At 36.8% G+C, this 288,358-nt stretch overlaps 14 protein-coding genes, 3 long non-coding RNA genes and 1 other non-coding gene across 51 annotated transcripts; 6 read left to right on the forward strand and 12 right to left on the reverse strand.

Moving 5' to 3' along the window:
* Nucleotides 1–19,448: 19,448 nt before the first annotated feature.
* LOC110792635 (protein FAR1-RELATED SEQUENCE 5-like) lies at nt 19,449–21,562 on the reverse strand. Its single transcript, XM_021997453.2, has 4 exons — nt 21,444–21,562; nt 20,671–21,155; nt 19,720–20,576; nt 19,449–19,637 (listed from the first exon to the last, which is right to left on the reverse strand). Exons 1-4 carry the CDS (start codon nt 21,560–21,562, stop codon nt 19,449–19,451), a joined length of 1,650 nt encoding a protein of 549 aa, XP_021853145.2.
* A 66-nt stretch (nt 21,563–21,628) lies between these two features.
* LOC130471329 (uncharacterized) lies at nt 21,629–22,156 on the reverse strand. The gene has a single exon (XM_056841386.1). The coding sequence runs from the start codon at nt 22,154–22,156 to the stop codon at nt 21,629–21,631; it is 528 nt and encodes a 175-aa protein (XP_056697364.1).
* Nucleotides 22,157–50,267: 28,111 nt separating this feature from the next.
* On the reverse strand, nt 50,268–56,760 carry LOC130459867 (protein MAINTENANCE OF MERISTEMS-like). Its single transcript, XM_056827485.1, has 7 exons — nt 56,694–56,760; nt 51,826–52,666; nt 51,581–51,739; nt 51,182–51,499; nt 50,959–51,099; nt 50,779–50,886; nt 50,268–50,692 (listed from the first exon to the last, which is right to left on the reverse strand). The coding sequence occupies exons 2-7, from the start codon at nt 52,663–52,665 to the stop codon at nt 50,570–50,572; spliced, it is 1,689 nt and encodes a 562-aa protein (XP_056683463.1). The 5' UTR covers nt 52,666; nt 56,694–56,760; the 3' UTR covers nt 50,268–50,569.
* A 4,274-nt stretch (nt 56,761–61,034) lies between these two features.
* Nucleotides 61,035–65,243, reverse strand: LOC110792629 (plasmodesmata-located protein 3-like). Its single transcript, XM_056826364.1, has 4 exons — nt 64,861–65,243; nt 63,593–64,024; nt 62,780–62,890; nt 61,035–62,473 (listed from the first exon to the last, which is right to left on the reverse strand). Exons 1-4 carry the CDS (start codon nt 65,207–65,209, stop codon nt 62,466–62,468), a joined length of 900 nt encoding a protein of 299 aa, XP_056682342.1. The 5' UTR covers nt 65,210–65,243; the 3' UTR covers nt 61,035–62,465.
* Nucleotides 65,244–66,221: 978 nt separating this feature from the next.
* LOC110792643 (uncharacterized) lies at nt 66,222–68,969 on the forward strand. Of its 3 annotated transcripts, none has more exons than XR_008932126.1 (3): nt 66,222–67,609; nt 68,397–68,497; nt 68,581–68,969. XR_008932126.1 is itself a non-coding variant. In XM_021997460.2 (2 exons), the coding sequence occupies exon 1, from the start codon at nt 66,451–66,453 to the stop codon at nt 67,564–67,566; it is 1,116 nt and encodes a 371-aa protein (XP_021853152.1). In that variant the 5' UTR covers nt 66,222–66,450; the 3' UTR covers nt 67,567–67,609; nt 68,397–68,969. The 3 variants fall into 3 exon arrangements, 1 of the variants encoding a protein (XP_021853152.1); XR_008932125.1 differs by having other exon boundaries at nt 68,586–68,969; XM_021997460.2 differs by having other exon boundaries at nt 68,397–68,969.
* A 1,334-nt stretch (nt 68,970–70,303) lies between these two features.
* On the forward strand, nt 70,304–70,375 carry TRNAE-UUC (transfer RNA glutamic acid (anticodon UUC)). The gene has a single exon. It is a non-coding gene; the product is annotated as a tRNA-Glu (tRNA).
* A 4,403-nt stretch (nt 70,376–74,778) lies between these two features.
* On the forward strand, nt 74,779–78,262 carry LOC110792642 (hypothetical protein At1g04090). Its single transcript, XM_021997459.2, has 2 exons — nt 74,779–75,237; nt 76,474–78,262. Exons 1-2 carry the CDS (start codon nt 75,129–75,131, stop codon nt 78,012–78,014), a joined length of 1,650 nt encoding a protein of 549 aa, XP_021853151.2. The 5' UTR covers nt 74,779–75,128; the 3' UTR covers nt 78,015–78,262.
* A 2,152-nt stretch (nt 78,263–80,414) lies between these two features.
* Nucleotides 80,415–85,534, forward strand: LOC110792641 (uncharacterized). Of its 12 annotated transcripts, XM_056843745.1 has the most exons (6): nt 80,419–81,551; nt 82,171–82,281; nt 82,382–82,524; nt 83,775–83,848; nt 84,468–84,578; nt 84,679–85,534. In XM_056843745.1, the coding sequence occupies exons 3-6, from the start codon at nt 82,479–82,481 to the stop codon at nt 84,862–84,864; spliced, it is 417 nt and encodes a 138-aa protein (XP_056699723.1). In that variant the 5' UTR covers nt 80,419–81,551; nt 82,171–82,281; nt 82,382–82,478; the 3' UTR covers nt 84,865–85,534. The 12 variants fall into 12 exon arrangements, 9 of the variants coding, with proteins under 9 accessions (XP_056699717.1, XP_056699723.1, XP_056699724.1 ...); XM_056843739.1 differs by lacking the exons at nt 82,382–82,524; nt 83,775–83,848 and having other exon boundaries at nt 80,415–81,322; nt 81,478–81,551; XR_008932997.1 differs by lacking the exon at nt 83,775–83,848 and having other exon boundaries at nt 80,421–81,551.
* Nucleotides 85,535–86,440: 906 nt separating this feature from the next.
* LOC130472519 (uncharacterized) lies at nt 86,441–89,077 on the reverse strand. Its single transcript, XR_008932999.1, has 2 exons — nt 87,469–89,077; nt 86,441–87,085 (listed from the first exon to the last, which is right to left on the reverse strand). It is a non-coding gene; the product is annotated as an uncharacterized lncRNA (long non-coding RNA).
* Nucleotides 89,078–90,116: 1,039 nt separating this feature from the next.
* LOC110792640 (protein CHROMATIN REMODELING 20) lies at nt 90,117–110,349 on the reverse strand. 3 transcript variants are annotated; one of them, XM_021997456.2, is made up of 28 exons: nt 110,171–110,349; nt 108,944–109,234; nt 108,738–108,791; nt 107,801–107,996; nt 107,638–107,700; nt 107,290–107,385; nt 107,111–107,203; nt 106,457–106,647; nt 106,123–106,369; nt 104,671–104,781; nt 104,363–104,446; nt 102,193–102,573; nt 101,176–101,456; nt 99,975–100,065; nt 99,643–99,858; nt 97,825–97,944; nt 97,509–97,675; nt 95,694–95,838; nt 95,270–95,419; nt 95,136–95,191; nt 94,753–95,053; nt 94,171–94,288; nt 93,906–93,946; nt 92,871–93,094; nt 92,198–92,401; nt 92,032–92,110; nt 91,684–91,949; nt 90,117–90,829 (listed from the first exon to the last, which is right to left on the reverse strand). In XM_021997456.2, exons 4-28 carry the CDS (start codon nt 107,963–107,965, stop codon nt 90,406–90,408), a joined length of 4,314 nt encoding a protein of 1,437 aa, XP_021853148.2. In that variant the 5' UTR covers nt 107,966–107,996; nt 108,738–108,791; nt 108,944–109,234; nt 110,171–110,349; the 3' UTR covers nt 90,117–90,405. The 3 variants fall into 3 exon arrangements, with proteins under 3 accessions (XP_021853148.2, XP_021853149.2, XP_021853150.2); XM_021997457.2 differs by lacking the exon at nt 108,738–108,791; XM_021997458.2 differs by lacking the exons at nt 108,738–108,791; nt 108,944–109,234.
* Nucleotides 110,350–114,769: 4,420 nt separating this feature from the next.
* On the reverse strand, nt 114,770–116,966 carry LOC130472402 (uncharacterized). Its single transcript, XR_008932561.1, has 4 exons — nt 116,900–116,966; nt 116,679–116,801; nt 115,957–116,021; nt 114,770–114,994 (listed from the first exon to the last, which is right to left on the reverse strand). It is a non-coding gene; the product is annotated as an uncharacterized lncRNA (long non-coding RNA).
* A 3,100-nt stretch (nt 116,967–120,066) lies between these two features.
* Nucleotides 120,067–122,245, reverse strand: LOC130471507 (uncharacterized). Its single transcript, XR_008932077.1, has 4 exons — nt 122,172–122,245; nt 121,951–122,073; nt 121,230–121,294; nt 120,067–120,267 (listed from the first exon to the last, which is right to left on the reverse strand). It is a non-coding gene; the product is annotated as an uncharacterized lncRNA (long non-coding RNA).
* Nucleotides 122,246–129,492: 7,247 nt separating this feature from the next.
* LOC110792633 (uncharacterized) lies at nt 129,493–150,549 on the reverse strand. 19 transcript variants are annotated; one of them, XM_056843918.1, is made up of 18 exons: nt 150,271–150,541; nt 148,627–149,213; nt 147,757–147,995; nt 145,965–146,048; nt 143,071–143,141; nt 142,893–142,986; nt 137,178–137,257; nt 136,600–136,648; nt 136,250–136,364; nt 135,553–135,701; nt 132,762–133,038; nt 132,575–132,677; nt 132,369–132,496; nt 132,210–132,288; nt 132,018–132,129; nt 131,146–131,321; nt 130,944–131,064; nt 129,493–130,496 (listed from the first exon to the last, which is right to left on the reverse strand). In XM_056843918.1, exons 10-18 carry the CDS (start codon nt 135,697–135,699, stop codon nt 129,870–129,872), a joined length of 1,770 nt encoding a protein of 589 aa, XP_056699896.1. In that variant the 5' UTR covers nt 135,700–135,701; nt 136,250–136,364; nt 136,600–136,648; nt 137,178–137,257; nt 142,893–142,986; nt 143,071–143,141; nt 145,965–146,048; nt 147,757–147,995; nt 148,627–149,213; nt 150,271–150,541; the 3' UTR covers nt 129,493–129,869. The 19 variants fall into 19 exon arrangements, with proteins under 19 accessions (XP_056699896.1, XP_056699894.1, XP_056699887.1 ...); XM_056843916.1 differs by lacking the exon at nt 136,600–136,648 and adding an exon at nt 138,107–138,235; XM_056843909.1 differs by adding an exon at nt 138,107–138,235 and having other exon boundaries at nt 136,600–137,257.
* A 7,496-nt stretch (nt 150,550–158,045) lies between these two features.
* LOC130471330 (glutathione S-transferase T3-like) lies at nt 158,046–159,410 on the reverse strand. The gene has a single exon (XM_056841387.1). It carries the CDS (start codon nt 159,408–159,410, stop codon nt 158,046–158,048), a length of 1,365 nt encoding a protein of 454 aa, XP_056697365.1.
* Nucleotides 159,411–219,239: 59,829 nt separating this feature from the next.
* On the forward strand, nt 219,240–235,268 carry LOC110800673 (probable inactive ATP-dependent zinc metalloprotease FTSHI 5, chloroplastic). The gene is made up of 19 exons (XM_022005981.2): nt 219,240–220,405; nt 221,925–222,399; nt 223,237–223,440; nt 223,519–223,812; nt 223,896–224,165; nt 225,292–225,381; nt 225,453–225,584; nt 227,554–227,727; nt 228,476–228,597; nt 228,701–228,902; nt 229,320–229,448; nt 229,587–229,769; nt 230,000–230,119; nt 231,638–231,823; nt 231,928–232,002; nt 234,034–234,093; nt 234,200–234,307; nt 234,706–234,786; nt 234,877–235,268. Exons 1-19 carry the CDS (start codon nt 219,429–219,431, stop codon nt 234,946–234,948), a joined length of 3,954 nt encoding a protein of 1,317 aa, XP_021861673.2. The 5' UTR covers nt 219,240–219,428; the 3' UTR covers nt 234,949–235,268.
* A 530-nt stretch (nt 235,269–235,798) lies between these two features.
* Nucleotides 235,799–240,052, reverse strand: LOC110800676 (MDIS1-interacting receptor like kinase 1). Its single transcript, XM_022005985.2, has 2 exons — nt 237,104–240,052; nt 235,799–236,462 (listed from the first exon to the last, which is right to left on the reverse strand). Exons 1-2 carry the CDS (start codon nt 239,751–239,753, stop codon nt 236,053–236,055), a joined length of 3,060 nt encoding a protein of 1,019 aa, XP_021861677.2. The 5' UTR covers nt 239,754–240,052; the 3' UTR covers nt 235,799–236,052.
* Nucleotides 240,053–247,346: 7,294 nt separating this feature from the next.
* Nucleotides 247,347–249,223, reverse strand: LOC110800674 (uncharacterized). Its single transcript, XM_056841388.1, has 2 exons — nt 248,080–249,223; nt 247,347–247,768 (listed from the first exon to the last, which is right to left on the reverse strand). The coding sequence occupies exons 1-2, from the start codon at nt 249,221–249,223 to the stop codon at nt 247,734–247,736; spliced, it is 1,179 nt and encodes a 392-aa protein (XP_056697366.1). The 3' UTR covers nt 247,347–247,733.
* An 18,833-nt stretch (nt 249,224–268,056) lies between these two features.
* LOC110800675 (probable serine/threonine-protein kinase WNK11) lies at nt 268,057–269,127 on the forward strand. The gene has a single exon (XM_022005984.1). It carries the CDS (start codon nt 268,057–268,059, stop codon nt 269,125–269,127), a length of 1,071 nt encoding a protein of 356 aa, XP_021861676.1.
* The last annotated feature ends 19,231 nt before the right edge of the window (nt 269,128–288,358 follow it).

Here is a 288,358-nt window from a genome sequence, read left to right on the forward strand (position 1 = left end):
GTTTAGTTTCTAGAACCGGGCCAACTTTTTCAGATATATACAACAACACGACGCGTCACGACGAACCATACGCGAACAAAGTGGGTTAGTGTGAAAGGTCTCAGATACATTAATTATACGGGACAACGCGACACGACATATATAATTAAACGGGCAGGGTTAGTACTGCGATTTTCCAACTCATTTATATTTGACACAAACACGACTTCAGCGTGACACATTTTCCAACTCTAGTTGTTGTTTTGGCTTTAGAGAATAAAATTTCTCTAATACATATACTTCAAAACTTTTGCACATGTTAAGGAACACTTAAGTGAGGATTGGGGTTTAGAAAGATATTTAACCTTTTATGAATCATCACCACGAACACAAAATTGGACTATATTTATGACTTGTATACACTACGAGACACTAATGGATCGAACGAGACATTAGGTTTTCAAGTTTTCTAGACTATTGGTAATGTGTCACAGTTTAGGGTTTCTTTTTGTAGTTTCAAATTTAAATATCGCATTTAGACTTTGTTCACTTCACCTTATTGTTTATTACTTATGTTTCTTGTCATAAGAAAAAACCAGACTAAACCAGGCCAGCATAGGGGAAAAAACAACTTACAAAAAACATACAAACCAGACTACACCAGAAACTAGAAAAATCAAATCAGACCAGGTGAAAAGGATATAGCCTTATTATCTCTCTCCACAATGGTGGAATTGGATTCTGTCTGGCCTAGATTTAAAAGTCATATGAGTTAGCAACGCATATATTAAAACTAGTTTTGGGACCCGGACGATGCCTCGGGTCATTACATGGAAAACAATGGTTACATGTCATTTGCAATAAAGAAAACCATAACCGGATCTGTATTTTCATTAATAATATATGTTCTTCATTTTATTCTCCATTATTGTATTTACTATGTAAAAGATAACATACAATGTGCTATAGCATAGTGGATAAGTAATTAGTGTTCTAGCCGCGATATTATGGGTTCAAATCTTGTATAAACTATATTTCAAAGTTTTAAAATGTACTACATATGTGGATGACATGGAACAACATATATTGAAAAGATTGAGAAGAGCACCACATGGTATGATATACTGTTTTAGGAATGTCTTTGAAATATAATATAGATTTATGATTTCAAGCCACAACCGAGACGTTTAAGACTTGCATACACTACGATACAACAAGGTTTTCAAGTTTTCTAGTAAGAGCATTGTTAATGGTGAAGGAAATAGTGCTCTTGGTCCAAGTCTGAATTTAATGCTAAGTCTAATAAATACTTAACATAAATGCGGTTCAGTATTTATTAATCAGGTTAATTATTCAGTGAGATCAAGTAATATGAATGCCTATCTAGAGGCCGCTTCAGTTCAAGTGAAATTAATATCATTAATGCCACAACTTACTCTTGACTGAACCCGTAGGGTCACACAAATAGTACGTGAACGGATCAAGTATTTAGGTGAATATTATACTAGTTGTTACACTTACCTTTGCACAAAGTTTTAAGTGATAAGTGGTTATTGGTTATCAATTTTTACTTTATTTAAAAAGTAGACGTGATAGGAGTTAGTGGGGTATTTTTTAATTGAATGAGAGAGGGTGTGGGGACAAAAAAATAGTGAGAAGAGAGAGACAATATAATAATTGTGGGGTCATTCATAATTTAGAAGTGTAACAACTAATCTAGGACGGAAGAAAAAGGAAAGTATAACAACTAATCTGGGACGGAGGGAGTATTCAATAAATACTCTAATTATGGATATTCGGAAATGACGGATGTTGGTTTCAGTGGGAGCTAAAAAAAATGTCTAATGTCAAAGAAGGAATATTTGTCAGAAATGAAGATATTACCGGAAACGGAAATATGGTTCATAACGGAAATATAAATATTATCGAAGTCAAAGATATTACCGGAAACAGAAATATGGCTCGTATCGGAAATACTATCGGAAATAGAAATATTGTCGGAATCGGAAATATTGCCGGAAAAGGAAATATTACCGGAATCGGAAATATTGTCTGAATCGGAAATATTATCGGAAACGTAAATATTGTTCGAAAAGGAAATAAATTCTGGATTCTAAAAAACAAATCTGAAGCTCGACGAGCTACATGCCAGCACATGGGCCAACCCATCGCTCGACGAGCCAACCCGCAAGTGCATCGTAGCAAGCTGCACGCCAAGCCGCAAGGCTCAGCGCACAAGGCAACATGCCAGGCCCAGCACGCGCGCGCCATGGAGCATGGCAGCGCTGTTTGGGCCAGCGTACAAAGTAGGCTTCGTGGCCTTGCTTGTGCATCAAGGCTGGTCGGTTTACTTGCCTTGCAAGAAGCCGGCAACCCTAATGCTTTAGGGTTTTTGGGTTTTGGTAAATTCCTAAAACGTTCTAGGGTTTTGGCTCCTAGGATTTTTTCTATTTCCTATAGATACATGGCCTATGGTCAAGAATAAACACATCAATTGAAATACAACTCAATACTCTTTGTCTATCACCTAAAAGTGAGATCCCAAAATCATAAACCTTATATTATATCCTAGTTGCTACGATCTAAGGCGGATCCGAACGTACTGTGGACTATCTACGGAAGGACGACGTTTGGCGTTCTAACTTGTTCTTGTTCGGTTCGGGAGCAGCAAAGGAAGGCACGTATCATAAAGTGTGTTCACTAAATTATGCTAAATGATTATGTGCATTTAATTTGGATTCTGGCATTATGGTTTTTCTGCATGAAATTGGATTGTTCATAACCTAACAAATGGTGTGCAAAATTTTTGCAGTTGGGGAAAAATGAGGGGGAAAAGCCAAATTTAAGGGGTTAATGGTGTGCAAAAATTTTCACTTGAGGAGTGCAAAATAAAAAAACCCCATTGGCAAGGTGAGAATTGAAAACTCACTCACCAAAATCCTCTCTAAATGGGACCCACCAAATCTGAAAAAAGGTGGTGTTAAAAAAAATACTATATGCAGAACAAAACACATAGTTTTGATCAATTAAAGACTAAAACACGTTGTTTTGGTCTGCAAAAAGCAAAAAAAAATTGTTGCCAACTACTCGCCAGGCGCGTCAGCCCGGAAAATGGCTGAGCGACACATGTCCTGGTAGTAGCTTTAACAAATCATAACTTTTTGTTTAAATTGTGTACCGTTAATATTTCAACGGCTATTTTTTGTGTTTTCTGATTAAAATACCATAGGTCATATTCTTTCGAGATCTATAAATTGACATTCATTTTCAATATTTTGAAGAAGAAAAACCCATTTATCTCTCTAATTTCGTAAATGAATTTTTATTATTATTGTCTTTCCATTTCAGTTTTCCATTATTATTATTATTATTATTATTATTATTATTATTATTATTATTATTATCATCATTATTAATATTATTATTATTATTATTATTATTATTATTATTATTATTATTATTATTATTATTATTATTATCATCATTATTAATATTATTATTATTATTATTATTATTATTATTATTATTATTATTATTATTATTATTATTATTATTATTAATTAAAAACATTCAAATTTACTAAAAAAAACACATATATTGAAAAAAGAAGAGCTATTAAGTTTCTGAAATATTTATTGTTATTATCATAATTATTTTTGTTTTCACTATTTTCTTTATTATTGTTATCGTTATTATTTTATTTTTTATTTCGAATATTGAAAAAACTGGATCTTTTTCCTACAAATTTGGATGATTTACCTGATGATTTTGTTAATCATCCAAACTTTTCTGTTTTCATGCAAAGGATGAGTGCGAATTCGAATCATTTTCCACAAACTCCTCCTTCGCAAAAATATTTCACAATAAATGCCACCACCAAATTATTCTTACTCCCCTCAAAATTACAACCAATCTCCACAAGCTTTGTATCAAGGAAGAAATAGTCAGTATGAAGATAACAATCATGAAAATGAAGATGATGTTGATGCTGAAACCGTTTTAGAGACAGAATGGTGCCCATACTAACGCATAACATACGACGCCCAAAAACAGTCAACGTGGACGAGATGATCCATGAACAAACAATTGTTCTACAAGAGAGAATGAAGCTTTGATAAGTAGCTACATGGAGCATTGCACTGACATAGTTGTCAGTACCAACCAAAAAGCAGTTGTAGTTTGGAGGAAGGTTAAACAAAGCTACGACGCGGCCTAAAGATCAAGACCAATGGAACTTCGAATGTTTGGAATGTGAGAATGATCGAGATTCGATGGAGAAGGTTGGGAAGGGATTCCATGGCGCTTGTCGCTCACTACGAGGAAGCAAGGCGAACATACAAGAGTGGTATGCAAGTAGATGATCTTAAACAATTAGCTCACACTCTTTACTATTACAGCAACAAAAGCAATTTCAGGTATGAAATATAATGGAAAATGTTATCGAGTTACAAAAAATGGGAAGAAAGGGTGCAGTGAGGTATGTCCAGAGAAGATTGGATCAGACTTAATCAAATTTCCGAACCAGATAGCCTTGATAGTGGGAAGAGATTTGAGTCGGGGATGAAGATGTAACCGTCGCAGCTAGTGGTTCTTACATGTCTGGAAGAACCCCTCACCCGGACGATGTGAAAAAAACGAAGGCCAACTTATGAAAAGGGAAACAGAAAGCAATGGTCGATGAAGTTGCAATGGTAGTCAGCGAAAGCCTTGTGATCAAATCAAGAGTTCGAGACAACGTTATGGACTACAAAAAAAAATTGGAATTCGATCGGGTTAAGGAAAAATGGAGGGAGAAACAACTGGAGTTGGAGAAAAGGAATTTTGTGCACCAACAAGAAAAACTTCGATTGGAGCTGATGAAGTCCAAATTTGATACGTTGACTGCATTGTAAAATAAGCCAGAGCTAACTCCACATGAAGAGAAAATCAAATAACATATGATGAGGAGTTGTATGGTTCAACTTCTTAATTTAGATTATGTGTTTAAGTTGTATGATTCTAGTGTTTAAGTTTACATTCTATGTGGTTGTATTATTGTATCAGTTGTAGACTTGTAGTACTGGTTAAGTGTTTATTGTTGTAGTAATAGAAAAATATGTGTTATTGTCGTGTTAATCGTGTTTTAATGAATTTTAATTACATCACTTTGTCGTTAGTGTTCTTTTAAATTAATTTGTAAGTTTTTTTTATTGCTATTCAAATATATTACACCTTCTAAAATAATTTCCTTTTTAGTGTACTTTTTATTTTTTCAGACTATATGTAGACATTTATTCCATCAACAATTAATATTTTAGGAAATATTTTAAGATGTCATAGTAAACTTTCATGCCTAAGGAATCTTTATACTTTTTGTGATTGTCAAAATCACATACTATTTGTCAAGACAATCCAAAACACCTTACAATAATGTTTGGCATCCAATGAAAGAAAAATAAATCAATATTGATTCCTCACAATTGCTATATAAAACCCTATGCTTGTTCTTGTATTTCTACCATCAATAACATTTTTTCCTACACCAATTAACTAGATTACAAAAAAAAAACATGTTTCAAAAAAGTTTTAGCTCAAGCTTTTCTTATGACGATAATCAGTATGAAGAAATTGACGAGATGGTTGATAATTTCATCAGTAATCACTTCTAAAACATGTTATTACCCCCACCAACCCGAAGAGGTCCGAGAGTTCATAAAACAAATAACAATGGCAACTTTATCGTCCCGCAAGATCGAGATTGAGAAGAAGGCCATCGCCTCTTGTACAATTATTACTTTGCTCCTAATACAGTGTACAAAGCGGACATGTTTCAATGAAGGTTTTGAATGAGTAGACATCTTTTCTGTCGTATCATGGACACCTTGGTGGAAAATGATGTTTTCTTTCAACAAATGTCGGATGCTATCGGAGGCTCGGTTTACCCGGTTTACAAAAGTGCATAGCGGATATAAGAATGTTAGCATATGTCTTAGCTTCAGATGAAGAATACCTGCGTATAAGTCAATCAACAACAAGATACTCGCTACTACATTTCATTAGTGGGGTAATCAAACACTTTGAAGCTGACTATTTGAGGATTCCAACAGATGAAGACTTACGAATGATCCTTCATCGAAATAAAGAGCATGGATTTCCTGGAATGATTGGTAGTGATGACTGCATGCATCGGGAGTGGAAGAATTGCCCTACGAGTTAGAAAGCTCATATATGCTGGCCATATTGGAACAACTCTCATTTTTGAAGTTGTTGCTGACTAGATCTTTAGATTTGGCATGCTTTTTTTGGTATCCCAGGTTCGTGCAACAGCCTTAATGTTCTATATCGCTCTCCTGTATTTAATGATATTTTACAAGGTATAGCACCCCCTATACGTTTTTACTGTTAATGGGCATCAATACAACATGGCATACTACCTAACAGATGGTATCTATCCGAACTGGGCTACCTTCGTCCAAGTAATTACCCTGCCTCAAACCGATAAGCAAAGAACCTTTTTCGTAAAGGAACCTGCGGTCCGAAAAGATGTTGGGCGTGCTTTGGAGTTTTACAAGCAATATTTGCAATTTTAAGGCAGTCATCCCTTGCATTTGACGAAGATATATTAGGCGACATCATGCATGAAAGCTTGTATATTATGCAAAACATGGTTGTTGAGGATGAACGTCATACTTATATGCGCTACAAATAGTTAAGAAATTATTATGAACAACGACCTCCTCCGCGCGCTAGAGGAGGGGCCAGTTCAAGCGCGACGGTAAATAACGATGAACCTTTTGAGGTTAATTTAGGGAGGTTAGTCAACTTAAACAACTACCTGACTAGAAGAACCGCTATGCGTAACAGAGAAGTGCATGACTCTCTTAAACATGACTTAATGGAACAAATTTGGCAAAAATTTGGGCGCAACAATCAGTTAAGTTATTTACCGAGTTTGATACTTCCAACATCCAGGCTTTAATTTAAAGATTGAATTTAATCCATCAATGTACTAGTTCTTTATGTCTTATTTTATTTTTAATGTTGTATAATTCTTTAATATAATCGTATGTTCAATTAATAAACTTACTCGTTAGTTACTACTCCAAATAATAATCAAACCGGTTTGACCGGCACATAATTTAATGCAATGTAATTGACTTATTATTTAATTAGATGGTAGTTGATAGTGGGTTTTTTTTAAATATAGATAGTGGAAAGTGTGTCAACTTTTAAAAGGGTTAGTGGAAAATGCCTCACTTTTTAATGTTTTTTCATGGAGTAGGGATATAGGTGGGTCCATAGGTAAGTATAATATTGATAAAAGTTTGCCATTTATAGAAACGGTGCGAGTAATCCGGGACTGATTTATAAGGAAAGCAATGCGTGTATTCCGGGACAGAGGGAGTATTAATTAGAAATTTTCTTATTAATTTTTAAAATTTAATTAAAATTTTTAAATAACTAGTTATTATGTATAATAACTATTTAATTAAACATAATTAATTAATACAAACATATTTATTAATAAATGTAATTATATATCCAATATTAATAAGGTAAGCATATAGTTGATGGAGAATGTGGTGGGGTATGATTAAAGAGAGAAGTAGTGGGTAGAGAGAGAGGGTTGGGGAGAATATTTTGCACATGGATAAGAGGGGGGTGGAGGAAAAAATCCAAATATAAAATGATGAGTGAGAAAGTAAGTAGAGAGAAAAGGATGAGGATTTTTTTTACACATGGTTAACAATGGTCTAAGAGTATGGCCAATGGATGACCCAATTTTTTGGGTCATCAAATAATTAATTATTTTTTGCTTTTCCAATTCAACCATGACCAAAGCCTATGACCAAAAAATGCCCAAACATCCGCAAAACCCACAGATAGACTGGGGGTAAAACCAGCCAGGTTACCCCAGGCCTTGGTTGGTTTATTTTATCCTAATCACCGTCTAGTCATCATAATCCTCCCAACTCAGCATTGAAAATTTTCAAACCCCTTAAGCATCAATACTAGGGGTCACTCTTATTTGCCCACTCTTAATATCTCTCTTCATCCACATCATCACTCACTCTTAATAAGAGTTATCTATCAAAAACCTCAAGAAATACACTATCTCTTATTTACTCCCTCTTAAGCACCATTTACATGTTTTTTTTTTTTTTACAAAAATGTCAAAAAAGCAAGCAAAGTATCCCATAATCATCCACATCACCCCCCCCTCTTATTTCTAAGAGCTACCTCTTATTTAGAGGATGTCCCCATCAACCTCTAAATAAGAGATAGCTAAGAGTTACCCTATTTTTTTTAAGAGCTAGCTCTTAGAGATTCTCTCTCCTTAAGAGGGGGCTAAGAGGGAGCTATAATTGATGCTCTTATGAATTTGAATTTCAAAACTGTTTGTTTTTTGTTTACCTTTTTTTTTCTGTTTAATATCGATGTTTCCAAAGTGAATCCCAAAATCCAAGTTTGTAGATTCACATCAAACCATGTCCTCTCCGTTAAATTCATTCTTACACCAAGATTAGTCATAGATTTTCTGCGCTTAGCATCGTGTTGCTTTCATGGTTTATCGGACTTTGCAGGACTATTTTTCAGTGTTCATTGATGGCGATGATAACGAAGTAGGTTTGCAAAGATAGATCGATTTATTTATTTTGAAATTACAAAATTAGATATTTAATAAGTTGGAGTTTTGTGGTGGTACCTAATTTTATAATCCTGGCTTAAAAAAATATATATATAAAAAAAATTAGTATAATTTTGAAATAGGAAATGTAAATTTTTAGTGTTTTAAAAAAATTTATTATTAATGAAAAACGTTTTGGGTAGTATAGGGGATGTTAATAATACGTGTTGAAATATGCTCGTATCCAGTTTCGAACCTGGGGCGCTGCTGTGTAATGTTCAATGCAAGACCAGTGAGACACGAGGCCTAAGCCATTGGTCCTGATGGGTAAGGAATGTATATATCTGTATTGTAAGTGATGTATACCAGAATAATTAATTACAATATCAGTTAAACAGTTAAGCAATATTTAAAAAAACAGCTAAGATATATATATATATATATATATATATATATATATATATATATATATATATATATATATATATATATATATATATTGATTAAAACATACTTTAAACATATGCAATTACAAAAGTCACATTGAAACATTGACTTTCAAAGCTTTCCCTCATGAAATACCACATGTATATCTCCTAGTATTAAATCCACAAAAGCAATGAGGGACATAGCAACTATGCAGCAATGTGAAATTAGGCAGTTAAAACTACCATAACAAGAAGTTAGAAACTGTAAGACATATTGTCTACGTACCAAAAAAACATGTAAAACCTCACTAATGTGTTGGTCACTTACTGTCCTGAATACAGGCAGTATCTCTTCGCCAATATTGCGTAGTTGTCGTGGAATTCTTGTTCCTTGATATCCTCGTCCGCGTCCGTATCCCATTCCTCCTCCAGAAATGGTGCACCGTAATCATCTGCAGTTTGTGGCCCGAATCCACTTTTTTTATAGACCTTGCATAGTACGTAAGAGTCTTGTTGTATATTTTGTTCGGTCAATTTTTCATCTCGTAGCTTGTACTCGTGCATGACCCAATCTCTCCTCTCCAATTTTTGGCCCCTCCCCTTGTAGAAGACCAATGTTGCCACTTTTCCTATGGTAGCTCTATGGGTACTTGTAAATATTTTCCTTTCCGCCCCCGTTTTCTTCCAAGTTCCCCAATTGGTTAAGCGTTTGTCTCTTTTGCTATTCGGTTTCTTTTCGCGTTTAGGGGTGAAAAAGTACCAGATTTGTTTGTTTTATTTTATACCTGCCATGGCAGGCAGGTCCCATGGAGCATGTTGATACACGTCAACAATGGCAACTGCGTTTCCACGAAGATTTTTTCCCTTTATTTTCCTCTTAAGGAAATAGACTACTAATTCCTCGTCTGTTGGAGCGAATCTATACCCCGGTTGGTTTTTTCTTTTGTTCAGAGTAGTTAGCTGAAATAAAAAATATGAAAAATACACTATAAACCCAAATATTGTACATCTCATTATCCTCACTTCCTATAAACAAGTCCTTAACTCATAAATCGGAATTGAATTGACATGTAACACAAAATCATATCCAATGTTTAATCGTGGTCACAGAATACGCACATAGTTTGTCATAGTGTTCTTTGTTTTTTTACACTCAAGTGTTTTCATTAGTTAGGATTTTTTGACAACTAGCTAAATTTTTACACTAAATGTTTCCTTGATTATTTTACTCTTGTTCTACTCTAAGAATTCACAACCAACTTAGTTGAATCACTCAATTGTGTCTCTTCGAAATTTTCTTAACTAAGTTGCTTCATCAATTTAGTCGAACCACTAGCAAGTACCCATCTTTTGCATGCAATTTGGTTCTACACAAATCATATACTAAGTTCATTCTTTGATGACACCACCCACTTAATCTTATTCAAGGTTTCTATTTATTCACCAAAAGTAATCGAATTTAATCACAATTTTATACCATGCATCTCTCATTAAATTAGCATTACTATGATCCACCCAAGTTTATCATCTAAATAATGTCCAATTTTCATTTTTATCAATTAACAAACAATTAATCTCAGTATATTTCTATTAAACTCTATCCAGCATTAATTTAAATTTAGTAAAAGTTGTTAATCCGGTTAATACTTTTGCATCATGATACTTGTTCGATTAAATTTCCAGATCACTTCAAAATATTAGCTACCCAAAATGAAATTATGAAGAAATTGAATGAAAAGTGTTGAGAAATAAGTTAAAAACTAAAAATTTGAGATTAATTATCATACCATTTTCATTTGTAGGGGTTTGGCTCCAAGATCCTTGTTGTTTTTTTGGTTTTCAAGATCCACCATTTTCAGAAATGAGCTAATTGTTGTGGATGAGAAGGGAGAGAAAGAGGATGAGAGAATTGAATTGGAGTGATCCTCAATACACTTTGAATGTGTATTGCGTGTGGGTCTTATTTTTGCATTGGGTATATTTTTGTTTTTCAGAATTTGATAGGGTCTAGGCTAGATAGACTAGGGTACTAGCATGCTTTTTGATGGGATGCAATTGTTGACCTTTTGGCTTCCACTCCCAATTAATAATTATAGTGTTCTTATGTTTACGTAAATTCGTGGTGGTTTATGTTAAATAGTGTGAGATATGTAAATATAAATATCTGGTATGTGAAATTAAATCACGTAATATTCAACTAATCCAATGCTACAAATTTCACACGCCAGTTTGTACGTATTGGTAAACGCAATTGTAGTAATCATTACCTGTAATTTTTTTTTTCCAAATTGCAGCAAGAATCTTTTGTACAATATCCTACACCACCTTATTATAAATATATTGATTAATTAAAAAATAAAGGCCTCATATTTTATAGCTGTAAATCAGTAAATCAAGCTCATCTAAATGTTATAATATTATTGAAAAAAAAGTTACATTAACAAAATGAAGTTGCCACAAACTTCTTTTTTTTCATCCGTATTGAGAAACACCATAACAGAAATATTGAGAAACACTTAAACCGTAACGAGTCTATTAGTCGTCTAAAATCGATAGGATTTCATCCCATCTTAGACCTAGGAACCCTTCATCTTCTACATAACAATTGGTGAGACTAGGCATGGTTGTAGTAGTTGCATTACATGCAATACTAGACGTAATGACCAAATTATTATTATTACCCCAATTAGTAACATTTGAGGTTCCCCCTTCATAATCATTCTCATATGTAATGGCCCCTTTGTTCTTCTTTTTTCTCTTTCCCTCAGCCTTTTTGTGAAAGACCTTGTAAATGTAGTATGCCTCTTGATGTACGTTTTTCCCGGCTAGTGTTTCGTCTGCCAATCTATATTCGTACATTATCCAGTTTGTTCGGAACCCTCTTGGTGCCCTTCCTTCATGAAATACCAAATATTTAACTTTACCTATTACACGGGAAGTAGGTGAATCGTTACTTTTGATAATCCTATCATTTCCCGATGTCTTCCAATAACCATATTGATTTCCCCTGTTCCTTTTGTCCCCTTTTGGGTTGCCTTAGGATCTTTATTAAAATCTCATAATTTGTCCAAGGTGTAATTAAACCGTTTCACTTAATTTTAAATCTACAATTTCATTATTATTTTTATTAAGCGGAACAACAGTAAGAGAAAAATAACTACTATATTAATTAACGAAAAATATTCATTTTTATTTAATTATCGACTAAATTCGATGTACAATATGAAATACGGTGTTATACATTAAGTCTAACTTAGGTACGATTCACAACCTTTATTACCACCATTCATTTAAATTTGCAAGCTAAAACTAACAAAATAAGCAATACGATGAAGAAGAATTTGTAGGCCATCTTCTCGTTAGCTTTAGATTCGTAAAGTTGCTTCATCAATTCCATTTTAACCCCTTCTGCGATTGTCAGTCGTTCCTTCAACATAATGCTTTTCATACTCAAATTGTCTCTCTCGAGCGTCATGCGCATTAGTTGTTCCCTCAAAGAAGAATTTTCTTCTTGAATGTCGGTTAGGACGTTATGCTTGATTTCGTTTTCCCAAATAAAGAATCCGCAGTTATCATCCTGTAATATTTATCGATTTGTTATTTAAAAAATGCAATTCCAATTCAAAAATAAATACACGACATACCTTCCACAAGGGACACGAGTAAAACTTTTCTCCAACATTTTTAGTATGTTTGCAAGTTTGCAGTTTTGCCTTTAAACCATGATAGCATGAGATGTTACATGCACTTGTAATGGATGTATTTCTTGATGTACTCGAATTTGGGCTTCTCCCTTCTAACAACATTGCAATTCAATGACCTTATTGAAAAGCTTAATTATTTAGAGTGAGAAGTGCTTAGGAAGCTGATGGCATGGTTCCCTTTTATAGGAATTTTAAAAAAGGACCGTTGCAATTCAATGGTCTATGCGGTCTGCCATACAGTGCTCCCCTAATTAAATGTTTATTACACACATACACCCAAAAATAATTCCAATACATATTTGTTGGATCGTAATGTAGTGCACACAATGGTTTAAATAATCTTTGATACATGTAAAAAATACACCTTAAGTTATTATAAACTCACAATTAAAATAAGTCTAACCTCGTGGGAAAAAAAAAAGAATTGGGCAGTGCCACTGAAAAAAACACACAGATTGTTTCACACGTAAAATTACAATCAATTACCAGGAGCCAACGTATAGTATTAAAGTTCTCCGTACGTATAATCTTCCACAACATCCCCAAATCCATAATCCCCTTTCGGTCCTTGATCACTCTTCAGTACACGATCAATACTCTCATGGTCCCATACGCGAAGCCGACACGAATTCGGAACAAGGTTCCGGTTTGATGTTGAGGCTGCAAGTCTATCTACGTATATAATCTGCAACAGTTTTGTAATGTCAAGCTCCTGTATGACACTAAACACAATAGTTTTGTAAATTGATGGTACTTACGACTAGCAGTAGAGTGCAACCGCCATAGCCCTCTTTAGATGCTTCGCGTATTTGACAAGCCAGTCCAACATATACCTTGCCCAGTTGTAATCCGTAGCATGATAGGCATGCTCTATGACCGACACATGCAAAGGGCTTATCCAACCACTCTTTTGTGTTGGGCACAATAAGATCCCCAGTGGTTAAAGCAGAAAATGCATTTGGAACTCATACAAGATTGAATCCTCAACCACAATTTTTCTGTAAACCTTAGACTCTTTAATTGCTCCGTATAAGGTATTTTCCTTGTACATCTTCTTCAATTGAAGAGATGTACTCTTTGTTGAGTAGCGTGGGTACTTCAGTGTACTACTTGACCTCAAACCAAGAACCTTACTTACAAGTGCTTCATCTATCTTTACTTTGTAATTGGGCATTATTTGTAATTCTAGAGTGTCAGGGTCCAACTTAGAAGTGATCCAGTAACCAAATTTGGGGTCGATGTTACTTATTCTCATGAACAAGAGCTCCTCTAATCCCATATCAAGCACCCACAGTTTTTGTTTCCCTGTTAAATTTGATACCAGTTTTGCAAAATGACTCAATCCACAACCCATTCCTAGGATCTGAACAGATACAAAAATGTTGGGTCATAAAATATACAAACGACTTTATATTAAAACTGAATGAGATCAAGTAAATATACCTAATGGACAAAGTACTTTATTCATGGCCTAATTCGGTTAATCCTCTGAATCCTTATTCCATTTACCCCTCCCATGCCATCTATCTGTTGTATTTCCCGCAGTAATGAATGACTAATTAATTATATTGGTATGGTAATATATATGTATGCAATTTTCCTATTATAAAGTTATTAAACTAATTGGTAATAAAGTTAAAGTACAGTTACCCTAGGTTTTTTCTGTGTTGGATTCGTCTGCGCCGTCGACTTCCTTTTTGGGATTTCCTTCGGTTCCACCTCTGCGTTTTCATGTTGAACAATTAGATGAATGACTGGATTCGTCATAGTGAGTTTGACTAGATTATAGAAGTCGTCCCGTTCTTTGATGCACTGTCCGTCCTCCTCAAGTCGTTCAATCTCCGCAACAAACCAGATCGTATAATCACCACTGCAACCTAACCTTTTGATGATGTTCTTCAGAGTTGTTAGGTTCAATCGTTTTTGGGGCACTGTGTACATCTCCGATAACCCCTTTTCGTATTCCTTAATTGGGTGAAATACGAATTTTCCGTTGTACCAGAAGTTTATACAAACAATTGGTGATTCACTGCAGATCCTGTTTCAGTACACAGGAGTGAATAACAATCCAATATTGAATATTAATTAAAATGAAATTCGCAATTAAAAACCACATATAGTTACCAACTGAATATATTCTGGAAAAAAATACCTGATTTTCTCCGCCTTTGTTAGTGGCCTTGTGGTCATTTTTCTTATGATGTGCAAAAGACAAAATTTTGTTGAGTGCGATCCTTTTTTTGTGCTAAAGTTGTTGTGAGTTGGTATACAAATGCAAATGTAAAGATAATGGTGACTCGTAAAGCAAAAAATATTAATATTCAATAATGTAGCAACGGGTATCGATTTGATTTAGATTCAAATACCATTTAATTAAAACGTCATACACGTAAATTTTAAAGCAACACGTAGGGATTACAAGGACTAGATAACACCTTCTCTACTCAACAAAGACATTGTGCTAGATATAGTTTTAATCCAAGACATTTCAACACTTCAAACGTCGTCGGTGAGGTCAATGTAGTCAATTTTCTTTTGCTTCCCCGCTTGAATAAAAAAGTCAACCTCCTCAATTGGTTCTCGCTTTAGAAGCCTATCGTCCGCTTTTGCAGTGTGTATAATTCTATCTCCGTTATTATTTGGTTCAATGTTCCTCCAATCAAAGTGCTCTAATAGATAAGAATCCCTTTCCTCCATAAACACCTCACTTACCTTTGGAACGTAGTAAAGGTCGCTGAGAACCTTAGACGTCTCTGAAGGGCCAAGGCGGTCAATCACGGCCCTCATGAACATCCTCCATTCGATCTTGAACCTTTCTTGTTCAATTTCGACAGCCATATATTTGGACCAACGTCTTGTTGCTGGGACGACTACAAAAAGAAAACGTAAATTGTTAGCTAAAATTATAATGAATACAAAAGTGCACAAAATAAGTGAACAAAGTAAGCTCATACCTTTCCCATTCACTATGATTGGTGGCTGTACGACTGCCTTTCCCTTTCCCTTTGGTGTGTTGAACACTTTACGAACACCCTTAGCCATTAAGAACTTGTAGGATAACTGAACTGTCTGTAAATGTGTGTGTTCCCTTTTGTTAATTGATGTTTTGGAATATGATTAGTGTTTTTGAAAGGTGGGCATATAAGTAGGGAAGAAAAATGGGAGATGAAAGACATGCATTATATGTGCAAAAAGGCGGGAAACTTCTTAATGGGTTGTGGGTTTACGTTTAATTGTTTTCGCTGTTGTAAATTAAATTTTGTGTGTAAACTGACAAAATTTGGATAATTCCTAGTTTCTAGTAATTAAATGTCCGTTTTATGGTAGTATTGTATTACCTACTATAATTGGTTATGTTTCCCGCCGAGTCTTCTGTCCACATTACTTCTGGGAGGAGGTAGTTGCACCAATTAATGATAAACAATATAAAAAGTAAACAAAAACTATTTAATTTAACAAGTTACTTGATTACTACAGTATTTAAATTAATTAATCTCTTTAATATTAGATTACTGTTGTATTTAAAAATTATTATGGAATAGATGGTAGACGTTGGTCCAAATACGTTTTCATGTACAAGCCGTAGTTATAAGAAATGATTGTTACTTGGTGAATCCCTGGGGAACACGTATTAAAGAGATTTTGCAAACACTAGAGTCTTTTAACAAGTAGTAGGTAGGTTCTACGAAGTGATCATTACTTGGTTCTTAGAAATGATCATTACATGGTGAATCACCGTGGAACAAGTATAACGTCTATGTTGCAAACACTAGTGTGCTCGAACAAGGAGTAGGTAGGTTCTAAGAAGTGTTCCTTACCTGGTCAACCACCGATGAACACGTAAAACGTCTATGTTGCAAACACTGGTGTGCTTGAACAAGGAGTAGGTAGGTTCTAAGAAGTGTTCCTTACCTGGTCAATCACCATGGAACACGTATAACGTCTATGTTGCAAACACTAGTGTGCTCGAACAAGGAGTAGGTAGGTTCTAATAAGTGTTCCTTACCTGGTCAATCACCGATGAACACGTATAACGTCTATGTTGCAAACACTAGTGTGCTCGAACAAGGAGTAGGTAGGTTCTAAGAAGTGTTCCTTACCTGGTCAACCACCGATGAACACGTATAATGTATTTGTTGCAAACACTAGTGTGCTTGAACAAGGAGTAGGTAGGTTCTAAGAAGTGTTACTTACCTGGTCAACCACCGATGAACACGTATAACGTCTATGTTGCAAACACTAGTGTGCTCGAACAAGGAGTATGTAGGTAGGTTCTAAGAAGTGTTCCTTACCTGTTCAATCACCGTGGAACACGTATAACGTCTATGTTGCAAACACTAGTGTGCTCGAACAAGGAGTAGGTAGGTTCTAAGAAGTGTTCCTTACCTGGTCAATCACCGATGAACACGTAAAACGTCTATGTTGCAAACACTAGTGTGCTTGAACAAGGAGTAGGTAGGTTCTAAGAAGTGTTCCTTACCTGGTCAACCACCGATGAACACGTATAACGTCTATGTTGCAAACACTAGTGTGCTCGAACAAGGAGTAGGTAGGTTCTAAGAAGTGTTCCTTACCTGGTCAATCACCATGGAACACGTATAACGTCTATGTTGCAAACACTAGTGCTCGAACAAGGAGTAGGTAGGTTCTAGGAAGTGTTCCTTACCTGGTCAATCACCGAGGAACAAACGTTAGTGTGCATATGGTCGACTAATTTAATAAATTAACATATTTAATTTTTGGTGGAAATAACTGTGTTACTGATTTTTTAATACCCCAGATTTATTGTAGAGGGCTTAATTGTGTGTTTACCATACCAATAAAAATGTAGGCAAAGGAATATTAATATCAAGGACAAATTTTGCGTCCAACCAAGAGGATTACTCTTCTATTACTTTTCCTAAAGTCACTTTGGGAAGAACAACACTTTTGACCACCAAACCAGTTTTTGGTAAAAATTTTGTACAACTTCACACGATCTCATTTTCCTAATTCTCATTCTCAAAACGATTTAGGATTTTCAACACAATATTGCTTAAAAATTCCGGCTAATTACTTTGGTGTAACCGGCATATTTCAGTAACCACCACCAAGATGTAAGTCTTTAAATTTATATATTATTTTAGTTTTGTGTAATTTACGGTGAATAACCGGTGTTTCATAATCAATTGACAGGGAAGACCAGCCAGATTTAGCCGTCGGAGTGCGTTCTACCGATGTTTTGCTCGGAAAAGTCGCTACGGAAATTGTGGCAGGATTACCAGCACTGCAGCCCGATAAGCGACCCGCTGGCCCGATAATCGATAATTCTGAGGACAAAACCGCTAAAAAGGTGGGACACAACTCCGACGACAAAGCAAATAAAATACCAGGTACGGAGCTAGATAAAGAACCCCAAAACTGCGACCAACCATCAATGAAATTTAATCCGTTGCATTTGAAGAACATGGTGGACAAGGTCATGGTTGACATGGCTTTGGGATTTCATTTAGAAAAGATCAATGAGGTTATAGAAATTACTATTCACTTATCGTGGGCAGAAAATTAGAATGTCAATTAATCTGATTAATTGCCCGCAGCTTTATCTACCCATACACACGGCTGGCCGATGGTACACGGTGAAGGTAAACAAGAAAACCTCACCAGATGCAGACGATGGTCGGATTTGCGTTTATGACACGGGCAAGAAATCACACACATTGTGCAGTGTGTCCGCGACTATAGTACATATTTTGCTGAAATTATTCGCTACCGTGCAAGAACCTTTGGGATTCCACAACAACGAATGGGATATATCGACATATGTTGTAAAATTAGTAAAGAAGCCGGTGGAAAAAACTCCTTTCGACAAGGGGCTACTGTGTATGGTTCGTTTGTTGTCGGTCGTGGAAAGTGTAGCGGATATGATAAAGGTAACAGGTTACACTTCATTTATATTCAAACTTAACTTTAACTTGTACTAATACGAGTGCATTTTTTCACCTGCGCAGCTATACGAAACAAATGCTAAGCAAGTGAAGAACTACATACTCGAGCGTCTTGTGGGGAGTTTCTACAACGAGGTTAACTCCAATCAAGTGTTGGACATATTAACCAACAAGATCGGATAAATGGCATTATGTATTACGAAACTATTTTACGTTGGTGTTTACATTCATTACTCTCTTGTGAGCCTAAACTCAATACAAATTTGTAGACATTAATTTTATTTAACTTTGAAAATTCTATGTGCACCCGGTTGATACATTTAGGCGAATTACTGCAGGTTTCTATTGTTTACGTAAATTATTTTTCCATTTTTTTACTTCTATTAACGAGGAAGTATTTAATTAAACACCATCTTATTAATAGCTGAGTAATTGATTAAATATATTGTGTGTGTAAATAAATGACTAGTGTATGACTAGTGTATGAAATTGTGACCTATATTTTTATTTTGGGGACCATTATACAGTGTGACATAAAAAAATGTGTGTGAATTTTTTTGTTATGACAATTCTTCAACGATAGCGAAAAAGGATACGAGTTCATGAACTCAAATCAGTGAAAAATGGATTAGGATTAACATCACAAAATACACTGCCCAACAAATGGGTTTAATGGAAAAACAAAAACCATTATTTTCCCAGAGGCTACAAAAACTAAACCTTCAAAACATATACGTAACAATCTCAATCAATTACAACATAAGAGCAGCTACAATGTCAGTCGACCTCCAAGTCGTGTACGTCATTCGTATGTATCGTAATCAAAAGTCTGAGATATATCTTCAGATAAATTAATTTGAGAACTTTCGGGAATATCTTCTAGCACAGGTCCATTGTAGTAAGGATGTACACATTCATCGTTGACGTTATTTGCATGTTCTTGCCTAGCCCGGTAGCTAGGAATATGCCCATACATGGACCCGATAAGTTCCTACAATGAGCGTAAACCTGATTAAATTATAGTGGTTCAAATAATAACCTAATAAAGTACTTATTAAACAACATAAAAGTACCTCATTGGCTGCAATCTCAGCGTGCGTACATGCTTGTTTCTTCTTAGATTTGTCGTAAATTGAACAAGGTCCTTTCTTTGGCCTACCAACATGCCTCTTATCAACCGGGGTTTTTATAACATCATCTTGAACCGGTTGAACCGTCCTTTTTAGAGCGCGCTCGTTACACTCTCTTGGCCTTAACCTACGACGATCAAATACATTACGTGCTTCTGGATCCCACCACATAATAGACGTATCACCTTGGTCACCCGTTTTTCGAATACCCACCGCATCCTCCATTTTGAGCCTAACAATATCAGTAGCTTCCGTATACAGCTTGTATGCAACATCATTATGCATGGCCAATTCTTTCAAATAATTGTGCCTTAAAGATAGCTCTTTAGCTTTTGCTAGCCGTCTTGATTCCTCCGGATCATAGTATGAAACCCTCAAGCTCTCATAAGACCTAACTTGCTTCCTCCATCTATCTAGTATATATTTCTCCGGTATAAATTGAAAATCCTCCACATCCATGGCTTTCAGTATATACCTACATAGAATACCTCTAAATTCAAACAACTGACATGAACAACTTAGCTCTCCTTTAACCTTATCTACTCTAACACTGTAGCTTTTGAACCGTTTCCTCCAATGAGGGGAGGTCAGTTTCTCGTCAGCTCTATACAACAAAAGTGATCCTATTGCATCAATTTTGGTAACATTTGTGTGGGTTAAACCTTTACGCTCACACACAATACCAGCAAACATCTCGTTGGTGTACACTTTATGGAAAACGTACTCAGCTAACACACTCTTGCCAACATCAAGTTGTGGAGGCTTATCTATACAATCAAAATTATCCTCCTTTTCTTCCTCTGCCTTTATATTCATACAAAACTCATAGTTTTTAATGAACTGCAATAAAACCACATTCTAGGTCTACTTGAGTTTTGAAGAAACGATTCATACCTTCACTTCGCTGTGTAGATGACATTCCGGCCCAAATTTTGCCTCTATTGTAGGCTGGTGCCCATTGTCGACGGTTTTCGTACGCATCCAACATCCACCCCTTACGTTGATTATATGTGTCCATCACAAGACACCATGCCTCGTCAAACTCCTCGGGATCGAGCATATCATGAACGACCGTTCTAATAAGTGTATCAATGCTTTTCCATTCAGAAAGCTTGCCAAGGTTCCGAGAGGCATTCTGTAGCATGTGCCACAAACAAAGCCGGTGTGGAACACCTGGGAAAACTTTGCTTATTGCCTTACCGATTGCCTTGTCTTGATCGGTTAAAATGCCATTCGGAGGCTTTCCCATGCACTTCAACCATTCCTCAAAAACCCAAACAAAAGTTTCAGTATCTTCATGTGAGATTAAAGCGGCAGCGAATACAATCGACTTCCCATGGTGGTTGACGCCAACAAATGGGGCAAATGGCATGCGATACCTGCTTGATTAAAAAACTTAATTAATGTAATATAATCATCATGAATACACTACCACATAACCAATTATATAAGACATGATAATAAAAATGAACACATATTTAATTAACGTTAGTGATAATCAACATGCAAACAAATATGCATAAATATAAACAAAATAGAAACACACATACTTATATAACCATAATAACAAACAACAACGCAACCAACACACTAACCATTAAGACATCCTAATATATTACAAAAAAATTAGAGTAGACCAAATTAACAAAAACATTATGCTTGCGTACCTATTGCTAGAAAAGGTGGTGTCGAAACTAATCACATCCCCGAAGTATTTGCAAGTTCCTCTGCTACGCGCGTCGGACCAGAATGCGTTCTTTAAAATGCCTTCTTCATCTCGTTGCATAGAGCTATAAAAATCGCTATTCAATTCTCGTTGTGATTTGAAATACTTTTCAAGACTGGCAGCATCTTATTCCTCGAACATTGTTTTACGGCGTTCAACAGCTATGGGGTTCCTAACATCCCTTTTGCTGAATGTAATATTATCAAAACCACCTTTTTCAATAAGCTGAGTACCAAAGTTTCTACTCACGCTCACACCCCCCTTATCATATATCATTATCCTATCAAAGGTAGCTCCATCAATGCTCCTGTAATTAACCATCATTCGACTACATTCGGGGCTAAGAGGGTGATTATGCTGCAAAGAACAATTAACTACTACAAACTCTCCATTTTTAAATGAACCATAAACAAACACTTTGCATCCTGTAACATTAGACCCCTCACTTTTTTTAACAGCTCCCTTCTTGCATTTTAATCTTATTCGTTGCATCATATGCGCCCTAGCCTCAAGATCTCCTATACCTTTTTTACTAATACCCTTATCCTTATACTCTTTCTTTAACTCATCACTACTCACAAACATCTCAAAACCTTCATTATAAGCATAACGGTGACAAAATTCACTAAATTCAAAACCGGAATCAAAACGCATTCCTTCTCTAGGGGGTTGCGACGTAGTAAAATTCACAACAGTACCATCTTCGGCCTCTGGTTCACCATTTAGGTCTAACTAACCATTTCACTGTAAAATACATAATCAATTAATACAATTTCCAGATTATTTAATAATTCATACATATTATATTAAATACTCGGCCATTTTATTTATAAAATACTACTGCAAATATTAATGAGTATTAATACTACATACGCATTAAATAAATTACATTTGTATTACATACACAAATTAATAAATTAATTAATTGCTGCACATATTCAAAAGCCAATTGTTTTCTCCGCCCTTCCAAATTAAACGCATTAAACCAGATTTAGAGGAAATACAGAAAATCTGATAAACTCTAAATACACATATTCGAGAATAGATTATTTGATAAACCATACGAAAAAAAACATATAGACATACCCAAGAATCGAATTGAATGATTCTATTTTAAAGAAATATATCACAGTGATATATGCTTTAGAAATATAAGGGAGTTTCATGAAAATTTACCTATTTTCAGAAATGTCGAGTTGAATTTTTGTTTTTTTTTTTAGGAATAGGTTACAATATTTGGGCGGGATTTTTTTTTTACAGAGATTTGGGCGGTTTTTTTTCGCACTGTGGAGTGCAACAATGGCGGAAAGGGTGAAAATTTCCCCCCTTAAAACAGAACTTTCCCCCCTAAAATGAAATTTTTTAGGCTGACATGTCCTTACCTGATTGCAGGGTAAGTCCAGTCAGGTTACCCCCAGGGTAGCTGTATCATCTCCCCCAAACATCCCCAATGATTGCCTAATTTATTTTGGTCACCATTTTATCTCGCAAAACCCACAGTTAGACCAAGTCTAAGTCCACTCAGCTTACCCTGACATCTTATTGGATATCTTAATCCTAGTCACTGCCTAATCACTCCCTCATGTACAACTCAACTTGAAAATTTTGAAGGCTGGTTTGAAATTTGAAATTCAAAACCTTGTTTCTTTTTTTTCCTTTTTTTTTGTTAATTTTTTTCGATGTTTCCAAAGTACATTTGAAAACTGAATCTGAGTAACTCGATTTTATGGTCGATTGAAATTTCGTAGACTTTCATTTATCAATCTGTTTTAACGGTGAATTAGATTTTCTCCAACGTACTTTACATTTATTAATCAGTTGAAATGGGTTAATCAGATTTGCTGTCGATTGAATCGAAGTTCTTAAGAATCGCTGGCGATGGAACCGAAGTGTGGCCACAACAGGTGGTAAGAAGTTGAAGTTCGATGAATTCGTTGATTACAAGTGAAACCCGTTTTCGATTCACTTATTTTTTCATTGATCTGGAAAATGAATTGTTGATCTGCAAGGAACTTCTGTAAATGTAATTAATAATGAATTAAAAAAAAAATTCTGTAAAAAAAATTAGTAATTTTTAATAAACGAAAAAAAAAGGTTGGGGGTAGCAGAGGAATGTGTGAATGCGCGTTTATTATGCTCAATGCCTGATTCGAACCCATGACCATATTGAAATCAATGCTCTATGCGTATGCTGTAACCAGTGGAACGTGAGGCCTAAGCCAGCGTTAGTTTTGCGCTAAAATTGTATATGAAGGATATGTATTAGTTGTTAGATACAGGGAATATTAATTCAAATATATTATTATGAAATTTATTATAAATAGAACCAAGAGGGTCAATGTAATAATTTCTTCCATTTCTCATAAAAATGTGTTTGATTACATATAAACTTAGGCTATAAGACAAACATTTCATATACAAGATGAAGGTACGAAAGCAAATTACAAAAGAACTAATAGCACATAAGTAGTATATACTTTAATAAAAAACAAAAGGGGATAATATTATACATTAGGCTATAGTAATCTAAACTAGTTTTATTAAGCCTCAAAAGTAGATTACGTTATTATATTAGGCTTGTAAGCCTCAAAAGGTTGGTGACATCCAAATAAAGAACATGTTTTTTGTCATCCAAACCAAAATACGCATCAAGGTAGTATAGTTATACCCTTAACTATTAGTTATATTTGGGAATAAAATGTATATATTTAAAGGATATCATTCCGTTTGAATTAAAGAAATGTCGCCATCTTTATAATCAGATACACACATAATAATATAGTATTTAATATTTAATAAGTACTCGTACAAGTAAGTTACATTGGTACGAACCTTAGAATAGGGAAAATATATTACACTAGGTTTGTCGCATCAAAAGGTGGCCTAAAGCCATATAGTTTTTACCAAAAGTCATATAACATAGAGTACTATCCGTAATCTAGGTACCGTCTATAATACAACAAAAGAACCGAACCACGATGTTAAGCGTGGTAAACCTACAAAATAAATGTAACGTTAATTAGCATTGGTTCGGTTTTAGACAAAAGACACAATTGTTAGATAAGAGGAAATTAGGGGGGTTCCCTAATATTGTGAGAAGCTCCTCAACAACAAATCGAAATGTTCTCCTTCTTCTGTGAAATCGTGTTGAATGTAGTAGTCATCCTCATCTTCTGATATCCACTCTTCCTCCAAGTAGGGTGCCCCGTGGTCATCCCTAACCCTGGGTCCTATCCCACTTTTCATGAATAATTTGTTAATGATGTGAGAGTTCTGAACAACTCCTTTTGCAGCTAGTTTCTCGTCATGAAGCATGTATTCATGCATGACCTAATCTGTCTTTTCTATTCCATGTATCTTAAATACTAAAGTCTTGATAGTCCCTACTATTCGGGAATTATAACTGACCTTCTTATCGTCACTTGAAATCCTCCAACTCCCCAAAGGTGTACTTCTACTTGCTTTGTCCCCCTTTTGGTACTTTCTATTTCATGGGCTAATGAAGTACCACATCCTTTCCCTATTCCTTAAAGCAGACAATTGGGGGAGATCCCATGGTTCATATTTGTAAACGTCCACCTCGGCAATAACAGGATCAGGATCAACCTTACCAGTAACTTTCCTCCTAAGGAAATGCATGAGTAATTCCGTATCAGATGGAGCGAATCGAAAACCCGGTTTGTTATAGAATTTTCGATACTGGAAAACAACAAATGTACATTAGTGTTAGTTAAGATCAAAATGTGTGAGGTATATATATTTGAACACCATATTGCTGTGTATTATTTGTGATCATAGTTATTGATACACACAAAATGTACGTATGGATTTAATTCGATTTTAGTATTTTGTGCCTCTTAAAATTGTGTAAATCGTTGTATAATTTAGTAATTATCTTCTGTTCGAAAATATTTTATTGTAATTTATTGTCCAATTAATATCTAAGCGGAATGAAGGCTTCAAATTGTGTCAAAGTCTTTGCATGAAAACTATTACTTCACATTTACTAGTCCCTTGATCACCTAATCAACTACCAATTACCAATTATATCATCAAACCATGGAACTTTTTCATCGTTAAATTTAATCGCCCACAATCCACAATTAATTACACCCCTAATTCGAATCCCCCACCCCCACCCATACCAAACACACACACGCACCCAAATACTAAACAATCAATTGAAGTGAAGGAATTTTAGGAACATAATTTCGAAACACAAACACACTCGTGATAATTAATCCTGATTTTGAAATCACTTAACCCTAATTAACAAAAAGAGCACAATTATATCATCAAAACACGAATTTGCTAGCATCAAAACACATAGTAGTGCACTATCTATCCCTAATTTCATAATTGAATTTAAATCTAATCACCACACATCACAAATAACCTAAAAAATAGTGAAATTTCATAAGAATAAAAACATAATTGCGGAAATCAGAGAGACTACCTCAATTGTTGCAGATGTTGAGGCCTTCCCTTTTCCTTTCAGCTCGTGTTCCATGATTCCTTGTCGAAAGTTGAAGGGTTGTTTGTGTTTTCAGCTTCTCCTTGAGGTAGTGTGAAAGAGAAGAGAGAAGTGGAGTGGATTTAGGCTTAGGCTAGTGATTTATAGGGGAAGAGTGTGGTCATTTCTTTGTTTCACTACTTCTGAAATGTAGGTTAGGGGAATCTTTCTTGCACACTCTACTTGTAGGGACAAGGCTAGTAGAGTGTGTAAGATAGTGTGATTTCAATTAAATGATGACTTTTGGACTTCCCCTAAAAAAATACATATATAATATGTATTGTATTTAGTTGTGTTCTTAAAATTAAATTGCATTTAATATTTTGTATTCGTTTTCCTTCGCATTAATTTTAGGCAATTAAAATTATATTTGAAAGTAGTTTGGACCCCAAAAGGAAATTTGACAAGATTTTTTGCGTGTTGTCATATGCATTTTTTCGACATTAGCAAAAGCTGATTTGTCATAATGATATTTCAAATGATTATTTTTTGTTGTAAATTTGTGAACTTATGAAATTTGTTTTAAATGTCTTACTTAAATCTTGTAAGATAATTATGTACGCACATGATGTAATTAGAACATACATACGTAGGGATGGAAATATCCGGTGGATGATCCATGAACCCGGTCACCCGCTATAATTAAAGGGTTGAAAACAAACATTTTGCAACCAGTAACATTAGACCGTTCACTTTTTTTAACCCCTCCCTTCTTACATTTAAACCTTAATCTATCCATCATATGCGGCCTAGCCTCAAGTTCTCCAACACCTTTTTTAGAAACACACTTAGCTTTGTACTCCGTTTTTAAAATGTCACTTGCCACAAACATCTCAAAACCTTGCTCAAAAGCATATCGATGACAAAATTCACTAAATTCGTACCCCGAAGGAAAACACATTCCTATTGTAGGGGGGTTTGCCTTAGAAGTATTCAGAATAGTTCCGTCTTCATGCTCTGGTTCACCATTAAGATCGATATCAACCATTGCACTGTGGAATACATATTAAAATTAATCAAAACTTAGAAGTATTAAAGTATAATTAATGATTCATAGGGGTGTAAATGAGCCGAGCCGGTCAATAAACTACTCGGGCTCGGGCTCGTTTAAAACTCGTTCATGTTCGTTCATTTACTAAACGAGCCGAGCTTGAACAACTTTTGAAGCTCGCTTAATAAACGAGCTTCAACATGAACATATGTATGCTCGTTCATTTAAGTTCATGAACAACTTGTTCATTTATGTTCATGAACAACTCGTTCATTTATCACTAGTGGAAAAAGGGTCATTTGCATCGCACTTTTAAGCACATTTGCGTCGCACATCGTGCGTGGCAAAAGCTCTCGACGCAAATGACTAAAAGTCATTTGCGTCGCACATTTGTGCGACGCAAATGAACCTTATTTGCGTCGCACAATTAGCTAATGTGCGACGCAAATAACTTTTCAGGCATGGTGCTGAAAAGTCATTTGCAACGCACATTAGCTAAATGTGCGACGCAAATGACTTTTCAATATGTTAAAAAAAATGTCATTTGCAACGCACATTAGCTAAATGTGCGACGCAAATGACTTTTCAATATGTTAAAAAAATGTCATTTGCAACGCACATTAGCTAAATGTGCGACGCAAATGACTTTTCAATATGTTAAAAAAAATGTCATTTGCGTCGCAGATTAGCTAAAGTGCGACGCAAATGACTTTTGGATATTCTAAAAAAAATGAGCTGCTGATTTTATTTATTCCATAGATTAAATAAAATAAGCAGCTTTCAGTACTAGTATATTCAGAGCATAAAAATAAAAGTAAACTAGGTGAAAATTTTGACAATATTTCCTTTGTAATTTGACCCTCCCCAATACCGGGAATGTTATAATACATTAATATATACCTGTCAAAACAGTTTACAACCCAATAAAAGGCAAATTCACCATAGATCAACCAACATGTTGATAACCTAACTACACTTTAAACATAAAAGTTTAAGTAAATATTACAATAAACTAGCTAAATATCGACATTGCTCATAATGTAATCAGCCCAAAGAAAACAAACAAAAATAGCAGAACAATCACATTCTTAGCAACAAAGGCAATACATATTCACCCTTATTAAGAAAAGAAAAACATTAGAGTTGCATAACCCCAAACCTACTCTCAACAGGAGGTATAATAGTCTGCTAGTCTTGCTACCATTTGCAGTGTTCACCTAAGCAGTGTTTCGAGGCAAACGTATACAACGGAATACATGCCGTTCATTGCTTTCTTCTCAACGGTGTTATCTGGTTGTCCTGATCCAAGGAAACATGCAGAGATGCCATGTTTTGATAGCTTTAAGCACTGGTCATGCATCAAGCTTATCAATGGAGAAATCACGACCACGACCTTCCCTGTCAAAAGCGCAGGTAGCTGAAAGCACAGAGATTTCCCTGTAGAAACATTAAAGCCTCAAAAACATTGACACAGTATATACATTGTACAAAGGATTCAAGAAGAAATGCACAGAAAAGGGAGAATAAGAATCAGAAAATAAATACCAGACCCTGTTGCTGCAAGAACAAGACAGTCTTGCTGAGAAAACCAAGCTAGTTAATCATGGTAGACACTGGTCATGCATCAAGCTTATCGATGTACAAATGTGTGTCTATTAAGTTCTTGCTTCTACTGCAGGGTTGCCTAGCAATCATGGTAGACAAAGAAAAAAATCCAAAGGTAAATCTTACTGAATTTTTTCAACTGGATGGACTATATGTTTCATGATACTGTCTTAGCTAGTTAATGAATCTCTTTTAAGAGTTCGACATAATCAAAATCCTAAAATCAAAATCAAAATCTAGGGTTCAAACAATCAAAATTTAGATTAATCTGAAATCAAAATCCTAAAATTAAAATCAAAATCCTAAACAGATTCGACATAATCAATAACAAACTACAACATCTGAAATCAAAATCCTAAAAAGGTCACATTACATCAAATTCAATTCAACACTTAATTTATCATCAAATTCAAATCAATCACTTAATTTATCATCAAATTCAAAGCGAAACTCATAAAAAATTGAAAAAAAATACTTGAATTCACAAACTAACCAACATAACTAAACCCTAAATTCAAATGAAAAAAACCAGAGAAAATTAATTGAACATGGAAATCAAGATACTCAAATTAACAATCCAAACAATTGGGCAAAAAGATACTCAAATTCACACATTAACCAAAATAATTAAACCCTAGATTCATAAGATTTTTTTTAAAATGTGCAAAACTAATTGAATTTGGAAATCAAGCAATATGACCCAGCGTGTTTCTTACCCTTCAAAAACCAAGCAATATGACCCGTCGGAAAATGCAAACCAATCGTATTGACATTTTCGCGGCGCCGACACCTAGGGTTTGCCTCTTCGCGGTAGTTTAGCATGTTTCTTAGAGGCAGTTCGGCGTATTCGGCGTTTCTTAGCCTTTTTCGCGGCAGTTCGGCATGTTTCTTAGCCTTCTTCGCGGCGCCGACACCTAGGGTTTGCCTCTTCTTGACATCGCAGATCTTGAATTTTCAGAGAAACCCAATTGACTATATTTGTGACAACTTTGGTGAGAGGAGATGTCGAAAAATAAGGTTGATATTGTGTTGTTGGAGGAGAGATGAAGAGGTGTTGGAGTACCAACAATAGAGATTCTAAAAGAATAGATGAGAGAGAAAGATAGAAGAGGCGGAAAGTTTGCGGTGTTGGTGTGGTGTGCTGGGTCAAAGCGAGAAAGTACATTCCTAGGTGGACACGCATTGCATCGCAGATTTACAAATCTGCGTGGCAAATGACTCTAGGATACTCCTAGAGTCATTTGCCACGCAGATTTGTAAATCTGCGATGCACTTGATTGAGTCATTTGCCTCGCAGCTTTGTAAATCTGCGATGCAAATGACTCTGGGGGGCATCCTATAGTCATTTGCCTCGCAGTTTAACAAAGCTGCGACGCAAATGAGTAAATTTTATGCTAAAATTTGTTATTTGCATCACATGTTCAGAATGGCGTGGCAAATGCGTGTTAGGTTATGATACATATGACATTACATAGATCATGCGGAAACAACCATTAACCCAGGACAACATATTATTTACCCATAATCATATAGCATAATTTAGATGCATACTCTTTGTTGCGTGCCCTCCCTAGCTGCGCCCGAACCGAACAAGAACAAGTCTTTAGGACTCCAAGTGTCGTCCCTCCGTAGATAGTCCACAGCACGTCCGGATCCGCCTTAAGATTGACCAACTAGAATCGCCCTTAAGGTACTAGAAAATTTCGGCACTTTTATGAGCAAGATGTGTGTTTTAATTTTCTCTCAAAAAACTCACTTTTGAATACTTTGAAACTTGTTATAAATTGTGAGCCCTAGCCTCATATTTATAGGGGTATGGAAAGGGAATCGAAATCCTATTCAGATACAAATTAATTAAACCTAGAATCCTACAAGAACTCTAATTTAATTAATTTATCAAATAGAATTAGGAATTTAATCATTAACCGAACTCTGCATGTTTTAGGAAACGTGCACAAACACTTGCACACACACGCACGGCAGCCACGATGGGCCCCCATGCGTGCGCGCGAGCAGCAGCCCACGCAGCGCCCGCGCGCGCTGCGCGCTGCGCGTGCTGTGCGCGCTGTGCGCGCTGCGCAGCCTGCTGGGCCTGGTCTTGCGCTGGGCCTGGCGTGGCTGTTTGTGCGGCGCGCTTGGCTTGCTGGGCGATGGCCTGGCTTCGTGCTGGGCCTCGTCCAGCAGGCCTCGTCCGATGCTTATTCGTACGATGCGCTTCCGATTAAATTTTCCGATTCCGGAATTCATTTCTGATACGAACAATATTTAATATTTCCGATTCCGGAATTAATTTCCGTTTCGAACAAATATTTAATATTTCCGTTTCCGGAATTATTTTCCGATTCCGGTAATATTTCCGATTCTGACAATATTTCCGTTTCCGGCAATATTTCCGATTCTGGCAATATTTCCATTTCCGATAATATTTTCCGATACGTACCATGTTTCCGTTTCCGGCAACATCTACGACTTGGATAATATTTATATTTCCGATACGATCCATATTTCCGTTTCCGGCAATATCATCGTTTCCGGAGTATTCATTTCTTGCCTGTGACGATCTTAGCTCCCACTGAAACCAAGATCCGTCGGTTCCGAATATTCATAGATGGAGTATTTAATGCCATTAAATACTTGATCCGTTTACGTACTATTTGTGTGACCCTACGGGTTCAGTCAAGAGTAAGCTGTGGATTAATATCATTAATTCCACTTGAACTGAAGCGGCCTCTAGCTAGGCATTCAGCTCACTTGATCTCACTGAATTATTAACTTGTTAATTAATACTGAACCGCATTTATTAGACTTAACATAGAATGCATACTTGGACCAAGGGAATTATTTCCTTCAGTCTCCCACTTGTCCTTAGGGACAAGTGTGCATTTCCTAATTCCTTTGTCGCTCGATGCTTGCTCTTGAACATAAGGTAAGAGTTGTCATCCTTATTATGTCCAGAGGTGTTCCTCGGTTTCAGAGTTCAACTGATCAAATAAACAGATAATCATAGCCTATGATTCATCCGAGCACGGCCATGCATTTCACAGTTTCTAGCTCTCCGAGTGGCCTTGTACAACTTTTAAGCATCTCATCCCGATTTATGGGAGGACAATCCCAATCTTGCGATCTTGAGATTAGACTTCGTTTGATAGGTGATTACCTGAGCGTTGCCTTTATAGCCTCCTTTTACGGTGCGACGGTTGGTCAACGTCAAAGCAACCAGTTCTCAAACAAGTAATCTCAAATCACTCAGGTATTGAGGATTTAGTGTCTAATAATTTTAATGAAATTTACTTATGACAGATTTTCATCTCTTACAGTAAAGTTTCATAGGTCTTGTCCGATACTAGTCTTCCCAAAGTAAGTATCTATGCAAATGATTATGACATTGCCATGTCCACATAGTTCAAGAAACAGAACTACTAGTCATCTTGCATTCTAGTCGTCTAACGTTTTCTATGCGTCCAATTTTATAGAAAACTCCGACTAGGGACCATTTTCAACTTTTGACATTCAAGTTCACTTGATAGACATTTCTTAGTCACAGGACTGGTCCTGACAGTCTATCTTGAATATATTGTCAAATTGAAGGGACTCATCATTTAATACTAAACCAAGATTAAATGGAATATGAAAACACATTTCATATATGATAAATGTTCAACCCCAATGTTTTACAACCATGGGCCTCTAACCCATCTTTAAAATATTTCATGGAATTCAAAGCTATGTTTGATTTCCAGTGCTACAACGTGAGTGTTGCTTCTCACTTGTTGCATAGGTTTAGTTATCATGCTTTGCCAATCTTAATATCCTTTTCATCGAATGTTCTTCGAGATATGATGATAAGATCTTTTGAGTTTGTTTATTATGTGATCTAGTCTTTCTTACTTCGATAGTGGTTCTACGCATTTTGCAATGAAGAATCATCAAGTTAGCAGACATGTGATCCACCCAAGTTCAATGAAGAACTCATTAATATAAACACCTCTGGTTTATTGCTTCTTAGGCAATAAGTACTTTTACTTCAACTGTTTAGGTTGCTAGTGATGCTTTGTTTGGATTTGCTTATCCAAGCAGTTCACAGATATGTGGAAGACTTTCCAGCTATATCTTAGAACATATTTAATTTCCCACGCAACAACTCATGGTCTTCAATCCATGTTGCCATTTCAAAACACGATGCTCTTTAGCTCGTCCTTGTCAATGGTTAACTCCAAAGGGTCTTGCTTGATCCTTTTCCAGTGTTTATGCGTGTAGCATCAATATTTAGCATATCTTTATTTCCTTGAATCAAGAAGTAATCCTATGTACCTTTTCAGGTACCATAAGTTTTTCTTGATCTCAATCTAATTGGTCTTCATTTAGATCAATAGAGATTGGTATATGTTCGTCATGCCTAAAGTCATACGATACGTTTTTGGCGATCCTCATATTATATCATACATGATAAATTCTTTTGTAGAATAATTCCCAATTGAATTCTATTCATGTAACTTTAGCTCATTCAATTTCAGTAGATACTGAACCCAGCTAAATTCTTTGACATATAATATAGGTGAAGAATCTCATTAGATTCTTTGATGTTAACTTAGTAAATGCTTATACATAGTTCAAACATCCTTTACTTAGATTTATTCACATGGGTCGAATATCTCCAATGGAGACTTTCGTGTTTGATTTAGTAAATGCCATTACTTAATCCAAAATAATATCATAAGATCTTTGTAAATAGATCTTAATACCCAGTATGTACTAAGTTTCGCCATGGTCCATTATTGATGAATAATTTCAAATCTAAGTCATTAGCATTTGAATGTTATTTCACAATAGAGAGATATGTGTGTGATACACATAGGACCAATTAAGTTTTAAGTACTCCCACTAAACTTCTTATATATCTATAAGAATCATGTATATTTTATGAAACTAAAATACTTATTAGTTTCACTAAAATACAGTTCCAATTCCCAATTGCTTGCTTAAATCTGTACTTAGATTTTATAAGCTAGCTTTCCTTTTCAAGCATTTATTTGGATCCACAAACTCTATGACATACCATGTACATATTGTATTCCATCATTTGATTGAGGAATACGTTTTGTCATCCAATTGCCATATGTACCAATATGCAATCATTGCTTGAATTATAGACTTAAGCATTACGATTTTGCATGAGGTTTCAACACAATCCATGCCATGAATTTGCTTGTAACCTTTAGCAACTAATCTAGCTTTGTGTGTGAACACAATTCCATGTTTGATGGTTTTTATCCTTAAAACAAACTTGCAACCAATAGGTGTGAAACTATTCTTGCAAATCAACAAAATTTCAATTTTGTCATCAAAACATTGAGTATGTTTTATGGCCTCTAACCATTTAAAACATTTGAGTCTATATATGGCCTCTAACCATTTTAGGGAATCTGGGTTTCGTCATAGCTTTCTTACAAGTCACAAACTCATTAATCTACATGATAATAGTTTGACTGCAAGTTGTAGGTTTCTTCACTATTTAATAGAAGAATCTCATAGTTTCATTGACCTGATCTCTATGTTTCTTCACTATCTAATAGAAGAATCTCATAGTTTCAGTGACTTGAATTCTATGCCTACTTGGGTATAGAACATCAAACAATAGAATATCAATAGCCACTTGAAAGTCCTTTGAATATTCTGTTCTCCTTGAAGCACTTGTAAAGTCTTCTAAGAGATATCTATTCTTTAAAGCCACTTCTAAAGTCCTTAAAGAATAAGTTCGGATTTTCTGAAGCACTTCGAAAAGCCTCCGGAATGTCCGTTTATGTTTGTTGTTCGCCTCGAAAGTTTTCGAGGTCTATTTTCTCCCACTTGTCATTTTGGAAACGAATCTCCAAAAGGACATTATTTCGAGCAAACAAACATTATGTTCTCAAAAATTCGTGGTAGAAACAATACCCTTGTGTTTCATTTGAATAAATCACAATGAAACATATATCTATACTTGGGCCTTAGTTTGTTGAATAACAAACAGTAAGCTCCCACTGAGTTTAGGAACTCTTTAGATATATTATGAAAAGATATTCTGAAATTACTTTTCAATAGCTTTGACGAATTTGGTTTAGTTTGGTGGTAGTTGAGCATTTTGTTTTAGAAATTATAGGAAAAGTCTTTATGATTCATCATTGATCGAATCAAGTACTAATTGATTTCGATCATTCCAACGTAGATATGCCATATCTTATGGACCTAGATTGTGAAATTATAACACACAATCATTGATGATCATATTTGGTCTCAAGTAATCATCAACATGATCTAACCTAGATCTTTATGATTTCTTGCCAAGTGGATTTTATACTTCTGAATCTTTGAACTAGCCAAACAGATTCAAACTTATATCAAATTGAGTAAATAAACCTATATTCACTCAAATCCATGTGAAATAATAAAGTCATAAAATCTTTCTTTAGCTTTGAACTCTATCGTCTAGGCGTTCTAACAATAGTTCATATCTTTTGTTACTTTCAACAAGTAAGACTAGCTTGTCTTAAGTTGATCTAGAAATCAACCAACTTTCAAAAGTCCATTAAAATAGAGCTTTTGAATGTTAACTTGTTGATATGGTCTAAGCAACAATGCCAAAGATTAGTGGAACTCAAATCAAGGGGTTGATTTGAACCTAGTAAAGTTCTTTAAAGAGTTGTTTGTTTTAATCAAGCATATTGACTCATTCTGTAAATGACCATTTCATTCAAATGAACAAACAATCAAGCATTGTTTTTGTTCTTCTGAATGTGAGTCTTTCTGTGTTTGAAGCAGAAATTTAGGTATGCTGATTATGGAACAAAATAGCCATTAAGTTCCAGCCTTTGAAAGGACTTAAAACAAACTAGATGACCCTACAACTAATGTAGCATTGCCATGCTTCATTTCCCACTTGTAGGTCATTAGTGTATCCTAGCTTCCATTGTTTGAGTTATTATCGAAGTAAGAACCTCAAGCGGTATATGATACCAAGGAAGTTTGATTGCTAGGTTACTTCTCTTTAAACATAAACTTATAGGTAGAAACGGAATCGTAAATTCCTTTCATGTGTTCCTTTGTTTTCCTATTTCTTGTACCCTTTCTTATAGTCTTAAGAATTGAATTCTTTAGTGTTGACTTTTATACTTTGTTAGACATGTCCAATGTCACCAACAAGGTTCTTTACCATTTTAATTTATGTTGAATATTTTGTTTCAACTAGATGATCTTACCAGAAGCTTCTAAAGTTCTCTAAGCATCGATCTATTCGAATGTCTAGGGACTAGACTCATTCGAGAATTAAATGGACAAAGATATTAGGTTGTTAACTATTGGTAAAGCTGAGCGTATTAAACTCAATGCTTTATGATCTCAAAACTACATTGTATTTTGAATTCACAATCACCAATCGGTTTGCCATTCGATTTTGATTCTCGAAAACAACCATAAAAGTCGATATAAGAAACGTACATTTTAAATTGCTCATTTTCTCTCATTTCCGTGAATCGTTCTTGGATTCACTACCAATCGAGGAAATTTACTGTTACCTTTCTAAAAGGATTTATTGCAGTGCAAGATATTTAATTATAAACAATAATTAAAACATACATTGAAGCATGCAAAGTCTAAACATTTATCATGAATAATAACTTGAAATTAAAGCAACCATGCAATTCAAACAAGTTATTAGCATTTTATTCGATTTTATTGTTCCGGCAGGTGTGAATAAAATGATTCCAAGACCCTAAAATCATTGAAGAACTAAGCACAGTTTGTCGACTTAATCCTAAAACATCTTAGGTAAGCAAAAGCCTTTTGCTAATAGTCTAGAAACTACTCTTGGTTGATAGGTACGTCTAAGAACTTGTTAGGTAAACCTATCGATTTTGCCACGACATAAAAGGACTCCTTACTTATATCGTTGAGTTTCACCAAAACTAACATGTACTCACAATTATTTGTGTACCTTGCCCCTTTAGGACCAATAAGTAACACCTCGCTGAGCGAAAACTATTACTAGATTGATGTAAAGGATATCCAAGCAAGTGTATATTTTGGCATGGCACCTTTTAACTCAATTTTTAAGTTTGGAACTTAAAGCTCTTACTATGTTGGTTAGATTTTAAGTGAACTAAAATCCTTAATCATGCAACATAATCAAGCTTTTGATCTCATGCATTTTAAGACATATTTAAAAGCAATAAATAACTTAAAACATGCATAAGATTAATGTGATCTAGTATGGCCCGACTTCATCTTGAAGCTTTGACTTCAAAGTCCGTCTTGAAAATCTCCGTGAGAGGCACCATTTTCTTCAAATAGGATAAGCTATAACTAATTACAACTATTTGATGGTACGCAGACCATATTTGAATTGAAAAATAACTTTGGTACTTTAGACCAATTACATTCAAATTAATGGTACGCATACCATATTTTCTATCCTATTTGGGCCATACTAGTCACTTCATAACCTGCAAAACAGTACATATACAATATATACCATTCACCCATTCATTATCATGAATGGCCCACATAGCTGGTTAGTAAAACACATTATGCATCACGTAAACATTTGCAGCAATTAATCAAGGGCACCAATAATCTACCAATTATTCAGTCCTTATTAATTCTAATCAAGTTGTTTTAACCTTAAGGATTTGTAGACCTAATCAAGAGTTTATGACTAAAAAGCGCTCCCACTTAAACCAATATATTTATATGCTTTACTAATTTTAAACATAAAAATGTATTTCTAGTCTAACCGGAAACATACAAATTTAATTCAAATTTAAAGCTCATACAAATTTATAATTGAATCCAAATTGTTTAATTTAATTTCAGTCGTATTTAAATTAATTCATGATTTTAATTTTAGTAAAATAATTAGAATAAATAACATTTATTATAATTACAATATTAAAAATTAAAATCCAAGAAAATAATTTAAATTATTAATTTTAAAATTAATTAAAATTACGTGAACTGAAATTTTCAAATTAAACATTCAAAACGATCTAATCGTAACGCAAACACCCTACGCATTGCACGCCCATGGGCCGCACGCACACAGCCATCGCTGGCCATGTGCGCGCAGCCCATGCGCTCGTCGCATAGCTGCTGCATCTCCATCGCAAGCCTCCGCACGCACTGGTGCTCGCTGCGCGCGCCAGCGCTCATCGCACGCGAGCTATCGCTCGCAGTGCGCGCGCGACATCGCTCGATGGGCGCGCGACATCGCTCGCTGGGCGCGCGAGCCATCGCTCGCTGGGCGGGCGACATCGCTCGCTGGGCGGGCGACATCGCTCGCTGTGCGCGCGAGCAATGCTGGGCGCAGCGCTCGTGGCACGCGAGCTTGCGCTCGCTGCGCGCGAGGCTGCGCGCTCTTGTGCGAGGCAGCGCGCGTTGTGGCGCAGCTCGCTTGCTGCCCACACGCGACTGCCTTGGCTCGCCCTTCGCCCATGCCCATTCGTCCATTGCTTGTGGCCCACGACACTAGGCAGGGCTGCTGCCTTGTGCTCGTGCACTACGCCCTTGCTCATTGCATTCGTGCCGCACGGGCGACGAGCTCCCTTGCTCGTCGTCGCATGCCCGCATTATACAACACCCCTTAAGGGTAACACGAAGCGTCCATTGCTTCGTGCGTGCAAGTTTTATGAACGAATCGCATAAAAATTTAAAATTTATATTTAAAATTAATGACAAATTAATAAATAATATTAATTTCATAATTTTAGGGCGAAAAAATCGAAAATTTATTATCCAATTGATTTCCGATTGTTATGGATTCAAGTCTAGGTCATAAAAATTTAAAATTTATCATAAATTTACAATTTTTATGGTGGTTTTTAATCATAGGTTTCTAATTAAATTACAATTAATTATGAAAATCAAATTAATTCTAAATTATTCTAATTTTCAACAAATTAATCATAATTACAAATTAGATTGCATAATTAACAAGACTAGGCATTCAAACTTGTTAAACATATGCAGTAGGTCAATCAAAAATTCAAGATTTATCAACAAGAATCGCAAATATTTAATTTAACATCTTAAATTTACGAAATTTTGCATTCGAAAAACTAAAACCTTCGAAAAGTCATAGTTAGGCTTCGAATTTGAGAATTCTGGGTTCGGCAGAAAAATATTATTTTTGTCAAAATTTTAGAATGCCTTTTACATGCGGAATTGACACAAAAATCACTCAATTCGGATGAGTAACGAAGAAACTGCCGAAAAACTGCGTACGTATAATTAAATAAACGCAATTTGCAATTAATTAACAATTACGAAAATTAATCACCCCTTTTAATTCTTGCAAATTTGTAATATTTAACCATGTTCATGCAATTTAGATTATGAAAATAATAAGGGGCTCGTGATACCACTGTTAGGTTATGATACATATGACATTACATACATCATGCGGAAACAACCATTAACCCAGGACAACATATTATTTACACATAATCATATAGCATAATTTAGATGCATACTCTTTGTTGCGTGCCCTCCCTAGCTGCGCCCGAACCGAACAAGAACAAGTCTTTAGGACTCCAAGTGTCGTCCCTCCGTAGATAGTCCACAGCACGTCCGGATCCGCCTTAAGATTGACCAACTAGAATCGCCCTTAACGTACTAGAAAATTTCGGCACTTTTATGAGCAACATGTATGTTTTAATTTTCTCTCAAAAAAGTCACTTTTGAATACTTTGAAACTTGTTATAAATTGTGAGCCCTAGCCTCATATTTATAGGGGTATGGAAAGGGAATCGAAATCCTATTCAGATACAAATTAATTAAACCTAGAATCCTACAAGAACTCTAATTTAATTAATTGATCAAATAGAATTAGGAATTTAATCATTAACCGAACTCTGCATGTTTTAGGAAACGTGCACGAACACAAACACTTGCACACACACGCACGGCAGCCACGATGGGCCCCCATGCGTGCGCGCGAGCAGCAGCCCACGCAGCGCCCGCGCGCGCTGCGCGCTGCGCGTGCTGTGCGCGCTGTGCGCGCTGCGCAGCCTGCTGGGCCTGGCGTGGCTGTTTGTGCGGCGCGCTTGGCTTGCTGGGCGATGGCCTGGCTTCGTGCTGGGCCTCGTCCGGCAGGCCTCGTCCGATGCTTATTCGTACGATGCGCTTCCGATTAAATTTTCCGATTCCGGAATTCATTTCTGATACGAACAATATTTAATATTTCCGATTCCGGAATTAATTTCCGTTTCGAACAAATATTTAATATTTCCGTTTCCGGAATTATTTTCCGATTCCGGTAATATTTCCGATTCTGACAATATTTCCGTTTCCGGCAATATTTCCGATTCTGGCAATATTTCCATTTCCGATAATATTTTCCGATACGTACCATGTTTCCGTTTCCGGCAACATCTACGACTTGGATAATATTTATATTTCCGATACGATCCATATTTCCGTTTCCGGCAATATCATCGTTTCCGGAGTATTCATTTCTTGCCTGTGACGATCTTAGCTCCCACTGAAACCAAGATCCGTCGGTTCCGAATATTCATAGATGGAGTATTTAATGCCATTAAATACTTGATCCGTTTACGTACTATTTGTGTGACCCTACGGGTTCAGTCAAGAGTAAGCTGTGGATTAATATCATTAATTCCACTTGAACTGAAGCGGCCTCTAGCTAGGCATTCAGCTCACTTGATCTCACTGAATTATTAACTTGTTAATTAATACTGAACCGCATTTATTAGACTTAACATAGAATGCATACTTGGACCAAGGGCATTATTTCCTTCAATGCGGGGATGCAAATAAGCCTTTTTCCACTAGTGTATGTTCGTGAACAAGTTCGTCTAGTTATGTTATGTATCATATTTTACCATATATACATTTTTCAAATATAAATAAAAATCATGTTTTTTACTTTTGGAATCTATAATAGAATAAAAATATTTTGAAATAAAATTTTAATTGCTAAATTATTGCTCTTTGACTCTTTCTAAATTATTAGTTTGTTTATCAAATAAAGTAATGTATACTTTAATCTTTATTATTAGATATAATTATAATTTGTTAGATTTTCAAGTGGTTATACTCTAAAGCTCGTTTAAGAAAGCTCGTTTATAAACTCGGCTCGATTAATAAATGAGCCGTTCACGAACAGTTCGCGAACACAAAATATTTTAAACGAACCGAGCTTGAACAAATTTTTGAGCTCGGTTAAAAGCTCGGGCTCGGGCTCGAGCTCGCATAAGTTAAATGAACATGAACATGAACAGGGTAAAGCTCGGCTCGGCTCGGCTCATTTACACCCCTAATGATTCATACATATTCAGTACTAATTAATTATCATTATTACATGTTCGTATTCGATTATATTAATGCTACATACACATTTAATTAAATAATATTGTATACAATACAACATTAATCTACATATTAATTACTACTTTTACAAACATAACATTGTTTTCTTCGTCATTAACAATCAACGTACCGTTTCTTCAGCAAATTAAATTAACTAAAATTTATCAAATGTTGATTAACATTTATAACAGATAAAATCTGATCTATTACATATATCATGAATGTTAATAAATCCAGAAAATATGGTCAACCAAATAAGTTTCATGAAAAATATTAATTACAAGAGGAAACTAAGTTCAGGAACTTCACCTGTAAACGAAGAAGACGAAGGCTGTTACAGAGAAAATTGTTAAAAAGTAGAAATGATTTTTTTTTTAGGGTGAAATTTTGAGCGGGATAATTTGGTGAGGAATGAGGGCGCTTAAAATCCCGCTTAGGAAGACATTCATGGCGGCATTAGTGAAATGTTTTCCCCCCTTAAACTCCCCCTTTCCCCCCTAAACCTAAATTTTAATAGCTGAGTTGTCCTAATTCTATTGGAGTCTAAGTCCACTCATCTTAGACCCAGACTAACTGTATGAACTCCCATTTTATCTCTCTTACTTTTAGTCTACCCCACCACAATTATCTCTTTTCTATTGCATCATTTAACTTAAAATAATAATTAATAAATATATATTTAACCTTATTCTTAATTAAATTATGACTTATAATAAACACTAATCAACATTAGATAAATATTCAATTAAAAGGTAACAAAGAAATTTTTTTTGGTTAAAAGTAACTCAATATTAGTCTCATTTTATAGAGGAACAAAAAGTAAGTCGTTGATATAATTTTTGTAATTTTTTACTTTATAATTTTTGAGATATTGTCGTTTGAAATAGTTGTAATGTTAATAATTTAAATAAATCAAAACCATTGGATTTTCATCCATCTGACCATTGATTTTGGCAAATATTACCTTTGTGTTGCATGCCATCTAAGAAGGAATAAAATGTGTCAGGATTTCATGATTTTTCTCCAAAATATATACACGTGGCTGGCTCATATTCCATGCCAAAAAATATGCTTGGGTCATGAGCACGACCTGGTCATCAACACATCTCTCTTAATTTTATCTCTCTCTTTATTGTTTATAATTTTTTTTGTCCTTCTCTATCCTCATGTTACGCAGTAACCCATTGCTGGGTATACTCTAACATGTTAAGCTCTAGTTTTGGATTTTGGGTTTCAATTTCAAATATCACATTTATTATCATCAACCATAATTAGGAAATTATATACTTCTGGGTCCTAATTTTGAAAGACAACATATGAGTTAGCAACTCATATCGTAGTACTAAATTTTATGATTCCTCACCACTACTACATTGTAGGGTTCTATTAACAATCTTCAATTCATACACAACGAGACATTAAAGAATTGAACCCTGAAATTAGGGTTTTCAAGTAATATTTTAGGTTCTAATGTTAAATTTTGGGGTTTCAAGTTTCAACTACCACATTTGCCATTTCCCAGTGTAACACCCCGACCTCTAAATCACTTATTAAGGAATACTTAGCAGCGGAATTAACCTAATTCGGTCGGGACATTACCTGCCGTAACTCCCTATTGGGAATTACAAAACGGAAAACAAAACGGTGAGCCGAAGACTCAGTAACGAGTTACCCTAGCATCGTAATATCATTTCAATTCATTTTATTTAATAAACAGGGAGAATAGAATATAGTAAAACGTTTAATAAATCATCATTTCAGAAGCATCATTTCGAAAACATCATTTCAGGAATATCATTTCAAGAACATTATTTCAGGAACATCATTTCAGGAACATTATTTCTTTAACCTTTTTCCTTTTAACAGTATTATTCTGGTCGTCATGACTTTACAAGAAAACATGGTAGGACGTCTCCTACGAACAGGGGAAGTGTAGACACCTACTTTTGTCCCCGTTCCCGCAAGGGAAAGGTTCGATGATGAAAGCATAAAAACTCCACTTGACAACGCATCTCCTATAAAATAAACGAATCTCGATTCCCCATTTCATTTCACCCGAAACCTGCTATTTATGGAAACCTGCTAAAAATAGTAACTGCCGTAAAAGGTAGCGTCTAAAAGTGGCAAATCATAAAAGATAGAAACCTGTCAGAATTAGGTGTTGCACTCCAACATAAATCCTAAATGAGATAGAAAACTGCAAGAATCCTATTCCTAATATGATTCAGAAATAAGAGTTACGTATTAATTAAAATCCTAACGAGCCTAGAGTTCGTAACGGGCCCAGACGCATTTCGTCACAAAATTGATACGCGCTAAAAAGACTCGAATTAATCCCAAACTCTACGGATTTTAGGAATCCGAATCTGACTAAACAAAACTGCCCAGACCCTATTTTCAACGCCTGGCTCTGGGCGCCGAAATCTTCGGCGCCCAGGCCTGGGCGCTGAAAATACCTGGGTACGTTTCTTTTCCTAATTCTTTGTGGATTAGAACTCTGCAATTCTATCTTTCCACGAACTCGTCCCTATAAATAGGACCCTAGTTTCGACGTGAAAGAACACACAACAACACATAATATATTCTGAGTATTGACTCTAAACCCCTTAGCCTAAGCCTCTCGCTGCGAAACTGTTCACACGTTCTGTCGTAATCGATCCATAAATCGAACAGAACGTATCCTGTCCCATAATTGAGATTCGTTAAATAAAAAGGAGAAATAGCAAAGTCAAAGTGGTTAGTTTTCTGAGAACCGTGACGCACCTCTCAAGGGTGCGTCGTAATGTGTCCCTTTTCGATGATTTAACTGCTTTCCTCGCCCTTTTTATGAACTGTTGAACTAACCTAATATGATTGTTCTATCACGCCTAACAAATATAATATTTTTGGGAAATCGGATTATCATGCTAGGTCCCTTAATGCTATTTAAATCAGATAATCACGATCGAATTAGTATTATATGTTGCATATTGCTAAAATCAATTCAGATTAGTTTAATAGTTAACGCATGTCCCTTCAATTATTTATGTTGAGCTAGTAAGGATATCCTGCCTCTGGAGTTATCGACGAGCGAATTACTCCTCTCGGTAGTTACAGTCCCCCGAACCCTCAATCTCTACCTTGCGGGTGTATATTGAGAGATCCCCACACCAGGGATCACAAGGGAACCTACGGCCGTCGTGGTCAAACATAATTGCACTCCCTTTATGTCACAATAACCGGGTTTTGTTAGTTTTTCTCATTGTCGTTAAAAACTGAATGGCGACTCCTATATTACTAGTCAATTGGGTGTATACTCACAGGAAATCCAATTACACTTGATTGAATAAAAAGAATCGTCACACCCACGAGGGACAAGGTCACGCATTAGCCTCGTGCTTTTTCGACCCCCTCACAGTGGCGACTCCACTGGGGATAGTGAAGGAAATACTCGTGCTTGTAGGTAATCAAAATAGCCAAAGGTGAAACGATCCTACCCCGCGTTTATTTCCCCATCAAGTTGGGACGACCTGAAAATCAGCATATTAATGTGAACGGGCCGAACATCATAACGAATCTCGGCTCCCTCGGGAGTTGGGACTAAGGATACCTTTTTTTCGCCAATAGGGGGGTGCATACGTCGCGCATGTTTCCCACTCGGTACTTGTGCAGGTAGTACACCTATCCCGAACCCAATCGCTCGCTCATTAGGTCCCTCTCGCCTACCTGCCCCCTTGGCTTGCACTTGCGGGTTGGCCTCTTGAGCGAAATTCGTCTGTTGAAGACACTACCTCGACCGGGGCATGTGTTGGATCTACGATAGAAGCGGTACCAACCCAGGCGCAGATAAAACTACCCATAGAAGCCTATCATAAACTACATGGCATATTTAATTTTCAAATCCATGTTTGTAATGTAGTTATGTGTAGCGAAATATGTGATTGTGTGTGACAAACTATCCTAGAAAACCAACGACCTTAAAAACTGCCCAAACATTCATAGACTAACTTGCCAAAGAGTTATACCGAAACACGTGTTCCGCAAACCCGAATGATCGCCACAAAATAAGCGACGCTCGGGATGGCCTGTAACGAATCCCACAAACGCTGTTACGCGTAAAGGACGTTATTTGGCAAACACGCAAGTCGAAGTCGCATAAACAGAAAACCGAAAACGAGAACCAGCCAGGGACGCATTTTCAACGCCCCTGGCTGGGCGCCAGAATTTCTCACGCCCTCGCTGGGCGCTGAAGTTGCTGCTTGGCCTGCTGGTCAGGCGCAGCAGCCTCGATGCCCGCACGAAAGGATAATACGTAGCAAAAAAAAATGTTCATAAAAGGAATTGCTACGAGGGCGTAAGGAAAGCGCTCCATTTCAAAAGCGACTCACGAAAAATTAATAACTCTTTGCGTCGTTGTTAGGCCTCCTACGACGGCAATGCTCGACACTAAAAGTCGACCATGCAAATAATCATGAATGTCACACAGGCAGAGATTTTCAAAAACATAAAGAGTTCAAAGTGCACACATAACAGTCCAAATATACTAGTCCGACTTAGGGGTAGTCATAGAGTGTCTAAAAAAAATCCGACTCACGAAACAAACTAATGTGTCTCCTACTCCACAACAATAATGCAGGGCCCCTGAGTACTTGCCCGTGATAGCCATCAAGGAACGCGATGGAAGAAGCATATCCTGAACATCTATACCTAGAGGTCGCACAAACCCAAGAGATGCAAGCTCTGGGACACGACCCTTTACGTTGTCAAAGGCCACTCGCCCCAAAGAACCATGGTATGCCAAAAACGCTCCCCAACTCAGACGCTTTCGGGCTATTGTTTGGGTTGGAAAAGAAAAGAGCGAAGAAAGAAACAGAAATTATGGCATTAGCTCTCCAAGATGAAGTGTTCGATCCTACTAAATTGAACGCTCCATCACCCTCGAAAGATGACCAAATCCAACGAGGGTGGCGCAAGACTTTCAAATGGACTAACGCTCGTGGGATGAAGTTCAAGATATCTGCGGGAGAGGGTCCGATGTACGAAGAATTAGAGTCTGAATCCGAGTCTGACTCTGAGTCCGAACCTAGCAAAATTGTAACCCCTCCCAAAAATAGTTTAGACCCGGAAATCTCTACTCCGGGAGATCTTTTTGATGTAATGCTTCATGACTTTAATAAGATAAACGAAACTTTTGAGTATGTGCCGCTTAAAAATCAGAGTAATAATGCAGAATGTCTCGCCACTAATGAGCACGAAAAAGAGCCAGAAGAGGAATATACCGAACTAATAAAACCTGTAAGTGAACAAGAACTCAAAACTCCTATAATTGAGGATACAGAATCGGAAATATTGGAACAGAAGAAAATCCTAAAATTATTAAAATTGGCCTCACCTTAACTCCCACTGAAAAGGCCGATCTAATCTCCACTTTGCGGGAATTCGAGGGTGTCTTTGCTTGGTCCTACAAAGACATGTCAGGAATAGATCGAGAAATCGTTGAGCATAAAATTCCGCTAGATCCCAAAATGACGCCAGTAAAACAAAAGCTACGACGGCTCAAACCAGAGATAGCCTTGAAAATAAAAGAAGAAGTCACTAAACAATTAGACGTCGGCTTTATAAAAGTCTCCAACTACCCAGAATGGGTGGCCAATATTGTCCCCGTAGCTAAGAAAGATGGACGAGTGCGAATGTGCGTAGACTTTCGAGACCTCAACAAAGCCAGTCCTAAAGATGACTTCCCTCTACCTCACATTGACATACTAGTAGACAACACCGCAAAACACGCGCTCCTCTCCTTTATGGACGGGTACGTCGGATATAACCAAATACTCATGGCAGAAGAAGACATGGAAAAAAACAACTTTCATTACCCCTTGGGGAACATATTGTTACACTGTACTGCCCTTTGGTTTGAAAAACGCGGGGGCCACCTATCAAAGAACAGCCACCACGTTACTCCATGACATGATGCATAAAGAAATCGAGGTCTACGTGGACGACATGATCGTCAAATCTAAAGACCGGCGTGGTCACCTCCCGGCACTTAAAAAATTCTTCACCCGAATCTTGAAATATAACATGAGACTAAATCCACAAAAATGTGTGTTCGGGGTAACCTCCGGAAAATTGCTAGGATATGTTGTTAGTACGCGAGGAATCGAGATTGACCCATCTAAGATCAAAGCCATACCGAAATGCCCCCACCAAAAACTGAAAAGCAGATAAGGGGCTTCCTAGGAAAGCTGCAATACATTAGTAGGTTCATTTCCAAGCTTACTATGACTTGTGAGCCAATATTCAAAAAATTAAGAAAAGAAGAAAAGGCCGAATGGGATGAACAATGCCAAACCGCCTTCGATAAAATCAAAGAATACCTAAGAAAGCCACCCGTCCTCTCCCCGCCTTTGCCTGGAATCCTTTTACGCCTATACCTAACCGTCACGGATACTGCAGCAGGAGATATGCTCTCACAGTGTGTACATGGATCCGAGCGAGCCATTTACTACTTGACCAAGAAGTTCATACAGTACGAGACGAGATACACAGAACTAGAGAAAACCTGTCTCGCCCTCGTCTGGGCATCCAAAAAACTCAGACATTACCTATTGGCCCACACTGTTCATATAGTTTCACAACTAGATCCCTTAAAATACATGTTCGAAAAGCCCGCCCTAAGTGGTCGCCTGTCCAGGTGGCTAGTCATGCTCTCAGAATTTGACCTAAAATTCATGCCGGAAAAAACGATCAAAGGAAGAGCGGTAGCCGAATTCCTGGCCGAGCATGCCACGAATGAGGAAACCACGGAAGCTTACCTCCTCCCCGACGAGGAACTTCTGATGATACGAGACGACTATTGGACACTGTACTTCGATAGCGCGTCCAACCAAAAAGGATGCGGCGTCGGAGTTCTCCTAGTCAGTCCCGAAGGAGCCCATGTACCGATTTCCGTCAAACTTGACTTCGAGGCCACAAACAATGCCGCCGAATATGAGGCCTGCATAGTTGGGCTAGAGGCCGCAGTTAGCCTCGGAGTCAAACACCTACAAGTCTTCGGGGATTCTTCCCTAATAATCAACCATATATCCAAAAGATGGAAGGTCCGAAGCACTAGTCTCTCAAATATCAAGCTCACTTGGAACAAATAGTCGAGCAATTTGAAAAAATCGAGTATACGTACTTGCCAAGAGACGACAACCAATTCGCGGATGCACTAGCGAAGCTAGCTTCAATGCTCAACATCCCGAATGAATGGGACGGAATGACCCTTCGGGTCGAGCGAAGGAAAGAGCCGGCTTATTGTTGTGCCATAGACTCCGAACCTGAAAACACCGAGGAAGAACCATGTTACACGGACATCCTTCGTTACAAAACAAGTGGGGAATTCCCCCCAAACACTTCCCCGCGAGCACAAAAGGCCCTACGCCTCCTCGCTTCACAATATAGCATAATTCTGGGAGAACTGTACAAATACACGCCGAATAAAATCAAGTTACTTTGTGTCCATCAAAACCAAGCCCAAAGACTAATGGAAGAATACCATAACGGCGTGTGCGGACCCCATATGAACGGAAAAATGCTATCCCGAAAAATATCCCGCTCAGGGTACTATTGGACCACTATGGAAACCGATTGCCATCACTTTGTAAAAACTTGCCCAAAATGCCAAATCTTCAGTAACCTTAACCATTTACCTCCCTCAGAACTATACACCTTCACTGCTCCATGGCCCTTTTCCACCTGGGGTATAGATATAATCGGCAAGGTAACACCAACAGGCGTAGGGGGACACGAGTACGTTTTAGTTGTAATTGATTACTTCACTAAATGGGTAGAGGCAGTCTCCTATGCAAAGTTAACAGCCAAACATGTCGCCCGATTCCTAGAAAAGAACACATTCTGTCGATACGGGGTTCCACATGAAATCATAAGCGACCAAGGTTCCCACTTCAGGGCCGAAGTCCAAGACCTGCTCAAAAAATATCATGTCAAACACCATAAATCCTCTCCCTACAGGCCGCAAATGAACGGCGCGGTAGAGGCGGCCAATAAAAATATTAAAGTCATAATCGAAAAAATGGCCGAAAATTATAAGGATTGGCCCAATAAATTACACTTCGCACTATGGGGCTATCGAACCTCAATCCGCACCTCCATTGGAGTAACACCCTACTCCTTGGTATACGGAATGGAAGCAGTCCAACCGGCCGAGTTGGAGATTCCCTCCCTCCGGATCGTCCTAGAAAGCAAGCTACCCGAAGCTGATTGGGTTCAAGCTAGGTACGACGAACTCGTCCTTTTAGACGAACGGAGGTTGAGAGCTCTACATCACGTGCAAGTGTATCAAAAGCGCATCGCAAGGCAATTCAACAAAAGAGTCAAACTTCGAAACATCAAAGAAGGCGATTTTGTATTGAAAGAAGTCCGCGCACCTACTACGGACCCTCGAGGGAAATTCCGGCCTAACTGGACAGGACCATATTTTGTAAAGACCATCCTACCTGGCGGAGCAGTCCAACTAGCCGACATAGATGGAGCGGAATTCGCTAACCTCACGAACTTAGACCAATTGAAAAAGTACTATATTTAATGAAATTCAGTCCTGAGTTAAGGCATCTAATAAAACACATTAAGACTCATAAGCATACATTCTGTGCATTACTCTAAGCAAACGGCATAAAACTCGATAAAGTAGAAAAAGCGAAGGACAGAACTTCAACGCCCAGGAATGGGCGCTGTTATTTTTCACGCCCAGGCCTGGGCGCCGATATTTCCTTCGCCCTAGATCGGGCGTCGTTCCCTCTTGCCACCTACCCTCCCGTTTCTGCAAAGTGTTCGTACTCCTTTTTCTAACCCTCAAAAGAACCACGAACACTTGGGGGGGAAGCAGACGTGTAATGAACACCCTTTCAAAATTTTTTTTTTTTCAAAAGGCTAGAACTACGCGCGACCTGATTCTGACAAGATACGTAGGCAATCCTTCTCAAGGATTCGGTCCAATAAAAAATTAAAAAATAATAAAGTCATGCAACGCATCAAGAAGAAAAGATATTGCAAAGGGCACTCTACCCTAACCCATGCACGGGCAAGACCAAATAAAATGAAAAGGCCACAAAAGTTTCCAGGAACAAACCCAACAAAGGAGTATGACACGAGTCGGCAAAAAGAACAAAAAATAGTGAACATGCATATGTAATACCCCAAGTAGTCGGTTAGTCTAAAAATGTGTGTGCACTCTTATATGAACTCATTATCTTTACGGAAGTCTTTTCCTTTTCGAAATTCGTCGTTGGTTTAGAAAGCTAATATTGCTATGATATGTTAAAACAAAGCCCACGGAAGGCTCAAAAGATTCTTGCACCGAAAATCGCAAAAACTATATATATACACGCGGAATACAAGAATGAATATGTACAAAACAGGAGATAAGCCTAAGACTCGTCATCGGCTCCATGTCTCCAAGCCTCGCCGGTCCATCCACTCCACTCCCCGTGGTATGAGGGACCCCAGCCAGAGTCACCCCAAAAATGAGGTTGTGACTGCAACTCGGGGCTAGACTCTCGGGCCACCGACACGGAACGCCGCCTACGCTCCGGCTCGGACCTCTCCCCGGAAGAACTCACCCCCGCGTCAGAACGGCGATGCCGTAGGGGCGAGTGCCGTACTCTCTCTCTCTCTCACGAACACCGTGTCCCCTGCCCGAGGGACCCGCGTCGTCGGCCGCAGCCCGCCCAGCAGCCGTCTGCAAAGAAAAAAGAGACAGAAAGAGAATGAATAACCGAAAGCCAAACAAAGGGGTACAGACCAAAAAAAAAGAGGGCACATTACCCGAGTAGAGTGGGGGCTCCTGCAAGAAAGTGCAGACCGAGCTCGAACCAACGCGGACTTCAACTGGTTGATCACCCCCACCATCGCATTGGCCGTACGGGCCGGAACCTGAAACAAGAATGTCAGTAAAAAAGGAAAGAAAAAAAATATAAAAAGAGTACACAAATGAAAGGTGCATACCGCCTCTACTCCCTCAGGGAGCGGAGCATGGAAAACCCGGTCTTCCGGGAAAGTCTCCACAATCTCGGATCCACTCTCTCCGGTATACGAGATCCGAGCATCGGGAAGCACCCATCCCCCCAACGAAGGGTCATGACCCTCCTGCACAAAACACAGTGGGCATAAACACATGGGCACGAGCATGAAAACACTAAAATCAATACAAAGAGAGGAGGCAACTTACAGCGCCAGGCTCCGGGAGATGAAGAGAATCCTGGATAAACTGGTAATACCTAGCTCCCTCTATCACCAACTCTGTCGCCGGCACACCAGTCCTCGAATGGACCCTCCACGACTCGCCTATCGAGCGAGTAGACAGCATGGTCGCAGGCGGAGGCCTGGGCACCGAAAAAACCCCGACCGTCTGCATACGTACCCGCTCTCCCAGGTACCAGACAGGGTCCCGGCGGTCAACGAACAAGATCCGCATCTGGCTCAGGGCATAACTATCCCTGACTGAAGCATGGGTACCCCTAAAAGAGAGCCATGGGGTCCAAACCACCTGTTTTTGTACAAACGCAGTCAGAACTCGCACATAAAAAATAATATAAAAGAATACGAGATAGAGGATAAGATTTTGTACATGCTCAGGGTTCCCGTCCCGGATAAGATCCCACACGGTATCGGGCGGTGGACGCACTGTCAGCTTCTTCTTCCAACCCCAACGGCGACCGGCAGGGAACTCCAAAGGCCTCTGCCCCTTTCGGGGAGCTAGCCAAGGTAAGTGCTCAAAGGCCCACAGCTGCAAAAAGAAAAGGGCAATAAAACATTTAAAAAAAGAAGAGGCCCGGTATAAGCAAGAAAACAAAAGAAAATCTAGGCACGTACCTCGATCAAGCGCGGCACTCCCGCTAATGTAATCACAAAGTGACGTCTACTCGGGTCCGAGTCGCGCACCGACAAACTCATCTGGCCGACAAGCGTCGCATAGCCCAAATCGCCCCAGCGATAGTCACCAAGTGTAGACACATCCTCCACCATGCCTATCCACCTCGGGTCAAAGGTGTCAGTCGGACCCGATAGAAAAGTGGAAGTAATAAAATGGAGGTAGAACAGCCGAGCCTGTCTCAAAGGCGACTCCTCTACCCCATGCTCCAAAGCCCACATCAGGTCAGCGAAAGGTATCCCACGGGGCTGGTACGAAGGTAATCTACTACCCATCCACGAGCCCAGGAGCCTGGTACCTTCAGCAACAGTCGGCGATGGGCCATCCGACCTCAGACGAACGGGGTTCCCTGTAAAGGTCAAGCCCGTCAAAGCTGTGTAGTCCTCAGGAGTGATCGTCATCTCGCCCCAAGGAAAGTGGAAGGTGTTGGTGGTATCCCACCACCACCTCATGAACGACCGCAGAAAGGACAGGGAGATGTTAAGCCGCAGTATCTCCCAGAAAGTCTCAACCACCGGAAACAGTGAGCTCGCCCTCACCAAGGCCTGGGCGTCCGAGCTCAGATAGCTAAAAACGGCCTCACTCGTCGCAACGCCATAGCCGCGAACCGTAGTCTCTCTCTTCGCGTGAAGGCGGGAAGTCACATGGTGCTCTAGGTCGTAGTGCAGATCACGACCATAGTAAAGCTCAGGGCCCACCCATAAGGGACCCGGGCCAGTCGACTGACGCGTCATGCCACGCACCTCGTGGCCACCATGAGGGGATAACGACTCATCAGACATGCTGATCAACAATACAACAAGGCATTATACCTTTGACAAAATCGGCACTCATACCGATCCCTAAAAAGAGTGCATTTCACTTATGAAATGGAGTCATACAATTTTTATTCCCTAAAAACATGATACTAAGTTCATACTTAGCAAAATTCCCTAAGTAAAATTTAACTCCAGCAAAATCAAAATTCCCCCATGATATGTCACCCATGAATTATGAGGAACGCAAGCAACATACCAAGAATACCTACATTATAAAAAAATACTAGGGTTGTAGGTATACTTGGGGGCTAGCATGAAAATGCCCAAATTCAACAAAAATCAACATACTTGCAAAAATTAACATGCACAAACTAATTAACATGTTATGTGGAGCATTTCCAACTATCCAATTGAAGGAAAGGGGCACAAAATCAAAAACCCCCAAATCAATTTCATGCACAAAAATACTTGACAAAAATACTGAAATTGACAAAAAAGCTCGAAATTATTGAAAATTACTTACATTGAGAAGATTAGGAAGTGATTTGGAGTAGAATTCGAGCAAAAATCAGTAGAGAGAAGTGAAGAAGTTTGAGCGAAAATGGTGGAAATGGGAAAGGAAGGAGACGGTCCGCGAATTTAAAGACCAGCCCCCCCCTTCGCATTTTCAACGCCCAGCTCTAGGCGTTAGAAATTCTCGCGCCCACTGCTGGGCGCTGAAAATGCTTCCTAGACAGCGAATATTCGCTGTCGGGCCCGCGTACTCCCCTATTTTGTGAAAGAAATCCGTTATCTTGATATTTCTATCCCAAAAAAGAAAAAAAAAAAAAAAAAAAAAAAAAAAAAAAAAGAAAAATATATAAACAAAAATATTGTTAAACAAAAATATACACAGTGTGGACCCACTTACAGGACACATGCATCTAATCAGGAAATATTACGACCCACCAACAGGTTGTAATCACCAAAAGCTCTTCTACATAGGCAAAATAAGAAATTCAAAATGGGCTCGCCCACCCTCAGCGGGCGGGGTCTGCGTCACTAGCCGCGCAGGTCCTCAGTTTTCGAAAAATAAAGTCTTCAAATTTAAAATAGGCTCGCCATCTTCAGCCGGCGGGGTCTACGGCGCAAACCACGTAGGTCCTTATTTTCAAAAAAAAACAAAAAAAATTTCAAAACAGATTCGTCCACTTCTATCGGACGGGGCGTCCACCCTCAGCGGACAGGTTCGCCATCTTCAGCCGGCGGGGTCTACGTCACAAACCGCGTAGGTCCTTATTTTCAAAAATATCAAAACAGATTCGTCCACTTCTATCGTACGGGGGGTCCACCCTCAGCGGACAAGCTCGCCCACCTTCAGCGGGCGGGGTCTGCGTCACTAACAGCGCAGGTCCTTAGTCGCTGCAGCGATAACTTTTATCGGTTTTCCCTTTTTCCAAAAATTAAAGGATCGGTTTTCCCTTTTTCCGAAAATTAAAGGATCGGTTTTCCCTTTTTCCGAAAATTAAAGGATTGGTTTTCCCTTTTTCCAAAAATTAAAGGATTGGTTTTTCCTTTTTCCAAAAATTAAAGGATTGGTTTTTCGTTTTTCCAATAAAGAACGATGTGTTGGATTTTCCTTCGTTTTACGTCCTATAAAAACAAGGGGGTTTTCTCGTTTAGCTAACCCTGAAAATGAGAATCTTTAAAAACGTTTTACCTCGTGATTGGGCTTGGCCAGGCCCAATTACACTTTACAGCTTTAATTTCGAAAACGTCTGTAGTTACTCCCAATGACAAAGTGAGGGAGTTTCTACGCACCTTTAGATCCTTCCAATGACAAAGTGAGGAAGTTTCTATACTATCAGTTGACAAATCCCAATGACACGTGAGGGATATGTCGACACTTCAAGTGATGACCCTTAAGTCAAATGTTATCACTTGGGGGCTCGTGAGACCCTCGCAAAACAGGTCACATACACCATGGCTTGTGTGACGCACTTCGTCTAATACTTTGATCATCGTCTTACTCCAAGACTCAGTCAAAGTGGGGGCTAACTGTAGACACCTACTTTTGTCCCCGTTCCCGCAAGGGAAAGGTTCGATGATGAAAGCATAAAAACTCCACTTGACAACGCATCTCCTATAAAATAAACGAATCTCGATTCCCCATTTCATTTCACCCGAAACCTGCTATTTATGGAAACCTGCTAAAAATAGTAACTGCCGTAAAAGGTAGCGTCTAAAAGTGGCAAATAATAAAAGATAGAAACCTGTCATAATTAGGTGTTGCACTCCAACATAAATCCTAAATGAGATAGAAAACTGCAAGAATCCTATTCCTAATATGATTCAGAAATAAGAGTTACGTATTAATTAAAATCCTAACGAGCCTAGAGTTCGTAACAGGCCCAGACGCATTCCGTCACAAAATTGATACGCGCTAAAAAGACTCGAATTAATCTCAAACTCTACGGATTTTAGGAATCCGAATCTGACTAAACAAAACTGCCCATACCCTATTTTCAACGCCTGGCACTGGGCGCCGAAATCTTCGGCGCCCAGGCCTGGGCGCTGAAAATACCTGGGTACGTTTCTTTTCCTAATTCTTTGTGGATTAGAACTCTGCAATTCTATCTTTCCACGAACTCTTCCCTATAAATAGGCCCCTAGTTTCGACGTGAAAGAACACACAACAACACATAATATATTCTGAGTATTGACTCTAAACCCCTTAGCCTAAGCCTCTCGCTGCGAAACTGTTCACGCGTTCTGTCGCAATCGATCCATAAATCGAACAGAACGTATCCTGTCCCATAATTGAGATTCGTTAAATAAAAAGGAGAAATAGCAAAGTCAAAGTGGTTAGTTTTTTGAGAACCGTGACGCACCTCTCAAGGGTGCGTCGTAATGTGTCCCTTTTCGATGATTTAACTGCTTTCCTCGCCCTTTTTATGAACTGTTGAACTAACCTAATATGATTTTTCTATCACGCCTAACAAATATAATATTTTTGGGAAATCGGATTATCATGCTAGGTCCCTTAATGCTATTTAAATCAGATAATCACGATCGAATTAGTATTATATGTTGCATATTGCTAAAATCAATTCAGATTAGTTTAATAGTTAACGCATGTCCCTTCAATTATTTATACTGAGCTAGTAAGGATATCCTGCCTCTGGAGTTATCGACGAGCGAATTACTCCTCTCGGTAGTTACAGTCCCCCGAACCCTCAATCTCTACCTTGCGGGTGTATATTGAGAGATCCCCACACCAGGGATCACAAGGGAACCTACGGCCGTCGTGGTCAAACATAATTGCACTCCCTTTATGTCACGATAACCGGGTTTTGTCAGTTTTTCTCATTGTCGTTAAAAACTGAATGGCGACTCCTATATTACTAGTCAATTGGGTGTATACTCACAGGAAATCCAATTACACTTGATTGAATAAAAAGAATCGTCACACCCACGAGGGACAAGGTCACGCATTAGCCTCGTGCTTTTTCGACCCCCTCACAGGAAGCCAGTGCTTCATAACAGGGGGAGTCAATGCTCCATAACAGGGGAAGCCAGTGCTTCATAACAGGAGGAGTCAGTGCTCCATAACAGGGGAAGCCAGTGCTTCTTATCAGGGGGAACCTTGGTTCCATATCAGGGGAAGCCAGTGCTTCTTATCGGGGGGAACCTTGGTTCCATATCAGGGGAAGCCAATGCTTCTTATCAGGGGGAGCCTGGGCTCCATAACAGGGGAACTTGACCAGTTCTTACACTTTCATTTATCATGTTTACATTTCTTTTAGTTGAACATTAATCAGGAAAATCTCATTCAATCAGGATAGTTCAGGTAAAACCATTAAATTTCGTTATTTCATAAAATTATTTCTTTCAGGAATAATAATTCATTAAATCAATACTTTGCATAAAGCTGCACTATCATCAAAACAATTCAATCAAATCATACTTGTAATCCCGCAAATCATAAAACATCATTATAAAACATCAATCATTCATAACATCATTCATAAATACATTTCGAAGGGATTGCGGGTACTAGCAATAACCGTTACCTCAACCGTAGTTTTTATACTCCCTGTCTGATGGATCGTCCTTCCTGAGCCCCGAGTCTAATTTCTTTCAAAATATCGAATTATTGAATTAGTAACTAAATCGATAAATAATTTAAAACTAATATTTTATAAATAATAAATTTATAGATAGTGAATTTTGAAATGATTAATTTAATAAAAATATAATCTTTGAAAATATAATTAAACGTTATTTCAATCAAAATATATACTTCATAATTTACAATATTTAAATTTCATAAATTAACGAAAATATTATTATTTACATCAAAATTTTAGTCACAATATAAATCTGAAATTATCATTTAATATTCTTATTAAAATAAATAACAATTGATTAACATGAGTGTTTAGAAAGAATGGAGCTTACTTTGGGATATTGGGCAAAAACAAGAGTTGGGCTTAATTTGAGAAATAAAATACCAAAGTTCCAATAACTGGAACTTGTTTCTCCCCCTTTTTTTTTGAAGTTGGGTACGAAGAACAGGAAAGCAGGGGGAGGGAAGAGCCACAGCACGACAGAGGAGAGAGGAAGGGAAGAAGGAAGAAAGGACGGCGGTGGCTGAAGCCTGGGCGGCACAGCGGCGCGAAGGTGCGCCGGTGATGGTGGTTGGCTTTTCGGCGACGAAACCGCAAGAAAAGAGAAAAGGGTGGTCGTGCAATACAGGGGAAAAACAGGGGAGGGGGTGTTTTCCGGGCTGTTCTGGGCGGCGGTAACAGCCGTTCGTCGGGAAATTGGGACGGAGATGAATTTAGAAGGTGGTGTGATGGTCGGTTTTGTTGGCTGCGAGGTTGGGTGGTGCGGCAGAGGGAAAAGATGAGGGAAGCAGGGGAGTTTGAGTGGAAGGGGAAAGCAGGGGAGGTGTGGTGTAATGGTGGCGCGGGGTGGTCGGACGGTGGTAGTGGTTGATCAGGGTGGTTGGGCGGTGTTGAGTGGTAAACGGACGGTGGTTTCAGTGATGGTGGTGGTTGATTGCTTGAATCAGAGAAGAGAGAAAAGGGAAGTGAAATTGGTCTCTTGTGTTGAAATTAAATTCTGAAATTGTTTAATTTGTAAAGGTTGAAGTGGAAGAAACAAACTTGGTTTTTGCTTTGAATGGAGACTGGAATGAGGGAAGAAGGAAGGAAGGAAATTTCCTCCTTACTTTGTACGTGGAGAGCAAGGAAGAGAAGAAAATTGGATAATTGCTCTTTAGGGGTATTCTAGTAATTTCACTTAGTTAGAAAAAATTCTGAAATTTCTTTGCTATATTTAGGAATTGATATAAATGGGAATGTTTAATTAAAATCAGATTTTCAAATAATTTTTATAAAATATCGATAACATAAAATAAATTAAATTTTCGAATAAAATAAGAACGTTCCGAAATTATTAAAAATTCGAAATAAACAAGATTGAAAAAGGTAGTTTAAGCTCGTAAAAATTTAAATTATTAAATCTGAAAAAATAAATAAATCATGTAACGATATTAAAACTTAATCGCAATAAAACTTCGTTAATTAAAATAAAGTTTGAAATTAGGATTTAAAACAGTTTTAAGCTAAAAAAAAATAATTTAGCATAATTAATCAAGCTTTAAAAATTCGGGGTATTACACCCACCAACTGCGAAGTTGGACACCATTGGGCATTAAGTTTGAAAAATATGGATTAGCAACTCTTATAGTAAATTGCACAAGAACCAAGGGTTGCTTTAAGAGAATATAATTTTTCTTTATACTTCACAAAAATTACACAATATCAAGATTGATTTTAATGTATTCGGGGTTTATAAGGAGATCTATCATTTTGTAATGGTTGTTAACCACGATTGTGAAATTGAGCTCTATATATAACCTACATATATCATGAGATGTTAAGGTTTTTTTAAGTAATGTTATACTTCCTCCGTCTTTTAATACTTGCAACGTTTGTTAGTTTCACGCATGCCAATGCACAACTTTGATCATTTATATCTTAAATTCTCTTTATGCAAAAATTATAAAAATTTGATATTTTGAAAATACACATTGAGACGAATCTAACAAGATCCTACATGACTATGTTTTATCTTATATAAAAAACACTACGAATAGTCAAAGTAGATTATATGAATAGTGACAAAAGTCCAAACGTTGCGAGTATTAAAAGACGGAGGAAGTAGGATTTAGAGTTCAATTTTGGGTTTCAAATTTCAACTACCACATTTATTATCTCTAGCCATGGTTGTGATATTGGACAGTTTTGGGCCTTATTTTTAAAAGATATTAGGGTTAGAAACTTATTTTTATTCTTATAAGTCAACTCTTGAGTAGGTTGATATCCAATGAAATTGTATAATTTCCGTTCATCTTTCAATATCTATACTAATATATTAAAAGGCGTTGAGAAAAATGTCTATGTGTCACGTAGTACTCTTCCTTTTACGCCACATCATTCACTCACCAAATGATATGTCATATCATGGACAACCAAAAATCAATACGTACAATGTGGTTCAACTCTAGACCTCAAGTGTGGATGATAAATCTAATTACCGTCTTAACCAACCATTAATTGTGGTTTATCTCTTCACATTAATTTACAAATGAATGTTAACACAAAATCTAAAAAACTAACTTTTTATGTGACTTTTTTTTATAATGACTATTTTGGAAAAAAATAAAGAATCGGGACAACCATGAATAAACATGATGTCATAAGTCTCATAAGCATCAACTACATAAATGTCTTGCATGGCTGCATATATCTAATTTGGTGTTTATTAATTTGAATCGCTTGGTTCCACTAGAAAATATATTATGCAAATTGTAAGTTGGTGTAATTGAAAATATATTTCTCATGATAAACGTCGTAGTGTGTTTGTACATTAGACGAACTTGATGGATGTTTTTCACTATAGTATACATGTATTTTATGAAATATTGAACTCAAGAAAAATCTAAAATTTTAAGTATTCAATGTAGCAATCCAGGTAAAGAAAGTATACATGACATGTGGCGCTCTGCTTATGTGTCGTTCACTCCATGTAATCTTCATATATATAAAAATAATTTCAAATATGGCATGCGTAAGGCTTTAACCCCTGACCTTGAATTTAAAAGATAAAGCTTTTACCATAAGCTATTATACATTTCATATTATCATTGCAAAAAGAAAAAATGAAGGTAAATGTGAATTTTATTAATGTAGTAACGTGGAGCATCGCCCGGGCCCAAAAACTAGTTTAAGTTCTTAAAAGAAGTAAAATAAACAAAAAAGAATTACTTAAATGTTTGGTCAATTATCCTTTAATAACCTTCCTTCATTTAATTAAAATTATATCATACATGTATATCAATAGCTTCCTTTGATAAATAATTATCTTGTGTAAATTATTTACTTCCTTTACATGTATAATTTTAGGTATACTTTGTACTAGTTCAAACACTTTTAATAAATAAATTAAGAATTTAAAAAGTTGTCCATATTTTAGTTTAATAAAAACAAGTTTAATAATTTAATTTTCCTGCAAGTTAGAGATTTACATTGCTTTTCATTATGAGTAAAATTGTGTGAAAATAATTAATCATTGTTGCATATTTGTTAACAAAAAACTTTGATGATCATGAATTTTGTGAGTAGCTATGAAGTCTATATTGATGGCGGGTGTGGTGGATTTAAAAAATATAATTTTCTTTTATATACTTCTTTCATTTATTACATATATCCACCGTAAGACACTAAGGCCCGGGTCGAACGAGATATTAGGGTTTAAGTTTTCAGTATTGTGTTAGGTTCTAAGCTTAAAATTTGGGGTTTTAATTTTTCAACAACCATATTAATTATCAGGTTCTAAGATTAAAGTTTGGGGTTTCAATTTTTCAACAACCATATTAATTATCTCTCATCACAATTACGAAATTGGGTGCTATTGGGGGTTGATTTCAAAAGACATACGTAGTACAAATTAACAACTCATACTTCCATTCCTCAAATATCGCACCATTTGAATTTTAACACTATTCACAAAATGACATTTGTCCATCTTTTGTGATTTATATGTAAGGACAAACTATAGTCATGTGAGATCTTGATAGATTCTTATTATCGACATATATACTTTTTAATTATCTACTTTTCTTAGTTTTTATTTATGCATAATTCAATATATTAAGTGTTGAAGTCATTTATGTGTTGGGGAGCGTGAAAGTCAACATAGTGTAATATTTTGGAGGGAAAAAAGTATATAATAAATTTATTATTCCTCACCACGAGTCGACGGCCGCAATTTTTTGTTTTATTTTATGGCATATATATATATATATATATATATATATAATATTCATTTATTTACTTATTTATACTACGAGACATTAAGGGAATGTTCGGTTCTACAGATACGTTTTGGGATTTCAAATTTCTAGTACCACATTTAATATCTTTCACCACAATTGCGAAATTTGTATATATTGAGACTTGATATTGTAACATATGGGTTAACTACTCAAATACGAAGTAGTACATTTTTATGATTCCTCACCACGACTGTAGTATTGGATATATTTTCACTTTGAGACACTAAGGCCTCGTTCGGTATCACTGTCAGTTTCCAGTTTTTGGTTTTTTGATTTTGTAAGTCATATGATTTATATTGATAATAAACTAAAAAATAATATTACTTATAGTAATGATGTATATTTTGAAAACTGACAACAAAACACTGAAAACTACTTTTGTGGTTTCATATTTTGGTTTTTAGTTTTGTAAAAAAAACAGAAAATTGGAAACAAAAAACAGTACCGAAGAGATTGAAAGATATGTTAGGGTTTTCAAGTTTTCTTGTAATGTGTTAGGCTCTAAAGTTAAGTTTTGAGGTTTCAAATGTTAACTACCACATTTATTATCTATCATGACAATTTTAAAACTGGAATGTGCTAGACCTTGATTTTAAAAGATACTAGTGTGGGGTCGGGCGATGGCCTGGTTGCTACTTTGAATAATTAAAATTCGAAATTCTTTTTTAACTCAATATTTGACAAAAATGCATTTAGTCCATAAAAGTGAAAAGATTTATTAAATTCATCCATTACACATGTACGTTACGTCATTTATCATGCCAAATAATTTTTCATTATCTTCTTACAATTCGTTTAATTTTTTTTTCTAATGGAACTACGTGCTTCAAATTAATAAGATATATGCATGGCATTTCTATAGTTGATTCTTATGAAACTTATGATGTATATCAGTTTAATTTATTATTTTCCTAATATTTTAATTGCTATTTTTTATTCCAAATACATTCCATAAAAAATAAAAGGTAACATAAAGATTTAGTTGTTTTAGACTAGCTTCATGTTAACATGTATTTATAAATTAATGTGCATGGAAAAACAACAATTAATGGTTTGTTAAGATGGTAATGAGAGTTATTCTCCAAACGTAAGGTCTAGTGTTCAAACCTTATTGTATTGATTTTTGGTTGTCAATAACATTACATAACCTCACTGAGTGAATGACATGCGTAAATAGGAGAGTTCTACATGGCACATGAACTTTTTTCGCAACGCCTTTTAATAAATCAGTATAGATATGAATTAGAAACTCATATATAATGAATAAGAGATTAAATCAGAGGTTAGGGTATTCAAATGAGAGGTTAGGCTCCAAGGGTATTCAAATGAGAAGTTATTAAGTGCTTGAATAGTTATTATATTCATCATGAACTATTCAGGCAAAAGAAATTTAGGAACACTAGCATAGCTTATCTTCTTCAAAGAGGTGCTCAATTCTTCAAAAATCTGCATGAAATAATAACACAAGGTAAATTTTTAAATCATATGATCACGTGTTATACATACAGAGGTATTAGTATTGTGATTTCGTCATGAGTATCAATCTTTGTGTATCTACAAACGAGCTGATATAGACAGAACTCCATTATACACAAGACTTTACTAATTAAGTTAGTATACGTCAATAATCAATATTGTACGCATATTTTATACGTATGACAGTTTACTCCATATTATAATTTCTTAATTTTATTTTAATTACTTTGTAATTTCTTGATGGATACGCCATAGTATATATACTTTAATACTTACCATCACCCTTCTTCTTGAAGCATCGAAATAAAATAAGAACAACGAACAAAAGGGCTGCCCCTCCAATTGCGATTGCCGCTATCTTCCTAAAACCAGCCCCATGCCTTTGCTCTGCCAAAAAATCATATGTACTCCGTATGAAATTTATATAATGTACGACAATGGTTAGTTCAAAGAATGAATTAATGATTAAAAAAAAATAAAAAATTAAGTATTATTCTAGCAGTTCGTTCTATAATGTTCTTTTCATTTGAAATCGAAAGTGAATTAAGAATTAAGAATTAAGAATTTCGAATGGAAAAAACAAACGGAAAGAACTTTCAGAAATCAGAGAGCTTTGAAGAAGATTAATGGGAAAAAAAAAAAAAAAAAACAGAATCTTATATTCCCATATGTTAGCAACAAACAATCGAATCATTGGTGTATTTTTTATTTTTTCTACACCAACAAAATTGCTGAAAACTTTTAGTGTTACAATAAAATGATTGGTGTTGTTAATACTTGTTAGTTTCTTATCAGACCGTCTGACACTTATTTAACTGTCATATTTATCAATTGAGTTTCTTATCAGATCGTCTGAAACTTATTTAACTGTCACATCTATCAATTGGGTATGAATGGGTTATGACATATGCTGCGACAAAGTACTAAAAGTCGGACGGTACTTTACAAAAACTTATATTCATTTTTATATTTTAGTGAAATAGTACTAGCTAGATGAAATAAATTAATGTATGGCTTGATATTATTGCAATAATAATAGGAATATTATTGTTTGTAGCAAAATTGAATGAGCTAATTAAGCATATTTACCTCCATGAAAGCCACTACCACCATGGAATTCAAGTGGGTTAAACTCATAGCTCAAGTAACATGATCCCAAATAAACTTGTCCATAAATTGAACTCACACACTCTTTCTCAACAACCTCAACAGCTTCAACAACACACTTTGCACAATCACATTCATCCATTCCAACCTCACATTGAGCCATAGCATGGAATCCTTCATGGTTATTTATGGAGTAAAACCCGTTATTACCCTCGCCTCCGGCCGCCTCGCTTTCCAACGCCTCGAATGCTTGGCTCCTTATTTGCTCATAGTACTCGTTTGATACCACATCTTGGGGTTCACCACACTTTTTGTGGTGCAATTCTTCGTCAAGGCTAAAAATGCCATTATACGTGTCTGCCTCGTATTGTACATGGCACCCTGAGAGTTGGATTCTAGCCGCCATGGAACTACCTTAAGATCAAAATTCCATGGTTATGATGTTAATTATGATATTGAGCTCCTTTGAAAAATATTTTAATTGCAAAACAAATGAAAAGAGGTAAAAAAAAAAAATTTAATATGTAAGAAGAAGGAACCTACTGGCTACTGAACCAGTACATAACACAGGTTAACCAGTTTAGCTACGTAGGTCTTCGCTTAAGTCATTCCAAAGCATTTTGAAGCTGATGGGGCTCGATCGACCATGTGACCTCCAAGTCACAAGGTGAGTTCGCCATCAACTCCACCAAATTAATTATATTGATGTGAGCTTTTTAATTACTAAACCAACATCTCTTATAGTTCTGTGAGCCCAACTATACATGTCATTTGATGATAGGGGGGAAGACAAGAAGAATCTATACTCCCAAACATGAGCAAACGGTGATCTTTGAATTTGTGACATCAAAATCACAAGGTGAGCATATATACCATAAGATTAACATATAGTACATGTACAAATTTATCATATGGTTTAATTTGTTGGGTATGCATATTTTTTGTTTCATGCATGATTTCAAACATTAATATTTCAATTATAAAAAGCATGCAAAAATTATAAAATAAGTTGATGTTGAAAAAAATATTTATTGAGATTTGAGATGAATCTAATAAGAACTGACGTGTGTTTATTCTCAAGTACAAAACACAAAAGAAAGTCAAAATAACTTGTGTGAATTGTGTCAAAGTGAAAAAACGTGTCAACTAACCAGAAAGAAAAGTAGTATTATAATATAGTTCTATATGCTACTCTGTAAACCTTCATGTATTGACAATACTATTAAGATAAAAGCTTACTCTAGTATTACCACATAAGCCATTAGTGACATTTTGAAACTCTTCCATACACTCGTTGCATTTGTGATCATCCAAATCTTGACGACATTGAAAACGGCCCGAGATAGAGCCTTCATAGTTTTCCCCAACCATGACGAAAGTCGTATCGGATTTCGATTGAGAAGATTTAGAATGAAGCTTGTCGAAAAGGGTTGTTCGTGCATCCAAGTATTCTCCATTAGGATCATCGAGTTTTCTAGACGAACAACGGTTGAAAATCAAGGTTCTATGATCATCTAAGATCCCATTCACAGATACTAAACTTAGAAAGAAGAACAATGAAGAGAAAGTGATTGCGGTTTTTGTTAGAATCATAGACATGGGATTTCATTTGTGTAGTTTATGATAGGGTCTAAACTACTATATGTTGTTTACCTTGTGATATAAGATTTGGTTATATATATTAATGTATATGGGGTTTGGCATGGTAGTTTAAGACTTTGGTGAAATTTGAGTTCAACTTTGTGCATATTTCTTGCCTAACCATATCTAATCTTGGACTATAACAGTCCAAGGAACACATTTTAAGCAATAAAGTCAAGTATTAAATTATTATTTATTGTAATAAAGTAATAGCGGGTGAATTATTTAATGTAGTAAAAAGAGGATGTGAGTAAGTGTCAGAACTACAAGGAGGAGAGAAAAGTTAATAATATCTCCGCATTTTATTAGGAGTCACACTTACCATTTTCGATCGTATTTTATTAGGAGTCACACTTTCATTTTAGTAACTTTTCTACTCACTATCTAATTAAATAATATATCTAATTTACCCTATGACCCACCACCACATTAAATAATTAATTTTAAAAACCTCTCACCCCCACCTCTTCAAACAAGTGCAGAAAATCAAGCTTTATTTTTTATTTTTTCATTCAATTTGAAGGAGTATAATTGGAAATGGAGAAAATAACATGTCAAAAATATAAAGTGTATATTTTAATTAAGTACGACTGGTTATGAAAATGTATCTTTTGTTTAAATATGAATGGAGTAACATATTGTAAACTTGTTGATCCTTCTTTTATATATATATATATATATATATATATATATATATAACACAGGTACACAACTACACAAGTATTGTCTACAATAGCATTGCCATATGTTTTTTCTCTAAAAGGTAACACATTGAGTTCCATTTTTATCAATTCATCGAGAAATTATAAGGTCCTTGAATTTTTATCTAGCAATAGTCCCATTATAGAACTTGCATCCTATTGTGGGATGGGTATCATTTTTTTCTAATTTTGACCTAGTCAAATGCAAATTGTGAGAAAATTAAGGACAAGAATTAAAGAACAAAACTACTACATCTCTTTGCCTATGATTTTTTGGCTTCTCTTCTTTTATCCGTTTTAAAAAATATATTTTCATTTCTCTATCTCGTCGTCCTCCTTTGATCTTAAATCAAATAATTAGAAACAGGACGACGAGAGATCATTAGAGAAAAGGTAAGGTAAAAAACCATAATAGCCCATCAAAATATTTAAACCCTTCACATTTATGACTATCATTGAATTTGATTGTTAACATCAAAATTCAATAATAAGTAAACAATGACAGAACTCTTCCAATTGCTACAAATCAATATAATTTCAGCCCGAGACCTCGCAACGGTATCTAGATCCATGAACACTTATGTTGTTGGGTGGGTCCACCCGGAAAGAAAATTGATAACCCGAGTCGACCACAAAGGAAATAATTGCCCCGAATGGAACGATAGGTTCATATTTCGGGTCACACCCGATTTCCTTTCCTCCAACTCTTCAAAGGTAGAGATTGAGATTTACAGCCAAGCTTGGCTACGTGACAATCTCGTCGGGTCGGTTCGAGTATCCATTGCTAGCCTACTACCCACAGACGGCCCAATCGGGTCTACCCGTCGAACTGTTGACCTCCAAATTCGTCGTCCATCGGGCCGACCGCAAGGAATCCTTAATGTCGTCGTCTCGGTCTTAGATGGCACTAGGCGAAGCATGCCGCTCTCTAGGGTCGGTATCCAAGACGACAAGGGTACCCGACCCAAACCCGAAGGATCCAGCGTCTTACGCCGGTCGAAGAGCGAGCGCTCCTGGGTAGCTGGTGCCGACAACGAATCAACTCAAGCTCCCAAGCCGCCCGAGCCCGGCCCGGGATCGAGCTTAGGCTCGTCCATTTGCAACTCCGACGTAGGACCATCAGCATCAGTGGTGGCAGCAGCGGTGGCAAGAGGGTTATACACGCCAAACACAACAAAAGCTCGTGGTCGCGGTAACGGCGGCAAAGCGATAATCAACAACGACGACGAGGGCGACTCCATCTTGCAATGGGCAGACGAGCCGAGCGAGGATGGGATAGTCACAAAAATAGAACGGTGGAAGATGGAGATGCAAAAGCCAAATCACGGCGGAGGGAAAGGTGGGGGTGGTCAGGTGGCGGCGGGTGAGGGCACACGACACAAGCACAAGAACCCACACCCGCATCTACATCCACAGCACCGGCGATCAAAAACAGATGCGGGTGGGAGATTATTTAGGTGCTTTGGTAAGGCATACGGGTTTGAGTTTACAATTGTATGTGGGTCCAACCATGCGAATGATAAACAAAATAATAAGAATGGAAAGAAAAAGTTGCGTCCTAAGACGACGACATCAGACGGTGATACCGATAGTCAATCCTACATTATTGTATGATTCTTTTTAATCAAACGGCTCTTAAATGTGGTGATACAAAAAGGTAGAGTGTACATACTTTTATTTAACTCTCTTTTTTATCCTCTATCCCTTATGTATATAAATTTTTTGACCATTTTATTTTTACCTTACAATCATTTCTTCCACCAAATTCTTATTTCTTCCGTTTCTAAATAATGCAACAGTTTCACTCTTACGCTATTTATATACGGAGTATTATAGTACAAAGACTTCAAATATTAACTTTTATAAAAGGAAATACTATTATATTGGTCTCGATATATATTTTAAAAATACTAAATATAAACTTTTTATAACTCTTATTACTTTGAATTGCAGATATTAATGATAATGTCTATACACCTACAACGAGGGAATTTTCCATCCTAAACCTACTATTTAACTATTTTTTAGTGCATCTTGGAAATAATAAAATAATTTTACATGTCAAAAATATAAATTAAGTTTTAATTTTTTAATTTCTCCTGAGATAACAAAATTTTACAAAAAAAATATTACTTCATAGCAATTAATTATCAATTTGTGTTGAATATTTTTTAAATGTTTTATACCTATACTACGTATTAGTTTAAAAATCGAGTATGGCTTGCTCATCTAGTTTATTCATTGGCGGGCGTGAAAGTTAATTAAACTGTTGTGTATTTAGAAACGAAGAGAGAATTAAGCTTGTTGTAAACATTGCAAGGTTGGAAATTTGTTTTTAAGAAAAGAAATTAATATCATAATAAACCACAAAATCTTGTTTTGTTTCCTTTTTTATTTTATTCAATTTGTGTATTTTTGTTTTGTTTTGGACGAGGTACATGCAGGCCTTGGTTAACCGATGTTGGCACACCTATGTTTGGTAAACAAGCTCAGTTCAATCAACAATTATAAGACCATAATCCCCAAAAGATTTTATGTAACAATGGTGGGATACCTAAATTTTCTAGTTAGTTTTCTAGTTTAGCAACAATTATAATGCTAATCGTGTTTAATGGATCTTTATGCAAGTTTAGGGATTGCTGTAAAAAATATTGCAACGCATAATATGGATATGGCTTGCTGCTATGTATTACGTACAACATTATAGCGTCAAGAAGATTGGGTTTTGGGCATATATGTGTGAAGCAATGTACTAAAATTATGTAAGAGCGATCAAGTGTGAGGTTGAGGGTTATGCTCCTTTTTCTAGTTTTTTGAGGATAATAGAAAAAGCTTAACAGGATTTAGTTTATTTTGGTAGTAGTCATGTTAAACGAGGGGGAATAGTTGGAATACCATACCACAATGGCACAATTCCCCTAATTTTGAGTTGATGGGTTCTCCCTCCGTTTCTTTTTATTTTTTACGTTTTCCTTTTTAGGTGTTTCAAAATGTTATCTACATTTCCTTTTAGAGTATCTTCAATGGTTGTAGTTAGGGACTATCTTGCAATTTTTAGAAACTCCAAGCTACTAGCTTAACCATTGAAGTTCAAATGATAAATTAGTTTCGCCGAGCAAATTAGCTTGAAAAAAATTGGCCAATGAAATAATATTAAATTAAATTAAATTAAATTAAAAATATTGATTGGCAAATATAATTACATTAATATTAAGCTTAGTAGCTAGCCATTGGGGTACCAACTAGCTAAAAAGGGAAGTAGCTTGATATATTATGTGGCATGACAAGCTAATTTAACAATTAACTTACCGTTGAAGATGCTCTTATATTATCACATAAATGCTTTAATATTCTATCAAAATTTGTGTCCAATGATTATTTTAACCAATTAAATTCATTGGGTCATTTAATCTCTCACACTTTTTTATTGGGACATTAAAATTTTCTCATTTTCCCAACATCAAAATTTTGATAAGAGTAAAACATTATAAATAAACGTAATTTTCTTGTTTAAATAAAAAATAGAGAAATCTCAATGCACATTAAATAAGTATACAAAATGTTAATTAAACCCACCACAACGTAACTTTGGTAAAGATTTATGCGGGATCGAAGAGGATGTCAATCTTTCGACTACAATCAGACGGAAATCATATTTGTCACGGCTACAACAGATCTATAGACCCCCTCAAGGTTGTAAATCACAACGATATAAAAGAGAGTATACAAAATGTTTGATATACTGCGATCGTAGCTATGGTAAAAGGAAGTTTTTATTTGATTCGATTGTTATGTATTTGTTAGATTTAAATCTTTATGTAGATGTCGTATGACTTTTTATCGATAAATTAATTTGTTTATCAAAAAAAAAATTAAGTCGTTAATAAACGTGCAAAATGTCAAACGTAAAGAACAAAAAGACGGAGGGAGTACAAATTTGTTCCCCAAAGCACGATTGCATTGGTGGATCTTGATCTAAGTTAATTAATAAATCTACAACTCTATTCTTTCTAAAAAGTTCATTTGTTATTTAAGAACTCTACAACTAATATTTCACTTATTGAATTATTCTCTTCCATCGAGGTAAATGATTTTGATTGAAGTTAATTACGGAGTACTTAGTTGAACCAAAATTTACTGATGAATGGATCAATGAACGCAAAGTTATACTTTAAATGAAGACAGCAGTACAGTTTTAGTATAATTGCACCAGAATTTCTTTTTTATTTTAAATGTTTAGATTTGATAGTGTTGGTTTAAGATTCAATAAAGCGTTGTTTTTGGACCTTTGGTTGAGCGACTAAATTGTAACGTGTATATATTTATTTTAGAAGCAAAGTGTACATCAAAATCCGATGTCGTCCAGCGGTTAGGATATCTGGCTTTCACCCAGGGGACCCGGGTTCGATTCCCGGCATCGGAACTTTTTATTTTCCTCCCCGAATTGATCTATTATCAATACAAATACAAATAGAAAAACTAGTTCTCCCTCCATCCCTAAAAATGGAAATATTCTAACAATATCATATTATTTCTCCCTCCACCCCTATTAACCCACCTACCCCCTACTTCATACAAAAAATAATTAAAAATTCAACTCCTACATAAACATAATACAAATATTACCTCCGTTCCTAAAATTTCTTTACGCTTTACTTTTTAGCCCGTTCCTGAAAGTTCATTACGCTTTACTTTATTCCATTTTTGGCATATAAAATTTACAAGTACACCCTTAATCATTTGCCCACCACAACATACAAGTTGCAATATTTTATCATGGGAGTCACACATAACTTACCCACTCACAATGCTTTAATACGAAGTATTATTTTTCATCCACTTACGTTATTGGAGAACTTATGGCCACTCATTTCCCCACTTATTATCCCACCATCACATGCTCATCAAAGTTTCTTAATTACTGTGCAAATATTAAGCATAAAGATTATTTAGGACCGCATGTAGTATAATAACAAAATGATCATAATAACAACAATATTTTCCACCAAAACAATTATGTAACGGTGTTTGCATAATTGCGTCATTGTACGGGCTAAGCGAGCAAGCGCGACGGATGATTATTTATATTATTTACTATATTATTTATATAGTTACTATATTATTTATATAGTTACTATATGTTTGAAATAGATATTATGTTTATTTTATCATGACTTGTTACCATATGTTTATTTTCTTTAATAGTTATTGTACGTTTCATATAGTTACTATATTTTTGAAATAAGTACTATGTTAGTTTATTATGTTATGTGCATGTTTTTATGTTATTCTATATTTTTAATGATATATTTACTGTATTATGGATAGAGTTACTATATTATTATCACATCAACTATGTCTGCAACTCTGTGACTAAATGACCATCAATAATATTTATAGGTATTATATCTTGTATTATAGTAACTATATGTTTGGTATAGTTTTTTGTGTATATTATAATGTTCTTTTTATGTTCTTTGTTGTCTTCTATGTTATTAGTAATAAGAGTTACTATGTTATGATCACAACAACTATATGATCATAACAATAACTATATCTACAACCTTGCTCGTATATGACTATCATTAATATTAAGAGTTACTATATCAAGTATAATAATAACTATATATTTTTAATAGTTATTATCTTATCATTATGTTCTTTTAATGATCTTTCTTTGTACTCCATGTTATTATTAATAAAAGTGACTATATTATTTTGACAGTAACTATATGACTATAACAATAACAATAACTATATATGCAATTCTGCAAGTATTTTACAATCGTTAATTGTAAGAGTTATTATATGATGCATAATAGAAACTACACGTTTTACATAGTTATTATGTTATTTTTTCATATTTAAATGTTAAATTATTAACTTAGTTTAAATATTATTGATTCAGAAATACAAAGATGATGCACTCAAAATTGAAATCGTGCAAAGAATAAATTCTGCAAGGAAAACAAAAGCAGGAGGAGAAGAAGAAAACCCTGACAACAATGGAAACCAAGAACGTGGTAGAGGAAGCACATGATGTGTTGGTGGAAAAAAGAGACGTGGTCCACGTGGACGTGTCGATTAGTATTTTTTAGTTCAAAAAACATTTGAGTTTAACATGGTTTATTTAATAGATGCAAAGAATTAGAATGTCGTAGCTAAAACAACTAACCAAGTAGTTAATGTTTTCTTTATTATTGTTCAAGAGTTATAATTACTGTTACTTTGATATAGTTACTCTTTTATATTTCAGTAATTATGTGATATATAATAGAAAAAATTACTATATGACCTCTAAACCATCTATATCATATTGTTTATTTTTATAATATAGTAATTGTTTTACAGCTAAAGTTATTTTTCTATATAATATAGTTAATCTTTGGATAGAATAATTGTTCTCATCGAAATTACTATATTATTATTATTATTATTATTATTATTATTATTATTATTATTATTATTATTATTATTATTATTATTATTATTATTATTATTATTATTATTATTATTATTATTATTATTATTATTATTATTATTTATTTCATAGTTACTATTCTGAAAATATAGTTACTTTACAGAACCTATAGTTTCTATAATTTACTCTTTTTGTCTGCAAGAATGAATATATAGTAGTAATTGTTTTACAGTTAAAATTACTTTTCTATATGATATAGTTACTATTTGGATAGAATAGTTATTCTTATCATTATTATGTTCATAGTTATTATTCTGGAGATATAGTTACTTTACAGAACCTACAGTTTACATAATTACTCACTGTTAAAATTACCTAATTAACCTGGTCCATGGTAATCTTATGGTGGACCGGGTCCATACAAGTGGAATTGTTCCATATGACCAATTTCACATATTGTTTCGACCAATTTGATATTTGATGTGTGCACAATTGAACAAATAAATACATTGCGTGGGGTAATCGCTAAATGACATAATAAGATAGGTATGTTCCAGAAATGGGCCTCCAACTTCCATCTTGGGCGGCTTTGAATTAATGAAGTACATGTACCATTCCATATAATCCACAAGCTCAATTGACCATTACCATCATTTTATGGTACCATTATTTGAGGACCCATTTCATAATGGGGAACATCGAATGTGCATCGGCATCTAGGTGCAAGTCGTGCAACTAGTTTTAGGTGCACCTTCTTATATTTTCCCTCATATTAGTATAAAAATATATAAGGGTTTCTGAAATTGTTTGTTTAATGTGGTGGTGGGTCATGAGGTAAATTAAATATATTATTTAATTAAATGATGGGGTAAAAAAATTACTAAAAATGGAAGTGTGACTCCTAAGAAAATACAACCGAAAATAGTAAGTGTGATTTCTAATAAAATACGGGGGGATTAACTTTTTTTTTTTTTTTTTTTGTGAGTTAACTAGAGTTACAAAAACTTATATTCCATATATATGACAGTCTTATGTGTAAAACTAACTTCTATCAAATAGTTATTCATCATGATCAAATATTATGTTTAATTATTAATAATCAATAAAATTGTTACTATGTATACTTTCTAATAAAATAACTATAACTTCTAATCAAATAATGAATAGTTAAACTTTTGTTTATATCGGTGATTTTATGTATATTACGGTCTCATACTAAACCTAGCACTAAGAATTGTTTATCGTCAAAAACTCAAAATACAATTAAACAAAATTTGTCTTCACATCCTTTTCCATAGTTACATAACTCACATTACTTTGCAAGCTTAAAGTCCCTCGTATTAGAATTTGAACATATATTTAAGAAACTTTTTCTAAAGAGTAGGGTGGCCTTGAAATTGGTTTTTTTTTTTTTTTTTTTTTTGACAAGGACATGAAATTGGTTGTTGAAACTTGAAAAGCCTTATCTTATACGGGATGATTAATTGACTACTCCAACTCTTCAAGAGCATATGCAATTTGAGAAGCATATTCTACAATTATTATATAATCTTAACTCTATATCTTAAGTTAATAACTTAATATCACCATTCCAAATTTCCAATGCGTCATAGGTGTTTAAATAAACTTGTCTATAAATTTAATTTTAGTGACCTTGTCCATATGTACTATTATAACGTTTTATAGAATACATAGGATAAAGAAATTACCCGTCAAAAAAAAAAACAAAAAAGAAATCACTGCTCTCAAAGTGTCACCAGTAAAAAATGATTCTACAACCTTAAGTTTGCGAGATCGGAGTATTATACTTTTCACTAAACCAAATACTACTTGACACTTGTATTCCTATTTTTTAGGTTCTATGGATCACAATCCAAAACCAAATACTACTCGGTATGATATTCTTATTTTTTATGTTGTGAGATACTTTCCTTTCCACTAAACCCAATACTACCCAGATTGTGAGATAGTATCCTTTCCACTAAACCATATACTACTCAGATTGTGAGATTGGAGTAGTACCCTTTCTACTAAACCAAGCACTTATCGGTTCTTAAATTCCTATTTTTTCAGATTGTGAGATGCAACCTTATCCGTTAAACCATAATATTCAATTCTCATATATTCTTGTTTTTCAGATTGTAAGATGCAATCTTTTCCACTAAAACCAAATACTAATCGACACTTATATTCATGATTTTCGGTATTCACAATTATTAGCTACAAAACGCACCTAATTAACACCAAACCACCCGTGTGAGAATTCTTAACCTCCAGATTAAGACAATTGGAGATCAAATCAAACAGCTTTTGAGTTTAACTCAAGCTTACCATAGGTGGGACCCTCTTAATGCAAAGAAAAAAAAAGTAATCTCCACTACATAAAATTGGCAAAAAAGATAATCCAAAACTTAAGCAACCAAAACCAAACCAAACCAAACCAAACCCCACTTTACTTTTTCTTGCCTCTTTCTTTTAATTTTTACTTTTTTTTTTATGTTGTTCTTCTTCTAATAAGAAACTTTAATCAAAGTATGATTCCTCTTCTACAAATATGAATTCTTTTCAACCTTGATTTTTCAGATTTTTTCTAGGTGGGTATTTTTTGTTTGCTCTCCTCACCCACCCAATTCAGGAGAGCAGGGTCAACAATGGCAGTCTAATTTTTTGCAATTTTCCTTAAAAAAGATTGCATTTTTTTTGTTGCAAATTTCCTAAAAGAGATTGTAATTTTGCAAATTAGAAAAGTTAAAAGATGTTTGGGTGTGATTGTTTTCAATGGAACAGAAGATTAGAGTACCAAGAACTTGGCCAATCACCTGAGCCCTTTTCTTTGCCTGCTTCTCTTCCACAGTGGCCTCAAGGTTTGTGCTTCGAATGCAACTTCTTTTCTTTTTATATTTTTTGGGGGTTTTATTGAGTGTGGAATCACTGAAATTTGATGCAAGATTTGATCTTTTTTTGATTTTCTTACATGGGTATTTCTTTTTTCCCCTTTTTTTGGGCAATTTTTTAGTTGTCCTTTTGATTTAATTTGGTTATGGAGTAAAATTTCACTGAATTATTTCCCTCAAAAAACGTAAAAGAAATTGAAGTATTAATCATTGATATTTGATGATAATGTTTGAAGTTTTCTGGGTTTTTGTTGCATGTCTTCTTTCACTGTCTCAGTCTCCCTCAATCTGGCCAATTATCCAAATTCACTAATTTGTGAAAAAATATACTCCAAAATTTAGTAGATATTAACCCTCACTCAATATTTATTTCTATTTTCCTCCATAAATTAGAATTTTGTCATTTATGAATTAGCTCTCGATGATTTCCTAATTTGGAATTTGATAGTGATTAGTTGCCGGGTGCCCCAAATGGCCAAATCAGTTCAATTTTGTAAAAACAGTGAAAATTTCGCAAATTCTTGTATAATGGTTAGTGAATATTGTTCCTAAATGATACACAAGATCAATCACAATATTTACACCAAAAAAAGAACAATATTTACCAATATTTACCAAACATATTATACATATTCTAAGAAATATCTCCCATTATTCATGGTTAATCTTGTAAAAACTAAAATCAGGAGTATTTTGGATTGCAAATTTTCCAGATAAATATTTTTGTCCTGTTTTTGCCAATGTGAAAATGATATTTTTGTCTTACAGAAATCTGTTTGTTTCTCATCCTATGTTAATTATTCTACACATATAAGCCGTTTCTTAGTGTAAATTAACAGTTTTGGAAATGAAGGTCTTTTTTGTTTCTTCACAATGTTCTTATGATGCTACATTTATCGTTTCGAAGGGGTAAAACTTATATGAACCATATACTTTATGTAGTGTTGTATAAGTGTGACAGAAATGTTAAGATTTTGTGTGAATTATTAAGTAATACGGATAACTATTTCCGGTGAACAACATTTTCCCTGGGTTTCATGGTTTAGTCATGAACTCATAATGTCATATGCTGTTTACAAAGTATATACCAATGTAGTGTTGTATAAGTGTGACGGAAATGTAACCATATTATCATGTCTCATGGGATGCTAAATTGCTAATGATCTTTATGTCATATACTTATACCGGTACACTACTCTTGCTTAGGTGAAGGTTTTGCCACGGGAAAAATATGTCTTGGAGAGTTAGAGGTTGCAAAGATTACCAAATTTGAAAGTGTATGGAGTTGCAACCCATCCCGTAGAAATAAAAATACAAAAGGCGTAACATTTTATAGGCCTGTGGAAGTCCCGGATGGATTCTTTTGTCTTGGTCACTATTGCCAATCAAATGATCGTCCTTTATGGGGATTCGTTCTTGTTGCAAGGGAGGTTAAAGAATCATCAAAACTTCCTGCTTTAACAAGACCGCTGAATTATGCATTGGTTTGGAGCTCGGAGTGTGGTTTTATTTGGTTGCCTAACGCTCCAACAGGCTATAGAGCCATGGGCCTTCTGGTCACTGATACACCCGTTGAGCCTTCAGTTAACGACATTCGTTGTGTTCGATTGGATTTAACGGAAACTTGTGAAGCGTGTGATATGATACTTGATGATGATTTTACAGTTTGGGAGACTAGACCTTGCAGAAGGGGTATTTTTGGAAGAGGTGTTTGTGTTGGAACATTTTTTAGCTGTACATATGGAATTAATGAAGAAGATGTAGTAACCACGGCATGTTTGAAGAATCGAGATCCATCCTTAAATGCAATGCCTAACGTGGAGCAAATTCATGCCCTTATCAAGCACTATGGACCAACCGTGTACTTCCACCCCGATGAGATCTATATGCCCTCTTCAGTGAAGTGGTTTTTTGACAATGGAGCACTCTTGTATGAGAACGGGATAAGAGATGGTGAGAGAATTGATTCAGAAGGTTCACAACTTCCCAAGAATGGTTTCAATGACGGAAATTATTGGATAGATTTACCAAAGGATGAAGAGAAACGAGAATATGTCAAGCGTGGGAATTTAGAGAGTGCGGAGTTGTATGTTCATGTAAAACCGGCTTTTGGTGGTGCTTTCACCGATATTGTAATGTGGGTTTTTTGCCCATTCAACGGGCCTGCTACCCTTAAAGTCGGGTTGGCAAATTTCTCATTGGCTAGAGTAGGGGAGCATGTATGCGATTGGGAACATTTTACTCTTCGTGTGAGCAACTTCACGGGGGAGTTATGGAGCGTATACTTCTCAGAACATAGCGGGGGTAAGTGGGTTGATGCTACAAATTTGGAGTACATCAACGGAAACAAACCGATTGTTTATTCATCAAAATGTGGTCATGCTAGTTATGCACATTCGGGAACTTATCTCTTGGGCCCGTATAAGCTCGGGATAGGGGTGAGAAATGATGTTGCTAAAAGTAAATATTTCGTGGACTCGAGTTCTAAGTACAAGATCATTGCTGCTGAGTATCTTGGAGATGGCGTTGTTGAAGAACCGTGTTGGCTTCAGTACATGAGAGAGTGGGGACCGACATTGATGTATGATGCACGTTCTGAGATTGATAAAGTAATGAATCATCTTCCCATATTTGTAAGATTCTCAATGGAGAATTTGCTGGATATTTTTCCAACTGAGCTTTATGGCGAAGAAGGACCAACAGGACCCAAGGAGAAGGATAACTGGTTCGGAGATGAGAGATGGTGATCGCCATCAAAAGGACGCAAAGGTAATTCTTCCCCTGAATGTTTGGATCAGTTTGAGTGGTGTGATGAAACTTCAGTTAGTTGAGTGTATCAGTATATGTACATATTCAAAGAAGGGAATTGGTGTTGCAGAAGATAAACACGGACATTTAACTGTGAAATGGTTAATTGTCATAATCTAGAGTGGGATTTACCCATAAATCTATTGTACACTTATCTGTTGTAATATATAACTTGCCCTTGTTTTCACTTCAGTTCTTTCAACTGTCAAGTGTCAAATTCAGTATAGTTAATTCACCTGGGAATTTCATAAGCGGATGGGGGTTATGGGTTGCATGGGTGATTGCAGATTTGCATCTGATATACGAAGTAGTCCGTATATTGTTCTTGCTTCTATGTTACAGAACTGAGAAGAGCTTCAGATTATACACAGCAGTGACTGTTATTTGAAGAAACAGTTTTTATTAAATAAAAGGATAAGTAGAAATTATTATCCGAGACAGAAAAGATACATATTAAGTTTTTTTTTTTTTTAAATAAGCATGTTTTAAACAACCTTTATAAATACTACGGAGAACAATGTCAAAAAAAAAAAAAAAAGATAAATACAACAGAGTACTTCGAATATTAAGGAAAAGGCAAATATTCGTTATACATATCCGCAATCTATTTAAGACACATATTTTAAATAAAAATTGATAATGCATACAATTAGTCATTAGTAAATTTAAGTTTAATATTTTAATATATGCTAAGAGATTTTAAAATATTTTTAGTAAAACGATATTTTAGACAACCTTGTTAAAATATTTTTATTTTTCTTTTAAACAGGTTATTGTCATGTTGTGAGTATTTTTATTTTACGGCAACTTTTGTGTAAGACCGCCTTACCGGAAAGACCACTTTAATTGCTTAACTAATTGAGTAAATTGCTTAACTAATTAGTTTAGTGCTTAACTAACTAGTTCTATTACTTAACTAATTAGTTATACTACGTAGTACTTAACTAATTAGTTCCAGTGAGAGTGATGGATAGCTCAGTTGGTTAGAGCTTCCATCCCGGTTCCAGGTGATCCTGGGATCGATTCTCATCCCCGCCCTTGTGGCTCATTTGCACCAAAAAAAACTAATTAGTTCCAGTACTTAACTAATTGATTTATTTGCTTAATTTATATGATACAAATGTGGTCTTTTTTATAAGACCGCTTTATGTAAAAGTTTGTATTTTACATTAAAGTAGATTCTTAGTATAATTTTTTTAGTCAATGATCTTTACGTATACACAGTATATTTCAACATGTTATTTTAGTAATGTATTTAGATGAAGAAATTTATTGCCATAAGTAAATAAGTATTTCTTAGTGTAATTGATTTATTACCATAAGTAATTAAAAGGTTTAAATAAAAATATACAAAATATTAAGTATTTTAGTTTTTTTTAATAAACCTATAAGATAGGCGAATAAATAAGTGACATTTGTTATCACCACATTGATTTTCTCTCTTTTAGTATATTATATTGATATAGATAGATTTCTATGGTATATATGGCTGTTATAAACCGTATAAATTTCAAATACTTATCCTGATATATGCGATGTATGTTTGAATTAGATTATGTGTAGAATTTGATTATGTAACATATATAGGAAATCCCGTATATAAGTTAGTAAAAATATTTCTAGTAAAAATATTGAAAAATCTTTTAATTTTTTATGTATTTTTCCATATTAGTTTTCTTACCATAAAATACACTAAGTTTAACATATATTACGTGATATTATTGTATTGTAAAATATTTCAATGAGTGACAAGTATCATCACCCCATTGATAACCCAGTACTAAATAAACGTGGTCGAAGTTAATAGGTTTTTTTTGGTGCGAATGAGGCACAAGGGCAATATAAATTACAAATGGGGGCGGGGGGATTCAAACCTGAGACCTATTATACACAGGCCCTCAGTCTTAACCACTAGGCCAAAACACCATTGATGGTCGAAGTTAATAGGTGAATAGCGTGAGATGCATATATTGAGAAAGAATTATATTTCAGGATTGTTAGGGAAAGAATAATTATTGGTAATGGAAGCAGGGTCCATGCTTGGAATTAATACTAATGTAGTAATGTTTGCCAACAAAGCCTTCATGAGCAAATAATTTGCACATGAAGATACTTTATTACCCAAATCTAATCTTCTGCTTTTAGTTTTTTTTTTTTAGGGAAAATCTTCTGCTTTTAGTCATAAAGTTAAAACTTGTGATTCTTGGGAAAAATATACTGCACCTAAGTAGGGAATATCTTATCTCAGCAATAATAGAGGCATAAAAAGAAAAGAAAGATCAATTTGAGAGAAGACTGTCCTAATTTTAATGTATCTTTCATTATAAAAAAATTGAATAGACAATAAATGTAGTGTAACACCCCATATTTTTAAGCCTGTTTTATTATTTTGTAATTACGATTATTAACATAATTACGTCCTAAATTTTTCCGAAAATATTTTAAGAGCATTTTTACTTCTAAATTATTACTTTCAACAATTTAAGTTTTAATAAAAGCCTAGTAATGTTTTAAAAGAGAAAATGCCCACCTAATTTATGTAGTGTTGTACGTAAGTACAACCTTCCATATTTGAGCCCATGTTTTACACCTAAAACTTTAATTTTTATCACCCAAAACTTGAAAATACCATTTCACCCTTATTTCATTTACCTAAGGAAAGGAAGTCAATTCCTTCTTCTCCACCATTTCCATACGTGTAAATGGCAAATTCAAAGCTATGCATTTTTGCCAAATGTTCAAAATCTTCTTTCTTCTTTTGACTCATGAGCTCCTAATTGTTGTCTATTGGTATTTTGCCGCAAGTTTCATCATTTTCCATGGTATTACATAACCATGGTTTCTCAAATGTGAGCTCATTGCTTACGTTTTTATACCCTTTTAACTCTATAAATATCTGCTCAATTGCCGGTTAATTTCTAAGTTAAATTGTACCATCAGTTTCGTATTCTACCCAAAAATTTAAGAGTTTTTCCCACTTTCTCTCTCCTCTATTTTCAACCACCACGGCACCACCCCTTCGACCACCGCTGCTGCATTACCTGTCGGCGACTGCTTCCTTGCCGACGGCCAGCCACCACTCATTTTTCGGCGCTATTGTTGTTTGCTGCAATCGTTGTTTCCATTGTTGACGATGTCATTGGCTCGTTGCTAAGTTCCTGCTATTTCTTCCATTTTCCTTTTCATTCCAAATGACCCAAAGTCAAATGACAAGCCCAATTCTTATTTGAAGGAACATAAATTAAAGGTGGGCCTAAGTCTCATTTATTTTGTTTTTAAACGAATTGAAATGCTAATTTGGAAAAAATGACTACACTAAACTCTAAAAGTCAAAGTATATTACTAATAAAGTTTCTAACTTGTTCTTTATATTTGTTTGAACAATATACTTATGGGGTTAAGTGGAAGGAATTAAGTTTTGGTTAACAATTACTGGAAGAGACGTTCGTATGATTAAGGTTACGCAATGGAGCAAGGTAATTATTATGTCTAGCATTTTATCTTATATGCCCGTATATGTTATGTAATTTTTATGTCCAGCATTTAAGCTTTATATGCCCGTATATAACATGTGTGACTATTATGTGATTATATGTTTATTATGTGTTTTATGTGATAAATGATGATATATGTTTATGATTATGATCATGACGATATGTTAAAGTATTTTATTATTTTATGATGTTAAAGACGTTGTTCGGAAATAATTATGATATTTATAAAGTTATTTTAAAGAAAGACGATGTTGCTTTTGTCGGCATGGAAAAGTGAACTGAACTAGTAAATGGGCAAGTTACAGGTAGAGGCAAGTTAAAGTTTGGGAAACAGTTCCCCCCTGAAAAGATGTAAGAAAAGTCCCGCCAAAGCCTGTACTTGCCAATGAGCTGTAAAGGAAATGATTCCTTGCCGGCACAGTTTTCAAGATAACGAGATTAAATTAGTTATTTCCGAACAATAAATGCTAATGATTGATATGTGCCAAATGATTTTCAAAATAAAACCGTTTTGACGGGCTGGAGTAATATTACTGAGTTTTCCACTCATTTTTGTATTTTCTGTGTTTTTCCTGTTTTCTATTTTTATGATGATGCACAGGTTCGATTAAGGAGCTCAAGTTGCGCAAACGATAGTTATTACTGGAGTTGGTTATTTATTATGGAGATATCGAGACGAGGAATTATTTACTATGGAAATCCTGTTATTGAGGTTGTTATAAGAATATTGATTTATATTTATTTTATGGGAAAGTTGTATTATTTATGGAATGTTTTTAAGGATTATTTTATTTGTGGGCCCATACCCACAGGTCCCAGGATTAATTACGCCTAATTCCGCTGCTAATGATCAGCTAAGTACGGTTTATTACCGATATTTAAGGAGCCGAAAGGTCGGGACGTTACAGTATGGTATCAGAGCGGAGCCCAGCCGGAAGTGCTCTGCACTGCCTGGGTATGATCTTTGGGATATGAGAAAATTTTGAGGTTTTAACTGCTATTTGGGTAATTAGGTATTAAGTTATGAGAATAAGAGTTTTAAGAAAAGTGAATGACTTTTGGGCTATTGTCATAGTATAGTTATCTGAATTTAGACTGACCTTGAGTTTTGAGATATCCAGTTTCTAGGACGAAAATTTTTCTAAGGGGGTAAGGATGTAACACCCCGTATTTTTAAGCCTGTTTTATTATTTTGTAATTACGATTATTAACATAATTACGTCCTAAATTTTTCCGAAAATATTTTAAGAGCATTTTTACTTCTAAATTATTACTTTCAACAATTTAAGTTTTAATAAAAGCCTAGTAATGTTTTAAAAGAGAAAATGCCCACCTAATTTATGTAGCGTTGTACGTAAGTACAACCTTCCATATTTGAGCCCATGTTTTACACCTAAAACTTTAATTTTTATCACCCAAAACTTGGAAATACCATTTCACCCTTATTTCATTTACCTAAGGAAAGGAAGTCAATTCCTTCTTCTCCACCATTTCTATACGTGTAAATGGCAAATTCAAAGCTATGCATTTTTGCCAAATGTTCAAAATCTTCTTTCTTCTTTTGACTCATGAGCTCCTAATTGTTGTCTACTGGTATTTTGCCGCAAGTTTCATCATTTTCCATGGTATTACATAACCATGGTTTCTCAAATGTGAGCTCATTGCTTACGTTTTTATACCCTTTTAACTCTATAAATATCTGCTCAATTGCCGGTTAATTTCTAAGTTAAATTGTACCATCAGTTTCGTATTCTACCCAAAAATTTAAGAGTTTTTCCCACTTTCTCTCTCCTCTATTTTCAACCACCACGGCACCACCCCTTCGACCACCGCTGCTGCATTACCTGTCGGCGACTGCTTCCTTGCCGACGGCCAGCCACCACTCCTTTTTCGGCGCTATTGTTGTTGGCTGCAATCGTTGTTTCCATTGTTGACGATGTCATTGGCTCGTTGCTAAGTTCCTGCTATTTCTTCCATTTTCCTTTTCATTCCAAATGACCCAAAGTCAAATGACAAGCCCAATTCTTATTTGAAGGAACATAAATTAAAGGTGGGCCTAAGTCTCATTTATTTTGTTTTTAAACGAATTGAAATGCTAATTTGGAAAAAATGACTACACTAAACTCTAAAAGTCAAAGTATATTACTAATAAAGTTTCTAACTTGTTCTTTATATTTGTTTGAACAATATACTTATGGGGTTAAGTGGAAGGAATTAAGTTTTGGTTAACAATTACTGGAAGAGACGTTCGTATGATTAAGGTTACGCAATGGAGCAAGGTAATTATTATGTCTAGCATTTTATCTTATATGCCCGTATATGTTATGTAATTTTTATGTCCAGCATTTAAGCTTTATATGCCCGTATATAACATGTGTGACTATTATGTGATTATATGTTTATTATGTGTTTTATGTGATAAATGATGATATATGTTTATGATTATGATCATGACGATATGTTAAAGTATTTTATTATTTTATGATGTTAAAGACGTTGTTCGGAAATAATTATGATATTTATAAAGTTATTTTAAAGAAAGACGATGTTGCTTTTGTCGGCATGGAAAAGTGAACTGAACTAGTAAATGGGCAAGTTACAGGTAGAGGCAAGTTAAAGTTTGGGAAACAGTTCCCCCCTGAAAAGATGTAAGAAAAGTCCCGCCAAAGCCTGTACTTGCCAATGAGCTGTAAAGGAAATGATTCCTTGCCGGCACAGTTTTCAAGATAACGAGATTAAATTAGTTATTTCCGAACAATAAATGCTAATGATTGATATGTGCCAAATGATTTTCAAAATAAAACCGTTTTGACGGGCTGGAGTAATATTACTGAGTTTTCCACTCATTTTTGTATTTTCTGTGTTTTTCCTGTTTTCTATTTTTATGATGATGCACAGGTTCGATTAAGGAGCTCAAGTTGCGCAAACGATAGTTATTACTGGAGTTGGTTATTTATTATGGAGATATCGAGACGAGGAATTATTTACTATGGAAATCCTGTTATTGAGGTTGTTATAAGAATATTGATTTATATTTATTTTATGGGAAAGTTGTATTATTTATGGAATGTTTTTAAGGATTATTTTATTTGTGGGCCCATACCCACAGGTCCCAGGATTAATTACGCCTAATTCCGCTGCTAATGATCAGCTAAGTATGGTTTATTACCGATATTTAAGGAGCCGAAAGGTCGGGACGTTACATGTAGCGAAAGCCTCGGCCGGATGTGAAGTGGTTAACTCTACTCATCTTCCCCTGAAAAGAAGTTTGGTACTCTGTTTGCATGGTTCCTGAATTAATGAGGCTTGTTTCGGGCCAATTTATCACATATGCACAAACAAGCATTGAACACAAATACACAACTACATTCGAGAAATTAAAAAGTAATGATACTAACATGCATCCGTATAGGCACACATGTTTAGGGAGTTGTGTCATGGCATTGGGAAAAATGTCTAACACGTGACAGTGTGACGATAAATGCTTCCCTAAAATTGATATCCTTTGCCCTTATTATTACACACTTGAAGCATATTGAAACTTAGGTGTAATTTCATGATTTGGAAATAAGGTTTCTAATGAAAGTTACAGAGACATGGTCTGTCGAAAACTGATAAAATATATTATTGATGGGAAATATAATATTGTGTTGTGTTGTACGGGGGCATACACTTCTATTTATAATACAAACTAGATCTCCTACTTTTTATAGGTTTTCTAATTCATATAGAATTTTATCTTATATCATATAGCTTAGTTATCCTCAATACCCTCCCGCCATCGGAACGGCAGTTTCATGAACGTTGCGATTGGAGAAATAAAAAAATATGTCATATGCTTGTCCTGTCGTGTCAAAGAGTCCTGTCGTTACTGTCGTTTCAAGGAGTCCTGTCGTTTCGTACAAGGAAAAAAAATATCATATGCCTGTCTTATCGTGTCAAGGAGTCCTGTCGTTACTGTCGTTTCAAGGAGTCCGGTCGTTTCGTACAAGAGAAAAATTGTTATATGCTTGTCTTGTCGTGTCAAGGAGTCCTGTCGTCACTGTCGTTTCAAGGAGTCCGATCGTTTCGTACAAGAGAAAAAATGTTATATACCTGTCTTGTCGTGTCAAAGAGTCCTGTCGTTTCTGTCGTTTGAAGGAGTCCTGTCGTTTCGTACAAGGAATTTTTTTTTGCCAATATGAAAAACCTCTCTCACAGCAGAAGGAGAACTGTCCACGTTTTATGACACATGGAGAACCGTCCATATCTTACTACACATGGAGAACCGATAAATCATCAAGAGTAATTAACCACGTACCTAGTAATTCTCGGCGTGATATCCACATATTACCCATCAATCATCACCAAAATTTTATTATCGAAGAAGACAATTAGGCCAATAGAACCAACCTACCAATTAATATTCCAACACACACAAACCAAACAGAATAGAAATCAATCTTTTTTTTTTTTTAATGATAAAATAGATATCAAACTTTATAATGAAACATAAAAATTACAGCAGAAGTATAATGATCGGGCAAAAAAAACTATAATTTTGGGTGTTGTTTATCAGTCCCGCCGGTGAGAACTATGGTTATCCCACCCTGCTTTCCATTACTATTTTGTGGATAATTGGTCTAGTACTAATATGAATTTCCTTACTGGGTGCCATAAATTCCTTTCCTCTTTTCATTCTTGGAATAGGAACATTTTTGGGAATTTAAACTTAAAAAACAAAATTTTCTGCGAAGAATTGATGGTTGTCAAATTAGCCTTACTAAGAATTTTTCTCCTTACATCTTTAATCTTGAAAAGGAATTACTGTCCGAGCTTAAAAATATTTACCAAATGGAAAGAGTAATTTGGGCTTAGAAAGCAGGTTTAAATTGGAGAAAGTATGCTGATTGGAATAATAAATACTTTCACACTATTGCCAAGATTAAGAAATCTAGAAGTAAAATTTTATGCCCTAAAAAATGAAGATGATGTGTGGATTCATGACCACAACATTCTGAAGTTGTCGAGAAACGCCATAAAATTAGAGGGAGAGAAAAGAGGATGAGGTAGCCATTTGATTAGCTTGTTCCATCCTACCATAACCACTAACCACTCTGTTCCTCCCTAAGTTTTAACAGCTCCAATGCATATTCCATATTTCCAGCTCTACATAAAGATATGATGAGATGGTAAAAGGCTTGAAACTCAGGAGACTGTCCTTCCAGTAACATCCCGATGACCACCTGATTTGCTCTTTCTATGTCGCCTTTTCTACACAAACCAAGAATGACACCGGTGCTGCAGCTGCGGCTATGGAAGCTCAAAGTACCAATTGTCGCTTTTAACAAGATTCCATGAAAGATCCAACCATCGTTTATCAGATTCACAGTGCCACACCATACACGGTTCTGGTCTTGTTAAAACAGATCTTGTTAACATATAGGTAATGCCATCTAACAATAAATCAGTGATCTCGAAATCATCTCTAGAAAGAGCCCATTCGAAATACTTATACTGATCAAAGTGAGAAAGCTCTTCAGGTGGATTTGTGATCATCCGACAAAAAAAAATCAATGTTAAGAAGCACATCCCAATTATCACGAGATTCAAGGATTGAATCTACAGAAACAGAATTATGTGTAAACAACGACAATAACTTTTCAAATTCAACCCCAGAACCAACTTCTTCTTCAATTGTTAATTCATCATTATCAATTGTTAATTCAGTATCAGATCTACAAGCAACTTCTTCCATTGTTAATTCATCATTATCAGTATCAGATCTACATGCAGTGTCGGACATAAATCTATGACTGTGAGTGGGTATTTTTATTTGTATTTTGGGAGGATGATGATGCTGCCTTGGTGAAACAAGTGAATGATAGTATGATGATGAATTCATGGATCTATGGTTTACCTGAAACGGAGGTTCTTCCAAACAAAATAATAATCTTGGTTTTGGTTTTGAACTTTTGTTCATCAGGGAACATCTTGATGCTATGCTTCGCCACATCTCTCTTCTCCTGTTTCCCAGTTCGGCCGTTCCTGCGTGAGACCAAACTATGTAATGGCTCTACTTGTATGACACGGAGGTTTAGGGTCTGTGAATAACGGGTTAGCCCGTTTCAATAACGGATAGATCTGAGAGTCCCACACTGATAAAAGATAAGAGAGTTAAACACTTAATAAGGTCAAGAGACTACTCCCCTTATTGCCATATGGTTTTAAGGTGGAACCTCCTTTGAACTTGTCTATTTTAGGCCCTTATGTTCGCCACTTTTAGCAAGGCCCACTCACTAGTCACTCCACTTAGGAATGGATTGCTTCTAACAATTGCTAATAATATTAAAAACATTTTTTAGAAGGCGAAAATATACCTATTATTAAAATTTTGCAAGGACATTTTTAGTGTCCGTAAAATATTCAACTGTTAATAAATGATCAACACCTACTTTAGCATTTTGATTCTGTTCAATCTCAACATGTTTATAAGGAAGCCAATCACGCAACAGATTATGTAGCTTCTTTGGAACTCCAATCACCAGCATACCGACCCTTTTGTGGACGTTTGGACACTAAATTTTTCATATTTTCTACTGCTTGTTAAATCTTTGTTTACCTTTCCAGTAAAAAAATAAATAAAATTATAATGTCATGTCTTTTTAGGGTGCATTTATTCATTACACACCTTCAGAGTGCATACTATTTCCCTAGTTTTCAACTTTTTTTTAACTTATCATATATTAATTTATCTGAACTTATTTTGATCTTATACTGCAATTCAGTAACTCAATAACCGTTTTATCTTATCTGGACGTAAATGAACTTCTTCAAGAAGAAAAACTTATCTGGACTATTTTTTTCGAAATGAGTGGAAATAAGGTGAAAAAACAAAGCATGAACTAATACAAACTAAAAATTTAGTACACAGTGTATTCATAGTTTCATACGACAAACAGCAGAACCACTACCACAGGACATGCTGAATTATACTTGAGTCCTCTAAACAACCCTTCTGTTCTTCACCAACAAGAACACAAAGGATTATAATTACAGGACCAAACAAACTGTGATAGAACAAAACCAAAGATCACTTAATTTTATAAGCATAAACTATATGAAGTACAAACTATGTGTTGTGTTGTGTTGGTGTTGTGCAACACTCTAAATTTAGTGAGAGCTGATGATGCTACGATCCGAATTCGCGTCTGGGGTGTAAACATTCCTAGGACAGTAGCTTATAGAAGGGGGAGAGGGCTCATGATCAGCTTTTACCATATCGATGAATTTACTGATGATCATGGCCTTAACCAACCCTCTCTTTGGTGGCAGATTTGGTATTCCTTCATTCTCTGATATAATTGTCTTCATTTTAGCTGAGTAGAATGTAATAAGATGGTGAAGATTATTATTTGAGGGTTTTAGGAGAAGAAGGGTGTGTAATGTTTTGTTGAAGAGAAATGGTGAAAACTCTCCTTTAAGTAGTAGTGGTGAAGTGGTGACATGATGAATATGCATATCACAGCTTGTTTTACAAGCTTTTGGACTTTTGATATAGAGTGACTTGCAAGCTTCTGGATTTATGAACATATATATACTTTATCTGTTTCTCAATAGATGCATCATTTTGACTTCTTACTCTAAATATAAGCAGACTTTGACCACGTTTTATTACTAATATTTTCAAATATGGTCAGCATATAAGTTGTTTTCGAGTTACCCTCTATGTACATTTTTAATTATAAATGTAATTGCAGCTATCTGACAAACGTGAAAGTCAAAACGATAAAAAGAAGGGGGCGGGAGGACAATGAATATATTATTTTGGTTACTTGGGCAAGTATATGATGTTATTCTGATTCACCCTATACTGTTATTGGATATCTAATAAGTGAGTGCAAATTTTGAAAAATTATTATAGCAGAATATGTACTCCTACAGGGGATTGGCAACCATGGCATATCTTGGAGGAATATATTTGTTTGAACCGTCGACCTCTTGAGCAATCACTTCAAACAACTTTTTATACATGCATTACATTTGTCCTCAACATAAAATGCAACGTAAAGATATGATATGAACATTAAAGGGTCGTTTGGTTATACTTCTCTTGTATTTGCAATTCCTATCTACTTTTATCTAGGGGGTCAGATAAGCGACTTTTCTCAATTTTTTGAAAGTAGAACTTCTAAGGTAAGCTCAAGTTGACAAAATAACCTCTCTAGTTTTAACTTCTTAGGAAATTAAACTTCCCACGAATGAGAAAACGGTAAAACAACCACTAAGAAAACTCTTGGATTAAAACAGAAAATCCACAAAACAAAAGCTAGATTGCATATGTTTTTAAACATCCAAAAGTGAGAAGTGTTACACCTCTCTCTGAACCTCAACCGCGAATACTAGCTCCATTTTTCCGATCATTGGCTCTCGGGTGCATGATAGCTTCTGAGATTCTCAGTGTAAGTAGGAATGAAGCATTACATATAACTTCAGGGAACTGTTCTAGTGCTTCATTCGCGACTTAACATGAACCGAAACTCGAAAGCAAAAACTACAAATTCCAAGTTCAAAAAAAAAAAATGCTGCTTTTCATATCATATTGTGATCCCAAAAAATGGCTGACCATTGTTTGCTACTTTGCTATACATTGTAAGTTGTTACTCTTTGATCCTTATACAATGCAGGATCAGGGGTTAAAGCCTACCGATATCTAAGGGAAGGAGGAGAAGAGAATCGCCATAACTAGCAAGATACTCCTATACAAAAAATACTCATCTACTTACAAGGATCATGCTATATAAGCAAAATGGGCAGAGAGACGCCCTAACAAGACCCTTTTACCACTATAACCTTTTCACTTGCTATCTCTATTAACATTCTCCCAACTTATATCTTGTCCACACTCCCCACAAACAGTACTGCAACCCACTTTCGTTCCTTGAAACCTTAAAGTCTGTAAATGAGATATGTTGGTGCATTTCCGTACCTGCATACTGTACCTTGTTGGAATATTGGCCAACGGATTGGGAATACTGCGTTTCTTTTGTATACTGCATGACATGTTTAAGCTACTACTATGTTTTTGCTCGAATGATGACATGTCTACCGGAACTCTACTCACTTCCTGCCACTGAATGTCAACTGGAGCTTTTTGCGCTTCTTTGCACTCCATACTTCTTCTGAATACTTCCCACGCTAAATCTTGTTCTTCTTTTGTAAGCTTCTCCTCTTCGTTCTCCTGCAACAGTGTCTCATGCTCGTGGAAGTTCATTATCCATCTGGGTAAAGAAGGTGAGTTTAGCATGTAGGCAGGAATAACAGGAAAGTAACAAACTTAACCAAATTCCAAATAGTACAGGAATAAATACATAAATAAACAGCTGGAGGCAAATTCTATCCATACAGGAGGTACGAGAGAGCAAATCAGATTGAACACAATGTAAACTTTTGAGCAGCTAAGAACAAAATATGGTGTTCAACATATCTCATCTCACATGGGGGGATAAACCTGTGCTAAATTTTCCTCCTCCACAATAAATTAGCAAATTAAATGTAAGTTCATCCAAAATATTTGTAATACAACGCACCCAAGCTTTATGGGATTTTCTTTGATCATTAAGATCTCCCAATGCTTTACGAGACATTACTTATATCAATAATATCACTCAATATATTGATTATAATTGTGGAGTTGAGTTTTTCTTCAAAAGTTCTTTAGTCAGTCTTATAGCTACACTGATTCAGATGACTTATGTTGTTCATATTCTCCCTTATTCACCTGATATTTCCCAAAATACCATCATCTTTTATATGTGCAAGAACACGAAAGTCCAAAAAGACTTGACACTGAGCACATGACATCAATTAGTGTCCCTTTCATGTACCTAACAGAAGCAGTCTCAATAGCCCTCATAGTCTCAATACACAATGAGATCATAAACCTGAAGTTCAATGTTTAATAAAGGAATGCTAAGGTTGATGCTTTGTAGCAGTGTGACTAAATGTAGAGAATTGGTGGAAGGTCGAAACAAAGGCAAGTCCCCAAAGTAATGAAACACACTTTTTTAAATAGTAACTGAACACCGTTCCCAAATATCTTAGAAACACGGAGAGTAGTTTTATTGTAGAATACCTTAGGCGATGTCGATCAAGTAACTTTCCCATCAACTTGTCAGAAGAGCAGCTTGTAGGACAATCAGAAGAATTCAGTTTCAACGAATCCTCGGACTTTCTGCAGGAAGTGTCAGCCATACGCCCACTATTCTCTACCAAACCAGGCAACTTATCAATGTTCTCATCATCATCGAAGTCAAAGAGATCTGAAATCTCTTCTCTTGACATACTCCTCAGGACTTGTTGTCTATCGACCACTCTTGCGGCCAGGCCCTCCTTTTTCACCTGCAAAACTAGCAGATTTTAGGAGACTAAAATGAGCAAGAGAGGCAAGGAATCTCTGGAAGCTAGAATTTTGTGGCAATACCTGACGTTTGTAGATCTTTTCTTCCAATGTTCCATGTGCCACCAACCGATAAGCATATACCGGCTTTTTTTGGCCGTACCTGCATGGGAGTTTGAGGATGAGGTGGATCACACACAGATTTATTTGAGAAAGACACCAGTCAAAAACAAAAATATCAAGCACACACCTCCAAGCCCTGTATATAGCCTGAAGATCATGTGTAGGATTCCAGGAACCATCGACAATGATTACACGGTTAGCAGCAAAAAGATTAATCCCCAAAGCTCCAGCTCTTGTTGATATAAGAGTGCATTTCACTCTTTCATTCTGGGGATTGTTAAATGCATCAACAAGCCTCTGTCTTTCAGAACCTTCTGTCTTTCCATCAATTCTGTTACACACAGGACATCAGAAATTTTAAGTATCTAAATGAGGATGCTAACTTGCACAAACAGAAAAGAAAAACACAATCACGCGATCAACCGCACCCACACCCACCCACACATGAAGAGAGAGAAAGAGGGTAGTCTCTGGGAAACGTGATTTAATTGAGCGAGATATATGGCGTGATTCTGTAAGGGCCATTCTGCTGGTCAGATGTATATAAAATATTTACATAAACAGCTAGCCAAACATTTTCAACAGCATCACTCACTACCCTATTACATTGAGTCTGAGATTTCAACAGAAGGAACATTTTCTGAATGTAAAAACTAAACAGTGATTGATTCCTAAAATAGTAAATTATACAGACATTACGCAGAGAAACAAATTCATTTTAACTTAATTAGATGCATATGTAACATAAAAATCATCGAAAAAAATTAGGGGGCAAAGCCAGTTCGTAGATAGATACACACCTATACCAGTCCTTTCCTCGTTTCCAGAGTTTTCCCTTCCTACCCCGAGGCAATTTTGATAGATAGGATTCAATCAGATCAAGAGCTGCTATGCTCTGGCTAAAAACCAATGCTTTATCGCCTACTTCAGTGCATGCGGTCAGAATATCCAGCAACAAAACCATTTTCCCACTATACTCGATCTCTTGGTGAGTATTCCGATCAAGAAGATTATTCCACCAGTCCTATACAGAAAGATAAGGCCTTCAGAATAAATACCTAAACAATTAAAATGAGTGAAAAACATAGATGTTAACAAACTATTCAGACGGATATACAACAGCAAAACCTATAATTAGTCAAGATAATAGAAAAATCTTTAGCTAATGGATTAAAATGCTAATTTTTTTGTTCGATTGAGAGTACATTTTGTGTGTGTGTGTGTGTGTATGTGGGGGGGGGGGGGGGGTGGGTGGGGGGGGGGGGGGAGGGGGGTTGTAAAGAGAATATTGCTTTACTATATTCATTTTTTGTTCCTTAAATATTGCACCAAGGTTGACTTCACGCTCTCCGACACATGTCTTTGACTCTTAATATCTTTAATCATGTATAAATAAAAATTACAAATAGTTGATATTTAGAAAAGTATATATTGATATGAATCTAACAAGATCCCAGATCACTACAATTGTTCTTACGTATGAATCACAAAAGATGACCAAAAGTCTAGTGTGAATAGTGTAAAAAACCAAATGGTGCGTAATTTAGGGAACGAATGAAGTACAACACTTCACTTTCCTGAGAACTTGGTGGAACTTGGACAGAAAGCATACATTTTCTCTATAAAAATTGCAAGTTTTACAGTCTATGAAACCAAACGAAACAAAAAAGCTCCTATTATGATTTTAGAATTCTTATGGTGCAAACCAAACAACAGGAAATACCGGTTCCTTTCCTTCAGTGTCATCTTCCTTCCCTTCCCATCCAATATTCCAATCACCATACAGAACCAAACAAGCTACAAGAAAAACAGTGACTAAGAAGGGCAATACAGACCTCGCGAAGGAAACCTTTATCAACCTTCGTCTTCGGTTTTTCTGTCAAAAAAGCCAATTATACCAGAATAAAGAAAAAAATAGTCAGCAGACTGGTCAAAAAGAGTATTAAACAATGCAACCATCACCATTTACAAGATTACAACTACTGATCAATGTATGAGCGATAAGAAAACTTAAAGTACAATAACATATGGTCTAAGAAACAATTTTTAAACTCTTTAAAGCGTTAAAATAATCAGGAACATTGCAACAGGAATCAATACCTCCTATCACCAAATTGGAATCCATGTTTTCATCACTTGAGCCATCATCTGGACTTTCTTCTCGTTTCGTGCATCCTCTGTCTTTCATCATTTGCAGAATCCAGGGATGATTACATATCTATCAATATGAAGGAAGTTGTTAGAATTTAACAGGACGAGCATAAGGTAGATTCCACATCCAACTAACAGATAGTTCCATTGTTGAACTTATATGAGTTAAATCAATAGTTCCTTGCAATAAGTCCTTCAAGTTTGTCACATTTCAAAACATTCAGCACATGTATATTACTTTCGGACAGCGACTTTTCTTTTACTTTCTTTTAGGTGTAGGGGGGGGGGGGGGGATATAAACTCTCACAACTGTGTAAGTACACTACTAATAACATTTTAAAAAACAATAGCCTTAAGCCAATTTGCAAGCAAAAAGCAGGCAAAGAAGCTAAATAGAGATCTCAAATGTGATGTCCACGCAGCACTCTCTGAGACTCGTTTTGCAGTCCTTTGCTTTGTGCAACGAGGATTGTTTTAGTAGTACACTTTTAACAGTTGAATATATTTATTTGTTGAGGCATGAAATTGTACCTGGGCTAAGGTTTGGTATGCAGCAAAAAAATTCCTTCTGATTCCTTCTGAAGTAGCTTTCTGACCAGTCAATCCATGAACATCAAGAAACCTTTTGTATAATTCCCTCTGTAATGAAGAAGACTTCACAGCTACGACAAACACAGTCTTAGGGGGCAAGTCTTTTTTCACCACACTCATGTCCACTCTTTGCACAAACCCTTTCAGTTGCTCATATAGAATGTGTGATCTCTCATTCATGATTCTCACATCTTCAGCAGTGGAATTTGCATGCTGTCCGTACTCTATAGGATTCTGGAAACTGTACATTGAATGTATAGAATTTCAGGAAATAAATCATAAAAACACAGCTAAAGGGAAATTCACAAACAGCAAAGGCCCACCGATTGCGAAATTCATGCATGCTTCCAAGAAATCCTTCTCTCACAAAATCAACCATCTGTCAATAGACAAGCATCATTATTTCAAGGATATAATGGTATCCAGAAAGAAAATCAGAGCAGGCAAGAACACTAACACAGTAATATTCCATAAGGTTATTCTGAAGAGGGGACCCTGTCAAAGCAATCCTTCTCTGGCATTTAACTAGTTTTAAAGCTTGAGTGATTTCTGCCTTGGTGTTCTTGATAATATGAGCCTCATCACAAACAAGTATATCAGGCCCCTCCTGAAAAAAGGACAGACAAAGAAAGCTTGAAATAAATGACACAAAACAAGAGAACACATGAGAGAAAGGCATCCAAGTACAAAGCTGGATTGTACAAGACGACGTAGCCACCACAAAGAAGACCTAAACTTACTAGAGCTATAAATTATGGAAACAAAGATTTTATACCCGATAGAACAAATTTTTGAGATTATGATACCTTGCAGAGAATATACAAAAAAAATTACAGTACAAAATCTTCTAAAAGCACCAAGATAATGGAAAGGCAGCTGACCTGAAGGGCGTTGCAGATTAAATTGGCTGATTTACGATCTTTCACGTTCTTTCCAAGGGATAGATTTCTAAACGATGAATAACCAATCAAGAATACCCCACCCTTTCTTCTCCATTTCGTTAGTAACTCAGCTCTCTGTTGTTCCCTGACCGTTTCGCATATCAGAACTTAAATAATTAGAATAATATTAACGAGTTTTAACATTTTAAAAATAAAAATTATTAATTTTTTTGAAGTAGGACAAAATATTCTCTCATGAGCATCAAAGAACAGTGTCTTAAGTCCACTAACCAATCAGATAACATTAAAAACCACATCAACGAAGCAGAAGTGTAGCACCACTAGTTAATTAATGGGGAACTCAGAAACTAAATTCATGAATAAGGCCAAGAGCTCGAAACCATCCCAACATTACATTTTCTTGGGTTATTTGAAATTTGGCTGAAATATGCTTCAAGGCCTTCATCCCCTATATGCTATAATGTTATAAAATTTGTAAGATTACCAACATCATTAGTTTAACACCTTAAAAATTCACAAATACATCTGAGCTCGCTGCGTTCTATTCTATTAATCTGAGACTAGGTTTGGGGTATGACGTCCAGATAAGACTTTTACTAATACCCACCAAATAAGATCATTTTTTCTCTCGGTGAAAAGTTGTCACCTTTTCTAAATGAGCGATTGATTCCTCTATATACATCAAGTGATGATAAAGAGGTATGGAATGCTCCAACCATTACCTAAGAGTCTCTAGTAAAATCACATTATCCCTAATATAAGGTGTTATGACAAAATGGCATTTATTTCAAGACAAGTACTCCCTCCGTTATTAAATATTAGTCCCCTTTTGACTTTTCACCCGTTTCAACTCAATATGTAAAAGTAAATATCTCCAAATACGTACGTTAAAAAAATTAAAATTTGATATTGTTAAACTACACAGCGAGACAAACAAAACAAGATCCCGCAACAATATATTTTGAGATACATATTGGAAAGAAATTAGAAGATTCTCTTCAATGGTGAATAGTGGCAAGATTCCAAAAGGGACCAATATTCAAGAACGGAGAGAGTATTAAATTTTTCCAACCTTGGTTGATGGATTGATCTTAGTTCTGCTATTGTAATGATTTCTAATCTTCAAAAATCTAGAATCTATGTACTCCAGAAAACCAAAATACCAGTCTCAGACTTTTGATCAACAGTTCAACTACTACAGTCGAGAATGGGTTCAAGTAAATCACTTCCTAGCAATACCCCTATTATATCACAATTCTACTACCATAAATCTTGAGAAATTGTTATTATGTAACATTCGTGTCATAAGAACCAAGAACAGATTTGGGCTCAAAAAGTATGTTACTTCGTACTTTTAGAATATAGTTCACTATATATACAGCACGCTTTAAAAATTCACTATACATTGCTTTGAAAAGAATTACTCTCCTCTGCCCAAATTCACTTTCCCCAATTATTATTGACACGCCTTTTATTGAGGGGCGAAACATAGAGAGGAAACTGGGTGAATGAGTGTGGGACCCATGTTTAGAAATAATGTTTACCATAATGAGAATGGGGCAAATGATTTTGGATAGAGGGAGTGATACTTAATGTCTGTTATAGAAGGTGTATGCTCAAAAGCTATTCAAGCTGTATTTTTTGTGAGACTTTAGATGATATTGCCTTTCTTTAAAGCTTGACGCATGTAACCTCCATCAGACTATTGACTTGGTAAAATAAGCATGCTAACCATTAACCTATAGACAATAAACACAACACTCCAGCAGAAACTAAGACTCAGCAAGTAAAAACCTTGATTTATCTTCCAGCATGTAAACACGAAGAGGCTTGGATTCTTTGGGCTCCCACTTTATGAACTCCTGCCGCCAATTGTGCAGCACATTCACTGGTGTAACAATCAGTGCTGTTTTTAGACCTAACTCAACACTTCTCATTGCAGTGTACAAGAAGGCTATGACCTGCGAAAAGAAATGATTAAGAAAGTGAAAAACCACCTGAAGACGGGTATGGAAATTACTCATTAATTTTGGCGTATAAAATTCTTTGATGGGAAAACTACGAGATGAAACAACTCGAGAAGTGAAGATCAATTGAAAAAGAATGCTACCTGGAAAGTTTTACCAAGACCCATGGTATGGGCTAAGATGCAACCCAGGCCTTTATCCCCAGCCTTAACATTTCTTATCGACTGGATGATGTTTTCCCACATAAAACGAATTCCTGCAACCTGCAATCATAGTGTGATATGAATAAGATTGCGTGACAGAAGGCCAGAAGCAAAATGCATTCTTAAACCTAAGAAGACAACAAGTTACAGAATTGAAACACTTGGATATATAATGACCAGTTGTCTCAGTCCTAGAGCCTAGAGCATTGTAATGGAAGAGCACAATCCAACAGACTTTGATTAAACAGTCAAAAGACTAAGTAAGAAGGCCAGAAGAAAAAAAAGTTAGAAGTGAAAACAAAATTTACATTTCAATTATAGTATTATAGATAAGCTAAAATAAATTCCTCATCCCACACTAGACCATGCTAAACTGACCAACGCTGAATTACCCAACTCAGAAAAGCCTGATCAGAACAGAACTGTACCCGGAAGTAGATAATTTTGATTAAAAGTTCATTTGATTTGGGAATATTTGGCAAACCCAACTACCCAAGTTAGGGAGTCCTGCCAATATAAATACATTGTTTGGAGGTTAAAAGGAATCTGGAAAGCTTTTGAGACAAATGATTCCCGCTCAGCCGTTCATGATCTTTCCTATACTGAAACAACCCCCAATCTATGTTGCTGCGACACTCTGGTTGACGGAGGGTGTCCGGTGTCAGATACTCCGGTCCTTCTACACGACATGACAGAGGATTGCAGATCCTCCGATCCCTTGTCGAACAAGACACCTAAATAAGAGTCCAAGCAACATAGCCCCCAACTTAGGCAAGATTGTGTCTGGACAACTTATACAGAGATAATGATAATCCTTATGGCCAAATATCCAAAAATGATTGACAATAAAGCTTTCTATTACTAGTAAAAGAGAAAAAAGAAGCATAAAGTTCTGAATATTCAAAGATTTATAACAGCTACCACCTAAGAAGGTGGATAAACTTTAATAAATATAAATTTTACCCAAATCAGCTAAGCAAGCTCCATGATTCTAATATTTCTTATCTGTTTTTTTGATAAGGTTCAGATATTTTTCTAATAACATAGCATGAGCCCAAATTCACCATGCATAAAGAACTTAACAAAGCAACACTGGAACTAGAGTGGAGACTCTGGACATTATGAATTGCTCCCTCCGTTCTTGGAAGTGTTACATTTCTATACTTAGTATATAAAAATCTTCTCAACTATTTTATCATATCTCTCCACTCATGGTCCCCACTCTCAATTATATTAATCTTTTTCTCTCTCCCATGATCCCACATTCACTCGCACATCTTTTTCTCACAATAAATAATTCACCCACTATCAATCTTACAATAAAGAATTAACCCACTATCCCACTTGTGTAGTATTCTAACAAATTCAACTCAACCTCCTTATGTGTCAGTCAAAGTGTAACACTTAAAAAAAACGGAGGGAGTAGTTAATCAATAACTCAAAGACAAATATACCTCCATACATAACACCGCAAATCATCGTTTCGGAGATACCAACATACTTCTCCTGCCTAACCAAAAGTTAACTAAGCAAGCTATTAATACAGAATGAAAGCAACCTCTCATCTTAAGTGTATTTCTAGATTTGTTTTTGAGACCTTCAGAACAACGCATATCAGATGTTCTTTTTAATGCAAAACTAGCTGTATCAAATTATAAACAATGGAGTAAAAGTAAACAAGACTCTGAAAACGATTTTCCACCATGAATAAACTTATTTGGCAGTAACACAAACAAATCAATAACAATTAATATATACCTGGTGTGTTTTTAACTTGGCAGAGATACTTGGAGGAATCCTGACAGAATCCTCACCTTCCTCCCTCACAACATTCACAATAAAACCAGATGATGCATCACCAAGAACTTCAGAGCTAGCACCTTCAGGTAAAGTTTCATTACAGGTGGAAGTGTCCATCATCATTGGTATGGCTGTGAACTGCGCTTTGAGAGACTTGAGCCGTTCCTGACGTTCCTAGAATTCCAGCAGATACAAAAAGAATTTGAGACAATATAAAGTTCCCACTAGCTTTTTTTTCCTATCAAGTATATGAACTAAATGAGAAGTGGCATTCTTAAATGCTGTTATACCTTTTCCATCGCAATTTTCCTCTTTGTTTCTTCTCCTAGCTCAGTATCATCCAGAATCCTTCGAATTTTCTTTTTTCCGGACTTTTTTGAGCTGGGCAATGTAACACTTAATTAAAAGACAGAACTAGATCCTTCTTCTATAATGAAGTACTCTTGCATATTGATAAATAGAGGTCTAAAAGGCATATTTTAAGCTATATTCTAAAGAAATATTTTTCAAAAAGCTTGAATTGCTATGAATCTATGATAAAGTGGATGTTTTTCAAACTGTCAATTCATGTTTAAGGTCGGGAAGAACGTCATAAGACTCCTAACACCTGTGAGATATCGCTTCCATGGCACCGGGATATTAAAGCAATTTCGATTTTACTATGCGCGTAAAAGCTATTAGCTAAATGATGATCGCCTACCCACACAGATGCTTTTGTAGCTAGAGTAATACTTTGGTATGTGTTTGTAGCTAGAGTCTTCAACAACAGGACCAACAAGATCAAATGCACTAGCAGTTTGACCTAAGTCATGGTACGGTTTGGTAAGCTGAAAAGGTAAAGGAACGCTATTTGCTACTACTGTACCAATTTTCACCGATCTAAGTATCCCATGAACCAATTTGCACGCTTCAGAGTGAGTTTCAAGGGGGGTTAGAAAATTGGGGTGATATTATGGAATATGAATGCCAGTTCTATCATTAAATAATACAACGGATGCATCTTGTGTATGTGTGGGCATGAGCGTGTATGTGTAGTGAGAGAGAGAGAGAGAGAGAGAGAGAGAGAGAGAGAGTAAGAAGTTGTTTAAACTGAGAAGGATGAAAAGGATGGGGCACAAACTTGATTTGCACATATAATATTCCTTTGCTTAAGCTTAAAGACCCACATTTTCGAACATATAGGTGCACGTTTTTAACAAGATAGCATTTTATAATAGTCAACCAGACAAAATATATGCACCCTAAAAATGATGTATCAAATCATTGGTACCTTCAACGCATGTCATTAAAAACATTTAGTATTTTCTAAAATAATTAATTTTTTTATATTTTTAAATGCTAAGAAAATTAAAACAGATGATCAACTAGTACAAAGAATCACTTCACATTCAACTAGAGAAGTTAAATTAACTACGTAACACCACTAAGTAAATATTCAGAAAACGGTCAAAGATGTTTAAAAAAAAAAACACTCAGTATGTATTCAAATACCTGATAGAGTCACCTATCTCATCATCTGAATTATCTGTATCGCTATCAGAACTAGAAACTGTTGACTCTGGAGAGCCAACAGCTTTCTCAAGTTCCAAAGTTAACTGCTGCAGGAGATCTGGAGAACAGGAACAACATTTCCACGTACCCTCTGGCAAGTATTCTACTCTGATATTCCTCTTAATACATGATAAACAAAACAAAAGTTCACACAATGTACAACTTAATAAATCATTACTGCTTCCACACCACCGACAATAGCGCTCCGAGCACCGGAGATCCTGCCAATAGAAAGGAATATCAATATTTAGAAAGAACATACCGTACCCCTCATCCAACAAATAGAATAAAAAGCTAAACATATCTTAGGAATGAAGAGAGAAGAAGATTGTAAATGGCTGAATTATAATTTAGACTAAAATCATCCAGAAAGCTGCAGTATATGCAGATCTTTATCGTTTCTTAAATTTGGAGCAGCGCTTAAAACTTCCGGCACATCTAAGGAGTCGAGACAACTTACCCTTCATGGCTCTAGACAAGACAACTTTACGGTGGCCAAGCTGAGGTGTGCCCTAAGGCCTGAAGATGCTAGAGACATATCTCTAGGTTCCTAGTAAAACCACTGTTATCATGAAAACTAATGTGCTTTTTATACAACAATGGTGAAAATTAATGAGTAACTATGAAAAGTTCAGCAATATTTTACGGTATATATTCAAAAATGGTGATTGTACAATTATCTTCATTGAACGGCTATTTTTAATTATGGGAGTTTGCACCTCATTCGCCTAGATGCACACATTTGCCTCTTGCCTCACACCTAGACTCCAAGGGGCTCCTATCACCTCAAGCCCTTTAAAATAATACTAATTCAAAGACAGTTCTGATCATTTTTAGAAAAATTGACACACAACTTTATCATATATGGCCACTTATAAGCTTCAAAAGATACCTCAACTTGCCCAGCTTAAATTTCCATTTGATAATAACATTCAGCAACTCAAGTCCAGAACCTACCCTTATTTTTGCCTCAGTAACAGATTTGCACTGCCCACAAACAATTACTTTCAGGAGAGGATGCTCATGTACTTCCTTTGTCACATTACCGCAGGCAGTGCAGTAGACCTTCGTAGAGGCCTCACCAATTTCTTGATCTTCTTCTAGTACAGTGTCATTTTCCGTGCGGAAAACAACAGAATCACTGTTCGAAGTGTGAGCCGTGTTATCACTCTCCAGAATACCAGTCCGGCTTCTCTTAGATTCATGATCCAGCATCTCATCATCACACAAACGTTTGGAACCACAAGAAGGTTCACAACTAGCAGACTCTGCAACTTTTGGATCTTGGCACATTTCCTCCTCAATATCACTCAATACACCTTCAGCATGGTTGGAGTTCTGTAATAGGGAATAAAAAACACAAACCAGCCATATAAAACTGAGCAAGACATGTGCAGATAAAAGCTCAATAATCCACAATGCAAATGAAAGCAGACAGCTACCCCATACAGAATTTATTCATCAGTCATAACTTTGAATTGGATTCATCAATCTAACATTAGAATCATCATCAGTCCAAGTAGTGACCAGTAGCGTATTCAGAGAGTCTAAAAGCTAGTTTCTTAAGAAGGGAATGGACACCAGTTTAAATTAAATAACATAATTAACACTTACTCATCCAGGTAGATTAAGGAAAGAGCCACAGTTCTCTCAACAATTCAAAAGTATCAAATAATATTATACCTACAAAAACGAGTCCGGGAAGAACATGGAATTCCCATTCCATTTCATTCCACATACTGAAACGTTCCACATCCTAAGCAACATTAAGCTATATATCGACTTATTGAGCTATATATATATATATATATATATATATATATATATATATATATATATATATATTATTGACTAGGAAGAAGCTTCAACCAAAAAGAAAAAACTTAACACAACACGCAGCGTTGGCAATACGATAACATAAACTACTCAAAACCTGCTTTTCTTAATATACATCTTGTATAATATATGATTGATATGGCCACTGGCGTACCCACGTTTACGCAGGGACAGGGGGGGCAAGTGTCACCCCACAAAAAAAGAATCTGAAATTATACCAGAAGCAAAACGAAAATAAGGTTGATATTTAAAACTTAAACAAAACATACACGAAATGTAGTGTGTCGCAGTGGCCAATGAAGGATTTCTTGTCTTATTTAAAAGCGCAACAGGTTAGGGGTTGAAGACCATCACCATCTATTTTGGTCCTTTTCCAGCTTATTTTATTTTATTTAATCATTTCTTTTCTTTTTAATTCACTTTTTCTAATATATCCACTATTTGTCTCCAGTTTTTTCCACTAATATATTTAATTGTCTACAGTAAAAAAAAAATAAAAAAGTCCATCAATTACTGATCTATCTTAGTTATAGTCATTTTCAATTGGGTACATTGTTTTACAATTTTAGTGATACATATTTATAAAAAAAATCTCAATCAATTTGAACTTTGCGCCGCCTACAATCAATTAAAAAAATTTAACATCATGAAAAAATATGTACGAGTTACCCATTTTCAATACCCAAAATTATGACACTTTCTTTTTATATTCCGACAACTACGACTTTGGTGACACCCCCCTGACACAAACTCCTGGGTTTGCCACTTGATATGGCATGATCCGAAGTGATTCAAAAACAGTACTCTGTAAATCTAAGATGGAGATTTTCTGTCCAACCTTGAATTTAAGCAGTTGTAAACCATAATGAATCTGAATGGAGACCTTCTCCGTCTATTAGTAATACAACATGTTAACCTCTCTAGCTAGTTGGGTTCATAAGTACCGAAACTCTATAGTAACTAGGATAATTAGATCAAATTTTTACTTCTGCTTTGACCCACAGATAAGACAGTGAGCATAATGTACACTTCAATGTATCGGGCTTGGGACATATAGTCTTCTAGGTTTGGCCTTTGACTCTTAACCTTGGGTATTTCAATTTTAAAATTCTGATTCTTAAATATTGTGGTCCTTTGACTCTTGTTCTGCTTGTGAGCTGAACGAAACCTTGCTCAGTTTTAAATCTGGCCAGCTAGCCACTCCAGTTATGATAGATGTCTATGACGAATACACAATCTCCAGAAAGAACTGATATTAGAAGTTCAAAAGAAGGAAGCAAGCTAACTTTACCTGTCTATTCCTTTTTCTACGTCTCCGACGATTCAGGTGAAGTTGAAGCTTTTGATCATAAATCAAATCATCTTCCTCTTTGACCTGCCACATGTAGGTAGTACTAGAACATCAGCAATGATTTTTATTTTCATATTATTACAAGAAAAACGGATTACATCAGCAGCTCAGAAAAGGATTACAAGCTAATGAGGGCAAACTGTCCTCTAAACCTGATAAAATCAGCAACAACAGACCTTTATCAATCATATGGTACACAAATAATTAAACCAGTAGCAAGAAAAAACAGTATGAAAAACTGAGCCAACCTTTTTGTAATTTTTTCTTTGCTCCTCCGAAAGATCCAATTCCTGTTCATTTGCTATAGCATCAGCAATAAATGGATCGTTTGGATCATCAATGTCATCAATCTCCTCAACCTAACAGAGACTGAAATATCAGAAACTGTGTAGAATTCTAAGCAAAGAAAATACAAATGCAGGATAGGCTCCTTTTAAGCCAAAAACCCATATGTTATAGAAGTTCACTAAGGGAACAAAATTCCATCGTTCACATCCAATTTACATGATGTGTTTGTTTTTAGTTTTTATAGAACATAAATTTTCTCCCAGATAACCTATATAAATGCAAGCCAACGTAATATATACTTGTTTTACATTCCGGAAGATGTAATTATAGAAAACAACAGTATAACACAAAGGTCTCACACTCTCACCTGAAACCTAGTATTGGACAGCAGTAATTCCTTGTGATTCAAGGAAAGAAAACTCAGTCAACAGAATGATTCAAGTCAGGAAAGACAACTAAGAAGTCGCTCTATTGAACTCATTTTGGGATTTCGGGATTAAGCCTCCCGGGGGTACAGGTATGATAAGGTCTACAACGACTTGGTGAGAAAGGAGAATGAAAACAGAAAAAGGAGGCGAAGGAGAGTGAGGCAACAGGTGCCTGGGAACCTATGCCCAAGGTAGCAGCTAATGCTGACACCACCATAAGCAGACAGCTACTCGGTTGCGGAAGGTGGGTTGAAGGATTTCAATCTACCATGTAGGTTGAGGGGGTGCATGGGTAAAAAGGAGATTTTTTGTCTAAATAAATTTCTTATGTTCTCTCAAAATTTTTCTTTCTTCATCTTATATCATCAATTATCATATTCAATCACAGCAATGTTATGGTTTTCTTTTCCAGCAAAATCATCATCTTTTACTTGAACTTCAAAAACAAAGTTTTTGGAACTACGTGATCCAAAGAAGTTAATGGTGGTATGAAAGGCACGTATGGAAGAATATCACAGCCATTATGGATCATAACATTGGATGTATTAAACAATACATCTACAAAAAACATTAAAATGGAGTAAATCTAAGAACACGGATCGTCCAATAATGCCAGAAAAAGGCTGTGCCAAAGATAAAGTAAACTTACAACAGGTTTAAAGATGGATGCTTTAGATATTAGAGTATGGTATTCGGTATTAAAATAAAAATAAAGGTACATTCATTAACATAGGTATGCTCTAATTCGCAGCACGTGAAACCCCATGCAGACCAAACACTGGCAGAAAGGTACTTCGAGAATATGACTTGTAAAATACATCAACCAAAAAGTAAAGAGAAGAAAGAAATGGCGTGCAGATAATTAATCGCAAAATTATTAGGCGTTCATAGGGAACTCCATTGGCTTTACAATTACGGGTTTTTTGCTTTGTAGAACAGCCTATATTTGTTGCGATAAGAGGGATTTTTAGGGGAAATCAGTACCTCATCCACCCCGGGAAATTTAAGCCCCATAGCTGCAGCTTGCTGAGGAGTACTCGCCAAGTATACTGAAGCCCACCGCTCGCTACCAAATGCACTGTCCTCCTTGGATGCATGATCGGAAAATAATTTGTTAAAGGAGCTCCATTCCACTCCAGTGTTTTCAGTTATACTCCCACAACTACCATTAACACGCATTTTTTTCGCGAGATATCCACTAGCACCCTCCTCCTGAGTTTTACCAAGTCGTCTGTGATCATTGATAGATCAGCCACTTACCAAAAAAATTCACCATCCATGTTTTATAGAAATTCTAGATGAGATGGCATGCATATACCTCTTTACGGGTCTAAGGTTCTGAAGATGCTTTTCAGCATCCTTTATGGATTCTACAGCATCACTGGCAGCCTCAGTTCCTGCCCAATGTGTCCTTTTTTTCCAAGCTTCAGTACAGCAACCATTTGGAGCATTTCTCTCAATCTGCTTATAGATGCTTGGTAGATCTATGCCAGCACCATCCAGTTGCTCCTGTAGCCAATGATAAAAAAAAACAGTACAGTAAACATAAAATGCAACAGCATCATTTCATGATTTTCATGTCTACGCGGTGGAGGGGAAAGCATATTCACCTATAGTTGGTATTCTAGCTGACATTATTAAGGAACTTATCGTTTACACAAAAAGAGTAAAAAGGAGGTGCACAAGTCACAGATAAATTTCCTCAGTAAGAACTAAGAAGTCCTTCCAAATACCAAGGACACTCAATGACTATTCAAGCAAGAATATAAAAAAAAAATAGGATCTCTGTCGTGGGCCAGTAGGCTATCATTCAAGTCGTTACAATACCTTGATGGAAACTCCAAGAAATTTGCATAAGATTAACTAAAAAGTTTCTTACAACAGCATCTGCTTAACTTAGACGGTTAAGGATAAGAACAAATAAAATGTGTGCCAATTAATAGTTTCAGTTCCAAAATAGATAGGTCCAAACCAGTAAGTGAGCACTCTCTGTCTCGAGCTCGTCAAGCGTTGCCTCCCACCCTTCTCTAAATGTTGTCATTTCCTCTGCCACAGACTTCTCCAACTACAAAATCAAACAAGATCTATAAGAAGGCAGTCAGCGAAAGACAGATAGCCAATTACGCATCTACACCAACAGCAAATACTGACATCATCGCCTTGTAGATTTTCAGCCAACTCTACTCTCACTTCCTGCTCAACCTTCTTCAAAGACTCGTCTTCAAGTGCTTCCTGTGCCTCTGCTGCCTGAAAATGAGAATCACAAACAGAGTTACCTAATACACAAGTATTAGATTTGATACACTATGCAATTCGCTACCTAATTTGTGGCAAAAAACTACTACTTTTGTGTCATTATTTGTTTTTTCACCACGGGATACGCGGGGGTATTAGGTAACACTGATCACAAAGCCATAAGAAATAATATTAAAAGTCAGGCAGATATTTTGAATCTCTGATCAAAGTAGCAAACTCGAGCATTATCAACACAATTGATACCTTACTCTCTGCTTCAAGCAGTTCATCAATCAATTCTTGTATCTCTTCTTCTGTCCGAGGGGCCTGCAAAAGTTGATCCATGCTAAAATTAGAAAGGAGAAAAATATAGTCAATATCTCATCAAATGTCGACAGTGAATTCAGGGAAACCCATATTCACTTACCTCAAGGTGTGATCCACTTTCTTCCAATGCCACCACTCTATCCTCCTCGTCCTCACTAAAATCGTCTGAAGATGATTCCTCGTAAATCCCATCATCCTCATAAATCCAATCATCCTCATCTATTTTCTCATTATCATCTTCCGTTTCATTAGGTTTGTCCTCCATCAGTAACTCAGTGTATATGCTTTCTATTCAACTGAAAAGGCAAGCACCGAAGTGAACTTTATTACTTAGTACTAAACATAACAAAATACGCAACTAGCAATAAAGTGGAAGATCATGGTAACTGTCTGGCAGTTACTAGGCCAACTAGGGCCGTCTTAAACATTTCGGTGGCTCTGTTCTAACCTTTTCCAAATCTTAAAAATGGGGCCCCTAATAAATAAAATTGCAAGATAATCAAAATGTTTGCTATGTAGCTTCACATAAACATTCCTAAAGGGCAACAACAACAACAAAGACCCCATTGCTCTTTCCCAAAGTACTTCCAAAATGATAGAAACTTCACTGAATGGCAACAACAACACCACTCGCATTACCTCACTACAGAATTACAGATAATATCAGCAAGAGAGACAGAATGTTAACCTTATATCTTGTTCCGCTCTATGGAACACACATTAGGAAATTGAAGTTCAAGGACTTGAGCATAGCAATTCACAGTCAATTAATTTCTGGAAAGAGTAATTTCTACCCACGAACCAAATAAGCATTATACTTTAAATTTGGCACAGTTTAAAGCTATGCAACAGAATGCAATTCAAGGACTGAAAATCAACAAGCTATCAAAGAAACTCATCTTAGATTTTATGAATCATAACATACATGTCCCATCTCAAACAAATGCCAAAAAAAAATCATTACCAAATTGAACAAAAACAACACTGAATCAAAATTTTCATGAAGAAATCAATCACATTAAAAATTCAAAACAAACCTTCAAGCAAAAATGAGCCCGGAATTGCAATTGAAAATCCAGCCTCGAAAATAACTAATTTTGTTGATGAAAAAATCAGATGAATTCTTAATTAGAGAGTGTTTAATGGAAGTTGTTGATTAGAATATGGGACGATTGAAATTTAGATTATTGGAATTGGAAATTCGGAATTTTAAAACAAGGAGTTAATTTGGGGAGATGAATACCAGCATTGAAGTTCTTGGGAAAGGAAAGCATTAATTTGGGAGATGAATGACTGAATTACTCTGTAGCAGCGTTAACTTTTTGTTCTTTTTTTTTTTTTTTTTTCTAATATGTATATTGGGCTACGAAATTGGGCCCTCCTATTTTCGGTGGCCCTGTGCTATTGACCAGGATGCACATGGCCATCAACGGGCAAGTGACCGCCTACCCATGATATCCATTGCGTGGATCATGGTAAACGTCGGGCGGTTACTAGGTCAAGTAAGAGCAACTCCAGTGGTTAAAAAAGGGACCTGCTCACAAAAAAATGAACATGTGAGAAGGTAGTCCACCATTGGTACAACAAAGACATAATCCGCCGTTAAAACCTTGTAGCTATTTTGGGCAGGTAGCTCAAAAAAAATGTAGCACAAATAAATAAATTATTAAAATTAAATATTATAGGGAGCTACAAACTATTGTAGCCCACCAATATGAATATTTGTAGTTTTAATCAATTGTAGCTACAAATTTGATGTGGCAAACTTAGCCACAACATCTTGTAGCTCACCGTTGGAGTTGCTCTAAATGCCTACCCATGATCTCCACTATGTGGGTTAGTGGCGCCAACATGTTCAGGCCAAAGCTGAACGATGGTTAGCATTGCAACCGCTCAACCCCCCACTAAAATAGTTCCTCCTAAAATCTTTAGTCAATCAATTCAAACAGATGGCCTTCAGCAAAATCATTTAAATTTCAAGACAAAATTGGCCAATATTCATAACGAAAAAGAGTGCTGATTCCTCTAATACTTTCCATAATCCCACATTTCACAAATGCTACACAGTAGGCATCACAAATCTTGTTATGCAACAACAATAAATTTAAATAAAATAAAATAAAAAAACAATGTTCAAAACTAAAGAACCCTTTGCTCTTTTCATCCTCATTTTCTACGGAATTCCCATAATCCCCAAAATTTCACAAAATTAATAATCTCAGGCTCATTACAAATACATAATCGCATAGCCCTCATGCATGAACTTCAAATTCTAAAAAAAATCAAGCAATCAAATTATGTGAAAAAAAGCATTCCAATTGAAAAACCCTAAAAAGAAAAAGGAATTAATCACGCAGGAACAGTAAATACCATTTACAAAGTTCACCAGGAAATTATGGCGGAAAAAACAACATCAATACAAAAAGAGGGGAAATAAATAATTGAAACTTGAGCTTGATGAATAACTTACTTGAAATTACTAGGGTTTAAAGGCTCCGGCAACGGTAAATTGTGAGAAAGAGGAGAGAGAGAGGGGAAGATGAAGAGGGAAGTTATTCAACTGGAGTAGAGAAGGTGAGAAGACGGAGAAAATGGAAGAAATTCGAATTTTCGTACTTAGGCGTGTGATCAGTTCAATAAACTAAGGAACTTTTTTTTTCCTCAAAAAAGCCGGAACTTTTTATAGGTTTTCGGTTCTCGAGATACGGACAGTTTTCTATGAATCGTCCAGTCAAGTCTGAGTACAGTCCATGTTTTGACTTTGACACTATTCTTGATTTGTACGGAGTAGTTATACACGATGCGTATTCAAATTTTAAAATTAAGAAATGTATATGTTACGCGTATTTAAATTAGGATAATGATATATGCAATCGAGTTTTAAATAAGCATTAAATACATTTGGAGCTTCTTCTAGGAATGAACTAGTGTATAGCCTAGATGAATGGTGATACCCAGTTTCTATTTTGAATAATATTACTTTGTTTGATTTTAACATGAATAATTGTTACTTTGAACTATTTTCTCTCCTTAAAAATTATTTGTTATCAAATGAAAATGTGTTTCCCATCCATATCTAGTGAACTTATAAAATAATTGTACTCCGTAAGAGTTATTGCCGGAGATCGTCACAAACAAGTGAATACTCCGGAAACGATGATATTGCCGGAAACGGAAATATTGTTCGTATCGGAAATGAATTCCGGAACCGGGAATTTTATCGGAAGCGTATCGTACGAATAAGCATCGGACGAGGCCTGCCGGACGAAGGTCCAGCACGAAGCCGGGCCATCGCCCAGCAAGCCAAACGCACGCCACACGCCCAGCCGAGGCAGCGCCCAGGCCCACCGCAAGGCAGGCCCAGCGCGCGCCAAGGCCACGGCTGTGTGGGCCTCGTGGCGTGGGCTGCTGCTCGCACGCACGCGCATGGGCGGCCCTCGTGGCTGCCGTGCGTGTGTGTGTTTGTGTTCATGCACGATTCCTAAAGCTATTATGATTTGGTATATGATTAAATTCCTATTCCTAAAAGGATAAATTAATTAATTAGAGTTCTTATAGGATTCTAAGTTTAATTAATTCGTATCCTACTAGGATTCCAATTCCCTTTCCATACCTCTATAAATAAGAGCCTAGGGTCATAATTTATAGACACGGGATTGAAGATTCTAAAGGTAAGTTTTTGAAAGAAAAATCAGCCATACACTTGCAAACACAATAGCCGAAATTCCTAGTAACCTTAAGGGCGATTCTAGTTGGTCTAACTTGAGGCGGATCCGGACGTACTGTGGACTATCTACGGAGGGACGACATTTGGAGTCCTAAAGACTTGTTCTTGTTCGGTTCGGGCGCAGCTAGGGAGGGCACGCTACAAAGTGTATGCTCCTAAATTATGTTAAATGATTATGTGTAAATAATATGTTTCCTGACATTAAGGTTTTTCCGCATGATTTATGTTTTGTCATATGTATCATAACCTAACAGTGGTATCACGAGCCTCTTAATATTTTCATAATCTAAATTGCATGAACATGGTTAAATTATACAAAATTGCAAGGAATTAAATGGGGTGATTAATTTTCGTAATTGTTAATTACTTGCAAATTGCGTTTATTTAATTATATGTACGCAGTTTTTCGGCAGAATGTTCGTTACTCAACCAAATCGAGTGATTTTTGTGTCAATTCCGCATGTAAAAGACATTCTAAAATTTTGACAAAAATAATAATTTTCGCCGAAACCCAGAATTCCCAAATTCAAAGCCTAACTATGACTTTTTGGAGGTTTTAGTTTTTCGAACGCAAAAGTTTGTAAATTTAAGATGTTAAATTAAATATTTGCGATTCCTGTTGATAAATCTTGAATTTTTGATTGACCTACTGTATATGTTTAACAAGTTTGAATGCCTAGCCTTGTTAATTATGCAATCTAATTTGTAATTATGATTAATTTGTTGAAAATTCGAATAATTTAGAATTGATTTGATTTTCATAATTAATTAATAATTTAATTAGATACCTATGATTAAAAACCACCATAAAAATTGTTAATTTGTGTTAAATTTAAAATTTTTATGACCTAGACTTGAATCCATGTTAATCGAAAATTAATTAATTAATAAATTTTCCATTTTTCGCCCTAAAATTATGAAATTAATATGATTTATTAATTTGTCATTAATTTTGAAAATAAAAGTTTTAATTTTTATGCAATTCGCTCATAAAACTTGCACGCACAAAGCAATGGACGCTACGTGTTACCCTTAAGGGGTGTTGTATAGTGCGGGCATGCGACGACGACGAGCAAGGGAGCTCGTCGCTCATGCGGTACGAATGCAACGAGCAAGGCAATGGTGCACGAGCACAGGCAGTAGCCCTGCCTTGTGTCGTGTGCTATGTGCGATGGGCGAATGGGCGAGGGCGAGGAGCAAGGCAGCGAGTAGTCGCGTGCAACGCGCACTGCCTCGCACAGCGAGCGAAGCCTCGCGCGCAGTCGCGTGCAACACGCACTGCCTCGCACAGCGAGCGAAGCCTCGCGCGCAGTCGCGTGCAACGCGCACTGCCTCGCGCAGCGAGCGCTGGCTCGCGTGCGACGAGCGCTACGCCTGCATCGAAGCCTCGCGCGCAGCGAGCGCTGGCTCGCGTGCGACGAGCGCTACGCCTGCACGAGCGCTGGCGCGCGCAGCGAGCAGTGGCTAGCGTGCTTCGAGTGATGCCTTGCGATGGTGTGCAGCAGCAGATGCGACGCAGCACAGAGGCTGCGCGCACGTGGCCAAGCGATGGCTGCGTGCGTGTGGCCTATGGTTGTGCGTTGCGTGGTGATGTGCGTACCTTGTATTACGATTAAATCGTTTTAAAATTTTAATTTGAAATTTTCAGTTCATGTAATTTTAATTAATTTTAAAATTAATAATTTAAATTGTTTTCTTGGATTTTAATTTTGAATATTATAATTGTAATAAATTTTATTTATTCTAATTATTTTACTAAAATTAAAATCTTCAATTAATTTAAATTCGACTGAAAATAAATCAAATAAATGGATTCAATGATAAATTTATATGAGCTTTAAATTTTAATTAAATTTGTATGTTTCCGGTTAGACTCGAAATACATTTTTATGTTTAAAATTAGTAAAGCATATGAATTTATTGGTTTAAGTGGGAGCCCTTTTTAGTCATAAACTCTTGATTAGGTCTACAAATCCTTAAGGTTAAAACAACTTGATTAGAATTAATAAGGACTGAATAATTGGTAGATTATTCGTGCCCTTGATTAATTGCTGCAAATATTTATGTGATGCATACAATGTGTTTTAACTAACCAATTATGTGGGCCATTCATGAATATGAATGGGTGAATGGTATATATAGTATATGTACTATTTTGCAGGTTATGAAGTGACTAGTATGGCCCAAATAGGATAGAAAATATGGTCTGCGTACCATTAATTTGAATGTAATTGGTCTAAAGCACCAAATTTGTTTTTCAATTTAAAAATGGTTTGCGTACCATCAAATAGTTGTAATTAGTTTTAATTATAGCTTATCCTATTTGGAGAAAATGGCGCCTCCCACGGTGAATTTCAAGACGAAGTTTCCATTTTCGAGACGGACTTTGAAGTTGAAGCTTCAAGATGAAGTCGGGCCATACTAGATCACATTTATCTTATGCATGTTTTAAGTTATTTATTGCTTTTAAATATGTCTTAAATATGCATGAGATCAAAGCTTGATTATGTTGCATGATTAAGGATTTTAGTTCACTTAAAATCTAACCAACATAGTAAAAGCCTTAAGTTCCAAATTTAAAAATTGAGTTAAAAGGTGCCATGCCAAAATATACACTTGCTTGGATATCCTTTACATCAATCTAGGAATAGTTTTCGCTCAGCGAGGTGTTACTTATTGGTCCTAAAGGGGCAAGGTACACAAATAATTGTGAGTACATGTTAGTTTTGGTGAAACTCAACGATATAAGTAAGGAGTCCTTTTATGTCGTGGCAAAATCGATAGGTTTACCTAATAAGTTCTTAGACGTACCTATCAACCAAGAGTAGTTTCTAGACTATTAGCAAAAGCGTTTGCTTACCTAAAAGATTTTAGAATTAAGTCTAAATACATAATGTGCTTAATTCTTCAATGGATTTTAGGATCTTGGAATCATTTTATTCACACCTGCCGGAACACATAAATTGAATAAAATGCTTGACGAACATCGAATTATGCATGTATGCTAGAATTTTAAGTTTATTAAGAGAAGCTGTGAATGATTATTTATTTGTTTATTCTTTTCAATTGTAGTTTAACTATGGCAAACAACAATCAAAACATCATCATGGGTTCTAAGCTTATGATCAAGCTGAACCTAACAAATTTTCTTGAATGGGAAGCTAAGCTAAGTGAAATAGTCAGACTCAATGGACTTGAGTATGTACTGTTACATCCCATGTGTAACACCCCGACAATTCTCTCTTTTCTATAACAACATTTTAATATAAAACATAGAGAATTATCAAGGCATTATTGCCCGTGTGAAAACGTAACGGCTTATTCAGAATTTTGCAGCGGAAAACATAAAACTAACTTTAGGTTTATAAATAATCGATTACAGGTTTAATCCCAAAAATCATCCAACGAAAATAAGGAAATATAAATAGTACGACAAGTTTAAAGTCCCAATTAACAAACCCAAGTTAACTTAGCAAATCAAAACTAAATACAAGCTCTCTATTCCCGATCCCAATTATGCAACATCTTCAAACCTGCAGATGGACAATGCTTATTGATCCTTAGAGACTGCTCACCAAAGATTGGGTCATCACAGGATCAATAAGGCATAGCCATGATCAACATGCACAAGCAAAAGCACGCAATCAGCAAAGCTGAGTACTACATACTAAATCAATAATAATCCTAACATGATTCTATTAAACGAACAATCCTAACATGGTACTAAATAAAACATAAGCAAGGATAATCAAGATATACCGACTTGAAGACTATATTTGACTGAACTAGACCTTTGTATCATTAACATTATTTTAATTGAAATAGTCAATGGACTGAGTTGTCTACTAGAAACTTCTTCTTCTTCACTAAGGAAGACGAGGTACGGGCGCGACTCCGTAAACCCCAATGACCTGCGATATCGAGGGACTTTTAAATAAAAATAGAACCGGTGATCAATCCGGCCCCAGAAAAAGCCATAGGCTACCCATGACCCCAACTCCTGATTGTTCGTCACTTTAGACGTGCACAGTCTAAAGCTATTGCTACTCATTTTCACTTTACATGACTTAACTTTTAATACTTGGTTATGAATCATCAAACATAAATATTATATTCAACAAGTAAACACAACTTCTTTTATCTTTGAATTAAACCAGTGATCACAACATTCAACCAAGAGCCAATTCCAACTATTTTAATCATTCCTTTATCCATATTTAAAAACCTTTATTAGGTATAAGGTTCAACTACCAAACAAGGTCCTCGGCCCTTATAAAGTAGTGAAAATCTAAAGAGGAACAACGATCAATAAAGATCTAAACCAATATTAAATAATATAAAGTTCCACAAAACCAACATGCCTGCATCAATATTCCATGCTAACATGATTCAATTATTATAAATAAAGTTCTATGCTCAACGCATTAATTCAACGACATTGAACATGAAATTCCAACATAAACAAGTTCATAAATATATTCATCATATTCTCAATACAACACACATCCTAGCACACGGTATGTACGTACCTTGTGTAAACAAACTGATAGGCCACTTTAACGAATTCAAAAGTCGCCCACAAAGAATTCTCCGCCTAAAACAATCAACAAACGTACCCAAATCAATTCCTAATCATTGGCAACCATAACAAAGCATTCTAAATGCATCCTAAACATATTTAGAACATTCCCCAATATCAAAACTTAAACCTTTGATTTCCTAGCATCATAACTATTGAATTAGTGATTGAAATTCGTTGAAAACTCTTTGCAAACATCGTACTTTAAATTTTCAGAAATATAACTAATTTCAAACTACTCCAAAACATAATTAACATTCTTAAAATCATAAAAATAATAGCTTTAATAATGTATAATCATTCTATTATGATTTTAGAATATTAAAACCTTAAAAATCCATGCTTTAATAATTAAATTCCTTATTTCAATTCAACTATGTAATCTGAAAATTAAATTATCAATTAAGCATAATGTATAATCTGGAAATCTAACTTAATCATAAAAACTTATAATTTATATTCACGAAACATGAATTAAATTAATAAAACTTCATTAAAACCCTAATTTAAACGTAATTAACAAATCTGAAAATAATTAAATTAATTTCGACAACATATAATCTGAAAATTAGTAATTAAATCATAAAAATCATAAATTTATTCAATCAAAACATAAATTAAATTGATAAAGTATAATTAAAACATTTAATTGCTTAGGGTTTAAGAAATAACCAAAAGAGAGAACAAGGAGTGTTGGCCGGCGGACAGAGCACGACGGGGACGTCGGCGGCTTGCGGAGGTTGTACACGTGGCTGGGCGCAGCGGCGGCGACGGAGCTCGAGGCTGCTGTTGTGGCTACGCGCAAAACCGACGCCACAAGTGGAGGAAAGCAGTTAGGGAAGGACGAAAAGAGAAGAGGAAAAGAACGAAGGAGGAGAAGGAGAGAGGACTACCGTGCAAGGGAAGTCAGGCGACGGCAAGGGATCGCGGTGGTTGCTGGCGGCGAGCACGGTGGTGTGCTGAGTGAAAAAACAGAGCAACAACGATTATGGGTGTGCAAGAACGAAACCAAAGGAGAGAAAAAAAAAAGAGAAGAACGAAGGAGCTAGAGGGAAGAAATTACCAGCGGTAAGGGAGAATGGTCGCCGGTGGGTGGTGGGGGCGGCTGTGAACAACGGCGGTAAGGAAGGGAGGTGAGAAAAACGGCAGTGAGGGAGGAGGGTTTGAGTCCACGTGAATTTGAATGAGGGAGAGGAGGGTTTTGTTTTCTTGCTTTTGTTTTTCACGTAAATCAGTTTTGGGTAAGGGTTTGGGTTCCTTTTTGGGTTTTAATGGTTTGGGCTTTACCCAATTGGGCTAGGAGTAGGATTTGGGTTGTTGAATCCAAAATGGTTAGGATTGCTTCCTAATTTCAATCGAACGGAATTTCGTAATTCGAATTCGTTTTAACTTAAAATTCTAAAATTATTTTCAATTTCGTAAACCGTTGAAAATATTAAAATGTAATAAATAAATATACGTTAATTATATATTTATTAATAAAATTCATAAATTCTATTTAAATATAAATAATATACGTTAAAATATATTAATAAAATTTATAAATTTACGGGGGATTACAATCTACCCCTCTTAAAAGAAGTTTCGTCCCGAAACTTGACACGAAATTTCCCACGTTTTCTTTCCACATTTTCCCCAAAAGTTTTTAACTTATTCTCACTAGAGAAGTACTTGTGCCACCTATGTGCACTCTTTTGCCAACTCAAAGCTGTTTGTGTTACTAATGAACACCTTTTCTTATGCGGAGAGTCTATTTGCTTTGCCTAAACTTGTAAAACATGCTAAAATAAGCATAAAAATGCATAAAAGTGCCATAAAATAGGTAAAAAGCGCGAATTTCTATCGCATTCTACCCCCCTTAAAGAAAACGAGTTACGCCATCGTAACTCACCTCAGGGAATAGCTAACCAAAATTCTCTTTCGACGAACTCTATCCTTTAAATTCATATTTCACCAAAACTACTAACTTTAGACTTTTCACAACAGATGACGAAACAAAAGAATAAGTCACCACGAATTAAATAATGCTTAACTTGCGCGGAGAATGCGATAGAAATTCACACGCTGCACATAAGGCATAACATTTTGAATCATATTGGTCATGAGGGTCTAGATTGGCCCTCACTTCCTTTGTGTACTCAAATCATTTAATATTATTGTGGCAATTAAATTGATCCACAATTCACACTGAGTATGCAACCAATAGAAAAATTAATCCATGACGTGTTACCTAAAGGTTGGGGTATTATGGAATCCTCAAATAGAATAAAGAACAATTCCTTGAAAACTTTAACTTTTATTGCTAACTCCATAGAGGTTTATTACATCCTTGAAAATAATAAAGAATATTTCAAACTTCAATAAACTTAAACCTTAAACATTTGTAGCTTTGCTACTTATTCTTTAAAACATAAAAGAGCTAATTAACTATTTATGACTTCAACATATTTGTGGCCTCTTGCCTATCCATTGCTCCTGAAACTTGCGGAGGGAAATTTAGATCTCAAGATCATCGAACTCTTCTTCAGGGTCTTCATCGGGGTCTTCCTCAGGGTTTGCATCTTCACCCATGTCTTCATCTTGATTAGGCTCACTTGCCATCTCCTGTTCACTTTCGAGCTCTGCATCCGAATCACTAGAGATCTCAATGGTTGGCTCATGAGCCGCTGGGTTAGGATTCTCTGCCTCAACACCTACATTCTCATTCTCCACAGCTACATCATTTTCCTCTAGGTCATTATTTACACTTATTCCCATAGGTTCTTCTGTAACTGAATCCCCAACATGACTCCCTACGATTTTACCGTCTCTAAACCCACTTTCTGCCGCTTCAATAATGGTGGTCAGAATTTCTGAATCATATTTCCATCTACCATCCCAAGTTCCATACTTAGCCAAGTTTGGAGTTCCATTATCAGAATGCATGTCTTTAAACTTTTCCTTGAGTTCTAGGTATGGAATTTTGTTAGGTAAGCAATTAATGATAGTGGCTGCTATGATATCCTTTCTCATTAAGATAGGTTGCCCTTGAACTTTAGCATAATATTCACATCCAAACACAATTTTCTTCACGTAAATATCAGGGGTTTCTATATCAAGTTTCTCGAAGGATCCTATGTTGGTATACTTGGAAAGAAACATTTTATTCCTGAAATAAACAATTCCATGTCTCACTAACGATTTTCCAACCAAATCATAAATAAAGTTCAATAATGCAATAAGTTTGGTGGAAGCAAACAATTCTTTATGCACATTTAAATGTAACATTAAACAATTAGCACACGCACGTACATAACAATCAATTTCTTATGCTAGCATTGACTAGCTACTAATGCACATATAATTCTATCTTATATGCCCTTCTTATACTACCCATCTCTCATAAACTAAAGCATTGGAATCATTTAAATAACGAAGTAAAAGGACGATTATATAATAAAATTATAACTTAGAATAATAACATAAATAGAAATATAAGATAAATAAAGTAAAATAAATTAAGGAAATGCGTAGCGAATTAATCCGAAAATAAAGTTATTAATTCGAAAAGATTTATATTTCCTAAATAACGAATTCTAACTCTTGAAACAACTTAAAAAGAATTTGAACTCCTTTTTTAAAAAAATGTATTCATATTATTTTTATTTATTTGTTTGAATAATAAATAATAAGAAAAATAAAAATGTCGAAAGTATCACTTTAACTTGGAAAAATAATTTGATTTCGAACGTAAATAAGGAATATCGTATACTTTCAAATAAGATAAAAGGAAATCGGCCCCCCAAAAAAAAGTACCAATTTTTGAACACTATAATACGTAGAATGTCGATTTTTAAGAAATTTATTTTAAATAACTAGATAGTTAGGCGCCTAAAAATTTATTAAAGTAAAACCTTAGCTTCTAGATACCATTTTGTAACACCCCGACAATTCTCTCTTTTCTAAAACAACATTTTAATATAAAACATAGAGAATTATCAAGGCATTATCGCCCGTGTGAAAACGTAACGGCTTATTCAGAATTTTGCAGCAGAAAACATAAAACAAACTTTAGGTTTATAAATAATCGATTACAGGTTTAATCCCAAAAATCATCCAACGAAAATAAGGAAATATAAATAGTACGACAAGTTTAAAGTCCCAATTAACAAACCCAAGTTAACTTAGCAAATCAAAACTAAATACAAGCTCTCTATTCCCGATCCCAATTATGCAACATCTTCAAACCTGCAGATGGACAATGCTTATTGATCCTTAGAGACTGCTCACCAAAGATTGGGTCATCACAGGATCAATAAGGCATAGCCATGATGAACATGCACAAGCAAAAGCACGCAATCAGCAAAGCTGAGTACTACATACTAAATCAATAATAATCCTAACATGATTCTATTAAACGAACAATCCTAACATGGTACTAAATAAAACATAAGCAAGGATAATCAAGATATACCGACTTGAAGACTATATTTGACTGGACTAGACCTTTGTATCATTAACATTATTTTAATTGAAATAGTCAATGGACTGAGTTGTCTACTAGAAACTTCTTCTTCTTCACTAAGGAAGACAAGGTACGGGCGCGACTCCGTAAACCCCAATGACCTGCGATATCGAGGGACTTTTAAATAAAAATAGAACCGGTGATCAATCCGGCCCCAGAAAAATCCATAGGCTACCCATGACCCCAACTCCTGATTGTCCGTCACATTAGACGTGCATAGTCTAAAGCTATTGCTACTCATTTTCACTTTACATGACTTAACTTTTAATACTAGGTTATGACTCATCAAACATAAATATTATATTCAACAAGTAAACACAACTTCCTTTATCTTTGAATTAAACCAGTGATCACAACATTCAACCAAGAGCCAATTCCAACTATTTTAATCCTTCCTTTATCCATATTTAAAAACCTTTATTAGGTATAAGGTTCAACTACCAAACAAGGTCCTCGGCCCTTATAAAGTAGTGAAAATCTAAAGAGGAACAACGATCAATAAAGATCTAAACCAATATTAAATAATATAAAGTTCCACAAAACCAACATGCCTGCATCAATATTCCATGCTAACATGATTCAATTCTTATAAATAAAGTTCTATGCTCAACGCATTAATTCAACGACATTGAACATGAAATTCCAACATAAACAAGTTCATAAATATATTCATCATATTCTCAATACAATACACATCCAAGCACACGGTATGTACGTACCTTGTGTAAACAAACTGATAGGCCACTTTAACGAATTCAAAAGTCGCCCACAAAGAATTCTCCGCCTAAAACAATCAAGAAACGTACCCAAATCAATTCCTAATCATTGGCAACCATAACAAAGCATTCTAAATGCATCCTAAACATATTTAGAACATTCCCCAATATCAAAACTTAAACCTTTGATTTCCTAGCATCATAACTATTGAATTAGTGATTGAAATTCGTTGAAAACTCTTTGCAAACATCGTACTTTAAATTTTCAGAAATATAACTAATTTCAAACTACTCCAAAACATAATTAACATTCTTAAAATCATAAAAATAATAGCTTTAATAATGTATAATCATTCTATTATGATTTTAGAATATTAAAACCTTAAAAATCCATGCTTTAATAATTAAATTCCTTATTTCAATTCAACTATGTAATCTGAAAATTAAATTATCAATTAAGCATAATGTATAATCTGGAAATCTAACTTAATCATAAAAACTTATAATTTATATTCACGAAACATGAATTAAATTAATAAAACTTCATTAAAACCCTAATTTAAACGTATTTAACAAATCTGAAAATAATTAATTAATTTCGACAACATATAATCTGAAAATTAGTAATTAAATCATAAAAATCATAAATTTATTCAATCAAAACATAAATTAAATTGATAAAGTATAATTAAAACATTTAATTGCTTAGGGTTTAAGAAATAACCAAAAGAGAGAACAAGGAGTGTTGGCCGGCGGACAGAGCACGGCGGGGACAGCGGCGGCTTGCGGAGGTTGTACACGTGGCTGGGCGCAGCGGCGGCGACGGAGCTCGAGGCTGCTGTTGTGGCTGCGCGCAAAACCGACGCCACAAGGGGAGGAAAGCAGTTAGGGAAGGACGAAAAGAGAAGAGGAAAAGAACGACGGAGGAGAAGGAGAGAGGACTACCGTGCAAGGGAAGTCAGGCGACGGCAAGGGATCGCGGTGGTTGCTGGCGGCGAGCACGGTGGTGTGCTGAGTGAAAAAACAGAGCAACAACGATTATGGGTGTGCAAGAACGAAACCAAAGGAGAGAAAAAAAAAGAGAAGAACGAAGGAGCTAGAGGGAAGAAATTACCGGCGGCAAGGGCGAATGGTCGCCGGTGGGTGGTGGCGGCGGCTGTGAACAGCGGCAGTAAGGAAGGGAGGTGAGAAAAACGGCAGTGAGGGAGGAGGGTTTGAGTCCACGTGAATTTGAATGAGGGAGAGGAGGGTTTTGTTTTCTTGCTTTTGTTTTTCACGTAAATCAGTTTTGGGTAAGGGTTTGGGTTCCTTTTTGGGTTTTAATGGTTTGGGCTTTACCCAATTGGGCTAGGAGTAGGATTTGGGTTGTTGAATCCAAAATGGTTAGGATTGCTTCCTAATTTCAATCGAACGGAATTTCGTAATTCGAATTCGTTTTAACTTAAAATTCTAAAATTATTTTCAATTTCGTAAACCGTTGAAAATATTAAAATGTAATAAATAAATATACGTTAATTATATATTTATTAATAAAATTCATAAATTCTATTTAAATATAAATAATATACGTTAAAATATATTAATAAAATTTATAAATTTACGGGGGATTACACCATGCCAAGCTACTATGCCAGAGACATGACCCCTGAAAGATTTTCCGCCTGGGATGAGGATCTCAAGAAGGTTATGAGTCTCATGCTGAGCAATATCCCTGATGAATGGGCTAGAAGGTTTGTAGCTTACGAACCTTTTACGCTCATCAAGAATCTGAGGGATATCTGTCGTGGAAGCACGGAGGACATAGACCTGAACGTCCATGAATTGATTGAATCAATGACTGGTCTAAAGGTTAGATCTGCCAACAGGTGTTATAGGATGGAAGTCCAAGAAACACATGCTCAACTCCTTCGCACTAAACACAGGGTAGGCGTCCCTGTAAGGTTCCATGTGGAGCTGATGCTTTCATACTTTGATCGCCTATGTCTACTAGGAACACCGATAAGCGAAAGGATGGCAGTCTCTATCTTGCTCAATTCACTACACAGTGGGTTTGGTCGCTTGAAGCAACTATACCTAAGTGAACCGAGAGAAGAAACAGTTGAAGAGTTTGTTCACCTTATCAGAAAGGCTGAGATAGTACTCGACTGTGAAGCCAAAGATTTACTCAAGGCTAAAGGGAGACACTTCAAGAATAGTAGAAAGTCCAAGGGCAATGCTAAGAAGCAGGACAAGTCCACATCAAGCTGTCTTTATTGTGATGGAATTGGCCATTACAAGAAAGAATGTCCAAAGCTAAAGGAAGATCAGAAGAACGGAACAGTCGTTCCATCTTCAGGTATTTTTGTTATAGACTGTATATTTGCTAATTCAACTTCTTGGGTATTAGATACAGGTTGTGGCTCACACTTATGTTCCAATCCACAGGGACTAAGAAGAAGTAGAAAGTTAAGCAAGGGTGAAGTCGACCTACGAGTGGGAAATGGAGCACGGATTGCTGCATTAGCTGTAGGAACTTTTTATTTGTCGTTGCCCTCTGGGCTAGTTTTGGAACTGGAAGAGTGTTTCCATGTTCCAAGTCTTACTAAAAACATCATTTCAGTTTCTTGCTTAGATGCTAAGGGATTTTCCTTTTTAATAAAAGACAATAGTTGTTCGTTTTATTTTAAAGAGATGTTTTATGGATCTGCTAGATTGGTCAATGGACTTTATTTACTAGATCATGACAAACAAGTTTATAACATAAATACCAAAAAGGCCAAAAAGGATGATTCAGATCTCACTTATCTGTAGCATTGTCGATTAGGCCATATTAACTTGAAACGCTTAGAAAGACTTCAAAAGGAAGGAATTCTAGAACCATTTGACTTAGAGGATTATGGTAAGTGCGAATCATGTTTACTTGGCAAAATGACAAAGCAACCTTTCTCTAAAGTTGGAGAAAGAGCAACTGAACTATTGGGTTTAATCCATACAGATGTATGTGGACCAATGAGTACAAATGCTAGAGGTGGTTTCAGCTACTTTATCACTTTCACTGATGACTTCAGTAGATATGGTTATGTCTACCTAATGAAGCATAAGTCTGAATCCTTTGACAAATTCAAGGAATTTCAGAGTGAAGTAGAGAATCAATTAGGCAAGAAGATTAAAGCACTGCGGTCTGATAGAGGCGGCGAATATCTGAGCTATGAATTTGATGACCATCTGAAAGAATGTGGAATTCTATCAGAATTGACTCCTCCTGGAACACCACAATGGAACGGTGTGTCGGAACGGAGGAACATAACCTTGCTAGACATGGTCAGGTCAATGATGGGTCAGGTCGAACTTCCATTAGAATTTTGGGGACATGCACTAAATACAGCTGCACTCACTATAAATAGAGCTCCGTCTAAAGCTGTCGAAAAGACTCCATATGAGTTATGGTTTGGAAAGCCTCCAAATGTGTCTTTTCTTAAGATTTGGGGATGTGAAGTATACGTCAAACGATTAATTTCAGACAAACTTCATCCAAAATCTGACAAATGTATCCTTGTGGGCTATCTAAAGGAAACAAAGGGGTATTACTTCTACAATACATCTGAGAACAAGGTGTTTGTTGCTCGAGATGGTATCTTTTTGGAAAAGGATCACATTTCCAAAATGACAAGTGGGAGAAAAGTAGACCTTGAAGAAATTCGAGTCGAACAACAAACTCTAGAGAATGCTCAAGATGACATTCAGGATGAAACTCAGAGATCTTTAGAAGAATCTGGTGAGAATCATGGTCAATCTAGAAATGTTACCCCGCGTAGATCGCAAAGATATAGATCTCAACCGGAAAGGTACTTAGGTATTTTGACGAACGAGAGCTATGACGTTCTATTACTTGAAAGTGACGAACCTGCGACTTACAAACAAGCTATGACGAGCCCTAGCTCCAAGCAATGGCAAGAAGCCATGCAATCTGAATTAGACTCCATGTCAGAAAACCAAGTATGGGATTTGGTCGATTTTCCAGATGGCTACCAATGAAGCAAATGGGTTTTCAAACTGAAAAAGGACAAGGATGGGAAACTTGAAGTTTTCAAAGCTAGATTGGTTGCAAAAGGTTACAGGCAAGTCCACGGTGTGGATTACGATGAAACCTTTTCACCAGTTGCAATGCTAAAGTCTATTCGGATAATGTTAGCAATCGCTGCATATTACGATTACGAAATATGGCAGATGGATGTCAAAACCGCTTTCTTAAACGGTGTTTTAACAGAAACTGTGTTTATGACACAGCCTGAAGGTTTTGAGGATCCAAAGAATGCTAAAAAGGTATGCAAGCTAAAGAAATCAATCTACGGATTGAAGCAGGCATCAAGGATCTGGAATATACGTTTTGATGAAGCAGTCAAGGACTTTGGTTTCATCAAGAACGCAGACGAATCTTGTGTATACAAGAAGGTCAGTGGGAGCAAAATTGCTTTCCTAGTGTTATATGTCGACGACATATTACTTATCGGAAATGATATTCCTATGTTGAACTCTGTCAAGATTTGGCTTGGGAAATGTTTTTCGATGAAGGATCTAGGAGAAGCACAGTACATATTGGGAATCAAGATTTACAGAGATAGATCTAAAAAGATGATTGGACTTAGTCAAAGCACTTATATCAATAAGGTGCTTGAAAGGTTCAAGATGGCAGACTCCAAGCGAGGCTACCTACCCATGTCTCATGGAAAGACTCTAAGCAAGACTCAGTGCCCAAAAACACTTGATGAGCGTAGACGAATGAATGGGATTCCATATGCATCATTGATTGGTTCAATAATGTATGCTATGATATGTACACGCCCGGATATTGCGTACGCACTCAGTGCTACGAGCAGATACCAGTCATACCCAGGAGAGGCACATTGGACTGCTGCCAAGAACATTCTGAAGTACCTGAAAAGGCACAAAGATGACTTCCTGGTCTATGGTGGAGATGATGAATTAATTGTTAAAGGCTATACGGACGCAAGTTTCCAAACCGACAAAGATGATTTCAGATCACAGTCTGGGTTTGTCTTCTGCCTCAACGGAGGTGCAGTAAGCTGGAAAAGTGCTAAGCAAAGCACATTTGCGGATTCTACAACTGAAGTGGAGTACATTGCTGCACATGAAGCAGCAAAGGAAGCTATATGGCTAAGGAAGTTCATAGGTGAACTTGGTGTAGTCCCCTCCATTAAAGGACCAATAGCCCTGTATTGTGATAATAACGAATCTATTGCACAGGCAAAGGAGCCTAGACACCACCAAAGAGCCAAGCATGTACTTCGTAGATTTCACCTTCTACGAGAGTTCGTTGAAAGAAAAGAAGTCGAGATAAGCAAGATTGGAATTGATGACAACATATCAGATCTATTGACTAAACCTCTGCCGCAGGCGAAGCACAACTCGCACACTGCAGCTATGGGAATCAAGCATATTGGAGAATGGCTTTGATGTCCTTATTTAATGTTTTAAAGTTTTAGAGTTTAAATCTTTGAAAAACATTATTGGTTAATCATTCACAATAAATGAATAGAATTCATTTTTCCATTTAATTTGTGGTTTATTAAATGATGAGTCCCTTCAATTTGACGATATATTCAAGATAGACTGTCAGGACCAGTCCTGTGACTAAGAAATGTCTATCAAGTGAACTTGAATGTCAAAGGTTGAAAATGGTCCCTGATCGGAGTTTTCTATAAAATTGGACGTATAGAAAACGTTAGACGACTAGAATGCAAGATGACTAGTAGTTCTGTTTCTTGAACTATGTGGACTAGGGCTGAGCACGGTTCGGGTACCCGAACCGATAAGCTTATCGGGTCGGTTACCCGAAACCCGATAACTCCAAAACCATTACCCGAAACCGAACCGATAAGAAACGGTTACCCGAAATTCGGGTACCCGAATATCCGGATACCCGAACCAATTATCCGAAATAAACCGACTTTTTTATTTTTGCTTAAATTTATAATTTTGTTCCCCAATTTTAATAATAATGTAGCACTTTTTTCAAAAAATTAAAATAAAAATCTGAATAACTAGAAATAACATTCTATATGGCCTTGACTCCTTGCATAAGTACATATTTCATAGCTGATAAGTACATATTCCATAGCTGATTTTATGCCTCATAAGGCTATAAATCATAATGACCGAAAAATAAACGATCATATGTTATAAAGTATTCAACGCTCACGAGTCACGATTAACTAATTATCAACTACATAAACAATAAATAATCCACACAATTACACAAGATAAAATAAAATAGTTCTCAATTAACCAATATTACATATATAATTTGCCACGTAGGCAAGGCAAAAGCTTTAGACATTTCAAGCTTGCTCTTTGAAATTCTGGTACAGAAAGTCAGAAACACCATCCTCAGTTCCTCACCAGCAGCCAGCAGAGAACATTTCTATAAGAAGAGAAAAGAAAAAAAAACTAAGAAATGGAGAATAATAATTAAAACAAGTTAATAAAAAAAATAGCATGTTATATTGTTACCTGATTAGCAGTATCAACTTTAAATCTTTAATCATCATCAACAAAGTCGAGGGATTGCTCCTCACCAGCAGGGTACATTTCTTCAAGAAGAAGAGAAGAGAAAAGAAAAGAAAATGAAAATGTGGAGAATAATTAAAATAATAAGACAATAAAAACAGAATATTAATTACCTGCTTCGATCTTTTCCATCTCTTCCAGACTCTCCTCGATTATAAGAGGACCAAGTGAAGTACGAAACCAATCTTGTGAACAAATCAAAGCCTCAACCATCTTGGTTGATAGTGAGCTACAGAATTGATCGAGCACTCGGCCACCTGTGCTAAAAGCTGATTCTGAAGCTACTGTTGACACGGGAATAGCAAGTGCATCTCTAGCCATGAGAGATAATACAGGGTACCTCTCCCCATATTTTTTCCACCATCCCAAACAGTCAAAGGTTTTCCCAGCCGGAGTTACTGCTCTATCATCCTCAAAATACTTAGTTAGCTCACTTTTCCCTTCAACCCCAACACTTAAACCCACATCCTTTTCAAACTCTAATTCTGCAACATCTATGTTCGAGTCATCCCCTTCGATCTCCTCTAGATTATCATTTGTTTGTGGAGGAATATGCTCATTTTGAGGATGCTCAGATGCATAAATATCAAAAAACTTGTACAAAGTTTGTGTCACCTTAGCACGTAATCATTCAGCTTTATCCACATCATATATTTGATTAATTGCCCATTTTGTATATTCCATTTACGCCTAGGATCAAGGATAACAGCAATATACAACAATAAATTCACATTATCTAGATTTTCCCAGTACTTGTCATGTTTTTTCTTCATTGCAGCAGCCATTAAACTCACTTCTATATCATCACATAACATTTTTTTCTTAATCATCACACTTATTCCAACAAGCTCTTGTAAATATGTGTTAGAGGTAATGTACAAGGATCCAGAAACTCTTAAAGTTGCATCATAAAGCATCTTGAGAAAGGGAATAAAAGAAGCAACATGATCCCAATCTTTGGGTTGAGGAACACTATAAAGCTTATCTAACTCGTTCCTAAATTTACCACCATCTGAACTTTCAAGCAATTCAAAAGCCCTTTGATACACCACAGCAATTTCCAACATCATATAAGTGGAATTCCACCTAGTATCTACATCCAAACAAAGAAGGCGTTTTGATTCTAACTTTTCTTGTTTGATGCAACTTAAAAACTTTTGTAATCTAGCAGGGGAAGATCTTACATGCCTAACAGCTGAACGAATTCTTCTAATTGACACAATACTTTCCTTCAATCCATCCTTAACTGTCAAACTCAATATGTGTGCACAACATCTCATGTGTAAAAACTGACCATCCAAAACTAAAGTTTTCCAACTCTCAAACCTCTTTTTCAAGTATTGAATGCCAACATCATTTGAACTAGCATTATCCACAGTAATAGTCATAATCCTAGATATACCCCATTCAAGTAAACACTTTTGTACAGACTAGTTGTTGGACCGCGCGCTACCGCGCGCGGTCCCCCAAGATATTAGAATCGGTTTGGTATATTTAATTAGCGTGCTTCAAACACCGAGCTAACCATTAAGCTCAAAACAATTGCAAATGGTAAAAGATGACACAAACAATCACGAAGTTATGGAACCGTACGAATTGGCGACCATCATAATTTTGTCTATGGAAGATAGATACAAAGTACTCGTGCAAATTAGAACATAAGGTACTCGGCATAGTGCCCGAGTTATAATGGAATATAGATACAAAGCACTCGTGCAAATTAGAATATAAGGTACTCGGCATAGTGCCCGAGTTAGAATAGAACAAGAGTTCTTATGTTTATATTACAAAATATGTAAGGGGTTCTAGATAGTGAGGCTTCATTCCCACCTTCTATACGATCGCAACAGAAGCTATTTCTGTTGGCATGAAGTGTAGGACTCGTTGATTCCAGGCTAAGTAGAGACTACCTATATCTTACAAGTTTCCAAGGTAGATCAACTACAATACTAATTATTTTACAAGACATTAATCTTAGCTAAGCAAAAGGGTGGATGACTGATTGACTTGAATTACATACCAGAGGATCTGGCTTCTTCATCCTAAGCAAAAGGGACAACTAATGATGCACTTGAATTACTTACCAGAGGAGTCATCCTCCTCTTCGTCTGATTGTCTTGCAATACTCCCCTGTGCAGCATGGAGCTCAGCTATGAATTCCTGCTTCAGTTTCTTTTGAGGAATGGCTCCTTGCTCTGGCTGCTTCCCAGTAACCATTGCTTGCTCAGGGTTCTTCCTATGAAGTGTTGGTTGTTCAAGCTGCTGCCTAGCAATTGTTGCTTGTGCAAGCACCTGGCTGGCACTCGGACCCTGTTCAGCCTGCTGATCAGCAAAGTGATGCTCAACATTTTCTGCTTGGGCCTGCTTCAGTTTCTTTTGAGGAATGGCTCCTTGCTCTGGCTGCTTCCCAGTAACCATTGCTTGCTCAGGGTTCTTCCTACGAAGCGTTGGTTGTTCAAGCTGCTGCCTAGCAATCGTTGCTTGTGCAAGCACCTGGCTGGCACTCGGACCCTGTTCAGCCTGCTGATCAGCAAAGTGATGCTCAACATTTTCTGCTTGGGCCTCCCCAGATTCCAAATCAATCGATTTCAAGCACCATTCAAGCACGCCGTTCTTTGAAAGGCCCATTGTTGGACCGACTTCCAGCAGAAAGTGGTTGGACTTGAGCATTTCCTGGAGCTGTTCAAAGGTCGCTGCATCATTCTGGAAACACAGGTGTTTGTTAAGCTTAGGAAACGTTTTCCAGCCTATGTATGGTAGAAGAAACAATTGACACCGAAGGATTAATAAAGGCAACACAAACTGCAATAAGCTCCTAATTTCATATGCAAGTATATGGCTGATTGTTTAATAAGTTATCTACCTACTAAGTTTTTGATAGTCCACTGTAAGAATTTAAATGTCATCAGGGAAGTGTGTATAACAAGTTCGAATGCCCTTTGTGTGGTCTCTGTTTGTCTTTCATTTCTTATGTAATTTGCAGTTTTAACCTGATAAATTTAAAGTTGATTTTTTACAGTGGTCGCCTAATTTTATAACAATGTGCAGCGTTGTGTTCTTTTCTTTCTAAATTTGTATATGTGTACATTCTAATGGGTTTTGCAACATTCTTCCATGGTTGACTTGTTAGTCTAAGGGAGATAGGCTTACGCTGTTCTTCATCCTGAACGTGTCTGCAGCCGTCATCCTGAACAACTTTTCAGAATCTTCAGTGAACGAGGTGCATTCCATTGTGCCAGTCCCATCAGATGCCACGAAATTGTAGGTAATCCTGCAATGATCATTTGCAAAAGTGTGACACAGCATTACATGTATTCGTCTGTAACAAAGCATTCTAAAGTTTGCAGCTTACTTTGGAGTAGACACGGTATCTGCCTTACATCTGGTGCAAGTGTAGGATGTCCCTGCTGGAATGTCTCCACGCCGTCCACAAGCAGAGCACCCCAGGTATGCATTGATCGTGCTCATTTGAGGGTTGGGTATTGTAACCCTGAGCCAATGGCGTTGCTCTTGCAAGGTGTTGTAAGGCTAGGGAAAAAATCCGACAGGTTCACAAGTCAGGCACACTTCTTTATATTCTGAAGTGCATCTACATTACCGGAACAATAAGACATACATTATTTGTGTATCACTTTTTCGCATATGAGTGTGGGTTTCCAACAGGTTTAAGCTCAGTTACCCCGGGCCACTTTCTTGAGGCCGTCACTTTTTCGCATATGATCGCTTTATTATGAAGCAACATTATAACAGCTCTAATCAGACAAAAACTACCTGTGTATTACTTATGTCACATGTATTTCTGTTCTCACTGAATGTAAAGTTAGCGTAGTTGATTGGATGGTATTTTGTCGTTACTTAGTTTAGCAGTTATGCAATGCAATATAGTTTAGGTTATGCAATGCAATGTAAACACAATGATGATGTTGTAGCAGTCCTTAAATTCCCTATCTATTTTTAGTAGCTATGCAACGCAATTTAGTTTAGGCTATGTAATATCTTTGATGTTCAGTTTTTCTTTTTGCTGACATTTTTTCCTTACTTAGCTTAGCTTAGCTTAGCAGTTATGCAATGCAAACATAGTCCAACACTGATATGGCAGCCTAGAAATATTAGTTTTTTGTTGTTGGGAATATGAAATCATCTGAGATTATTGTGTCATTGACTGGAGTTTTAATAATTGTAGACGATAATCAAGGTACATAGGACAAAAGCAAAGGTTTATACCCTTTTCAGCTTCAGGGAGTCCAGTGTGATGATCACCTTCTCTTTCGTAGGGTTCCTGACATCCAATACCCTTGCTTGCCTGTCACTCAGCCAGTCGGTGCGATTTTTGACCCTACAAAACATATCGAGGTTAGTTGCCAGGTATTTTATGTTGTGTTTTTAAAGGATAAGGAATGACATGTGCTGTCTTACCATTCCCTCAATGCGTCTGCTCTTTCTCCTTTTGGATCAGTAATGATTCTAGTAGACATGGTGGAACCAAGGGAAAATCCTGTACATTTCGCAGCGTCTTTTGTAAGATAATTGAAACTGTGTTTTCAGACACTAATGGAGGATTAAGGTAATCAAAACCTTTATGAAAGCTGCCTCTCAAAGCCGTGAATCCAAAAACAGTGAACTGTTCTGCCCATGAGGAGAGGGGTTTGCAATGTTCTCCAGTCAGCTCGTTCCAAACAGTAATTGTGATTGGCTGCTCATTGCTGCAAAAGTGGCGAAGGTTTGGCACTGATGATTAAAGCGCAAGATGTTTAGATTTTTAAATAGAGTATGAGTCGTACCTATGGTCTGTCACCACAATTTCACGAACTAAGTATTCGCGTTGTTCAAATCCAGTGACTTTCCGTGCTTCTTCTTCGAGGTATAGAACAACAGCAACAATATCTGCAAATAAAAGGAGCATAGAAATAAGTATTGGCGCATGTGTATAGTATCACAACATAGTAGGGAAGAGGGTAGGTTCTTTACCAAATCTGTCAGTTGGATCATACACTCTTGGGATGGTGGCTAGGCATTGGTATTCCGGTAATACTGGCCCTGACTCAGCATTCATTCGTTGGATTACCGCCTGTGAGCCAAAGCTCATCTGGTATCCAAGCAGACCGTATTTCGCGTCTTTGGCTTTCCAATATTCATCGCTGGCTTTAATCGTAGCATTAGCTATCTCATAACTCCCTAAGTGTTCAATAGCTTCCTTGTAGACATCAATTTGATTTCCAAAAAGTGCAGCACGCATTCGATTTCCCTGCATAAAGCAATAGCATACAACAGCTTAAATAAGTAACTACCACCAGTACATGTGTGCATATTTGATAAATAAAACCGTAACTATACATGGTCAACAATATGGGAGCATAAGGCAACGGGTTTAGGCAGAACTGAATCCTTTCTAGATAGCAGCTATGCATTGGGAATGAAGCAACAGAAGAAAGCCTAACACCTGTGGGGGAACATTGATGTATAGGACTGACATAGAAAACATGCATTTTGGGAATAGCTGATTCTGGTCAATATTACATTTAAATCACTAATCTGGGTGGCCTAAAACTGCTGATTTTACTGCATAAATCAGACTGATACACATGGCATCCAACCTTATTCATGGTTGGGCCTCCCTGCCCTCCACTGTGTGAATAGATAAAGCTCACCAATGACTTTGCATCATAATTTAATATAAACTAACAACTGTATGGGCATACTCCCCTATAAAAAGCAACCTTCTCCAACTCACTCTCTCACCTATCCTCTATTCAGGTATATTGTTTTCTGAAGGGAAATAAATCCCTATTCACCTAAAAGCCTCAAAACTAAACGCTCCTCAAATGGCAAGTGATGTGAAGATCGAGTCGTCTGTTGTACCCTTTGGTACACAACATATCATGTTCAGCATGCTTAGATGGTGTATGAATACCTGGATACTTACAGAAATATCACAATTAACATGAATGTTCTGATGTATTGTCGATACTAAGTACCATGGTCTGATGTATTGTCGATACTAACACGACATACAGTTAAATTACCAGGCCATGTGTAGGTTTGATGAGATGAAGGTTTATGAAACTGAGGGTTGACACCACGAATGTCTGGTTCGGTTGGTTGTCCCCCCAGGGTATGCGCCTTCAGAATTACAAACCACCTAAGGACCAGCACTATATGAGCAACAAGAGGTAACCGCTGGACAGCTCTATTATGAGCCTGTCCTGGTTGCATTGGTTGCCCTGTGGCTGGCCCTCCCCGGGCACAGGCTTGATCAGACCGTCCGTCATGTCTTGCCCCCATAATGTATAGAGAGCTACCTTCGATCCAATGTATCCTAATGTTAGACCTATTAATGAAGCAGTGTTATTCATGTCCCCTAAATTTGCAAGTGTTGTATGTATTTATCTATTTGCTTTTACATTATAGTTTTATGCCTTATGACGGTGCTATTCCGTTAACTTATTTAAGGTATCTATTAATGCTAAATAAGTTAACGGAATAGCATCTTCAATAGCAAGCCATATGCAAAAAACACAAACAGGCCAAGGAAATAAGACTATACCAGATTTTTTTTTAAAAACAGCAGTTGCATGCATACAATTCGATATAAAACATTGATGATTAAAGAGTTATTACCAGAAACCTAATTCCAGTGGTGACCACGTGCGACTAAATATGCAGTCGTATCCAGGAAATCCAATAATTTGATAGATGACGTACGCTGGCCAGCAGTTCTTATGTTTTTTGAAGAGTAAGAAGGTAGGATGTTTATGTTTTTCAACTAAGTGTAAGGAGTTCATATGTTTTTTAAAGAGCGAGGAGGTACAACTTTACGAGTTATTCTTCTGAATGGACAACTAAGTGAAAGGAGTTCCAGAAATTCTAATCGTTTATTATGGAACGAGGTAAATAGAATAGGTAGATATTCTAATCATTGATTACGGAATGAAAAATTCTAATCACTGGACGGTATTTATAATGGGAACTCTAATCACTGGACGGTATTTATAATGGGAAAAATTCTAATCACTGGACGGTATTTATAATGGGAAAAATTCTAATCACTGGACGGCATTACGGAATGAAAAATTCTAATCACTGGACGATGCTACTATGTTAACGTATCTAACGTATCTATCAATACTAAATAAGTTAACAGAATGGCAGCGTGAATAGGAAACCATATGCATAGACCACAAACAGGGAAGGAAATGAGAGTACACCAGGGGAAAAAAAATGTAAACATAGCAGTTGCATGCATACAATTCGACATAAAACATGTATGATTACAGAGTAACATGGAACCCCATATACCTATTCGGGAAATCATTATTGTTTACAGGGAAAAAAACTCCTGGACGATATTCATAATGTAAACTCTTTTTCAGATCTGAAGTGTCTGTGATACTCATATTTGTTATACTACTATGTGTTCAACATTTCCAGGTTGACAGATTAGCAGGGATTTCCTTTTTCCCAATATATTATGTGTTGACAGATTATTAGCATTCTAGTACTGAGTGTGTAAAGGAGATATTAGGAATTTCCTTTTTAAAAAATTACTATGTGTTGACAGATTCAGAGGAAAAATCAACACCAACTGCTGCTTGAGAAATAAGCAGCATCTTAGAACTAACTCTAAAAGATAGAACACTCACTAGGCAACTAAAAGTCAGCAGCTTAGTAAAGGCATGGGGACAAAACAGATGGAAATAAACTTGGCAGAGAACATGTAAGCAAGCATGAAAAAAAGGGAAACGAAATGAAACAATTATACCTTGTCATCTTCCATCACAAGTCCTTGGAATAGGATTCCCTTTGAAGGAGAGTTCCTTTCCGGTCCTTTCTCTACGACCTTGACCTTAACCTTGTAGCCCTTGCTTTTTTCGGTTAGCTGATCCAGATACACGCGTTCAGGCTTCATTTCTTAGAGTTTGTACACATGGTAAGAAAAAGAAATATGATTAATCCCACAGAAATAATCATGAATTCTGTTTTAGCTAACATAACAACATCATCTTATTTTGTAACTGTGTAACTTTGAATTATCAATTATGCAGAGAATACAAAGAAAAGAAATATGATTAATCCCACAGAAATAATCATGAATTCTGTTTTAGCTAACATAACAACATCATCTTTTTTTGTAACTGTATAACTTTGAATTATCAGTTATGCAGAGAATACAAACCTAGTAAAACAAATCTATATTCAATTGGCAGGCATTTGAAAAACAATAATGCAAACATTTATGATCTTATACATCAAAGCAAAATAATCATGAATTCTGTTTTAGCTAACATAACAACATCATCTTTTTTTGTAACTGTATAACTTTGAATTATCAGTTATGCAGAGAATACAAACCTAGTAAAACAAATCTATATTCAATTGGCAGGCATTTGAAAAACAATAATGCAAACATTTATGATCTTATACATCAAAGCAATAAATTCCATTTGATTTGGTCATACCTGACAAACTGCAGATTCTGATTGTGGAGAGGAAGCTGTAAAATTCTGCTTAGGTTGTAAAAGATTGGGACTGAATAGAGGGTGCTACATCTTCATATATAGAGGGAAGGAAAACCTGTGGTTCAAAAGAAAGGCACAGCAGTAAGCAAAGAGGCATGGGCAAAACAGCAAATCAACTATTCAGAATAGTGTTTTATTGTCCTTGTAGCAGGTGAAGTCTTGTATTACCATGTCCTAACACTATTTAAACCATACTTTGCTATGTAAAAACGTGTTGCCTTAAACTTTAAGAGGGAAATCTTTACCACGTACAGCTGATTTTAAGGACTACAATATAAAAGGATACATACCTCTCTAATGGGTATGACCATGTACTGTGGTCTGCTGGTTTTTTATTTCCTGAGAAAAAAACAAACACCTTTGGAAGAGGCTGAAGTATTAATAACATTATATAAGGTTAGGCTGGAAAAATGAGTGTGAAGTATTAATATCATGATGAAAGTTTAGTGCTTCATAGATTTCTGCGAGATTTTTTATTTAAAGGGTTACGGAACATCCTATATTACGGTGAGCAACATCTGTAGAACCATGATGGTTACATTCGTATAACCAGTTTCCGAGTGTATATTTCAAAAGAAGTTAGTAATAGATAAGTTGCAAGCGTCTAAAGTGATATTCTCAAGCTAAGTTGACAGGGGAAAAAACGCCTTAATTAGGAATACTCGAGTAGGGAAGTGGGTAAAAGTGGTGATACAAAATCGGCTCGATTAGGAAACTTGCTAAAATTGGTGGTTAACCTTTTGAAGATTGACCAAGAGAACGGCTACATTTAATAGGATGCTTACTATACAGAAACAAATGCATGTTCACGACATTATAACAGTTTAGAACACAAATCTCAAAACCAAATTCAGCAGTCTATTCTTACAACTTGATCGCACTAAATTATGCATACACCATTGGAACTGTGGGCAAAATGAGGGGATACGTCATGAACCTCGCTCATACCTGCAAGCAACGACAGTCTAACTTTCAGTTTACATTTGGTTCACTCTCAAAATAAAGAAAGATGAGGTTTTTTTTATGTTCACATGTAGTTCATATTACTTTGAAACAAGAATCCAATGACAGTCCGTATTATTTCGTTGTAGTTTTTTGATTCTCTGTAATGCACTGTACTGCTTGAATTAGACAAGTGTGCACTTTATTTTCTTTCACCTGGAAGTGGTGATTAATATGTCTCACCTACAATGGATGTGTTAAGTAAGCTACAATATGAATGTATTTCATAATACCGGTTTAATCAGCAAACGTGTGCAATTTGGTTGTTCTGAATCTGAACTACAATGACCAAACAGGCAAGCAAAAGAGCCCACATAAATCTAAGCGGGCTGGTTATAAATACTAATATCCTACAGAAAGAACCTTTGACAACAGTTACTGGAACCCGGGGTCTGTGCACAAAAAAAGGAGGTTATCTCTGGTGTACAAGCTATAATTCAGTTAAGCATAGCAGGAAGATACTAATTGAAAGTACTCTGTCAGGATATGCATTTCTATTTTGGAAAACCAAAAAGGAGAAGGATTAACGAAGAGGGAGCAACACAGAAAAATATAGAATCTCTTTGGCTATTATAATAACTCCATGTTAAAGTTTAAGGACTTGCATTTAAACGACCTAATAACACTGGTTTTAGTGTCACCCAATCGCTTGAGCTTAGGTGCTTTAATAATGAGAGTAGAACACAAAGGGACTCACAAAATACTACCAAAATAGCACATATGCAAACGTGTTTATCAGTTAGCTACTTCCAATGTGCAAGTTGATATTTAAGCAGATGGGTGTAATGAACTTACATTTCCTCTGCAACAGGAACCTGCAGATGACATTAGAATGCATGTGCTTGCATGATTTTCTACACAGGTGGGCTGTTTTTCACGGGCATATTTGCAGCACAAACCAAAAGGCACAAAAAGGAGCAACAACTGCATGGCATGAACATGTTTGGTTACAGTAAGCCGTACAAGAATAATAACAAAGCAAGCTGTAAATGCACAATCAGGAAGCAGATAAAAAGGTTTGTGATAGATTACCTGTATATCATATGATACCGGCTAATCTGAGCACATCATAAGAGATGACATTTCTAACATGGTGCTCAGGTTGGTGTCCCGGAGATTGTTTTGAAACAACTTTGACGTTACATGCTTTTCTAGCACGAGACAATGCCACATAAAGCTGACCATGGGAGAAACACGGCTGGGGAAGATAGATGGAGACTTGGCTTAGTGTTTGCCCTTGTGACTTGTTTATCGTCATTGCAAAGCTTAGTTTTATAGGGAATTGTTTCCTCTGAAATTGGAAAGGATAATTGGAAGATGCAGACGGCCGAAGCCTAATTCGGGGTATAAAAACATGGCTTCCGCTGTGCTGCCCAGTCGTGATCATGCATTCAATCAGATTCGGGTAGAAATTCTTGCATATCATACGTGTCCCATTGCACAGGCCAGACGAAGGCAGGATATTGCGAAGCAGAAGAACTGGACAATTTTTCTTCAAGACGAGCTTGTATGGGCTCATTCCACCTGGGCAGAGGGTGTGTATAAATTCAGGAGGATAGATCGCGCTATTATCATCAAGAACTGTATCAAAACTCCTGTACATAACAGATTCTCCAGGGAATTTGTCTATCAGGGTAGCATTGATATCATCAACATCTTCATTCAGGGGGGTCAGTATAGCCGTTGTTGTGAAATTGCCTGGGGTGGACCTGCAAACATCTACCTCGGGAAATGCAATTGCAGTAAGTTCGGCAATAGGATCAGAAGCGACCTCAGATGGGTGTACTATCTGCATTGGCAATTGCACAAGGTCATTCTCGCCGGTTTGCAGCTCACCATTTCCAAGAGAAAGCAAAAACGCAGAAAAGTAGGGATCTTCTCTTGCCCGAACATTTTCAGTGAGATTGAACCTAATGAACCGAGGCCAAAGAACAGAACTCACTAAGCTAGCAGCAACAGCTTCTCGCTGTGTTTTGCGGGGTAGGACGGGCAGGACCTGACGGAAGTCGCCACCAAAAACCACAAGCTTGCCACCAAAAAGGGTATTCTCATCACACAAGTCTCGTAGAAGCATGTCTAATGACTCAACATTTTCTTTCCTTGCCATTGAAGCTTCGTCCCAAATAATCAACGATGTCTCTTTTAGTAAACATGCAAGACTGCCCTGTTTAGGAACATCGCAAGCAAGGGAAGCATCAGAATCTATCGGTATTTTAAACCGAGAGTGAGCAGTCCTCCCAGAAGGTATATTTGATGCTGCAATTCCAGATGTCGCAGTTGGTAGGACAATCTTGTTCATCAAACGAACCTCTGCATAGAGAGCATTGTATAGGAAGGTTTTACCTGTTCCTCCGGGCCCGTCTATGAAGAATGCACCAGGTTTCCCTTTAAGAACGTGGTCAATAATGCTGTCAAATGCCTCCTGCTGTGCTTGGTTTAATGTGTTACGGGCATCAATACAGTCCCGAGGTATCGGTGCATCAAGTGCATCGATAATGTCTTTTGTTCGCCTGAACTCTTCATCTTGAAAATCATTTAAATGTTGTAGGCCAAAGTCTCTAAATGATTTCCCCATTGCTTCAAGAGATTGCTCAACAGATCTAACAGTGAGCTCCCTTGACCTGCTATCAGAACTCGGATACTGGTGCCTATAATCTTCAGAGAGAGCGTCGTAGTATTTTAACCAGAGGGCATTGGGGTCACTTGGCTGGCAGAAGATCAGCACTGTTGAAAAGAGCTGTCGGAATGCAGTCGGCATTTGCACTTCACACGCTTCAGCTAAGCACAAGTCGACAGCGTTGTCTTCCTCTAGCAATTTCAGCCGCAGAGCTGTCTCCTGAAAAGTGGCACACTTATATCCATCAACAGTTCGGAGATGATCAAAGGATCGCGGGCTATCCACATGCATCAGTAATAATCTGAGGAAGTAACGTTCCCCTTCAGCAGGTGCTACAAAAGTGAGCCTGCCAACAACAACGGTCTTGTTGCTTCTTTTTTTCCATTCTTTACCCTCCCACTTATAATGCTCTGGAAATTCTGCATATGTATAGCCCGTTCCATCAGGTGTGGCAGCATTCATCCTAAAGAATTCTGTAAGTTGAGTTCGAGATCTTTTATCATTTAAAATGATCTCGTCTAAATTCTCATGAGGCATTACCTGGATTGTCTGCAAGTTAGGCAGATGTATTTGCAGAGGCAACACCGATGGAAACATCTCAAACAGATCGAACCCGAAAATTCTCCATGCTGCCTCACACGGGGAAACCCACCTCCCAGCCTGGTACTGTTGTATCTCATCAACAATAGCAGTGCTACCATCCTGCACGTTGAATGAGATCCTGTCATGGCCCTTGTACACATATTTGTACAGGTATTTGACTGCCATTATGGTCGAACAAACCTCAACGTTTAAGTGGCAATCAAAAAGTGATGATAGGTACGGGTTATACGGAATAACTGACCTGTTATCCATATTAACCCTGCGAATACAAACACTTTCTCCAGTATCTATCCTTTTATAAAGTGGGTATCCATCGCTGCTGTTAGTTGTCTCGGCAGCAAATTTTTTCGGATATCCATACTTGCAGTGCCCCTCATTACCTTTCCGTTTCATGCACGCACAATCAGGGTTCAGTTGTCCACATGGGCCATGCATCATGTGTTGAAGAACAATCTTCCTCAAGTGAGGGTTGGCAAGAGGAGGGATCTCAGCAGAAACAAACTTATCAAAGTCAGCAGGGCTTCTAATCTTAGAATTGGGTTTAAGGATAACAAGGAAATGAGCGTGCGGTAACCCCCGTTTCTGGAACTCAACAACATATATCATAGCAGCAACTTCACCAAATATTTTTTTTTTCATGATATGGTGTTTTAGCGCTATCAGTTTAGCACGGAAAATCCTTGAAACTAAATCTGGCCGGTTTTGTGCCTCCTCTCCGACAGCCAACTCTTGTTTAATCTCTGGCCAATTAGGATTGCACGTCATTGTAAGGAACAAATCAGGCTTCCCATACTTCTTAACTAAGGACATCGCATTCAAATACCTCTTTTTCATATCCCTAGCCCCCCCCAGAAAACTTGGTGGTAACACAACTCGATGCCCCACATTAGCTGCACTGTTTTCACCGCTCTCGACAGTGTCGAGTATACCTTGGTACAAATCTGCCCTGATAGTTTGCTGGTTCTTTCGGAAAAAGTCCAAGCGAGTGTTTTCAATCTTCACGTACATGTCAACAATGTACTGTTGGAAGCACCTCCCTGCCCTTAGCAGCATGTTACAAGGGCGTATCTGAAGCTTATAAGCATAATACTCTCTGCAAGAGATATGCTTAGCTGATCCTTCCCGACCTTGATGAGCAACTGGTAAGCAAAACAATAGGCCATATGTTATTACAGATGCAAAAGAGATATGCTAAAAAAAGAATGTAGCCATGGGTAGAACAGAGTAAATGAAATTAGTAAGGCATACGGTTATCTTCTTGAGCCAAGAAGTCTTCAACAGTGTGGACAGCACACGATAAGACAGGATCCTGATGAGTGGCAAGCTGTTGTTGCCCACCCGTTGACATCTTTTTAAGCCCTTGATGCCATCCACAATCTCCAAATGGGAATAAGAGCGGATACTGAAGTGCATCATAACAACCATAATAATGCATTATTCTATGGGAACTGTTTGATTTTCCGGAAACCAATATATGTGGACTTCTACTTGTACTGGAAGATGTGCTTTCAGACCAAATGACTGCAACTTCATCGGATGTAGGAGCGTTATAGACATTCTGATTTAGCACAGTGTTTTTGTTAAGTAAAATCTGGGTATCTTCATGGACCTCCATTTCTTGTAAGGATCTAAAAAATCTAGCATATGGGTTTCTTTGCATGACATTCATTAGGATAGCGATAATTTCTGGCTTTAATTCTGGGAAACAGCCTACCCGATTTTCAGCCTCGTGTTGGCCATCATAAAAGTATAGTTGCAAATATTTAAGGTTGTCATTAGTGGGAAGCAAATTAGGGAGATAGTGATATATTTGCCCATGTAGCTTAAATACATATATGCCTTTTTCGGTCTTCGAACTTAAGTCCCCCCCAAGGGAGCTAAAAGCAAATAGATTATTGTAAAGCCGTGCATATGTTCTGAAATGCACAGCATCACTGTCTCGGGAATCAAATAGCTTTACAAGATCATCTGGGTATGCATTGGAAGCTAGTTTAATTTCTCCATTGCCGCAACAAAAGTGCAGCGACTCAAATTGGAACTTCTTTGCAGAACATTTTGGGCAATATTCAGGTGGAGATAGTGCAAGAGGTGCAGCCGGTAATGGCTGTCCAATCACTGCAGCAGGCACCTCTGGTTCACAGGGTATACATATTAGCGATGGATATTTAACCAGGTGTTAATAATTAAGATGATTTAAGGACATGTTTAAAAGTACTTGGTGGTTTTGGCCTAGTATTCTTTGCCCTCGGTTTCTTGGGTGGTTGTGTTCTAACCTCAGGCAACTCACTGTAAAACAACGAATAAGCCTGTTTATAAACATGCAAAGTAACTATGGAACATGGCTTTGTTATATACCATTACCTGCATGAACCTGTAGGCTCAGCCATGGCCTGCACACTCCTCATGCGCTTGCTGCATCTTGGACGGCTTACATACGAACTACTCAAGAATTGATCTATGTTTAACAGAATTCATAGCAGGCTATGTGTAAGACACTTAATAAAAAAAAACACACGCATGAAAAGGCGGAGGAACTTACTCATCACATAAGGTGGCACGCTACCTATTTCCAAATGTTCAGTTCCCTGCACAAACCATCAGCTGTTTAATCTGCAAACACAAAATAAGCTAAGTCGACAAACAAAGGCACAAAGAACACGCTGTGTACAAAACGAACAACACAAGTGAGAGCCTCTCCTCAACCAAAACCCAACATTCAATAACTGTGAACACAACCTACAGACCTGAATAGACATACATGTTAGTCTGGTGTGTCCACCAACTTACATTTACATATCAAACAACCCTAGGTAAATTTAGAATGCAATTAACAATAAGAAACATGAGCAGGAGGCAGCATCAGGGAAGTGAGACACGATACATCAAGGAAAGGGAAAAGCACTGTAAAGCAGGATACAAAGAAGAGTGCTCCAAAACAAACTGAATTTCATTTAAACATAAGGATTCAATACAAAGTTGACTGCTATTAAAAGCATACATATGATCGCCATATACGACGAACCAGAATTTCTAAACATAGCACCATTACAACTTGAACTACCTAACAAGCTTGACAGCTAACAAAAGAGAAACTGTATGGCGATACAGCAAGAGGGAACCAAAAGAGAACCATCACCCCTAACATTACATATACAAGCCACCTAAATTCTAGGAATACATCTAGGCTTGTCCCATCAAAAGAGGAGGCAGTTTCACGAAACAGAGCACGGTGTGCTCACACCCCAAAGGTTGAACTATTTCGGTAGGTTAAACAGTCTTCCGGCGTTTGAACACAGTGTCAAGTTCAGTTGGAACAAAGAAGACCGGGGTTGCAGAAGTAGAACCAGGAACAGATGGCCTGACAAAAGAGGGTCTGGACATGCGCTTTTTGGGGGGGAGAGGAGCAGTAATCATAGAGGGTATCTGAAATGGACAACCACGGGGAGTCAAGCAGTCTTGCTCAATCACAAGGGCGCTAGGCTGAATAGTTTCTTTAACCCCGGACATGCGCTCCCTCACAGTCGAGCAACTTTCTTGTTCAAGAGAATACACAACAGCAGCGTATTTCCCAGACCCATAGTTCGCGTCTACAAGTTCAAAAGCATAGAGGCGCATCAAGCAATAGATGGCCTTCTTTGCTACACTTTGCTTAGCATCCTCAAGAGTCTCTGTATAATCCCCAACAACAGACTCCATAGCATTACTCTTGTGCGGACTTGTGAATGTCAACCAACAAACCCAAGTGTGAGGCCCAAACTGGAGATGCTCAATAGGAGCAAGCAAGACTTGAGTCTGGGCAACCACGGTGCGCAATACTCCTATATAATCCAGACGCACGTGTTTCACAGAAACTCGAATGTCCATACAATGATGTTCTGGAGGCAGGACCTGTGGATGTCCGCTTTCAATACCCTCTAACTCAACTCTCTTGAGACGATACAACCTCGCACATCTTTCAAGGGCCCTATTGCTAGCAGAAGTAAAATCCTCAACAACAACATCATATTTTTTTATAAGGCTACGGACAGCCTTCTCAGCAGCTCTCTCGCAAGACTCCTCCAGTGTAGGAGCTTCTCCGCCAATGTACACATAAGCAATTGCACTCGTTCCCGGCCTCACCGCCACGCAAACATTATTTTTATCTATATCTAACATATCGTACATTGGCTTTGGAAAGTGCAAGCACTCTACAACCTGCCTCAAAAGAGGCTGAAAAGGAATACGGATTTGTGCGGGCGGCACTGCCATAACCTGTGATGGGAAAAGGCTAAATTAAGGGGATTTTAGGCACATAAGCAAGCAAACAGTCTGAGACTGGGCACGTATATGGTTAGGCACACCGAGCAAAGCAAGAAGTACAAGAACTCGCTGTTGGACTTAAAATCAGGATTGCAGATGACCATGCAAAATGAACAAGGCAATTAGCTTGTTAGCCCACTGTACAACTGCTCTACAGGCAGCAACAAAAACTAAAACACTCAAATGTTGGCTAACCACCCTAGCACAAACCTAGACCTAACACTGGATTTTTTAAAATATTGGGATGTAAGTGTATGATAAACATAAAGGGGGGAAACCTTGCTGGGCTCACCACTATTAGCTGTGTGTACGTGTTGTCAGTTAGGACCAATTGAAAAAGGTGAGTCGGTTCCAAAAGACTTAGGTTCTCGTTAACTCTTGTAGCCAACCACACTATAGGTCACAGTCTGATTCAAGTAAGCACACTATAGGTAGCTATTCAGTCAGGCAGACTACATGGAGACAGTGACTCCGTCAGCCATACTTACTTATAGTATTAGGATTCGATTGATATTGAGCTATCCTATATGTTTGGGATTTTAGTGGCACTGTATATCCAGGGACAGTTGAACTCTCTTCAGTGTGTAAACCTTAAACACTACCAACAAACACACAATACACAATACTCCATCTATATTACGACTAAACATACCAATAGTAACAGATTGATACCCCGAATCACCCCGTAGTAATTAGTGCGTGACTGCTGAAAATTGCAATGCTATGTTAACTTCCACCCAATTGTCCCATTTCAGTATGCTATCACAACAAGCCAAAGACAAATATATAATCAGGTCAATGGACAAAACATCACCACACACATGGATGCACACCTAGGGCTTACACTATAAGCATAAAAGGATAAGGCTAGAGGGCGGTTGAAGGGTTGACTGCCTCTAATGTTGTGACCCAAATATTACAGGGAAAAAGAGGAATCTCGGACGGAAATGAATGCTTTGGTAACCCCCAAGAGAGTTAATAAACCAGCAGGCAATGGCAAAACATGTATATGCATACAACTAAGCAACAAGAACACAATCTATTCAAACCAACGCTGCCTGTATTGCAGGCCAGGACGGAAAAACTATAATAACCGGCACAATGAACAGCAGGCAGAATAGTTCGGGCACTAACCTAACGCACTCAAGAGGCAAAGCAAGGATAGCCGGAAACACTCGGAACCAAACCGAGCAATGATGCTTGCAACACTTGTCCTGCCTATGCAACAACAGACAAGAACAAATGACTAAATTAGTTGTCCCCAGATAAAAACACGGATCCAAAATGCAAAACTTAGACAGTAACAAACGGCAGTTACACATCAGTTTACGTAAATTAGCTAGCTAACTACTCTAGCAAATATATGCCAAACAACAACTGGATAAAACATGCCTAATTACAAAAATTGGAAACAGAGGCACGTGTTCGCTCCAAACTACACGGATAAAAATTAGCATCAAAGGGCAGTTATGCATAGACAAAATAGTTCTATATTGTGTATGTGCGCACACACACACACAAGTGACAGGGAAAAAGTGCAGTAAAAGGCAACACGACGACCTAGCCAACACAAAGACCAAGCAACAAGGCAACTTGTTACAGCATTGAACCTCGAAATTCAGGGACGTTACCAATAAAGACGGCAAACTGAATTAGGGATCTCAATGCATAAACATCTCAATATTTCATCACAGCTTAGGGATATGACTACATAACTACCTTAGTGCATAATGATCCTCATCTTGTATTATATAGAAACTTGTGTTAACTGAAAGAATGGCACCCCAGAAGAACGGACAATAAATTTACAAGTATGTGCACAGAGTATACAAAATAACACTAAACAAATGGGAAAAAAACGGATGTTCTTTTTTAAAAACACCAGCAAAGGACCAAGGAGTGCACATTCAGTATTCACCGATACATGTCCATAGATCGTAGGAGGATTTCCGTCAAGGGTAGACAAAATTTCTGGTAGATCATATGGCTTGGGATTTTAAATAGGCAGATTACATTAGATTGACAACAAACGAGCATCAAGAAGCAACATTACAACCACTCTAATTATGTGAGTTAACATGAACACATAGCTAATCTTAACCTTGTTATTAGTATGAGTAATAAAAGGGAGCAAAGTTGATTGCACCACCTTTCCAAACAAAGGAAAACAACTGGTAAAAGGGAGCAAAGTTGATTGCACTACCTTTCCAAACAAAGTAAAACAACCGGTGAAGCAAAACCCTAAAAAGGAAAGAGAACCCCCCTCCCTTTATATATAGGTGTCTACTTTTGGAAACCAGCAGTTCTAGAAATTGGAAAAAGGACAACTGATAAAGCCCTCTAACACACACAGCCACAAAAAAAAGGATAATAAAAAAAGGCAGCATGGTGTGATTTTGAGTAAAAGGAAGGTTGTACTATCCCAGGAAAAGAGGGATGTGCACAAGCCGAACCCAAGAGTAAGGGGAAGGTTGTACTATCCCAGGAAAAAGAGGGATGTGCACAAGTTGAACCCAAAAAACAGGGTTGTCTTAGAAATCTAAGTGTGAAGCTAAAACACCATAAGTAATACTGTAGAGTATGAATTAACATGTAATGAAGAGGATTAATTCCAGAACCCAAAATCAAGAGAAAAAGGATTAATGCACCACAGTTAAGGGGAGAAAACACCACAGTTAACACTCCAACCTACGAATGAACATGTAATCAAGAGAATTAATGGAAGCAACAAAAAATAACATAAGGCTGAAGATGATTAATGCACCAGAATCAACAATTTACAGATGCAATCGAAAAAGAGGTAAATTGCAAAAGAAAACCCCCAAAATTACTCTGAATCAACAATTTCCAGATTCAAGATTTAATCGAAAAAACCCTAAATCGCAAAAAAAACTCAAAATTAGTAGATGATAAATATAGAACATACCTGTTAACAACCTATCAAGTTGTTAATCAAACCACCATCCTAACCAGTAACCAAAGGCGGAAAGATTTCAAGCATGTGGGAAGCAATGAACTATTTACCAATCGAATGATCATCTAGGAATGAAGGTTTGCCTAACTAACCAATTCAATTGCGTCAGGTAATGAATTCAATGCTTCCCACAGGCTGGAAGAGTTCCGATCGTCGTAGAAGAATAGCGCCGCCGCACAAGATAAGACGAACTGCGAAGAAGCAACAAGCTGGATCAAAGGGAGCAAAGCGAAGAAGGAGACACAGGCGGAGAAGGTGAGGCAAAAGGGGAAACAGAGGAGAGAAAAATGGAAGGAAGAAACAGAAAGAAAAGAGAACCGCCAGTAAATTAAGAAAGCAGGAAATAAAGAAGGAAAAATAAAGAAAGGAAAAGGAATTTGGGAAAATGCTTGAATCAAGGTTTGAACCTTGGGTGGCTTAGCAAATAGCATAGAGCAAACAAAGGGAAGGGATGTAGGGAAAATTCCTTATGAATAGTGAAAATCAAGGATATAAGACTCATAACACTATGCATAAGCATAGTGTTTCCATCCCACACATTTTAAAGGTTTGGGATTTACCAATAGTTATACCAGAATGACCAGGAATAATGCAAAAATTCAACATGTTTTTGTGCAATTTCCAGTTTTTATCTATGAAGTGAGCAGTTAAACACATGTAATTTAAATTTTGGCATGATGTCCATGTATCAGTGGTGAGGCTAATACGTGAAGTACAGTTGCTCAAAAAGCTCTTCAATTTTTTCTTTTCCTCCAAATACAGTTGAAAACAGTCCCTAGTCACTGTCCAACGAGAAGGAATGATAAAAAATGGTTGTATTACCTTCATGAAGTTGCGAAAACCTTCATGCTCCACCGTACGAAAAGGCATTTCATCCATTATCACCATTTTAGCTAATGCTTGTCTGGTATCTTCTTGGTTGAATTTCCACAAGTCGAGTCTTCCTTGTTTTTGATCCACCAGATTTGCATCAAGAGTTGATTGAGTTTGTTGACTTAGGGACAACAACCTTTGTTTTTGGTCAATGTTTGGGGGGTAAGCCTTACACCTCAATATATGATTTTTTAGTGCAGAAGTTCCCTAAGTTGTTGCACACCCAATAAGAGTCGTGCAATACAAACATTGAGCCTTTTCCTCTCCATTTATAATCTTTACTTCATAGTTATCCCATTGAACAGAACGTTTTTTTCTGTTTTTTTTTAGTTCCATCTGAAGGGGCAGCAACATCAACACTAGCAGGACGTTTTAATGGATTACTTGGCTCAATAGGGGGCAGATCTTCTCTCATTGCAGAAGCTTGGTACTCCAAGTCATCATTTCGAGATACCAAATTCGCGTTTGGAGGAGCATGACTTGTGGCAGAAGAATCATGCATTTCCCCACTACTTGAAAAATCCATATATTAGTCCCTATAATAGAAAACCAGGCTTTGTCAAATTCAAATCCAACAATATAATCAATATATTTGGCTTTAAAATTAGCACAATTTAACATCTGATTAAAACCAAACAGCATATTCATCCCTTCTGTAAAATACACAAATGTACAACCAGTTGAGGTTAATATGAGAGTATTTAAATGAGTAATTAGGTTGACAAAATGACAAGTATCAAGACTTGGTAGCTGTTTGTTACTAGATAGATCAGTGACACACCTTTGGGTTCATCAACTATTTAAATTAAACATGTAAATAAATTGCATCTCTTAATTTGATTTTAGCCCATAATAATGAATACCCAATACCTTGGTCTTTTTTTTTAAAACCAAAACTAATCAACTCCATCAACTCTTCTTTTATTGGTCCACATTTATCCTGAATTTCAAGCTTGTCAATTGTGCGAATTTTGTGGTACTTCATCACCGTCCACATAAACAGACTGCCAAGTTTGAAATCATATTCAATAGTACGAAGCAATGTCCAGAGGTTACCAAATCGGCGAAGTAAGACAGTTCTAACATCATCTTTAATTGGCAAAAAAGATAGAATGTGGACAAGTAATTCATCTGGAAGTTCACTTAACCTATCTTTGCAATTGCGTTGTTTATCACAATTTTTGTGTTTCTTTGATATAGATTTCATGATTTTTCGAGTATAAATCTACCCAGAAATTGAATTGGAAACTTAAAATCAATCTCAACCAACAAATCATTGTCTTTAATTATTATCTGACTATATACACTAAACGAAGTTATATTATTGTAATTTGTAACCTCTTCGGAGATTCAAAATCCAGGAATGACGTCACCCAAACTTGTCATTCTGTAGATCAATATGCTTCCTAATTAAACTAATTCGTGCCTCCAAATACGATTAACATCTTTATCTTAGTTCCTCATTTTAGTTTTTGTCCGTTTTGGACTGTGTAGTTTAACATACTATGACGTTACTCAGATGATCTCAATTAACAAGTAATTCTCATAACAAGTAATTCAACAAACTCAGTGTCTCAATTAAAGTTTATATACCTGGAAAACTTCGACAAACTTAGATGATGGAGACGGAGAGGAGGAGCGACGGTCAGGCGAACTCGTTACGTATGAGAGAAGATGATGGAGATGGAGATTGGAGAGGAGGAGCGGCGGCCCGGCGGCCCGGAGGCTTCGACTGAGGATATTCGCAGAGTGAAAGATTTTTGAGAGAGAAACACGGTGAGAGGAGAAGAGCCAGAACGGCGGAAAGGAGAAAAGAATTAGGTTTAGGACCTTAGGTTACTCCAGGTCTCCAGCAATCCAGCGTTATTTTTTCCAAAGAAATATTCATTATTCAGCGTTATTTTTTTTTAAAAAAATCCAGGGTTATTTTTTTTTTGAAATATGAAAATTTAGCTTTTCGGGTAATTCGGGTATCCGAATCTTTGTTAACGGGTATCGGTTACCCGACCCGTTAACAAAGATTCGGATCGGGTACCCAAACCGAAATCGTTATCGGTTCGGGTACCCTAATATTCGGATCGGTTTCGGTTCGGGTTTTCGGTTTTTTGGTTTTTCGGATAGTTTTGCACAGCCCTAATGTGGACATGGCAATGTCATAATCATTTGCATAGATACTTACTTTGGGGAGACTAGTATCGGACAGACCTATGAAACTTTACTGTAAGAGATGAGAATCTGTCATAAGTAAATTTCATTAAAATTATTTGACACTAAATCCTCAATACCTGAGTGATTTGAGATTACTTGTTTGAGAACTGGTTGCTTTGACGTTGACCAACCGTCGCACCGTAAAAGGAGGCTATAAAGGCAACGCTCAGGTAATCACCTATCAAACGAAGTCTAATCTCAAGATCGCAAGATTGGGATTGTCCTCCCATAAATCGGGATGAGATGCTAAAAGTTGTACAAATCCACTCGGAGAGCTAGAAACTGTGAAATACATGGCCGTGCTCAGATGAATCATAGGCTATGATTATCTGTTTTATTTGATCAGTTGAACACTGAAACCGAGAAACACCTCTAGACATAATAAGGATGACAACTCTTACCTTATGTTCAAGAGCAAGCATCGAGCGACAAAGGAATTAGGAAATGCACACTTGTCCCTAAGGACAAGTGGGAGACTGAAGGAAATAATGCCCTTGGTCCAAGTATGCATTCAATGTTAAGTCTAATAAATGCGGTTCAGTATTAATTAAACAAGTTAATAATTTAGTGAGATCAAGTGAGCTGAATGCCTAGCTAGAGGCCGCTTCAGTTAAAGTGGAATTAATGATATTAATCCACAACTTACTCTTGACTGAACCCGTAGGGTCACACAAATAGTACGTAAACGGATCAAGTATTTAATGGCATTAAATACTCCATCTATGGATATTCGGAATCGACGGATCTTGGTTTCAGTGGGAGCTGAGATCGTCACAAGCAAGTGAATACTCCGGAAACGATGATATTGCCGGAAACGAAAATATTGTTCGTATCGGAAATGAATTCCGGAACCGGGAATTTAATCGGAAGCGTATCGTACGAATAAGCATCGGACGAGGCCTGCCGGACGAAGGCCCAACACGAAGCCGGGCCATCGCCCAGCAAGCCAAACGCACGCCACACGCCCAGCCAAGGCAGCGCCCAGGCCCACCGCAAGGCAGGCCCAGCGCGCGCCAAGGCCACGGCTGTGTGGGCCTCGTGGCGTGGGCTGCTGCTCGCACGCACGCGCATGGGCGGCCCTCGTGGATGCCGTGCGTGTGTGTGTGTTTGTGTTCATGCACGATTCCTAAAGCTATTAGGATTTGGTATATGATTAAATTCCTATTCCTAAAAGGATAAATTAATTAATTAGAGTTCTTATAGGATTCTAAGTTTAATTAATTCGTATCCTACTAGGATTCCAATTCCCTTTCCATACCTCTATAAATAAGAGCCTAGGGTCATAATTTATAGACACGGGATTGAAGATTCTAAAGGTGAGTTTTTGAAAGAACAATCATCCATACACTTGCAAACACAATAGCCGAAATTCCTAGTAACCTTAAGGGCGATTCTAGTTGGTCTAACTTGAGGCGGATCCGGACGTACTGTGGACTATCTACGGAGGGACGACATTTGGAGTCCTAAAGACTTGTTCTTGTTCGGTTCGGGCGCAGCTAGGGAGGGCACGCTACAAAGTGTATGCTCCTAAATTATGCTAAATGATTATGTGTAAATAATATGTTTCCTGGCATTAAGGTTTTTCCGCATGATTTATGTTTTGTCATATGTATCATAACCTAACAAAAACCACATTTGATTAGATGACATGTGTCAACACTTTTGATTAGATGACACGTGTCATCCATTTTTTCCTCCATCAATTTGTTTTATTTTTATTTTTTGTTTGATATATTATACAACTCCAATAGTCTCTTTCACTTCATCTTCCTCTTCCTCATCCTCATACACCATCAATTCATCAATATATTCATTCAACATTTTCCACTCAATCTTCTCGATTAACACTCAGTATTAATACACTGTTTAATTTATGTATTCTTTCAACTTTCAAAATTTACCTCTATTTAAATCATATATTCTCTCTAAATCACAAGCTCAATAAAATTATAACTTAAAAAGATAGACTAAATAACCACTATACAGCCGCCCGTTCTTTGAACGGGCTTAAAAGCTAGTTCATTATTCAAAGTTATACTTCGAAAGTTCTTGCCCAATGTGAATAGTGTCAAAATTCTAAATTGGAATATCATTATGGAACGGATGAAGTATTTATTTGGAGTAAAAATCATATTGGCTAAGATGGCAAGACTTCCACCTTACATCGTGTAGATTAGAGAGACGTGTCAATCATTAAAATCGGCAAGTGACATGGCCCCAAGTTATAGCTACATTGACATATAAGAGCAGCAATTATAAGGGTTACTCTTATTTACTCACTCTTAATCTCTCTCTTCATCCACTTCATCACCCTCTCTTAATAAGAGTTATCTATAAAAAAAACCAGGAAATAACTATCTCTTATTTACTCCCTCTTAAACATCTTTTACATGTATTTATTTTAACAAAAATGTCCAAAACAAGTACTTCCTCCATTCCGGAAATATCGCACCATGGTTGACTTTTACTCCTCTAACCATTACTTTGACTCTCAATATCTCAAATCGTGTGCAAGTAAAAAACTATAAAAAAATAATATTTAGAAAATATATATCGATTCGAATCTAACATATATGATCTCACATGACTAAAGTTTTCTTACGTATGAATCAAAAAAAGTTGCCAAAGTAGTAGTGTGAATAGTGTAAAAAATAAATGGTTCGATATTTACGGAACGGAGGAAGTATAATATTCCCACAATCATTCACCCACCCCCCCCCCCCCTCTTATTTCTAAGAGTTACCTCTTATTTAGAGGATGTCTTAATCCACCTCTAAATAAGAGGTAGCTAAGAGTTAGCTCTTTTTTGTTAGGAAAATTTGTCAATTACTACCTACGGAGTAGGTCTCCATGGACTTTGCGAATTACTACCTAGCTTGTTAAAAGTTGTTAAATACTACCTAGATGTTTAGTTCTTGTTGTCAATTACTACCTTAGCCCATATTTCGGTTAATTAATCACTAATTATCACTAATTCCCTCCATCATGTGATTGCTCGTCGTCTAGCTTCATTCCTTCATTATCACTTCTCATTCCTCTCTCTCTCTCTCTCTCTCTCTCTCTCTCTCTCTCTCTCTCTCTTTTCCCTTAAATGTCTGCTGAAAACTGATCGATTTTTTCAGAAATTTCAAACTTTTCAAATGTGATCGGTGAAACCCAAAAAACTAAAAACAAGGTTTTCACCTAGAATTGGATGAACTCTGGAAAAATCAGTTATTTAGAGAATTTTCGGATCAATAAAAATGGGGGAAGAGAGAAAAAATGGGGGTAATGACAGGTCTAGGGGCAGGATTAATGGGGAATATGAGAAGATGGTGAATGTAAAAAAATTGACGTTGATTGCAATTTGGTGGTAAGTCAATGACAATTGCACAATATTGATTTCATATAATTAAGCCTCCTTTTTATGAGCTGCAGCAGTGGATTTTGGCATTATAACCACCACCACCACGTTACTGCACAATTGAATTTGATTATGAAACCTAATTATAATGGGAGTTTGTTTTTTTGGTATTTTCGAATTTCTAATTAAATTAGTTTTGGAACTTTCTTTTTTTTAATTTTTAAATTTTTTAAATTAATTAAAATAATTAAAGTATGATTAACGGTTAATTATAATATGATTATGATTAATTGACCAAAATATGAGCTAAGGTAACAATTGACAACAATAACTAAACATCTAGGTAGTATTTAGCAACTTTTAACAAACTAGGTAGTAATTCGCAAAGTCCGTAAATATCTAGGTAGTAATTGATAAATTATCCTTTTTGTTAAGAGCTAACTCTTAAAATGTGTCTCTCTTTAAGAGTGGGCTAAGAGTGCACTACAATTGTAAAGATAGCTCTTCCCTCTTAGTCTCTCTCCTCATCCACCTCAACATCACTCTTAATAAGAGTTAGCTACCAAAAAATACAAGAAATATACTAACTCTTATATACTACCTCTTATGTAGCTTTTTCATATTTTTTATTTTATTTTTAATATAAAAATATCAAAAAGCAAGCATAAAAGCCCCACAATATTCCACCTCACCCCCTCTTATTTTCTAAGAGCTACCTCTTATTTAGAGGATGTCATAATCAACCTCTAAATAAGAGGGAGCTAAGAGTTATCACATTTAATTTTAGCTAAGAGCTAACTCTTAAGGAGAGATAAAAGCTAAGAGGGGGTTAAAAGATAGCTAGTATTGATTCTCTAAGAGCAACAATAAGGGAGGGACTCTTATTTAGGTGACTCTTAATCTCTCTCCTATGCCACATAAGCTTCAACTCTAAATAAGAGCTCATTCCTAAAATTTGTGGAAATGGACTAACTCTTAATACTAACTCTTATTCTCTTTCTTATTTCTCTATCCTACCTTTTCATCATTACCCCATCATCATTTCTTCCTATCAACAACCATTGGATTATTATTATTATTGAAGTATTATAATTATTATTGTTTAAGGAACATTTGACATAATGCTTGAAATATTTAATTTCTTACGTAAAAATAAAATTAGCATTAGTTTGCAATTATAGTAGATAACATTGTTGCATACAACCATACACTAGACATTTAAAGAAGAGGGGAAAACGTAATTACTCGACATCACCGCTACCAAAACGTCCCCATATGTGTTCCGTCAAATCATCTCGCAGTTGAGTATGTGTTTCCCTATTACGTACCCGCACCCTATTTCTTAGATATGTATGCATATCGGCACGCCAACGCATATTGTAATTGGTTGGTGCATCATCCACATTTTCTACTTGATCGAATTGTCTGAAATCTTCATATTCTTCGTTGCGTAGGTAACCCTCTCGCTCATCCTCGACAATCATGTTATGCAATATAATACAAGCTATCATAATTTTTTGCACAACTTCTATTTTCCATAGAAACGCAGGGTTGCGAATTATAGCAAATCTCGCCTGGAGAACTCCAAAAGCACGCTCAACATCTTTCCGGGAGGACTCTTGGCGTTCTGAAAATAATTTTGCCTTTAAACCTTGTGGAATTCGAAAGGCTTGCACAAAAGTTGCCCATTCAGGATATATCCCATCCGCTAAATAATATTCCATATGATATTGATGACCATTTACTTCATAATTTACGGGTGGAGCTCGACCTTCAAAAATATCATTAAATACTGGAGATCTATTTAGTACGTTGATGTCGTTTGATGATCCAGGAACTCCAAAGAAAGCATGCCAAATTCATAAATCTGCTGATGCAACAGCTTCCAGTATGATTGCAGCTTTGCCATCTCGACCTTGAAACTGTCCTTTCCAAGCAGTTGGACAATTTTTCCACTCCCAGTGCATACAATCTATACTTTCCAACATGCCTGGGAAACCACGCACCTCTCCGATGTGTAGTAGCCTTTGTAAGTCATCTTCACTTGGCTTTCTCAAATACACATCTTGAAACTCAGCAATTATGACATCAACAAATCTTTTTAGGGCATTGAGTGTGCTTTTCTCACTAATTCTCACATACTCATCAATTTGGTCAGCTGCGACTCCGTATGCCAACAATCTCATAGCTGTTGTGCACTTTTGTAAAGGTGAAAACCCAGGCTTACCAGTGGCATCATACTTCTGTTGAAACCACGGATCACGTTGTTGAACCCGTCCTACTATATGGAGAAATAATGACCTTTTGATTTTGAATCTTCGTCGAAATTGATCATCATTGTACACTGGTTCCTCGGCAAAGTAATCTAAGAATAATTGGTTGTGACCAGCAACACGGTCTCTTGCTCGATCAGGGTCGCGTACCTACAAAAGAATAATTAGTCAAACGTTGTGTAATTGTATGTAGTCCTCTCTTTTAAAGATAGAAAGCCAATAATATTGAAAACTAACACAAAACAACAACAAATAAAAGCAAACCAACGTAGCAAAACAAAAATAAAAAGCTAGAAAACAAAGGAAAGTGAGAGCACTAAAATAGTCATTAGCTAGCATTATCTTTTAATTAGTTGACTTTTGTATTTTAGCCTATCATTAGCCAATTGTTGAGGGTATTTTATGACTAATGACGACAATTGTTGACATCTTTTAATTAGTTAGCGTTTTAGAGTTACTTTGTAAAGCTATTAAGAGGTTCACCTCCTTAATATAAAGTATCAAAATGTTGTATTCTTATAGTACCTTCCTCTGCCTCCGCGAAGTTGATCCCCTTCTAGTGATCTCAGTAACGGCTTCAGCTGCAATTTGATTGCGTAGCGGTGCTGTCAGCACCCAATTACTAACCATTAGCCGCAATTGGGACCGGGGATTTGGGTTTTCAGAATCTGAACTCTGAGAACTTGAGCTTGAACTAGAAGCCATAATATTTTTTGACTATGTGTATGAAGGTTATTGGAAAAAAAAAAGATAAGATAGGAGTTGTAGCAAAATTGAGAAAATAAGATCTTATTATATACACGTTGTAAAGCATAATTCTTGCTAATAATTCACATGCTATGAAAATACTTGAAATAAGTCACACGCTATGAAAACACTTGACAAACCATGCTATGTCACACCAGTCTTGTGCAATACTAGTACAAAGATACTTCTATCATCAAAGGGTTTGATATTCCTTATCAATAACTCACTTGGCATAACAAGACTTGACAAAGACAATACCATGCCATAGTAATAATGCAGGATAATAAGGTATTTCCAATAAATAATACGGAGTAGTGAAAAGGGATGATAATTCACATACAGTGTACCCATATACTAAAGGAACATAAAGGAATATTATCTTTATTAACGGTTAAACATTATCTTTATGTTAATCCCATACATTTGATGATAAGTAGGGTCGTCTTAAACATATTCTGAGGCATGTGCTAATTATAAAATTGGGTCCTAAAATTTTACATTAATAAATCGTCGATCTTTTGTTAAACACTAATGAACGATTCTTTTTATGGAGCAATATCTACGTAGTGTTTTTTTAGGAGATGCATTATCTAATTTTTTTATGGGGACATGCAAAGTTCAATAAAATGATCTTATAAAAATAAAAATACATAGTCTTTTTACCTACTCAGTAATTTGTAAGCATAAAATAAAAATCATACATATTTTGTAACAAATTATTTCATTGTTAGCTCATAATTAACTTTACAACATGACAAAATAAATAGGAAATTAACATTGACAATTATCAAATATCCTTACACAGTCATTAATTCGTTCCACAATTTATTTTTACGAGCTTCATCTTCATCCGATAAGCTATCTCGACTTAATAATGCTTGTAGTAATCGATATTTCAGTTCTCGTTCCTTCATAACTTGTGCTTTCTTTTTTCTTTCCTCTCTAATTCGTTCGACTTCGACGAATTCCTTCATCGCCTTTGCAGTTTCTTCGTTTGAATGTTGTAGACTAGCAAGTTTTCCTTGTAAAGGATTTATAGTTTCCTCTTTACTAAGCTTCAATTTCCTCTTTGCTTTCTTTTGACCTTCTGGCCTTATAAGAGGGTTGACACTAGTTGGTGTTCTTTCTGCTGACGAACAAGAAAAGTTTCTGCTCTCATCGAGCCTTGACCTTTTCTCACTCCCTTCACCTCCTGATAGATTTGGAGGCTCGAAAAGGGGTGTTGTAGAATCGTTGTTGTATACAAAAGTATTCATAAATTTAGGTTGACCATTTAATCTTTCCCATGCAAAGTCAAATTTAAAATCCTCATTCATATCAGAATGATACATCTCATTAGCAAGAGCAGTAATATCTAAGTTATTCTCACCGCTTTGTTTCCGTTGTTTTGCCTGATCAATGCATCCACAATATTTTGCTACCGCGGGCCGAATTTTACCCCAACGACAATTGAGTTGTTTATCATTTCTTTGATCGCTTGATCCTTTTCGATGCTTATTGTAGTAGTCTACTATCTTACCCCAAAATGCCTCACTGGTTTGATTTGTCCCATGTATCTTATCAAGAGCATAATTGAGCCACCCGCTTACTAGAAGGTTATCTTGGGCCTTGCTCCAACTTATTCGTTTCGCTCTCCCTTTACCTTTATTTGTATGAGTTGGTGTTGGCTCATCATCATCATAATCATCATCTTCTTCTTCTCTATTTTCTTCTTCCGCCATGTCATTAAGGTTAATGTCACTAAGCGAAAAAACGGTCGTCGAACCACTCGCATTATGCTGACTTTGGGATTCTCCTACATTTGGATAATTTGGATTGTTTAGCATACTTGTCAAGTAATTTGATGGATTTTGAGTAGGAAATGGGGCATAAGTTGTGGGCGTCATATCATGCACCATATATTGGTGATGGCTAACAGAAGGATGAACATTGGAATGTAGATAATTTGGATGGTTTGGGTAACTTGGATGGTTGGAATAATACTGATTGTTAGGATAGTTTGACAATCTAGAAGAATTTGGATTAATTGTTGGATTATCTGGATTTGGATGGTTTGAATAATACTGGTTGTTAGGATAATTCGGTAATGTAGAAGAATTTGGATTATTTGGATTTGTTGGGAAATTTGGTAATCTAGAATAATTTGGATTTCTTGAATCCATAAGTAAGAAATAATTATCAAATACCAAGAATTGTATTTCGCAAAAAATATAACGTTTGGATGAAGATTGGATAATTTCGCAAAAAGTTGTAAATTTTGTAGTTCTTGTTGTAAATTTTGTATATTTATCAATTTACCGTTAAATGATTATTTTAAATAAAATCAATCAATAAAATTACCGTTGTTGGTTTAAATTTTTCAAAACAATATTACAGAAATATAGCCGTTACTAAAGAAGAGATGAAATATATTGTTTGTGGGGCAGGGAGGGGAGCAGGTGACAACTTTTTTTGACAAAAATGTGAACACCTGTCATCTTGAAGGTGTTGTTGCAGGCTTTGCAGGCGTTGTAGGAGTTTCTCTTTACTTTGTTTTTCTTTTGTGCAAAACGCACCGAAACAAGTATATAGTAATGTCGTTTAATGCTGACTATGCACTAGCTCTTATTTATTGGAGCTAGCTCTTATTTCAGAAATTTCTCTTACAATCTCCAAATAAGAGACTCCCTTTACACACTTAAGAGCTAGCTCTTATTTTTTCTCTCTCCTTAAGAGTCACTTAAGAGCCCTCCCTTATTGTTGCTCTAAGAGCATCAATTGTAAGCTAAGAGCATCAATTGTGGTGTTATCTCTTATTTGCCCCATCTTAGTCTCTCTCTTCATCCACCTCATCACCACTCTTAATAAGAGTTAACTATCAAAAAAACCAAGTAATAACTAACTCTTATACACTATCTCTTAGGTAACTTTTTCCTATTTTCAATTTAATTTTTAATGCAAAAATATCAAAAATAAGTACAATGCCCCCACAATATTCCACCTCACCTCCTCTTATTTGCCCCCTCTTAGTCCCTTCTCTCATCCACATCACCACTATCTCATGAAAGAGTTACCTATCAAAAATCCCAAGAAATAGACCATCTCTTATTTACTACCTCTTAACTACCTTTTTACATATTTCTACTTTTAAAAAAAAAATCACAAAACAAACATAAACCTCCACCACAACCCCACTCTTATTTCTAAGAGGTACCTCTTATTTAGAAAATGTCTCAATCAACCTCTAAATAAGAGGGAACTAAGAGTTACTACATTTTAGCTAAGAGCTAACTCTTAAGGAGAGATAAAAGTTAAGAGGGGGTTATGAGCATCAATTGTAGGCTCACTCTTAATTTGCCGCTCTTAATCTCTCTCCTTGTACACCTCATCATCATCTCTTAACAAGAGTTAGCTACCAAAAACACCAAAAAATAGACTATCTCTTAAACACTATCTCTTATATATATTTTAATATTTTTAATTTTATTTTTAATACAAAAAACAACCAAAATACACCACATTTTTCCACCTCACCCCACTCTTATTTTTAAGAGCTACCTCTTATTTAGAGGAATTCCCAATCAACCTCTAAATAAGAGGTAGTTAAGAGTTAGCTCTTATTTTTTAAGAGGTAACTCTTAAATTTTCTCTCTCTTTAAGAGTGGGTTAAGAGATACCTACAATTAATGCTCTAATATTTTCTACAAAAAACATGAATAAATGCAAACATCAATTCTCGAACTCATACATTGTCAATGGTTTATCCTCATTGGGTTGGAGACTTACGGATGAAAAGGGTGAAAGAGGTTATGTTCGACGTGTTGTGTGCACCATGTTCTTTCTCCCTCTCCATTTTAACCCGAATACACCTAAATTGTTTCTCAAACAATGTATCATTAGAACTACCTAATTTGTGTCTCTATCTGCTTGACGTCTTTCATTGTTGGCGGATATAGTATTTCAAACAAGTAAATTAAATCTAGGATAAAATATCTCGAATTCAAACTAGTTAAAATTACACCCCAAATAGTAACAATATCAAATAATGACACACCCTTTTTGTTTGGCCTTTGAATTCGGATATTAAAAAATTCCAACACCATTATATATATATATAATCATATATATATATATATATATATATAAGCTTAAAACTTTAAATTTAAACATTGCATATGCTTGGACGTTCATATATTTTTGTTCTAGGTACAAGTTACTTATTGACCCAGACGATGTATCGGGTTATTCAAATTTTTTGGATAATTAATCTTAAGTAAAATTAAGTAAAACATTAAATTATTTTTATATAGCTTAATATTCAATTAATAATCCATAGTTTAAATAAATATTTCTAATTAAATAATTAATTTTGAATTATATAACTGAACTTGTTTTGTATTACGTTCTTATGTCGTAAATAATTGTATGTAACTTTGTTGGTTTCACGTACGTAATTAGAGATTTTTAAATGAACAAATTAGAAAACTAAAATCTAGAATACTACGCATAATGGGAATACGAGATATATTCTAAGACTTAATATATTGGCTTTAGAATTCTTGCCAAATTCTAATTCTGTAACACCCCCCCCTCAAGTTGGAGCATGGTGTGGATCATGAATGCCCAACTTGGATAATAAGTAATCAAACTGTCGCTTCCCTAGGGCCTTAGTGAAGATGTCTGCCAGTTGAGATGTAGTCGTGACATAAGATGGTGCAATAATCCCTTCTGTAATGGCATCACGAACAAAGTGACAATCGATCTCAACATGCTTGGTGCATTCATGAAAAACGGGATTTTTCGCGATATGTAAGGCTGACTGACTATCGCAGAAAAGTGGAATAGCCTTAGGATGATGAACTCCGAGACTCAAGAGTATCCCCTTCAACCATTTAAGTTCACATGTGAGGGCTTTCATAGAACGATATTCGGCTTCTGCGGACGAACGAGAGACTGTATGTTGTTTCTTTATTTTCCATGAAATGGGAGATTGACCTAAGAAGACAAGCCAATTAACCAGATAAGGAACGATGAGTAACAGGGCAAGCTGCCCAATCAGAATCACACCAACCTTGAATACTGAGCTCATTATCCGCACGAAGTAGAATGCCTTGACCCAGAGTGCCTTTGAGATAGCGAACAACCCGAAGAGCTGCTTCCCAATGGGCGGCCCGGGGTTCCTGTAAAAATTGTGACAGAACATGCACAAAGTAAGCCAGATCAGGGCGCGTAACGTCCAAATAAACTAGATGCCCTACGGGACGACGATAAGCTTCGGGATTTGTGAGAATTGGGCCATCATCAAGGTCCAGAAGATGGTTCTGTTCAATTGGGAATCCACTAGGCTTAGCTCCAGACAGTCCTGCTTCAGTTATAATATCCAGAGTATATTTGCGTTGGCACAAAAATATGCCTGATGCGCTACAGGCCACCTTAATGCCAAGAAAGTACCGTAATGAGCCCAAATCTTTCATCTTGAAACAATCACTCAGATATGCTTTGAAAGTTGCAATTGCAGCGGAAGTATTCCCAGAAATAATAACATCATCAACATAAACCAATACATTTATTTGGACTGTGCCGTGCGTGTACGTAAATAAAGAGTAATATGAATATGACTGGTTGAAGCCAAATTTCTTAAGGGCATGAACCAACTTTTCAAACCAACACCGAGGAGCCTGTTTTAATCCGTACAAGGATTTACGAAGACGACATACCATTTTTGGATTAGAGCACTCGAACCCGGGGGGTAATTTCATATATACCTCTTTTTCAAGGTCACCATGGAGAAAAGCGTTGTGAACATCCATTTGATGAAGTTCCCAATTTTAGAGGCAACTATAGCAAGAAAGGCACGAACAGTAGTCATTTTAGCAACCGGAGCAATGTTTCATTATAATCAATACCTTCCTTTTGATGATTTCTCAAAACAACCAATCTAGACTTGAGACGTTCAATATCACTACTGGAGAAAAATTTGGTTCTGTATACCCATTGGCTACCCAAAGCTCGTTTTCCTGGAGGAAGTTCCTCCAGAGTCCAAGTACCATTATCATCCAAGGCTCGGATTTCTTCCTGCATTGATTTTTTCCATCCTTCATCCCTCATTGCTACTCTGTAAGACTTAGGATTTTCCCAGAAATAATAGCTGTGAGAAACTTACAATAATTTACAGAGAAATTGCCACAATTAATGTAATGTGCTATAGGATGAGGAGTACCTGAGGAGTGAAGTGGAGACGGAGAAGACGAAGATGGACCTTCAGCAATTGTTGTGTGAGTGACATAATCTTTTAACCAAGAGGGTAGTGCCTTGGTCCGTAGGCCGCAGCCCAAGTCAGAAGGGGTGCTAACAGGAACATACGTGGGTATCGGTTGGCCCACAATTGGTTCGGTTGGAGTGTTTTGAGAATTTTGGGTTGCTGGGTGAATTTGGGCTTGGTGATTTTGGGCTTCTGGAGATCATGTGGTTGTAGTTGGAGTGTGGGCTGCGGGGGATGTTGCTGTAGGAGACATAGGTTCATTTGGTGAGGCTAATGATGAAGAAGATTTCTCAAGGGAATTGAGTAAACGTGGGTGCTCGTGTGGGTCCACAAGAGGCAAGTTGGGAGAGTCATTGGGCCTTTGTGTAATGGGCTCTTCATTTTCAGGAATATAATGATTAAAATCAAAATAAATATCATTTTCATTAACATAAGACACAATTGCACTCGGGTCAATGTTAACGTCCTCCGGGTCAACAAAAGGAAAAATGTCCTCAAAAAACTTCACATCACGGGATACTAGAAACTCCTTATCAAGATCGTAGGCCAACCAACCCTTCTTGCCAAATGGGTACCCCACAAAAATACATTTTCTACTCCTACTTTCAAAATTATCCCCTTTAGTTTTTTGATTGTGAATAAAACATAAACACCCAAAAGTACGGATAGTATTATAGGAAGGCGGGACACCAAACAAGATTTCATAAGAGTTTTATTGTTCAACAAGGGTGCGGGAGTTCGATTAATTAAATGTGCGGAAGCGAGAACACACTCCCCCCAAAAATAAATAGGTAAGTTTGCTTGAAATCTTAATGCTCGGGCAACATTTAGGATGTGTTTATGCTTTCTCTCAACCCGCCCATTTTGTTGTGGAGTTCCGACACATGAGGAGAAAAATAAAATTCCAGTAGCAGAAAAATACTCACGCAAACAATTAAATTCCATGTCGTTATCACTTTGCACAATTTTAATGGTTTGAGAAAATTGGCGATCAATCATGGCAATAATAAAATTCATAAAAATACGAAAAACTTCTGTTTTATCATCCAACAAATATACCCAAACGGCTCTAGAGAAGTCATCAACTATAGTTAAAAAATAGCGAGCACCACAAGAAGAAAAATGTCTATATGATCCCACAAATCACAATGAATTTTCTCAAAAATACGAGTAGATTTATTTTCACTAATAGGAAATTTTTCCCTAGGATGCTTTGCACGAAAACAAACTTCGCAAGCTTTATTCAAACTGCCCTTAATGTTAATAATGGGAGAGAGTAACTTTACTACTTTTTCTGAGGGGTGCCCCAACCTGTTATGCCACAAATCCAATGTCGATGTGGCTCCATTCACCAAAACATGTTGCACCGAGTCAGCTTCTCCGAAGTAGTAAAGTCCATCTCGTCTAACTCCCTTTCCAATCACCTCTACCGTTTGGTCCTGTATAGTACACATGGAGGAATTAAATTTAACAATACTCTGTAAATCATCATTTATTTGAGAAACCGAAAGTAAATTGCAGCTAAATTGGGGGACATAAAGAGCATTTTTTAGAACAATATTCTTTGATGATTAGACCGAGCCTCCGTGAGTGGCATTCTCCTTTTTGCCGTTAGGAAGTCCGACGGGGCAATCATAAATATCCAAAATATCAAATAATAAATTTTTATCACCTGTAACATGATGGGTTGCTCCAGTGTCAATCATCCAAAATTTGGTACTCCCTCCGTCCCAGATTAGTTGTTACACTTTCCTTTTTCGTCCGTCCCAGATTAGTTATTACACTTCTAAATTAGGAATGACCCCACAATTATTATATTGTCTCTTTCTTCCCACTAATATTTTTTTGTCCCCACACCCCCCTCTCATTCAATTAAAAAAATAACTCACTAACTTATATCACATCTACTTTTTTAATAAAATCACAATTGAAAACCACACTACTACTTATCGCATTAAACTGTGTGCCCATGAGTGTGTAACAACTATTTTGGGACGGAGGAGTATTAAACTTACCATTAAGTCGGTTTTTCGGAACAGAAGTACTGCCAAACAGGCCTGCAATGGCCTTCCATTGATCTGGAGAGAAGAGATTTTGGGCCTGATCCAATTGTGTGGCCTGATCAGAAGAAGTGGGCGTGGCCTGCTGAACCTGTTGTGTGGAAAATGTTGTATTGGTGCGGATTGGGCCTGGATTGGCGCGAGAAATTGGCATGCTGCCACGTCCTCGTGAAGCGCAAATTTTTTTCTATACCCGGGTACAGCCAGATTTGGTACCCCCATCCAAAACGACGTCGTTTTGTGTTGTTTAAGATGAACATTAATATACTGGTATGAAAATTAACATTTGTTATTTCGGAAATGAACATTTATTTATTTATTTGGAAATGAACATTTATTGTTTCGGAAATGAACATTATTTATTTATTTGTAAATGAATATTTATCTACTCATTCGAATATGAAAGTTTATCTAATAATTTGACAATCCTCATTTATTTAACCAATTTAGAAATGCATTTATCTACTGATTGTGAAATGAGTATTAACTAATTTTAAAATGAACTTAGTTGATTACGATATTATTACTTTGAACATATATTTACATTATCTCGAAATAAAATCCTTATAGAACACCGTTGGATTTTGAATTTGTCCGGTTGTTGGTTCTACACATTGATGCTTGTGAGCTTGTTCATCTTAGTCATTAAGTCAGGAAGATTGACTTTATTTCATTTATGGACAATTAGGCATTACCTTTATGTGTAGTAGTGATTAAGATTAAGGTGTAGAAACTTTGTGTTTTGGTTCATAAGTTTGTATGTTTTGCACCTTCTCTACATTGATCAAATTTTTTTGTAATGGTCTAAAGCCATGATCAGTCGGCAAGCTAAACAACTTCTAAGAGAAGAGACTTGCAGATTATCTACATTTTTCTTGTGAGCAACCAACTGTATTCTTCTATAGGATGAAATACTACAAAAGGAAATGACCGCAATTGAAAATATTGACAATTCCTTCAAATTCTTCCAGTGTCAATCTGGTATTGTTTACATAAGTAGACTTAATAGAAAAATAACGAACAAAGAATACAAAAGGTATGAACAAATAAAATATAAAGTATGAACATTAACCAGATGATTATTATGAACAAAAAAAATAAACAAGAAAGAACAAACAATTCAACAAAAAAGAACAAACAATATAAAAAAGAACATAAAATTCCAGAAGAAAGAACACACAATACAACAATTATGAACAATTTTATGATGAAATTTAAAAAACAACATGAAAGGACAAACAGTACAACAAGAAAGAACAAACAATACAAAAAGAAAGAATAAACAATACCGACGCTTGTAAAAACATAAAAGATCAGTGAAGAGTTTAATTTCATTATGAATATTAACCATATGATTATTATAAACAAACAAATAAACAAGAAAGAACAAAAAATATAAGAAAGAACATAAAATTCCAGATGAAAGAACAAACAATACAAAAATTATGAAAATTTTATGATGAATTTAAAAAGCAACATGAAAGAACAAACAGTACAACAAAAAAGAACAAACAATACAAAAAGAAAGAATAAACAATACTGGCGATTATAAAAACGTAAAAGATCAATGAAGAGTTTAATTTCATTATGAACATTAACCATATGATTATTATAAACAAACAAATAAACAAGAAAGAACAAACAATATAAAAAAGAACATAAAATTCCAGAAGAAAGAACAAACAATACAACAATTATGAAAATTTGATGATTAATTTAAAAAACAACATGAAAGAACAAACAGTATAATAGGAAAGAACAAATAGTACAACAGGAAAGAACAAACAGTACAACAAGAAAGAACAAACAATACAACAAGAAAGAACAAACAATATAGGCGCGCCGTTTTTTGGGGGGTACAGCCAGAGCTGGTTGTACCCGGGTACAACAGTTAGGGGTTACTCGTGAAGAGCTCCTACCTCCAAGCCCACGTGATGGGCCAGCTTGCTTTGGCTCATCAGGGCAGTTTACTTGATAACCCAATATTTCATAGCAGTTTTCACTTGCATGACTTGACTTTTTGCAATGAATACAAGGATTTAAGGCCCAACAAGTGGTGTTCCGGGGTTGAAACGATAGAAGGAGCGTCCTTGATATCTTGAGTTCCGGTCATGTACGGTGCCTGCAAGATGAACTCCAGGCCAAGGGGGGGTCCCCGAGGCGGAGCCTCCGACGCTCAAGTCAGTACAATTGATGTATAAAATGAGGTGTTTAGGGGAGAGAGAGTAGGGTGGCTTCTCTAGGGTTAGAGAATGACCCCTTTTACCTTGCCCTTTGAGGGGTATATATAGTGCCTTGTTGGGCCTTTGAGGCCTTGTAAGTGATATTGGACTTGAGTGGGTTTTATTGGCTTTTGGATTAAAATGGTGGGCCCATTTTAACACCCCAACAAATGCCCCCCCAGACCCAATTCTATTTGAAAAATGGGTTGGGTTTTGATTTTGATCACTTGGCAGTGAAAGTTAATATTAGCTCGGAATTTTAACCTCGGCTCGGATTGTAACATCAGTTCGAGTTGTAATCTCGGCTCGGTTTTTAACCTCGGCTCGGATTGTAACATTGGTTCGAGTTGTAATTTTACCTTCGGATTTTACCTTCGGATTTTACCTTCGGATTTTACCTTCGGATTTACCTTCTGATTTACCTTCGGATTTTGTCCAAGTTTCTTCAAATCCGTAGATTTTGCTAAGAGACTCGTCTTGCTTTGAGTTCTTCAAATCCGTAGATTTTGCTAAGAGACTCGGTAGCTTTTGGACCTTTAAGGTATGTAGATTTGTTTAGAGTCTAATTTTGAGCTCTTCGGATCCGTGGATCTGTTAAGAGGCTGCTTTTGAGCTCTTTAAAGTGTTGGACATGTTTAGAGACTGCTTCTGAGCTCTTCATATCCGTGGATCTATTAAGAGTCTACTTTTGAGCTCTTTAACGTTTGTAGACATGTTTAGAGTCTGCTTCTGAGCTCTTCAGATCCGTGGATCTGTTAAGAGTCTACTTTTGAGCTCTTTAACGTCTACTTCCGTTCTTCCGAGTTCTTGTGGTTCGGAAACCTGGGCAAGAAATCGCAAGTCTCTCTTAGTTATGAGTTTTGGGGATCCGTGGATCTGAGCCGAACTCTTTATAACTGTATTCGAGAGACTTTGTTGCGAACGGAATTTTCCAAGACTTACTCCAAGTTATGGTGACCCGGAGATCGCTCCATAACTTGCTTGTTTATCCAAGGGGCTTGCTTGGTTTCTGTTCTTCCGATTTCTTGTGGTTCAGAAACCTGGGAAAGAAATCGCTAGTCTGACTCTTAGTTATGACTTTGGCGATCCATGGATCTGAGCCGAAGTTTTATAACTTGATTTGAGCGACTTTTGTTGCGAACAGAATTTTCCAAGACTTGCTCCAAGTTATGGTGACCCGGAGATCTCTCCATAACTTGCTTGTTTATCCAAGTTTCTTGTGATCCGTAGATCTGCTAAGGGACTTGCTTGGTTTCTGTTCTTCCGATTTCTTGTGGTTCGGAAACCTGGGCAAGAAATCGCTAGTCTGACTCTTAGTTATGACTTTGGCGATCCATGGATCTGAGCCGGAGTTTTATAACTTGATTTGAGAGACTTTTGTTGCGAACAGAATTTTTCAAGACTTGCTCCAAGTTATGGTGACCCGGTGATCGCTCCATAACTTGCTCGCTCCAAGTTCTTCAAATCCGAGGATCTGGGCAAGAGTTTGCTGAATATCCGAGCGGATGAACCTTGGTTAGGTGAGATGCTCTATCACAAAAAGGGAATTTTAACATTAGTCTTTGTTCATTTTGCTGTTATGAAGTTGACTTGCAAATTCGATAGTGTGATACATCAACAGAAAAGTAATATGAGTATATGTAGTTTGCACTGTTTGACATATGTTCATGAAACTTGATTTCGTTTTCAAAAGAAATATTAGTTTCTTACTCTCCAATACATATTCTCATCATGCCCCCCACTCATGAGTTGAGTTTTGGTTGACTTATGAGTAGTATTGGATAAGGTAAGTATAATGTAGTTGTGCTAAGATGACCATTTGATGGAATAATATCTTAAAAATGCACAAAGTTTGTCATTACTCGATTGTTTAACCAACTATGAGCTTTACTCGTCTTGTTGGTAACTCAAGTGAATATTATAATGTATGTATGTTTGACTACTATACTTTACCATTATGCAAAAAGGTGTGAGACGAGGCTACACAATTTTGATTCTACATTTAGCGTACTTGTGTTTGTCAAACATGAATTTATAATTCGTTTTGAGCATGATGAACAATTTGAGGTGTATGCTCTTGCAAAATGACTTATTGTTAGACAATGTATGTCAATTAAGTTTCCAAGAATATTTTGCATTTTACCAAATTAATCATGTCAAGTAAATTATATGTTGACAAAATATAAAGTACAAAGCTTAAATATTTAGATGACTTAGCTTTGTAGTTGGGTAAATTTTTCTTTTGTCGAGGACGTAATTTGTAGATGCCAATGACATTTCTCCTCAACTTGCGTGCACATATATCACCCACTTGCTGACTTACGTGTTTTAATAAGCCACCAATTATTAGCCATAAGTTGCAGCTTTATCTAGCTTTTGGCCACAACCCATCTATTTTGGATAATATATAGTGCAATAATGCTCGGGAGCTGCTTTTTTCATGAAGACATTTAGTCGAATAGTTAGCATGCACAGTTGCACGGCAGCTAACATCGAGTGAGTTCGAACACCGGGAGCTTTTATGAGAGCTGCTATACTCGGGAGCTGCTACGGGCTTTGGAAGCCGAGCTCGACTGAACAATGTCCTTCGTCTCTGTCGGCCATTTATCATCACTATCCATCAAGAACATGTGGCTGTGCTTGGCATTGAACAATGTCCTTCGGCACTGAGCTTCGGTGGTCATACCTCGGAGCCATGAAATTGCTTTGGGAAGCCTTTGAAACATTACCCATGCTGAACTCGGTACTGCTTGGGAGCTTCGGCACTAAACTCGGCTCGGGAGCTGATAAGCTCGGGAGATGAACTTCGGGAGTTTGATATCCGGCTCGTGGGTCAGACCTTCAAGAGCCTGCCATTGAAAGTGACTTTGCTCGGTGATCAACTTTGGTTTTGAGCTCGGCATTAAGCTTCGGCATTGAGCTTGAGAGCTTCGGCCTTGCTTAGGAGCTTCGGTACTGAGCTTGTTTCCACATTTTCTGGAATACCAATTGGTATTCACCTCGCTTCATTTCAGGTTTAGTAGATGATGTATTATGTCCATGAAAGAGTGGACAATAGCATTTGTTGATGTATTATGAGCTCACGTTAGCATTCAGGCCCAACAACTCCATTGTGATGATTAACCAATTTGAAGGTGACTTCATGACTCATCCCCTTGATTTGTTGGAGTATAGCCCAAAATGCGCGGATAATCAGATACTCGCTAATTCGCATTCATTTGATGGAGTATATAGCTCGTCATTTCCTGATTTCCTCATTTGCCATTTTTAATTAATTGCCCAACTTGTCATTTAATGCTTCTGACTAAGATGTACTTCGTATTGTTTTAACGACACATTGTATTTGTCTCATCCTTCAGATACGCTCTTCCTTGCTGAACTTGTAGGTAGCAGCAGAATGTGGGTATGCTTTTGTCACCTCGGGAGACTGGCCTCGGCATTGCTCGGTAGATGCTGTGCTCGGGAGATGAGTTTCGACACTTAGCTTTGGCACGGAGCCTCGGCACTGAGAGAAAGCTTCGGCACCACTCGCAAAGTATGAGCTTGCATACAATACCCAGAAAAAGTTTCTCAAAATTATTGAGTATGGATATGCTCTGAGTTGATCTCCTGGAACCTTTCAAAGCTTGGGAGCTTCGCTCCTATGCTCGGTGATGACCTCGGCTATGAGCCTCGGCTTGGGCCTCGGAAGGCTGACCTTTGTTCTACTTCGGGAGATCAATTATAACCTCTCATCTAAACTTTTGATTGAGGCATGGAGCTCGTCTCGGTAGGTCATCCTCGGCGATCAACCTCGATACTGCGCTCTGCTCCTGGCTTGGAGTTGGCATCTTGGGCTTCGACGTTGGAGGTGAGCTTCGGGAAGTTGTTAACCTCGGGACCGAGCTTCGGAAATGTTGTGTTCGGCACTGAGCTTATATGCTCGGCTCGAGAGCTGGTGTTCTCGGCGCTTCCCTCGGCATCTGGTTCTGTATTGAACTGTTTCGGAGCTCTGCTCCCACATGGTTTGGTGGCTTTTGCTCTTTGCCAAGTCTTTGAATTTCAGTAATACTAATCTCTTCGAGCCGAATTGAGTTACTTTTTATGAATAAAACAAACTGATGATGTTTTATTATACATGAGTAAGCTTTGGCACCACCTCCAAAGCATGAGCTTGCATATAATACATGAAACAATCAAGTCCTTAATTATTGAGTAATGATATGCTCTGAGCTGATCTTTTTGGAATTTTTCAAAGCAATGACTTCGTCACAGCTATGCCCGAGAGTAAGCTTCGGTTTGCAGAGTGTAGATATGCCTCGACACTAAACTTCGGCTCCAATGTCTTTGAATTTTGACAAATGAGCGGTATGGACTAGATGTCCGAGGTTCAAGGATTAGGACTAGGCGTCCAGGATCCGAAAATTGAGTGAGTTCATGCTCGGCTTAGTCTGCTCTGCTTTTGGTTTCCTCATTCTTGCTTAATTGTCAAGTATAAGCTCTAGTGTGTCAATGACAGACAACATACATGTACCAATTCATGATTTTTCAAATATCAAAAAATAGGTGGAGAAACTTAGCTCTGAACTTGTGACTGAGGCATGGAGCTGGATGCTGGATTTGTATTATCATCATTATCAACCAAGACTAGGCTGCTGTGCTCGGTGTCAGGGCACTAGGTTCGGCTTGGGAGCTTCGGTGCTGGCCTTGGCATTGAGTATCAACACTAAGCTTTGGCAAGAATCTTCGAAACTAAGCATCAGCACCTGCTCTTGTTCGGACATCGGGTCTTCGGCTATGAGCTTCATCAATGAGCTACGGCTAGGAGCTTCAACAATGAGCTACGGCTAGGAGCTTCAACAATGGGCTCCGAGAGCTCTGCCTTGGCTTGCTTTTGCTTACCCAATTTGCCTCGGCATCGACTAATTGAACTTTTGCTTTTGCTATGTTGAGCTATACCTCGGGCACTGAATTTGGCACTGCTGTTCGGCATTGCTCGGGAGCTTCGCTGCTATGCTCGGGAGGTTGCTCAGCGCTGACCTTGGCACTGGGAACAGGGAGCTTCGGGAGACTGGAATCTTAAACTGGCATTGGAAGCTTAGCTTCGGCGGTACTGGCCTTGGGAGCTCAGCATTGCTCTGCCTCTTCTGATCCTTATATTGCCTCGGCGGGTTAACTTCGGACCCCTGAATATTTGCCTCGGCATGTCGTTTGGACCTTGTTGATAGTTGTCATTCCAAGGAGTAGACCATAGATGAATTCTTGTCATAGATTCAAATGTGTTTGGTAGTCAAGTAACGCTCTAGTGAACAACCAATATGAGCCCATTTTGATCAAGCCCTATCAGTAACGAAATCATGAAGTATTACAAATGTTGGAGCATTTTGATAAAGCCGAGAGTGAGTTCTTGCACCCTTTATTATCACTTAAATAAAGAGTAGAATAATCCAATAGCAACGGCAGTAATCAGGTGGACGTTGTTTGGCTCGGCGCATACTGTCTCGCGACTGCTTACTTCGGCACCGAGCTTCGGGTGGCAGGAGCCGTTGTTTGGTTCGGACTCGAAGTCCAACTTTGAGAACGGATTCTTGCCGACTTTGCGAATGTAGCTTTTAACTACCTTGAAGGTCCTCGGGACCCTGCTCGGTGATGACACTCATTCCATGCTCAGCCGCTTGGACTGTTGAGCTTCTTTCAAGCATTTTGACAAACACCTTGTGGGCATCAGTTGGAGTTGTAGTCATGAAGTTTCCTTTGTAGTAGCTTTCACGAGCAAGTTGGTTATTATGAACTCAACTATGAGGTTTGCCAAACAACAGTGTATCAATGACAAACAACATAAATGTACTAGTTTTCTAGCAAACCAAATTAGTTATGGTATAAGAAAGTATGATGATTTCATAAATATCACATTAATTTATAGAGAAACTTAGCTTTGAGCTTGCAACTGGGCCATGGAAATGAGGTTTGTGATTAACATATTGAATGTGCTCTGGTTACCCTCGGCACTATTTTTCGGCATTGGCCTCTACGACCGAGCTCAAGAGGTGCTCTCCTACCAAGAACGTGTATCCATTTCTTCGGAATTTACGGCATGAGCCATTATGTTTATCACTCAATTCCTTCGGCACTGATCTTCGGGAAGCTGACCTAGGGAGCTATTCCTGCTCGGCATTGGGTTCCGTATTGAACGTCTTTGGCTCAGGAGTTGGAGATATGAGCAGCAAGCTTCAAAGCTCTCGTATTGCTTGTTGATGTTGGGTATATGCTATCAATGTAATTTGAAAGTGGAAGCCCAACACAACTTTTTCAAGTAATAGTCAGATCTCCAAAATAAGTAGGATAGCCCTTTTATTTTCTTTTACCAAGGTAGTCAGTACTTTCGTACTTTGTGCCAAATAAATTGAGCAAGAATGAATCATTTTTCATTTTGTTGACCCATAGGCTCGTAGTCTTGCACTTTGAGATGAACCAAAACCATTAGATGGAGTTCTCCCGTTATGTTTTTGTGACCATGGTTCGACCTAAGATGGTTGAACATGGTAGCATGAAAATGTGGATCTTCATGGATTTTGCTCTCGTTCCCCACAGAAGGCGCCAAATTTTTCCGGGGTTGAAACGATAGAAGGAGCGTCCTTGATATCTTGAGTTCCGGTCACGTACGGTGCCTGCAAGATGAACTCCGGGCCAAGGGGGGGGTCCCCGAGGCGGAGCCTCCGACGCTCAAGTCAGTACAATTGATGTATAAAATGAGGTGTTTAGGGGAGAGAGGGTAGGGTGGCTTCTCTAGGGTTAGAGAATGACCCCTTTTACCTTGCCCTTTGAGGGGTATATATAGTGCCTTGTTGGGCCTTTGAGGCCTTGTAAGTGATATTGGGCTTGAGTGGGTTTTATTGGCTTTTGGGTTAAAATGGTGGGCCCATTTTAACACCCCAACAAATAATTGTTCCGGGGTTGAAACGATAGAAGGAGCGTCCTTGATGTCTTGAGTTCCGGTCACGTACGGTGCTTGCAAGATGAACTCCGGGCCAAGGGGGGGTCCCCGAGGCGGAGCCTCCGACGCTCAAGTCAGTACAATTGATGTATAAAATGAGGTGTTTAGGGGAGAGAGAGTAGGGTGGCTTCTCTAGGATTAGAGAATGACCCCTTTTACCTTGCCCTTTGAGGGGTATATATAGTGCCTTGTTGGGCCTTTGAGGCCTTGTAAGTGATATTGGGCTTGAGTGGGTTTTATTGGCTTTTGGGTTAAAATGGTGGGCCCATTTTAACACCCCAACAAGTGGTAATATCATGCCCTTGTTTTTGACATGTTGTGCAATAGGGAACCTCGTCATTACTGGCTCGTTCCTTTGACCTGATGGAAATTGCACGGAGAGAGAAACCAGTAACCTCGGGTGGGTTGTCCTCCACCGTGGGTCTGGCTAGCCAGACACGTTCGTCTTGTGTGACCAATTGATATGCCCGGTCAAGAGAAGCCAAGGGATCTTGAGATAAAATATTAGTACGTTGTTGAGCATAATATGGAGTATATAACCCCCATCAAAAATTCATGTAACTTGGTGGTTTCACGCCTTTGTACGTGTTGATCTGCAGCAGAACAATTTGAACAACATGCACAAGTAATAATAGGTTCAAGATTGCTTAAGTCCTCCCACAAAGCATTAAGTTTACCATAATAGTGAGAGATCGTCATAGAGTTTGTTTGTTCACAACGGGCAATTAAAGATTTTATTTGTTGAATTCTAGGACCATTAACCACAGAAAAGCGATGTTTAAGATGATCCCATAGGCGCTTAGGTTCTCTATATTTTGTTAATTGAGATTTTACCTCCGGATCAATAGTGTTGGTAATCCAAGAAACGAGCATGGCGTTGATTGCAGTCCAATCCGATTGTGTGCATGGTGGAATTGGAGATGTGATAGTGTCGTCCAAGAACCCGAATTTTCGTCGTGCTTCTAATGCGGTTTGAATATCGCTAGCCCATTCGTCATAATTATGATTACGAAGTCTGGTGGGGGTGATAAAATCGCCTGGTCGATCTTGACTACCTAGATAAAACGGGGAATCTGGTTCGATTTTCTTAGGTGGGGGAGGCGGTGTGGCTTCATCGCCTGCCATTATGTTTAAAAAAAACGGGTTTATAGGAACCTTGCTTTTGATACCATGTAAAAATACTAATGTAAAGGGAAAAGTTTTACCTTGTTTATAGATGATTGACGTTATATATAATACAATGAATATGAATATGCCTTCTGCCAATATCCTTAGAGAATTAGGAAATAGTAGTTTACCTAAATATGAATACTACGCATAATGGGAATACGAGATATATTCTAAGACTTAATATATTGGCTTTAGAATTCTTGCCAAATTCTAATTCCGTAACAAAGCTGCAAATGTTACACTATATAGAAAGTTGTATATTTGTAAAAAAAAAAAATTAAAAAAAAGAAGAAGTTATTTGACTAAGAATAAACTGCAACCATTTTTGAAAAATTCGAGAACGAAAATAAATTACAATAATATTCACTTTTTCGATAATTCAAGATAACATAAATGAAAAATGTATAAGGTGTAATAGTATTCGTAAATAACTAAATAACTATGAGTAGAATTGAAGAGTTAAACATGACTTAATTATTTTTGAATAATTTATTATATTTTTTAAATTTGTACTTTACTTTAACATTGGAACTTCATAAATGAAAATATACTTGAAAAGATGATTGATTATAATTCTCGTTACAATTATTTTCATTTCTGATTAGATTGACTATTTTCACCAACTGCCTTATAACTATGGATAATATATAGCGAATATATTTGTCTAGTTGATTATTTTTTTAGACGATGAAGAACAATATCAAGGTATAAATAGATTATTTAAGAAAATACGAATCACAAATTATTTTGTAAACAAATGGCAATAAAATTTAGTTTTGCGATAATAATAAAAGTCCAATATTATTTTTTGTATAGTATCAAAAAAATGGCAAAAGAAAAGAAAAACATGTAGTGCTATAAACATACACATTTGAGAGAAAAAAGCCTAACATACTTTCAACCACCAATTCGGTATTCAATAATACATTGGTGTAACTTTAATGGAGTCAACAACTCGGCAATTACTTTGTTGACCAAAAATACAATGCAAGGTCATGAAAGACATATGGAGGTTGAAGATGCCAAGAAAGACATGTAGAGGTCAATGCAAGGTCTTAATAAGGAGATTCAATGGGATATTAACATAAGTAAATTTTAGGAAAAAAATATTTTTTACCACCTAAAAAAATCGAAAAATTATTTTTTACCACCTAAAAAACTAAAACTTGTATTTTACCACCTAAAAAAAATTAAAATTTGTTTTTTACCACCTGAAAAAAATGGAAAAATAGATGAAAATGTTATTTAGGGGGTCACAATAACGGTAATACTTCTAATATGTTCTATTCTTCCACGATTTCATGTATTTAACTCTATTTTCTTCCCCCGCTTCCTTATATTCCATTAATTTACATAATTTTTCACCACCGTTAATTTAGAAAATTGACAAAATTTAATGGAAGTAAAGAGCGAAGGGTGAAAGAGTTAAAGAAAATCACACAAGGAATGTATGAAATTGGAGGAAAATTGAATTAGGTAGTCATACATAAATGTTTCATCTATTTTTTCATTTTTTAGGTGGTAAAAAACAAGTTTTAATTATTTTTTAGGTGGTAAAATACAAGATTTAATTTTTTAGGTGGTAAAAAACAATTTTTCGATTTTTGTAGGTGGTAAAATACAACTTGTCATAAATTTTATGTTGTACTTTTAATTGAATTTTCAGATTTTTGATGTTCATTGCAAGTCTCTAATCATGTTAATCATGCTGATTGTATATATTTGTGATGTTGCTTGTTTACTTTTATTTTGGTTTTGTTGACCTCAACATAAATCAAATATGTTTAACTCATATCAAAACTTGTTCTATTTACACAATAAAGTTCATATTATAAGACAATAGGGGTCAAGTTCTGTATTTGATGTCATTCTTGCTGCCACGTGATTGCTGAAATGAGCATAATGTCATCATTTAGTTAAAAATTACTCCGATATATTATAAAAGATGTCTGTTTTTCAGTGATAAATTGTTTTTCTTTAATAAAAATCATTCCTTTAAAATCACTAATAATAGGTAAAGGTAATCATGTCTCCTCCAAAAAATTCATCATATTAATTTTTTATACTATAAAAAGTTAATTAAAACATGTTAAAATGATCAAAAATTGTAACACCCCGACAATTCCCTTTTTCTAAAACAACCCTTTTATAAATATAACTATAGAGAATTATCAAAGTATTATCGCCCGTGTGAAAACGTAATGGCTTATTCAGAATTTTGCAGCGGAAAACATAAAACTAACTTTTAGGTTCATAAATAATCGATTACATATTAAGTCCAAAACCAATTAACGGAAATAAGGAAATACAAATAGTACGACAAATTTCAAATCCAAGTTAACAAACCAAATCACTTAATAAAACAAATATAACTACAAGCTCTCTAATCCCGATCCCAATGATGCATCATCTTCAAACCTGTAGATGGGCAACGCTTATTGATCCTTAGAGACTGCTCACCAAAGATGGGTCATCACAGGATCAATAAGGCATAGCCATGATCAACACACACAAACAAATCACGTAATCAACAAAGTTGAGTACTACATACTAAAAGCAATAATGATCCTAACATGATACTATCAAACATAAATAAGGGCAGACAAAACATGATAATTTGACGACCATACTTAACTAGACTAGGCTAGACTGGACTAGACTTTTATAACAATAATATTATTTTAATTGAAATAGGCAATGGACCGAGTTTTCTAGCTAGAGGCTTCACTAAGGAAGACGAGGTACGGGCGCGACTCCGTAACCTCAGTGACATGCGATATCGAGGAACGTTTGAATAAAAATAGGATACGGTGATCAATCCGGTCCGAGATAAAGGCCATGGGCTACCACCATGAACCCCAACTCCTATTTGTCCGTCACTTTAGACGTGCACAGTCTAAAGCTATTGCTACTCAGTTTCACTTTACATGATTTACAAATTGAAACCCTGTTATGACTCAACAATCACATAAGGCATACAAACCACATTTATTCACAACTGTTTTTATCTTGGAATTAAGTAATTGATCACAAAGGTATCAAACAAGACTCATTCCAATTAAATCCAACCTTTCCTTTAATACTGATCAACCCCTCTATATGGGTATAAGGTTTCAACTTACTAAACAAGGTCTTCGGCCCTCATAAAGTAGTGAAAAGCTAAAAGGGAACAACAATCAACTGATCTGAATCAACAAATACAAAGTAATCTAGTGTTCCCAATCAAACATGTTTGCATCAATCATCCATACTAACATGTTATAATTCTCATAATGCAATATAGGTTCAATATGTCCATCCAACAGTATTAAACATGCAATTTCAACCTGACTAAGTTCGTCAATAATATCAACATCACCAAGTTCAACAATAATATCAACATAGCCAAGTTCAACAACAAATTCAACATGGTTTCAACAATTAGCACACATTCCAAGCACACAGGTATGTACGTACCTTGTGTAAACAAACTGATAGGCCACTTAAACACTTTCAAAAGTCGCCTAAAGAGAATTCTCCGCCTAAAACAACCAACAAGTAATTCCAATCAATTTCTAATCATTGGCAACCATAATAAAGCATTCTAAATGCATCCTAAACATATTTAGAACTTTCCCCAATATCAAAACTTAAACATTTGATTTCCTAGCATCATATTTATTGAACTAGTGATTGAAATTCGTTGAAAACTTTTTGCAAACATCGTACTTTAAATTTTCAGCAATATAAATTCATTTAGAAGCTTCACCAAGGTCAATCTACGTTCCTAGTATCTCAAAACAACAAATTCAATAATCCATACTCAACCTACCATGATTAATAATCATAAAAACTTTGAATTTCATACTTTAAACAATCAAAATTAATATTTCAAAGTAATTTGATAATCTGAAAATAAACTTAATTATATAATTCGTATAATCTTAAATTCATAATTTAAGTCACAAAAACCATAACTTTAATTCAAGAAAACATAATTCAAATTAATAAATCATAAATAAGCCCTAACTTATAATTCAATCAACCAAAACTTGAAATTAATTCGTTTATAATCTCAACCCAAATCTGAAAATCATGTTCAAACCATAAAAATTATAAATTTAATATCAAGAACATAATTTAAATTAACAACTATAATTAACTAAAATAATTAGTTACTTAGGGTTTAAGAAATAACCAAGAACTAAAGAGGAGAGAGGGGTTTGGCCGGCTGACAGAGGGTGGCTCGCGGCAAGGCTTGACCGGCGGACGGTGGTGGCTGGCCTGGGTCGCGGTGCAGTTGCGCGACAATCAAGAAAGTTAGGAGGAGAACGAAAACAGGGGAAGGAAAGAACGTAAACGGAGGAAGAAAGGGAACGACGGAGAAGAGGATTACCGGCGTTAGGTCGCCGGTGGCTGTGGCGGCTGGGACAGCGCCGTGGAGAGCAAGGCGGAGGAGAGGACACGGCTGAGAGAGAGAGAGTTGCTGGTGCTGCTTGTGTGTGTAACACCCTAATAATTCCTTGCTTTTATAAAACCATTTTCCAACTTAAAATAAAGGAATTACTAAAGCATTACCGCCACCGTGATAACGGTTAAGGCTATTACCAGAATTACGCAGCGGAATTAAATGTCAACTAACTTTTAAAAACCATAATTAATGAAATATTGAGGCCTCCTACAATTTGGAACCATAATGGCCCAAAACCCAAAGTATAAATAATTCAAACATTTCAAACATGATTAAAATATTAAATAAAATAGTTTCAAAGAACGAAAGCATGCAACTCTCTCAATCATCCCAAGCCACATGATTTCGATCGTACTTGATCTACCAACCTGCTATATTAATCTACTCCCCAACAATGCAAGTGCAAATGATGGATCATCATAGGGTCATTAAGGCAAAGGCCATGACCAGAAACACACAAAGCACGTAGTCAGCAAAAGCTGAGTACTTACAAGCATAGAGTAAATGAAACTAAAACATGCATCACTCACTAAATATTAATCAACATGCAAAAGCCATATAATACTTAACAAGCAATCATGAGACACAAGACTCGACTCTTGACTCGACTCTTGACTCACAATTTAATTAGAATAAGCTTCGAACGGGCCAAAAGAATCATCCACACAGGGAAAAAGGGTGATGGGAGCCAACCAAACACCAAATATAATAATAATAAAATCGGGCCATACCGAGTGTCGGGCCATACCGACGGAATTCCTGCGCATAATATAAATGAAGCAACGTCTTGTATCATTAGTATGAGTACGAGCTTTCCGGCAAGACTCCCCCCATTGTTCATACTCAAGGTATATACGTTCCAAGAGTTTTGAAGCTTGTTCCGGTTGCACTTTAAGTTTATTAATATTTTAATAAAGGCGAACTCAAGACTCGACAACATGCATACATACAATTAATAAACAACAACCAAAACAATCTTATTTTAATGCTTTAAGACTTGTGATCAACCAAGCAAGACACTTGTGATATTACTACCATGTTCCTCCTCACCAAAGTGAGACTCCACATCATGCATATTAACATGAGGGTTGTGCCCTTGCACGACAAATCCTAATTCATTTCATACATAACATTCCCAACTGAACCCTACATGTGCGGTGGCTTACGTGAGCTAACCCTTCACATGTGGTAAAATAAATAGTACAACGAGGTATAAATAAATGGCTCAAAGTATGCTAGACATCCCGTACAATAGCATACAAATAATTAATCCATCCCTTGCATGTGAATTGAACCATACATGCAAAAATATTGAACAACATGATTGACAATGAAATCCATACTCATAATAATTTCAACATGCTTGTTCAACAATTAATTCAATAAGTCCAACATCACAAATCACATGCTCGTTCACCAAAATAAACATGATTCCACATAATGTAATTCACCTCATCAACAATCATGTAATGTCATTGACAAAAAGATGTGGTCGCCCTAGACTTGTACGTACCTTGAATACCTAAGCGTAGGGGCCACTTTGCAATAATGAGCACTCAACTAAAAATCACCTCCTATCATCAAAATAATGAAACTTAAATTATTTCCATGTTCATTAAATTTCCAGCAACTTTATAAAATTTAAAACTTCCTTTAGACTTTAGAATTCAATCGTTTTTCAATAATAAAGTCGTCTCAATTTGCAAAATCAATCCCTAGTACGAAAACATACTTTTTCCGCCTTTAAAATCAATAGAAATCGACATTTTAAACCTTTATTCAAATCTGAAAATATAATTGATTATCATAATTAAAATCATCACCTAATTATGCTAATCAATTGACTCATTAGGTCTAGGTTAAAACCCTAACTTGAAAATCCCAATAACACTAGTTTAATATCATAAAAATCAATGCTTTATTAAATAAACAAATCTGAAAATTCATCCTTTAATAATTAAAACAATCCTAATGAATCACAACACACAAATCCTCAAACCACGGTATTCATAACCGGTTCCCAGCATTTTAATTACTCAAAACATTATTAACATAATAATTTAAAATACGGAATTTAAATAGAATAGGTAAGGAAGAAGAGAATTATACCAATCCGGCCTATAGCACGGGACAACCACGAAGTAATGTGATTGGGCGAAAAAGAAATCGAATACGAACACACACACACACAACGCACAACTCGTGTGCGTGCGTGCGCAGCGACGAAGGGGGACGCAGCAGGGTCGCGCGCGCGGCCTGGGCGCAGCGCGAGGGAGAGAGCGAGTGAGGCGAGAGGGGTGCTCGGCGCTGTGCGCGAGGGAAGGTGAGGGCACAGCGCGCGCTTGGCGCGAGGGAGCGGGCGAGGGGAGGCGAGGCACGCAGCAGCGTGCAGCACTGCTGGGTGCGGGACGAGAGAGGAAGAGAGGGAGTGTGCGAGTCTGTGGGCAGCAGCGACACACCACACGGCAACAACACACGCACGGCAGCGAGAGGGCAGCAGCAAGCAAGGCTCGTGCTTGCTGCGTGCGGACCGAGCCGGACAAGAGGAGAGGGAAAGAGGAGTGTTGGGCAAGAAATCAAAGGGAGGGTTTATGAGTTTTTAGGGGTTCATTTAATGATGGGGAGTCCTATTTATAGGCTCCTTATTGTTAATGGGCTAGGCTTAGGGAATTAAATGATTGGGCTAGCTTAGGACTTGAATTAAATACTTTTGATTGGACTCGTTTAATAAAACGAATTGGACCTTTCATTTAAAACCCGAAGCTTTAAAAATCATTTGCAACTCATTTAATTTCCCGACTCAAGAATTAAATTCGTTTCGTAATTAATTAAAATAATAAATATTCTAATTAAATTAAAATACATTAAATAAAATGCATTTAAATATTATTTAAACGATAATAAATCATAAAATTCTTTATAAATGTAATAAAATATATTTATAAATATTATAAAAATACGAGGTATTACAGTGTGCGTGAGATTGGAGGAAGGGGAGTTTGATTATTTTACGTGAATTAGAAAAGAGAAGGGAGTATGGTTTTGGGGGTTTATTGGTTTGGGCTTTGCCCAATTGGGCCAGGAGTAGAATTTAGGTTGCTGAATCCGAAATGGTTAGGACTTGTTTTCTAATTTCAATAGAACGTGGTTTCGAAATTCGAATTCGTTTTAAAGTAAAACTCGAAAATACATTTTGATTTCATAATCATTAAAAGTATTCGAAATGAAATAAAATAATTATATTTCAATTACATATTCGTTTCTAAAATTCGTAAATTATGTTTGAATATACATTAAATATGTTAAATATTCGTTAAAATATATAAATAAAATTACGGTGGATTACAAAAATTGGGTAAACGTTACACCAATATACAACCCATACAATTAAATCTAAGTGGTGGTTAATGAGAAGTGAGCAAATCCCAAATTCTCCTCTCATATATATGCCACGTCAAATACCACGTCATACCGACTCAAAAGACAATCAATCAATTCACATATTTAATCACACATCAATAAAGCAAGAAGAAAAGGGAACTTTCAATAACTAAATTAATCAAATTATCTATCTTAAATAATTACAATCTGATGAGTTAAAAAGTGATACCGCAAGTGCACGGTGTCTGTTGTTAGCAGATACTTAGCTAATACGGGTCGATCCCACAGGGAGACAAGTTCTATTAGTTTTTGCCCAATTAAATAAACTATATATTTCAGTAAACAAAAGTTGATTTTGAATATTATTAACTAATAAAGCTAAATCAATAATGTAAATGAGAATTTATCAATGAATTAAAGGTATAGGGCGTCTGTTCGGTTCACTATGCTTATACCAATCCAAGAACACAAATCAATTCGGAAATGAATAAACTAAGCCGAGTAATTAAAGTACATGCTAATCCTACGGTTGGGTCTTAACACTTTCAATTCAACATATGCAGTACGATCGTTAACATAATCAGAATTGCCAATTGCACTAAGCCTCTAAAAATACGATCTTTCGATTCTAATTCCTATTAGCTAGATAATTAATCCATGAAATTGGCCGATAACATGAATCAACAATTAAAACAAATCAATTGGAATTACTCAAGCAATAATCTATAAACTTACAAACTTAAATGCATAACAATCATGGTATAAACATGGCTTCCCTTAATTAGCCCTAGAATAAAACTACTCGCTCATGACTAAATTAACAAACATGAAATATGAAATAACAATGAAGTTCATAATGAACAATAATAAGAAACAATAATTCAAAGCAAGAAGAATTAAGAAAATACCTCTATATTGATCAATCGAATGGAATGTACTAGGGCTCAATAATATGAAGAGAGAAAAATAAACTAAGCGTTCAAAAGAATTCTAAGGAAAAAATAACATAAGGGAAATAAATTAATTCCCTTGAGTATTTATATGCTCCCTATTTTCTAAAATAAATAAATAAATAAATGCTCCCTCCGTCCCTTAATACTCGCACCGATTTGACCGGTGCAGAGTTTAAGACATTTGAATTGACTTATTAATTTAATGGGTGTTAGTTGATAGTAGGGTATTTTTTAATATAGTTAGTGGGAAATGTGTAAGAGGTGGGAGTGGTGAGTGGGGGTGTGAATTTTTAAATGAGTTTTTTTATAGGGAATATGGGTGTAGGTGGGGTTAGTAAGTAAGTGTGAGAAATAATATAATATTGGTATAAATTTCCATTTATAGAAGCGGTGCAAGTATTAAGGGACAGCCCGAAAAGGAAAGCGGTTCAAGTATTAAGGGACAGAGGGAGTAAGAAAATAAAAATAAAAGTCGTCAATGATTGGTCGACGGACGATGACGTGGCAATGAAATCCGAGCACGACCGGGCCATCCAAGAACACGCACGCAACACAAGAATTGGCGTGGCATGGGCAGCGAGGGATCTCGCGCACCATCCCTTGCCGGCCCAACGAAGTGTAGTAGTGCAAGCAAGTAGCGAGGCGAGGCAGCGAGGGAGCTAGCGTGTAACACCCCGACAATTCTCTCTTTTCTAAAATAATCTTTTAATATAAAACGTAGAGAATTATCAAGGCATTATCGCCCGTGTGAAAACGTAACGGCTTATTCAGAATTTTGCAGCGGAAAACATAAAACTAACTGTAGGTTTATAAATAATCGATTACAGGTTTAGTCCCAAAAATCATCCAACGAAAATAAGGAAATATAAATAGTACGACAAGTTTAAATTCCCAATTAACAAACCCAAGTCAACTTAGCAAATCAAAACTAAATACAAGCTCTCTATTCCCGATCCCAATGATGCAACATCTTCAAACCTGCAGATGGACAATGCTTATTGATCCTTAAAGACTGCTCACCAAAGATTGGGTCATCACAGGATCAATAAGGCATAGCCATGATCAACATGCACAAGCAAAGCACGTAATCAGCAAAGCTGAGTACTACATACTAAATCAATAATAATCCTAACATGATTCTATTAAACGAACAATCCTAACATGGTACTAAATAAAACATAAGCAAGGATAATCAAGATATATTGACTTGAAGACTATATTTGACTGGACTATACCTTTGTATCATTAACATTATTTTAATTGAAATAGTCAATGGACTGAGTTGTCTACTAGAAACTTCTTCTTCTTCACTAAGGAAGACGAGGTACGGGCGCGACTCCGTAAACCCCAATGACCTGCGATATCGAGGGACTTTTAAATAAAAATAGAACCGGTGATCAATCCGGCCCCAGAAAAAGCCATAGGCTACCCATGACCCCAACTCCTGATTGTCCGTCACTTTAGACGTGCACAGTCTAAAGCTATTGCTACTCATTTCCACTTTACATTACTTAACTTTTAATACTTGGTTATGACTCATCAAACATAAATATTATATTCAACAAGTAAACACAACTTCTTTTATCTTTGAATTAAACAAGTGATCACCACGTTCGACCAAGAGCCAATTCCAACTATTTTAATCCTTCCTTTATCCATATTTAAAAACCTTTATTAGGTATAAGGTTCAACTACCAAACAAGGTCCTCGGCCCTTATAAAGTAGTGAAAATCTAAAGAGGAACAACGATCAATAAAGATCTAAACCAATATTAAATAATATAAAGTTCCACAAAACCAACATGCTTGCATCAATATTCCATGCTAACATGATTCAATTCTTATAAATAAAGTTCTATGCTCAACGCATTAATTCAACGACATTGAACATGAAATTCCAACATAAACAAGTTCATAAATATATTCATCATATTCTCAACACAACACACATCCAAGCACACAGGTATGTACGTACTTTGTGTAAACAAACTGATAGGCCACTTTAACGAATTCAAAAGTCGCCCACAAAGAATTCTCCGCCTAAAAACAACCAATAAAATTCCCCAATCAATTTCTAATAATTTACAGCAACACTAACGTACTCTAAAAACATCCTAAACATATTTAGAACGTTCCCCAATGACAACACTTAGCTACTAAGCCTCCTAACATAGTGATTACTACACTAATGATCACCAATTATCATAAACTCCAATAAAGCATCTCTTTTTTTAAAATTCCAGCAATATAAAATAGTTTAAAACTTCGCCAAACCATAATTAATATGCTTAAAATCATAAAAACGATAACCTTAATAATTCATAAACATCATACCATGATTTTAAAACTATTAAAACCTTAAAAATTCATGCTTTAATAATTAAAATTCATTATTTCGATGTAATCGCATAATCTGAAAATTAGATTTATTATTTAAACATAATATATAATCTGAAAATATAATTTAATCATAATAATTTATAATTTAAATTCAATAAACATGAATTAAATCACTAAACTAATTAAAACCCTAACTTATATATTAATCAACCAAAACTGAAAATAATTAATTAATAACATCAACACCAAATCTGAAAATTATAATTTAACTATAAAGATTAATAATTTAATTTCAAGAAATATAATTTCAAATTAATGAACTTAATTTAAGATTTAAATAACTTAGGGTTTAAAAAATAACCAAATAAGAGAGAACAAGGAGGCTGGGCGGCGGTGCACGAGGCGGCAACGGCGGTGGCTGGCTGCTGTCGTGGGCGGCGGTGCACGAGGCGGCAGCGGTGGTGCTGTCGAAAACCGAACAAAAAGGGAAGGGAGTGAGGGAGGACGAACGACAATGGCACGAAAAGAAAAGGGAGCGACGGAGAAAGGGGATGCGATGGCTTACCGGCGTGACTGACGACGGTGGTCCGGCGGCCTTGGTGGCTGCAAGAAGACATCACATTAAGGAGGAGGCAAAATCGCATGGAAGAAAGAAAAACAGGGAAAGAGAAACGACGGAGGAGATGAGTGTTACCGGTGACACGTGAGAGGTTCCGGTGGTGAGGGCAGCGGCTGCGCAAGAAGGGAGCACCGTCGTTGGTGGTCCGACGGCTGGGTCGCAGCAAGGACAGCGACGTGAAGAAGAGAGGCAAGGTTTTGAGACTTTGAAATTCACGTGAGTTTTGCAAGGGAAGGGTTTTGGTTTTTGAGTTTTTACGTGAAATAGAAAAAAGAGTTTTTGGGTTTTTATTTTGGGATTTTCCCATGTGGGCTAGGATTAGGATTTGGGTTTGATCGAATCCAAAAATAGTTAGGATTGGTTTTCCGAATTCAACGGGTTTTCCTAATTCAAATTCTTTTCAACATAAAATTCTAAAATTATTCTTGATTGCACAAACCGTTAAAATATTTAGAATATATTTAAATGAAATTAAATATACATTAAATATATAAATATAATAAAGTTCATAAATCGTTAAATATTTAGAACGTACTTAAAATAAAATAAATATACGTTAATTATATATTTATTACTTAAAGTTCATAAATCGTTAAATATTTAGAACGTACTTAAAATAAAATAAATATACTTTAATTATATATTTATTACTTAAAGTTCATAAATTCTATTTAAATATAAATAATATACGTTTAAATATATTAATAAAATTTATAAATTTACGGGGGATTACAATCTACCCCTCTTAAAAGAAGTTTCGTCCCGAAACTTGACACGAAATTTCCCACCTTTTCCCCAAGAGCTTTTAACTTATTCTTACTAGAGAAGTACTTGTGCCACCTATGTGCACTATTTTGCCAATTCAAAGCTGTTTGTGTTACTCATGAACACCTTTTCTTATGCGGAGAATCTATTTGCTTTGCATTAACTTGTAAAATTTGCTAAAATGAGCATGAAAATGCATAAAAATGACATAAAATAGGTAAAAAGCGCGAATTTCTATCGCATTCTACCCCCCTTAAAGAAAACGAGTTACGCCCTCGTAACTCACCTCAGGGAATAGCTAACCAAAATTCTCTTTCGACGAATTCTATCCTCAAAATTCATATTTCACTAAAACTACTAACTTTAGACTTTTCACAACAGATGACGAAACAAAAGAACAAGTCACCACGAATTAAATAATGGTTAACTTGCGCGGAGTTAATAGAAAAGTACCAGAATCTATATCGGCAGATCGCTAATCCTCATTCTGATTCATCATGTACAACTTTCCTGGAGCCTTATTCGGGTTGTTGTTATCATTTGCAGGCTTATTATAGTTCTCTTGATTGCTTTGTGCCCCTCCAGGCTTTGAATTTTGACCTCCAGATTGGTTAAACCTCACTTGGTTTCCACTTCCATTACTATTTTGTTCCTTTCTGTGCTTAGTGAAGCACTCATACTCCCTATGTCCCCTTTTCTGACAATAGTTGCAAGTCACTAATTCTCCTTTGCAGTTCTTACCAGGGTGATTGTTACTGCACATCTTGCAATGATGCACTCTCTCAGATGGGTTCGAGTTGTTTTGGTGCCAATGATTGTTTCCTCCTTGGAAATTTCCATTTCCATTCCCATTTCCGTTTCTATTCCTTTTAAAGTTTTCTTGGTTACCCCCAGCATTAAAATCTTTTCTCTTTTCCCCAATTACCAAAGTTTTCTTGTCCTTCTAGACTGCAGACCATAAATATGAGCAGCTCTCCCATACACTATGTCTAAGGATGTAAAAGTTTCCCCACCTAATCCTAGTTGAATTTCATCAGTCAGCCCTTGCTCGAACCTTTGAGCTTTCAGCTCCTCAGTAGCTACAACCTCAGGTGCAAACCTCGATAAAGCTATAAACTTGCTATAGTATTCAGCAATAGTCATATTGTTAGGTTATGATTCATATGACAGTTCATAAATCATGCGGAAAAACCATAAAGCCAGGAAACATATTATTTACACATAATCATTTAGCATAGTTTAGATGCATACTCTTTGTTGCGTGCCTTCCCTAGCTGCGCCCGAACCGAACAAGAACAAGTCTTTAGGACTCCAAGTGTCGTCCCTCCGTAGATAGTCCACAGCACGTCCGGATCCGCCTTAAGATTGACCAACTAGAATCGCCCTTAAGGTTCTAATATTTTCGGTTAGGTAGGCAAGAATATTGGCTGATTTTTCTGCTTAAAAATCTTAGTTTTTGAATACTTAAAACTTGTGTATAAATAATGACCCCTAGGCCTTTATTTATAGAGTTATGAAAAGGAATCGTAATCCTAGTAGGATACGAATTAATTGAAATTAGAATCCTACATGAATTCTATTTAATTAATTTATCCAATTAGGAATAGAAATTTAATCATACACTAACTCTTGTAGATTTAGGAATCACGCATGAGCACAAACTCACACACACACGGCAGCCACAAGGGCTGCCCATGCGCGTGCGAGCAGCAGCCCACGCAGCGCGGCCCACGCATCCGTGGCCTTGGCGCGCGCTGGGCCTGCCTTGCGGTAGGCCTGGGCGCTGCCTTGGCTGGGCTTGTGGCGCGCGTGCTTGCTGGGCGATGGCCCGGCTTCGTGCTGGGCCTTCGTCCGGCAGGCCTCGTCCGATGCTAATTCGTACGATACGCTTCCGATTAAATTTCCAGTTCCGGAATTTATTTCCGATACGAACAATATTTAATATTTCCGATTCCGGAATTAATTTCCGTTTCGAACAAATATTTAATATTTCCGTTTCCGGAATTATTTTCCGATTCCGGTAATATTTCCAATTCTGACAATATTTCCGTTTCCGGCAATATTTCCGATTCTGGTAATATTTCCATTTCCAATAATATTTTCCGATACGTACCATGTTTCCGTTTCCGGCAACATCTACGACTTGGATAATATTCATATTTCCGATACGATCCATATTTCCGTTTCCGGCAATATCATCGTTTCCGGAGTATTCATTTCTTGCCTGTGACGATCTTAGCTCCCACTGAAACCAAGATCCGTCGGTTCCGAATATTCATAGATGGAGTATTTAATGCCATTAAATACTTGATCCGTTTACGTACTATTTGTGTGACCCTACGGGTTCAGTCAAGAGTAAGCTGTGGATTAATATCATTAATTCTACTTGAACTGAAGCGGCCTTTAGCTAGGCATTCAGCTCACTTGATCTCACTATATTATTAACTTGTTAATTAATACTGAACCGCATTTATTAGACTTAACATAGAATGCATACTTGGACCAAGGGCATTATTTCCTTCAGTCTCCCACTTGTCCTCAGGGACAAGTGTGCATTTCCTAATTCCTTTGTCGCTCGATGCTTGCTCTTGAACATAAGGTAAGAGTTGTCATCCTTATTATGTCCAGAGGTGTTCCTCGGTTTCAGAGTTCAACTGATCAAATAAACAGATAATCATAGCCTATGATTCATCCGAGCACGGCCATGCATTTCACAGTTTCTAGCTCTCCGAGTGGCCTTGTACAACTTTTAAGCATCTCTTCCCGATTTATGGGAGGACAATCCCAATCTTGCGATCTTGAGATTAGACTTCGTTTGATAGGTGATTACCTGAGCGTTGCCTTTATAGCCTCCTTTTACGGTGCGACGGTTGGTCAACGTCAAAGCAACCAGTTCTCAAACAAGTAATCTCAAATCACTCAGGTATTGAGGATTTAGTGTCTAATAATTTAATGAAATTTACTTATGACAGACTTTCATCTCTTACAGTAAAGTTTCATAGGTCTTGTCCGATACTAGTCTTCCCAAAGTAAGTATCTATGCAAATGATTATGACATTGCCATGTCCACATAGTTCAAGAAACAGAACTACTAGTCATCTTGCATTCTAATCGTCTAACGTTTTCTATGCGTCCAATTTTATAGAAAACTCCGATTAGGGACCATTTTCAACCTTTGACATTCAAGTTCACTTGATAGACATTTCTTAGTCACAGGACTGGTCCTGACAGTCTATTTTGAATATATCGTCAAATTGAAGGGACTCATCATTTAATAAACCACAAATTAAATGGAAAAATGAATTCCTTTCATTTATTGTGAATGATTAACCAATAATGTTTTACAAAGATTTAAACTCTAAAACTTTAAAACATTAAACAGAGACATCAAAGCCATTCTCCAATATGCTTGATTCCCATAGCTGCAGTGTGCGAGTTGTGCTTCGCTTGCGGCAGAGGTTTAGTTAATGGATCTGATATGTTGTCATCAGTTCCAATTTTGCTTATCTCGACTTCTTTTCTTTCAACGAACTCTCGTAGAAGGTGAAATCTACGAAGTACATGCTTGACTCTCTGGTGGTGTCTAGGCTCTTTTGCCTGTGCAATAGCTCCGTTATTATCACAATACAGGGCTATTGGTCCTTTAATGGAGGGGACTACACCAAGTTCTCCTATGAACTTCCTTAGCCATATAGCTTCCTTTGCTGCTTCATGTGCAGCAATGTACTCCGCTTCAGTTGTAGAATCCGCAATGGTGCTTTGCTTAGCACTTTTCCAGCTTACTGCTCCTCCGTTGAGGCAGAAGACAAACCCAGACTGTGATCTGAAATCATCTTTGTCGGTTTGGAAACTTGCGTCCGTATAGCCTTTAACAATTAATTCATCATCTCCACCATAGACCAGGAAGTCATCTTTGTGCCTTTTCAGGTACTTCAGAATATTCTTGGCAGCAGTCCAATACGCCTCTCCTGGGTCTGACTGGTATCTGCTCGTAGCACTGAGTGCGTACGCAACATCCGGGCGTGTACATATCATAGCATACATTATTGAACCAATCAATGATGCATATGGAATCCCATTCATTCGTCTACGCTCATCTAGTGTTTTTGGGCACTGAGTCTTGCTTAGAGTCATTCCATGAGACATGGGTAGGTAGCCTCGCTTGGAGTCCGCCATCTTGAACCTATCAAGCACCTTATTGATATAAGTGCTTTGACTAAGTCCAATCATCTTTTTTTAGATCTATCTCTGTAAATCTTGATGCCCAATATGTACTGTGCTTCTCCTAGATCCTTCATCGAAAAACATTTCCCAAGCCAAATCTTGACAGAGTTCAACATAGGAATGTCATTTCCGATAAGCAATATGTCGTCGACATATAATACTAGGAAAGCAATTTTGCTCCCACTGACCTTCTTGTATACACAAGATTCGTCCGCGTTCTTGATGAAACCAAAGTCACTGACTGCTTCATCAAAACGTATATTCCAGCTCCTGGATGCCTGCTTCAATCCGTAGATTGACTTCTTTAGCTTGCATACCTTTTTAGCATTCTTTGGATCCTCAAAAACCTTCAGGCTGTGTCATAAACACAGTTTCTGTTAAAACGCCGTTTAAGAAAGCAGTTTTGACATCCATCTGCCATATTTCGTAATCGTAATATGCAGCGATTGCTAACATTATTCGAATAGACTTTAGCATTGCAACTGGTGAAAAGGTTTCATCGTAATCCACACCGTGGACTTGCCTGTAACCTTTTGCAACCAATCTAGCTTTGAAAACTTCAAGTTTCCCATCCTTGTCCTTTTTCAGTTTGAAAACCCATTTGCTTCCAATGGCTTGGTAGCCATCTGGCAAATCGACCAAATCCCATACTTGGTTTTCAGACATGGAGTCTAATTCAGATTGCATGGCTTCTTGCCATTGCTTGGAGCTAGGGCTCGTCATAGCTTGCTTGTAAGTCGCAGGTTCATCACTTTCAAGTAATAGAACGTCATAGCTCTCGTTCGTCAAAATACCCAAGTACCTTTCCGGTTGAGATCTATATCTTTGCGATCTACGCGGGGTAACATTTCTAGATTGACCATGATTCTCACCAGATTCTTCTAAAGATCTCTGAGTTTCATCTTGAATGTCATCTTGAGCATTCTCTAGAGTTTGTTGTTCGACTCGAATTTCTTCGAGGTCTACTTTTCTCCCACTTGTCATTTTGGAAATGTGATCCTTCTCCAAAAAGACACCATCTCGAGCAACAAACACTTTGTTCTCAGATGTATTGTAGAAGTAATACCCCTTTGTTTCCTTTGGATAGCCCACAAGGATACATTTGTCAGATTTTGGATGAAGTTTGTCTGAAATTAATCGTTTGACGTATACTTCACATCCCCAAATCTTAAGAAAAGACACATTTGGAGGCTTTCCAAACCATAATTCGTATGGAGTCTTTTCGACAGCTTTAGACGGAGCTCTATTTATAGTGAGTGCAGCTGTATTTAGTGCATGTCCCCAAAATTCTAATGAAAGTTCGGCCTGACCCATCATTGACCTGACCATGTCTAGCAAGGTTCTGTTCCTCCGTTCTGACACACCGTTCCATTGTGGTGTTCTAGGAGGAGTCAACTCTGATAGAATTCCACATTCTTTCAGATGGTCATCAAATTCATAGCTCAGATATTCACCGCCTCTATCAGACCGCAGTGCCTTGATCTTCTTGCCTAATTGATTCTCTACTTCACTCTGAAATTCCTTGAATTTGTCAAAGGATTCAGACTTATGCTTCATTAGGTAGACATAACCATACCTACTGAAGTCATCAGTGAAAGTGATAAAGTAGCTGAAACCACCTCTAGCATTTGTACTCATTGGTCCACATACATCTGTATGGATTAAACCCAATAGTTCATTTGCTCTTTCTCCAACTTTAGAGAAAGGTTGCTTTGTCATTTTGCCAAGTAAACATGATTCGCATTTACCATAATCCTCTAAGTCAAATGGTTCTAGAATTCCTTCCCTTTGAAGTCTTTCTAAGCGTTTCAAGTTTATATGGCCTAATTGACAATGCCACAGATAGGTGAGATCTGAATCATCCTTTTTGGCCTTTTTGGTATTTATGTTATATACTTGTTTGTCGTGATCTAATAAATAAAGTCCATTGACTAATCTAGCAGATCCATAAAACATCTCTTTAAAATAAAACGAACAACTATTGTCTTTTATTATAAAGGAAAATCCCTTAGCATCTAAGCAAGAAACTGAAATGATGTTTTTAGTAAGACTTGGAACATGGAAACATTCTTCCAGTTCCAAAACTAGCCCGGAGGGCAACGACAAATAGTAAGTTCCTACAGCTAATGCAGCAATCCGTGCTCCATTTCCCACTCGTAGGTCGACTTCACCCTTGCTTAACTTTCTACTTCTTCTTAGTCCCTGTGGATTGGAACATAAGTGTGAGCCACAACCTGTATCTAATACCCAAGAAGTTGAATTAGCAAGTATACAGTCTATAACGAAAATACCTGAAGATGGAACGACTGTTCCGTTCTTCTGATCTTCCTTTAGCTTTGGACATTCTCTTTTGTAATGGCCTATTCCATCACAATAAAGACAGCTTGATGTGGACTTGTCCTGCTTTGATTTAGCATTGCCCTTGGACTTTCCACCTTTCTTGAATGGTCTCTTTCTAGCCTTGAGTAAATCTTTGGCTTCACAGTCCAGTACTATTTCAGCCTTTCTGACAAGGTGAATAAATTCTGCAACTGTTTCTTCTCTTGGTTCACTTAGGTATTGTTGCTTGAAGCGACCAAACCCACTGTGTAGTGAATTGAGCAAGACAGAGACTGCCATCCTTTCGCTTATTGGTGTTCCTAGTAGACTTAGGCGATCAAAATATGAACACATAAGATCCACATGGAACCTCAGTGGGACGCCTACCCTCTGTTTAGTGCGAAGGAGCTGAACATGTGTTTCTTGGACCTCCATCCTATAACACCTGTTGGGAGAACTAACCTTTAGACCAGACATTGATTCAATCAACTCATGGACGTTCAGGTCCCTGTCCTCCGTACTTCCACGACAGATATCCCTCAGATTCTTGATGAGCGTAAAAGGTTCATAGGCTACAAACCTTCTAGCCCAATCATCAGGGATATTGTTCAGCATGAGACTCATAACCTTTTTGAGATCCGCATCCCAGGCGTAAAATCTCTCAGGGGTCATGTCTCTGGCATAGTAGCTTGGCATGGGATGTGATAGTACATACTCAAGTCCATTGAGTTTGACTATTTCAACTAGCTTAGCTTCCCATTCAAGAAAATTTGTCAGGTTCAGCTTGACCATAAGCTCAGAACCCATGATGATGTTTTGATTGTTGTTTGCCATATTAAAACTACAATTGAAAAGAATAAACAAATAAATAACCATTCACAGTTTCTCTTAATAAACTTAAATTCTAGCATACATGCATAATTCAATGTTTATTAAGCATTTTATTCAAATTATGTGTTCCGGCAGGTGTGAATAAAATGATTCCAAGATCCTAAAATCATTGAAGAACTAAGCACAGTTTGTCGACTTAATCCTAGAACATCTTAGGTAAGCAAAAGCCTTTTGCTAATAGTCTAGAAACTATTCTTGGTTGATAGGTACGTCTAAGAACTTATTAGGTAAACCTATCGAATTTGCCACGACATAAAAGGACTCCTTACTTATATCGTTGAGTTTCACCAAAACTAACATGTACTCACAATTATTTGTGTACCTTGCCCCTTTAGGACCAATAAGTAACACCTCGCTGAGCGAAAACTATTACTAGATTGATGTAAAGGATATCCAAGCAAGTGTATATTTTGGCATGGCACCTTTTAACTCAATTTTTAAGTTTGGAACTTAAGGCTCTTACTATGTTGGTTAGATTTTAAGTGAACTAAAATCCTTAATCATGCAACATAATCAAGCTTTTGATCTCATGCATTTTAAGACATATTTAAAACAATAAATAACTTAAAACATGCATAAGATATTTGTGATCTAGTATGGCCCGACTTCATCTTGAAGCTTTGACTTCAAAGTCCGTCTTGAAAATCTCCGTGGGAGGCACCATTTTCTTCAAATAGGATAAGCTATAACTAATTACAACTATTTGATGGTTCGCAGACCATATTTGAATTGAAAAATAACTTTGGTACTTTAGACCAATTACATTCAAATTAATGGTACGCAGACCATATTTTCTATCCTATTTGGGCCATACTAGTCACTTCATAACCTGCAAAACAGTACATATACAATATATACCATTCACCCATTCATTATCATGAATGGCCCACATAGCTGGTTAGTAAAACACATTATGCATCACATAAACATTTGCAGCAATTAATCAAGGGCACCAATAATCTACCAATTATTCAGTCCTTATTAATTCTAATCAAGTTGTTTTAACCTTAAGGATTTGTAGACCTAATCAAGAGTTTATGACTAAAAAGCGCTCCCACTTAAACCAATAAATTCATATGCTTTACCAATTTTAAACATAAAAATGTATTTCTAGTCTAACCGGAAACATACAAATTTAATTAAAATTTAAAGCTCATATCAATTTATAATTGAATCCAAAAATTTAATTTAATTTCAGTCGTATTTAAATTAATTCATGATTTTAATTTTAGTAAAATAATTAGAATAAATAACATTTATTATAATTATAATATTCAAAATTAAAATCCAAGAAAATAATTCAAATTATTAATTTTAAAATTAATTAAAATTACGTGAACTGAAATTTTCAAATTAAACATTCAAAACGATCTAATCGTAACGCAAACACCCTACGCGTTGCACGCCCATGGACCGTACGCACACAGCCATTGCTGGCCATGTGCGCGCAGCCCATGCGCTCGTCGCATAGCTGCTGCTTCCCTATCGCAAGCCTCCGCACGCACTGATGCTCGCTGCGCGCGCCAGCGCTCATCGCACGCGAGCTATCGCTCGCAGTGCGCGCGCGCGACATCGCTCGCTGGGCGCGCGACATCGCTCGCTGGGCGCGCGAGATCGCTCGCTGGGCGCGCGAGCCATCGCTCGCTGGGCGTGCGACATCGCTCGCTGGGCGCGCGACATCGCTCGCTGTGCGCGCGAGCCATCGCTCGCTGGGCGCGCGACATCGCTCGCTGGGCGCGCGAGCCATCGCTCGCTGGGGCGCGACATCGCTCGCTGGGCGGGCGACATCGCGCGCTGTGCGCGCGAGTAATGCTGGGCGCAGCGCTCGTGGCACGCGAGCTTGCGCTCGCTGCGCGCGAGGCTGCGCGCTCTTGTGCGAGGCAGCGCGCGTTGTGGCGCAGCTCGCTTGCTGCCCACACGCGACTGCCTTGGCTCGCCCTTCGCCCATGCCCATTCGTTCATTGCTCGTGGCACACGACACAAGGCAGGGCTGCTGCCTTGTGCTCGTGCACTACGCCCTTGCTCATTGCATTCGTGCCGCACGGGCGACGAGCTCCCTTGCTCGTCGTCGCATGCCCGCATTATACAACACCCCTTAAGGGTAACACGAAGCGTCCATTGCTTCGTGCGTGCAAGTTTTATGAACGAATCGCATAAAAATTTAAAATTTATATTTAAAATTAATGACAAATTAATAAATAATATTAATTTCATAATTTTAGGGCAAAAATCGAAAATTTATTATCCAATTGATTTCCGATTGTTATGGATTCAAGTCTAGGTCATAAAAATTTAAAATTTATCGTAAATTTACAATTTTTATGGTGGTTTTTAATCATAGGTTTCTAATTAAATTACAATTAATTATGAAAATCAAATTAATTCTAAATTATTCTAATTTTCAACAAATTAATCATAATTACAAATTAGATTGCATAATTAACAAGACTAGGCATTCAAACTTGTTAAACATATGCAGTAGGTCAATCAAAAATTCAAGATTTATCAACAAGAATCGCAAATATTTAATTTAACATCTTAAATTTACGAAATTTTGCATTCGAAAAACTAAAACCTTCGAAAAGTCATAGTTAGGCTTCGAATTTGAGAATTCTGGGTTCGGCAATAGTCATATTGTTAGGTTATGATTCATATGACAGTTCATAAATCATGCGGAAAAACCATAAAGCCAGGAAACATATTATTTACACATAATCATTTAGCATAGTTTAGATGCATACTCTTTGTTGCGTGCCTTCCCTAGCTGCGCCCGAACCGAACAAGAACAAGTCTTTAGGACTCCAAGTGTCGTCCCTCCGTAGATAGTCCACAGCACGTCCGGATCCGCCTTAAGATTGACCAACTAGAATCGCCCTTAAGGTTCTAATATTTTCGGTTAGGTAGGCAAGAATATTGGCTGATTTTTCTGCTTAAAAATCTTAGTTTTTGAATACTTAAAACTTGTGTATAAATAATGACCCCTAGGCCTTTATTTATAGAGTTATGAAAAGGAATCGTAATCCTAGTAGGATACGAATTAATTGAAATTAGAATCCTACATGAATTCTATTTAATTAATTTATCCAATTAGGAATAGAAATTTAATCATACACTAACTCTTGTAGATTTAGGAATCACGCATGAGCACAAACTCACACACACACGGCAGCCACAAGGGCTGCCCATGCGCGTGCGAGCAGCAGCCCACGCATCGCGGCCCACGCATCCGTGGCCTTGGCGCGCGCTGGGCCTGCCTTGCGGTAGGCCTGGGCGCTGCCTTGGCTGGGCTTGTGGCGCGCGTGCTTGCTGGGCGATGGCCCGGCTTCGTGCTGGGCCTTCGTCCGGCAGGCCTCGTCCGATGCTAATTCGTACGATACGCTTCCGATTAAATTTCCAGTTCCGGAATTTATTTCCGATACGAACAATATTTAATATTTCCGATTCCGGAATTAATTTCCGTTTCGAACAAATATTTAATATTTCCGTTTCCGGAATTATTTTCCGATTCCGGTAATATTTCCAATTCTGACAATATTTCCGTTTCCGGCAATATTTCCGATTCTGGTAATATTTCCATTTCCAATAATATTTTCCGATACGTACCATGTTTCCGTTTCCGGCAACATCTACGACTTGGATAATATTCATATTTCCGATACGATCCATATTTCCGTTTCCGGCAATATCATCGTTTCCGGAGTATTCATTTCTTGCCTGTGACGATCTTAGCTCCCACTGAAACCAAGATCCGTCGGTTCCGAATATTCATAGATGGAGTATTTAATGCCATTAAATACTTGATCCGTTTACGTACTATTTGTGTGACCCTACGGGTTCAGTCAAGAGTAAGCTGTGGATTAATATCATTAATTCCACTTGAACTGAAGCGGCCTCTAGCTAGGCATTCAGCTCACTTGATCTCACTGAATTATTAACTTGTTAATTAATACTGAACCGCATTTATTAGACTTAACATAGAATGCATACTTGGACCAAGGGCATTATTTCCTTCACATATTCCCCATCCTAAGGTTGATGAACTCCTGCGCTTTCTGCTTTCTCAAAAAAGGAGGATAAAACTTCCCCCTCAAGGCAACTATGAATGAATCCCAATTGAATCCCGCAACAGCACTTAGTCTATTTCCATTTTCCCTCCACCAAAGGTCGGCCTCATCTTTCAGATAAAGGACAGCTTGACTTACTCTCATACTCCCAGGGCAACTCACAGCCTCAAATAGTTTCTCAAACTCCCTAATCCAGTTTTCCAGGAAGGTTGGGTCGGCTTGCCCCTTGAAATACGGTGGCTTAACCTTAGCAAGTCTTTCACACATTTCCCCTGCAGAGTCGGGGCGCTCAGTTCTCTCTTGGGTTAGATTTTCTGCCAAGAGGCGAATCGCAGCAGCTAGATCATTGTTGTTGGCCATTCTAGAGCGCGACCTGCAATTAGTATATTCTACTTTAGGTTTGAAACATCACTTATACGTTATCCCATACAATTTAATACTTGAATTGACCATAAAGATCGCCTCAACCAACAATGTTCACATTAATACACATCATTTACGAAGGCACGACAATCGTTTACGAAGGTGCAACGATCGTCTACAAGATGCAATAATCATTGAAAAATAAGCATCCTCAATAATTCACGAAAGACATTTACACACTACACATAAAGCATAACATTTTGAATCATATTGGTCATGAGGGTCTAGATTGGCCCTCACTTCCTTTATGTACTCAAATCATTTAATATTTTTGTGGCAATTGAATTGATTCACAATTCACACTGAGTATGCAACCAATAGGAAGATTAATCCACCACGTACTACCTAGAGGTTGGGGTATTATGGAATCCTCAAAATAGAATAAAGAACAATTCCTTGAAAACTTTAACTTTTATTGCTAACTCCATAGAGGTTTATTACATCCTTGAAAATAATAAAGAATATTTCAAACTTCAATAAACTTAAACCTTAAACAGTTGTAGCTTGCTACTTATTCTTTAAAACATAAAAGAGCTAATTAACTATTTATGACTTCAAAATATTTGTGGCCTCTTGCCTATCCATTGCTCCTGAAACTTGCGGAGTGAAATTTAGATCTCAAGATCATCGAACTCTTCTTCAGGGTCTTCATCGGGGTCTTCCTCAGGGTTTGCATCTTCACCCATGTCTTCATCTTGATTAGGCTCACTTGCCATCTCCTGTTCACTTTCGAGCTCTGCATCTGAATCACTAGAGATCTCAATGGTTGGCTCATGAGCCGCTGGGTTAGGATTCTCTGCCTCAACACCTACATTCTCATTCTCCACAACTACATCATTTTCCTCTAGGTCATTATTTACACTTATTCCCATAGGTTCTTCTGTAACTGAATCCCCAACATGACTCCCTACGATTTTACCGTCTCTAAACCCACTTTCTGCCGCTTCAATAATGGTGGTCAGAATTTCTGAATCATATTTCCATCTACCATCCCAAGTTCCATACTTAGCCAAGTTTGGAGTTCCATTATCAGAATGCATGTCTTTAAACTTTTCCTTGAGTTCTAGGTATGGAAATTTGTTAGGTAAGCAATTAATGATAGTGGCTGCTATGATATCCTTTCTCATTAAGATAGGTTGCCCTTGAACTTTAGCATAATATTCACATCCAAACACAATTTTCTTCACGTAAATATTAGGGGTTTCTATATCAAGTTTCTCGAAGGATCCTATGTTGGTATACTTGGAAAGAAACATTTTATTCCTGAAATAAACAATTCAAGGTCTCACTAACGATTTTCCAGCCAAAACATAAACAAGGTTCAATAATCAATAAGTTATGTGGAATCAAACAATTCTTTATGCACATGTAAATGTAACACTTAAACAATTAGCACATGCACATACATAACAATCAATTTCTTATCATTGACTAGCTACTAATGCACATATAATTCTATCTTATATGCCCTTTTTATACTACCCATCTCTCATAAACTAAAGCATTAGAATCATTTATATAACGAAATAAAAGAACGAAATATTATAAAATTATAACATAGAATAATAACATAAATAAAATAAATAAAGTGAAATAAGTTAAGAAAATGCGTAGCGAATAAATTCGAGAATAAAGTTATTAATTCGAAAAGATTTATATTTCCTAATTAACGAATTCTAACTCTTGAAACAACTTTAAAAAAAAATTGAACTCTTTTTTTTTAAAAAAAAAATGTATTCATATTATTTTTATGTATTTGTTTGAATAATAAATAATAAGAAAAATAAAAATGTCGAAAGTATCACTTTAACTTGGAAAAATAATTTGATTTCGAACGTAAATAAGGAATATCGTATACTTTCAAACAAGATAAAAGGAAATCGGCCCCCCAAAAAAAAGTACCAATTTTTGAACACTATAATACGTAGAAGCTCGATTTTTAAGAAATTTATTTTAAATAACTAGATAGTTAGGCGCCCAAAATTTTATTAAAGTAAAACCTTAGCTTCTAGATACCACTTTGTAACACCCCGACAATTCTCTCTTTTCTAAAATAATCTTTTAATATAAAACCTAGAGAATTATCAAGGCATTATCGCCCGTGTGAAAACGTAACGGCTTATTCAGAATTTTGCAGCGGAAAACATAAAACTAACTGTAGGTTTATAAATAATCGATTACAGGTTTAGTCCCAAAAATCATCCAACGAAAATAAGGAAATATAAATAGTACGACAAGTTTAAAGTCCCAATTAACAAACCCAAGTCAACTTAGCAAATCAAAACTAAATACAAGCTCTCTATTCCCGATCCCAATGATGCAACATCTTCAAACCTGCAGATGGACAATGCTTATTGATCCTTAGAGACTGCTCACCAAAGATTGGGTCATCACAGGATCAATAAAGCATAGCCATGATCAACATGCACAAGCAAAGCACGTAATCAGCAAAGCTGAGTACTACATACTAAATCAATAATAATCCTAACATGATTCTATTAAACGAACAATCCTAACATGGTACTAAATAAAACATAAGCAAGGATAATCAAGATATATTGACTTGAAGACTATATTTGACTGGACTAGACCTTTGTATCATTAACATTATTTTAATTGAAATAGTCAATGGACTGAGTTGTCTACTAGAAACTTCTTCTTCTTCACTAAGGAATACGAGGTACGGGCGCGACTCCGTAAACCCCAATGACCTGCGATATCGAGGGACTTTTAAATAAAAATAGAACCGGTGATCAATCCGGCCCCAGAAAAAGCCATAGGCTACCCATGACCCCAACTCCTGATTGTCCGTCACTTTAGACGTGCACAGTCTAAAGCTATTGCTACTCATTTCCACTTTACATGACTTAACTTTTAATACTTGGTTATGACTCATCAAACATAAATATTATATTCAACAAGTAAACACAACTTCTTTTATCTTTGAATTAAACAAGTGATCACCATGTTCGACCAAGAGCCAATTCCAACTATTTTAATCCTTCCTTTATCCATATTTAAAAACCTTTATTAGGTATAAGGTTCAACTACCAAACAAGGTCCTCGACCCTTATAAAGTAGTGAAAATCTAAAGAGGATCAACGATCAATAAAGATCTAAACCAATATTAAATAATATAAAGTTCCACAAAACCAACATGCTTGCATCAATATTCCATGCTAACATGATTCAATTCTTATAAATAAAGTTCTATGCTCAACGCATTAATTCAACGACATTGAACATGAAATTCTAACATAAACAAGTTCATAAATATATTCATCATATTCTCAACACAACACACATCCAAGCACACAGGTATGTACGTACCTTGTGTAAACAAACTGATAGGCCACTTTAACGAATTCAAAAGTCGCCCACAAAGAATTCTTCGCCTAAAAACAACCAATAAAATTCCCCAATCAATTTCTAATAAGTTACAGCAACACTAACGTACTCTAAAAACATCCTAAACATATTTAGAACGTTCCCCAATGACAACACTTAGCTACTAAGCCTCCTAACATAGTGATTACTACACTAATGATCACCAATCATCATAAACTCCAATAAAGCATCTCTTTTTTAAAATTCCAGCAATATAAAATAGTTTAAAACTTCTCCAAACCATAATTCATATGCTTAAAATCATAAAAACGATAACCTTAATAATTCATAAACATCATACCATGATTTTAAAACTATTAAAACCTTAAAAATTCATGCTTTAATAATTAAAATTCATTATTTCGATGTAATAACATAATCTGAAAATTAGATTTATTATTTAAACATAATATATAATCTGAAAATATAATTTAATCATAATAACTTATAATTTAAATTCAATAAACATGAATTAAATCACTAAACTAATTAAAACCCTAACTTATATATTAATCAACCAAAACTGAAAATAATTAATTAATAACATCAACACCAAATCTGAAAATTATAATTTAACTATAAAGATTAATAATTTAATTTCAAGAAATATAATTTCAAATTAATGAACTTAATTAAAAGATTTAAATAACTTAGGGTTTAAAAAGTAACCAAATAAGAGAGAACAAGGAGGCTGGGCGGCGGTGCACGAGGCGGCAACGGCGGTGGCTGGCTGCTGTCGTGGGCGGCGGTGCACGAGGCGGCAGCGGTGGTGCTGTCGAAAACCGAACAAAAAGGGAAGGGAGTGAGGGAGGACGAACGACAATGGCACGAAAAGAAAAGGGAGCGACGGAGAAAGGGGATGCGGTGGCTTACCGGCGTGACTGACGACGGTGGTCCGGCGGCCTTAGTGGCTGCAAGAAGACATCACATTAAGGAGGAGGCAAAATCGCAAGGAAGAAAGAAAAACAGGGAAAGAGAAACGACGGAGGAGATGAGTGTTACCGGCGACACGTGAGAGGTTCCGGCGGTGAGGGCAGCGGTTGCGCAAGAAGGGAGCATCGTCGTTGGTGGTCCGACTGCTGGGTCGCAGCAAGGACAGCGACGTGAAGAAGAGAGGCAAGGTTTTGAGACTTTGAAATTCACGTGAGTTTTGCAAGGGAAGGGTTTTGGTTTTTGAGTTTTTACGTGAAATAGAAAAAAGAGTTTTTGGGTTTTTATTTTGGGCTTTTCCCATGTGGGCTAGGATTAGGATTTGGGTTTGATCGAATCCAAAAATAGTTAGGATTGGTTTTCCGAATTCAACGAGTTTTCCTAATTCAAATTCTTTTCAACATAAAATTCTAAAATTATTCTTGATTGCACAAACCGTTAAAATATTTAGAATATATTTAAATGAAATTAAATATACATTAAATATATAAATATAATAAAGTTCATAAATCGTTAAATATTTAGAACGTACTTAAAATAAAATAAATATACGTTAATTATATATTTATTACTTAAAGTTCATAAATCGTTAAATATTTAGAACGTACTTAAAATAAAATAAATATACGTTAATTATATATTTATTACTTAAAGTTCATAAATTCTATTTAAATATAAATAATATACGTTTAAATATATTAATAAAATTTATAAATTTACGGGGGATTACATAGCGAGCCATCCCTCGCTGGCCAAGTGAAGTGCAACAAGGCAAATCAACGAAGCAACGAGGGATCTCGCGCACCATCCCTCGCATGGCCTGGTGAAGTGTATAGCAAGACAAAGCAAGGGGCGAGGCAACGAGGGAGCTAGCGAGCCATCCCTCGCTGGCCTAGTGAGGTGCATAGCAAGCAGCCATGAAGCGACGAGGCACGACGGGAGATGTAGCGAGCCAACGAGGGATCTTGTGAGCCAACTAGGGATCTTGCGAGCCAACGAGGGATCTTGTGAGTCAACGAGGGATCTTGTGAGCCAACGAGGGATCTTGCGAGCCAACGAATTGAAGGGTGTAGCGACTCTATGCACAAGCAAAACATTGAGCTAATCATCCGGACTGACATAATCATCCCCGAAAAGCTCAATTCTCTGATTAAACACTTCGTCTCCGACTCAAACCATCCGGTGATCATTCGGCCCACTTCCAAAACTCCAGAAACATCCAAATGATTGTAAAATCACATGAAATATCAAAGAAAACATAAACAGAGCGTAATAGAGTACAATAACGACGACTTATGCAATTATGACTTTAAATGCAACTAATATGAGACAAATGCCTAGAAATGCAACCTAAATGAGCCTAAAATACCCTATATAAATATGATTCATCACAATCTAACTTAGTTAAAGTCAAAGTTTCCGAAATAAATCAATAATAGGAAGAGATAATATAATTTCCGAATTAAACCTAAAATAAGTACTACTACGTACATATGTAGCAGACTATAAAAAGTAAAAAGAATAAGTATGTAGGAATTGATATATACACACTATACAGTAATATAATTTCAACCTCCATTATACATATATACTAAAATCTTAATAAATAGAACTTCTAAATGAGAAAATTATTTAGTTTTTTTTTAAAATACACAGTAAAACTATCTTCCAAAACCTTCGGTTCAATTTCCAACAAATAATAATGTCAATCAAAATCACAACATTAAAGAAGCATATCATAGACTGAACTTTAAGAATCGATAATTTTAGAGGACTAACATTAAAGTTCCCGTAATATGGAACAAAAGAATACGTAGGATAAAGATCATATGGTAAATAATTTTTAGATTTTTGAAGTTTGCAGGATTATAACGACTCAAGATTGTAAAGATTAAAAATTATTAAGAACTTGATCATATCGAAGCAATATTTATGTAAACGTCGTATGATTCATTTACTTTTATTCTACGTGCTTCTTAAGAAGAAAATGAAGAAATGTGGGTCGCGACTTGGACAATCCTTCGAATGAGATGAGAAGAATACCTTAACCATTAGGGCATCCACATAATGAAATTAAACACATAACCATTTTTGTAGTTTCGATTTGGTAAGGCCATCATGATTTGTTAGAACTGTATTATTGCTCTTGATTAGTTTCTTAGTTTTATGTTTATCCAAACATTATACTCCGTACATAGTATTTATGACTCTTGTGCTATTGAATCTCTATAAACATTCTTAGTTATTATACGAAATATTGATTTAATAAAATTATGATTTTAGCTACCCTATTACTAAGGGCACATACTAGTAAATCTATTACTTTATACTAAAACAGACACCGGGAATGACACATGTCACTTCCTGGTGCAATATTTTCCCGCCAAAAAACTATTTCCTAAAATATTTCTACTTTGTTATTTATTTTATTTTTCTACTCCGTATTTTGTTTTATAAATGGTTTATGTATGGAAAAAATATTGGATCACAGAATATGACAATGATATATACCTCTGCAAATTTTTTTGTCAAATCGGTATATCAAATATATATTACTTGTTCCGGTGTTGTAAAGATGGAAACAATGGGCTTCGAATGAAGGCCCCTTTTGTATGTGTTGAAGATCTTGCTTGTTTGAATGAGTAGAGTCGGAATTCACCTGCACAAGAGCAAAGTCACTAGCCTCGGGGGTGTTTCCGAGGAAAGCCCCTCCGATGCCTAAGTAAGAACGATGCTCGGATTCTAGAGAGAAGTTCTCTAGAAGAGTAGTCTTAAGGCGATAAATTGGACGTACCTTGAGGTGTGAGCCTTGGCGGCCTATTTATAGTGTTTGCATAATAAATGCCCATAGGTCATTTATTGCTTTTGGGCCTTGGGCCTTTGATGGATGGCTGACTAGCCTTTGGTAGGTTTAATGCTGTTTGTTTAGAGCCATTGGGCTTTGGACTTAGTGGCCCAATTGAGAATCAATTGGGAGCCCAAACAACATGCCCCCCAGACCCGGTCCATTTAGAATTAAATGGGTGGGTTTCCAGCTGTCAAAAGTCCGAAAGTTCCCTCTCTTTTTTGAAAAGAGATGACTTGCATTGATGACAAGTGTGGGGATTTGTATTGTGTCGTGGAGATCATGGGTTGAGGAAGTTGATGCGCCCCCTTTCTTTTCTATAAATACTGGGTGCTTTGCTCCTTTCGAACTTTTTACTCCTTCTTTCAAACTTATTCTCTCTCTAAATTCCGGCGATCGCAGTTTTCGAATTTCTTCAGATCTACGAATTTCGGCCAGCTTTTGACTTCGGGAACTTGGGTTGTTCGTTTTATCGGCGAATTCCGCTTCGGAAAAAGGTAATTTGTTTCTGAATTCTCCTTTCCTCTTCGTTTTTCCTTCTACCCCTCAATCTAAACCCTAGGCCGAGAATTCGCGACCATGGCAAAGAATAGGGGCAAAAGCAAGTTCGTCGTTGGCTCCTCTAGTGAGAGGGAGAACGTGCCTTCGGGAAGGTTACCGAAAACTTCGAGGGGTCGGCCTTCGGAGAGGCCGGTGGAGAGGCGTTCGACTGGTTGGGATGCTTCCAAAGATGATGTTGTTGGCGGGTCTAGCGTGTCTGAACGCGCAACTTCTGGTAAGAAAGCTGGTTCTTCGGGTGTGCGCCGTCCTTACCCTGAGTTTCCAGTTCATTGGACTGAAGCTGATCCGCAGGGCAAGTATGCCCCGATCTTGCATGAGACCACTAAGATCGATGGTCCGTTGGAGAAATCGGTCAGTGGTGTCTGGTTGGTGGAGGCGAAGCTGGGGAACTACCATCGGAGGGCCGAAGAGTTATACGGAATCCAGCACGCCTTGGGGTACTGGTGCGAACTTCCCGATCAGGAGCGTCCTCGGGTGACTCATCCGCCGAGGGGGTTCATCTCTGTGTATACTCATCACTTGGAGAACGGTCTCCGCTTTCCCTTGGATCCCTTCATTTCCGAGCTCCTGGTGTCGTACAACATCAGTTTGGCCCAACTTACCCCCAAATCTATGAGGCACATCATCGGATTTAGATGGGTGTGCGATTTTGTTAACTTTCCCTGCTCTGTCGCCGTGTTTCGGGATCTCCACGATCTGTCTTTCAATCACGCTTCCAAGGGGGATGGGTATGGTTGGTGGACCATCATCAACAAAAAGTCCCGAAGGAAGGGGGAGCCGAACTACATTACGGCCTACCCTTACCTCAGCTCTGACCATAATTGGAAGACGGAGTGGTTGTTCGTTCGTGTGCCGACAGATCCGAAGCATCCAAATTTTTATCGCCCTCCAAAGTGGTTTGTGACTCCTGATCCTGATATGCGAAGCATGGCTGCTCCGGATCGGAACCATCACCACTACGTGGATCTCCTCCAGTGGTTTTTGGCTCGGGAGGACAACTACAAACTGCCGTCTAACTGGCTCCCGAACCTCAACTATATCTTGCGGGAGGACATTCTTGCTGTTGCCGGTCTCAGCAGGATTTTTGACAGGGGTAGGTGTCTTTCGGCTGGGACCGTGCTTTAGTAAGTTTGTCCTCCTCCTTTTTTGTCTCGTTTTATTGACTTTGTTTTGTGCTTTGTTTCTGCAGAGTACGGCTTTAGCTGCATTGATCCTGTGGTTTTGGGCATCTCTTTGGATCTGAAGACTATTCACGACTCGGCTCCTGATTACAAGTTCGGGAAAGAGAATCCTCGTAATCCTCGCTTGAAGGATTACGTGCTGTCTCCGTCGGGTGTCGCTCGGATATCTGAAGTTCGAGCTGATCCGTGGGATTCTGCCTCTTCTCCCGAAGCTGTTCCAGTGAAGGTCGTGCTTCCTGATTTGAGGACAACCTCAGATCCGGTGATTGTTTCTATATCCCGAAGTCTTTGTTTGTCTTTCTTTCTGGTTGGCCGTCGGCTAACGTCTTGGTCCTGGACCATCTTTTTAGGGTCCTGGGACTGACGCTGTGCCGCGTGCCGTTCCTTCGGTTTCATCTCCGGCTCGGATAGATATCTCTTTATCTAGGAACCGGGTACTTCACGGTTTTTCTTTATTTCTTCCTTTGTCTTCTTTTACATTTATTGACCCTTGGTCTCCTCTGTTTAGGATCAACGCAAAAGGAAGGGTAGCACTCTTTTGAGGCCTTCCGCGCATCCGAAGAAAGCGAAGGCTTCTCAGTCCTCGGAGAAGGTATTTGCTCTGACTTGGAGTTTTTTGTAGTCCGTTTTTCCCTTCTTCTTCTTTCTCCTTAAAGCTGATCTATGAACGCCTGTTTTGTAGGAAACGGTTTCGGAAGACATGCCTCCTCCCAAGAATCTCCTTCACTTCATGCCCTTGCCAGGGCAGAAGTTGAAGAGTGTGGTGGTTGCGGAACCGCCGCCCGTGGATCAACCGTTGGCTGAGGAAGATACCATCCCCTCTCCGCTGAAGCCATCTACTGCTTTAGGGATCGAGATCCAGGATATCACCAAGGTGATGGAGGCGATTGAAGCCGACCTTGTTCCTGGCTCGGATGCCCCTATTGTGGTCGAGCAGAAGGAGGAGTCTGCTGACGTTTCTCTCGAAAGAGAGAAAAGTCCAGATAAGGAGATGGTGGACCTCACCGAAGCTCACATTGAGGTTCCCGAAGCTGAGAAGGAGGTCCCTTCTGCTGAGGAGGAGCAGCCCGAACAGGGTCTGACGAGGAAGAGGCGCCATTCGACCTTGGGCTCTACTTCGACCTCGGCCCTGGATAGACTGATCCACGCTGACCCTTGCTCGGATGTTCCGCTGAAACGGATCCCCGAGGAGGTAAGGGAGGCGATGGCTCGCTATGCTAGAGCTCCGATTTTGGGGGAGAACCCCATGGCTCATGTGGGATCTTTGGTGGGTCCCGAAGCTGCACGGGAGAATCTTCTTCGGGCCAACCCGCAGTGGAGGGTTCCTGGAGCTGAGGAGAGGAACCCAGCTATGATGGCCCAATACTATCTGAATGAGGTAAGTGTTGGATTTTCTCTTTTGAGTTCCGTTTTTGTTTTACACATTTTTTTTTTCTACTTTTCCTCATCTTTTCTTCTTTCCCAGGCTGTTTTCTGGTCCTCGTTCGCTTCCGAGTGTAGCTCGGTTGAGGAGAGACAACTGAGGAGATATCAGGAGGCTTATGCTCGTGATATCCCTATCTTGGACCAGAAGGCTGGGCAGCTCTTCGCCGAGCTGGTGGAGGTCAAGCAACTGTACCTTCAGTACAGTCGTGAGGCTAGGGAATCGGCTGAGCAGATCGGGGCCGAAGTTGGGAAGCTTACTTTCCAAGTCGAGGAGGATGCTGAAAAGATAGCTTCCTTCGACAAGGAGAGGAAAGAAATGGCCGCCAAGTTTGCGAGCGAACTTGAAGAAAAAGATAGTCTTCTCAAGGAGATGACGTCTAAATTTGAGGCGGCCATTAAGCAGAGCCAGGAAGCGGAGGCGAGGCTTCAGCAGTTTGTCAAGCATCGGGAGATTATTCAGAATCAAGCTGACAAGGTGCCCGTTCTCCAGCTGAAGATCCGAGAGAAGGATGCGGCCATTCGGAAGTTGGAGCAAGAGCGAGTTGACCTCTACACTGCTGATCAGTGTAGAGAGCAATACTGGAATGGCATCCTGGGTGCTCGGCGCATGTTTGCGAAGCATATGCCTCATTTCCCTTGGAATGAGAAGGTTCCGCTCTGGATGAGGGCCCAGGATCACTTGGTGGAGTGCCAGGCCGATCGAGACGAAGCTGAAGCTGAACGCCAAGCTGCTCTTGCAGAGGCTCGGGCCCAGAAGGCGTCTTCCGAAGGTGACACTACTGCTGGGGGTTCTTCGAAGGATGCTCCCCTGGGGGCTGCTCCTGAGACTCCCAAGAGTTAGGGATTCGGGCAGTCGTCTTCTTCAGAGTCGGTCGGTTCCAGTTGAGGACTTCCGAACATGTGCTTGCCTTTCCCCCTTTTGCCTCGGCGCTGCGTTGTACTCATTTCTTTTTGTTTTCTTTAGTACTTCGGTAGGCCGGTATTGTCTGTTGATGGCTGCCGATTTTAACTGTTTCATTTTGTTTTCAATTTTTGAGGTTTTCAATGTATTTGTACTCCCCCCAAATATTGGATAAACAATGAATGTTTGTTACTTGGCTGCTTCTTTTCAATTTTGTACTTTCGCAATTTTAGGTCTTTGAATCCGTAGATTTTTCGAGCTCTTCTTTCTGTAGACTTGCTAAAAACCTTTTGATCTTGCGAGCTCTTTAAATCCGTAGATCTGTTAAGAGACTTTTTAACTTTGCGAGCTCTTCAAATCCGTAGATTTGCTAAGAGGATCTTTAGTTTTGCGAGTTCTTCAAATCCGTAGATTTGCTAAGAGACTCTTTAATTTTGCGAGTTCTTCAAATCCGTAGATCTGCTAAGAGACTCTTTAATTTTGCGAGTTCTTCAAATCCGTAGATCTGCTAAGAGACTCTTTAATTTTGCGAGTTCTTCAAATCCGTAGATCTGCTAAGAGACTCTTTAATTTTGCGAGTTCTTCAAATCCGTAGATCTGCTAAGAGACTCTTTAGTTTCCAGACTCTTCAAATCCGTCGATCTGCTCAGAGGTCTGGATTGTTCTTCCGATCTCTTGTGGTTCCGAAACCTGGGCAAGAGATCGCTAGTCTGCCTCTTAGTTATGCCTTCGGCGATCCGTGGATCTGAGCCGGAGTTTTATAACTTGATTCGAGCGACTGTTTGTGGCGAACAAGTTTTATCTGGTTATCGCGAATCCGAGGATTCTGGACGATTCCCTGAAGTGTATGACTTGGTCATTTCTTGCATTTTATCAAGGAATGGGAAAAGTCAACCTGTTTTTAGTCTCGGATTGATCAGATCCGAGGCTGCATATATATATAAGGGGACAATAAATATAGAGATAAGTTTAATGAAACACATGGTGCCAATGGCTTTCCTCTTCTCATTAAACAACTTACTTGGTTTACAGACAGAGATCATACAAAATATTTCTTGAGAACATCGGTATTCCAATGGTTCTTCAAAATTGTTCCATCTAACTGTTTCAGCATAAACGTGCCTGGCCTTTTTTCGGAATGGATGATGTATGGTCCTTCCCAAGTGGCTGAGAGTTTGCCATGGATCCGTCCTTTCTGAACCGAGGCGGCGTTTCTGAGCACTAGATCACCGATTTTTAGGGGTCTGGCGTTGACTCTTCGGTTGTAATGCTTGTTGACCCTCTGCAAATAGGCTGCGTTGAGTGTCCTTGCATCGCTCCGAGCTTCGTCCAGTAGATCTAGAGCTTCGGACAGAAGTTGGTTGTTGCTTTCTCCTTGGAGCCCATCATACCTGTTGTATGCCTGGATCCTCAGGCTTTCTGTTCCGATTTCCACAGGGATGACAGCTTCGGATCCATATACAAGGTGGAACGGTGTTTGCCCGGTAGCTTCTTTCTCAGTGGTCCGAAGGGACCATAGCGTTCCGGGTAGCTCTTCTAACCACTTGTTTTTGTCATCCTCGACTCTTTTCTTGAGTGCATTGAGGATGAGTTTGTTAGCAGCTTTGGCTTGCCCGTTGCTTTGTGGGTGGCAAACTGCCGAGTAAGCTAGGTGTATGCCGAACTGTTTGCACCATTTTTGCAACGGGGTGTTGTCGAACTGTTTCCCGTGGTCGAAGACCATCAGTCTTGGTATGCCGAACCTTGTGATGATGTTCTGCCATATGAACTTGCGGACCTGAGGTTCGGTGATGGAGGAGACAGCTTCAGCTTCGATCCATTTGCTAAAATAGTCGACTCCTACAATCAACCACTTCTTCTGGTTCGTAGCTGAGGGGAAGGGACCAATGATGTCTAACCCCCACTGTGCGAATGGTAAGGGATACAGTGTTGATTGTAGGGTTTGAGCTGGTTGATGGATGGCTGGTGCGAACTTTTGGCATTTCTCGCATTTCCTTGCCATCTGCTTTGCCTCGGAAACCATAGTGGGCCACCAGCATCCGGCCCGAAGGGCTTTATGTGCCAATGTCCTGCCTCCGATGTGGTTTCCGCATATCCCGAGGTGGATTTCTCTTAGGATGTAGTCAGCGTCTGTTGGACCCACACATTTTAGCAGCGGAGCAGAGAATGATTTTCTCATGAGCTCTCCTTCGGCGCTGATGATGAACCATTTGTTGAATCTTTTCAGTTTTCTCGCCTGCAGCTTATCTTCGGGAAGTTCTCCCCTTTCTTTGTATGCAACTACTGCGTCCATCCAGCTAGGTTCGGTACGTAAACTGCATACTGTGGTGGGTAGCAAGTCAATGCTTCTCTCTTGGTGAACTTCCACGTGGACCGACCTGTTTAGGTCGATGAGTGTTGAGCTTGCGAGTTTTGACAGTGCGTCTGCTTGCGTGTTTTGTCCTCGGGGGATGAGGATGACTTCAAAGGATCTTAACTTTGACGTTAAGGATTTAATTTTTGCTAAGTAAGCTGTCATGCTGGGCCATTTGGCCTCATACTCCCCTCGGATCTGGTTGGCTACAAGCTGGGAATCAGTTTTGAGGCAAACATGCTCGGCCTCCAGGGATAAGCAAAGCTCTATCCCTGCGATTGCGGCCTCATATTCGGCCTCGTTGTTAGTTGCTTTGAAGCCAAACTTCAATGCATACTCTATGCTTTTCCCTGTCGGGGGGATTAGTACAACTCCTGCTCCTGAGCCGTTTATTGTGGAAGATCCGTCAGTGAAGACCTCCCAAGTGCTTTTCGTATCATCCAGCATTTCCTGGTATGAGCACTCGGCCAAGAAGTCTGCCAATGCTTGTGCTTTGATTGCTGTCCTCGGCTGATATTTGATGCCGAACTCTGATAGTTCGAAGGCCCAGACAGCCAATCTTCCTGACCTCTCTATTTTGTCGAGTACTTTCTCGAGCGGTTGGTCAGTTAGTACTGTGATCTGGTGGGAGTCGAAGTATGGCCTCAGTTTTCGCGCAGCTACCACTACTGCATATGCGACTTTCTCGATGAGCGGGTACCGAGTTTCGACCCCTGTGAGTGTTCGGCTGGTGAAGTAGATTGGCTGTTGCTTCTTCTCTTCTTCCCGAAGAAGCACTGCGCTGACGGTTCCAGGGCTGACTGCGACATATAGGTACAGGGTTTCCCCTTCCTTTGGTCTGGCCAGTGTCGGCAGTTGAGCTAGGTGGGCTCTGAGTTGCTGAAAAGCTTCTTTTTGCTCTTGTTCCCATATTAGTTCGGGATCCACCTTCCTCGGGACCCCCTTTTTCTTGACTGGTTCTGCTTCTCCCCCGGGGAGGTTCTTTGGTTTCAGTGCTTTGAAGAAGGGGGCTCCCTTGTCCGAGGCTTTTGATATGAACCTTGTTAGTGCGGCTAACCTGCCGGTTAGCCTCTGCACATCTCTCTTGGTCTTCGGCTCGGGTAAATCCAACGCCGCTTGGACTTTGTCTGGGTTCGCATCAATTCCTCTTTCGCTCACCATGAATCCGAGGAACTTCCCTGACTTCACCCCGAAGACGCATTTTTTTGGGTTCAGCTTCATGCTGTGTTTCCTCAGATTTCTGAAGGTCTCTGCCAAGTCTTTGACATGGTCTTCCTCCTTGATGCTTTTTACGATGGAGTCATCCACATAGACCTCCACATTCCTCCCTTTCTGGTCGGCGAAGACGTGATCAACTAGCCTCTGGTAGGTGGCTCCGGCATTTTTCAAGCCGAAAGGCATCATTTTGTAGTTGAACACTCCTGCGTTTGTGATGAATGCTGTCTTTGCCCTGTCATCGGGGTGCATGAATACTTGGTGGTAGCCTGAAAAGGCATCCATGAAGCTGAGCAGTGCATGGCCGCTGGTGGAGTCAACCAATTGATCTATCCTTGGCAGGGGATAGCAGTCTTTGGGGCAGGCTCGGTTCAGATCTGTGAAATCCACGCACATTCGCCAGGAGCCGTTCGCTTTTTTGACCATCACCACGTTGGCCAGCCATTTCGGATACATGCATGGTTCGATGAATCCGGCCTCCTGCAACTTTTTCACCTCCTCGGCGATGGCTTTGTTTTTCTCCGAGGAGTAGTTCCTCTTTTTTTGCTTGACTGGCCGAGCTTCAGCGTTGACGTCCAGCTTGTGACAAATCAGCTTCGGATTTATCCCTGGCATATCTGCTGCTGACCATGCAAAGATGTCTTTGTGATCCCTGAGTAGTCGGATCAAATCGATTCGGAGCCCCGAGCTTAGGCCCTTGCCTATTCGGACGCTCCTGTCTGAATTATCTTCGAGGAAGATATCCTCCATTTCTTGATCTGGTTCAGGAGATAGGGTTTCGGGGCGGGCATCAACTTCTGCGGGAGATAGGCTGCTCGTGCTTGCCTTTCTCCTTTTTGCCTCGCTTTCCTCTCCTGTAGCTCCTTTTTCTTCCTCGGGGCCGTCCCCTAGCTTGGGTTTTCGGACGGCAGTGTGGCAGGTTCTTCTTGCGACCTCTTGATCGCCTCTAATCCGCTCGGCGAACCCTGCGTCCGAAACGTATATCATCAGCTGATGGTATGTGGAGGGGACTGCTTGCATCTTGTGGATCATGGTTCTTCCCATGATTACGTTGTATACGGAATCGCAATCCATCACCAAAAATTCGTCCCGAAGGGTTTTTGCTGCTTGGCCTTCACCCACCGTGACTGGCAGGGTGATCTTTCCTCGGGGGATAGCTGCGGATTCGTTGAATCCGATCAGAGGATAACTGACTTTCGTCAGTGCTTCCTCTGATTCTTCGAGGATCAGCTGCTCGAAGCAGTTTCTGAAGATGATATTGACGGCACTTCCTCCGTCGACTAACACCCGATGTACGTTGTGGTTATTGAGGTCCATGGAAATGACTAGAGGATCGTCATGCTTGTACTGGACTCCGAAACAATCGTCAGCAGTGAAGGTCATGTTCGGGGGGTGTGGCTGGTTGTCTCCCACCGCGCTGAAGTTGACCCGATGGGAGAGGGCTCTTAGGTGTTTCTTGCTGGCCTGGCCAGACTTCTGCCCCCCGAACACCACCAGGATGTCGTTTTTCTTGTGTCCTGTTGCTTCGTAGACCCTCTTCTGTGGTTGCTCATGTTGTTTGCCACTGGCGGCCTTTTCTTTTTCCTCCCTTCGGTCTAACAAGTACTGTTTCAGGTAGCCTCGGCGAACGAGGTCCTCAATGTTGTCTTTCAGCGAGTTGCATTCTTCGGTGTGGTGACCGAAGTCATCATGAAACTCGCACCACTTGTTCTTGTTTCTCCGAGCTGGGTTGGACTTGAGCTTCCCCGGTAGTTTCCACTTTTCATCATTTCTGTTGAGGCTAAAGATCTCTTTTCGGGGCAGAGCTAGTGGAGTGTAGTTAGTGTATTTGGGTTGAAGTTCACCCCTTCTCCCGTCTTTCTTCGGGCTCATCTCTCTAGCTCCTACTTTCTCCTTCCCTTTCCTTGAGCCGCCCTCGGGCTTGCTCTGGGTATTCTTTGTGTCTCTCGGATCCGACGATCCTTTCAATCTTGCAGCGGCCTTGTTGAACTCTTCGGTTCTGATGAACGCATCAGCCATTTGGAGCACGTCATCTATTCTGGAGGGGTTCTTCATTGAGAGTTCGTCACGGAACTTCCCTTCCTGGAGCGCGTGCTTCAAGGCGAAGATGGCCACGTCTGGCTGCAAGTTTGGTATGTTTGTTGATTCCTTCATGAATCTGGCCATGAATTCTCTTAGACTTTCGTCTCTTTCTTGTTGGATTGAGGTCAGTTCTGCTGTGGTTCGCTCGGGGCGATTGTTGCTCACGAACTGTGTGCAGAATCTCTTTTTCAGCTTTTTCCAGCTCTTGATCGATCCCTTCGGCAGCGATCTAAACCACTCTCCCGCCACTCCGGTTAGCGTGGTTGGGAAATATTTACACCAACATGCTTCGGAGTAGGGACTCAAGAACATTTGCTGCTCGTAGGAGATGACATGATCCCTCGAATCTGTGATTCCGCTGTAGGTTAGGTGTGCTGGCAGTCTTACCTTCGGTATTTCTTCCATGATCAGCTCGTCCGAGAAAGGGGATGGCGTGGGAGTCATGATTCTTTTCCCGAGTCTAGCCCTGATGCCTTCGTTTGCCGAGGTTCTGTGATTAGAACGTTCGGGCGTACGATGGGGGCTAGGGGTTCGATCATGCCTCCTGTCTCTTCTTCTCTCTCGGCTACTGACCTCGGGTCGTTCGCCAGATCTGCTTGGCTCGCCTACCCCGAGTCTCGTGTGGATCGAAGGTCTTAACCTTGAGTGGACCGAGGGCCTCAACCTGCTGAGCACCGAGCTTCGGATCCGAGTGTTACGAGTAGTCGATTCGCTTTGGAGAGCTGTTGGAGTAGGCGATGGTCTTGCAAACCAATCTGGTTGTTGTTGTGCCCTTTTTTGGGTGTCCCATGTGCTTTCCATCCATCTCGACGTCAGGTGTGTTCCTGTCAAGGGGAGGAGCTCTCTTTCGGGTCTGGACACTTCTACACTGGGCTGTTCGTTCAGCCTTCGCCTGGTCCTCCTCTCCTCTCAACGGTCTTTAGCCAATCCTTGCTGCTTCTCATTGAAGAGGAAGTTTTGCATGATGGTCATGGCCGCAGTGAGCTCTTCCCTAGTTGGAATCGGAGGTCCTGCGTTTGTGGCGGTCGTAGCTCTGCTTGGCTGTGACCTCGCCATCGATTGAGGGTGCTCCTCTTGGTCAGATTCTGAATCTGACCGCACCATCATATCGTCATCATTGTTGTTAATAATATCATTAACCATTTTCGCGAAAAGAGGTGATTGATGTCTTTCAAAGGCTTTGAAGTGTTCTTCCCCACAGACGGCGCCAAATTGTTCCGGTGTTGTAAAGATGGAAACAATGGGCTTCGAATGAAGGCCCCTTTTGTATGTGTTGAAGATCTTGCTTGTTTGAATGAGTAGAGTCCGAATTCACCTGCACAAGAGCAAAGTCACTAGCCTCGGGGGTGTTTCCGAGGAAAGCCCCTCCGATGCCTAAGTAAGAACGATGCTCGGATTCTAGAGAGAAGTTCTCTAGAAGAGTAGTCTTAAGGCGATAAATTGGACGTACCTTGAGGTGTGAGCCTTGGCGGCCTATTTATAGTGTTTGCATAATAAATGCCCATAGGTCATTTATTGCTTTTGGGCCTTGGGCCTTTGATGGATGGCTGACTAGCCTTTGGTAGGTTTAATGCTGTTTGTTTAGAGCCATTGGGCTTTGGACTTAGTGGTCCAATTGAGAATCAATTGGGAGCCCAAACATTACTCAATATTCATTACATATTAAGCATATAAAATCCGAAGTAGGACAAAATTTTCATATTAGATGATTAAATAAGTATGCTCAAGATTTATTAATTATGCATTAACTTTAAGTGGATAAATACTTTATTAAAAATATGGTCAAATAATAATTTTAGAATATTCGTGCGTGCACGGAATATAATCTAGTTTATTGTACATACAGCTCGTGCAAGATCTCTTGTTTATGGAGTATCAAGGTGTGACAAGTTGATAATCGACCCGGAATTAGATTGGGTTGATCCCGGAATTTCTACAAAATTTATCTCTGAACAAACCCGAACTGGACCAACTCAATTCGACTCGATCGGGTCTAAACCACGGTATAAGCAGCTTGAACCATTTTCCGATAAACCCCGGCAATTGATATCCCTCCCACTCCCCAAATTGCACTACACTTCTCTCCCTCAAATACACTGCAAAACCTCTAAATTCTCCATGAAACCTTGACCTTCTCTCCTATATCTCTTACTTCCTCTCACAAATTCAAATTTTGCTCTAAAAGACTAGAATTCTTCACTTACTTATGTTCCCAACATGCCCACCTTCTTCAAACTCCATTGTTACCCCCCTTCAATCAACCCCACATCACACTCTCCTCCATTTCACTCACAACCCCCATAAACGAAAATTTCTAACCTCTTCCACCAAATTTGTAGCAAATAATCAATACCCATGTCGCTCAGTCCTCCTTTTTAGAAAAATTTCGTCTGGGGTTTGCTTCTCCAGTAATTTTGAAGCTTCCCAAGTGATTAATTCTAGTGTAAGTTCGAATAATTGTGATAGAATTGAGGTTAAAGATGGTTTATTTAGCAGTATTTCGAAGTCAATTGTGTTTACATTGTTTTGGGTTGTGATTGGGATGTGCCCGGTTCGTGGGCTACAACCTAATGCTATTGCTTTGCCTGTAATTAGTGATTTGATGTGGGGGAAGAAGGGTAAAATTGTGAAAGAAGAGCCCACATTGTTGTCATGTAAGGAGCACGAGTATTCGGGGCATACCCGAAGGTTGTTAGAGAGTGTTTCCGGTGTGATGAAGGTGATGAAGGCGGTTAGGGAAGGGGAGAGTGATGTAACGGATTTAGAGATTGCTTTAAAGGGGGTGAAGTTGAAGAAAAATGAGCTGCAAGGTGAGATAATGAGTGGGATGTATGCTGAATTGAAAATTCTCAAGGGAAAGAAGGATGGATTGGTTGATAAGGCAGACAAGAAACTTATTGCCGTGATGAGGGCGAAAAGGGAGCAGGACAAGTTGTTGATTAAGTTGAAAGAAACTCGCGGGGATGAGGAGGTGAGAGAGAGAATAGATAGGTTGGTGGAGGAGTTGGATAAGGGTGAGAAGGATTACAATGAGTTGCAGAACAAAATTGGTGAGATTGAGGATAAGATATCGAGGAGGGAAACGATGGTGTTTAGCATCGGTGTGAGGGAGCTTTCGTTTATCGAAAGGGAGTGTGAGCTCTTGGTGCAGAGATTTACTCGAGAGATTAGACATAATGCAAGGTAAATTGGTGATTCTTGTTACTCTTTTTGCCTTTTGCAACTCAATTATGGTAATCACAAGATTCAAGAGTATGTATAAGCTGTATCATAATTGTTTAGTACCATGAGATGCAAAACTGGCTCAGTTATATTGCACTTCACAGCTGTTGCAGTGTGTTTGATAAATGGTAGAACTGCCTTCATCATCGTAGTTCCTAGAGTTCGGAATCGTATTCTTTAGTTTATATATTAAAGTGTGTTTTTCAGCACCTCATCTAGTTAATTGCCAAAAAAAAAATCATCTTGTTATTTTGTGAAGATAGAAGTTCTATAAAATTGCAGTGACTAAAATATGACTCTAGTACTCTTATACGTGTGAATTGCAATAGCGTCATTGCGGTAAGTACTTAATTGTGGATTATAATGGACAATGTGGTAGCTTAACTGTGTGTAAGTCTGTATCATATGTCAGAGAACAGGCTTAATTTGGTTCCATTCTGCGTATAATTTTGCACTTTGAGCAAACAAGTGATTACCTGTAAAGAGGTTTTTTAAGGGGAAGATAAAAAGGTCTGAATATAACAGTTTTAGTGTGGGAGCAACCGATCTTTAATTTTTCCCTGGTTATACAAGTTATCTACTCTTTTTTTATTTTGTTGGTTTTTTGCTCTACGCTTTTGGAGAAAATTTTCAAGATTGAAAATTGGTTACTTGTTTGCTTGGCCTTCTCTCTAGTTTCTTCTCGTTCCTGATGTTTGGGTCCTTTTAGGTGTAAGAGGTGATTCTTCAGGCATCTTCTCTTGTCATTCTTTTCATAACCAAGTAGAACAGTTAGGTCTCTCTCTGAGGATTTTTTTTTGTCTGGAGGCTTTGGGTAGTACCAATTATAGTGAGTAGTGACTGATTGTTATCCTCGATGTTTAATTAAGAAGCTTCCATTAGTTAGTATATTTGATGTACCTAAAGAGCAGAAAACCTGAAAGTCATCTATTTTTCTGGCTTCTAAGTTGTTGTTTACGTTGTACTCCATAGAGAGTGTTTTTCTGCAGCTTTATTGGTTTTGTGGTTCGAAAAGAATGTACTCCATTAAAATCGAGCTGCAGCTACTAATACTTTACAGGATCAAGTAATTTTGTGCTTTGCTATCGACAAATGCACCCAGGCAGGCCCTGCTCACGAGTTTCTTTCTCAGTAGACTGTTGGACCTTTTTATTACAGTATATTGTTTCTTACATCTTATCAAGTAATGGAGTAAATTTAAGGAAGTGTGGTCGTCCATGGCTTCAGTGTTTTTTAATTGTGGCCATTTCAGTTTTTTAGATACATCAGTCCTTTTCATTTAATTTCGTGGATAGGAACACAATGAATGTTTGCTATTTTTTTTAAGAACTAGCATGCCTCATTCGCTATTTTTTGAAGTTTATACCTGGCTGCGCATGCTGTTTCTAATTTCTATGTTGTAGTCATTCCTGTTAGTATGAAGCTATCAGAAAATTTCAGCCAATGTGTTACATTTACTATTATGGTGGTGTCATTGCAGTGTACGTGAAACATCTGCTGTAGTATATTCTAGGAATGATATACAGAAGGGCTTAGAAGCTGCTCAAAGAGAACACTTAAAACAGATGGTATTGCCTGAGGTGGTGGATTTTGATGATGCTCTTGGGCCACTCTTTGATGGAGAGGAAATGGGCTTTTCACAGCGTGTAAAGAAAGCTCTTAAAGAATCAAACAATTTGCAGGCAGAGCTAGAAGCTCGTATTCGAAAAGATATGAGGAAATATGGGGAGGAAAAGCGTATTTTAATGAATACACCAGAGGATGAAATTGTGAAAGGTTTTCCAGAAGTCGAATTGAAATGGATGTTTGGTAATAAGGAGGTCGTTGTCCCTAAGGCTGTAAGCATCCACTTAAATCATGGATGGAAGAGATGGCGTGAAGATGAAAAAGCAAAGTTAAAACAAAGTATATTGGAGAATGTTGATCTTGGTAAACAATATGTGTCCAAGAGACAGGTAATTTCCTGTGGATCATTCTTTGTTGTATAGCATGCTGTCAAGTAATTGACATATTTGAGTAATTCATACATGAAAATGTACGAGTATGTGCATTTTTACGTAGGAGAGAAAGATCATGTGCTTGTAAAGAAAGATGACTGGATTAGATCTTACTTTTAATCAAGATTGATATTGTTGGCTAAGAACCAAATGGTTAAATGTGAAATTCATGAGAGGAATCAACTAATCAATATAGGAAAGTCAAATTATAAAAAACATGTAATTGGGTAAATAAAATGAAATCATACCTTTCGATTATGTTTTGGTGTCTTTGGCTGAAAAGAAAATTCCTTGTTTTCTCCTTGGGAATTCCTCATTCCCTAGCATATTTTTGAGAGTTCTAACCTAGTTTCCAAATAGGCGAAGGCTGAGAATTTTATTAAGATTTTACAATGTAGATGCTGCAATTTGTAATATTACTAGTGCTGCTGAGAGGATGTCTTATCCATTTTGACCGTGTTTCTATTTTCTCAAAAAAAAAAATTGAACTTATAAAAATTAGTCTATTTGTGTCCCAGTAGACATTGTTTATACTTGGCAATTCTGAGCATTGTTTATTCTTGGCAATTCCCAGTAGACATTGTTTATTCTTGGCAATTCCCAGTAGACATTGTTTATACTTGGCAATTCCCAGTATTTGTGTCCGAGTAGACATTGTTTATACTCCTACGACGATTCATGTTAGCCGACCCCAAATCATTTTGGGACTAAGGCTTTGTTGTTGTTGTTGTTGTTGTTGTTGTTGTATTCTGAGAACGTAGTTGGCTAAAGGTTTTTCTTGCAAATCTTTCCCAGGAGCGCATTATATTGGATCGTGACAGAGTGGTGTCGAAGACATTTTACAACGAGGAGAAAAACAGGTGGGAAATGGAGCCCATTGCAGTTCCATGTGCTGTCTCCAAGAACCTTGTGGAATATGCTCGAATAAGGCACGATTGGGGTGCCATGTACATTGGACTAAAGGGAGAGGATGATAAGGAATTTTATGTTGACTTAAAGGTCATGCTTTGTAAACTTAAGTAAATATGTGTATGTTTGTATGATTTTGATGTTTCTAACAAGAACGTCTCATTGCAGGAATATGAACTTCTTTTTGAAGATCTTGGAGGGTTTGATGAATTGTATCTCAAAATGCTTGCATCTGGTGTTCCGACTGCTGTACACCTTATGTGGATTCCACTGTCAGAGTTGAATATCTCTCAGCAAACTCTTTTGGTGGCAAGACTGTCTCATCAGTTATTTAATGGCATATGGAACAACCAATACATCTCTCGTGGGAGAGAGTTGCTGTCAGAGCAAATAAAATACGTTAATGATGACATAATGATGGTGTTTGTGTTTCCGATTGTGGAGTTCCTAATACCTTATCAGGTATTTTTGCTTGTCATACTTGTTGTCTTTGTTAATTACCATTTACTTTTTGATAGTCATTCCAGATTGTTTCCACTCTGTAGTTGAGGGTAATGATGGGAATGGCTTGGCCCGAGGAATTAGATCAGGCTATTGAATCTACATGGTACTTGGAATGGCAATCTGTGGCAGAGTATAGTTTCAAATCAAGAAAAACAGACACTTTTCGGTGGTACTTGTTTTTTCTCATTAGAAGCGCCATATATGGATATATATTGTACCATACATTCCAATTTATGAAGAAAAAGGTCCCTATATGGCTTGGCTATGGGCCTTACCGCCAAGATCCCAATATCCGGAAGCTTCGGAGATTGGTATGTCTTCAGTTCAGTTTTGTTATGATATATCCTTCTAGTCATTGTAATTGCTACCCGACATACAGTTAAGATGTTATCACGCTTTCCTGTTCTTGCAAGTTTTATGTAGTAAAACAAAACTTTATCTATTATAGTGCTCCCTGCAAACATTTTTCTGCCAAGTCTGCAAGGGTTGGTCTGAGCAGCCAACACCTACAGTAAACATAGAGCAAACCTTCCTGGGTTAGTTTTTTGTTTACAGTTATGTCAAGAAGATTTTGTGTTAATCCACTGTGCGGAATTAGTGCTCTCTATTTCGTTTCATTTTTATCATTAAGTTTTGTTTCTGTTAGGAGAGGAAGAAAGAAAATTGGTTTGTACTCATTAATTGCTTGTGCAATAGGTAGGAGAAGCAAACAAACAACCCTAATAAAAGGGAAAAAAATGAGAAGGGAATCAGAAACTAAAAGGAGTGCTATGAATTATCAATATGGACATGTTACTGTTTCTAATTTAAAACCCCTTTCCAGGTGTTCTCAAATTTCAACTTTGTAGTTCTGTTTTTATCCTTAAATCCAGAGTCGTTTGACAAGAAGTAATATCTATTGTCAAGCTGTTCAATCTATGGCACTTGAATATCTTTTAGGAATTTTGCTTAGGTTCAGATAACTGGTTGAGCAAGTCGCAGTAATAGAATACTTAGTTTTGCTTCTGGTTGACGCTGCATTAATTACTTTCTTAGAAACCTGTTGGAGAAGGAAGTCTTCAAGTGTATTTCATTTCTGAGTTCCGAAAGTGCCATAAAGGATTCTGAATAATCGTTTGAACCTGTGACTAGTCAGCCTTCGATATATATCGGAAGACAATGCAACTAAGTGTTTATTACTGGTCTACGAGATATGCTTAAATCACGTATTCATGAAAATTTGTGACTCACTGTATGCGTTGTTTCTTGCTTGTGTGTTGATATAAAGTAGTACCTCTGTCTGTGTGTGTGTGTGTGTGTGTGTGTGTGTGTGTGTGTGTGTGTGTGTGTGTGTGTGTGTGAATAGAAAGATAAACATATGTCTTCTGCTTTTTTACCGCCCCCTTTTCTTCGGTTTTATGAGATTTACAGCGTACTATTTTTTTTGTCATTATGCAGAAAGGGTACGTCAAATATAAGAGGCAAACGATATTAAGTAAAAAGAAAGCTGGGGTTGATCCAATCAGAACAGTGTTTGATAATATGAAGGTAAACTTGTACGATGAGGGTTCATTTTCAAATTACTTCTTGTTGGATACTGATCGCTCTCCGCTCTTCAGAGAGTGAAAAAACCACCAATAAAACTGAATGATTTTGCTAGCATCGACTCTATGAGGGAGGAGATTAATGAAGTTGTGGCATTTTTACAAAATCCAAGTGTATTCCAGAAGCTGGGAGCTCGTGCACCTCGGGTATGTTACTGTTTAAGAATTGACTTAACTGAAATGTTTTATTACTTAATAGTTTCTGGTGATTGTTAATAGTGCAATATCTGAGCCCCCCCCCCCCCCCCCCCCCCCCCCCCCCCCTTATCTGGGAATAACCAATCATTTAAAAATATAAAATTTTTAATGCCCCATGGATACAACCTCAAAAGTCGCTAGAGAATGCATCAAATTTATTGATAACTTACTACTGGGAAGGGTTTCTGTGGGGAAGCACAACATGCCCATATTAAGGAAGGCGAATGACTCTGTCCACGAAGAGTTCTTAGCCCTTTGTTTTCTGGGGCCTCTCCCGCATGTTCCTCTACAACTAGATAAGATATCCGGCCTTCTTTCAGCATATTTCACCAATAATACAAACTTTTACCCTATGCTTGGATAAGAGGAAATGGAAGGGAAGGGAAAGGAAGGGGAACAAGTTCCTTTGTTTGGGTAAGGGGTTGGGGCCTTGGAGGGAAGGGGAGGGAGAGATCCATTTTCTCTCCTTTGATAAATACCATCTCTCAAAAATTGGAGATATTTGGAGGGAAAATGGAGCTCCACCTTCCCCCTTTCCCCTCCCTTCCCCTTCTGTTTTGCTATCCAGTATCCAAAAAGGGTGGAAGTGCTGCAGTAGGTATCAACCTTTCCATGCATGTTTATATAGCTTAGCAACCTCTTCATGCCCCTTAGCTGCACACATCTGATAACCTGTCGATACTTCAGCCAGATAAGCCCACCAAAAGGACATTATAGGAAACAGTGGTCTAGATTTTGTTTTAACTGGAATAGTATACACCGATGGTTTGCTATCTATCTGTGACATTCAGTCTTCTTAGTAGAGTGTGCAATAAATTAAACCTGGCATGGCTCTATGGAAAGCACCATTAGACACAAATGCTTCTTCTTAGAGCATTGCACGAAGAACCTTGCAGATAACTAAACAGATATGATACAAATTTTGTCTCTTATCACAACAATTTTTTAGTCCTGAATAGGTGTCTATATTCAAGCTTCAACAACTTTCCTTAGCATCCAAAGAGGACTGAAATGGTGGGAAAGTCCCGTATGTTCTGCCTTCTGCAATTACACTCCAGGAACAAACCCATCTTATCAATAGTTTGCGTATCTTCTCAGTCAAAGTCTATCATAATATGGATACTGTAGTCCAGCTCCAGGTCACCAGTAGCTTTTGCCTTTTGGTGTAAATACCCTTTCCCATGTAATGGCCCGTTTGGTAAACGGTCATAAATTGCGGGAATGGTAATGAATTTATATGTACTTTTGCAAGGCAAGCCCATGTCCATTGTTATGACAATGGAATTCCATCCCAAAAGATGTTTTTTTGTTCATCAATTTCCATTACCACATAATACCACCACCTCTAAAATGGTAATTGTTGATATTGAAAATTTACGAAGAAAACAAAGTATCTGGAGATGGACTAGCATTACGATGGGTATTATTTTGGCATAGAATCTCGTATAAAGTCATTACCATTGTCACCATTTATTACAACCTACCAATTGCGCAGTAAATCCTTACAAGTGGCAATGTTGCGCAATACCCTTCTCAGACTGTAACGATAACCTAAAGCATCATCAGCCAATATCATCATCTGTTGAGGAAAAATAAATTACTGATTCCACAGTTCCTGGAATCTAAAGCAAACGATTTGATCAATTAATCTCTCACCACTTCCACTGGATGCAAGAGGAATTCAGAGGTCCAACATCTTATCTTAAAGAAATCTGGACGGGGCTGAAAATTTTGCGAGATTTAAGATTGTTTTTTTTACTAGTTAGCTTCCAGTTTGTTGGCTATTCATTAATCAAAGATTACATGTCTGGTTTCTTGCTTATCTTAATGCAAGTCTTTATTTTCATTTTTCGTAGAAATTCGTTTCCATAATGATTTAGTTACTGGAGCCAGCCTATTTGCTATTGAACTTGTGCAGGGTGTTCTTATTGTTGGTGAGAGGGGGACTGGAAAAACCTCTCTGGCAATGGCTATTGCTGCAGAAGCCAGGGTGCCTCTTGTTGAGGTCAAAGCACAGCAGTTGGAAGCTGGACTCTGGGTTGGGCAAAGCGCATCTAATGTCAGAGAATTGTTCCAGACAGCAAGAGACTTGGTAGATCTCATAACTTTGTTTTCCTTATCTGTATTATCTGTATGCCCAAGTAATGGAGACATTTTGATTTAGGGTCTGTTTGTTTCAACTTATTTTTAACTTATTTTGGCTTATTTCAGATAAAATAAGTTCAGACAAAATAAGTTCAGATAATTTAATTTCAGTCAAAATGAGGTGAATTGAATAGAGCCATAGAGCATTTTAATCCGAAGCTGGTAAATTGTTCATTAGAGGCTCATTCAACATTGTCAAAAATGTTTGGAGCAGTCTCAGTCAGTTTTTGTTCAGAAAACATCATAAAGGGGAATACGAGAAAGTCTTGGAGGCCTTGGTCTGAAGAAGTTGATGTATTTGCTTCTTGTTTCTTCAATCCTTCCCGATCTCATAATATGGGAAAGTATCATGTCCGTTCAATCTTTTTTTTAGCTAGTGTTCATGAAAGTAACACGGATCTCCATAAACTTTATTTGTAATTACTAGGTTGTTTTTGTTACTAAATCTTATTCCTATGAAGTATCTTGATGCTTTCCTTTCGTATGTAGCCCTCATGAGGTAAAGAATAATTACCAAGCATGTAATGGTGACACATGATGGCTGTGTATCTTCTCGATAAATTTTATTGATACCCTTTAAAATAATACCATCATATTGTTAATTTCTAATTTATTTGTATTCGATGTGTCTGTTCTACTCGAAAAGTTTGGAAGATCTTTATGGTTTTACTGACAAATTTATATGCTATCATTAGGCACCTGTGATAATATTTGTGGAAGATTTTGACCTGTTTGCTGGTGTCCGTGGGAAGTTCATCCATACAAAAAAGCAGGATCACGAGGCTTTTATCAATCAAATGCTTGTGGAACTTGATGGGTAGCTTTACTTTCTTTTAACAATTTGTTAGTGCGTGTTTATCACATTTGATCACCCATTGGAGCAGCTTGAAAAAATGATAAAAATCAAATCATATATGCAGGTTTGAAAAACAAGATGGTGTGGTTGTGATGGCTACTACAAGAAATTTGAACAAAATTGACCAAGCTCTATGCCGTCCTGGTCGAATGGATAGAATATTTAATCTTCAGCGTCCAACTCAAGCAGAAAGAGAGAAGATATTGCGTATTGCAGCAAAAGGAGCAATGGACCCTGAAGTTATTGGTTTTGTGGATTGGAGAAAGGTGATCTGAAACACTAAGTTAAAGTGTTAAGTCTTTTGTGAGGCGTAGGATTTTTGCTTGAAGTGCTTTCCTGTTATTCATTTCTCTAATTGGAATTCTGAATACAATTTTTTTTTTGCCTTTCCCCCTTCTCTTTTTAGCGCTTATATTGCATGGACTAAACTTGTCTTTAGTTTCTTGCCCTTGTTTTATTCTCTGGAAAACAAATAAGAAGTAATGTCTACTCTTGCATTCACCCATCTTCCCGGTGGATAAAATTGCCAAACAAGCAGTGCAGCCAAGCCTCTAAACATATTGTTTTATGGTTGAGTTTGGAAAATGTACTTGCATTGGTTGTGTTTCTAAATCTTTTTTATAGTTATGTCAATTTTGGAACTGTTAGCCTGTTTATATGAGATTCTAACTTTCTGGCTTTAGGTAGCTGAGAAAACAGCTCTTCTACGCCCTATTGAGCTGAAACTTGTCCCCATGGCTTTGGAAGGCAGTGCTTTCAAGAGCAAATTTCTTGACACAGATGAGCTGATGAGCTACTGCAGCTGGTTTGCGGTTAGTTGCTGAGTTTACTAATTTCTCAACTACACGCCTTTACCTGGGCCGAACTCCTAAAATGGGATTTTGGACCCGGGACAATTTCATCATTTCTCTGAACTGTAACTGATTTATGATCCTGCTGTTTACATGTAGACTTTCAGTTCTTTTATCCCTAACTGGTTGAGGAAAACAACAATAGGGAGAAAGATAAGCAGTGTGGCTGTGAACCATCTGGGACTGACATTGACAAGAGAAGATCTGCAAAACGTTGTTGATCAAATGGAACCATATGGTCAACTTAGCAATGGAATTGAATTCTATACTCCTCCACTTGATGTAAGTTCCTTTTTTTTCCTTTTATGTTTTAATCAAAATTTTAAACTATTAGTCCAATACATATGTCTGGCAAGTTTTGATAGTTCACTTTAGTATCTTTTGGCACTTAAATAGTTTCCTTGTTTTGTTGACCTTAGTATTGATATCTGATCCTATCCTGTCCTGTTTCCCTATATGATATTTAATACTCTAGACCAATGAGACGAACCTTAAATATGTTCTGTTGACAGTGGACAAGGGAGACAAAGTTTCCACATGCTGTATGGGCTGCTGGTCGTGGTCTAATTGCTCTTCTTTTGCCGAACTTTGATGTTGTTGATAATATATGGCTTGAGCCCCTTGCCTGGGAGGTTAGTTATTTTTTAACCTTTTGTTTTGCTGATTTATTTTTCACTTTTGTATTTGAAAGCTTGCTAAGCTGCAATCTTTTGAAGGATTTTAGCAATGGCGATAGTTAGAACTCGGACCCAGTTGTCTCTGTGAATAAAAACTCATCTTGTGAGTTGTTGCCAGTGCAAAGCAACTGATCTCATTGACTACTTCCTCCGTTCTCTTTTAGTTGCAACGTTTTGACTTTCACTCTTGCCAACACACATCTTTGACCATTAATATCTCTAATTGTGTATTGGTAAAAAATTATAGAAATTTGATATTGTGAAATTATAAATTGAGATGAATCTAACAAGATCTCACATGACCATGTTTTAGTTTATGTACAAATCACAAACGCCAGTCATAGGAGAGTATATGAATAGTGCTAAAGTCAAAACGTTGTCACTAAAAGAGAAAGGAGGAAGTATTTTCTTATAAAGCTGTCTTGCTATTTATACAACTGTAATTACTTTTCAAATTGTCATTTCAGTAGTTAGTCACTTAGTCCATCAGGTGACCCATATAAATTCATGCTTTTGAACAATTTTAAAAAATCATTCTTCAATCCTATTAAAAAATGAGCTTGAAGTGGAGCAGCTCTCTGTTATTCCTTATGGAAGTATGGATTATATATTATAGGCAATGCTGGATGTGAAATACTGAAATGTGTTAAAGAGTCAGAGATATTATGCGCTTTTTTGTTGGATATTTTCTTCATGGCTATCCCTTTTTGTTCTTTTTTCTCCCCCACTCTTTTGCTGAGATTTTGTTGCTCTGCTTTATCTGAGTTACAAATCCTACTTGTAGTAAAAGCAAAAAAAGGGATAACTTGGATTGATCTTACCATGCGAGGTTAACATGACAGTGGCAATTCTTTTACTGACATGTCTGTCTTTTGCTGTATCTAAATTGATCTGACCATGTGAGTTGGCAGTTCTTTTCTCTTATTCATGCCCGGGCTTAGGAAAGTACTCCCTCCGTCCCTTTTCATTCTTTACGTTTGGTATCATACACGCGATTTAACGATTAATTAATGTGGATTGAGATTCCTCCTTTTTTTATTTAAACAATGCAAATTACGTTTATTGATAATGTTTTCACTTTTATCCAAAAGATGACATTGGTAAGGTATGAAAGATTTAATTCATGTCTCAATAGGAAAGTGTGAAAGATTTTGTCTCCCAATGATTTTAATCAATTAAAATAATCACTTGCACGATTTTTTACAGAATATTAAAGACATTTATGAGTACAATATAAGAGGAAAGATTCTAAATGTAAATTAAAATGGGATACTAGAAACGGAAAGCGTTGAGAATAAAATGGGACGGAGGGAGTAGCTCTTTATGGTGTAGTTAGATTGGCTGTTAGGTGACTTAGGTCTATGCTTTAATTTCCCACTTCTATATTCAACTTTTCCTTCCCCATACTGGGAAGGCCAGTAGCTTGTCCGTCAGTATTGGTTAAGCAGTATAATTTTCGTGATACCTGTGCAGGGAATTGGATGTACCAAGATCACTAAAGCTAAAAATGAAGGCTCTATGAACGAGAATGTAGAAACCATATCATATCTGGAGAAAAGGCTGGTGTTTTGCTTTGGATCACATGTTGCATCACAGTTGCTACTTCCTTTTGGAGAAGAAAATTTGCTGTCTGTTTCAGAACTTAAGCAGGCACAGGAGGTGGGTTTAATGTCGGCACTTGACATGCTAGATTGTGTGTTTGAGTTAATCAATTTAACAGTGACACTTAACACGGGCCTTCATTCTTTTGCAATTTGCAACAGATAGCCACTAGGATGGTGATCCAGTATGGATGGGGACCCGATGAGAGTCCTACAATTTACTACCATGGAAATGCGGTATTCTCCTTAACCTCGATCTTTTATCTCCGTTGTGTCAAAATTATGCGTAGAGTGACTGTTAAATTGATGCTTGTATGATATTCAAATATCACTCGGGTGAAACAAGAACCGCTGCCAATTGCATTTTCGGGCTTCTGTTTGACAAGTGTCCTCTTTCTTTTTTTTCTTTTTTTGTTTCTACCTTCATCCATAATTTCAAAAGACTTTTGGTCATTAATTTGTTAAATTTACAATGATTAATTTGTCTATTTTCATACAAGTATTTTCTATAGAATTATGAATAAGAAAAAAAATTGGTCAAATATGTAGTTGGATACTGAGCAAATTCAAACAGGAAATTGAATCTGGGATGGGGGAAGTATGAGAACTGGTAAATTGTCAACTGTGTTATAGATACTGGATTGTGGTACATGTATATATCCAAGTGTTTAGGGCTCAAGGATGAGGGATTGCTAGACATGGGTGCAGGGACCTGACATTCATGTAATATCTTTCTAATTGTGGAAGACTTTTGCACTTACCTTTCACATTAAAAATGCGCGTCCACATGAGTAGTCGACTTGTTTGCAACTTACAAAAACTATTATCTCTAGCTTATTTGTGAGGATATGTTGCATAACTTCCTCTCGCCTTTTTTATTTTCTCTCTTTCATCATGTGCTCTGAAGTGTCCAGGTAAAATTTGAAGTGTTGGTAAAGATTTTAGTGTTTGGTGTTTGACACGGGTACACGAGATAAAATGAACTGTCAAAGTATTGTGCTTGTCAGTATGTCAAATTGTCAAGTTTGATTGGTTTGTCTGGATTGAGGGAAAGGGAGGGGAATGAGGGCGTAACAATTTGTGGTCATTTTCGGAAGGTTGGATTGAATGGAGATGAACACTGGAGGAATCTGTTCCTCTCTCACCCTACTTAACTCAGTTTTTGTATCTTTATTAGATCTATAGCATCATAGTCATTGTCACTATCTGCTCACTGCCACACGCCAGAAAATCCCGTCTACCCTTCACCTAGTTTGTACTTAGGAATATCAAAGAAATTTGGCTAGGAAATCGACAAAATGACTAGCACCATTGATCTTGGACTTGAATTCTGCCCATCACCAACTGGCAGTGTGGTGGTGGCCAGCCAGCTGTGCTTCCATGGATAGTGGTGCTAGGTGGCTATGGCGTTCAGTGAAAATATTTAACATGTCTGGAGTGGGGATTTAAGTTTTGTGGGGTGGTAAATTGGTAATGAACTAATGATTTACTCGTGCCAAAGATTTAAAAAAGGAAAAAGTATCCTTTTATGGCAAGACCTTATGAGAGTTTTATTTGAACACTCAGGCTCTGTTCTCCTCAACTTATTTTTGCAGAAAAAACTAAATTTTGCTGAGGCTAACTTACTTTTGCCAAACTTAACTTACTTTTGCTGTAACTAATTTTACGGTGTGTTTGGATAGCAAGATAGAAGAGAAATGAATGGCAGAGAAAGAGGAGGGGGAAGGTGAGCTCCATTTCCCTCCAAATCTCTCCAATTTGGAAGGATGGTGTTTATTAAGCAGGGAGGGAAAGTTGATCCCTCCCTCTCCTTCACCCAACCTTTTATCCAAACAAGGGAGCTTATTTCCCTCCCTTTCTCTGCGTTTCTACTCACTTAAACAAGTTAATCATCATGGGGACAGGCAGCTTGTATGAATTAGAAATAATGAACTGAATTATAATAACACGTTGAACTGATATGCTTGTGTGAGTGTGTGACCCTCATATAGGCATATAGCATTAGGGTTGTCTCCCTGTTGCCACCTCTTTGAAGAAATAAGAAAATTTCTTAATGTAGGATTAAACAAGATTTACATTAACAGCGGCTTGATTTGAAGAGTACAAATATTTGTGATACGTGTCTGTCTTATCTGTCTCATCGCTTAGGATTATTTTTTTCCTTTTATTTACAAATATTTCTTTCAAGTCCGTAAAATGCTAGTACCTATTATTCCACTGCTTTCTATTATCATCTAAATTTATTCATTATATCAAATCTTTTTACAGGCTACCGCTCTAAGCATGGGGAACAACCATGAGTTTGAGATGGCAGCTAAAGTTGAGAAGGTTTGTGTACCATCCAATTTCAAATATCTTAGGCTCTTCGAATTAGGTTTTCCTAGATTTGGTCCATGATTCAGAAACTGAAGTCTCATTTTCCTTTCTTTGGCAGATGTACTATCTGGCATATGACAAAGCTTTAGATATGCTACAGAAAAATCGACCAGTGCTGGAAAAAATTGTTGACGAATTGCTCGATTATGAAATCTTGACTGGAAAGGTATTACCTCTTCTGCTATAATGGAAGCTTGTTTCACTAAGATTAGAGAAAAGGCCCCGTACCACTGTTTGAGTACCAGATCTACGACGCTGAAGTAACTAACAGAAAAGAAGAAAACCTAAACAACAGCTAAGTAAATAAAAACAGTGCATATGGCATCAGCATTGCTGCTGGTCTGCTGGAAACATGGAAATGTTTTGTTTCCATTTACATTTGTTGGAGATCCTGTACTAGATTGAAATGATTTTAGTTAACTTAAGTTGGATCACTTGGATGAGTTAGGAAATTTGGCTGCATTTTTAGCTACCCTTTCTTTTTAGAAATAACACTATCTGTCTTTGACTATTTAGTCAAGTTTTTTTGACAGTTTTTCTCTAATTCTCTGTTTCCATGTATAGGATTTGGACAGAATTGTTAAAAGTAATGGTGGAATTCGAGAGAATGAACCTTTCTCCCTTTCAAGAGTTTATGAGAGCGAGGTAGAGTACTCTTACTACTTTGGAAAATTTTCTCCCATTCTCCTACTTATTCATAGTATTTATAGGTTGGTACCCTATTTGTTTTTGCAGTCTGTGTCTATTAGGTATCTCGAAGATGATGGCAGTGCATCAGAAACTGCCCTTCTAGGTGCAGCAACTTGAGAGACTGTCAATGGTGAATGCTAATTTTTAGTGGCAGTGACAAATTGCTGGAAATCTCTGTATATTTACTAATACATGTTTTTTTTTGTACGTGACCGGAGATCATTTGTACATACGGAGTGTATAGCATGAAATGACAAAGACACCATTTTCTTTACTTCTCCTCCCCCATAAACTGTGTACAGAAATCGCCTTGAGCTGTTTTGAACTCGAGAATTTGTAAACAATTTAAGCTCATGTTTGCAAAAATTTTGATCTTGAAAGCAGGAAGTAAAAATGCTACAGAGTATAAAATGGAGTGTAATATCTTCTTCGTTCTATTCTGTCTTCTTCATTTGTCATATTTTTTTAGTTTTAGATGATTTTTTTTTAACTCCTACCAAAATCGAAAATTTGTTTTTTACCACCTACATTTTTTTTTTTTGATTTTTACCACCTGAAAACAGAAAAATGCATGTGGGGCCCATAATTCAATTTTCCTCAATTTTTTACACTCCCTCTGCGATTTTCTTTAACTCGTTCACCCTATTCTCTTTAACTCGTTCACCCTATTCTCTTTACTGCCATTGAATTTTGTCAATTTTGTGAATTAACGGAGGAAGAATTATGTGAATTCATGGAATAGAAAGAAGCAGGAAAAAAAAGGAGTTAAGTACCTGAAATCGTGGAATAAGAGAAAATATTAGAAATATTACCGTTATTGTGCACCCCCACATAATATTTTCGTCTATTTTTTCATTTTCAGGTGGTAAAAAACAAGTAACTTTATTTTAGGTGGTAAAAATTAAAATTTCAATGTTTTTAAGTGGTAAAAAATCAAATTTTTTTTTTCTTTTTTCCGGTGACAAGGTAAGAAAACAAGGCGGAGCTTATTGAAGAAGCTCCCGCTTATAATCATATAATACAGATGTTGTTCATGTCAATTTACATTATACTTAAACCTCATTAAAGACTACAAATTGCAGCCTAAATGGTATTTCAACTATATATCTATCCTAAAAGTTTAAATCAAGAATAAAATGAAGAAACGGAAGTAGAAAAGTAGGAATCTACAGGAGAAGCAGATACTGGTAAAACTGGTAAATACTAAATACAGAAAATTCTCTACAACAGACCTATAACCGGAGACGTACTAAAAACTGGTTTATCAATATCAGGTTGATATCCATTGTTGATACAAATACTCTTCCTTCGAGGCTTCGCTTCTTTAAGCATTGTTATAATATCTCTCATGGAAGGTCTCTCCTTAGGCAGTTTCGCAGTACAAAGAATTGCGATTCTCAAAACGAGTAACATCTCTTCCTGAATGTACTTGCATTGTCCTGAAACTTCAGGGTCGAGTACTTCCTCTAATCCTCCGTTGTCTCTGATCTTTCCCCTTACCCACCCGACTAAGTCGATTGATTCTCCGAAAGTTGGGTCTAATGGCTTTCTACCAGTGACGAGCTCTAGGAGTACGACTCCGTAACTGTAGATGTCGCTCTTCTCGTCGACTTTTAAGCTGTAACCATATTCTGTGACACAGAAGATTTCAGAGACTCAGTTCTTGGTCAAGAATGTATGTTAAAAACATGTCAGGAATTTCAGAAAATTTTAAGGAAATTTTGTTTTTTTACTAAAAAAAACTAAAACTTGTATAAAAAAAGGACGGTGAAGGAGTTAAAGAAAATCGCAGAGGTGTGTAAAAACATGGAGGGAAATTGAATTTGCGGGCCCATATAATGGTTTCTCTATTTTTGCGTCAGGTTGTAAAAAAACATGTTCTAAATTTTTTTAGGTGATAATCCCTCAATATTTTTTTAAGGAGTTACACTTATCATTTTCGGCCATATTTTATTAGGAGTCACACTTCCAATTTTATTTTTTCTACCCACCTTCTACTTATTAGATAGATCTAATTTCCTCTAGAGACCACTACTACAATAAACTCACTGTCTACTTTGATTAAAATACTTTGCCATTATCTTTTTTCCAATTTGTTCACTACTCCCTCCCTCCCTCACATGCTTTATTATTTTTATTAGATTCAACTCTTTTTTTTTAATACGCGTGTCGGTCAACATGTGAGTAAAAAACAGTTTTTTAATTTTTATAGGTGGTAAAAAACAATTTATCAAAAAATTAAACAGGCAAGAAACGAACTTAAAATACTCACCAGGTGCAATATATCCATAAGATCCTGCAACCATGGAGATAGTCTCACTATTATGAAGCATCATCTTAGCAAGCCCAAAATCAGCAATTCGAGCATCAAAATTCTCATCTAACAAAATATTGTTAGACTTAACATCACGATGAATCACACAAGGATGACAATCATGGTGAAGGTAAGACAATCCTTGAGCTACCCCTAATCCTATATTATACCTAGAAACCCAATCCACCAACATATTGTTCTTCCCACTTTGTTTATCACCATGCAATGCTGTCCCCAAATTCCCATTTGGCATAAACTCATAAACCATCATCACATCATTTTCATTATGCAAGTAACCAATCAATCTGACTATGTTCCTATGCCTCAATCTTCCTAAAAGTTCAACTTCTGCTAACAAATTCTCCCCTGATTCTGCATCCCCTGTTGATTTCCAGAGCTTTTTTACTGCTATAATGGAGTGTGGTCTTTGAATTTCAGCTTTGTAAACAATCCCAGTTCCACCCATTCCTATCACATTTGATTCCTTCAAACATGATAGGATTTCAGGTGAGGTGAAGTTTAGCCTTTGGAATGCTACAAGTCTCCATGGCCATTCTTTGTTGCTGCTTGTAAACCACTCTTCTACTGTGTTGCTGTATAAATACCATCTACTGTGTACCATTCTTCCTGCGAAGAATGCTAACCCGATACCTAAAATGGCGGATATTCCTACTATAAAACCTATGATGATGTGATTAACGCGGTTGTTTTTTGAGTGAGGTGAGTATTTTCCATTGGTTTTAAGGCATGGTGGAAGTATGCCACCACAAAGTCCATCATTGCCTCTGAGTTCATTCGGGTTAATAGTAGCAAACATGCCGTTTACAGGTACAGGACCTTCAAGCTTGTTGTAGGACAGATTCAGCATTTCTAAAGCAGGTGAACTTCCAAAGTTTTCAGGTACTTGACCCGTTAAGGAGTTGTTTGAAAGATCAAGTCTTGATAATGTGGGCATTCCTGCAACTGAGTGAGGAATTTCACCAGAAAGCTGGTTTTCTTTAAGGTTCAAAATGACTAGTTTTGTACATGACGCGATACTCTTTGGGATGAAACCGGTTATATGGTTGTGAGAAAGATCAAGGACAGTTAGAGAAGGACAATCTTGCAACTGGTTAGGAATATGGCCATTTAAGTTACTATTAGAAGCAATGAAATTCTGTAAATTTGGCATAGACAGAATCCCAGAAGGGAGAGATGAATCAAGATTGTTGTAAGAAATATCAATGAAAGAAAGCGATGAGGAGAGAGAAAGATCATCTGGGATTACCCCGGTTAGATTGTTGTTCCCTAATTCTAACCTCTCAAGTTTAGGCAATGTACCAAAACCTGCAGGAATACTATCAGAAAACTGGTTGTTCTGTACTCGAACTCTGACTAAAGAAACACATTTTGAGAGGCTAAAAGGTATGGGACCAGAAAAAGAGTTGTTAAAGAGTATAAGTTTAGTTAGATTCCCAGAATCACAAAGATTTGGAGGAAGTTCACCTGATAAAGAATTTGATGAAACATCTAGCCATTGTAAAGGTGAGAATTTACCTAAATTTACAGGTAAATTACCTGTCAGAGAGTTTTTCCACAATGCAAGAACCTGTAACTTGGTTAACTCACCAAGCTCACTTGGTACTTCACCTGTAAGCTCATTACACATCAAATTCAGAAGCTGTAAATTCTTCAACTTCCCCAAATCCTTCGGAATCACCCCGGAAATTCGATTATCCGAAACATCCAAGAACAGCAACGATGAAATATTACCCAACTCCTTAGGAAGTTCCCCTTCAATTTCATTCTGGTAAAGGTAAACTGTGTTAAGCTTCTGTAACTTCCCAATTTCTGCAGGAATTTTCCCAGTTAAACTCCCAATAGCCAAATCCAAGTACTGAAGATTACTCAGGTGCCCAAATTCTGAAGGTATAGACCCTGTAAAGTAGTTATACCCAAGAATCATAGTCTCTAAAGAAGACAAAAACCCAAGTTCAGAAGGAAGTTCTCCTGTAAGATTGTTCCCTGACAAACCTAAAAACTTCAACTTTTGAAGGGTTTTAAATGATTTAGGTATTGATCCTTCGAAGAAACTCCCTCGAAAATCTAGCACTTCGAGGGAGTTACAGAACCCGAGATCATCAGGAATGTTACCTTCAAAGTTGTTGCTAGATGCATTAAGTGTAATAAGCCCTTTAGCCTGACTAAAACCAGTAGGGAAGTTACCAATGAACTCATTTTGGCTAAGATCAAGGGTTACTAATGTGGTAAGATTAGAGAGGGATTTAGGTAATGAGAAAGCGAATGCATTACAACAAAGATTAAGAGATGTTAAACTCTTGAAATCTTGTATGGTTTCTGGTATTTTCCCACTTAAGTTCATGTTGGAAAGATCAAGTTTTTCAACAAAACCTTCATTGTTGCACCATACACCCTTCCATTCGCAATGCGAAAAACCCGGGTTTTCGGTATTGTTGCTCCATTCTTTGAGCTGGTTTAAGGGATCAATGAAGGAAGTTTTCATTGACAACAGAGTTGATAACTCATCATTTTGTGTTATGGCTAAAACAAGAGAAACACTAAATGAACAAAAACACAAAAAGATCAAAACTTTGTTTTTCATTTGCATTTTGCTCAATCAATCTCTCTTCCTTGCTCTTTTTCTTGTTAGGAAGACATAATCTTTTTAGTTTTTTTTTTTTTTTTTGTTGGTGGATGGATAAAATGAGGGTGTGTTTGGAGGTTGTGTTCAGAGTGGCAGGTTCTATTCTACAGTTATATTATGACAGGGAAGAAAGTGAGATTAAATGATTGATTAGTGAGTATAATTTAAATGATTAGTGAGTTGATTAATTTAAAGTAAATTTCGTGGTGTCTTGGGAATCTAAAAAAACAGCTAAAGTGATGATATGAATGTAAAAGTAATTTGGAGTTATATTCCGACATTAAAACATGGAGAGAATGTGTTTTTAGGTGGCTTAATTGCATGATTATATTATGGTCAACCCAACTTATTTTTTCTAATTTAACCTACAATTTATAGCTTCTTTTTCCCTCGAAACAAATTTGTAGGTTTTTTTTAAAAAAATAAATAAAAATAAAGCTAATTTATATTTTATGGGTATTTTTTGAATTTTCTGGTGATTATTTTATTGTATTGTGCAAATATTTTCTTCTCCAAAACTGTAGTTTTTGTACTTACTTGACAGTAAAGAAATGAGAATAGGACTTTGGTCAGAGGACTCCGGGGAAATATTAAACATGCTAATTCAGTGAGTATTTTAAAAAATGCCTGAAGGTCGCTCGTGAAAGTCACTCGTGTCTTACCATACACTCAAAAGTCACAAATGTTTTCGGCTAATTTGCTTGACAAATAGTGTATCGATAAAATAAGATCAATTTAGATAGCAAATTAGTCGTAGTCATTGTCAGTGCCGGTTCTAATATTTAGTGGGTCCTAGTAAAAAATGATATATAGCCCCCTTTATAAATAAGAATTTTAAATCCAAAATCTACTTGACAAATAATTTCATAAAAATAATACGCTTGAGTATATTTTTACGCTAGATTTTGGTAGTGAGTACTTCGTGAGATAAATCAGATGCATTAATATTTTCCTTAATCTTATTTCTATAATGTCGTCAAAAGAAAGATGAGAAATAATTTGTTTCATATATATGGGTTTCATGAAGAGCATGAATGTGTGAATGAAATTGATCGTAGATCGATCATGCAAGAAGAGTACATACGACAAGTTAATCTTATGGGGACAATTAAGATTCTTAACACAGGTAAATTTCATAGTTGCTAATATTTAAAAATGGAACATTGAATGATATCTATTAGATGTTGATTTTATTGAATTAAAGATGTGTAACGAAAAAAATAAAAAATACTTCCATGGTTAAAAAAGAAAGAAAAGACGAAAAAAACAAGGAAATATCAGATGTGTCAAACGGAATTGTAAAATAGAAAAGGAGGCTAGGAATTAGAGTATAAGCGGGATCGATCCCGGATTACTAAAATAAATCAAATGGCAGTTACCATAGAGTTTATTATGTTTATTTTCTGCGTTATTTTGTACTAATAGAAATTAATTGAACGCAGACTGTTTTAGGGCCTCTTTTGGCCTTGGTCCCTAGAACGTCGCACCCCTGACCTAAGCATAGAGTCAGGCCTGGTTATTGTAGTACAAATTAGCTAAAAAATGAAATAGTTTGAAATCTCATGTGACAATGTTAACACAAGCTTATCATTAAAGTTGCTCTAATTACAATGTGTCATTAACTAATGTTGTACTTGGACATGTGTCGGCCTGTGCAGGCCCACGTGCTAGGCCCGCATATCTTGTGCCCCATCGGACCTTGTCTCGAACTAGCCAAGGAAAATGTATGTCTTGTTGAGCTTGTACCTCTTTCACAAATGAGGTCCATGCACAGCTCCACACAGCACGACGTCACGACCCTTGTCAAGCTTGTGTCATATCTGGTCAATTTTGGGTTGCTCTCGGACAATCCATGGTCAACCCACTTGTTGACTTATTGTTGCATTTCAAATTCATAATTTATAGGTTGATTCCATCTAGGTCTTGATTATAGAAATAATGAATAAATTGAAAAATCACTTTCTCCGATTTAAATCAGAAATGTCATTTTCTAAAATAGAATTTTAGATATAGATGTTTGCTATTATTGCAACTATAAGCCCCACATTTGATAAATTTTTTGTAGGGATGAAAAAACGGGGCACATAATAGGAGTATGGTATTTTTGTAATATTTGGTTGGCAAAAATAAAAAGTAGTTGGGATTAAAATTGTATTTTATTCCCAAATTGTCGTAATTTTGCACAGAAAATTGCATGCTAAAATGAAGAATCTTTACACCTTATCAGGTAGCAAAATGGTGCCCATGAACTGCCGACAATTCTAATTTATCTTGTGACATTTTTCTGACGTGATAAGGAGAGGAATTACTTTTATTTCTGAAAATAGTTAAGTTTCATAATTTTTGGATGCATAAAATAGTTAACTTTCATGATTAGCCGGCAGAATTTTATTCAACGGACTAGTATGGTCATGTTCTTCTGAACTGAATTAAATTGAATGCAGCTAACTTAACTGAGATGAATTGAATTGAACTGAATTGAACTGAATAAATAGTAAATAATAAATCCTTCCTCCGTTTTACAATACTCGTCACGTTTGGATTTTTTACACTATTCAAGTAATCTACTTTGACTATTCTTGGTGTTTTTATATAAGATAAAACATAGTCATGTGGAATCTTGTTAGATTCGTCTCAATATGTATTTTCAAAATATCAATTTTTTATAATTTTTGCATAAAGAGAGTTTAAGATATAAATGAACAACGTTATGCATTGGCATGCGTGAAAGTAACAAACGTTGCGATTATTTAAAAACGAAGGAAGTAATAAATAATAAATTAACTTCATAAATAAAGGAAGAACTAAAAGCAGCTTTCTCACCCCTTGAGGCGCACACTCCAATCTCCGTAAAACTAGATTTCGATGTAACCAACCCCCCAAGCCAGCCCCCATGAAACTGGCTACTAGCAAACCCACTGAGACACCTCAAATTACGACAAGTGTAGATCGAAGGCATAACCATGCGGACTCTGCAACCGCGCGCTACACACAAGAATGAATTGTTATGCCAAAAACCAGACAAAATAGTAAGTATAAAGTAAATTGCCCAATGTTTCCAAATTAGTCCAACTTCGTACCTTTCCGGAGACTTCATACCCGAAACGCAAGAACGATCTGACTATAAAGTCATTCAAAACTTGATCGAAGAACCAGCGTTTATTGAAGAAGCTATAGAGTCGATTACGTTTTCTTGCTCCATAAGCTTCGCATAAGCGAAGAGCTTTATTCATACCTTGGTTATTTTCAAACAAATCCAATGTTGAGCCAAGCATAAAATAATAATAAAATAATACGGAGTAATAATAATAATAATAATAATAATAATAATAATAATAATAATAATAATAATAATAATAATAATAATAATAATAATAATAATAAAATGATAATAATAATAATATTAATAAAGTTTGAACATTACATATAATTAATAGTAATATTTAACATTATTATAATAAAAAAAAAGATCATTAAAAAGAAGAAGAAGAAGAACACAATGTCGTTCTTTTGAACTGAACTGAATGAAACTGCCATTAAGTCCAAAATAACAGGGCATGTGTGGATAACAATTAATTATTACGGAGTACCCGTATATCCTTTTAGAAATTATGTTTGAGTCCCTATCAAAACAAATTTCTTTATACTCCCTTCGTATTTTAAAAAGAGATATACTTTGACAGTGGGGTAGTGGGTGAATGATTTATTATAGTAAAAGGATGATGTGAGTAAGTGTAGGGATCACAAGAAAAAAAAAATATAATTAAAAATGGGGACCAAAACATGTCAAAAAAAAAAGTGTATCTCTTTTTAAAATACGGCCGTTTAAGGAAAGTATATATCTTTTTAAAATACAGAGAAAATATTATTCATGGTGCCATTAAAAAAACCGAGGAAGATTTAATTTTGTAATGAAAACTGTCATAGGTCTATTGGATAACATTGTAGCTTTGAAAATTGAGGTATGGGGTTCAAAATTTGGACAAACCATGAGATCGTCACATAGTACGTATACTTTCTTATGAACATTTTTAATTAAAAAAAATTGATATTGAAAATATACCTTAAGACTAATCCAACAACATATTGCATAATAAAATTTTCTTTTATATTTTTTTTTAAAAAATAGTAAAAAGAAAAGGAAAATCACTAGGAGACCGATACTATGGGAACATCCAATGCATCAGAATTAGCAATAGGGTACAAATTGGATGATCAATATCCAGGCTATATTAACGATCAAATCAACTGCTAGATTCGCTTCACGTACGTACACATGACAAATTAAGTTCCTAAATTACACAGGAGACTAAGATCTTACGAATATTAAGTGATCGATAGTACGGTCTATTTGTCAAGGTGGACAACAAATTTCCAACCTATTTAATTTTTATATATTAGTAAGAAAATACGGACAAAGTTAATATACTTCGTATACATAAAGTAAAAAATGTAGCAAGTACTTAGAAAACGAGAGAACAATGTAGACAAAGTTAATATACTTCGTATATATAAAGTGAATTTTTTTTTTTTTTTTTTGTGTGTGTGTTAGCACCAGGTTTACCCTTAGGGCTAAGCTGGATTCGGGGCGAGTTCTGGGTGGATATATAGGTTCCAGTCCCCTCCTAATTGTTGTTGTGGGGGATCGATCACGAGTTCTGCCTACCTGTCAGATTTCACCATTGTTGGGTGAAAATCTGTTAGAGGAAATTGAGAGAAAATTCTGAAAGTAGAGTGTTATTGCTTTAATGAATTAATTGAGCAAAAAGATTACAATGTATGCTATATATACACGAGTCTAGACTAACACCAATGAGGTGTACTAGCTAATCAAGAGCTTCTATTTGTACACTTCAGCATTAATATACAAAGCTGACTAATGTTACAAGGATGATCAGCATTGATCATCATCTAACAACCCTAACAACCTTCTAACAACCTTCCTTGTTTGTAGGGGAAGTAGTTAGAGTTGATTCTAGAAGCTTCATAATGTATGTGCATGGTTCATAGGCTTCACATGCAGCTCGTGAATACCAACACCCCCCCCCCCCCCCCCTCAAACTAGGCATGAGATCAGAGTTGAGCATGCCAAGTTTGCTAGATAGATTCCTATGTTGAACTCCAGGTAAAACCTTAGTGAAAATATCAGCAAGCTGGTTTTGAGTAGGCAAATAGGACAGTTGAAGAAGTCCTTCCAGAACTTTGTCCCTTGTGAAGTGGCAATCCACTTCAATGTGTTTTGTTCTCTCATGGAAAATGGGATTGGTAGCAATATGAATGGCTGATTGATTATCACAGTGAAGCTCAACTGGTTTGAGAAGCTCACCAAGTTCTTCTAGTAATCGAATTGTCCAAGTCACCTCACCAGCAGCCTGTGACATGGCTCTGTACTCTGCCTCAGAAGAACTCTTAGAGATGGTGCTTTGTTTTTTAGATTTCCAACTGATGGGAGAGTTACCAAGCAAGAGAATATATCCAGTGACAGACCTCCTTGTGGTGGGACAGGCTGCCCAATCTGAATCAGAAAAGGCTTGTAAAGTGAGCTTGTCAGTGGCTTGTAACAAGATACCTTGACCTGCAGTCCCCTTTATGTACTTAAGGGTATGAATAAGAGCATCAACATGCTGCAATTTAGGAGAGTGCATGAACTGGCTTAATGATTGGACAGCAAAGGAAATATCAGGCCTGGTGTGAGTAAGAAAGTTTAACTTGCCAACAAAACACCTGTACAATTCTGGATCATGATAATCAACTCCATCAGTGGTGAGTTTCAGATTGAGAGGGAATGGGGTAACAGCAGATTTGGAGAGATCCCATTCACAATCATGGAGAAGTTCCTTGGTGTATTTCTTTTGGGTGAGAATGTATCCATCATCAGTGTGGCTAATTTCAATTCCCAGAAAGAAATTTAAGAGACCAAGATCCTTGATGCTGAAAGTAAGATGCAGATGTTGTTTAAGTGCAGAAATATTGTCTTCATTAGAGCCAGTGATGATTATATCATCAACATAGACAGCAACAACAGTAATATCAGTAGAATCCTTCTTGATGAACAAAGAATAGTCATTTTTTGATTGAATGTAGCCCTGAGATTTGAGCTCACAGTGCAATCTTGCAAACCATTGTCTAGAAGCTTGCTTGAGCCCATACAATGATTTATTCAGCTTGCATACATAACCAGGTGGAGCTAGAACCCCTTCAGGAACCTTCATGTACACTTCTTCTTCAAGTGTACCATGTAAGAAAGCATTATTGATATCCAACTGAAACAATTTCCATCCTTTGCTAGCAGCAAGACTAATTAAACACCTCACTGTAGCCATTTTAACAACAGGTGAAAATGTTTCATGATAATCTATGCCATATTTCTGAGTAAATCCTTTAGCCACTAATCTGGCCTTGTACCTCTCAACTGATCCATCTGCATTCTTCTTAATTCTATAAACCCACTTGCATCCAATTGCTTTCTTTCCCTTAGGTAGGATGACATAATCCCAAGTTTTGTTGTGCTGTAAAGCATCAACTTCTTTGTTCATTGCCTCAATCCACTTAGAATCAGTAGCAGCTTCAGAATAGTTAGTAGGTTCAACAAGCTCCATATGAGCAGCAATGAGCAGTTTGTGATTATCTGGCAGTGTATCATATGCAACAAGATTGCACCAATGTTTAGGAGGTTTATGGCATACATAATCATTAAAATGAGAGGGAGGTTTAGAAGTTCTGGTGGATTTTCTTGGTTCTGGAAGAGATAATGTAGGAGAAATGGGAGGAGAAGTATGTGAAAGGGAAGGAGAAGTGGGTGATGACTCTGGATTGGACAAAAGAGGTCCAGAATTGTGAGTGTCAATTTCTTGATCAACAGAAGTGTGTCTGTTTGAGTCTGATGTATTTGATGTTGGTATATCTGGTGTATCAGAAGTGTATGGAGTTTCAATAGGCAAGAAAAATTGAGTAGAGTATGCTGTGGATGGATTTTGAGAAAAATGAAAAGGAAAGTGATGTTCATAAAAGATAACATCCCTTGAAATGACAGATTTCTTTGTTGTAAGGTTGAGAACTTTGTAAGCTTTATGAGTTGGTGGATAACCAAGTAAAACACAAGCATCTGCTCTAGGATCAAATTTAGACCTATTGATTTTAGGTGTGCTGATGTAACACAAACAACCAAATACTTTCAAGTGTGAAAGATCAGGAGGTTGTTTAAACAATCTTTCATAGGGAGTACTGAATTGTATGCTTTTCAGTGGCATTCTGTTAATGAGAAAAGTTGCAGTAAGAACACAATCACTCCAATACTTATCAGGCAGTTTGGATTGAAAAGAAAGTGCCCTGGCAGTTTCAAGTAAATGCTTATGTTTCCTCTCAACAACTCCATTTTGTTGAGGAGTGTAACTACAGCTCTTTTGGTGTAGAATTCCTTTGCTGAGAAATAATTCCCTCATTCCACCTTCTGTCAGATCAAGAGCATTATCTGATCTAACCTTCTTGACAGTAAGACCAAACTGATTTTCAACATACAAAATAAAATCACTCATGATTTTAACAGAATCAGTTTTATTTCTCATTAAATGAGTCCAAGTCATTCTGGTGTAATCATCTACAATAGTAAGAAATTGGTTACATTTGGAAGAATCATATACAGAGTAGGGACCCCACACATCTATGTGCAACAAATCAAAAGGTTGTACTGACTTAATACTGCTTACAGAGAAGGGAAATCTTGTCTGTTTGGCTAAGGGACAGATTTGACAGAAACACTCAGCTAAACAACCCTTGACATCAATGCCTTTAATATTCTTTATTTTGCCAAAAGAAATATGTCCTAGCCTAAGATGCCACAGTTTGGCTTCTTCAATTGCTGAAGTACTTGAAAGAGCATAGTTATTGGACTTTGATCTGTCTGATAGTAAGTCTTCATTTAAGCAATATAGGCCTTTGTCCAACTTACCAAGCAGAATGTGCTTGTTCTTGGAAAGGTCCTGTGCAAAACATTCACCATGTGTAAACAAAATTGTGCACTCAATATCACAGCATAGTTGGGAAACACTTATCAGGTTAAACTGGAAACCTGGCACAAACAACACATTCCTAAGTGTTATATTTCTTCCTAGATCAACTGTGCCTTTGTGTGTTACTTGAATTTCTGCACCATTAGGAATTGTGATTGTATGACACTTATCATCAACTGGTTCTAGATTACTGAACATACTTTTGTCTGAACACATGTGATCACTTGCTCCACTATCTAAAATCCATTTAGTTTTGAATTTAGAACATAAACAAAATGTACCTCTCAGCTGAGTAGCAGTTGCTAGTCCAAGTGAACTGGAGCCTGAGTGTTCAGCTTGATTAGCAGTTTTCTGAGTGTTGAGAAAGCTTAAAAGCTGACTGTATTGCTCTTCTGTGAAAGTTGCATGAACCACTCCTGTGTCTGACTCAACTTGATTTTCTTTCTCAGTGAATTCTTCCAACTGAGCTGCTGCTACTACTCTTTTTCCTCTGCCTTTAAAATCTTTAGGATAGCCATGTAGTTTCCAACACTTGTCAACAGTGTGGTTTTTCATCTTGCAATGCTCACAGTACAGATTATTTCTGGAATAAGTAAAATTCCTTTGCTGATTTCCACTGCTTGCATTCTGAACACCAAAATTACCAGAGTTAGAAGCATAAGTGGATTTATATGGTCTATTGTCAGTAAACTTGCTTGCAGTAAACACAGTTGATTCCATATTATGAGTCCTGTTGCTGTTGACTTCTTTCTGCTGCTCTTCTTGCAGGAGTAGTCCATATGCCTTTGAAATTGTTGGCAATGGAGACATCATAAGAATAGTGCTCTTGGAATGATCATATTTCTGATTCAACTTCATCAGAAATTGTATCAACCTCTGATCTTGTTGAGATTTCAAAAGCTTTTGAGTTAGTGTGCAGCTGCAACCAGTACAAACACATGATGGAAGTGGATCAAGGCCATCAAGCTGGTCCCAAAGAAGCTTGATCTTGGTAAAGAAACTTGAAATTTGTTCATCATCTTCTTGATTCAGATCACAAAGTTTCTGTTGTATTGTGAACAATTGTGGACCAGAAGATTGACAAAATCTTTCCTCAAGATCCAACCAGATTTCTCTAGCAGTTTTCAAGTATAGCACACTCCTTGCAATTGAAACTTCAAGAGATCCTAGCATCCAGGATATTACCAAATCGTTACACCTGTTCCAAATTCTGAAGTTTACTGATCCAACAGCTGGCTGATTCATAGTTCCATCAACAAAACTCAACTTGTTCCTAGCAGATAAAGCAATCACCATAGACCTTTTCCAGTCATTGAAGCATTTGCCATCAAATACTATGTTAACCAATTTCGAGGTATTAAGATCATTGTTGCTGAGATAATAGGCAGAGTTTGGATTAAGAGAAGAATCCTGATCATCAGGCATTTTGAAAGAAAAATTCTAGATAGAATTTCTACAGAAAATCAGGAAGAATTCCTAAACAAAAAAACGAAGAACACTGATGATCTAGTTTGAGACAATGACTTGATCAGTTGATCAAATAATCAGAATGTATTTGCGGAAGAAAAAAAACTCAGCAGGATCTAAAGATCTTGCTCTGATACCATGTCAGATTTCACCATTGTTGGGTGAAAATCTGTTAGAGGAAATTGAGAGAAAATTCTGAAAGTAGAGTGTTATTGCTTTAATGAATTAATTGAGCAAAAAGATTACAATGTATGCTATATATACACGAGTCTAGACTAACACCAATGAGGTGTACTAGCTAATCAAGAGCTTCTATTTGTACACTTCAGCATTAATATACAAAGCTGACTAATGTTACAAGGATGATCAGCATTGATCATCATCTAACAACCCTAACAACCTTCTAACAACCTTCCTTGTTTGTAGGGGAAGTAGTTAGAGTTGATTCTAGAAGCTTCATAATGTATGTGCATGGTTCATAGGCTTCACATGCAGCTCGTAAATACCAACACTACCAAATGCAGCCCTAATCACCACTAAACTAACATGCAATTGGTAAGTGAAAAATGTAACCAAGTACTTAGAAAACGAGAGAGCAATGTAGACGGATATGTCTCCCCTTCCGTACTTTTTGGTGTAATTCTCGTAAATGTTGTAACGAAAAATTGGTCCTATAATATTGAGGGCTAACCAAAATTTATTTCTTTTTAAAAAATCAATAGAACAAAATGAACAAAAATAAACTCAATTATGTGCAAGTGTGCAGAATGCCATTCCCTGCCCATTCAACCACAATACCTTTCACTCAGAGATCACATGCAAAGTTGCACTTCTCTGTCTTTAATCAAATTCATTCTGTTCTTTTGTTTTTTAATTATTACATCATTATCATTACTAGAGAAATTCCAAAAACTAAAACAAAAATAAAATTAAACGGTGCATTTCCAAATAAATAAATTAGTAAAAAGAAAATAGAAAATGAGATTGAAAAATAATTATAAGAGCAATCATTCAAAGGTTGGAAAGTGCTGGAGGCCATGTGAAGAAGTGCAGCTTCTAGGGATGCAAAGAGGAATGGACTACTGTCCCATTATTTGTGGGACACCAGTTTAAATTACCTTATTCTGTTATTCAACTATTTAACCCTTTACGCACAAAACTAGGTTATTGTTCTTGATACTTACTACTGTCAGAAAAAAAAAAATGAGGGGGTTAAAAAGTGTGATTGTATTAGAGCTAGAAGTCACTAATACGACAGGATCATTATTGATACAAACATGAGTACAAAATTACTGAGAAAAAACATGAAATTGACACGATACGACATAAAATTAATCCGAATACGGTCTGTTTTGATAAATCTGTTATGTAATGCAATTATACAACTTTTTACATAGTTTTGATAAAATTTGAGGATACCACAAATTTAACATTGGAAGACACAAAGTTAACCCGAACACGGTCTGTTTAGATTAATCTGTCATATTATGTAATTATCCAGCTTTTTATATAGCTTTGATCAAATTTTGAGAGGAACATGAAATTGACACGGGAACAATCACGAACACGACCAGATACGACTAGCTTTCCAGGTCTTGATTGTGTTGGGCAAAGTAAGCATGTTAGCAAACTTTATGCCTATTTATGTATAATTCCTCCGTTTATTGACGCAATTTGATTTTGACATCATTTATATAAACTCCCCCGCATTTCTTTTGTAATTTATACTTAAGAAAATATATAGTCACGTGAAATCTTCTATTTTATTAGATTCGTCTCATTGATTATTTTTCAAATGTCAACTTTTTATAATTTTTTTCTATTCATAATTGAAAATATTAATGTTTGAAATCACATATTTAGCAAACGTGCCAAAAAAAAAAGTGTGTCAATTAAGAAAGACGGATTAAAGATTAAGTATATGTGATAAGTAAAAGCGTGAAAAAAGTCCATTGTAATAGTAAAATTAAGTGCCAAGTAAAGGAACAAAGGTAGTACGAATAGTCGAGTACTAGTTATTAATCAATTATTAGTGTAATTGATTTAGAGATTAAAGTTAATGAAATCTTTGTGACATGTCAATTGTAATTGCACCCATGTTTAAGAATCCAATCTTGTGAAGAATTATTAGTTGCCCCACATGGGGTTATGCTAACCCACCTTCCTTCTTTCATCATTCATTAGATGATTAGACATGCTGATTTATCAACTTTTAGATTCCATTTTTATTTTTTATTTTTTATGTTTTCTCCATGCATTTAAACCACATTACATGTAATTTTCTCATAATGCAATACCACAAAATATTTCAATTAATCAAAACAATATTTTATTGGAAAATAAGTTTTCCAAAATGATGACAATTAAGGGTGTGTATGGTTCTATTTACCCAAAATCTCCTACACTTATATGAAATGAACTTATTGGACCTTAATAATAACACACTTGAACTTATTAGACCTAAAACAATGCAAACGAAAATACATACTTTGTATTAGATTTGAAGTTTATATTTTTTTTGAACTTATTTTATGTAACCATTAACTGAATTTATCTAAACTTATCGAGTTATAAATTATAGTTGAGTAGCCCTTATATTTTCTAAAAACTAAATTATCTGAACGTATTTTCTAGAAATAATTGGAAATAAAGCGAACAACATAGGACCTTAGATTAGGATTGTTTTTTTTTTTTTTGGGTATAGGTCCTCAAGGATCTCAAATTCTCAATGATCAATGATATGACAGGGATTCGATCCAATCCAATGTCTTCCATACACCCCACTAAAACCTTAAACAACTGAATTAGGCGTGCTCTTTTCGCCATATATAAATAAGTTTTGGGTTTAATAAGTTCAGCTAAGTTACAATTAGACCGTATTAGATCGATAATTAAGTTCCCATCAGGTCCAATAAAGTCAATAAAATTTAATCAATTCAGTTCAAATAAGTTCATATTTCATCCGATAAAAAGAACATATCGTTAGTTGACATTTATCGACTTTGATGAAACTGATGAGGTTGTATGGCAGTGCATGTGTGGCATTGGCAACAAATAGCATTGTAGCAAACTAGCAATGAGGAAGGGAAAACCCAAAGCTCTGATATTTTTACAAAAACATAACCGCACAAAAATTGGAAAAATGGTATTTAAAAAAAAAGAAGAAATGGTACTCTTTTTTTAACAAAATTGTACTATTTTAAATTTTATTTTATAGATATGGTACTTTTTTAAAACGAAATGGTACTATCGGCCTATCGCTGCTCCTATTATGTGTGAAGATATCTCACAGTCTGTCGCCTCGCCAGCCTCTTGTAACAATAGCTTTTCTCAACGACAAATTTGTTTGAAGGCAACTTTGCACACTTCTTTTTACGCTTGGGCCAGAAAGCCCACCAGGCCTAGAAACTTTAAAGAAATATCTGGATCTCGAAAGAATCATTGGCTGCAACAAGATTTGGGCTGAAGCCCAGTCTTACTTCATCCATATCCTCAACATGTCAGAATCATTGGCTGCAACAAGATTTGGGCTGAAGCCCAGTCTTACTTGATCCCATATCCTCAACATGTAGTGTCTCATTAAAGGATCAAATAATTTAGGGTGCTTTAGGTTCACCGTATTTACTTATATAAGGAATAATAAGTTTAATAAGGCGAGGTAAGTGTAAAATCAAGTGAATAAAATGCAACTTTAGTTTACAGGTATAATTTTAGCTAATACTCACTAATCCTAGTCCCATTATCTACCATATATAACATGTGTTGTAGGTGCAACTAGTATAATACCCGTGCGATGTACAATTTATGATATGATATTAAATTTGCATATCTAAACTTTTACTAAACTATAGCTATAGACAATTATCGCCAAAATAGAGCTTATAGATAATCTTCTTATTAAAACTAATGATAGATAGATCTCTTACTGCCCCAATTTGTGTCTTATTTATTTATCAAATTTAAAAAATAAAATAAGGGTACATAGATAAATTCATATTCTTCCCTTTCATAACCCATGACAAACATAAATTTTCTTTACTTCGATAGTCATACCCACTTAATACTTCCCTACCATTTACATCATTAACCGGTCATTTAACACCTACCCCCATCGAAGCGGGGTGGAGCTGATCCTTCAACACTTGTACCTGCCTAAAATTCCCATCCTCATGCCCGTCACAACGGTAGGTATGATACTCATCCACGTCCATAATCCCCGCCTTGCGGGCGGAAAATAATATTAACCCCGCTTCATCACTCATCCATGTATCCACACCCGCCTCAAACCAACCATATACGACTTGACCCGACATTATTTTTTGATAAGTGAGTTTTTAATTTTAAAAGTCTAAGAGTATTTTGACAATTTTGGTTGTCTGATTACGGGTGCGTTCTGTTCAACTTATTTGACCTGAACTTATCTGAACTTATCTGATCTTATCTGAACTTATCTGAACTTATCTGATCTGAACTTATCTGAACTTATTGGAACTTATTGGAACTTATTGGAACTTATTGGAACTTATCTGAACTTATTGAAACTTATTGGAACTTCTTGAAACTTATAATAAATAATAAATAATAAATAATAAATAATAAATAATAAATAATAAATAATAAATAATAAATAATAAATAATAAATAATAAATAATAAATAATAAATAATAAATAATAAATAATAAATAATAAATAATAAATAATAAATAATAAATAATAAATAATAAATAATAAAAAATAAATAATAAATAATAAATAATAAATAATAAATAATAAATAATAAATAATAAATAATAAATAATAAATAATAAATAATAAATAATAAATAATAAAAATAAATAATAAATACTCCCTCCGCCTCTTTTTGTTTTTTACGTATTCCATTTTGGGTGTTTCATTTTGTTCTTTACATTTCCTTTTATATTGTCACATAATGCATTAATATTCTATCATAATTTGTGAACAAATATTATTTTAACCAATTAAATCCATTGGACATTAAATATTTCTCATTTTCCCAATGTCAGATTTTTGATAAAGTGAAAACATTATAAATAAACGTAATTTTTCTTGTTTAAATAAAAAAAAGTAGAGGAATATCAATGCACATTAAATAGTCGTTAAATCGCGTGAAAAACATCAAACGTAAAAAACAAAAAGAGACGGAGGGAGATAAATAACAAATAAAAAATAAAAAATAAAAAAATAATATTAATATTAATAATAATAAATAATATTATTATTATTAATATTGGAACTTATTGAAACTTATATGAACTTATCTGAACTTATTGGAACTCATTGGAACTTATCTGAACTTATCGAACTTATTGGAACTTATTGAAACTTATTGGAACTTATCTGAACTTATCTGAACTTATTGGACCTGAAACTTATTTTTTTAAGGTGAACAGAACGTACCCTACATTATACTTTAGGCACATATAGCTTATAGAAATTTTCCTAATTAAAATTAATGCTAGATAAATTTGTTATTGCTTCATTCCATGTCTTACTTATTAAAAAAAAAACAAATAAGGGTACAAAGACAAAATTATTTTCCTCCACATTCATCTCATGTAAAAATTATTAGGTACACCCGGGTGCACCGTGCACCCAATAGTATTTTAATACTCACTGGTGATCCTAATCACATTTTCTCCTCACATGTAAGGAGAAAATGTGAGAATGTGCACCGTGCACCCGGGTGCATTTAATATGGTCTACATCACATGCACGTGTCAAACCTAGCCCGAAACGGTTGGGCCCGACATTATTTTTTGGTAAGAAAGTTTTTGAATTTTAAAACTATACTGTAGAGTATTTGACAATTTGATTGTCTAATTAAATTATACTTTGGACACATATAGCTTATAGATATTTTCCTAATTAAAATAAATGATTGACAAATTTGTTATTTCCCATTCGCTATCTTATTTATTAAAAACAGAAAACAAATAAGAGTACATAGACAAAAGTATTTTTTATCCCCACTCATCACTTGTGTAAAACCTAGCCATTAACAGCTGGACCCGACATTATTTTTTAGTAAGAGAGTTTTGAATTTTAAAACTCTATTCAAAATTTGGTTGTCTGATTACACTATGTTTTGGACACATGTACCTTATAGATATTCTCCTACTTAAAGTTACTGATGTATAAATCTGTTATTTCCCCATTTAGTGTCTTATGTATTAAAAAAAACAAAAACAAATAAGTGTACATAAACAAAATTGTTTTCATCTATTTATCACATTGTTAATCATAGTGTTATTCTCATCCACCCTTCACTTCGATAGTTACTTAATCATTTTATATTTATATCATTTACCTGATCACTTAACACATACTCCATTATTTCCTGACTCTGAGGCTGGTCGGGATCTCCCCACTCGTACTCATCTAAATTCTCATCCATATCTCAATCATATCACTCACAATAGGAAAGATACTCACCCCTCCCATTCTCCTTATTAACGGGTACAAAATAAAACTCATCCCCGATATATCACTGAACCGTGTATCCAAACTCGCCTCAAACCCACCCTTGGACCAACATTCTTTTTGTAGGAGACTTTTAAATTTTAAAATTCTACTATAGAGTCTTATACAATTTCAGTGTTTTATTAGAATAATTGAGTAAAAAAAACAAAACATTATACTATTTATTCTCTTCGTCCAAATTTAATCTTTGCAATATTCTTTTCACGGAGTTTTATGCGATAAGTTATTGTAAGCTTATATATTATTAATTTAATAGAAAAATAGGCATGCTGGAAGATAGTGATTTTTTTTATAAAATCAAGTATAAGAAAGGCAAGTCAGAGAGCGACATAGCTCCACATCGATTTTCTTTATCCAAAATGTGCGCAAATATTTTTTATTATATAACAATGTAAAACAAAGGCAAATATAATCATATGATCAAAGACAAATAAATTAATAATATAAAATGAAATTATAAAACTCTTAAAATCGTTTTTCATATAAAAAATTAAGGAAGTATTAAATAAAAGCATACGTATAAATTCGAGAAGATACAAAGTTATTAAACAAATTGTTTTCTTCAATAAGAATGATTTACACAACCTTGATAAATACTACTTCGAATATTAAAACAAAGTTAAGTATTCGTTATACATATGTGCAGTTAATATATAAGACACTTGTTTAAATAAAAATTGACTAAAGTAATCTTATTGTACAGGTTATAATCTAAACTTAAATTTAATGGAGAGATTTTTTAAAGGAGATTATAACCGTACAATTATTGACTAATTACTCCCTCTGTCCCGGAATACTCGACCCGGTTTGACCGGCACAGAGTTTAAGGAACTTGAATTGACTTATTTAATTTAATAGGTAGTAGTTGATAGTGGGGTATTATTTTATTGTAGTTAGTGGGAAATGTGTAAAGGGGTGGGGTTGGGGGAGAGTAGGGGTTGAATTTTTAATTATTTTTTGTATGGAGTAGGGGGTAGGTGGGTTAATAGGGGTGGAGTGAGAAATAATATAATATTGTTAGAATATTTTCATTTTTAGAAACATGTTAAGTATTAAGGGACGACCCGATAAGGAAAACAGATCAAGTATTCCGGGACGGAGGGAGTATATACTAAAGGACATAAACACCCCCCCCCCTCTCCTTTATAATTAGTCAATATTTATACTATAGTCAATATAATACATAATTGTACGGGTACTTATTAGAAATTGCAAATAAGCTAATGTAATCCTATTTGTATTAATAATTTTTGTTAGTGCCTTTTGTTTTCATATGGCAGTAAATCAGTAATAATAATCCGTATATGTATAGTTTCCTTTCATTTAGAAAATCTAATATTATAGTGGATAATATATTTTTATTTAATAGAGATAATTAGAAAAAATATTTTTATTATTTTTATATCAATAAGAGAGGCGAATCAATGAGTGACACTTGTCATCACGACATTGATTTCCTGATCACTTAACACATACTCCATTATTTCCTGACTCTGAGGCTGGTCGGGATCTCCCCACTCGTACTCATCTAAATTCTCATCCATATCTCAATCATATCACTCACAATAGGAAAGATACTCACCCCTCCCATTCTCCTTATTAACGGGTACAAAATAAAACTCATCCCCGATATATCACTGAACCGTGTATCCAAACTCGCCTCAAACCCACCCTTGGACCAACATTCTTTTTGTAGGAGACTTTTAAAATTTAAAATTCTACTATAGAGTCTTATACAATTTCAGTGTTTTATTAGAATAATTGAGTAAAAAAAACAAAACATTATACTATTTATTCTCTCCGTCCAAATTTAATATTTGCAATATTCTTTTCACGGAGTTTTATGCGATAAGTTATTGTAAGCTTATATATTATTAATTTAATAGAAAAATAGGCATGCTGGAAGATAGTGATTTTTTTTATAAAATCAAGTATAAGAAAGGCAAGTCAGAGAGCGACATAGCTCCACATCGATTTTCTTTATCCAAAATGTGCGCAAATATTTTTTATTATATAACAATGTAAAACAAAGGCAAATATAATCATATGATCAAAGACAAATAAATTAATAATATAAAATGAAATTATAAAACTCTTAAAATCGTTTTTCATATAAAAAATTAAGGAAGTATTAAATAAAAGCATACGTATAAATTCGAGAAGATACAAAGTTATTAAACAAATTGTTTTCTTCAATAAGAATGATTTACACAACCTTGATAAATACTACTTCGAATATTAAAACTAAGGTAAGTATTCGTTATACATATGTGCAGTTAATATAAGACACTTGTTTAAATAAAAATTGACTAAAGTAATCTTATTGTACAGGTTATAATCTAAACTTAAATTTAATGGAGAGATTTTTTAAAGGAGATTATAACCGTACAATTATTGACTAATTACTCCCTCCGTCCCGGAATACTCGACCCGGTTTGACCGGCACAGAGTTTAAGGAACTTGAATTGACTTATTTAATTTAATAGGTAGTAGTTGATAGTGGGGTATTATTTTATTGTAGTTAGTGGGAAATATGTAAAGGGGTGGGGTTGGGGGAGAGTAGGGGTTGAGTTTTTAATTATTTTTTGTTTGGAGTAGGGGGTAGGTGGGTTAATAGGGGTGGAGTGAGAAATAATATAATATTGTTAGAATATTTTCATTTTTAGAAACATGTTAAGTATTAAGGGACGACCCGATAAGGAAAAAAGATCAAGTATTCCGGGACGGAGAGAGTATATACTAAATGACATAAACACCCCCCCCCTCTCCTTTATAATTAGTCAATATTTATACTATAGTCAATATAATACATAATTGTACAGGTACTTATTAGAAATTACAAATAAGCTAATGTAATCCTATTTGTATTAATAATTTTTGTTAGTGCCTTTTGTTTTCATATGGCAGTAAATCAGTAATAATAATCCGTATATGTATAGTTTCCTTTCATTTAGAAAATCTAATATTATAGTCCATAATATATTTTTATTTAATAGAGATAATTAGAAAAAATATTTTAATTATTTTTATATCAATAAGAGAGGCGAATCAATGAGTGACACTTGTCATCACCACATTGATTTCCTGATCACTTAACACATACTCCATTATTTCCTGACTCTGAGGCTGGTCGGGATCTCCCCACTCGTACTCATCTAAATTCTCATTCATATCTCAATCATATCACTCACAATAGGAAAGATACTCACCCCTCCCATTCTCCTTATTAACGGGTACAAAATAAAACTCATCCCCGATATATCACTGAACCGTGTATCCAAACTCGCCTCAAACCCACCCTTGGACCAACATTCTTTTTGTAGGAGACTTTTAAATTTTAAAATTCTACTATAGAGTCTTATACAATTTCAGTGTTTTATTAGAATAATTGAGTAAAAAAAACAAAACATTATACTATTTATTCTCTCCGTCCAAATTTAATCTTTGCAATATTCTTTTCACGGAGTTTTATGCGATAAGTTATTGTAAGCTTATATATTATTAATTTAATAGAAAAATAGGCATGCTGGAAGATAGTGATTTTTTTTATAAAATCAAGTATAAGAAAGGCAAGTCAGAGAGCGACATAGCTCCACATCGATTTTCTTTATCCAAAATGTGCGCAAATATTTTTTATTATATAACAATGTAAAACAAAGGCAAATATAATCATATGATCAAAGACAAATAAATTAATAATATAAAATGAAATTATAAAACTCTTAAAATCGTTTTTCATATAAAAAATTAAGGAAGTATTAAATAAAAGCATACGTATAAATTCGAGAAGATACAAAGTTATTAAACAAATTGTTTTCTTCAATAAGAATGATTTACACAACCTTGATAAATACTACTTCGAATATTAAAACAAAGGTAAGTATTCGTTATACATATGTGCAGTTAATATAAGACACTTGTTTAAATAAAAATTGACTAAAGTAATCTTATTGTACAGGTTATAATCTAAACTTAAATTTAATGGAGAGATTTTTTAAAGGAGATTATAACCGTACAATTATTGACTAATTACTCCTTCCGTCCCGAAATACTCGACCCGGTTTGACCGGCACAGAGTTTAAGGAACTTGAATTGACTTATTTAATTTAATAGGTAGTAGTTGATAGTGGGGTATTATTTTATTGTAGTTAGTGGGAAATGTGTAAAGGGGTGGGGTTGGGGGAGAGTAGGGGTTGAATTTTTAATTATTTTTTGTATGGAGTAGGGGGTAGGTGGGTTAATAGGGGTGGAGTGAGAAATAATATAATATTGTTAGAATATTTTCATTTTTAGAAACATGTTAAGTATATATTAAGGGACGACCCGATAAGGAAAACAGATCAAGTATTCCGGGACGGAGGGAGTATATTCTAAAGGACATAAACACCCCCCCCCCCCCTCTCCTTTATAATTAGTCAATATTTATACTATAGTCAATATAATACATAATTGTACGGGTACTTATTAGAAATTGCAAATAAGCTAATGTAATCCTATTTGTATTAATAATTTTTGTTAGTGCCTTTTGTTTTCATATGGCAGTAAATCAGTAATAATAATCCGTATATGTATAGTTTCCTTTCATTTAGAAAATCTAATATTATAGTCCATAATATATTTTTATTTAATAGAGATAATTAGAAAAAATATTTTAATTATTTTTATATCAATAAGAGAGGCGAATCAATGAGTGACACTTGTCATCACCACATTGATTTCCTCTCTTTTAGTATAATATATAGATATATATTAGGGGTGAACCATAACCTAACCAAACAATTAAAAAAAACTCAGATTCATTTAACTTTTTTTTTTATACTAGGCTCAAGATTGAGCTCATTTTCCGGATGCATAGTAACTAGATCTGTCAAACGGGTCGGTCGGGTCGGGTTGTAAAAATTATTTTCGGGTACGGGTCGGTCACTTTCGGGTTCGGGTTTACAAATGCTTGTTCAAGACCTAGAACTTTCGGGTTCGGGTCGACCCAACGGGTTCAGAGATTTAAGGATAACAATTCGATTAATCATAAAATTTAAGGATAACAATTAAAATTTTTGATTTTATTTGTTAAGAAAATTCAATAGATCTTCCTGGTAATTTAATTCGAATTTTTCGGACAATAATTGTTATTTTCTTGAATTATTTGAATAAAATGAGATAATTATGCCTTAAATTTTGAATTCTTGTTAGATTTAATTTTAATAAAGAGTTTAAATTGAAATCTAACTTCTAACAACCCTAAAATTCAGTTTAAGGATTGTTAATTTATTCAAATTTTTTGCCATTATTTTCGGATAATTAAACCCTAATTAAATTGTTAATCTTTAACAAAAGTTGAATAAAGATTAATTTAATTTAGGTAATTGTTACCCAAATTAAAATAACAACCTCCATGGCTGGGTGGCCACCACCCGCGACGGTGGAGCCACGGTGGAGGATAATTAGGGCGGCGTTCCGGCGGGAAAAGGGAAATAAAAATTGGAAATAAGATCTCCTAATTTTTTGGAAAAGTTAGAAATTTTCTCAAATTAAAGATTGTTTTCCAAAAGGTTTTGGGAAATAGTCTGGGTTGAAGGTTTTGGAAATTTGGTGTTTTGGTTCGATTCTCATTTATTAATTGAAATTGATAAGAAGAGTTGGAAATTAACTTGGGTTTAGTTCTTCTAAATTAAAAATAATTTCCAAAATATATTTTGAGTAACTTGAAAATATTTTTTTTTGAAAAACATATTTTCAATGTTGAGCATAAATCCATAAATTTCCTTTCAAATGCAAATTTTTGATTAATAAGATTATTCTAGCCATATTTAAATAGTAATTGAATTAAAATAATAAAGTTTCCCAAATAACGTTAAACTTAAATTGTTTAAGTTTTTTAGTATTATTTTGGAAATGTTATTTGCTTATTAATAGTTAATAAGTAAATAATTTTTGTCTAATATATTTTAATATTATATGCGTGTATGGAATATTATGATATTTTGTTACAGGCAAGTGACTAGTATGGCCCAAAATAGGATAGAAAATACGATTTGCGTATCGTTTTGTATTCTTGTAAATTTTGAAATACGATCTGCGCATCGTTCTGTATTGTTGTAATTTAATTTAAAAGTTTAAATTAGATTATAAAGTTCGTATTATGAGTTCGATGAAGTAAGAAGGTTCAATCAAAAATTCAAGGATGGAGATCCAAGAAAGATGAACAGGAACCTAAGAAGATTTGAGCTTATTTTTTAGGGGCCATACTAGGATCACATTTATTTTTATGCATTTTATATTGCCTTAAAATGCTTATTGAGTTTATGTATGTGGTTATTTAAAGCAATGTGTTCACTTTTAATTAACCAACATAGTAAACTTAGGTCCCAAAATAATATTGAGTTTAAGTGCTTTTCCATACAACACCTATAAAGCCTTAGATCATGAGTAATAGGTTCTGCCAAAGCAGGGTGTTGCTTATAATTCCGGGGATAGTAGGGTAGGTTTTTTGAAACTTACATGTTAATGTTTGGTTTAACTCAACAAAACTATCAAAAGACAAAGTTTTGGGTTTTGAAGCTAAGAGATAGGAAAATACAAAGAGTTGTTAACCTGTCTACCAAGAGTTATAATCAGTTATAATTAGTAAAATGTTTACTTACCTCGAATACTATAAATTAAAGTAGCAGGGCCAAAGTCCGTTTAATTGTAGTGGGAGGGGATCTTGGTTAATTCTTTATTCAATGGGGACTTCTAATTTTGAATAAAGGGTAGTACTGAATTGAATTTGTTTAATTGCTACTTTTGATAAACATTATATTGAATCTTGCTTTACTTTTTATTGTAGTTATCATGTCTGGTGCAAACAACTCTACTTTTAACTTGCGCCCTCTAATTGAAAAAGACAAACTGAATGCTGCCAACTTCCTACAATGGCAAATGGCTGTGAGAATTGTTCTCAGAGCGGAAGGAAAAGAAAGTGTTCTTGACAATCCTCTCCCTGAACCCTTGCCAGAAAATGCTACTGCAGCTCAAAAGCGAGCTAGACAAACTCTAGAGGATAACTCCTTGCAAGTAACATACTTGATGCTTGCTTGCATGGAACCAGAGTATCAAAAACGTTTTGATGGTCTGGATGCCTACATCATAATCCAGCAACTGAAAACTTTGTTTCAGAAAAATGCTAGATTGGAGAGATTTGAAGCAAACTGCAAACTTCTGGATTCCAAGTTGGAAGAGGGGAAGCCCGTTGGTCCGCATGTGTTCGATTTGATTGGACATTTTCAGACCATGGAGAAATTGGGTTTCCCTTATCCTAAGGACCTGGCAACTGACATAGTCATCAGATCCTTGCCTGAAGATTTTCATAACTTTAAGTTGAACTTCTACATGCAAGGAGGGGAGGCTACCCTGCAAGAGTTGCATGGTTCACTAATTCAGGCTGAGAGAAACTTACCAAGTAAACCTAAACATAAGGATGTTCTAATGGTTAGTAAAGGTAAGCAGTTCAATAAGAAAGGGGCTCCCATGAAGAAGAACAAGGGCAAGGTAGTTGCCAATGAGAACTCTTCAACCAAGCCAAAGGCCACTCCCAAGGCTAAGGTAGCTGCTCAACATGAGTGCTACCACTGCCACAAGATTGGTCATTGGAAGAGGAACTGCCCCAAATACCTGGAGGATAAGAAGACTGGTGCTTTAACTTCAGGTATCTATGTCATAGAAGTTAATTTAGCTACAACTTCTTCTTGGGTATTTGATACCGCTTGTGGATCTCACATTATTGGTAATGTGCAGGGACTAAAAAGAAGTAGGAGCTTGAGCAAAGGCGAAGTGGATCTCCGAGTAGGCAATGGAGCAAGAGTTGCTGCTTTAGCTGTAGGAGATTATAGTTTACGCTTGCCTTCTGGTTTAATATTAGAACTTTATAATTGTTATTACGTTCCAGTTATTACCAAGAACATAATTTCTATTCCGATTTTGGATTCGGAAGGTTTTTCATTTCAAATTATGAATAATTTTTGTTCAGCATATTTGAATGGTATGTTCTATGTCTCTGCTAAATTATCAAATGGTTTGTATGTACTAGACTTACAAAACCATATCTATCACATAGAAAACAAGAAACACAAACCAAATGATTTGAACCCTACTTACCTATGGCATTGTCGATTAGGCCACATAAGCTCAAAGCGCATAGAGAAACTTCATAAGGATGGAATTCTCAAATCATTTGATTTTGAATCATTTGAAGTATGTGAGTTTTGCTTAATGGGGAAAATGACAAAATCTCCTTTCACAGGCTCAAGTGAAAGGGCCAATGATCTTTTAGCCCTCATACATACTGATGTGTGCGGACCTATGAGTACTTTGGCTAGGGGAGGGTACGGGTATTTCATTACTTTTACTGATGATGTGAGCAGATTTGGATATGTTTACCTCATGCGACATAAGTCGGAATCCTTTGAAAAGTTCAAGGAATTCCAAAATGAAGTACAAAACCAACTTGGAAAGAAAATTAAAGCATTGCGATCCGATCGTGGTGGTGAATATTTATCTCAAGAGTTTGGTGATCATTTGAAAGATTGTGGAATACTTTCGCAATTGACTCCACCAGGGACACCACAGTTGAATGGGGTTTCCGAAAGAAGGAATCGAACTTTATTAGATATGGTTCGGTCCATGATGAGTCTTGCTAATCTTCCTGCCTCATTTTGGGGATTTGCGCTTGAAACAGCGGCATTCACACTCAACAGAGCTCCGTCCAAAGCAGTAGAAAAGACGCCATATGAGATGTGGACTGGAAAAGTTCCGAAATTGTCTTTTCTAAGGACATGGGGTTGTGAAGTTTATGTAAAACGTTTACTTTCTGATAAGCTTTCACCCAAGTCCGATAAGTGTCTTTTTGTGGGTTACCCAAAACAGACTAAGGGATACTACTTCTACAACCAAAGCGAAAACAAAGTGTTTGTTGCTCGCGATGGTGTCTTTCTGGAAAAGGAGTTTATTTCCAGAAAAACAAGTGGGAGTAATGTATATCTCGAAGAAATTCGAGATGAGCAACAAATGGATGAGGTTCACACCTCGTCAGAGACGACCCAGCATGAAAATGCTCAGGAGGCGGTGCATTCCATTCATGCGCCTTCTACCGTCCCACTTGGAGATAATCCATGCGAAGTCCCTCAACCTAATGAGGTGGAAACTTCTCCTGTTGTACCCCAACGTAGGTCTAGTAGGACTGTCATTCCGTCAAAGAGATATATTGATTTCCTTTTGACTGAAAGTTCTGAAATAGAGATTTTAGAACATGAGGAACCTACTAGCTACACAAATGCTTTGACGAGTCAAGACTCCGAGAAATGGCTTGAAGCCATGAGATCCGAAATGGATTCGATGTTTGAAAATCAAGTATGGGACTTGGTTGCTTTGCCTGATGGGGTTAAACCCATAGGTTGCAAATGGATTTCAAACTGAAAAAGGACAAAGATGGAAACATTGATGTCTTTAAGGCAAGACTAGTGGCAAAAGGTTTTAGACAAATTCATGGTATTGACTATGATGAAACCTTCTCACCAGTAGCCATGCTGAAATCCATTAGGATAATTCTTGCGATTGCTGCCTTTCATGACTATGAGATCTGGCAGATGGACGTCAAAACCGCTTTCTTGAATGGGTTCTTGAAAGAGGATGTGTACATGACACAACCACAAGGTTTTGAATATCCAAACAGTCCAAGAAAAGTTTGCAAGCTTAAGAAGTCCATTTATGGGCTTAAGCAAGCATCCCGGAGTTGGAACCTCAGATTTGTGAGGCAGTCAAATCTTTTGGCTTCCTCAGAAATGAAGAGGAATCTTGTATATACAAGAAGTTGAGTGGGAGTAGTATTGCTTTCCTAGTCTTGTATGTGGATGACATACTTCTCATAGGAAACGACAAGACCATGCTTGAGTCAGTCAAGGAATGGCTTAAAAGTTGTTTTTCCATGAAAGACCTAGGAGAAGCTGAATACATCTTGGGAATAAGGATCCATAGAGATAGATCCAAAAGGCTGATTGGACTTAGCCAAGAGACTTATATTGATAAGGTTCTTGCAAGGTTCAAGCTGGAAAACTCCAAAAGAGGTTTCATTCCCATGCAACATGGCATTTCACTTGGCAAGACTCAGTGTCCTTCGACACCTGATGAGGTCAAGCGCATGAGTAATGTTCCTTATGCCTCTGCAGTAGGGTCCATTATGTATGCCATGGTATGCACTCGACCGGATGTTGCATATGCTTTGAGTATGTGCAGCAGATACCAGTCAAACCCAGGAGAGGCGCACTGGATGGCAGCAAAGAATATCCTTAAGTACTTAAGAAGGACTAAGGATGATTTCTTGGTCTATGGTGGAGATAATGAGTTGGTTGCCACTGGATACACCGATGCAAGCTTCCAAAGTGACAAAGATGATTTCCGATCACAATCTGGTTTCATTTTTTGTCTAAATGGAGGGGCTGTGAGCTGGAAGAGTTCTAAGCAGAGTACCATCGCAGATTCTACAACAGAGGCTGAGTATATTGCAGCAAGTGATGCAGCAAAAGAAGCTGTTTGGATCAAAAAGTTCATTAGTGAACTTGGTGTAGTTCCTAGCATTGAAAATGGCATTGAGTTGTATTGTGACAACAATGGTGCCATTTCCCAGTCCAAGGAACCCAGATCGCACCAAAAATCCAAACATGTGCTCAGGAGATTCCATCTTATTCGAGAGATCGTTGAAAGAGGGGATGTGAAAGTAAGCAAGGTTCATACTGAGGATAACGTGGCTGATCCTCTGACTAAACCGCTTGCTCAACCTAAGCATGAGAGTCATACTAGGTCTATGGGGCTTAGGCATATGGGAGAATGGCTTTAGTTTGTTTACTTTATGTTTACAATTGTAAAGACATTTATTATGTTTTGAATGTTTATCAATAAAAGTTCATTCTTATTTAATTGTTTGGTTTAGTATTAAATAAAATGTCCAAATAACTTGTGTTTTTCAAATAGGATTATCGAAAACGTTTTGATAATGGAACCCTATAAAGTGAACTGAAATCACAACTTATTAAGTCCCTAGTCTGAATCACTAAATTGGACATAAGTGATTTATGAGAAGACTAGCATGTAATTAATTGATAGTGCAGTTCCATGGGCTATGGAGACATAGGGATGTCTAATTGATTATATGGATGTGTACTTGATGCATTGAGACTTGACCGAACTAGATTCTAAAAGTAGAATCAAAATTCTATATTTAGTGGATTCCTTAGACATGAGTATGTCTTAATAACCATGAGACAATTAGTTTAACCTTGACTCTGTTAAACGCCGCGCCGTAAAAGGAGGTTATAAAAGCAGTGATCAGGTGGGCTAAGAATTGAGTGGGAGTTATGGTCATACAAGAGTGAATAAGTCCTCCTATTTGATAGGAATGGTGTCTGGGCCTCTTGATGAGCGAGAACTGAAAAATTGCATGGCCATGCGGAATGGGATTAAAATGTTAATCTTTATTTGAACAGTTCGAACTCGGCGATCAAGAAACTAGAATTTGAGAATAACAGTGTGTTATCAAATTTTGGCATTAAGAGACTTAAGGAATTTAGCATTGCTTTCTTGTCTTCGGACAAGTGGGAGATTGAAGGAATTATGTCCTTAGACATTTCCGGCAATTACTAAATACAAATAGGAATTAATTATGAAGATAATAAGTTAATTATTTTAGTAATCATATTTGCTTGCTAGAGAATAAATGTGATTAGTAGGACAATATTGATTGGACCTACAACTAAAATAATTTAATCCTATAAGGTCACACATATAAGCACTAATTGGAATGGGCCCAAAAGGCCCGATGGCAACCGGTCTATTAAAGGAAAGAATGTTGGGCTTTGGTTTTGTGTTAACCTAAAACTCTCACATTATAATAGTTATAATGTCAGGGATTTAGAAATCACGTTCATTCAATATCTGACAAAAAGGAAAACACAAAAACCCTAATTCTATTTCTCTGAAACGTCGTTCTTCCCAAACAAAGCAAGAGATTGATCGTGATCGTTCTCTTCCGTACTAGCATACGTGGGATTCAATTGGTGCTTGTGGACTAAGTAGAGGAGCAACAAGTGGGGCTCTAAGATCTTTGAAGCTTGCATACGAACGGGAGAACACGCTACAAAGGTGATTATTCTTTCGACTTAATCTGATCTATATTATTGTTATGCATGTGATCCTGTGATAGATGTTAGGAAATTGTTTCCTGAAATTCCGCTTTATGCATCTATATGTTCCTACAGTGATAATGTCTCTCGAGCATGCAAACATCATCAAATGTTTTGGTTTATTGGCGGGCTCTGAGAAAATTCAATTTATCACCGAGATTTCTACTTCTGGTAATTTGTTAGATTATCTTCAGAAACATGTTCTTTCAAATAATACAGCAATCAAGAATTGGTGCAGACAGATTCTTGAGGGGTTGGATTATCTTTACACTCGTAACCCACCAGTGATTCATCGTGATGTTAACTTAGAAAACATGTTTATTAGTGGAGACACTGGAATTGTTAAACTTGGAAATTTCAGTCTGGCTATGCATCTGGGAGAGAAGTACAGTCGGCATAAGTTCGAGTACTGCAGAAGAACTTATGACGCATCTAAGTTTATCGCACCAGAAGTAAAGGAAGGAGAAGAATGTAGCACTGCGATTGATATTTACTCTTTTGGGATGTGCGTATTACAGATGGTGACTCTTGAAGTGCCATATAGTGAGGTCTTTAATAAGCATAATGCGCATAAACAGGCTCGGAAGGGTGTAATGCCTGATGCACTGGAAAGAGTGGCAGACCCTGTGGCTAAGCAGTTCATTGAAAGGTGTCTGGTTCCTGCTTATGAAAGACCCACTGCGAATGAACTGTTGGATGACCCGTTTCTTTCACAGACCATCTCATCACCAGTTAGTAATCAGAATCTTGCAGACTGTTTGCAGGTTGTGCCTGGTCAGGTGGACAGATTACTTCCTAAGAGATTTAAACTAAGAGGGGAAATAACTAAGACCAGCACTGACATCTCCCTTACTGTGTGCATATACTATACAAGTAGTGAATCAGTGACAAACACGGTTTACTCACGTCATGATACAGTTGAACAATTAGTGGGGAGAATTGCTACAGAACATGGCTTATCGGATGAAGAACTCATACTGGTTCATGAGCTTATGGAAAAAATGATTATTGCAGTTAGAGATTCTAAACCTGGCTTGGAGCATTATTTTGAAATTACATGTAAAAACCGCAAGGTGATAGAAGTTGGTCAAGTGGACTGGTTTCGAGCCTGTTTATCAGGTCAGGCAAGTTCTTCGGGTGCAAATCAGTAGAATTCAAGTCAGTCTGTTTCTGAATAGGAAGTAATTGATGCAGATGATTCTTTACATATTGAATATTCTTTGTTAAACTTAGGAAGTATTATAACTAGTTTTGAGGAAAATGAATAAAGCACGAGTTTATTTCAATCTTTTTGTTATTTATGTTGTATAAGTTCAAATTAATCTGTCCTGCATTAATTGTCAATTAAATTGATTACTAAGACCAACCAGACCAGAACACACTTTGTTCCTCAGGATGTACATTTGTCTTGAACCACTTGTCAAGGGGGTTCAAGAACGGTTGACAGGGATGTCTTCCTTTATTTGGTAGTGTATATTTTGATCTTGTAGCCTATGTAGGAGTTAAACCTAGATCTTTGTGTATTTCACACAATGATCTGCCATATTGAGCTAATAGGCTCTAAAAATGTGGTTGCAAACCAAGCTAGTCTCTTATCTTAAAATGTTTTTGCTTGTAGTGAACAATCCGAAAAGAATCGAATAAGGCAATAAGACATGCTACGTTAAATTAAGAAGAAAGAAGTACTTAATGTTAATTAGCTACTACTAGGCATAACTGACAGCAATCACACAATGTAAAATGTGATAACCTCATCAACAAAATTGATGATATGTTCAAAAAACATCTCAAGATTACTATATTCCCTGAACTAAAATTAGCTATGGGAAGAGCATGGAATTGCTATGAAAGCACCTCAAAAAGGTAGGATACGTGAAGGACATTTTTGCAAGACTGTTTATCTTTAGAGGAGTGGAAGCTTTTAGGCTATTATTGCCCTTAGGCTCGTTGTTTAAATGTTAGCCACATCAAAAAATTTAACCTATGTGGGATTCGAACCCACGTATTTGCGCATTTGCACAATGCTCTCCCAATTGAGCTAATAGGTTACTTATCAATTGAGTAGAAATATTTAGTCAATAATGTGCGCAAACTGAGAGACCACTTGAATTTCACGCACTCTCCTGCGAGTAATACACATAAAAGTACCTGCATGATTGGAATGTTAGATTTTTGATTCCATAACGTTCTGTTGAGTGAAGGATAGCACAGAGCTTCTTCCTGTAGCTGCACAACCATCTTGAATTTGTTTTCCCTTGGCCAATGTCTGATCCATAGCTCTTGATTTCTCATGGACACTGCAGTTGAACCAAGTAATCAAAATTGGATACTGACTCAGGGATTCACACAGAGAAATTAAGGAATCTGAGTAAAGTTCACGACAATGACAGAAAAGGCATATTGCTGCTAGGTATACAGAATTCCTCTCAAAGAAAAGCAACTTAATGAGGCAAGGCAACAGACAATAGATTGATTATCATACCCTATTGTTCTGTCATTGCTACTGCTTGTAGTTGTCCATACTACTCGCTTTTTGTTCACAGATTGCACCTCCAGCACCACCTTGCTATCAAATTAACCAATTAAAGTAACGAAATTGACAAGATTAACCATATCAAAAGCAAAAGAAAGACACCTAACCTTGAATTGGGGGTTTGAGTTTAGCAGAATCACAAACTGTTCCCACAAGTAATTAAACAGCAATTTATTTAAAAAATCCGATAAAAATTTTAAAAAGAATCAACCTTCATATGAATCATTAAGCACCAACTTCTATAGATATGTTATTGAGGAACACAATTATCACCTTAAGCATTGATGTTTACTCTGAAATACAATGAATATACACAATGTACCAACAATATTGAATTCAAAAGTGACGATATGTCAAAATTGATATGTCACTGATATGTCAAAATTAAGATCTGAGAGAAAAACAAAAGTATACACAATCCACCAACAATGTTGGAACTGTGCCAGCAAAAAACACAAAAAGGGGGGGAAATCAAAGAAGGTAAATGATACCAGTAACTAGGAATTCGACCTACTTTCAGCAAAAATCGGGCTTTTTGAACAGATCTCCGAGCGTACGAACTAAGCAGCAAACAAGTTAAGAAAATTCCACCTATTTTCAATAAAATTATAGTTTATTGGATAATCTACGAAGGAATTTGAGGGAGAATCAAGGGATAGAGCCGCGAATATTCAGGAGTGGCTTATTTGGGGAATTTGATTTGGGATTTTAGGGTTTATCATTTTAGGATTGGGGTTTATTTCTGTGTTTTTCGAATAACTCTTTCTCGGAGTCACATGCGAGGTAGGGTTGTAAAGGAGTCGAGCCGGAATCGAGTATTATCTTTTATATTCAAGTTGATTTAATTTAGGCGAGTTCGAACCCGAGTTTCTAATCGAAATTAAAAATTTGTTTAACTCGGTTCGTTTAAGAGATTTTGTGTTCGTGAACGGTTTATTAAGGTCTCGTTTATTAATCGAGATGAGTTAATAAACAGGCTTTTTTCTTAAACGAGCTTTGCGCTTTAGAGTTTAACCATTTGAAAACATAATTTTTGAACATGAACTAATTAAGCCATTTAAATTTAAAATATATTCTATGATATTTTTTGGATGTTAAATGTCAAAATACGATTTTATAATTTTGGGAAATTCTCAATGATAACGTCCAAGTGTAATTGACTTTTACCAATGGTAGCCTAAGTTGTTTCAGATAATCTATTGTAGCTCTCAACTTCTTAAATTTATTAAACATGCTATTAATGATGAAATTTGATAAAAAGTTCATTATATTTAACTTTTGGTAACCTTGGTTCTGTTGACATTTTTACTACAGTAGCTTTCATCATCTTCACTAGTAGCCCCGGTCCTGACATTTTGGAGGCCCTAGATGAAATGAGATATTGGGGCCCCTTCAAAACCTTTAAAAAAAAAAAATCAATTTGGAGTTTTGGACTGGAAAAAAACCAAAGGACTTGCCTTGGAAATTGGAAAGTGTAACCTTTTCAACACTTTAATTGCAGCCGCCCACCTAGAGCTATCAAAACGGTTACTCGAGTCGGATCCGGGTTTGGTCATCTTGGGTCTCGGGTCATGATCTGGTCGGGTCGTGTCGGGTCATTATATCACCGGGTGCAGGTCGGGTTCATGCCGGGTTCGGTCAGGTTGAAAATTTATCGGGTCATGTCGGGTTATTTTTCCATTTCGGTATAGGTCGGGTTCGATTCGGGTTCGGGTCGGGTTTTTTTCTAGTCAGGTACAATTACGGGTTCGGGTCTTAACGAGTCGGGTCAAGTTCGGATCGGATGATTACCGGGTAAGTTAAAATTCAGGTCGGATCCACTATCGGACACGGGTTAAGACCGGCTACAATATTTATCAGGTCAAGTCAAGTTTTAACCTTATAATTAACTTTTATAAATTTGGTTAAATTTGGTTTAACTCTTTCACTTGTTCCAGATTAGGTAATTATAAAAAATAATACTCCCTCTGTTCCTTTATGTTATTCCCATTTGAGAAATGGTGTGGGAATTAAGAAAATGGAATCTTGTAATGATTGGATGTAAGAGTAATGATTAAATGTAAGAGAAAGTAATAAAGTAGTAAAGGAACAAAGAAATGAAAGAGAGAGAAGATATTTTTAATAAATTAATAAAAAATCATAAAAGTGGGGTTGGGTGGGTGAATAGGGAAATGTGAATGAATTAAATAAGGGATGGTGGGGAAATTTATGGTAAAAAGTCATGTCCAAAAATAGAAATGGGAAGAACATATATGAACGCCCAAAATAGAAACGGGAAGAACATTTAGGAATGGAGGGAGTACTAACTTGATTTAAGTTATTATTTAGTTAGGTCAATGACAAATCGGGTTGTCAACAAGTCGCGTAAATTCAGGTAACGGATTGTCAGAATTGAGTCAATAACATATTTCATCAGGTTATAATCGGTTTCGGGTTGACATTTGGTCGGGTGTTGAATCGGGTTCGGGTCATTTTTCGGTCGGGTAAACTGACTCAGTTTTGTTATCGGTTATATTTTGGTCGGGTGTCAGGTTCGAGTCCGGGTCATTCATTAACGGGTCGAAATCAATCGTCCGCTTTAACGGGTTGGATACAGTCGGGTTACGGGTTTCCTATTTTAACAAAAATTCGGGTCTTGGGTCGGATCCTAGTCTTTAAAAATACAGGTCGGTTCAGGTCGGTTTCTCGGGTCGGGTCAATTTTTGACAGCTCTACACCCACCCTGTTAAATGTGAATGGTGGCACCATGTTTCGAAAAGTAACACATCCGGATTAAGGGAAAGGGGAAGTAGATATTCAACAACCGAGCAAAAATTTGTTAAACTTTATTCATCTCTATTACATAAGGAAAGAGGGGAGGGGCATTACGGTAATCGCGCTTTTGGTGTCTCCTATATAAAATACTAAAATACCCTTTATAGTTTTACAATTTAATTCAATAATAAAGCTGATTTTTAATGCAAAAACAAACGCCAAAACACCCTAAACCTTCTTAGTGAGCACATAATTAAGACAATTATACAACTGATTTGACTGCCATAACAACCTATAATCTTCTTTGTTACAGGAAAGGAAAGGAAAGAAAATCAATTTGATTGAAATTAATTTTGATTGAGTGATTAAATCAGGAAAGGAAATGAAAATTAGGGAAAGATAATACAAATACAGAATCAATATAAAACAATTAATACAAAAAAAATGAAAATATTACAAATTATTTTAATTGTCAAATAAAACTAATTACCCAATCAAAGGAAGTCGATCAAATGGAAGACCACAAATTGGGAACTCCACATAATTCACGGATAACACTATTTGTTTAGTCAACAAAATCTGTCAAATTGATAAAACTAATTACTCCAGCAAGCAAACTACTTATGCGTTGAATCCTTCCAGTAAAAAACTAATTACACAATCAAAGGAAATCAAACGGAAGATCAAAAATTTTAGTGAGTTACTAGGTGATTAAGTATAATTATATGAAATACTATATTTAAGGTTATACTAGTATTTATTTCAAAAAAAAAATATAATAATCTTATTAAAATAATACTGTGTACTCTCGTCAAAAAAAAAAATTACGGTGTACTTTTAGAGTTTTATGATAGACGAAAACGAAGATCAAGGTAAGATCGAAGGTTGAAATGGAAGGATAAAAAATGACAAAGACTTTCACTCGATCATTCATAATAAAAGAGACTCGAAAATGTGAAAAGAAAAATCAATTATGCATGTGAGTATTAACATTGCTCCAAGGGCATAATTATTACATTGTTTAATTTCTTTAGTTTGGTACTACAATTTGGATTATTCACTATTTAGATGTTTTTAGATAGATATGATGTCTAATTTTTTTTTATATAGATGAACTTTACGGAAAAAATATCTTGCCTATTTATTTGTAGTGATTAGTTGAAATAACCTAATTTTACGTTTTTATATAATCCCGCACGCACCGTGTTCATATAAGACTAGTTCATATATATAGTGGCGGATTTTGTAGAAGTTTATGAGAGGGGAGTAAAAAAAATTAGTAATATGCTATGGAATATATATAATTTACTTAAATATTATAGGGGACCGATACTAAAATTACGATACGTAATTTTGCGGTCGGGGGGCCGCGATCCCAGGCCATATAAAAGATACACCTCTGGGACTTCATTCATAAGTCATAACATATATAAATATATACTGTACAAGAAAATCAAAAGCTAAGGATTACAAGTTGATATGACCGTCTTCCTCATCCTCACCAGGGGATTTGCGACTTGATTGTTCCAAAAGGCGAAACAAGAGTCTCGACATAACCTTGTCCGTCAATTGGTTTCCAATCAGAAACATCAATTGAAGACATTTCAGTGCCCTGAATTGGGTTTATTATCTTGACTTGGGTGAAATAGGAACATAACTTCCTATCTCTTGCCTTTACTAAAAGCTTGCCTGTTGGAGTAATATCTAAAATAGTCATCTCATCAAATTCAAAGGAATACGATTTTTCCCAACAACTCCATTCATCACAGTGTTTCAACGTCCAAACATCAGCAACTGGTTTTGATTCGGAGCTACAAAGTAATGACAACCACCCATTCATAACCAAGAAAGAAGCTTTTAAATCGTATTCAATTAGCCAACTCATCACCGGAAATTCTTTGATTTCTTTATTTACTAAATCAAATCCAACGATAAGCCTCGTGTTACCATCATCACCCGCTCGAAAAGACCGATACAGAAAATCATTAAACACCGCCGTGGTCTCCGACCAGTCAAGTGACCACGTTATGTTAAAAAGCTTTTTGGTATCATAAATTCTGTTCCATATCCCAGTGCTCAAAGAATACACGTACATGTAAGAATCCAATGACCGAACAACAATCTTATAGTCATCAATAGACGACATATAACAAAACCAATAATTTACTATACTGACATATTTAGGAGTAATAATTTCATGGTACTGAATACTGATGCGTTGCAGGATTACAAATAACGAAACAACCATGACAAGTACCCCAAATTTCGAATTCATCATGATGTTCATCAATGTTATCGTAATAATTCAAGTAACGTAAGCAAATTAGGCCATTACAAGTACCCACAAAATACATATTGTGGTCTCTTTTTGGGTTTATCTGTCGTAAAAAACGTAAATCTAAGGAGAATTCTGATTCAACAGGGTTTTCCAAATTGTTAAGTTTATCATCATAATGCATAAACATAAGCTGGAATTTGGTCTCAGTAAATAAGATCAATTGATTGGAGGAGGATAAATTAAGGTGGGATTTAACGAATCGAGGACTAGAAATTGTAGAATACCAAATTTTGGAGACCGATTTAAAACGAATTAGGGATTTTACCGGCAATCTTGGCAGAATTTGATCTAAAATCAGGTGATCGGGAATACTAATTGTAGTTTCCGGCGAATGACCTACAACAATCTGCTGCTCCGATATCTTCATCTTGTTCCTTAATTGAGGCAAACTGACAACGCTCAAAGAAATAAAAAGGTCTCAAATAGTATTATCGATCGAAATTCGAGATCGAGCTCGTAATTTTAAGTATAATAATAACGGCATATAAAAGTATAAAACCCATATATATTATATATACCACACTTTCTAACCTAGTCCAACTAGGATAATTAAAGGCAATATTTTTAGGGAAATTCTCTATGGTAGCAATATACTTTTGCAATTTCTCATTGGTAACAAAAATTTTAACACTTTCTCTAAAATAGCATTAATAATATATAATCTCTCTAAAATAGCATTATTTTTATAATTTCATCCTAAGTAACTAATATAATACTCACTGTGGTTAAATATTAGAAAATTACAAAGTAACCCCCTTTTTACTAACCTAAAATATTCCCAACCAAAATTCTGGAAAAAAAATTCAACAGCGATTCCCAACCAAAATTCTGGAAAAATAATCTTCGTTTGTTAACAAAATAAAAACGTGTTCTTCAAATGAGGGGTTGTTGGTTGATTATAGCGGCTGGAGATCAGATTAAAGCATGTTCTTCGTCTTTTCCTCTCATCCCTTCCATCTCATTCCTCGGCATTGTTGAGTGTTCTTATGTGAGATGATATACTTTGACCTAAGTTCTACTACTTTAAGTCGATCAATTCTTTGTTTGTTCGTTAAATCGATTCAATTGGGTGATTTTCAGGTTGATTTGCAGGAACTTAGCCTTGATTGGTTTATTACTCATGAAGTAAACAAAGACTTGCGAATCAAAGTAGTTGAATATGATTTTTGCTAGATTTTGGCGAATGACAAATTTCCATGAATATGTCAGCAATGTACCCATACTGCTTACTTTGGAGTAAACATAGCAGGCATTCAACCAGACTTGCGAATCATTAAATTTCAGCACTGTGCACCATATTCTATCATGGAGTTCCTGGAAAGAGAATTCTAGCTAGATATCCTTGTTTTCATTTGATTTTCATGAATATTCCAGCAACAAGACTCATGTGTCATTAAAATTTCAGCATTGTACACCGCAATTATAGACTAAAGCCTTAGAATTGAGGAGATGGGCAACAACTCGGTCGTTTTAGACTGTTACTTTAGCTAATTAGGTTGTTTCTGTAATTAATCGACTAAGTAAGTGCTTCATTATTTTGCTGGAAATCTGACAGCCTTGTAATTTTAGTAACAGTAATTAATCGATGGTTTTGCAGAGGACTTCTTTGAATTTTTTAGTAATTAATCGATGATTTTGCAGAGGACTTCTTTGAATTTTTTTTTCCAGAATTTTGGTTGGGGATATTTTAGGTTAGTAAAAAGAGGGTTATTTTGTAACTTTCTAATATTTAACCATGGTCAGTATTATATTAGTTACTTAGGTTGAAAGTATAAAAATAATGCTATTTTAGAGAGATTATATATTATTGATGCTATTTTAGAGAAAGTGTTAAAATTTTTGTTACCAATGAGAAATTGCAAAAATATATTGCTACCATAGAGAATTTCCCATATTTTTATGTTAATAAGATCATTACGGAGTATTATATAATAATCTAATAAAATAGATATTCGATCTAAAGCTTGCTACAATATACAGGATCATGAAATTACGTGTGAGAAACTCAGAACCATGAGGTGAGGCTGGGAAGTTTCGTCAAGTGAACCGGTTCAATAGAATTCGAGCCTGTTATTCTGGACATTTAACAAGTCAAAATAAGTACGTACTTTGATAGTCTAATAGGAACACGCACAAGAGGGGGGGTGAATTGTATTCGGAACTAGAGTGAGTTCCTTCTCTTTTAAGGTAATATAAGGAACTGAAAAAGACAGAAACGAATGTTGCTCAATTTGAGGAAACTTCTTGACACTAATCAAGAAGAGAAAACCTCAAAACCCTTTTATATTAAAATAATTCCTCGATTACAATAATATAACAACTTGAGTTCCACTCAAACTCAAGTATCTCACAGTAATCTACTCTGATTACTCTCTATTCTTTTTCTCTCTTTCTCGACTTTAACTCAAAAGCCTTTACAAGATTACTCAATCTCTACTCACTCAGATTACAATTTGTTTTGAAAACTCTAGTTAATAATAAAGCTCTTTTGATATTTGTGGAACTTAGGAACTTGAATATTGCTAGGACACAAATCAACTTAATAAACTCTTTTGAAAGCGTTTTGATAGATAAGAAAGTAGATAGAATATTTGTGTAATTTTACCAGAAGGAAAACGACTCTTTATATAGAGACAATCCTTAGGGTTAGTTCCCTTCAAATCTCAACTGCCCACACTCCTACATACTTGGTCTCCACGATCCATGACTTGTGGATCAAGGGAAGACCACTTCTCTTAAAACGGTTTTTAGAGAAAATCGTGGTTTAGACTTTGTCAACCACTAAAAGATTTGTGAAAATATTTATTGAGATTAAATCAGATATTTAGGAGAAGTTTTAGGAAAAATAAAACTGTTTTAACAAGAGGGATAAAAACAGATTTTATTAAAGAAAATAAAACGACACTTTATTTATGTAATTTTTTCTTTAAAACTTGCTTAAATAATTTGATAAAATCTTAATAAATATTTAATTAAACATCCTAGTTCCACAATGTATCTTAATAGCTATTATTATTTTACACAGAAATTCTAAGAGTAGTTAACTACCTAGGTTCGTGTTTTGCTCTTTTACTGGAGCTACAACTCAGCAGCTGCAATGGTTCCTTCTCTGGAACAGGTGAGTTCCTCTAAAGAAAAAGAGGAACTCATCACATGAAAACTTCATCCTTCTTTGCTTTGTTGTTCCTCTGTTGTGTGTTAGCTTGGAGTTCCTAGCTTTGCGCATTCCACCTCAGGAACATCAGGAGCCATCTCAAGTTCCTCACTGGAACAGAAACACTTTACTTGTAGACACACCAGAAACTTAAATCAGGAAGTTTGCTATTTGTCATCAACCAAAATCAGGGTCAACAATATTCCCCCTTTTTGGTGATGACAACATCCGCAAACTTTTTACCATAAAAGATTAAATCACATAGAGTTGATGAAGTGTGGATAGTAACAAAAAGAATAAAAACAAAATAAAATAAAATTTTACCCTTACAGTTAGATAGTACATGAAGAATCCGAGTGTCAAACCAAGTTTGATCTCCCTAAGAAGTTTGCTCAGTGATCTTCCCCCTGTTGACATTAACAAAAAGAGCAATGCAGATACATATATTCCAAACACAGTGCCCTACGATCAACGTTTGGCAAGTCAAGCTAGCCTCAAAGTATTGTACCTGCTTACACAACATAATAATCCGAGAAGCAACAACCATATAAACAGCAATATGTAGATTTTCAACCAAGCAAGTTTGAAAAATTTAAGCAAAAAGGGAGGATTCCCATTGTTTAGTTATACAAAACCAAAAAAATTGTTCCATAACAGCATTTAATATAAAAGATATGAAGGGTTGTTTAGGCTTGGTTAGGAGAATCTGAGGCAGCTGTTTCTTCCACCACAACTTCCTCAAAGGATTCAAGGTTGTTGATTTTCTGCAGAATCTCAGTGCGAGTAGTGTTGGCTTGATCAGCATATTGTATGAGGTTGGTTTGGAGTGTTTGAACTGAATTTACCAAGGCATTCAATTGAGTCTGCATCTGTTGAACTCGAAGATTAGATCCCTCCTGTAGTGCATTTAAGCGCATCACTGAATCCTGGAGCTCCTGAAATTTTGCAGCAGAGATAGGTGGTGTTCCAAACCCAGAGGAACCAGCAAAACCAGCAAATTCATCTGGAACCTTAGCAGAAACAGCCTGAGGAGCAGGAATGGTTCCAGTTCCTTTGGGGAAAGAAACAGACGCAGGCTTCTTAGGAACTGGTGATTTTGTCCTAAGAACCTTTGGTAGTTCCTTTTTCTCCTGTGGAACTGGTGTAGTTCCTGTGTCCTCTTCCTCTTCTTCCTCCTCACAGGTGATATCCATATAGACAGGAGGAGCAGGAACTTTGCGAGGTCTAGTGGCAATTCTCATGCTTTTCCTGTGACCTTTCTTAGGAACACTCCTAGTTTTCAAACACACACTTTCTTCCAAAATAGGAACTTCATACTCATTCTCCTTTTTACCCCGGAAACACAGCACCTTGTCCACCACAACCAACTTCAGATTTTTAAGAAATTTCTCTTGGATAATTTGAGCAGGGGTTAAGGGAAGAGAAGCATAGGAACCTAAATCAACTGCGAAATTATTGAATATGGCAGTGAGTAAGGAACCATACCCTATTTTGAATTTTCCAGAAATACAATGGACTAGGTGTTTGATCATGATGGCCGGAAAATTAATTGGGATATCAAATTCGAGACAATAGATTAAGCATGCATCATAGAAAGTGACATCATCTCGTTTTTGAGTCCTAGGAACTACCCCTCTCCACACAAGATTGAAAAGTAATTTATGTAGAGGTGAAAGAAGATTGTGGTTTGTGGTGGACGATTCTTTGAGATTTCCCCCTATGTTAGCCACAATTTGATTGCTATCAACTTCATTGATTGTTATGGTGGTTTTCTTTTTCACATATTCCTCAAAACCCTCATTGGGCACACCAAACAGATTTGACAGATAATTTGCATCAAAAGAGATTGGAGTTCTATTGACTATACTCGAAACAACCCCATCTTTGCACTCAAATTTTTTACAGAATTCAATAACAGCTGAGGGATAGATTGGTAGTCTTGCATGTGTATCAAAGAGGCTTACCCATTGTTGGTGATCAAGAATTCCAACTAACTGTTCCAATTTTTCCGATTTGCACCACACATAATTGATCGCAAATCCACCAGTGAGACCCTTTGCCAGTTCCTCTGGCTTCTCTGTTTCCCCCTGAGTTTCAGCCTCCTGTTCCTCATACTTGTCGATTTTTTGCCTCTTGGTTCTTGAGGAGGGTCGACGGCCAGGTGGTGGAGTGGGACTCTGGGTTTCCATTGGTTGGTCGGTCCACTCGCCGTAGGTGAGAGCGAGTACAGGGGGTGGTTGAATTTGAAGTGGTGATGGTGATTTGGTTGGTGATTGAGCGGGTGAGGTTTCCATCGGAATCGGAGAGTTAGGGTTTCTTTTTCTTTTGAGTTGGAGAAGTTTGATGGTGTGATTTGAGGTGCTCATGGTTTTAGGCGTTTTATAGGTGTAGGGAATTTAAGAGGTTAAGTGGGAGAAACCGTGTGGAAGATGAGGGAATTTGAGAAAGGGGAATGGATGGAAGGTGAAGAGTTTCTTTTATATTGCTGATTTGTTTTGGAACGAAAAAATAGGATTTTGTTTATTTAAAAATTTAAAATCGTAACAACTTTTAATTTAAAAAAATTAATAAAAATTGCTTGGTTAATTTTCTAATATTTATTGATTTATTAGGGAGTTGCTTACCTGGCTTAAGTGTTGAGTGAGTCGATCTTTTACGATGGTAAGCTTCAACTGTGTTTGCACACGAAAATTGTGTTTGAAATAATCAGTATCATACACCATTGTTGTTGTCTTCGTCTTCAGAGGAACTTCACTTTTGCATTTATCTTATTTTGATCATTCCGAGTTCCATCCTCATTTTCTCATGTTTCTCCCTGTTTAAGGGCTTAGTCAAAATATCAGCAATTTGATAATCAGTTTGACAAAAATCTAATTTAATTAAACCTTTCTCAACATTGTCTTTAAGGAAGTGGTGTCTAATGTGAATGTGTTTGACCCGGGAATGATGAACCGGATCTTTTGAAATACAGATAGCGCTAGTGTTATCACAAAATATAGGAACACAATCATAGATAATACCAAAATCTCTTAACTGTTGTTTTATCCATAGAATTTGTGAGCAACAAGCTGCAGCAGCTATATACTCAGCTTCAGCTGTGGATAGAGCAACAGTGTTCTGTTTCTTGGAACCCAAAGAAACCATGCATGGACCTAGGAACTGTACCATACCTAATGTGCTTTTTCTGTTTACTAGGTCACCTGCATAATCAGCATCAGCATATCCTTTTAGCTCGAATGATCCACTTCTTGGATAGAATAGGCACAGATCATCAGTTCCTTTGAGATATCTAAGTATTCTTTTTACAGCAGTTAAGTGAGACTCCTTTGGATTGGATTGGAATCTTGCACATAGTCCTACACTAAAAGAAATGTCAGGTCTACTAGCAGTTAAGTATAAGAGTGATCCAATCATACCTCTATACTTCGTTTGATTTACACTTTTCCCATTAGGATCTGTGTCTAATCTGGTGGCAGTTCCCATGGGAGTGTGATATACTTTTGCAGAATCTAGCTCATATTTCTTTAGGAGTTCCTTCACATATTTTTGCTGGTGGATCATGATTCCTTCTTCTGTTTGTTTGATTTGTAGACCAAGGAAAAAGTTGAGTTCCCCCATCATGCTCATTTCAAATTCACTGCTCATTAGATTTGCAAATTCCTTGCACAGATTTTCATTAGTTGCCCCAAATAATATATCATCTACATAAATCTGAACAACTAATAAGTCAATTCCTTTTGATTTTAGAAACAAAGTTTTATCTATTCTACCTCTTTTAAAATTATTTTCTAAAAGGAACTTTGAAAGTCTTTCATACCAAGACCTAGGAGCTTGTTTTAGTCCATAGAGTGCTTTGTCTAATTTGTATATGTGGTTTGGAAATTCAGGATTTTCAAATCCAGGGGGTTGTTCCACATATACATCTTCTTCTAGGAACCCATTTAAAAAGGCACACTTAACATCCATTTGATAAAGTTTAAAACCCATAAATGCAGCAAAGGCAATTAAAATTCTAATGGCTTCTAGTCTAGCAACAGGAGCAAAGGTTTCTTCGAAGTCAATACCTTCTTGTTGATTATAACCTTTAACAACTAACCTTGCTTTGTTCCTTATGATTGTTGCATGTTCATCCTTTTTGTTCCGGAACACCCATTTCAGTCCTATCACCTTTTGATGTTTTGGCTTGGGTTCCATGTGCCATACCTTGTTTCTTTTGGATTCATTCAGCTCTTCTTGCATAGCAATTATCCAGTCAGCATCTTCCAAGGCTTCATTGTGGTTCCTTGGTTCAATCATGGAGAGGAATGCATGAGTTGCACAGAAGTTCCTTAGTTGGGATCTCGTCTGAGTTCCTTTTCTAATATCACTCATAATGAGTTCTATTGGATGGGAACTCTGATGCTTCCAAGGTTTGGGTTGAAATTGTGCAACTGGTGTTGTAGTAGCTCCTTCTGTTCCTTCTGTGATCTCAGTTCCTTGTTGTGAGCCATAGAGTTCCTCGGGTTCAGATGCTGTTTCTGGTTCTTCTGGAACTGGACCTTCTGGTTGTTCCTCTTGAATTGGAACTTGTTGATTCTGTTGAACTGTTTCTTTAGCTGTTTGTTTGATTGGGTGAACCTCTTCATCATTATCTGAGATACGGGACAAACCAATTTCGAAACTTTCTTGTTCCTGTGCTGCATCAAATTTGTTAGATTCATCAAAAATTATGTGAACACTTTCTTCTACACACATTGTCCTTTTATTATATACCCTGTAGGCTTTGCTATTTAAGGCATAACCTAGGAACACTGCTTCATCACTTCTTTCATCAAACTTTCCCAAGTTTCTTTTGCCATTGTTGTGAACAAAGCATTTACAACCAAAAGCTCTAAAATAAGAGATGTTGAGTTTTGTACCTTTTAGTAGCTCATAGGGAGTTTTGTTTAGGATAGCTCGAATCATAACTCTATTTATAATATAACAAGCTGTGTTAACTGCTTCAGCCCAGAAGTTCCTAGGTAAGGAACTGGCTATTAACATGGTTCTTGCCATGTCTTCTAAGGTTCTATTTTTCCTCTCAACAACTCCATTTTGTTGTGGAGTTCTGGGACCTGAGAAATTGTGGTCCATACCTTGTTCCTTGCAGTATTCATCGAATTTGTAGTTTTCAAATTCTGTTCCATGATCAGATCTAATGTGGATCAGTTGATGACCTGTAGTTTTCTGGATTTTCTTTGAAAATGCAACAAACTCATCAAACGTTTCGTCTTTTCTTGTTAGAAATATGACCCAAGTAAAACGGGAGTAATCATCAACAATAACCAAAACATATTTCTTCCCACTTCTGCTTTGAATTCTCATTGGGCCACACAAGTCCATATGGATGAGTTCCAAAGGTTTAGTGGTGCTTACCAATTTCTTAGGCTTAAAGGAACTTCGGACATGCTTGCCTTTTGCACATGCATCACACACTTTATCATTTAGAAACTTGATTGAGGGGAGTCCTCGAACTAGTTCCTTTGATCTTAGTTTGTCAAGCAGTGAGAAACTAGCATGTCCAAACCTCCGGTGCCATAGTAGGGAATCTTCTTCAAAGGCACTGAGGCAGGTTAAATTGTTCCTGGGAACTGTATTGAGATCCACAGAATATGTGTTCCCTTTACGAGTTCCTTCCAAGATAACCTTCCCAGTTTGATTATTAATTATTTGACAATTTTCAGAAGTAAAACTTACAGAGTTTCCTTTGTCACAAAATTGTGAAATACTTAGTAGACTGTGCATTAAACCCGACTTTTCCAATTCCGACAATATCTCCTTTCATGTTGTCTCCAAAAGTCACAGTTCCTCCATTGTAAGCTTCTAGTGAGAGGAATTTTGATTTGTCTCCTGTCATGTGTTTGGAACACCCGCTGTCGAGATACCACGAGCTGTTCCTCTTCACTAGAACCTGTAAAGAAATCAAAGATTAGTTACAGGAACTCGGGTTTCCTTGAGTTCCTTTTCAACTACAATGTCTGACTTCTTAACCCACTTTTTCTTTACATAATCTATGTTTCTTTGATCTAGTTCCTTCATTTTAGAGCATTCAGTGCTTACATGATTTCCACTGCCACACGAGAAACAGACTTTTACACTAGGGAGTTCCACATACTTTTTCTTCTGACTGGTTTTGTGATTGTAACCTAGACCTTCTGTTCTCTTGGATTGAGCATTCTCAATCCACTTGGGGGGAACTTTAGGTGGATGTTTCTGTGCCCTAGCCATGGCCAATTCCCTCTCTAGTTTCTCTTTCTGTTCCTTTGTGGTTATCAGATCTTTGTTCAACCTTTCTAAGTCGATGTTGAATACTCCCATGTTAATCTCCAGGGACTTTGTGGGATCTAAACTTAGGTTAAACATCTTATATTGACTGAGTTGCACTTGTAGAAGTATGTTCTCATTTCTAATTTTCTCAAAAGACTCATTAATGGAGGTATTTCTATCTAGCAACTCAAGGAACCTGCCTTGAACATCAGATCTAATGTTGTTCAAGTAATTTATGTGATCTTTACTGAGTTCCAAGGCTCTATCACTTTGCGCTTTTAAAATACTTAGCTTTTTATAATCATCTAGAGTTTCTAGCAATAGTTCAATTAGTTTCGACTTTGAGAGACACTGAAGAGTGGAGGAACTTACTTCTTCTGATGGAACTTGTTCAGTTCCTTCTGTTCTTGCCATAAGGCAAAGATTTGCAGTTTCTTCATTTGGTTGTTCCTCATCATCTTCTGAATCAGTTTCTTCGCCCCATGCAGCTATATAGCCTTTTTGAAGTTAGGCTTGTTGAAGGTGGATTTATTGTAGCGTTCCTTGACCTGTTCCTTTCCTTTTCTTTTGTCGTTTTCCCACTGAGGGCACTCACGAATTTGGTGATCAGTTTCTCCACATTTGAAGCAACCTTGCTCAGTTTTGGAACTGACAGTTTTCCTTGCAAAGTTCCTTCCTTTCTGGTTGCCAGGTTTGAAGTTCCTGTAGAGTTTTCTCATTCTTCTGACCAGCATAGCAGCCTCCTCTTCATCTGGTTCAGAGTCATCGAGTTCCTCAGCTTTTAGAGCAAGCCCTCGGTTTCTGGAGCTCTCAGGAACAGAAGCTCCAAGGTGCAGTTCATGAGTCATCAAGGAACCAGCAAGTTGTTCAATGTTGAATTTTGTGAAATCCTTGGTCTCAAACAGTGCTGTGACCTTTGTTCTCCAACGATCATCTTGAGGCATGCTCCTTAGGATTTTTCTCACTTGTTCATCTGTGGGAATGATTCTACCAAGGGAAACTAATTCATTTGTTATGTTAGTAAAACGAGTAAACATCTCTTGAATAGTTTATTTTGGAAGCATTTCAAATCTCTCATATTTAGACATTAACAGATCAATTTTGGAACGTTTAACTTCGTTAGTTCCTTCGTGGGTTACTTGTAGTAATTCCCAAATTTGTTTAGCGTTCTTGCACCCCATGACCCTATTGTGTTCATGGGGTCCAAGTCCACAATGCAAGATTTTAACTGCCATAGCATTCATCTCATATTTATCAAAATCTTCTTTAGAGAATTCAGACATTGGTTTAGGAACTACCTCGTTTTCTGCATTGGTTTTTGTTACCTCAAAGTCTCCAACTTCAATCACACGCCATACTTGGTAATTTTCTGCTTTGATGAATATCTCCATTCTGTTCTTCCAGTATGAGTAGAATTTGCCGTTGAACATAGGTGGCCTTTGCGTGGAGTAGCCTTCTTCCAGTTTCTCTTGTGTATTCATACTATCAGGAACTAGACTCAAACAGGGTTTCCTGTGTTTTTATTGAGTACTGGCTCTGATACCAATTGATAGTCTAATAGGAACACGCACAAGAGGGGGGGGGGGTGAATTGTATTCGGAACTAGAGTGAGTTCCTTCTCTTTTAAGGTAATATAAGGAACTGAAAAAGACAGAAACGAATGTTGCTCAATTTGAGGAAACTTCTTGACACTAATCAAGAAGAGAAAACCTCAAAACCCTTTTATATTAAAATAATTCCTCGATTACAATAATATAACAACTTGAGTTCCACTCAAACTCAAGTATCTCACAGTAATCTACTCTGATTACTCTCTATTCTTTTTCTCTCTTTCTCGACTTTAACTCAAAAGCCTTTACAAGATTACTCAATCTCTACTCACTCAGATTACAATTTGTTTTGAAAACTCTAGTTAATAATAAATCTCTTTTGATATTTGTGGAACTTAGGAACTTGAATATTGCTAGGACACAAATCAACTTAATAAACTCTTTTGAAAGCGTTTTGATAGATAAGAAAGTAGATAGAATATTTGTGTAATTTTACCAGAAGGAAAACGACTCTTTATATAGAGACAATCCTTAGGGTTAGTTCCCTTCAAATCTCAACTTCCCACACTCCTACATACTTGGTCTCCACGATCCATGACTTGTGGATCAAGGGAAGACCACTTCTCTTAAAACGGTTTTTAGAGAAAATCGTGGTTTAGACTTTGTCAACCACTAAAAGATTTGTGAAAATATTTATTGAGATTAAATCAGATATTTAGGAGAAGTTTTAGGAAAAATAAAACTGTTTTAACAAGAGGGATAAAAACAGATTTTATTAAAGAAAATAAAACGACACTTTATTTATGTAATTTTTTCTTTAAAACTTGCTGTTAAATAATTTGATAAAATCTTAATAAATATTTAATTAAACATCCTAGTTCCACAATGTATCTTAATAGCTATTATTATTTTACACAGAAATTCTAAGAGTAGTTAACTACCTAGGTTCGTGTTTTGCTCTTTTACTGGAGCTACAACTCAGCAGCTGCAATGGTTCCTTCTCTGGAACAGGTGAGTTCCTCTAAAGAAACAGAGGAACTCATCACATGAAAACTTCATCCTTCTTTGCTTTGTTGTTCCTCTGTTGTGTGTTAGCTTGGAGTTCCTAGCTTTGCGCATTCCACCTCAGGAACATCAGCAGCCATCTCAAGTTCCTCACTGGAACAGAAACACTTTACTTGTAGACACACCAGAAACTTAAATCAGGAAGTTTGCTATTTGTCATCAACCAAAATCAGGGTCAACATACTTCCTCCGTCCCATAATTATCGTCATGTTTGACTAAAAACACGGATTTTAAGAAAAGTGAAATATAGTACGTGAAAAAGTGGAATAAAGTACAAATGATGATTGAGTTGTATGAATAAAGTACATGTGAAAGAGAATACAATACATAGGAAAGTGGAATATAGTACATGGGTGGGGTTTTCAATTCATTTTTAATTAATATATATAATACATGAGAAAATAGGGAACTTAGTAGCCAAAATTAGAAACAGAATTTTTATTTTGGGACGCCCGATTTAAAAAAACAGGACAATAATTTTGGGACGGAGGGAGTAGTAGTTTTTCCGGTGTTGAAGTGGATGGAACAATGGGCTTCGAATGAAGGCCCTTTTGTGTGTGTTGAAGATCTTGCTAGCTCGAATGTATTGTGTCCAAATCAACCTGCACAATAAACATGTTACTAGCCCCAGGGGTGTTTCCGAGGAAAGCCCCTCCGATGCCTAAGTAAGAACAATGCTCGAATTCTAGAGAGAGAAATTCC

This window comes from Spinacia oleracea, chromosome 4 (assembly GCF_020520425.1).
Source record: "Spinacia oleracea cultivar Varoflay chromosome 4, BTI_SOV_V1, whole genome shotgun sequence".
NCBI classification, from domain to species: Eukaryota; Viridiplantae; Streptophyta; class Magnoliopsida; order Caryophyllales; family Amaranthaceae; genus Spinacia; species Spinacia oleracea.

Bases quoted from the DNA above. Each gene is read 5' to 3' on its own strand.
- LOC110792635 (XM_021997453.2), bottom strand. From the start codon at position 21,562: ATGCAACGAGATGAAGAAGGCATTTTAAAGAACGCATTCTGGTCCGAC. The intron at 21,156-21,443 runs GTACGCAAGCAT...TTAATCAAGCAG, and splicing joins ACCACCTTTTCTAGCAATAG to GTATCGCATGCCATTTGCCC. The intron at 20,577-20,670 runs GTATGAATCGTT...ATATAAAGGCAG, and splicing joins ATCTACACAGCGAAGTGAAG to AGGAAGAAAAGGAGGATAAT.
- LOC130471329 (XM_056841386.1), bottom strand. From the start codon at position 22,156: ATGCGTTTTGATTCCGGTTTTGAATTTAGTGAATTTTGTCACCGTTAT.
- LOC130459867 (XM_056827485.1), bottom strand. From the start codon at position 52,665: ATGTCTGATGAGTCGTTATCCCCTCATGGTGGCCACGAGGTGCGTGGC. The intron at 51,740-51,825 runs GTACGTGCCTAG...TTCTTTTTGCAG, and splicing joins GAGTGCCGCGCTTGATCGAG to CTGTGGGCCTTTGAGCACTT. The intron at 50,887-50,958 runs GTATGCACCTTT...TTCTTGTTTCAG, and splicing joins TCCCTGAGGGAGTAGAGGCG to GTTCCGGCCCGTACGGCCAA.
- LOC110792629 (XM_056826364.1), bottom strand. From the start codon at position 65,209: ATGTCTATGATTCTAACAAAAACCGCAATCACTTTCTCTTCATTGTTC. The intron at 64,025-64,860 runs GTAATACTAGAG...TTTGATCTTAAG, and splicing joins TGTCACTAATGGCTTATGTG to GTAGTTCCATGGCGGCTAGA. The intron at 62,891-63,592 runs GTAAATATGCTT...ATTTTTTGGCAG, and splicing joins TGGTAGTGGCTTTCATGGAG to AGCAAAGGCATGGGGCTGGT.
- LOC110792643 (XM_021997460.2), top strand. From the start codon at position 66,451: ATGACAGAACTCTTCCAATTGCTACAAATCAATATAATTTCAGCCCGA.
- LOC110792642 (XM_021997459.2), top strand. From the start codon at position 75,129: ATGTTTGGGTGTGATTGTTTTCAATGGAACAGAAGATTAGAGTACCAA. The intron at 75,238-76,473 runs GTTTGTGCTTCG...ACTCTTGCTTAG, and splicing joins TCTTCCACAGTGGCCTCAAG to GTGAAGGTTTTGCCACGGGA.
- LOC110792641 (XM_056843739.1), top strand. From the start codon at position 81,525: ATGATTAAGGTTACGCAATGGAGCAAG. The intron at 81,552-82,170 runs GTAATTATTATG...GATGATGCACAG, and splicing joins AGGTTACGCAATGGAGCAAG to GTTCGATTAAGGAGCTCAAG. The intron at 84,579-84,678 runs GTTGTTATAAGA...CCATACCCACAG, and splicing joins ATGGAAATCCTGTTATTGAG to GTCCCAGGATTAATTACGCC.
- LOC110792640 (XM_021997458.2), bottom strand. From the start codon at position 107,965: ATGGAGGACAAACCTAATGAAACGGAAGATGATAATGAGAAAATAGAT. The intron at 106,648-107,110 runs GTTTGGACCTAT...CATTGGCTACAG, and splicing joins CAGAGAGTGCTCACTTACTG to GAGCAACTGGATGGTGCTGG. The intron at 104,782-106,122 runs GTACTGATTTCC...AGTCTCTGTTAG, and splicing joins AATTTCCCGGGGTGGATGAG to GTTGAGGAGATTGATGACAT.
- LOC110792633 (XM_056843907.1), bottom strand. The intron at 142,818-142,892 runs GTAATGGTATAT...GTTGTTTTACAG, and splicing joins GAGCCTACAGGTTCATGCAG to TGAGTTGCCTGAGGTTAGAA. The intron at 142,662-142,746 runs GTACTTTTAAAC...CCTGTGAACCAG, and splicing joins TACTAGGCCAAAACCACCAA to AGGTGCCTGCTGCAGTGATT.
- LOC130471330 (XM_056841387.1), bottom strand. From the start codon at position 159,410: ATGGATTCAAGAAATCCAAATTATTCTAGATTACCAAATTTCCCAACA.
- LOC110800673 (XM_022005981.2), top strand. From the start codon at position 219,429: ATGTTCCCAACATGCCCACCTTCTTCAAACTCCATTGTTACCCCCCTT. The intron at 222,400-223,236 runs GTAATTTCCTGT...AATCTTTCCCAG, and splicing joins AATATGTGTCCAAGAGACAG to GAGCGCATTATATTGGATCG. The intron at 225,585-227,553 runs GTATGTTACTGT...GAACTTGTGCAG, and splicing joins TGGGAGCTCGTGCACCTCGG to GGTGTTCTTATTGTTGGTGA.
- LOC110800676 (XM_022005985.2), bottom strand. From the start codon at position 239,753: ATGCAAATGAAAAACAAAGTTTTGATCTTTTTGTGTTTTTGTTCATTT. The intron at 236,463-237,103 runs GTGAGTATTTTA...TCTGTGTCACAG, and splicing joins TTATGGATATATTGCACCTG to AATATGGTTACAGCTTAAAA.
- LOC110800674 (XM_056841388.1), bottom strand. From the start codon at position 249,223: ATGCCTGATGATCAGGATTCTTCTCTTAATCCAAACTCTGCCTATTAT. The intron at 247,769-248,079 runs GTACATTTTGTT...TGTTTTGCACAG, and splicing joins AACTGCTACTCAGCTGAGAG to GACCTTTCCAAGAACAAGCA.
- LOC110800675 (XM_022005984.1), top strand. From the start codon at position 268,057: ATGTCTCTCGAGCATGCAAACATCATCAAATGTTTTGGTTTATTGGCG.